Source organism: Ceratotherium simum, chromosome 8 (assembly GCF_057802395.1).
Source record: "Ceratotherium simum simum isolate JZ-2026a chromosome 8, ASM5780239v1, whole genome shotgun sequence".
Taxonomy (NCBI): domain Eukaryota; kingdom Metazoa; phylum Chordata; class Mammalia; order Perissodactyla; family Rhinocerotidae; genus Ceratotherium; species Ceratotherium simum.
In genome coordinates this window covers 3,830,978-4,036,634 of record NC_141907.1, presented here as the reverse complement: position 1 = coordinate 4,036,634, position 205,657 = coordinate 3,830,978, and the positions used below count along the sequence as shown (strand labels likewise).

Here is a 205,657-nt window from a genome sequence, read left to right as displayed (position 1 = left end):
TCACCTGCAGCTCCAAGTCTCATAGTCCCATTCACTTGTTGATCTTTTATTCATTCAACAAACATTTTCGCAGCACGTACGGTGTGCGTTAGGAGTGGAGTAGAAGCAAACTTGGCCCTCAAGGAGCTCGGTCAAACAGGACCAGAGATTTCTCGGGGTCACTAACGCATGATGAAGGAGCCCAGGACCAGGCTGTTTCCCTCTCCTACCTCAAAGCTTTTGTGGCTTCTTTCCGGTTTGCTATTTCCAACCTGAAATGTCCTCCTTTGCCCTCCTGTCACCCCCATATATCCAAGCACCAATCATCTTTAAAACCTCTGTCCTCATCGTATTTCATCTTTTGGCATCATCTGACCCTGCAATCTGGGTTTTTCTCTATCCCACTAGCTACTCCTCTTCAAGTCTCCAGGAGCCACCCCTTCTCTGCCCAACCTCTACGTGCTGGGGTGTTAGGATGGCCCATGGCTCTAGCCAGATGCCCTTCTATTCGCCACGGACCCTCTCTCAGTCATGCTCTCCCAGGCTTTAAACACCATCCACATACTGGAGTGACTGCCAGATCCGTATCCCCAGTTCTGACCTCTCCGGGATCCCCAGCTGGATGCCTAGGAGGCATCTCAAACCTCTCATGGCCCAGACAAAGTGCTTTATTCACTGCCCCCCAAGCTGCTGCAGCACATTCTTCTCTTACTCAATAAATGGCCTCTCCGTCCACACAGCTGCTCAGGTTAAAATCTGAAATCATCCTTGAGTGCTTCCTTTCCCTCACCCCTGCATGCAGTCCTTCTCTGCATTCTCATAGCCTGCACTGCCACCTCCGTTACAACATCAGCTGGAGTTTTCTGTCTGAGTGGTTTTCCCCCACCCCTAGTGAAGTGTGACCCTTCTAGGACAAGGCAGGGGCCTGACTCTGATTCATTTCTGTGCACAGAACAGGGCCTCGCGCCCTGAAGGCACTCAGGGAAAGCTGGTAGATGGATGGGTAAATGGATAAGGTCTTGACTAGGGTAGACCCCCTCCCCATCTCCCTGCACACACACACTCACACATATGCACTAACACACACACGCACACCACTGAAAGCCTGGCTTCCAATCTGATGTGCCAAACAAATTCCTCCTTGAACATAAGAAACTTCCCTACCTCTCTCCAGCCAGGCCCCAGTGTGGTTTGGGGATGTACTCAGATCAGGAAAACAAAATCTTAGGGAGGGAAGTAGTTAGGACAGAGGACACCATTCCAAGCTTCCGGCTTTGGACAGTTGCCCTCTGCCTGATACGCTTTTCTCCCTGTGCCTGGTCAACTCCTACTGACCCCTTAAGTCCCACCCTAAATGTCATTTTCCCCAGGAAGGCTTCAGGGCCACCCCCGCACCAAGTACAACTACGGCAGACACACATCAAGGTGACCCCCAATGAGTCACGCCCTTGTGCGAGCCCCCCCACTGTGAGTGCAGGCACAGCCTGTGACAGCTTCTAGCTGTTAGAAGTGGCAGAGGTGACACGATGTCACTCCCATGGTCACGTCACATTGCTTCAGAATTCGTCCTAACAGACTAGAGAGAGAGGTTCTACTTACAGGCTTTGAAGCAGTCGCCTGCCATGCTGTCAGGGGGCCTTTGGAGAAGCCCACCTGGCGGATGGTCTGTAGGACCTGAGGACAGCCTCCAGTGGACAACCAGCAAAAAGCTGGCCTGCAGTCACGCAGGCCTGTGGAAATGAATTCTGGCATCAACCTGAACGAGCTGGGAAGTGAATTCTTCCCTAGTTGAGCCTCCAGGTGAGGGTGCAGCCAAGCCAAAACACTGAGTGAAGCCTGGTCAGCCCGGAGCAGAGGACCCAGCTGAAATGTGCCAAACTCCAGCTCACAGCAACTGACTTAAGAAATGCGTGCATTGTGTTGAGCTGTTACATTTGTGGTTATTTGTTACGAAAAAATAAAAAGCGAATACTAGGTCCCTCCCCAGTTCACACATTCCTAGCACCCTGTACTTCTTCCTGGCATTCATCGCAGTGACACTTATTTGTTTAGAATCTCTCCCTTGCCGCTAGCATGGAAGCTCCATGAGAAGAGAAATGGAACCTGTCTTGCTCATCGCTGTGCCCAGCACAGTCAGTCCTTCCTAGCCCCCTTTTCCCTGGCCAGGTCCCATTATAGAGCCCAGAATAGTTCCTTCCTGCCTAGCCTCCCATACAGCCCGAGGTGGCCATGTGACACGGTCCTGGCCAGTGAGACATAGGGGAAGGTGGCTGAAAGGTTTCTAGCAGTGTGTCCTGGAGCCAGTTGGGACCAGACCGGGACAGCTGATTGCTCACTGTTCAGAAATTTTACAAGTCCGTTGTTAAACACAGTCATTACTTAAAAATTAAATTATATAACAATTAAAAGCTGTATTAAAAACAAAGATAATAAATACTAAAAATTCATTACTTCCTTTTTTTTTTTTTTTAAAGATTTTATTTATTCAGTTTTTCCCCCCCAAAGCCCCAGTAGATAGTTGTATGTCATAGGTTCACATCCTTCTAGTTGCTGTACGTGGGACTCGGCCTCACGTTGGACGGAGAAGTGGTGCCTCGGGGCGCTCCCGGGATCCGAACCCGGGCCGCCAGCATCAGAGCGCGCACACTTAACCGCTAAGCCACGGAGCCGGCCCAATTCATTACTTCCTAATTATTTTACTACAGTTTACAATCATCTATGCTATTGAGGATGTTACGTCTACTGTAACTGTATGATAGAATACTATCGAATGGGGTGCTACTGACATCTCTTCCCATGTCCAAAGCCAGCCATGTCTTGTTGGTACCTTGAGATCAGATGTGATAAGACAATTTATACCACAGAAATTGGTAACTGCTACACATCAGGACTCTCTTCCCTCCTCCTGTCCGCCAGAACACCAGTAATTGAACATTTACCGGCACATCACTGGCTTCTGGGGAAGACGTTACTTTCTGGGAAAAGAAGCAGACACAGCCGATACTGCTTTTCCTCAGCAGCATGGATTATTACCTTGAACGTGTGCTGTCTGGAGCTGCAGCAGCCAGCACACAACCATGAACAAAGTCAGAATCAGAGAGATTCTGACTCTTCCACACTCAAACCACCGGATCAAGACCAAGAAGCACCTACCTCCAGATTCTCTATTACGTAGGAAAAACAAATCCCTTATTTGCATAAGCCACGGTTAGCCAATTTTTCTGTTACTTACAGAATTCCTAGCTGAAGCATATAAGCATTGCACAAATGTTTGTCAAATTAACAAGCTTAAGGGCCGGCCCCGTGGCTTGGTGGTTAAGTGAGCGCGCTCCACTGCTGGCGACCCGGGTTCGGATCCCGGGCTCACACCGACGCGCTGCTTCTCTGGCCATGCTGAGGCCGCGTCCCACATACAGCAACTAGAAGGATGTGCAGCTATGACACACAACTATCTACTGGGGCTTTGGGGGGAAAAAAATAAATAAATAAAATCTTTAAAAAAAAAAAAAAATTAACAAGCTTATCCTGACTCTCCCTCATCAGTGGTCATCGTATTTGGGCTTACGTCCACTAACAAGAAACTCACCACCCAATGAACATGGTTTCACAGCTCTGATTAGTAGAAAGTTTTTCTCTATATGAAACTGAAACTTTAGGACTTCTTGGAAACTCAGAAAATAGGAGAAATCCCTCTTTGCCACCACAGCCCTTCTCACGTAGAAAGAGTGTTCACTCAATGGGAAAATAAATCAGGGTTTATTGCTCCACGAGTTGGGCCAACACTCCTTGTGGAAGATCCTGACCTAGTCCGACACCGTGAAGGGCCATGTGGTGGGGTTAGCGAACCAAGACCTCCTCCCAGACTCTTCCAGTAACAAGTCTCTTGTGAAAAACATTTAATTACAAGCTATTTGTATGCCAAGCTAAGCTGCATTTCCGTGACACTTTTGACGCAGTCTTCCTAGATTCTGGGGCCTAAAGGGAGCAAAGATCATCTATGGCAACTGTGCACCTGGGGGAATTCCGGGCCCAGCTGCGGCCGTGATGTCAGCGCACCAACGCAATGAGAGCCCTCGGGACCGCTGCATTAGTCATCTGTTGCCGTGTAAAAGGTTACCCCAAACCTAGCAGCCTAAAGCCACTTCCCTTTGTTATCTCAGTTTTTGTGAGTCAGCAATCCAACACAGCTGGACTGGTGCCTCAGCTCAAGTCTCTCACAGGCTGCATCGAACTGCTGTCTGGGGCGGTGGTCTCATGTGAAGACTTGACTGGGGGATGACCTGTTTCCAAGCTCACTCATATGGCTGTTCCCAGGACATGGTTCCTCTCCCGCTCTTGGCCCCCCTCAGGTACTCACCACGTGAACCCTACACTGGGCAACTCACAACACGGCAGCTGACTCTCCTCAGAGCAAGTGAGTGAGAGAGCACTTGAGACGGAAGCCACAGTTGCTTCGTAACCAAATACCAAGAGGGATATTCCATCACCTTTGCTGTCTTCTATTCAAAGCAAGTCAGTAGATCCAGCCCTACTGGGGAGGGGACCACACAGGGGCGAGAATACCAGGAAGCCGGGATCATTGGAAGTTGGCTCAGAGGCTGCCTACCACAGCTGCTGAAAACTAATGATTAAAAAAAAAAAAATCTTAAAAGCAGCCATAGAAGACTAACATCATATTGTGGGGAATAATAATAAGAATTACTGATGACTTCTCATCAGAAAAAAATGGAAGTCAAAAGACAATGGGATAACAGTCTTATGAAGTTGAAAGGAGGAAAAAACCTGTCAATCCATCTCCTGCCAAACCTACAACCACTTCCATGGACTCTCTCTACCATGACGGAGGTGCCCTGTCTTCAGTCTCCTTCATGCACGTGGTACAATATGAAAAGAACCACTGCCCAGCTGGCCCCAAGAGTGTAATTCTCTTGCTCTGCTTGGTGCCTTTGCAAACATGGTGGTGTAGTGTCTCAGAGAAAGTATAACTTTGAGAGTAAAGACAAGCATCTCTTGAAACTCAGCACTAACACCTGTAAGACCTTGGGCAAGTCTCTTAGCTTCTCTGAGCCTCAGTAGCTACAATAGTAAACTATGTATAGTCCCTACCATGCTGGGGTTTTCTGAGAATTAAATGGATAGCATATGTAAATTTCCTAGCACATAGTAAGCACCTAGTAGATATAAGTTCCTTTCCTGCTCAAGCTCCCACCTGGCAAACTCCTATTCATCCTTCAAGCCCCAGCTCAAATGTCACCTCTGTGAGGCTGTCTCAGCTCCCCAAGAAGGCATCTTTGCCTCCTCCATGATCGAACTGCTGCTTGAACAACCCACCGTATATTATTACACTAACCCCCTGTGCTCTCATGGTCTATTTCCAGCTCTATCCCCCCCACGCAACAGCAAGCTCTTCCAGGGCAGGACCTGTTTGATTCACACTTATCTGCCTGGCACCCACAAGTACCTGGCTCCGTAGCATGCGCTGGCTGGGTATTTGTTATTTGACTGGAAACAACTTAGGGTCAAAATGAGTTGTCCAGACCTTGCTCTTATGCTGAGCATATTTCTGCCACAAACTAAGCAGCGTCCCAGCCTTCCTCTCCTCCTTCATTCCCTGTCACCATGAAAGAAGGGACTTCTCATCCCCCAGGATTGACGCAGTCATCACCTTCGCTGACCACTCTGTATAAAACAGCACCCTCTGCTGTCCCTCTCTCCCCTTGTCCTTCTAATGTTTTGCCTTAGCATTTATCCCCCCTCGACACATGTATTGTCTGCCTGTTCCTTTCACCCCAAATTGAAGACAAGTTCCAGATTTTTATTGGTCTTCTTCACTGTTGTATCCCGAGATCCCAAAAGAGTGCACATAGTAAGCACTCAGTAACTGTTGAATTACTCAGTTAATCTCATGGGGTTGTGGGAAGATTTAAATCTTCGACAACAGTGCCTGGCAGGCATTGTGCTTTTAGTCCTTATTGGTTTTTCTTCCTCTTCTCCCTCCCTCCATCCCTCCCTCCTCTGCCTCTTTCCCTTTGGTATTTATATGCTCAGGTCTCTCTCATTAAAAGAATAACACATCCCCTGCACTCAATCACCGGGGCCTGGTGAGTCTCCCTCTGGAATCCCTGTCCTCCCAGCCTCCTGCTGCCACCTCCTCCCAGCCTTTGCATCTCTCCTGGAATTGTGGCAAAGCATCCAGCCAGCCTCCAGGCCTGGTCCCTCCCATCCCTTCTCCACAGGGCAGCGCAAGGCAAAGGAAGAGAGCTGGAGAGAGTGCTTTAAGAGCAAACCTCAAAACTCCTTCCAAGAGAAAAGCACATATATTGGTCTGGGAAGCCACCTTGAAGAGCAGGTTTGTTTATAGAGACCCTCTGGATATAGAAGGAGGGGCTGAGGCAGAGATACCAACGGAGCTGGGCTGCTCTGGACACGAAGGGCTTGGCAGCTACGTGTGGGGGCACCCAGACAGAGAAGAGGGGAGAAGAAGACAGCCGGGGGGAGGAGACACAAGGAGAGAAGAGGAAAAGGACTGCAGGGGAAAACTCTGCTGGGGGTAAATGCCTTGTGACAACTATGGCCTGGGCTGTTTTAAACATGGATGTCTAAAGGGCAGCCTTCTGCCCAGCACCTCCGCTAGCCACCTCCACTGACCCAGGGATGCAAGGGGCGCCTATTCTCTCTGCCTTTATCCCCCGCCCTCAGTAGGCATCTAGCCCTGTGTGAGTAGTATTGGGGTGGCGGAAGGTCTTGGTCCCTAAAAAGGGGCCTGGTCCCTGTTTGGGTTGAGAGAAGGGGCTGGTGCAGAAGGTGAGACACCTGTTAATATACCTCAGTAGTCTCACCAAATTGATGAGAACTTCACACATTTTTGCCCCATAAGTGGATTAAATCAGTTCAACCAAAGCCGCCAAGCTGTATTCACTACTGAAAAATTTTAAAAACCACAGGTTGGCACGTACATGGATTTCTGACCAGCCAGTCCACCAGTGACAAAATATAGGTACAGGTGCCCTTGCCCCACAAACCCTGAAGCTGTGTCCTCATAGAACATCTCACACTAGCCATCTCTGTAGCTCTTCCCTCTGCGGACGACTCACGCATTTACCTTCTCACATGCTGTCTGAACCAGCCCTTGGAAGTGGGCATTAGTTCTCTCCTGCTGTGCGGCTCAAGCTAGTCTCTTCTCTTCCTTTGGCCTCAGTTTTCCCTCCTGCGAATCCATGCATGAGACTGGCTGGTTCCAAAGGTCCCTACACCATCGACGTTACTGATTCTGGACTATGATAAAATGATTGAGCTCCTTTTGCATTCATTTGTGCACGCATTTATTCCTTCTGTGTTTATCTTTTGGCAATGATAAGTAAGTTGTGCATCTTTACACAAAAAAATGATTCATACAAAAACCAGTGCCACTAAGTAGTTTCCCCCGGGACTCTTTATTGAAAAAAATGGCCGCATACTGGGCGCTATGAGTGTTGCTGAATTTGAGCCTTGTGTGTGGGAGATGGAGGAAGGAGAGGGCACCGGGGAATGGAGAAGCCTGGGCTTAGAGCCAGGTGGTCCTAGGCTCGAATCCCAGCACCTCCACTAACCAGCTGTACGACTATAGATAAGTTGCCTAATGTTTCTGAGCCTCAGTTTGCTCTCTGTAAAATGGGATGGTTGTGCTTGTTACGTAGACGATAAGGTCTGTAAAACTCCTGGACCCACGCCTGACATGTAGCCCATCCTCAAACATGGCGATTACAGAGGGTGAAAACGTGCATTTGGATTTGAGTCCCAGCTCTGCCACCTACTAGCCGTATGCTCTAGGCTATCTATTTAGTTTCTCTGAGGCTCAGTTTCCTCATCTGTAAAACGGAGATACTACTACCAAGCTTACAAAGTGGTTCTGAGGATTAAATCGTATAATGTAAAATGCTCAGCCTGGTTTCCAGAGCAGAGCGAGCACTGAGTTAATGGTAATTGCTAACACTACCTGAATATGGTGGTGATGAGGTTGAGGGTGAGGATAACGACAACAACAGCTTCTGAGAAATGAGATGTGGGCAGGTCTTCATTGAAAATGGTGAGGCTTAAGCAGCTCTGAGATGCCTCATCTCAACTGAATCATTTTTTTTTTTTTTGCCTTCTTCCAAGAAAATGATTTTTTAAGACATTTCCACTTCTGGGTCTTTACAGATTCCAATTCTCTGTGTGAATTGTTTTTCTCTAATTACATTTTATGTGACATTCCCACTGATTCCAATGGGACTCCTGTAAGTAGTGGCAAAAAAACATGATATCAGGCTTAAATGCTATCAGGAACAATAAGAAAAAATGGCTCTGTTTTTCTAATTTAAGCACTATGTTTATGTTGAGCTTGTTTCTAAAATTCCACTTCCCATATTTTTTTGCAGAGTTCAGTGATTTCCCAAAAGTGTGTGGATGAGCAAAGGTGGTTCAATGTTAGAAAATCCATTAATACATTAGAAAATCCATTAATATATTAGACTATGTTAATAGATCTAAGAAGGAAAATCACATGATCATATCCGAAAATGCTGAAAAGACATTTGATAAAATTCAAAATCTATTCTTGATTTAAAAAAACACTCAAGAAAATAGAACCAGACGCATCTGAATGTTTCCTTAACTTGATATGATATGCCACTCAAAAGTCAATGTTTTAGAAGGGTTCCTGGTTAAGCCAGGGAGAAGCTACCCACTGTCATCGCTTGTATTTAAAATTGCACTTGAGGGCCGTCCCCGTGGCTTAGCGGTTAAGTGCATGCGCTCCGCTGCTGGCGGCCTGGGTTCGGATCCCAGGCGCGCACCAACGCACCGCTTCTCCGGCCATGCTGAGGCCGCGTCCCACATACAGCAACTAGAAGGATGTGCAGCTATGACATACAACTATCTACTGGGGCTTTGGGGGAAAAAATAAATAAATAAAATTATAAAAAAAAAAAAAAAAAATTGCACTTGAGGCGTGGTGCTGACCTGGAGGTGAATGGAGGGACCGGGTGAGTGGAAGACGGGTCTGAAGAAGACTTTTCAAAGCATATCTTTCATATTAAAAAAATATTGTGAACCTTTGTGGACATTTTACCTAAAAAAATTAATTAAATACATTAAAAAAACATTTTTAAAGGAACATTTCATGGTGAAGACTGGGAAACTGCCACATAGGACCTCACCCCAAGGTGGAAGTCATTGACTTGGGAATGTGCGAACAACGCACAAGATGGAGCCCTTGGGGACATCCAGCCAGTGCCTCCTTGGGCAGTTGGGGAAGCGGAGGTTTGGCAAGGTCACGTGACTTACCTAAGGGCACACACTCAGTGAACATCAGAGGCAGGTCTTCAAACTCTCAGGCCTGGACATTTTACATCAGTCACTCGATCTAGATTGTTCTATGGTGAAAGAGGAAGCCCCTTCCCCCACCGTGTTCTGAAATGATATAAATCCTGCAACTTTTATGAGTGCCTGCTCTGTGCCAGGCACTGAGCAAGATGCTATAGACGGAAATTACTAAGACTCCGGGATTGCTGGTTTACGGCTCCTTAACCTAAGGCCCTGCCACTGTCCTCCACCTCTACTATCTCCTTATCCATCCATTTCAGTTTCAGAGAAAGACTCTGATTGGCCCAGCTAATCACCATTTATCCTGTTGGACAGAACTTCTGTGTCAGACCAGCTCACAGGCTGCTGGCCAGCCTACAGGTTAGCTGCCTTTGGGTCTGGTGCCACCACTGGTCCAATCAGATGTGTCCAGGAGGGCAGAGCCAGTGGCCCAGAAGGTGACTTCTGGACTGTAAGGCAACTAAGGGCTGCTCCTCAGCAGAGCCGGGGTCTGGTGGTGGGGCCACACTGGTCAGCGTTGAAAGAGATGAATAGACAGATGCAATGGCCTTGGCCCAGCCTCACCCCCAGAAGTGACAGGAGAGTCCTCCCCACTCCCCACTGTGTAACTAGCTCTCTTTGGTCTGTGGGAGAATATCTGAGTCCAGAGAATGGCCGCAAACCCCTTTTATCTACTTTTCTAGGGGAAATAATTCTTGGAAACATTTGCAGGACCACAAATTGTTTAGTGTAGAGGGAGGTGACAAATATTTTGGCAGGTGGGAAGGGCTGCTGTGCTGGCAGCTGATGGAGGAGGCAGCCTGGTCTCCAGAGCATCATAGGACTTTTGGGGAGCATCTTCACTGGTGGCAGTCCCCGGGGGCCAGTAAAACATGTTCCTGCAGACCTCGAATGCATGGGGCCTCCAAGTGCTGAGGAAGGAACTGCAGGTTGGCAAACTGACTGGGGTCGTGCATGCTCACTCTTGCTGATGGCCAGGAGTCCCTCAGGAGCCAGCCTGAGATGGTGACCCAGGGCAGCTGGAAGAAGACCACTGCGAGGGAGGACGCGCCAGATGGAGCCAGGACAGGAGGTCAATGGGAGGAGTGATTCCAGACAGGACAGAGGCTGCGCCTGCCCCTCCCCTGGCTCTGGGCCACCCCCTCCCTCCAGAGGACTCAGGAGAGAGCTGCAGGTCCCCACAGCCCAGTGGCTTCCTCTGGGCACTCCGGAAGAATCTGTCATGAGATGCAGAAAGCATTTTCTGTAGGTGAGAGAGAGAAAGAGTTCTGGGTGTTAGCGCTCCTGGGATCAGCAGTGGGGTGCGATCCCCATGGGTAGGGCCCCTGCCTTATTACAGGAGCAGCCGCCGCGATCTCTCACCCCCTATGGCCCTGGATAGTTATGCCAGACGGTTATGTTTACTCCTGGGAAGGCCAGAGCGCTGGGGCGGCTGTAAGAGCAACACCTTTCTAGCCCCAGCCAGGTGAGGCCAAGGAACGGCAAGTGTCCCCGGAAGTAGACCCAGAAACCAGGACTGAGTACAAGTCACTTAAGTGGGGAGAGATCCCAGGAAGCACCAGGGTGGAGAGGGAAGGGTCGAGGAGGGAAAGGAAGGAGCCAAGAGAGGTGTGTCCACGAGCAGGTGGCCGCTGTGGGCAGCGGGCTCAATCCCAGCAGGGACATCTCAGAGCTGTCCCACCGATGGGGGAGGAGCCAGGGAGCCTCATGGTTGAGGGCTGCTCCCGGAGGCGCATTAACTCCTGGCCTCCAGGCCTGCCCCTCACACTGGCTGAGCAGGTCCTACTGCCAGAGACACAGATGTGTGCACACAGGGCTACAGATTATATGGGAATGGTGTGAGCCGAGGGGCTCCGGGCAGGGCACGGCAGGTCTCCCTGGCAGGGCGCGAAGATCACTATGAGCTGATATGGAAAGTGTCCAAACTAAGGTAGAGCTGGGCTCTTGTGGAGCACAAGGAAGGGAATGCCCCATGCCCCGGCCATGCTAGGTGGCTCCCGGGGGCCACAGGCAGCTTCCTGTCCGCAGACCTTTGCCTGTGCTGTGTCCTCGGCCTGCAATGCCCACTCCTCCCTTCCTCCCCTCGGCCTTCACTGGCTGACTCCTGCTCCCCACCCTGGACCCAGTTCCCGTGGAACCTGGTGCAGGAAGCCTTCCTAGACACCCCGCCCCGCTCCTGGACAGGCTCTTCCCAGCACTGCCCTCAGTCCCAGCACTCGCTGCCTGTGCTGCCACTGCCTCTTCCTTGACCAGCTTGTATCAGTCAGCTCAGGCTGCATAACAAAATCCCACAGGCTGGGGGCTTCACCAACAGACATTTATTTCTCATAGTTTGGAAGCTGGGAAGTCTGAGGTCATGATGCTGGCAGATTTGGTTCCTGGTGACAGCCCTCTTCCTGGCCTGTACATGGCTGCCTTCTCACTGTGTGCTCACCTGGCCTTCCCTTGGGGAATGTGAGAGGGAACTTTCTTCCTCTTCTTATAAGGCACCAGCTAGGATCCCACCCTTATGACTTCCTTTAACCTTAACTACCTCCTTAGAGGCACCATCTCCAAATACAGTCACATTGGGGGTTAGAGCTTCAACATATGAATTTGGGGGGGAATACAATTCAGCCCATAGCCCATCTCCTCCGTGGGTTTGTGGTCAGTTCTTGAGGTCTTCTTCGTCTCTGTTTTGTCATGCCCAGCTCAGTAAATATTTGTCGATGAACTGGGTTGTCTGGATGGGGAGCCGGCAGCTGCTGCCTGGTCTGAGGGTGACCTGCACGCAGCTCCCTTGCGGCTTCTCAGGCAGGCTTGCCAGGTGAGCACACGTGAGGTGCTCCCTCTTATCAAATCCAGAGTGTGGGCTTTAGGTCTTCACTCTGACATTCACAGCTGGGTAATCCTGGCAAGTTACTTCACCTCCCCCCCGTGCCTCAGTTTCCTCATGTGTAAAGTGGGATTGCGGAAGGATCTGCCTCGTAGTATTACTCTGAGGACTCCAGGTGCTCAGAACAGGGCGGGGCAGGGAGTAAGAGCTGAGAAATACATGCTACCAGGATTCCCTTCTCGACCTGCCCCGGTGACTGTGCCCGACCGGGTCCCGGGTGTGGGTGCGGGGGTGGGCCTGCAGACCCTTCTCCTCTGTCTTTTCCCTTCTTGTTGCAGCTGGCTGAAGGGTGCTTCTACTTCACACTGCACCCCCCGTTTTCACCTTGCTGGCCCCTGGGTCCGGATTTGGGGTGGGCTGGAGGGGGACCATCCTTGCAGATTTTTCTCACCTAAAACAACTAAGCAACATCTTCCAACTCAGCTGTTCCTGAAGCTCTGCATTTTGGGTTTTGGGGTCCGGTGCGTCAAGGAAACTGATACAGTCCCTGGTTCCTCATCCGTCTCCTGGTGGTTCTCAACTGGCTCAGCACCCGGGGTGTTGTGGGGAGGGTTAGCGACAGCCCCAAACTGTCCACAGGCCCAGTCACTTGGGAGGTCCTGCTTGTGACTTGCTCCTCCAGCCCCGTCTCCCTCCCTGCTTTACCCTCCTCCTCTCCTGACTGACTCCCCTCTCTCCACCCCATGGCCTCTGTGGGCTCACGGCTCTGGCTCAGTGCCCCCTCCTTCTGTCCACCTTCCTGTCACTCCTCATGTGTCTCAAAGTCCAGCCTCCGAGAGTTCTGATTGGGTGGACCATCTCCACACAGAACAGAGTATCTCTAGGGGCAGAGCCGTTGCATGGGGTCACCAGGGAGTCCACTCTGCAGGTGGCTCAGGGGCCATCCTCAGTAGGATCTCCCGTGCTGGTCATGGGCAGACCATGGTGACTTGTGGGTAAAGTGCCTTCAGGAGGGGCGCTGAGCATGGCAAGGCTACTCAGAGGGTGTGGGGGCCCACGCGGTGGGTGGGCAGACAGGCATGATGAGTGCGGGCGGCTCATCTGCAGAGGATGGTGACCAGGACAGCTGGGCCTCCTGACAATTCATAGAAGGAGCCACTGAAGGCACTGGGGGTGGAAGGTGGGGACGGGAAGACCTTGGGGACCCTGGCTGCAGAATCAGGAATGCTCATCAGTAGTGCTGGTCTCCCCTCTCACACACATGGGTGCCCTTGTTTCCCAGACAACTTTGCAGCTGGGGGAGTCATGTGACCAGTTCTGGCTGATGGGCCTGACTGGAGGTGACACGTGTCACTTCTGGGTCTAACCCTAAGATGTGTTGTGTTGTTTGCCATGCTCTCTTTCCCTTGCTGCAGTGAATTCTGAAGCTTTGAGTTGAGATTTAAGCAGCTTAGAATGAACAGCTACCCTGGGGAGAAGGGTCCAGAGAGAAGGCCTGCAGGCTCTGACATCTCCCTGCCCGTCTATCCCAGGCTGGGGCCGATTCGGGAAGATTGTTGCCATTGGCAGACATGAGGCTGGCATGGAGAACTGAGCCGGACTTGGCTTGGGGCCTTGGGGTGGGCAGGTCCTTAGAACCTGGGGCAACGAGGCTCAGGGGCAGACATGCGCTCTGGAGGACAGGGACTCTGTCATGCACACCTCCAGCACCCAGGGCGGTGCAGGCGCAGTGGTGCTCAGCACGTGCTCTCTGAGTCGAACCTACATCCCGGGCACCAAGTGAACACTCATGTCGAGACAGAATGACAGATCCCAGGGCCTCCTATGGGAGTCCACCTCTCAGGTGAGGGCAGAAGTTCCTAATCTTCTAGAGCTGTGCTGTCCAATCTGCAGCACCAGCCACACACGGCTACTGAACTTTAATTAAAAGGTAGCATTTATTTTCCTAGTCACACCAGCCACATTTCAAGCACTGGTGGCTACTGTATTGGACAGCGTGGATATAGACCATTTCCATCATTGCAGAAAGTTCTCTTGGGCTGTGCTGCTCTGGAAGCACTAATGCCTTGAGAAACTTTGGGGTTAGCACAGTACCCGACAGGCTCCAGTCTCATTATCGAATATTCCAGTGACGTTCCCAGGTCCCAGAGCACTACTATAAAACTGCCAGCCCTCTTGGGTTTACAGTCTGGTGGAGGGAAAAAGTGAATAAACAGATAGAGAAGAATGTGGTGACACAGGGGCAGGTATGATGAATGCCAGGCATGGGCGGGGAATTTCCTAGAGTCAGCAGGAGCCTGTCTGAGGTGGGAACTTCTGAGCTGAACTGAGAAGAGAGAGAGGGCTCGCCTTGAGGAGAAGCAAAGGCCGCCCGGAGGGAGGAGGGCACATGCGAGCTTGAGGCCTGTGGCCCAAGGAACTCAAAGAAAGACACCCGTGGCTGCGACCTATGGGACAGACACCAGACCCCATGTGGAGTGGGAGTTGGGGGGGCGTGTAGAAGGTGGCCATTGGGAGCATGGCTTGATCTAATTGATGTTTTCAAAGTGTCACTCTGGCTGTCGGGTGGGAAGTGGCCTGTCCAGAGGTGAGAGTGGGAACAGCTGAGAGTGGCCTGGAGGATGGTCAGGGTGACCACACATCTGGTTCCCCCAGAACAGGCCAGGTGAACACCTGTGTCCCAGGGCCATTGGTGACCGTGCCACCTTCCACTCTCAGAATGTGTTCCAGTCCGGATAATTCCATGACGGTGTCTGCTGAGATGGAGAGATGTGGGGAGACGTTTGCCGGTTTCTGACTTGCATAACTGGGTACACAGTCATGCCATTCACGAAGATGGGACAGATTGTGTACATGTGGACAGGCTTTGGGGGGGGAAAGCCCAACGTCCACGAGAGGCATTAACGTGATTGGAAGAAGATTAGAGATTCTTATGGACTGAGTGTCTGTGTCCCCCATAATTCCTATGTTGAAGCCCTAATCCCCATTGTGATGGGTTTGGAGGTGGGTCCTTTGGGAAGTGGTTAGGTCTGGACAGTGGAGCCCTCATGATGACATTAGTGCCCTCATAAGAAGATGAGCTGGATAAGAAGAGAGCTGATCCCTCTCTCTGCCATGCGAGGACACGCGAGGAGGCGGCCAACTGTGAGCCAGGAAGGGGGCTCTCACCAAAACCGATCCTGCCAGCACCTAGATCTTGGACTTCCAGATTCTAGAACTACGAGAAATAAATGCGCGTTGTTTAAGCCCCACAGGCTGTGGTATTCTGTTACAGCTGCCCGAGCTGACTAAAATAGAGATTATGAAACATTTAATTCCCGGACAGCATTGGCTGATTGTGAGCAGGACAGTCCTGCTGGGCCCTCCCACTTGGGCACCCTGCCTGCATTCTCTTCCTTTCTTCAGCCATGTGCTCTAGCCATAACAACTACGGAAGTTTCCAGAACCTGCAAGGCTGTCTCCAGCCTCAGTGCATCTGCTCCTGCTGTTCCCTCGGCCTGGAACGCCCTTCCCTTCATTGGCCTCCTCATCTGTTAAGACTTAGCTTGGGCAGCACCTTCTCAGAAAGCCTCACCTGACCTCTGGGTGTAGTGGGGGCCTCCTTCCAGCCCTCTGCAGAGGGCAGTGGTCAGTCTTGTTGTCACTGTCTGTTTGCTGGTCCATCTCCCCAACCTGACGCGGCAGGCATCAGCTCTTATGCCCCTCTCTACCATCGGCACCTGGGGCCTGGCTGAGACGTGCTTCTGAGCAAGCAGAGGTCCAAATCCCCTGAGGGGGTGTCCTGGGGCGTTCCGGCGCCCACACTGCAGCCCGCCCCAATGGCATCGCCCCTGCTCTGTGCACACACCCAGTGCCACCACTCAGCAGACACCCTCCCCAAGCACTACCAGCAGAAGGCAGCCCGGGCCATTAGCAATGACGTGCATTTGTAAGAAGTGGCTTCGTACTTGCACAAGTCATAATACATCATCCTTTATTGTTCCAGGCTTCCCTGGGATCCGACATGACATTGCACTAATGAGAAAAACGGGTTTCCAGTTGCTCAGGCTCAGATCGCTAAATGGAAGGAAGCATATTAGGTGCTAAAACTCCCCCGCCCTGGCCAAGCCGGGCTGGTGAGAAGCCGGGTGTGCAAAGGGACTCGGCGTCTTACGGGGCTGGAAGAAAGCTGAGTAACACTGACTCATGGGTGGGAACATCCAGGACACACGAGAAGATGCAGCTCCACAGAAGATGCACAGAAGACTGGGAAACAGGCTGTGGCAACACCTTTTTAGTGTTTCATAAGCCTCTCAATGCACTTCATAAACATTCTGTGACAGGCACCCTACTTGAACCCACAACTCCTTACAGACACGGACGCCTTTCAGCGGGGACCGGGCCAGCCTCCTGCTGCGGGACGCTCGGCTGACTCCGCAGCTGGGCAGGGTGTCCCCTCCCTCCCTCCCCGAGTGTCCAGGTGTCTGTCTCAGGACCACGCACCAGGCATCACTCCCGGGCCGTGTTTGTGTCTTACTGTGGGAAAAGTGGGACACCACTGGCTACGTCACAAAGAGGGCACGCCCACAGCTATGCTGGGGATCAGGCTGGGGACGTGGAAATCCTTCCTTCTGGGGCTTTGGCCATCAGAGGAGGGTGTTTTCTCTCCAAGACATGGAAAATAACAGCAGGGAAACAGTGGTGGCTACACTTCACGCACACGTACAAACAGCGTTATTTAGGGGGTCTGCCTTTAAGGGTACCTGTGTGATGGGTAAGAAAGAAAAAAAGCAAAAAAAAAACCAGACAGGGGGTTCTATGTATCAGGAACACACCAAGAACCGAAACCACACAGATCGGAACGGTGGAGAATAAGGCTGGAGGCGCTCCCCTTCCGTGGGACCGTAAAACTAAACTCTTTACATATGTCGTCTTATGCTGAAGTAGGCTATACTTTTTAATAAAATAAAAACTTTTGTGTTACTTTAAAGATATCATTTAGGCATCTAAGGGATGATTTGGAAGAAAGACGCAGTGCACGGAGGGCCCCGGTGGAAGGCCCCGCCAAGGTGACGTTCGTCCCTAAAAACAGACTTGTCACAAACAGCTGCAGAAACCGCGCCCCCATGCTCTGCGCAGCCCTCTCCCTGCCCTGGCCTGTGGGCACTGCGAGCCAGATGCTGTGTGCCAGGCCAGCTCCTGGGGCTGAGTGGGCGGGCAGGGGCGAGCACACACCGGGAGCCAGGTGCCCACCCACCATGATTGTGTTGGTGCTTGTCCGTGACAAGCCTCCTTGAATCTCAGGTCTCAGTCACCTCTGTGCCCCCACGGCCCAGTGCAGGGGCTGGGGCACCGCACGGAGGCCGGGAAGGTGGGCTGCGGCTGTGTAAACGTCCCTCCATCTCCTGGGCTACTTTGCAGCATCTCCCTGATGCCAAGCAACAGCGGGGAAGGAGCAGTGCAAAGCCAGGTGCCTGGGCCCTAAACTAGGCAGGGGGTCACTGGCAGAAACAGGGGCTGCCCCCGCTGGGGGGCCTCCTCCCGCCCCAGCCCCAGCGCAGCCCCCCAGGTGCCCACCACCACCCGTCGACACAGAGAAGCCAGAGCCAGGTGCAAGAGGAGGGGTTTTTGTGGTTCTCGCCAGGTTTCCCGTGGCTCTGCCACTGGCACGCGTGGTCAGGAGCCTTGGTGGCCGTCAAAACAACAGGGCTTTCTTCTTGAGGTCGTTCCTCTTCCAGAGGGCCAGGCGCTCAAATTCTTCCATGCTCATCCCAAACACTTCCTGGAACTCCTCCGGTGACAAGTGTCTCTTCAAAGAAAAAGGAGAAACCAGAGGGGAGCAGTTAGCAGCTTTGCAAAGCGCCACTGGGCCGCCAGAGGCAGGACTGATGGCACTGGCCCCCCTCAGCGTGCCCGGGGCCCTCCAGTTCCCCTATCCCCTCTGTATCCCCACCATTCCTGCTTTGTAGCAGACAAAACCAAGCCCAGAGGAAGGAGATGCTGTTGGGGTCCCACGGTGACCCGCGGCAGAGCTGGGGCCAGCGCCCTGACTCCTGACTTCTCCAAACGCGTCTCCCATTGCAGACCGAGCTCAGAAACACGCCCAGGACCAGGTCTTCCTCCTGCCTGGAAACGTCTGAGGTTTCGGTCGATTTGCTCACATGGTCACGTCTATTATTTCACCTAATTTTCGTAGCTACAGTTTGAGAGCAGGAGGCGCCTGGCTTATTACAACCCATTTCTCAGACGAGGAGGCTGCGGAGTGGAAAGTGAGCAAAGAAGCCGGCAGGGCCCTGGCCTGGTTCAGATCCTCCGTCCTCCCCAGTGTCGGCTGCGGGATCACGACGAGTTCTTTGGTCTCCCAGTCCTGCTCCTCGTCTGGGGGCACGTGGGGAGGCTGCACAGCGAGGTGGTCAAGGGCAGGAATGCCATGGGTGGGCCTCTGGGACGCCGGGGGAGCAGCCGGCCTCCCGGAACCTCAGTCTCCTCACCTGTGTGATGGGGTCGCCCTAGTCCCCCCTCCTGGAGTCGGGGGATGAATAACAGACAGGGCCAGCGGGTTTATTATGATTGGAGATTGTCAGAGCAACCTCTACGGAGCCTCCCCGAACTACCACGGGATCCGAGCCTCTCCCTGCCCGTGTCTGCTCCCGTCTCCCTCCCGTCTGTCTTCCTCAACAGGCTCTGAGAAACTCCTCCTCGGCCTTCAAGCCCCAGCTCAGTTGGGCGCCGGCACCACTCCCCCCTCCCAGAGAAGCTTCCCAGGGGAGCGAGGCTTCCTGCTACTCAGATTCTCCTCCCGGCTCTGGCTGGGGGCCGAGGGGAAGAAGGGAAGAAGTTTGGGAATGGACTGAGCAGGATGGGTCAGGCGCTGGCCCCAGAGGACCTGGTTCAAATCCCCCTTCTGCCCCCACTTAAAAAGTATGACCTCCACGCAGCCGTGTGGAAAACGGCCTGGCAGTTCCTCTACGAGTCTAACAGAATTACCACACGACCCAGCAATTCCAGCCCCAGGGAGATCCAGAAGAATTGAAGACTGGGACTCAAACAGATCCGTGCATATCCATGCTCATAGCAGCATTATTCACAACAGCCAAAAAGTGGAAACAACCCCACTGTCCACCAAAGGACAAATGGCTAAGCAGGACTCGGCTGATCCGCACACTGGAGCATCACCCGCCGTGAACAGTAGTGAAGTCCTGGCACACGCTACAATGTGGATGAAACCCGGAATGTGATGCTAAGTGGAAGACGCCAGACACAAAAGGCCACATATTGTGTGACTCCATTTACAGGAAACATCCAGAATGGGCAGATCCAGAGGGACAAAAACAGATTAGCGGTTGCCAGGGGCTGGGGGAGGGGGAGGGATGGGGAGCTTAATGGGCACAGGTCTCTTCTCAGGGTAATAAAAATGTTCTGGAACCAGATAGAGGCAGTGGTTGAACAATATTGTGAATATACTAAATACCATTGAATTGTATACTTTAAATGGTTAAAATTGTGAATTTTATTTTATGTGAATTCTACAACTAAAAAAATAATTCTTGCCAAAAAATGAAATGTGGTTTCCTTGACTTTAAAACAGAACTACTAATACAGAAGGTTGCTGTGATGATCAGGAGAGAAAATGGATGTGAAGACATGCGGGAAACTGTGAACAGCGAAACGGCAACCACCACTCCTGATGTCGTTCACAAAAATCACCGAATCTGTCGCAGCAGCCCTGAGATTTAAAGCCTAGCTGCTGGCATGGTCCGCAGGAGGGGACTCAGGAGACCCCTCAGGCTTCTGCTGAGTCACAAAGTCCCTCCTAATTGAGCCTGGGCCTGGAGTCCTCAGCACACACACACAAAGACACACACAGACACACACAGACACACACATAGACACAGCCAGAGACACACAGAGAGAGACACACAGACACACAGACACACACAGAGACACACAGACACACACAGAGACACAGACACACACACAGAGACAGACACAGACACACACACATACCCCATCAAGCTAGCCTATGCCAGGAAGAGGCCGTCAGCGGCCTGCCGCTGTCTGGAACGTGCAGACAAGAAGAGAATCCTGGTGCTTGCCAGAAATGAAGCATTTACACGGGGTTGAACTTGGGGTTTCTTGGTGTGCTGGGGAATCCACAACCCAGGCCACAGAGATTCAGAATCGTCATTTCAGACCGCAGCACCCCACTTCCAGTTACCAAATCACAACCTTTCCAAATGCCGTGGGACAATCAAGATTCGAAAAACCGATGATACAAGAAAAGTCGTTTCTAGTGTTATTCAACAAATATTGATTGGGTGCCTGTGACAGGCAGAGACACAAGGTCCCTGGCAGAGCGGGCCGGGGGCGGGTAACAGATGTGTAGACATGAGCAGATGTGAATAAGGCGGGTTTCTCAGTGCTCAGGCTTTAGTGGGAATGAGCACGGGGAGGTCTAAGGCGACGGGAAGGTGCGCGAAAAGGTGGCGGCGGGCGGTGGGAAGGGATCCCCATGGGGAGGTGGAGCAGGCTCGCGGGGCAGCGCCCAGCACCCCCTGCAACCAGTGGTCACGTGCTCCAGGGCCCTCGCGTTTAGCCAGGGTGGGATCTTCACTGGGCAGCCATACGCAGGAGGGAGGAGAGGGCAGTGATCACTGCGCACTGAGCTGGGGAGGAGAGCAAGGTGGTGGTGGGGGGCGACCGTGCCCAGCGCCTGGGGAGCCTCCCCGAGCCAGTGGAGCAGGAACACGGCAGCTTGGGGGCCTGCCTCCAGGCTCCCCTTTGTGCTGGGAAGGGCCTGCCGGGGAGCCAGGCGGAGCGCGAGGGGCCACAGCTCGTCCGTCACTCTGGGACCAAGATGCTCTGAGAGTTGAGTCCGAAAAGCTGCAGAGGAACCCGGGTTCCACGGCCACAGCCCACCTCAGAGACTTCCACCCCAGGGGCACGTGGGGGATCGGTGGAGAGGCGCACACAGAGACAAGAAGAGGGCCAGCCGGAAGGCCCGCGGGGAGCTGGGCTGGAGCGCAGACAGGCCATCTGTGCCCACAGCCTGAATGCAGGCCGGCAGTGCCCCATCCTGGGGAAGGAGACACGGCCAAGCCTTCAAAGCCATCTGAGGCTGGCTCTCTCCTTTTTGGCTTCTGCTGGGGTCTGCAGAGGCCCACTCAGAGCGGGGTTGGGAGAGCCTGCGACCAGCCCCTGGGGCCCTCTCAGGCCAGCGTTCTTAACCCCGCTGATGCGGGATGCTCCCCACACCTGGTCCCACATTCCTGCTGCACCGGGAGTCCACTCCGTTGCTGGGAAGGCAGGGAGGGATCAGGAGGGAGGGAGGAGAGGTGGCATAGGGTCCCAGCTGACTTCCCAACCCCATAGGCCTGTCACAATGACTTGGGGTGCTTGTCAGATCTGCTCCATCTCCTCCCGGAAACCTACCAAGGCAGGCTTAGTGGCACCGGGCCCAGGAGCCTACATTTGTCACATGCCTCTGGGAGCAGCTGATGGCAGCTGGGTTTGGGAACCCTCACTCAGCTGAGGGAAAGTCCTGGGGGCTAGCACCCCCTCCGCCCAGCCCGACCTCCCCCCGGGGCTCTGGTCCTGTCTCCTCCTCTGCAGAGTGAGGGCTGGGGGAGGGTCAAGCGAGGCTGCCCGGCACAGGGGTCTCTTCACCCTCCTGGCTCCAGCTGGGTGGTCCCAAGCATCGCACCTCACCTGGCTGAATCCCCAACGTCTCCAGGGTAGGAAGGGCTGAGGGGCCCTGCGCGTGGCAGCTGGGAAATGGGCATTCAGATAAACTCGCTCAGGGTCACATGGCAGAGTCAGATGCCACCCCCCATCCAGGTGGCACCCCACGTGCTCACCACAGCCAGCAGGACATGGTGGGGCACTGACCCAGTGGCTGGAGCCAGCATTCTGACCTCGGGCCAATTCCTCTGGCCCCTGGCGGCTCCCGAGGAGGAGGGGCGGCCTTGCTCCCAGGTGTCCACCAAGGCCAGGCACGGCCAGCCCCTTCCTGAGCCGGCAGGAAGGAAGCCCAGGGCACAGTGCCTTAGCGGGGGGGGGGGTGTTGGGGGGGTGGTCAGCCTCCATCCAGGACAGCCCACTCCCGGGGTGCACTGTCTCCCCAGGGAATGCCCCCAGGGAGGAGGCCATTTTTGCAGCATGGCAGGGGCCCCACATGCTTTGCTGGGGGTCTGCCTACATGCGGCCCTCCAGGCCAGTGTCATGCAAAGACCTCCGGCCCAGGAACCAGACACACCGGGATTCCAGGCCTGGCTCCAGCCCTGTCCAGCTGTGCTAAGTGACTGGCCTCAGCTGTGCCGTCTGTAAAACAGGGATAAGCAGGCCTGTGCCTTCATCCATTCTCCCTCTGCCCGCAATGCCAGCTCCTCCTCCTGGCCCACTCCTCAGAGCCGGGCTGGGATCCCAGCTCCTCCAGGAAGCCTCTCCTGACTGCACCCCTCACCCAGGCTCCCAGAGCCCTCAAGTCTCCTTTCCGCAGTGTTAACACTCACACTGCGGCCAGTTTCAAGCTGCCAATGATGGCACTGAATGCAGAGTCGGGAAGAGATGCCCAGGAGCACAGCGCTACAGAACATCTCTCCCACACAGATACAATAGATGGACGTGACCTCGAGACATCGATGGTAGTAACACGTAGTAGAGAAGTTAGGAAGGGATGAGTTTCGAGTATTTATTACTTTTGCTTTAAATATAATTTACTTCATCGTCAAGTTTACATTTGGTTTTCAGTGATGACTGGGTTTAACAACCAGTATGCAAAATTCCTCAAAATTTAACAGTAGGAGCAGCTTCAGCAGCCACTGAACTCTGAGCGAGCTGTATTATGGTTCCCTCGGTAACGAGCACAATGGGCCCAGGAGCCAGCATGGGGTGTGACAGCTGGCAGAACGGGGAGAAGTGAGCGCCAGCCTTGCAGGATTACTGCAGAGAAGGGACGTGAAGCGCTGCACTCTAGCATGATCTGGGCTTTCTCCTTTACTCCCCTGTGGGGTGCAGGTGCTGGGACAGAAATAAACCAGACCAGGCCAGCCCCACCCACAGAGATCTCACACCTGATGGGGAGCAGGTCAGAAAGCAATTAACATGGGCATTTTAACTGTGTCTATTCTTCCAATCCCCAAGCATGGAATGTCTTCCATTTCTTCATGTCTTCTTCAATTTCTTAGTTAAAATGTCCATGTTACCTAAAGCAATCTACAGATTCAGTGCAATCCCAGTCAGAATCCCAAGGACATTCTTCATGGAAACAGAACAAAGAATCCTAAAATTCATATGGAATAACAAAAGATGCTGAATAGCCAAAACAATCCTGAGAAAAAAGAACAAAGCCGGAGGCATCACAATCCCTGACTTCAAAATATACTACAAAGCAACAGTAATCAAAACAGCACGGTAGCGGCACAAAAACAAACACACAGACAAATGGAACCGAATTGAAAGCCCAGGAATAAACCCACACATTTATGGACAACCAATCTTCAACAAGGGAGCTGAAAACATACAATGGAGAAAGGAAAGTCTCTTCAATAAATGGTGCCGGGAAAACTGGACAGCCACATGCAAAAGAATGAAAGTAGACCATTATCTTACACCATACACAAAAATTAATTCAAAACTGAACCATAAAACTCCTAGAAGAAAATACAGGCAATACGTTCTTCGACATTGGTCTTAGCAGTATCTTTTCGAATACTATGTCTACTCAGGCAAGGGAAACAAAAGAAAAAATAAACAAATGAGACTACAACAGACTAAAAATCTTCTGCAAAGCAAAGGAAATCACGAACAAAACAAAAAGACTACCCACCAACTGGGAATATTTGCAAATCATATATCCAACAAGGGGTTAATTTCCAAAATATATGAAGAACTCGTACAACTCAACAACAAAAAAACAAACAACCTGATCGAAAAATGGGCAGAGGATCTGAATAGACATTTTTCCAAAGAAGATATACAGATGGCCAACAGTCACATGAAAAGAAGTTCATTATCACTAGTTATTAGGGAAATGCAAATCAAAACTACAATGAGATATCACCTCACACCCATCAGAATGGCTATAATTAACAAGGCAAGAAATAACAAGTATTGGAGAGGATGTGGAGAGAAGGGAACTCGCATACACTGTCGGTAGGAATGCAACCTGGTGCAGCCACTATGGAAAACAGTATGGAGATTTCTCAAAAAATTAAAAACAGAAATACCATATAATCCAGCTATCCCACTAATGGGTATTTATCCAAAGAACTTGAAATCAACAATTCAAAGAGATTTATGCACCCCTATGCTCATTGCAGCATTATTCACTATAGCCAAGACGTGGAAGCAAACCAAGTGCCCATCAATGGATGATTGGATAAAGAAGATGTGGTATATATACAATGGAATACTACTCAGCCATAAAAAAGACAAAATCATGACGTTTGTGGCAACAAGGATGGACCTTAGGGTATTATGCTGAGAAAAATAAGTCAGACAGAGAAAGACAAATACTGTACGATTTCACTCATATGCAGAAGACAGACACACACATGGATAAGGAGAACAGATTAGTGGTTTCCAGAGGGGAAGGGGAGTGAGGGAGGGTGAAGGGGGTAAAGGGGCACATATGTGTGGTGACGGATAAACACCAGACTGTTGGTGGTGGGCAGGATGCAGTCTATACAGAAACTGATACATAATGACGTACACCGGAAATTACACAATGTTGTAAACCAATACGACCTCAATTAAAGAAAAAAAAAGAAAGTAATTAAGTCCATTTGAGGGTTGTGGGACCCAGGAAGGCTTTGTGGAGGAGACACCCTATGACCCAGAAGACTTGACGCCTTATAAACCGTGAATGGTGTTTCTATCAGCATCTTACGGCCATAAGGCAGTTTCCTTAGAGAGATGAGTCTCTGACTCAACTCTGCAACCTGGATCAACCAGCAAGGGTTTCCTGAGGTCACGACTCAGCAAGCACTCACCTCCAGCTTGATGACCAAAGGGAGCACCCAGTGCTGCGCTGGACAGTGCACGCGCGTCCTCTGTTCCGCTTCACGCCCACAGCAGGGCGGTGGGCGGTGAGTGTGCCCGCAGTTATCTCCTTTCCGCCCGGGCTGCAGACCCAGCTGCAGACAGGGCGTGTCCCCGGTGTCACACAGCCCGCACCTGCACGGGTGACCCTGCTCAGCTGGGTCACGTTCCGAAGCTTCAGCCCCTTTAGCAGGAGGTCCCTGACATCAAGGTCATATTGACATCGTGGTCATAATGACACCATCATCACAATGACATCATGGCCATAATGACATCATCGTCACAATGACATCATCTTCATACCCACAACGGTCACTGCCATTTCTGGAGTTCTCGCCTGTGCCAGGTACGTGCCAGGAGCTCGCCGCCCACAGTCTTGTGACCTCTCCCACAGCCTATGGGGTGCGGAGGGGACGGAGGCCCCGAGAGGTGGAGTGAGGTGGCTGTCAGGTGGTCTTGAGGCCCTGTGTTACAGTCACTGTGTCCTTTCCCACCTCTCCCACCTCTCCCACCATGTTCTCTCAATGGTGGGCATCTACAGGTTCTGGAACATGCCAGGCCCTTTGCCACCCCAGAGCCTGCAAGGCTCTTTCTCCCACTTCACATTTCCTCCTCATCCTACAGGGCCCAGCTCAAATGTCCCCTCTTCCAGGGGGCCCTCCAGGATTGCCCTAGCCAAAGAGGCCCCGGGGGCCATGCTGTGTTCTTCAGAGCTGAGTCACTGCTGACCTTGTCTGGTTCCCAGCTCCGCATGGGCCTGCCTGTTAGCCCCAGTCTCCCACCCTCCCCCAGGGACAATCTGTGTTGTCTATATGCATGCCTTCCCTGTCACTCTGCCTCCCAGTTTCCTCCCTCCTCCACGGGGCCTGAGTGGCAGAAGCTGATCCCACCTGCCTGCCCTCCTCCCACTGCAGCTCCCTCCTCCCTCCCCATCCCTGCCTCTTGGCCTGGAGGCCTGGACTCTGGTGCACACCCATCTCTCAGACACACCCGCGTGGCTGGGAACCTGCACCATCACCCTCAGCCTATCAGGTTCTCATCAGACCTGTCGGATGAGTTTAAACAAAGGAGGTATTCTTTGACTTCAGGGTTCTTATTCTTCAGCCACATTCCAACGGACCTGGGTGCCTCCTGCTTGCGCAAACTCAGGTGTGCATTCAGCTTGAGGGTCTGACTGAGGCGGCTCAAGAAACAAGACTCCCCTGTGAGAAGCCGCTCCCCTTCCCCCCGTCAGCCCTGCCCCAGAGAGGTCTGGAGGGCTGACTCGAGGAGGACCCGCACGGACTCACCGGGACTCTGCCTCCAGGCCCAACGGCAGACAGGAAGCGCCTTTCACACCTGTCCACCGGCTGCCTTTGCTTCCTCTGATGGTCACACTTCACGTGTCGGCCTGGCCAGGCCACGCTGCCTGGCTGTTTGGCCAAACACTAGTCTAGGGGCTGCCGTGAACCGTCAGCTGACTTTACGTAAAGATCACCCTAAATAACGGCGCGGGGAGCGTCCGACCCGTTGGAGGCCTTAAAAGCAAAAACTGAGGCTTCCCGAAGAAATACTTATGTCTCAAAGCATCCACTCCTGCCTGGGTCTCCAGACGGCCGGCCTGCCCTACAGATTGCAGACTTGCCAGCCCCACAGTTATGCGAGCCAGTTCCTTAAACTTCTTCATATATGTCTACGTCTATGCCTGTCTGTACCTGTCTATCTGTCTGCCTATTTATCTCCTATAGGTTCTGCTTCTCTGGGGGACCCCGGCTGCTGCACTTTCCTAAGGATAGAACGTGCCCATGTGCGCTTGGGAAGACGGTCCTGGAAGAGGGTTAGACGCTCATTTCGCAGACTGTCATTCATCCGGGAGACAGCAGCATGCAGCGGCGGCCAGTGATGCCTCAGCCCCAGTCCTGGCTCTGCCTGTAACCACCCGACCCGGGGGCCAGGGAAGTCCTCCCACTTCTGCCTCCTCTGGACCTCCCGCCTCGGGTGTGAAAACCACATGTGCTGACACGTGAAGGGCTGGAACAGCCTGGTGCATAGTCAGGCGGGATAAGTACTTGTTAAAGTAACCAAACCCGATGCTGGGAAAACTGGACAGCCACATGCAAAAGAACGCGAGCAGACCATCTTCTTTTGCCATACACAAAAATTAACTCAAAATGGATCAAAGACCTGAAGGTGAGACCTGAAACTATCAAACTCCTGGAGGAAAATATAGGTAGTACACTACTCATCATCATCCATAAAGGGATCTTTTTGAATTCCATGTCTACTCAGACAAGAGAAACAAAAGAAAAAATAAACAAGTGGGACTTCATCAGATTTAAGAGCTTCTACAAGGCAAATGGAATCAGGATCAAAAGGAATAGGGAACCCACCAGCTGGGAAAAATATTTGCAAACCATATATCTGACAAGGGATTAATCTCCATAATATATAAAGAACTCACACAACTGAACAACAAAAAAAGAAACAACCCAATCAAAAAAATGGGCAGAGGAAATGAACAGACACTTCTCCATAGAAGATATACAGATGGCCAATAGGCACATGAAAAGATGCTCAACATCACTAATCATCAGGGAAATGCAAATCAAAACCACACTAAGATATCATCTTACACCTGTTAGAATGGCTATAATCACCAAGACAAAAAGCAACAAATGCTGGAGAGGCTGTGGAGAAATGGGAACCCTAATCCACTGCTGGTGGGAATGCAAACTGGCACAGCCTCTATGGAAAACAGTATGGAGATTCCTCAAAAAATTAGGGCTGGCCCTGTGGCCTAGCGGTTAAGTGCGTGTGCTCTGCTACTGGCGGCCCAGGTTCAGATCCCAGGCACGCACTGACGTACCTCTTCTCTGGCCATGCTGAGGCAGCGTCCCACATATAGCAACTAGAAGGATGTGCAACTATGACATACAACTATCTACTGGGGCTTTGGGGAGAAAAAAAGGAAGAGGATTGGCAATAGATGTTAGCTCAGAGCCGGTCTTCCTCAGCAAAAAGAGGAGGATTAGCACGGATGTTAGCTCAGGGCTGATCTTCCTCACACAAAAAGAAAAAATTAAAAAAAAATTTAAAAATATTTAAAAATAGAAATACCTTATGATCCAGCTATCCCACTACTGGGTATCTACCCAATGAACCTGAAATCAACAATCCAAAGAGGCTTATGCACCCCTATGTTCATCACAGCATTATTCACTATAGCCAAGACACGGAAGCAACCCAAGCGTCCCTCAGCTGATGACTGGATCAAGAAGATGTGGTATATATATACCATGGACTACTACTCAGCCATGAAAAGCGACAAAATCGTCCCATTTGCAACAACATGGGTGGTCCTGGAGGTTATTATGTTAAGTGAAACAAGCCAGAAAAAGAAAGACAAACACCACATGATTTCACTCATATGTGGAAGATAAACCAACACATGGACAGATAGAACTGTTTGGTGGTAACCAGGGGTTAGGGGGATGGGGGGGTGGGCACAAGGGGTGGAGGGATGCACTTATATGGTGACTGATAAACAATAACGTACAACAAAAATTTCACAATAAAAAAAAAAAAATTAACCAAACCCGAGACATTCTCAACCATCCTACTCAGTCCCAGTGTCAGGCATGGAGAAGGGCTCTCCATCCTCCTCCTGGTGGCCGAGCCTCGTGGTGGACGCTGCCTCCATTCACACACGGCCACCTTGCTTTTCATTCAGTTCTCAGCCGTCATTGTTCAGCCATCCCACAGCCCCCAGCCCCAGGGAAAGCTTCTCTCAATCCACAGTCATCTACTCTGTCCTCTCTCAGGCTGGTCAAGTGGGGGCAACGTGGACAAAAGAACTGAATGGTGCACACACCACACCCAGTGGGGCTTGCTCATGGTAGGTGTGCAGTGACTACTTCTGAACAACTGAATGAACGCTCAAACCACCCAGCAGGACGGGCACGGCAACGTCATCTGACAGGTGAGTCAGGCTCAGAGAGGTTAAGTAACTTGTCTGCAGTCACACAGCTAGATGTGATGGAGACTGGATTCACACCCAGGTCATCCCGACCTAAAGTGCCCTCCCTCCACCAGGACGCCACCCTTGGACGGCGAGAGGCTGAAGCATCAACAAAATGGTGATGTCTCTGGCAAGTGCTGGGCAGAGGTGTGGCCTCAAGAGAGAGGACACTTGAGTCAGCCTGGGGACAGGCAAGGCTCCCCCTCACTCCCATGGCAGTGCAGACCCTCAGAGAGTAACTGCCAAATGCAGGAAGGGTCTGAGATCCTCCCAGGCCCGGGACCCTCGGGTCCCAGGGGCGGGGCGGGGACCCAGAGCCTCCAGGACAGGGAGCGCTGGGTCTGGGAAGGGCATTACACTCCTGGAGGTCGGCAGGCTGACCTTGCTCTGCCGTTGAGATCCCACGCCTCACCTGATCGCCTTCTACGTGTCCCGCACCTCCAGAGCCGCAGAGGCCTGCCCGCCTCTCCTGTCACCAACAAGGACTGAGCCCCCCATGTGCCCCAGACACCCCCGTGTGCCTTTCACTCAGCCAGGCTGAACAGCCCAACTCCCCTCGGCCCTGCCTCGTCGGCGAGAGTGTTAGCCATGGTCAGAGTCTGGGCTTGTCCTGCCCCACCGAGTGACCGCCACTACACCCACCCCCCACCCCGGTGCCCTGAGGCCCGCCAGGCACGTCCCTGCCCCTCACCGCAATGCACCGTCTATCACCAAGTCCTGCCCCCTCGACCTCCCAAATATCCCCTGAATCCACTCGCTTCTCGTCTCAGCACTGCCACCACTCTGTCCACGAGGCCATCAGTTCTTGCCCGGACAACCCACTGCCTCCTAAACAGTCTCTCTGCACCCACATAGCCGCCCAGGCTTCACAATGCAGCCACGGGCGTTGTTTTAAGTGTTTAAGTTCCCACAACATAAAAGCATTGCTCGTAGGCTAAAAATGAAACTGCATAACATGGGCCAGGGCCCCGCAAGGCCTGGCCCCTTCTCAATCACCCTGCTGCAGCACAGCCACCTCTGCCTTCTTACAGGTCCTCCTCAAACAGCCCATGCTTCCTCCTGCCCCAGGGCCTTTGCATGTGCAGTGTGCGCTTCCTAGAATTCTCTTCCCACCTGCCATCCCTCACCTTACACATATACATACACACACACACACATGCAGGCACACTTACTGCACAAAGCTAATTTTTACCCACAGGCCCATGTTCCTCCCCTTTAGAGCCCTTACCTCAGTGTACAATTATACACACTCATCTGGGTTATCAGGTGATTGATGGCTGTCTCCCCTGTCAGACTGAGTCTGTGAGGGCAGAGCGTATGCCGATTTTTGCTCATCACGCAGCCCCAGGCCCCAGCTCTGTGCCTGGCACCTGCTGATCAAATGAATGAAGACTCAGCTAACGCTGTGGCGGTAAGGATCGACAATGCGCCTTGTGCATTCGATGGAGCAGACCTCCTTCCAGGGAATGACCCTGCAGAGACGTGGTGGCACCAGCAGCGTCCACCGAACCCATCTGCTCCTCTCTGGGCACAGGGCCAACCAGCCTGCCTTGCACGTGGCTTTGCCCTGTGACCAGGCTCCAGCCAATGGGGCGTGAGCACAAGCAGTGTCGGCCACTCGACAGCCTGGCCCTGGACTCTCCCCGTGGACCAGGGACCACCAAGCAGCCGTTTAAAAGGATAGGCAGATCCACATTAACTGGCGTGGAAAATGTACACGTGAAATTTAAAAGAAAAAAGCAGATGTCAGATTCCACAAACGGTGCAAGTCTACTTATCCAGAACAGGATTCAGCTATCTCTGGGTTTGTGCAAAAAGAGATTTCCAGAAGCATGTCCACTACAGAGCTCTCAGGAGTCACGACTCGGTGGGGGAATTCCATGTGATGTTTACATCCTTTTTTGTATTTTTCTGGAGTTTTACAAGAGTTATGAATTGCTTTTATATTAAAAATAAAGCTCTCTCCCCTGAAATTACAATCTAAGTGGCTCTCCCTCTCCTGCTGGGACACGGCCCCACCTGAGCCCCTCCTGAGCCCCTCCTGACTCACCTCCCAGCTCCAAGCCCCTAAGGAAGAATGTGGGACTTGCCCCAGTTGTGGTAACACTTCCAGTTTGCCTCCCGGCTTGGCTGAGCTGAGGAGGAGAATGATTACAGAGACGCACCCTTGGGTGTGTTCCTGAAGATCTGAGTGATTAACCCCTTACCCGGCGAGGCATCAGAGTTTTTGTTTTTTGTGTGTGTGTGTGTGAGGAAGATTAGCCCCGAGCTAACATCTGTTACCAATCCTCCTCTTTTTGCTGAGGAAGACTGGCCCTGGGCTAACATCCGTGCCCATCTTCCTCCACTTGATCTGGGACGCCGCCACAGCATGGCCTGACAAGCCGTGCGTCGGTGCGCGCCCAGGATCCGAATCGGCAAGCCCCGGGCCACCGCAGCAGAGCGCACGCACTTCACCACTACGCCACCGGGCCGGCCCCTAGAGTTTTTTTTTTTAAAAGGGAACATGTATATGTATTAACCACTTGATATTTTGCACCTTTCATTCTGCATTGTAGCAAAAAAAAGGGGGTGGGATGGGAGTTGTTTAAAGTGCACCCCAGTCCCAAGAAGGAAGCAGCCAGTTCCACAGGCTCCCGGCCCCGAGGCTGCCGCTGTGCCAGGAGCGCTGGCATCCGCTCTGAGCTCACCTCTTGTGCTGAGAGCGATTAACCCACAGGGCACGCGCCCTTTAAGGAACAAAGACACAACAAATAGGAACACTCCGGGTGGTTCCTGGCTGGGCCAGCCACCCAGCGGGCTGGAAGCACCCACTTTACAGTTGTAGCATTTGTCTTTGGGACACGATCGCACAATTAACAAGGACTCAACTTCAGCAGGAGCCGAAGAGAAAGAGAGGCTGCTCGGGACCCGGTCGTCCAGACCACACGGCGGGCAGCCATCAAGCGTGAGGCTGGATCCCGGGCCTCCTCTGTGCCTTTGTGCTCTCTGAGCGCTCCACGGGCCGGGGGCCGCGCCGGGGGCCGCACCGGGGGCCTCCTGTTCCCCGGGCCTCACACACCAGCTCCCAAGCTGGCCCCCGCCACCCCACCCATGGATGACCCTCGCTTATCCTAACAGGTCAGAACTTTTCAGTGGTCCTTCCTCTTCTGTGGGGTAAGGTCCAGATGTCCTGCTAAAGTGCCTGCCTTCTGAGCGGGCCCCTGTGTCATTGGTCTCTGTGGTCCTTTGCCCGGCCCGATGCCCCACACGTCCTGGGTGACCGTGGGGTTCGGCAGGTTGACTGCACTGGCCGGCCGCAGCATCGGCGGGCTTGCTGGGCCCTGCTGCCCCCTCTTCCCCAGCCTCAGTGCCCCCCTCCCTGCGGCTGGACACTGGCTGTCTGCACGTGGCCCGGCACCCTCCTCCCCATCTTTAGGGACCAGTCCCAGAGCTCTGAGCCACCCTGGGTCCATTCAGCTCCGCTGGCCTCAGCTGTCCTCTAGCTCTAGGTGTGGGCCTGTGCCTGAGCCTGGCCAGCGGGGGCATCACAGCCCCCCGTCAAGCTGGTTGATTCGGGGCTGGTCAGATTACCCACCTAGAGGTGGACATGAGGCGTTGGCTGGGACTGCTGAGAGAGACAAAGATAGAGAGAGTGAGAGAGAGAGACAGAGACAGAGACGGAGAGAGAGAGAGAGCGCAGAAGCTGAGTCTCTTCCCTGCAGACTTTGAGGCTGGGAGAGGGGAGGTGAAAGTCTGTCTATCAGTGAGGCCAACACACACAGAGGAAGCCCAGTCAAGAGACGGAAGGAAAGAAACTGGGTCCTGAGACGTGAACAAGCCACACCTGAAGGAATCTGTCAGTCTTGTGAGCTGGTAACTCCCTTTTTGCTTAAGTCACCCTGGGTCAGGCTTCTATCATTTGCAACAGAAAGGGTCAAAATGGATGTGCCTCCACCCAGCGCTGCAGCCACACCAGCGTGCCCGTTCCCCTCCTGGCCACCGCTCCCGCCATGTCCTGGGCAAGGGGCTCTACGTGATCTCGCATGTGCACAGCGACCCACCCAGTGGAAGTCAGTGTCCTCATCTTAAGGGTGTGGGAATGAGGCTCCAGAGCACAGGACTAGCGAGTGCAGGGAGGCTGGTGCCTGCTCAGCGGCACTGGTGAGGCCTCCCCTCTTGTCCAGGGCACGCCCCACAAGCCCCCCTTGAAGCCTTTACTCACAGGGTCCCTTGGCCTGAAAGACCCTTCATGCTCTCCCTTCTCTGCTGATGTCAGTCCTGTCCCTCCTTCAAGGGCCAGCTGGGTGCTTCCTCCTGAGTGCTGGACGGCCCTCCCACCCCTCCCCGTTGCTCCCCGCCTGGGCCTCTGTCTGCCCCATCTTAAACGGCAATTGTTTACAGATCCGGCTTCCTCCTGGCAGCCCTCTGGAGCCCTCAGCTGTGTCCACGCCTCTACTGCTCCCTTCCCAGCAGCCGCCTGAGCCACTGCCCGGGTGGGCAGTCGGCAGGGTCTGGCACGGACCAGACACACACTAAGCCTCAGATGCTCCCAGCACCTACTGTGCGCCTGGCCCTGGGGCGTGGGTGGGGGATGTTGGCTTCCGGCCTTTAGATCTCCAGACCCCTCACCCCCAGCAAGATAGTCATTAAAAGGCAGCGACACATTCATGACCCGGCTCCGAGGGGACGTCCGTCGGCTGGACGTCGCCCACTCTGCAGGATGACAGTGAGGATTAAGTCAAGTATTTGGACCTCGGCTCACAACAGGTGCTCAGCAAGGTTAGCTCCTGCAGTCAACAAACACTGTCCCAACACTGATGCTGCGCTGGCGTCCTGTTGGGTCTTTCACACATAGACTTGCTCTCCACAGACCAGTTTATGATTCTAGATTTCTGAGAATGCGGTCACATGAGAAGGCACGACCTGTGACACTTTTGTCAGCACCAGTCCTCGGAGAGCAGGAGGATATCACTGAGCGAAGCATGTTACGAAGCCTCTCCCGCCCCAAACTGCAAACAGCTGAGCCTCTCTTTGCAGAGCCACCATGTACTAAAGCCTTTGAAACAACACAGGTCCTTGACCCCGAACCCGTTGCCCTGCCCTGCACCAACCCCCACGGGGACACTCAGGGGACGATGAGTGTTGACGCCGTGGATGAGGCATCTGCAGAGAATCACTCGACCGGAATGAGCCCCCCGCCCCGGGAGCCCCCTCTCACCTCCAGCCTCGTCCGGTCCACATCTTTGGGCAGTTTCACGCGGATCCGGTTTGTCACGATGAGCGCGTCATAAGGATAGACCTGCAGGGAGAACCACAGGCTCAGCCCGGGAAGCAAGCGCACGCTGGGGCCAAGGCGCTGAGCCCGAGGCCAGCGGAGAGGCACATACTTGCGTCCGCAACTGACACACACACTCACAGGGAAAGCACAAGAAAAGGAACTTTTAACCTGGGCAGGTGCGGCGGCACGAGGTCGGCGTGCGAGCGGGCGGCCCTCTTACCTTGTATTCTGTAAGAGAGAGCGGAGACCACAGGGTTGTTTAGAAAGCACAAGAACTCGTCCCAAAGGTGGAAGCAATCCCGTCCTGGGGACACCCCCGCCCCACCCCCTGCAGTCGGCTGGTCTCCCCATCCCCCAGCGGCCTGCACGGGCTCTACTGCTCGGAGCCACAGCGGGAGGGGCTCTGAGGGTCTCCAGAGGAAACCAAGAGCAGGAGGCATGGTCAGGAGGCTGGAGGCCAGACTGGGAGCCGAACGTGGCACTGTGTCCCTGGGCTGTGGTACTGTCTCCTCTGGTGGTCCAGGTCGCCCTAAGGAAGCTGCCTGCCTCAGTTTACCCCCCTGAGGAGTGGGCATTCCGGGGCAACCTCTAGGGCACGTTGTGGAGACTGACAGCCTCAGTAGGGCCTAACCGCAGCCTCTTACCGTCCTCCCTTCTTAACTCTCTAGTTCCTCCTTGTAAATGACTGAGCTCTGCCCGCTAGCTTTTTGAAAGGTTTTCTCCCAGACCAAAAGCATCTTGTGAGAAAATAAAATCGTACAGATGGGAGGGCCTCTGTGAGCCGCAGAACCCACGAAGGCACTGGGCTGCAAGCCTGTCTCAGGAGGGAGACCCTGGCGTGGGGCCCAGGCGATGGGGGCCGGTCCCTGAATGTCCCCACGTGCCACATGGGATCCCCACGAGAGCGAGGCTCCCCCATCATCCTCGGGGTGACAATGGGGTGAGCGAGCATTGCACCAGCACAGGACAGGCTCAGAACTAGCAGAGCGGCCCTCCATCAGGCACCCGCCACTCCAGGGTCCCTCCAGCAACACCGACCTCCCAGCAGGCAGCCCTCTTGGGGAGGCCACACGGCGAGCAAGGGGGAAGGCAGGATTGGATCCAACTTCGTTCAGCTCAGACCCTGGGGCTTCTTGCCCACGACTCTGCTTCCCTTATTGTCACTAAATTTAACAGTGGGTGTTAGGTCGGCCTCTGCCCTGGGACGGTCACTCAAACACAGATCTCTCTCCCCACGTGACCTGGAGTGATGAGTAAGTCAGGCCGGGGGTTGGCTGTCCTCAAGGAGGGGACAGAACGGAGCACCTGAGGTAGGAGGGAAGGGAGCACATCAGGTAGGCGGGGAGAGCGCCTGTGGTAACGTTAGAAGGGAGGTAAACCGATCCTTGAGTGCCCCCCAGACCCCCTCCACTCCGCGGTGCTCAGAGCCTCCTGCCAGCTGGCCCTGGAGGGGAGCGGTTTCAGAATGAGACTTGTGGAAACGTGTTAGTGACCCCTGCCCCAGCCAGAGACCCACGGGGGGTCCCAGCTCTGTACCTCGCGTGCCCCAGCTGGCATCCGGGTCTGCTCCACAAGGGGCCAGATTGGCATTCTGGAAAAGAAAGAGAGAGGACGGCGGGAGGCAGGTTGCGGGGGCAGGCAGGGCGCCTGGGTCCTCGCAGCCGGGCAGGAGGAGGGGTCGGCATCACCGTGCCTCACAATGCCCGCTCAGGAATGGGCATGCTGGACACCCACACCCACCAGGGCGTGCTGGCTTCACACCTGGCAGGTCCGCTCACAGGTCTCCCGACGCCTTCCAGGCCACCGCTGACCCTGCCTGTCCAGGCAACTCTACCCGCTTTTCAAGACGGCTCCCGGGCGCCTGGGCCCTCGGCTCTGCAGCTGCATGGACCCCAGCGGGCGGCCCACTAGGTGGGGCTCCAGCACAGTCCTGAGGCTGTCCACGGTGGGCTCTGCTCCCCTCCAGACCCCGCCATCCCCAGGGGCTCGGGTGGCCCCCGGGACAGAGCCTGGAGTGTCGTGAGCACTCCATACAGAGTGGCTGTGACTGATGGTGACACCCAGGGGGTGACCCTCCGAGGGACGTGGACCTGAGAGCCCCACCACCTATCTCAGTGTCTTCCTCACCTGCCCACAGCATCATCAGCAAACTGGCCATTTTAGTGCATCGCGACCACTAACGTCTGGGATTCTCTTTCCCTCCTGCCCACCTGAAAACAACATCCCACAAACCTCCACGGAGGGTCCCGCCCCGTACGCGTGCGCCAAGGCCCGGTGGGGTCGTTGAGCCCACTATTGTCCACCTCCTGCCCCTGGTGTTGGCACTGAGTCAGGCTCTGTTGTGGCCGTACGTCTGCTGCCCACAGAAGACTGATCTCCTTGAAGAAAAATGTTTTCTTTGTGCTCAGGTCCCCAGCACCTGGTGCCAGGCCCGACACAGGCTCAGCGCTCTTGGCCATCGCCTCTGAAATTGGGCGCAGGGATTAAATTTCAAGGGAGAGTTTCGCAGTTAAAAGGGAGGTGGCATTCTTCACTGCTGGGTTCCGTTACAGAGAGAAGTGCTCTCAGCACTAATTCATCGCAATAGGTGACAAGTGAGGAGCTGGTCCTGGTCCCTGAGAGTGTGGGGGCAGGAAAGACCTCAGAAAGCCCCGAGTGCAAAGTCCTGCCTCCTAAATAGGGGAAACTGAGGCCGTGAGAGAAGCCGGGACTAGGGTGGTGAGTGGGGTGAGCATGGAGGGCTGGCGCCAGCCTTTAAATTTTTGATATGTAGTTCCTCGTCGATTTTTTGCATTCACCTGGATTCTGGAAACACTGCATTCAGACACGGTTTATGTTGATTGCTGAGTCTCTGGGTTAGTGCCTCGCTTGCCTCACCCAGTCCCAGCACTGGGGCCCTGAGCCAGGTGTCTGCGCACCCGCCCAGTGTCCCTCCGGGACCTCCTCCACTTCATGCAGTAATTCTCCTTAGGCGCTGTCAAGAACAACTTTCTGAGACACGTTCTCGGGACACTGACGAGCACCCCAGTGCACCTGTCTGGTCCTGCGTAAAGCAAGCAAACCTGCCACCCGCCTGCCTTCTGCCACCTGGCCTATCTGTGACGTGAAAGAGAAATGCCGCCCTCTGGTGCCTGCCGTTCTGCATCACAGGCTGTCAGAACTCCGGGCCCCGCTGCCATCTTGGGCAGTTGGAAACCTGCTTTCTAGCAGCAAAGCCAGCTACGTCTGGTCCTCTGGGCTCTGAGACAAGCCAGAGGCTCCCAGAAGGGAGGGTGAGGCATCTTCCAGGTGGAGATGGGGAGCACCTGATCTGTCCAGAGCAGGGCAAGAGCAGTCTACTCCTGGTCTTCTAAGTGCCCAGTGGGGCTGGGGTCTTGAAGACCTCTCTGGTGCAAGGGAGCCTTGAGTTCCCGCCTCAATGTGTAGGCTGGCCCGGGAACTAAGTGGCCCGGGGAACCCCCAAAGGCAGTGCCAACAGGCACATCCCTGTCTGATCCCCTTCTAGTTCTCAGCGGAGGCAACAGAGAATTTAAAAGCAACAAGTTGCTTACCTCTCCCATTTGTCTGGTGTTATTACATGCCACCTTCTCTACAGACATGTTCACTAATCTTTGCTGCAACCCCAGGAGGGGGGCATTATCACCATTTATGGATGAGGCTCAGAAAGGTTAAGCAACTTGCCCAAGATCACACAGCTAATACGTGCAACCGTAAAAATTTTAACTCGTCCGTTTTACTTTCCAAAAATTATACTGGGATTGATAATAGTGAGAATAAAATTGTGGCCATTCATCACTGGCCATTGTTCTTTTCTTGCTAAAGCTCTGAAGAGGTAAGGACTTGCTTTTACAACAATTACACATCTGGGAACCATGCTATAGAGCTTATGAGAAGATTGCACAAAATAATGTGCAATAATAATGTGATTTGTCCTCATAGTAACCTTAAGAGGTAAGGATAATTTTTTTAAAGACTAGGAAACAGAGACTCAGAAAATTTAAATAACTTGCCCAAACACACAGCCAGTCAGTGGCAGAGCTGGGATTTGAACTCAGGGCTGTCTGAGGCTAACACACATGTTCTGTCCAGCATTACAGTTGGAAAATATCAGACTTTTTAAATTTGTTAACATTTTCTTTGCAGTCACATAAATGAACATTTTTGTAAATGTTTTACGGACATATGAAAACCTGATTCAAAAGACAGGAATTTTTTTCATATACCCATTAGATTAAGTTTGCTGTTTGCACTATTCAATCGCTCTTTATGCTTTCTATTATTTTTTCTTTATTTACTAGATCCATATGTCTAATTTCAAAAAAGTCACATTCAAATTGCCTACCATACTCGTATTTTATCAAGGTCTCTGGCATTGCCAGGTTGCTTGGTGCACTTAAATTTATGAATGCTATACGTGCTTTATAACGTCATCATGAACTAGTGTTCTCTCTCCATGTCACTAATCCTACTAATTCACTTTAACCTTAACTCCCACCTTATCTGATATTAATATTGCCACTTGTGCTTCCTTTCTATTTGTGATTTGGGTATCTCTTTCCTATCCTTTGACTTCTAATCCTTTAAAAAATAATTTCTGTGTTTATCTTGATGCATGTTTTTCTCCTCTCTTTTTCATAACCTAATCAGACAGTCTCTGTCTTCTAGTAGGAGAATTCAGTCTGTCCATATCTAGCATCAGGGTTTTTCAAAATGGGACTCCTTCCAAGGGGCTACTACAGGATCCGTCAGTGGCCAGTGGTCATTCTCTTAACAGCAGACCAGGTGGTGCATGTTGGGGCCTCTGCTGTCTCATCCACAGGGAAGTCCGCACCAGGCGGCCATCTCCCTATTTGTTCCACAGAGAGGTGTGAGCATCCACCATGTGTCAGGCTCTGTGGCAGGCTGGTTATCAGGACATCTTAACAAGCTTTGGGACATATGGTGCTGGCCCCTTGTGACAAATCCCCCCAGAGCAAGAACCAGGAAAACCTCTGCCTTGCCCAATTCACTGATTCCTTCCTTCCTTCGACAAAGAGAACTACACACTGGCCATGTCTGCCTCCACGCCCTGCCTATCAGGAGGCTCAGAGAAACCTTCGACGGTTGTTCTCATGCAGTGTTCTTTTGCTTGTTTTGGATGTAATTTTCTTCTATGACTTCCTCCTCCCTCCTTGGTGAGTTGTGTTAACGGGTTTTTGGTCTCACCGCATCTGTGCTTTTAGGCCACCAGGAAGCCTTTCTGGAAGTAGAAACAAGCCAAAGAACAACTTAATAGGTGACATGGGAGCACCGCAGGCCACGGACAATAGGGGATGGACACGCGCTCACGGAGGCCTCCAGGGTGAAGGGCGACAGGCCAGGTGCCGAGCACAGGTGCACGGTAAAAGGCTGGTCACTCAAAAGATCAATTGTCTGGCCTTCCCCCTGCGAAATAGGCATAAAATTACTTAAGAGTCTTAGGAAGAGTGAAAAAAGGATAGGAGAGAACGTTAGCAGGGAAAAAAGACTCCGGAGGCAAAGTCACCAGTAATCTTCACCCATCTCCCACATAAGCAAGGTGAAAACCTCAAAATCTTCATGAGCCGATGAATTCCATCTGTCCTGACTCCCCAAGCACATGCAGGACGCACAGGATTCTAACGGTCCGCTTGGCACCCTTCAGGCCAGCAGGAGAGACATTCACAGAGGGTCAGCTCTGAACTCTGTAAAGCCTGATTCTGCTCTCTGTTCTGGGACAGGGAATGAAGCTGGTGTCTCCACCGGAATGTCTGGATCAGCTGTTCCCAAACTCTTTCAGGGGTGGAGCGTCTGGAGGCCGTGGCCTCCTCTGCAGGTGCTGCGAGGCATCCACCCAGGTCATTCCAGTGTGTGAACCAAGGAGGCAATCTCCCCAGAGGATGCACGAGCCAGACACCACTGATGCAAGACCAGAAATGCAGAGAATTCTTCTCTTGTCTTCCACAAATTGAGGAAAAAACCCAGGACTTGGTTTCGGGGTGTAACACCTTAGCATGTTCTGGTCCTGGACTAACACCCTCATGGGCCCTTGAGTCAGAGAACAGCTGTTCCAGGTGAGCAGAGAACATTCTAGACAGTTTCCCTACTGCCCTTAGGACCGCCATCACTGAGCTTAAGGATTTACACTTCCTGGTGCTGTGGGAGTCCTGTGGACATTGGTGGCGCCTTCTCACCCCCCACCCCATCCCCGGCTTTCCATGGAGGACGAGGAGTGGAGAAAGAAGAAAATCCAGAGAGGCATGCTGCATGCGCATTCCCCAACTGGCCCATTCGGAACAAACAGGAGAGCGGTTAGTGGGCGGGGTGGGGGGGCGGCTCACTGGGGTCACACCCTGCAGAGGCGCCTGGGCCCAGGATGGACACAGCAGCAGGTCCCACAGAGCCTGAGGGACGCGGAGAAAACCGAGAATGCCTGTGGCTTCTGGTGAGTGTGCCCTGCTCTTAGGTGGGTCCCCGTGGCCTGGCCCTGCCCTGGGGAAGGCTGTCCCCTGCATTACACACTTATTGCCAAGACAGCCTCAGTGCAACAAACGGGAGACTCCACTCTTGAGGGGTGAACTGCTTCCACTAATGGATAGACTGCCTCAGACTGGGAAGCGCTGCCTGGTGACAGCAGGTCTCCTTGGGCTGTGTGTCTGTGTAGGGGGGGTGGGGGGGAGGAGGTGTCTTTGGTGCCATCACGCCCACCCCACCCGAGGAGTCCTCACTGGAGACCTAGTGAAGCAGAGGGAAGAGGGACAAAAATGGGCCCAGCTCCTCTGCGGGGGACAAATCAGGCACCAAACTATCTGGGCTCACATTCGGATGTCCTGAGATTTGGAAAACTCGGGAGGAGGAGGTCAAACAGCTTTCAGCCAGGAGCAGCCAGAGAAAGCCAACTACTGTGTGTGGGCTCCAGTAATCACCATAGGTGCCAATGATACCATCAGTGGTGATAATGGTGACAGTAATCATCATAGGTGCCAACGACAGCATCAGCGGTGATAATAGTGATGGTAATCATTGTAGGTGTCAAAGACATCATTAGTGGTGATAATGGTGACAGTAATCATCATAGATGCTAATGACACCATCTGTGGTGATAATGGTGACACTAATCATCATCGGTGCTAATGACACCATCGGTGGTGCCAACGACACCATCAGTGGTGATAACGGTGACAGTAATAATAGTGAGGGGCCAATGGCATTCCAGGAAAAGAAGTGGATCCTTGGATCACATTGTTCATGAAATACCGCGATCCTGTAAGGTCCTTATTAGGCTCTAGGACACAGAAGAAGGATGGTCAGGAAGGGCCGTAGAGAGGGTCCGATTAATCTGGGTGGCCCCATCTCCCCATCCCCACACGCTGAGGTCTCCCAGGGGACAAGGGGCCTGGAGCAGAGGGGAGGCAGCGATGCCGCCTGGTTCTGGCCTGGCCCGGGTCTGGAGAAGCGGCAGCACGGCCCCTGGCTGGAGCAGCGGTGGAGCGGCAGGCAGAGGCGGCAGGCGAGTGGGGTCCCCTGGGCCCCTCCTCTTGGCTGTGTGGTCAAGAAGCTGTGGGAACCGCACTTAAGCTCGCGGCGACGGTTAGTACACCACGTGCCGGGGAGGGGTCGAGTACCTACCCGGTGGTCCAAGCCATTCTTTCCATGTCCTGGGAGAGGGTCAGATTTGGAATAGGGGCATCCTGAAACAGACACAGCACAGCTCTGTCACGCGAGCAGGCAGGCTCAGCCAGGGGTGCGAGGGGCTCGGCCCAGGTCAGCGGGGCTGGGCTTGTGACACACGGGAGGGCCCTGAAGACCATGCCCTGACTCAGCGGTGACCTCTCTGCCCAGGGAGCTCAGGAAGAAGCCAGGGAGGGGGTGCCGTCTCTGAGCCCACCCATGACACCAGGAATTCCATGGAGCCCGACCCACGCCCCGGAGGGCACCTGTCTTCTCTGACAGCCCCAAGCCTTGGCATCGTCTGTCACTCAGGCCAGGCTCCTCACTCCACAGACCAGGAGAGCTGGGGACAGAGTCAGGGATGGCCCCCCGGCCCGGGGTAGGACTGCGCCATCTTGTGTCAAAGGCAGCAGATGGAGGCCACCACCAGCCAAAGGTGGCCTGCAGACTACTTCATCTAAAAAAATCTTGAGCTGTTTGCAACTGACAGATTTCACATAAAATCCTAATTTCTACCTTCTCTTGAGATAAAATCGGACTCCGCTGCAGGAATCCCACCGCCTGATCTGCCTCCACCGCTCACAGCCCTGGCCGCCCTGCGTGGGTCCAGGAGGTCGAGGTCTCCCGATCCACCTCTTCAATGCTGTGTTGGGGGAGGCAGGGTGGAGCTCTCTGCAATGCCCCCCTGGCTCAGAGGTGGGTGCGGGATCGTCCTGGGAGGACAAGCGGCAGAGCCTGGCCCCCCAGACGGAGTGAGGGGCCTCCTCCTCCCCAGGGGAGGCACCTTTAGGGGGCCTGTCCCGGCTGCCTCAACTGTCCTTCCATAGTCTGTGGGCTCCTAAAGAGCAGGGGCCACGTGTGCATCTGGGGGTCCCCACCCCCAGCACCGGGAGGGCACCCAGCAGCGCAGGCAACACCACAGAGGGCCCAATGCCAGTGGTCACTCCTGGGCGGTGCCGGGCTGCCTGCGAGGGCTCAGGGGATGGCGGGTCACATCCCTAGGTGTTCATAAGGCCATGTGAGTACATAGGACACAGGACCGAGGACCGTGCCTCCAAAGGTGAGGTGGGAGCCATGCACAGCGCCACCCACCCACCCCCTCCAGGAAGGCCTCGCTTCTGAGCAGAGGATGCTGATCCATGTGCCTTCCGTCTTGGGCTTCCTCACGAACCTCGGTGAGGACAGAGACAGAGAAGAAATTCTCTGCCACATTTGGACAAAGGAAAGCTTGTAGGAGATGCCTCAGCTGGGGACCTGCCTCGGGAACTTACTTGCCCCTGAGTGGCTCATGGGAAGGTTCCAGATGTGGGTCACAAAGACCCTTTTATTTATTTTTTTTGCTGGGAAAGATTCACCCTGAGCTAACATCTGTTGCCCATCTTCCTCTCTCTCTCTTTCTTCTCCTCCCCAAAGCCCCAGCACATAGTTGTATATTCTAGTTGTAGGTCCTTCTAGTTCTTCTACGTGATCCGCCACCACAGCGTGGCTCCTGACAGACGAGTGGTGTGGTTCCACGCCTGGGAACCCAACACGGGCCACTGAGCGGAGCACGTTGAACTTTAACCACTAGGCCATCAGGGCTGGCTCCAGAAAGGGCCTTTTACAACATCAAGATCAGGCTTCCCAAACTTCTTTTAGCAGAAGAACCCTCTCGTCACATGAAATCTTAGGGGAACTGATACACAAAACAGATGAAATGGAGCTGGGGCGATAGAAGCCGGGGGAGAGGCTTGGGGCCAGACCCACTGCACCGTCCCTTGTTCCTCCTGGTCTCCCAAGGCTCCTCCAGGTAAAGGACCTGGCCAATCTTCCCATTTCACAGAAAGGGAATTGAGGTCCAGAGACACAGAGGGACCTGCCCAAGGTCACCCAGCCCCGGATGCAAGACGAAGTCTCCTGACTTACATGCAGTCCTGGGCGCCTCCCAGGACTCATCTCCTTCCTAATTTACACACAGAGCCAGGCACACTCGGCGATGGGAGGCTGTTGGGTTGAGGATCTGAGGGACCCTCCACTGAGACAGAGAAGCCCTTTATCAGCCAAAGGAGCAGTGGTTCTCAAGGTGGGGTCTCTGAGTAGCAGCATTAGCCTCATCTGGGAACTTGCTAGAAAGGCAAATTCTCAGGCCCCACCCCAGACCTCCCATATCAGAATTCTGGGGCTGGGGTCCAGCAAACTGTGTTTTTATAAGTCCTCCAAGGCATTCTGATGCACACTCAGGCTTGGGAACCACTGCCTCAGGGCCTCAAGAACCCCAATGCCCTCACCTCTGTTCCTAACGGCTCTTAAGCCAGCGGGTCTCCACCTGAATGCACCGCAGTCGCCTGGACAGCTTCTGAAATCGCCATGCTCAGGCCACCGGCTCCTGGCCTCCACATCTCTCCACGCCATTGAAGTGGAGAGACCTCACTTCCATTTACGCCACTCTGTCTTCCTGGTTTGGAAACTACAGTTGTCTTAGGTATTTCTTCAGCTTTGAGCACCCATATCAGATGGTGTTACAATTTTTTCATCAACCATCAAATTGATTTAAGAAACTCATGAAAAGAAGGATAGTCTGTATAGCCACCCCTATTTTTACCTACTCTGATGTTCTTCCTTTCTGAAGTTCTGTGCCTTCTTCCCTTGTCTTCCTTCCTGTTTGGAGAACTTCCTTCAGCCAAGTTTGTCTACTAGAGAAAAATTTTCTTAGTTTTCCTTTGTCTAGAATGTCTTCATCTCCCATTCACTCCTGAAGGATATTTTCACCCAATATAGAGTTCACGTCGACAGCAATGGTCTTTCAAGCACAGGAAAAAGGTGCCACTTCCTTCTGGCCTCCGTGGTTTCTGATGATAAATCAGCGGTCACTCACGTTGGTGGTTCCCTATGGGAATTCGTCTTTTCTCTTGGGCTACTTTCAAGATTGTTTTTCTCTGTCTTTAGTTTTTATAAGTTTAATTACGGTGTGTTTTGGAGTAGATTACTTTGGGCTTTTCCTATTTGGGGTTCATTCATTTTCTTGAACCCGTAGGTTTATGTCTTTTGCCAAATTTGGTAAGTTTTCAGCCGTTATTTCTTTGAATACTTGTTCAGAACCACTCTCTTCCCCCTCTCCTTCTGGGACTCCAGTGATACAAACATTGTCTCACAGGCCTCTGAAGCTCTGTTCATTTTTTTCTATTTTCTCTCTGTTGTTCAGATTGGATAATTTCTGTTGTTCTGTCTTCAAGTTCACTGATTCCCTCCTCTGTCATATCCTGCTATTCTGCTATTGAACCCATCCAGTGATTTTTTTTTTTTTTTGGTGAGGAAGATCAGCCCTGAGCTAACATCCATGCTAATCCTCCTCTTTTTGCTGAGGTCCTCCTCCTCTTTTAGGCTCTGAGCTAACATCTATTGCCAATCCTCCTCCTTTTTATCCCCCCAAAGCCCCAGCAGATAGTTGTATGTCATAGTTGCACATCCTTCCAGTTGCTGTATGTGGGACACGGCCTCAGCATGGCCGGACAAGTGGTGCGTCGGCGAACGCCCGGGATCCGAACCTGGGCCGCCAGTAGCAGAGTGCGTGCACTTAACCACTAAGCCACGGGGCCGGCCCTCCAGTGAATTTTAAAATTTTATTTTTCAGTTCTATAATTTCCATTTGACTCTTTTTTATAACTTGTATTTCTTCAGTGAGATTTTCTTTTCCAGTTGTTTCAAGAGTATTTGTAATTGTCTGTTGAAGCATTTTTATGACGGCTGCCTTAAAAATCTTTCTCAGATAATTCCAACATCTTATTCTTTTTGGTGTTAGTATCTGTTGATTGTCTTTTCTCGTTCAAATAGTTACCTTCATGGTTCTTGGTGTGAGGAGTCTCCTGGACATTTTGGATGCTATGTTGGGACACTCGGGATTCTAGTTAAGTCTTCTATTTGAGCAGGCTGCCACCGTTTGGACTTAGCATGGGTTTGGCTCATTATGGGCAGTGGTTCTGATGACAATTTAGTTTTCAGAATGCTTGTCGATGTGCTTCTCTGGTCTGCTGAGTCCATCTGGTGTTGCTGGTTCTGCCAATGGGGGTGAAATGTGCTTCCCTGGCTGCCCTGTGCCCTGAAGTGGGGGTGGGAGACAGTGGCCGACTTTCCAGGCTTCCAGGTGCCAGTGGGCCTCCTGCTTGACACCTGCTGGTGTGGCCAAGGGAGGCAAACATCTCCTGGTCACCTTGTGCCACCGTATGGGGGTTGGGAGACACGAGGTCCTATGGTTTCCTCCAGTCCTGAGATCCCTAGCCAGTGCCCCTTTTTCTCTCCACCTTCAGAGTCCTGTGAGTCTGCTGTATTGTTTGCAGGTGTTTTCAGTTGTACTTAGTGGACAAGAGCAGGGAGAGGAGTCTCTCATCCCCTAGGCTGCTATCTAGACCTGTTAAAATTGGTCTCTCTTGGGGTGGAACCAGCCATCGGTAGATTTTAGAAGTCCCAGTGATCCCATGTGCAGCCGGGGTTGAGAACTACTGGTTTAAAAAGTCCCTTCACACATTCAGAGATTTTACTTGACCCTCACAAGCCTCTGCATTATACCTGAGCCCATTTTACAGATGAGGAAGCTGAGGCCTAATGAGATTAAGTGACCTGTACGAGGTCAAATGGTTACTCATGGAGAGGCTGAGATAACAGCCCAAGAATTCTGGCTTTGGGTACCAGTAACCCTGTCTGCTCTGGCAGCTCTGCCCTGGTGTGGGTTTGCAGGCATGAAGGTCTTCTAGGACCTGCTTGTTAGATGGCATCAGAAGGCCTTAAGAGTGTGTGGCTCTGTGTGCACTGGAAAGAGAGAAGGCAGGTGTGCTGGATAATCACGACCCGGAGTCTCATCAGGCCCTGTAAGTGCTGGACACCCACCCATTCCCCACGTCCCAGCTTAGCCTAACCAAGCTCTCCCACCACCTCCTCCTGGAAGCCCACCTGTGGCAACCTTGCCCTCAGCGTTCTGCTGGGACTGCACCTGGGGCCCTGAGCATGGTCTCCCTGCATCTGTACCTCTTCCTGGCTGGCTCATCAGAGGTTAGAGTAACTGCTGGACATGCCAGGAGAGGCCCCTGGTGGGTGGGGGACTGTTCCAGATGCGGCCAGAGACGTGTGGCTCAGTGTCACGGCATCCAGGGATGCTTTGTGGACAAGCCATCAGTAAGCCATTCCCCTGGACAGCTCTTCGTAGGCTTCACCAGCACCGTGAACAGTTTTGTGTTCACTGATGCATGGATGATGTGTAACTTTGCAGCTGCATGGCCCTGAGCAGGCCTGGGTCCCCTCTTTGAGTCTCAGTGTCCCCATCTGAAGAAGGAGGGGGCTGGAACCCCTGCAGCCCTGAGCAACTGTGAATAGGAGGCCCCTTATATGGCCTGAGCTTCAGGTTTCAGAAGGAATCAACAGGGGGCTGCTGAGGGCTCAGGGCGGCCAGGCTTGTGGACTTGTCCATGCTCTGCAATGACATCCCCCAGGGCTCAGGCCATTGGATGCCAGGGTGCCCACGTTTGAGCCCCAAAGCCCAGATGCTTCCTGCCAGGAGGACTGGATCATCCCCATTTTTACAGATGAGGCAATTTCAGACTCAGAGAAGTTTGCTCTCTTGCCCAAGGTCACACAGCAAGACAAGTTGGGATTCAACCCCGGGGGGACCAGCACCCAGATCTAGCACTCTCTGCCAACCCCTCCGTGACCTTGTGCACACTGTCACTGTCTTGTTTCAGCCACGGCCATCCTCATCTCCCCACATCACCAGGAGCACCGTGGGGTCCCACGAAGGAAGGAAGGCTTCGCTCAGGGAAGACCAGGCCACCCGCCGCCTGGACGAGCACGCACCAAGAAGCTCTACGTGCGAGCAGGGGAGGCAGGGGATCCCCACCGGGCTCTGCTCCCCAGGAGCTCTCAGTCTACAGGTGAGGAGGCACAGGGGGTTGTAGATACAGCGCTCCGGCTGGCGTTGGGGGAGGGAGACAGAGCTTCCAGCTGGGTGGGGTGTCTTAAGGCTCTAAGGCAGAGCTGGAGGGGGACAGAGGAGGCCCTGAGGTGTGCCCTGAGACATCGGCTCCTTACTATGACACCCGAGGGACCCGGGCACTGCCTGTGGCTTGTGCCCCCTGCCCACAAATCAGAGGCCACACCTGTCCAGGGCCTGGGCTTGCGGGCAGGCCTGCCAGGCACGGGGGCACAGGGGTTTTTGCTAAAAGCAAAGAGTCCCCAGCCAGCCCCCAGTGAATGGCAGTAGGCTTTGCCTGAGGAGCCCCCCTTTTGCACCCGGAGGTGGTCTCTACCAGGGAGGGGCCAACAGTGGCTTCTCCTAGGCTCAGGTCTTCTCCCTGCCGTCTGGAACTCCACTGCTCTTGCTGGGGCCGGACATGAGCAGGGGGCAGAGGGCATGCTGTCCATCCAGCTAGAGGCCAAGTCCTTGCAGAGAGACCCACTGGCCATCCCCTCCCCAGCGGTCTCGGCTTCAGGTGACCACCCAGCCACCTGCTAGACGCCAGGGTGGTCAGACCCAGGGCTTCCAGCTCCTCTGGGCCTCTCCCTCCCTGCGCCCTCCTGGCTTCCTTGGCCCACGCTGCTCCCCTTGGCTCTCTCCATCCCCGGCGGCTCCCCTGGGTGTCCTATGTGGTGTCTCCTCCTGCCCTGTCATGGCTCCCTGCCCACTCTTTCTTTCTCCTTTCCTCTGCGTTTTGTGGAGATGGGAGATGGGAGACGGGAGGAAGAGGACAGAGACTGAGCCAGGGGTGGGGGAGGAGAATCACCTTACTTGGCCTCAGACCCTCCAGAGGAAGTAACGCAAGCTCGGGAACACGTGTTTATCAGGTACACGCCTGGGAAAGTCCTGGTCTCGGGTGACCCACTCCCACGACCCCAGGCCCCTCTGGAGCTGAGGACCCTCGGGCTTCCCTGTTGCTTATCTGGACACCCCAATCCCTTTCGCCCTGGCCCGGCAGCCTCCAGCCTCCCCTCTGCGAAGCCGCCTGTCCATGCTTTAAACATGTAAAACGGCCAGCCTTGCCCCGCTGCGCACAGCCCCCGTGCTGACCCGTTCCCCGGCGGACAGAGAAGCAGCTTCCCAGCATCGCGCACAGGCCCTCTCTCGCCACCCCACTGGCCTCCTGTTTCTCAACAGCCGCCCCGCTTCCTGCCTCCGAACTTCTGTACACGCTGTTTGTGCTGCTTAGAGCACCCTCCCCCGGGACACCCCCAAGGACACTCCCAGAAGACACACGCCCCAGCCTATGTTCCCCAGGACACACTCCCCCAGGACAGCCCCCCATGACGCCCTCCCCCGCCCTGGGTGACGGCAGTCCTCCTACCGCCTTCCCTCAAGTCTCCCTCAGAGGTCCTCTTCCTTCCCTGACCGCCCCAGCACCTCCTAGCCCCCCGACCCGCACGGCACCAGCATAACTTACTTTTCAACTGTTTTGTCTGTGTCCCCACTCCCACCGGAACGCCAGCCCCTCAGGGCAGGGATGTTGTCTGTTTGGGCCTCTGCTCTACCCCAGCCCCTGGAACAGTGCCGGAATAGAGAAGGTGCTCACGAAGTGTTTGCCGAAGGTTGGGCAGGGCACGCCCTCTCTCTGGGCTCACCTTGCCCATCGTGAAACCAGCACACAGCACCGACGCTCTGGCAGCGCAATAGCTGCAGACTCCACCCTGGGGTCCGCAGGTCACAATGCCCACCCTGTGTGCTGCCCGCCCTGCCCGACAGTCTCACGAGATCGGCAGACAGCGAATCAGGTGCCTTTTCCAAGCGTGGACTAGGAAAGGTGAGAACGATTTGTTCTCACCTTGAAACTCCAGAGGAATAAATAACAGGGGACAGGAGAAAGGCCACTTCTGACCAAGCCTCAAACCGCTTGCCTCCTGCTGGCCGGGAAAGGAAAATGGAACCCTCACACCCGGGGGGGCCCTGGGAGGGACCCAGGGACGCAACCTCCGATCCCGGCCCCCCACCAGGTCCTGAGCAGGGGTGGGCAACAGGCGAAGACGGGCATGTCCCATCCAACACAGGGCTCCATGGAGAGAGATGCACAGAAGGCGACATACGATGCCAAAGCCACAGGCGGGGCTGGGGACACACTGGGACCACCCATCTGTGCTGCCTCGGTTTCTGATGCAGTGCTTTTCTCACCCTGATCTCCAAACCACTCCCGCACACTCCTCTCACACTCTGGGATTTCAGGAAATGGCCTTATTCCCTTCGGAAGTGTAGGGTCCTTTCTAGGGGTCACTGAGTCCTCTGGGGGGCTCCAGCCGGCCAGGGGGTTTGTCTTATGCTGACATACCTCTGACCACCTGGAAGGGGACATGGGGGACCTCAAAAGAGAGGACAGGACCTAAAGGGTGAGAACGGTGGGACGCAGAACAGCAGCAGGCCTGTCCACAGGGTCCAGGCCAGGGCAGGGGGCCCCACCCCACCTCGTGTTCTTCTGGGGGCAGTGAGCGTCATCCTATAAGACTCAAGACTCTCTTCTCAGGATGAAAAATCAGCACCATCCCTTTCCTGTGCAGAAATCAGGTTCATGGATGATATAACCTACTACACGCATAGTCCGGATAATGCCTTATGTGTAGTATAAAGGGAAGTAACAGTAGTCCATCATACAATATGTATTTCAATACAAGGCCCTCTTTGGAGGGGTTGGCAGTGCTGGCTGAGAACCACTGCCATAGAGGAGAGAGATACCACACCCATTTGTCATTGCTGCTCAGTCGTCTGCCTCCCTGCTGGCGAATGGGGACTGGGCCATATTCACCACCGCCTCTCCGCTGCCTTGCACCATGTCCAGCACATAGTAGGTGCTCAGTAAATGTTTGGTGGAGGGATGGATGGATGACTGAGTGATGAATTCAGTCCCAGGTGAGATGTGCTGATGGTGTCACGAGTGGGATGAGGTTGTGACCAGCCCCCGTGAGCCCTCGGACGACCCCACGCGGCAGCGGCGGGATGTGTGTGCGCTTGCTCCCAACGGCGTCTCTGCCTCTCCCAGTGCCCTGCACGTTTCTCTGGGACACGTTTCTCCTGTCTTCTTGGTTTCCCCCTCGGCGCCCCGCACAGCGTCTGGCACAGAGTGGGTGCTCAATAAAGACCCGTTGAATTTAATGCATCTCAATTCAACAAACATTTATTGAGCGCCCACTGTGTTGAGCATCACAATCCTACCTTCCTTGGGCGCACTACAGATGGAGGTCCCAGGGATGCGGCGGGCGTGCCTTGCTGCGTGCAAACACTCTGTTCAATAACGGTTGTTTGCAAATGGAAGTGGTGTCAAAGGACTCACATTTGGGGGTTACTTGGTGAGATTCAAAGGAACCCCGAAAAAAGAGGGTGGAAACCCTCAGTTTAAGAATGCTGCCCCTCCTGCCCACATTTCTCAGCAGGCTGGCAGACAGCAAGGCACGCCTGATCCAGGCATGACCATCCGCCTGGGTCCTTGCCGCTGTTCATGCACATCAGGAAACAACGCAGTGTCATCAGGACAGAAGTAGGGCACAGGTGCAACAGTCAGGCACAGCGGGTTTCCCGCTCAGAGCAACCAACGTCAGAACACCAGCAGACAGCGAAGGCATGACAGAATCACTGTCACAGTCATTGTAAGCGAGCGTCAATAAAGGGGAAGACCCCCCGCCCCCCCCACATAGTGTTTGTACTCGGGAGGAGTCTCCCAGTTAGACCACGAATTCCCGCACAGGCACTCCGACTCCGCAGGCCAGGTGCGCCCGGGTGGGAAGCGGCTGCGTCCCCATCTGCAGCTGCCTGTGCAGCTTGTGATGGGAACGCGACAGCAAGGGGTGGAGTTGACACACAAGCCCTCGCAGGCGTGCGATTGGTCCATCAAAACAGCAGGCACAGCCTCCGGGCCCTGCAGGGTCTACCACCCGCGCCACACGGGGGACGACCCCAGGGCACCTCATTCTGGCATTTGCAGATGAGGAAGCCGCGCACACAGGTGAGAGAGAGCAGCACAGGTCACACGCAGGTTGGTGGCACCGGGAGGTTCCCGTGGGGTGGCCCACCTCCTGCCCGGGCTTCTGCCCACACGTGCCTCCTCCTCCCTCAGCCCCGAGCCACAGGCTGGCCGTGAACATAAGCAGGAATCCCGGGGCAGCTGCTGGCCTCCCCTGAGCAGAGTCGGGGCAGGTGATGGGCCTGGCAGCAGACTTGCAGAGGAAGGCCCGCCCACCACGCAGCAAGGGAAGGACTGAAAGCTGGAAAAGACCACCCTGAGATCCCCAGACACTATTTCCTGAGAGCTTTTGGGCCTTGGGGCTACTGCCTTGCTGCTCCCAAAGTGTGGGAGGGCTGCTGGGCTGCTCTTGAGCTGTGCGACAGGAGTTCACCGCCTTCCAAACACGACTGCCCATAGGAAAAAGGGACCACAAAGCAGTGAGGCCCATGGTCCAGGCCAACGGCCCCGGGCCCACATGCAAGTCCTTCCTGCGCCGCCGGGGGCAGGGGGTGCCTGGGAGCAGAGAGGGGCTGGAGGACCGGCTGCCGCTGCCTGGTCAGAGTCTGCCCATGGTTCTGTGACCAGTCCTGTACCCTCACCCTGCCTGCGGGGGGACGGGCAGCCTGCCGCATCCCTTCCAGATCGACTCCAGAAGGAGCACGCTGCCATCTTAGACGAGTCCCTCTGGGGGACTTTTTTGGTGTGGCCTTCCCATGGTGACATCAGCACAGAGATCCCAACATTAGAGAGCTGCACCTCGGGGGGGGGCGGGGTACAGACACCTGCTTACAGAGATCACACACAGGACAATACACCTTTGCTTTGTTTAGAGTTCTCCTTTAACAAGTGACAATTTCCAACTTCTTCACTCTTTCCTCGCACAATGGAACACGTTCACCTTCCATCTGTGAGGCAGTTTACAGTTTACAGTCATGAGGATGGTGATGACGATGATAGTCTGTCAGCTGAGCACCTACTATGGGCAGGCAGAGCACTGGCTGCGTACACGTGTCACCTCCTCCGAGTCTCTAACAACCTGGCCAGGCAGACGGGTGGATCCGAGGCCCAGCGACAGGCGGAACTGCCCCCAGCCACTCGGCCGGTGAGTGGTGAGCCCAGATTTGAACTTGGGTCTGTCTCACAGCAAAGCCAGCATCTTTCCCCTGCTTTCTCACGCCCACACCCTTCCCCTCTTGGCCTCTGCTTCCAAGCTTAGCGTCAAGCTTGCCCACAGAAAACTACCCACAGCCTGCCGCGACCCAGCGCCTACGCCCGGGACCTGCTGAGGGCAGCAGACTGCAGCTTGCTGCTCTTTTCTCCTATAATCTACAGCCTCTGGAAAGGAAGAACCTTATCTGGAGTTTTGCCCCACATCTGAGGATCACTCCCAATTCAGGCTCCATGACCCCCCAGAGTCAGGCAGATGTCACTTGTCTCCCAGACTCCCTGAGGATATAGAGTCCCAGCCCCCGGGTTCCTCGCTCAGGACGAGCACGGGAGATGGGACAACGCCGTTATCGACTCCGAGTCTGGACTCCCCCGCCTGGACCATGCTCACGTCTGCTCTGGAGGGAGACGGGCCCTTAACTTCCAGCCTAGCAGCCTGGGAAGCCCTTTTTCCAAGACCTCAGGAGCCAGAATTGGGTTTCTGCCCTCTCGCCAGCTCTGGTGAGTTCTGGAGACACACTGGCGCGGCCCACAGGCAGCACACTAGCTAATGAGCGTCAGTCCAAGGGAAATGAGCAAAAAGGGGCCTCCCTCCTACCTGGTTTGTCTTCTGTTTTGTAGCGAGCAAGCCTAGATCTGGGGGATCAGCTTGCAGTGGTGGGGCCCCTTTGCTTCGAGGCCTTCTGTGCCACGTATACAGCTCCTTGCTCAAAAGAACCACTCACGTGAGTAAAAGCTGTCCCCTTGTGTTGTTTGGAGAGGGTCTCTATCGGGCCCGCTGCTGTGGGACAAGGACTGGCTGTCTAGGTCTGGAGAGTTAGTCCTGGTGTCCGCATCCCCCTTGAGAATCAGCCAGCTGGTCTTCTGCTGAGAGAAAGAAAAAAATGTGAATTTCGAGGTCATCTGCAATGGTGGAAACATCTCACCAGAACCTTCCAGTAGCTTCTTTAATTCTAAGCTACAAGCTGATCCCACCATGAGAAACTTTAATATGAGAAAAATCCAGCTTTCAAGAAAAATCTCACCGTTTAGTGTGAACTGCCCAGATGCTTCACAGGCACCTGAAGCATTTGGGGGAAATGGCATTACCCTATTTTACAGATGAGGAGACTGAGGCTCAGGGAGGTCAGGGGCCCAAATGGCTTCACATGGGGAGAGCCAGGTGAGCCAGCCTTGGGCTCTTTCCACACACACCCACCTTCCTTAAAGATAAGCAAAGGGGTCTTAGCTCTCCAGCCAGGGCGGGCAAACCCAGACTGAAGGCCAAATCCTACCCGCGGCCTGCTTTCACAATTAAAGTGTTGTTGGCACACAGCCACACCCCTTCCTCCGTGCATTGTCTCTGGCTGCTTTCAGAGTGCAGCAGCTGCACCAGAGACGGTATGGCCCCCAAAGCTACAATATTTACTCTCTGGCCCTTTACAGAAAGTGTGTACCAAGCCTGTTCTAGAACACTCGTCCCAGATGCCCCGAGAACACACTTTGATTTACTTTCCTTTCTTTTTAGACACGTCCTCAGTTATAGAACACAGCCAATGACCCAGGCATACCACGAGGACTTCAGTAGTAGGTGTGCTAGTCCTGAATGTGAGGAGAAGGCTGGTGGAACCATCTCATAAACTCAGTTATTGTTCCATGTGGCCTCCCTGGACCCCTAAGGAGCAGAACCTAACAGCAGCAGCCTGAGGTTCAAATCGGGGAAGTCCCCACGAAACCAGATGTCTTTCTGGCCAAGGCTGTTCTAAACCAGATCTGCCCCTGCGTTACCTTCCTGTTATCCTGGTCAAAACTTCCATCCTCGCCATCCGATCGCCTCGCGGCTGGAAGGGAAAAATCAGTTTGTCAAGGCAACACACCATTTATTCTGGGTTTCCATGTCATAGCTCCCACTTTACAGTTATGCTCAAAAATGGAAAAGCATCAAAGACAAGGTCACCAGTAGAGTGCCTTTTAAGGGCTGAGGCACAAGACCAGCCGGAGGAGGCTGCCACAGGAGCACTGCCTGGGGAGTGGCTGTGTACCTTTGCACGTGACAGTGCTTAAAATCAAGAGCAGGGCTGTGAAGGGAGGCCTGATTAAAATTCCGGCCAACCCTCCACCCAGAGAGATCGAGTCATGTGTTCAGACGCAGCCACGGGCATTTTGAAGAACACACTTTCTACCTCCCAAGTTTAGCTTTAAAGGAAGAGAAGGTCTCAGCCATCCAGCCCCTGCTGTGTCAGACTCAGCTGGGTGCTTCACGATATCACTGCTTATCCCCACACAACCCACTTCACAGATCAGGAGACTGAGGCTCAGAGAGAAGACGTGCCTTGCTCAAGATCGTGGATTAGTGGGTGGCAGAGGCTAACATTTGAACCCAGGTGGTCTGGCTCCAAAGTCCTGTCCCCGTCTGCCCGCCTCACTGCTGCCACAGCAAAACACAAAATGATGGGTGAGTTACGCCACTGGAGAAGGTCCACGAAGAGCAGCAAAGAGGGTACAACACACAACCAGTGATGAACTCAGTGCAATAGAGCAAAAGTTCCTTTACCAAGGATACTACCTGGAGCTGAGCAATGAGGTGTCTATATCCTCCATTGGCCTTTTTTGGGGGGCTGTCACCCAGCTGGGCTGACATTATCCCCAAGCAAGTATGATCAAATAAATCACAGAAGGGCACGCTGACAGTTCTCAGCCCCAATTCAATACGTAAACACCCGTCCTGTGCATCCTGTACCAACACACTGACCCCACGCACGGGACAATTAAAGGAAGACCCCCAGTGTCCTTCCCACCGGCCACAGAGACCGAGGTCGTAGGAAGGATATGCTGAGGGTGGGCTCCTTACCTGCAGCCTGCGGAGGGCTCGGACCTTCTAGCCTTTTGGAGTGCCCTGCCTCGTGCACGACCAAGGACAAGACTGACATCAGGCCCGAGAGCTTGGAAATTGGGGACCGGGCTACGGGACCTTGACAAGATAAGGCCACAGTCGAAGACGGTTCTGGGTACACCGACATTTCGCCCCTCCCAATGGCTACCTGCTTCTCCTTCCAGGAGAGGCAGTGATTTTCAACGTGAAAATCAAAGCCATGCTCTCTCCACTGGCAGAGGCAAAGTACGGAGGAGCCTGCGTGAGGAGCGCGGGGATGGAGGGGGCAGAGGGGCAGGGAGCACAGAAGCGGACGCGTGCCCATCAGCGTGGGCTTTCCTGCTGCCCAGACAATGGCTGTCGCGGGCAGCAGAGCCCTGGAGTGTCTGGCCACACGTCAGCTGTGAGTCTTGGTGGCCGCCCAGCAAGCCCGAGGGTCAGTCAGGCCAGCGGCTGCTTGGAGCTCTAAGAGCACCGCCATTGTCCAACCCAGAGCAGGCCTCCAGGGCTGGGCCTGCTGGGGAGAGCAAGGGAGCCGCACCCCCGAACAGCCCTCAGGGGCCCCAGATGGAGCCACACTCGGGGTGCTTTGCAAGAGCAAAAACAATGCAGTGGTTCGAACCAAAGGCTTTTTGGGATGTGAAATCCCAGCCTTTGGAGTTCAGGCCAAGGGGCCCAGAGGCCGCCCCAGGTTCGAGGACTTCACACAGCCATGGATGGCAGGTAGGTCAGATGCATCATGGCTGTAGAGCTAGCTCAGGGCTCAGAAAACAGCCCCACTGTCTGACAATGGGGAGATTCCACCAAGACTGAGCGAGGTTCCTCTGCAAATGCCACCAGCTCCACCAGGCGTGCCTAGCTTTACCGGACTCAAACCAAGGGCTTTTCTGAGCCCAAGTTTGCCAGCCCGTGAAACACAGAGGGGATTCTCTTGAGGAATGGAAGCACAGGTAGGAAAACACAGGACTCTGGCACTGTGTATTATTTGTGGCCTGCTTCCTTAACAGCTCTGAGCCTCAGTTTCCTGATCTGTAAAATGGGCAAATGACGCCCACCCCCCCCCTCCAAGTTATGAGGATCACATGAGACAACACGTGGATGGTGTAACACAATGGGGCGCTCAGCTGATAGGTTTGAAATATTAGCAACAAACATGATGCTAACTTCGAGGCTAATTTGTAACATGCTGTTTCAGAGTGTCAGGAAAAGACTGATCAGTTCATGACAACCAGAGAAACTGAGGTTAGTGTGTCTTTCCTATCACATAGCTGGTCCCCTTTGAGCCCTGGAATGTATTTGCCATGAGGAATCCCCTTGGGAAAGGCCGACGTCCTGCTCCTCTGTCTCTCAGGGAAGCTTTGCTGGAAGCATCTTAATGAGAGTGGGAGATCTCCAATTTTCTTCCTAGATACAGAGCCAGCCTGCCTTCCCTCCTTCCCATACCCCGTCTTATAATCATTCCTATCTGAACATACATGCCTGCATGTGTGCGTCCCTTCACCCACTTATCCACTTCCATCCACTTATTCATCCACCCCTGCAACTACCCATCCATCTGCTCACTCCTTTAACAATCCACCCACCCACCCGTCCCTCTACTCATCCATCCACTTGTCATGCTATTCATCCATCCAGTTATCCACCCATGCACTTACATACCCATCCATTCATCTCTCCCTTTGTCCATTCATGTCCACTCATCCATGCACCTTTATCCATCTATCTCTGCCTCTTCTACTCTCCATTCTCTGCTTAGCCTTTCAACCTTTCCCATCTCCCTTCACTGGGTGCCTAGTGTGCACGGATACTGTACGGGGGGTGCAGAAAAGACCCCAGCACGCCCCTGTCTTTCAGGAGCTCTGGACGGTTCTCACAGGGCGTTGGGGGCTTTCCCTCCTTTACCCTCCAGATTTGCCTACTACTCCTTAGAAGCCCCATTTTTCTTATTCTTCTCAGGAGAAGGCCGGCAATGGACTGAATGTTTTTGTGCCCCCAAATTCAGATGTTGAAACCCCACTCCCCAATGTGAGGGTGTTAGGAGAGGGAGCCTCTGGGAGGTGATGAAGTCACGAAGGTGGGGCCCCGCGATGGGACTCGTGTCCCTATAACAGGGACCTCGGAGAGCTCTCACTCTCTCCACCACGTGAGGACACAGAGAGGACGGCCGTCTGCAACCCCAGGGAGCTCTCACCAGAACCCGCCAGGCTGGCACCCTGATCTCAGACTTCCCGCCTCCAGAACTGGGAGAAATAAATGTCTGTTGTTTATAAGCCACCCAGCCTGTGGTGATCTGTTATAGCTGCCCGAGCGGACTAAGAGACCCATCTCGACAATTCAAATCGTATTGGAATTATATCTGGAGAGACAGAGGCGATGTGAGTGTGTATGTGTGTGTGAGAGTGTGTGAGTTTGAACATAAGTGTGTGTATGAGTGTATGTGTGTGGTGTGTGAATGGCTGTGAGTGTAGAGAGAGTGTGTGAGTATAAAAGAGTGTGAGAGTGTGTAAGAGTGTATGTGAGTGTCAGACTGTGAGTGTGTATGTGCGAGAGTGAATGTAGGTATGTGGGTGAGTGTGTGTGTAACTGTGAGTGGTATTGAGAACACGGGCCCTGGAGGCTGGAAACCCGGTGCCCAGCCTCTCACTAACTATCTGACCACGGTCAAGTCCACTAGCACGTCCCCTCCACGGGGTCAAGGCTGTTTGGGCATCCGTGCATCCTCAGCACTGGGACATAGCGGGTGCCCCAGAAAACAGTCCTGGATGAGCTAACAAAGGCACTGGACCCTCAATACCTGGCTTCCTGACCTAACAAGCCGGGAGAACAACACGGCTCACTTGTTACATCCCGACTGAAAATGACCCCAGAGGAAAGAGCAGGGCCTGGGCTCACAGGCCCTCGGGGACCAAAGAAATAGCAAACACCGAGTGCCACCCGGGGTCACTTCTACCGTCTGGTTGGGGCGGGCGGCTCTGAGGGGGTGGGAGGGCGGGAGTGGGTGGCCCCTCGTCCGGGGGCAGTGGAGGTGCAGGAGGTGACGAGACCGTCCCCTGCTCCTGGGCCCAGTCTTCCCTCACATCGCCAGCTGAGGGCTCACATGTGCTCACTAATGAAATGGAACATTTGGTGAAAAGTGAGCTCTGTCCCTGCATCTGGTCAACTTCTTGGGACATTTCAGGGGTGGCATTATTTTTTTCTCTTGAATTCATTTTAAACAGTCTAAAAACCGGGCCCAGCTTCCCCGCACGGAGAGGATCCACGCCAGACGGCTCCTGCCCGGGCCCAGCATCAGCGAGGCCTCACTTCAACTCCCTCGAACCCCACGCCCCCGAGGAGGACACAGGCCCCGAGAGGGGAAGGGTTTGCCGGCACCGTAGTGGGCGTCGAGCGGCTGCGGTGTGGGTCGTGTCTGCCTCAGAAAGGTAACCGGGTTCGTTTAACTCTGCGAGTGAGTGACGCAGGATGGCTCAGGAAAACTCCAAAAACGTGCCCAGCACCATCTGAACTTGGAGTCCGCGGGCTGCGGAGGCCCCTGTGCCCGCCCCGCCCTCCCAGCCTGTCCTGCAGCTGATCCTGCCCCACGTCTGCGCCTGACTCCGCAGGGGACAGGCTCTTCCTTTTCTACACGTTTCCTCTTGCTTCCTTTCTTCTCTTTCTTATTCTTTTAAAAAAAGCCATTAAATCATACTCAAGTAGAGTTGGAACTAATGTAGTTCTAATGTAAGAAAATACTATTGAGCCCTACACGCTGGAAAACGAAGGCAGTAGGGGCAAGGGTCAGGGGTCAGGCAGACCTGGGTGTGAACGCCAGCTTGGCCATTGACCGGTCACTTTGCAGCCCCAGTCTTAGTTTCCTTGTCTATAATAATGCCAGCCCCAGCGGTGTCGAGGCGGCGAGATGAAAAGGGCCATCATTTACGGAGCAGCCAGCACCCAGCAGCGATGGCTTTGAGGGCAGCTATCTAACGCTAATCACCCTCCTCTCGGCACAGTGTCTCCACCCCGGGTCCTGCGCGCCTGGCCTCCCTCACGCTGGAGGCTCGTTTCCCAAAAACAGGAATGGGACTCAAGCATCAGAAAAGAGGGATGCTAATTAAAAAAAAACAAAAAAAACTTTCAATGAGTTGGTAATAGAGAGCTGAAACGTAAATACATTAATTAAACAGCATAATTTTTTAACTTGTTGAATATATTATCTTAAACTAATTAAGTGGTCCAGTAACGCAACGTCACCACCCAGAGTTTGTTTCAGGAAAGTTTGGAGATTAAACCGATGGCTTCTCAAGTCTGAGCTGTGTTCCTCTCTCCCCAAGAGATGACTGGATGGTCAATTTGCTGACGTGGGGGGTGCTGCATGTGGGCTTTAACACACACACATGCACGCTCACACACGTGCACACATACAAGCATGCTCACACACATGCATGCACACACATGCACGCTCACACACACGCACACACATGCACGCTCACACACGTGCACACACATGCATGCACACATACAAGCATGCTCACACACATGCATGCACACACATGCACGCTCACACACACGCACGCACATGCATGCTCACACACGTGCACACACATGCATGCTCACACAATGCATGCATACACGTGCATGCTCACACAATGCATGCACACACGCATGCTCACACACACACACACAACAGGATATATTCTACGTGGATGGGGGAAATCTTGTAAAAACAAAACATCTCAAACATATTGGAAACCAAATGCACTCTAATACCTCCATTATTTTCTGGGGATCACCTAAGGAAACCTGATTAGGAAGAGTACACATTGGAAGCTAAACCCTCAATTCACGACCCATTTATGTTTACGTAGGGATGGACTTTATTCATGTTTATCCCCACAATGTGGCTGAATGCTTGGCAGAGAGTAGGCACTCTATAAAATTCATTTTATAAAAAAATCAATATGCCAAAATTCTGGGCAGAATTCTGATAAAAGGATTTGGGTCACTGCTCAGGGTTCAGTCAAATACGAATTCACTTGTGTTTGGATATGAGAGGTCTTTATATCCAGATTAAAATGAAAACCATCACAAGACTAACATGGGTAACACTAACACCGAATCTCTCCGCTGGACAGTTCAGTTAAAGGACTTAATGTCGGAAGCTCCTGCTCTTAGGTCTGGCTGGCTCAGAGGCTGGTGAGCAATTTCACCATCTGATTTACGGCCCTCCATAAGAGGCCGACCCCTCCTACGCTGTGTGTGTAAATTATATGTCTGAGGTTAATAAAAGGCCACATTGGTCAACCCCACTCGCAGGATGAGCACAGAACACACGGCCTCTGCATGGGCTTGAACGCGGGTGCCATGATGGAAAGACAACACTTAACGTGACTGCTCCTTCCTTTAGCTGGCCTCAGTTTCCCCACTTGCAACAGGAGGGAGCTGGTCTGGACAATCTCTAAGGGCCTGGAGTCTAACTAGTCCATGCCTCCAGAAGATCTGTGCTCTAAGCTTCTCCGGTTGAGAGGCAATGGTAAAAGTCAGGGCCTTCTGGAAACCCAAGAGTTTTAATTCATTTTTTTTCTTTCTTGAGAAGAGGAAGAAATACACAAAGCACAGGGCTTATTGTAATCAAGGAGAAAATTTTTAAAAACTGTGTTTTTGCGTAACTAGACCACTGATTTGTCAGTAAGCCACAGAAAGCATACTTTTATAGGTTCCACCTAAAGGTGTCCATCCAGCTGTCAACATGGTAGTGCCTGTTTTCTTTGGGTGCATCTGAACAAGAACTTTAAATACGGAAATCCCTCTTCCCATCTCTCTAGTGACTTGATAACAATCCTCACCATGTGCACAGCACTCTACAGTTTAGAATGTGTTTCCACATTCATTATCCCATCCGATCCTCACAACCAGCCCGTGAAAAGGGCAGGGTGGAGGGACTGGTCCTATTTTGCATTTGAGGAAACAGAGGCTCAGGATGGTGAAGCAACATGCCCCAAATCCCCTTAGAAATTCCATGAAGAGACTGAGGGGAGCCCTGGAGCCTTCTGCTTCTGGTTCCATTGCCCCGCCATCTGCTCCCTGTGCACCTGTTCCTCGCAGGCTCAGGTGGAACGGAGGTGGGTGGTCACCTCTGAGAGGGAAACTAGGGGGCCGTGAGACACCCAGGACACTAGACATCACTATTTGCTGATGCAAGAAATCCCTTAAACTGAAGCCTAGGTCATTCATTCTGTCGTCAGAAATTCTCAAAACACAGGATTTAAATTCTCACAGAGGAATAAATGACTGATTCTGGTTTGTTCTGCTTTCCAAAGATCAGTCTGGGTCGGTTGTGGTCCCTCCGTCCCTCAGCATCTTGGCTGAAGTCAGTCTGGCTGCTTCCCTCAAAGCGGCATCATCAAAGCCACGGAGAGCAGCTAGGGGTCATAAACTCCCATCCCAAGCCCGGAGGATCTGTTAGCCTCGGGTGTATAACGCCCAGTGGCGTCCTCACTCATCACTGTGATTCATGAAGAGGCCTCTGGGAACCTGCTGGTGAATTTGCATTTAACCTTCAGGCTGCGGCCTCTGTATCAGAACACAACCAAAGGAAGCACTCAGAAGCAAACGGTATTGACAGGCATGCAGGGAAACGCAGTGGCAGAGGAAATCCGACTGTACCATGCTGTTTGTAGATGGGGGGTTTCCTATAGATGTTATCTTTTACGCCCGTGTCTGGGGAAGAAGAAAGAAACAGGAGAGAAGAGCAGGGTGAACAGCACATTGTGATGGTTTCCACCGTCAGCAGCAGGCACCACCCAGAGAGAGAGTCACCATACAGGCTCTGGCACCCACAGGCCCCACACCTCCCATCAAGCCTCACTCAGCCAGGACAGCACCCCCAGCTTGCAGTGGGCAGAGGGAGAGAGGCGGCCGGAGCGGGGGCCAGAGACAACTGCCCAGACAGCCCCTTCTCTCCAGCCCATTCCCAGGAGGGCAAAACTGGCTCCCTGGTGTTTGTGGGGCTTTGGGAGAAACTCAAACACACACCAATTTGGGGATGTGCAAACCCACTTGCTGATTTTTAAGGAGTCTCAGAATTTGGCAGGGGGGAATGGAGAAGCTTGGGGCTCACACAACAACTCATGTGGGAACAGACGGTCTGCGTGGCGAGCCCGACCGCCTGGCGCGTCCTGGGAGCCTACCTGGGACGTGGAAGTGGCGAGGAGCCTGCTGGTAGGTGGAGGGGGGAGGCTTGCTGTCTGAGAGCACCGAGAGGCTGGGGGTGCTCCGGCCACTTTCGCTGCCTCCAGACGGAAAAGCAAAGACAGCAGGTAGAAGGAGGGAGAGGGAGAAGCAGAGTATTTCAAGCATGAAAGCTAATTCGCAGTAAGCCCCATCTTCCCTGCCTGCGAGCCGCCCAAACCCTCTGCCCGGGGAAGGGAGTGTGGCCTGCACCAACATTTCCAGACCGGGCCCAATGGCTTGTTAATCCAACCTCCAGTCAACCCCTTCTAACGTGGCAAAGGAACGGTGGCACCGAGGGCAAAGACCTTATTGGTTCCTCATTCACAGGAAGGTTGACCTGGCCGTCGGGGCAGAGCCCCACTCTCCTTGGGGCAAATAGCTCGTCTGCTGCTCTGCTGTGGCTGGTGTTTGAATCCAGCAAGTCACAAATTCACCAAAGCTAAGGCCTCCCTTCCTCAGTACCCTTGTATAAAAAGATGCTGCTTTCTTGGAGAATCTACAAATTAGTCATTTAGAATAGGATTAAAGAGCTAGAATTCATTGAAATCTGTCCTTAAAATCCACTGAATAAAATTCTACTAGCTATAGGAGAATAAGAGAAAGCTAGTATTAATCAGCTGTCACATTCCTAAATAAAGCTGTTTTTTCCAGAATTAAATGGAAAGAATCCTCTGATTCTGGCTCCAATTTCTTATCCCATCTGGATTTGTAATTTCTGTTTCATTAATGAGGTTGGATTATCAAGTCACAAATTTAGATAGCTGGAGTTGCCCGGGTGGCCCTCCCGCCCTACACTGACCTCTTTAGGAATGCTGTGATCGACAGAATGCAATGGGCCGTGGACACTTTGGATGATGAGGTAAGACACTCATAAGGCACAACCCATGTCCTCTCCCATCAGCCTCAGGAAACCCTCTGCCGCATTAGAGGACAGCTTGGCAGGGAAAGGGGCACCCCGGACTGGACAATACTGCCTTCAAGTTGCAGCTGTTCAGAGCCGCAGGACCCCGAGGCGACATGGTGATGAAACAGCACTTCCCCAGAGGGCAGCACCGTGCCGGGCCTGGAGGGGGACCGGCCAGGGACTGCGAGGTGGGCTAATGAGGAAGGTGCGGCAGACACAGGCTCAGAGAGAGCTGTTGCCTGGGTGGGGTGCGCTGGGGGACCAGGGGGCATGCGAGGCAGGGTGGGTTCAGCAAGAGCAGACCACAATCAGCAGCCCAAACGGGGCAGAGGCCACAAGGGGAGCTGCTGACCACAGCTTCAAGCATCTTCCTGTGCCTGGGCGCCAGTTGCACCTGGTGGCGCTGACAGAACTTCGGGGAATGACTGTCCCCTCCTCATCACGTGAATCCTGCTTTTCCCGTAACAGCCCCCTCCAGCGCAGCATAGAGCCTTCCGGAGCGCAGCTTCACCCCAGTCCAGACGCCTGTACCTCCCTGGGGAGTAGGGGCCTTGGGCCGTTCCCAAGCCCCGGGGAGACCACACCCCCGTTCCCGTAAAGGAAGCCACGATCCCTTCTACCGACTGTGGCTGGGACTCATCCATCCCCAGAGGCAGCAGCACGTGCTGGAAGCAGGGCCTTTGGAAACTTCCTCTGCATGGACCCCGGGACAGCTGAGGACCGCTCACTTAGGGCCCGACCTGTGGAATCCAGGAGGCCTCAAACGGCTCCTTTTTCTCTGCCTAGAATTCACGGCCCCTCATCCACCCAGCTCCTGCCCAGGGGGCTGCAGACTCGAACATATCACAAGACTCCTCTCCCCGCTGGTCCCCAAGCCTACAGTGCCATGTCCTCCTACACCACAGGCAAGATTCTGTGTGTGCATGTGCGCATTTATCTGAGGGGCTTTCATCAGGTGCTCAGGGGGCCCGAGACCCAGAGGCAGCTGGGGTCACAGATGTGGTGGCCCATCATGCCCACCTCACTCCTGCCATCCAGGGGCCTCCACAGCAGTCACCGAACTCTGCCATCTTGGTCTCACCCCCTCCTCCCGGCCTCCCCTCCTCCTGCCATCCCTGTCTGGAACCCCCTTTCCAATCCTCCCCACTCGTCCAGACCCTCCCCAGGTCAAGGCTCAGGTGCGAAGCCTTCCTGGAGGACACAGCCCACCGCTGACCATTCTCTCCCCTGGACTCACGCCGCACCCGGTCACTGTGTCGCCTCATCACAATACAATGTGCCACTGACATCGACCCCCTGCGAGGCCACGGGGAGCGCTCTGCCCGCACCAGCTCACGGAATGCCCACGACAGCCCTGTGGGGCACGCACCACCGTGGTCCCCATCTGCAGGAGGGACAGGGCTGGGAGGGCTCGGGGCCAGCGTCCTCGTGAGGGCCCCCTCCGGCCGGGTCACTGTGCAACCTTCGAGCTGCTGGTCACTGCTCTAGGGGCCAGCCTCTTCCATGGGCCTTAGTAGTAAAACTCTGACGTCACTGTGGATGTGAGAAAACCAGGGTAGAGCCTGGCTGTGCGGTGACTTTGAAAAGGCAAAGAAGTCCCTTCTGATGAGGCTTGTGGCTTCTCCTGGAGCTGGTTCAGGACCGAGGCGGCTTCTGACCTCTGCTCGGGAGGGGTCTCCAGCATCTTTCAGTGAGAAGGCAAAGACGCCCTGGAGGGTGCCTGTTAGTGGTCGGGAAACCTGCCCTTTGAAAAGCCACCTTCTTCTTTTAGTATAAGTAAATGACTTATTTCAGAGCAGTTTTAGGCAGTACAGAGAGTTGCTGCCTACCCCCACCCGGCCTCCCCTACTGTTACCACGGTGCGTCGCCACGGTAATATTACCCAAACACCACACTTTATTCAGATTTCTTTTTTTTCTTTCTTTTTCTTTGAGGAAGATTGGCCTTGCGCTAACATCTGTTGCCAATCTTCCTCTTTTTTTTTTCCCTTTTTTTCTCCCCAAAGCCCCCGTACACTTGGCATTTTATGAGGAACCCTGGTCGGGTATTTTGTAGGATGCCTCTCAGTTGGGGCGGGTCTGATGTTTTTCTCGTGAGTAGACTGAGGGTATGGTACAGTTGTGTACCATAGTTGTAGCTCTTCTATGGGGGATGCCGCTGCAGCATGGCTTGATGAGTGGTGAGTAGGTCCGTGCCCAGGATCCAAACCAGCGAACCCCAGGCCACCAAAGAGGAACGCTCGAACTTAATTGCTGTTCCACCGGGCCGGCCCCTGTTCAGATTTCTTTAGTCTCTACCTAATGCCTTTTTCTGTCCCCAGCTCCCATCCAGGACACCACGTGACACTCAGTCGTCACGTCTCTTGGGCTCCTCGGGGCTGGGACAGATTCTCAGCCTCTCCTAGTTGTTCATGACTTTGGCATTTTATGAGGAACCCTGGTCGGGTATTTTGTAGGATGCCTCTCAGTTGGGGCGGGTCTGATGTTTTTCTCGTGAGTAGACTGAGGTTATGGTCCTTGGGAGGAAGACCACAGAGGTGAATGTCTTCTCCCCCATCACGTCAAGGGTGCCTGCTGTCCACGTGACCTCTCACTGGACGTTGACCTTGACCCCTGGCCAAGGTCATGCTGGCGGGGTGTCTCCACGGTAAGGTTCCTCTCTCTTCCCCCTCCCACACGTCCTCTGGGTGGAGGTCTGCACGCACAGCCCGCCCCTGAGGAGTGGGGAGGGGGCTCCCTTCCTGGAGGGCGGGGTCCACATACATATTGGGAATTCCTCTGCACCGGAGGTTTGTCTCTTCTCCCCGATTTGTTCATTTGCTCAGTCATTGATTTACTTCAGTGTGGATGTGTGGACATTTGCTTTATACTTTGGCTCACAATCCAACACCACGTTATTCGTTTTGCCGTTCAATTGCTCTGGCTTTGGCCCTCAGGAGCTCTCTGAGCTGGCTCCTGTTGAATCTTCTCAAGGTGACCAGAGGCAAGGCCAGCTCCCAGCCGTGTGCAAGGGCCTGTTAGGACAACGACCAAGACACGTGCAGGTTTTCACGTTGTGCAACTCGCACGCCATCTGAGGCGTGGACCACAACCATCCAGGAAGGCTGACGGCCCCGGGGTTAGCGCCAGATGAAGAGGTGCCTGTGGGGCACGGTGCACGGGTGACGAAGCGGCCGCGACCTGAGGCTCCGCCCCTTGTGCCCACCCCATCCCCCACACCGTGCTGGGGGAGGCTCGCCAGTCAGCAAACTGTGGCTGCCCAGCGCAGTGGCCTCAGCAGCACCGCCTCCCCTCGGCCCCGCACACCAGCCTGTCCTAGCCGCCTGCTCCTTCACAGCTGAGAGGCCAGGCTTACACCTTCCTCTGCCCCAGGAGATACACTGGGGACTGAAAATCATACTAAAGTGCAAATGACTGCCCCTAGACCTAGGCTGCATGCAAGTCTTGGCAGGAGGGTGGCCCTGGACACTGAGAAATGGTGGGAAGGTGTGTGAGAAAGGTGGGAGGAAAGAAGGAAAGTAAGGGACCCCTGTCAGCACCCAGCCAGGTCAGGGCGAGTGCTGGCTGGAGTGAGGACACGCCTCTCCTTGAAGAGCCCTCCACCCACAGCGTCGTTCAAAGGAAAATCTCCACCCAGGGGAGCCAAAGATGCTAAAGGTGCCGTGAGGAGAGAGCAGCAAAGACTTCCTGAGAGTGTGGTGGACGCCAGGCACCGTGACCAGCGGAGAGGAAGGCAGGTGGCCCTTGGCACAGCTGGCCCACCAAAGTGACCACAGGCTGGGATGGACTGGAGCCCATGGAGCTGAAAGAGAGGTGCCGAGGAGGAGAGGATGGGCTCCCTTGGTGTGGCCTCAGTGGACCCAGGACCCGTGGGTGGACGTGACTCGTGGACAAAGGCCGGACTCTGGGCACTGGCCCGCAGAGCCATGGGATCTCCCGTGGGCTCCCTGGGCCCCGGGCTCCTCTGGGGTGAGTTCTGGAAAGATGCTGGGTGCTCCTGAGGTCACGGACAGCCCTGGAAGTTGGCGGGGGGGCAGAGCCTTGGGTGCCGGGCTCCCTGGTATCCTATACCAGAGAAGAAGGCAGGGGCTCTGTCTGATTTCTGAACAAAGGGAACTGGTGGCCAAAGTGGCCTGGAGGGAACCGGGGCAGAGATCAGCATCAAAGGCAGCTGGACCCACCACAGGCCCGGTGCCCGTGCCCACCTGGAGCAGACCACACGGCACCGTGCCCCCTGACTTCGGGGGATGCGTTGACAGGCTCCGACACAGACGGTTTCTAAACCATGTTTTGGTGGGCAGTGGGGTGGGGCCTGTCTGCACTGTCTCCTCCCTACGGGAGGGAAAGAAGGGCCACGCTGCTACCGCCCAAGAATAGTGGAGCTGCCTTCCCCGGCCTCCCCCCGGCCCTCTCTCTTGTGGCTGAGGATGGGGCACCGCAGGCCTGGGGCTGCCTCCCAGGGGTCCTGCCCTTGGCTGAGGTCCCGTCCTGGCCTTTCCTCACCCTGGAGTGGTAAGAACTCGAGGGTAGAGACTCAGAAGTGGCAGAGGAGGAGTGGGTCACAGGGTCTGCTCTGACCCCAGGCCCCAACCTGGACTGGTCTTGGCCAAAGGGGCCCCTAGGCAGTCAGCCCAGCTCACGGAGGGCTGCCTGGGGAGCGAGGCCAGAGGCGCCAAGACAGCGGGTGTCCCACTGCCTGGCGTCGTCTCTGGGCCACACCTCCAGGGGCCCCCCACGTGTACCAGCACCACCCAGAGCAGGGCTGTGTCAGGCGGGAGGAGAGCCATGTGTGCGGGGCCTTCTGATGAGCGAGCAAAGGGAGGAGGCACCTCATGGGGGGACCTGCGTGCCTCATCTAATAGTCCAATTCGCCCCGGTTTATGGGGAGGCTTGTCTGCCTCTAGAGACAGCACACTCCGGCCACACGATGCTCGCAGGCGTCCAGAAGAGACCATGAGCTGTAGGGACACGTCCATGAAGAGGAGTGGCAGGTGGCCCCCGCGACCAGGGCTCTCTTCTCGGTAGACGGATGGGGCTCATGCAAAGCAAGTGATGGTGACAGACACACGAGAACCACATGAGTTCCAAGGAGCCCCGTTTGATGACCATCAAATGGCGGAATAATCCCGCTGAGCTTGCCTCGCCTCCTGGTGCCTCCGGGACAGAAGGTTCCTCCTGAGACATCCTCCACTCAGCAGCTGTAAGGAACGAGGAACTTACCGCATCTCTCAGGGAATCAGCAAGGACACTGCCGCTGCTTCCTGTCACGCCTGAGCATCTTTCTGTGGTGTATTAGGCAGCTGGTGCTGTGTAACAAAGAACTACAGACTGGATGGCTTAAACAACAGACATTTATTTTTCTCAGTTCTGGAGGCTGGAGGTCCATGATCAAGGTCTGGCAGGTTCTGTTTCTAATGAGAGCCCTCTTCCTGGTTCATAGACAGCCGCTCTGTCCTCATGTGGCCTTTCCTCTGAGCGCATGCAGAGAGAGTGAGAGAGATCTTCTGGTGTCTTCTCCTCTTCCTATAAGGCCACCAATCTTGTCAGATTAGGGCTCCACCTTTATGACTTCATGGAACCCTACAAACCTCCTAAAGACCCCTTCTACAAATACAGCCACACTGGGGGACAGGGCTTCAACATATGAATTTGGGGGGACACAATTCAGTCCATAGCATTCAGGAAAACAGGAGCTCGGCCAACTTCCTGGTGCAATTCATGTACAGATGTCCGCGCAGGGATGCGGAGGCGGGCGAGTCTGCACCCTGGGAAGAGGAGGCGTCAGAGCACGCAGGGTGTGCATCCTGGGCCAGCCACCATGACCTCTGAGGCCATGGACAAGTCCTGGCCCTCTCGATGCCTCCGCTTCTCCTCTGACAACTTCAGCAGCAGCCCCTACGCCCCACAGAGCTGACAGGGGGTGACTTAGGCAAAGGCTCGCAGAACAAAGCCTGAGGGCGGTGCTGGGGAATCCTAGTTTCCTCCCCGCACAGCTCTTCACTCCGCTCCTCGCCGCTGCTCCTTGACACAAGTTCCCTACGTCTTCCTCCCGGGAACATTTATACACCGACAGAAACGGAGCTGGACTCACGAGACACACAGCGAGGGGCACGGGCGTGAGACACGGGGCTCAGGCAGCCATGCGGCAGACACAGGACAGCGAGACACAGACACGGGCCGGACACCCTGCGAGCAGCCACAGCCGCAGCTCTGCGCGCCTTACCTCGGAAGTAGGGGATGTAATGATGTCTGAACGCGGAGGTAGGGCTTGGGTGTTGGGACAGGGACAGGCAGCTACTGGTACCGACACTCAGAGTACCAGCTACGGGGCAACAGAGAGCACGTCAGAGTCCTCCCGCGCTCGCCAGCCACAAAGCCACAGAACGTTCCCAGGCCCCGCTGCGCCAGGAACATTTTGGCTTCCTCTCGAAGAACGCACACCTTTTTCAGGCACCCGAAGGGGAGTCACCAGACACACTTTAGGCCAGTCTGCTCTGGGTCCCGAGGGAGGAAGCCCCACCCTCTGGGGGACAGGGTGGCGGGTCCCAAGGCTGCTGGATGGGAGCTGCTGGCCCCCTGAGCCCTGCCCGCCACCCCACCTGGGGGGCTCCTTGGGATCAAGGAGCCAGGTGAGAGCAGCAGGCCGACCAAGGAGTGGCCTGTCACCTGACTGTCGCCAGGCCTCATCCAGCCGAGATGCAGGTCTTGGCTCTCTGGGGCTACCACCCGCCAGGCCCAGTCCACAAGCTCAGGCGACCCAAACTGCAGTGGTCAGGGGTGAGCAGAGGGGCGCTCGGAGAGGCCGACTGCCCTTCACTCCCCGACTCCCCTGCTCGCCTGCTCACTCACTCACTCACTCACTCACTCATTCACTCACTCACTCATTCACCCACTCACTCATTCACCCACTCATTCACTTCCTCACTCATTCATTCATTCACTCGCTCATTCACTCGCTCATTCACTCGCTCATTCACTCACTCACTCACTCATTCACCCACTCACCCACTCATTCACTCACTCACTCATTCACTCACTCACTCACCCACTCACTCACTCATTCACTCACTCACTCATTCACTCACTCACTCATTCACCCACTCACTCACTCACCCACTCACTCATTCACTCACTCACTCACCCACTCACTCATTCACCCACTCATTCACCCACTCATTCACTTCCTCACTCATTCATTCATTCACTCGTTCATTCACTCACTCACGCACTCACTCATTCATTCACTCACACACTCATTCACTCGCTCATTCATTAGCTCACTTGCTTGCTCAGGCATTCATTCATTCACTCACTCGCTCACTCACTCACTCCCTCACTCACTCACTCCTTCACTCACTCACTCACTCATTCATTCACTCACTCACTTATCCACTTTCCAAACATCTGTTGAGCAGGAAGTACTGGGCACATTGCAGGGAGTCAATGAAAATAACTTCGCAAATGAATGAATTTTGATTTTTCCACAAAGGCTGCAAAAATATTAAGTAGTCCATGGATGTGAAATGGAGTCATGCAACAGCTGGCCAAGTAGGAAGCAGCTTGGAAAAATCCCTCAAAAAGGCAGCGTCTGTGTGGAGCCTCCCTGTGGCTTTGACACTCTGAGGGAGACGAGGAGTTTTAAAAGCTCTTGGAGAGCAGTACACAGTGGGCGCCAGGCAGGGAACAAGGTGGGATGGGGTAGAGAGAACCCTCCGTGGGCTTCTCCCTCGGAGAGCCTGGCGGTGGCCTCTCGCCAATTTTCCCATAGGGACAGCTGTCTTTGGGGCCACCAGCCCAGCTACAGATAAAGTGTCATCGGATATTCTGACTTTCTTTTTGGCCATTGATTTTGCCTGCACAGCTCAACCCCTCCCAGAACCACACGAGCTCGGAACAGACTGACTCCTGGTCCCCCACCTTTTATGCTCTTTATCTTCCTGACATCTCTCACTGCTGGAACATGAACTAGCTTCTACGTGCTCAGTGCTGCCTTGTGTGTTCCACAGGATGGCTCCTCTAACCAACAGGTCAACCAGCTGTCTCTGCAGTTAACCTCCCCACCCAGACATGAGAGGGTCTTTTCTTTATGGTGTTAAAGGGACGGCTTCTCCATCACCCACTGGCAATCCCACACCCTGTCCGCCATTTTTCCAGTTGCATAAAGTAAGAGACAGATCCATAAGAGGAAAAGCCACAAGAAGTACAGCTTCAGTGGGGGTGAAAGTAGCCCCAGGGGTGAGTACCTGGACGGCTGTAGTGCTGGGGCGACCGTGAGGTCGGGGTGTAACGCCCAAGGCTGACCGACCCCGTGGAGCTCGGGCTGGAGGTCCGGCACTGCTTGTAGGAGCGGTCGTCCTGATCCCCCTGGGAGGGAAGACAGCCTGGTGAGCACCAGAGCCAAGAGCACTGCCTGCCCCCTCCCGCCCACCCCCTCTCCACTTGGCATTGGCTCCCCCGATCAAGAGGCTGACTTGGCATGGCCCCAACGTGAAATCCCAGGCACCTGCCTGGGCGCATCGCAAGAGCCAGCTGGGGGCCTGGCCTTGGTGCTGACCTTCCCCTTGGCCTGAGCACGGTCCCTGTGCCGCCCAGTAGTGGAGGGCAGGGTCCCGTCCACCCCTGCACCAGCCCCTCCTTACAGCTGGTCCTCCCACAGAGGAGGTGCAGCCTCCTGACTCCACCTGCATCCTTCGGTTCCCCTCCTGCCCAGCCCTCCCCGGCGCCCACTGAGAACCACTGAGATTCTGCATCCCCCCAAGCTCGATGGGGGCTTCCCAGGTGTGGGAGGAAGGAAGGCGCCCTTCCCAGGCCCAGAAGCCCAATTGAGTCGGACAAGCACTGACGGCTCAGACCCCGTTCAAGCAGGACGGGCAGCTGGAGTGGGCATGGCGGGCGCTGGTGGCGTGAGATGGCATGGCACGTGACTCACGGGAAGAACAGGCTGCCGGGCCCACCACGGCTGGGCACGTCAGCTGAGTCATGCCGCGGGGTGGACGCTGCTGCTTTGCCCCTCGAGGCCAGCGTGGGGACGAGCACTGTGAGAGTCTGGGTCTGGCGCTCATGGCTCCCGTGCCTTTCCGAGCCTACCTTCCACCTCCTAGGGCTCACTCTTCAGCCAAACTGGCCAAGCTCCTGCCCCTACCGCTGGCCTGTGCCCCCACCTCCACGCCCTGCCCAGGCCAGCCCTCGTGCTGGCATTGCACCTACAAGGTTCTCACCTCTGCTTCACCCAGAGCCCCTCTGGCCTATCCCACCACAGCGACGGGCATCTTCTCTCCAGGGACAGCTGGAGCCCTGCTGTCTGGTCTCCATCTCTGGGCGCCTCCTGTACAGCCCTGTTGGGCAGTTTGCACCCTACGGGTGTCCTGCCTCCTCGCCCAGCCTGTATGTGGGGCTCCCTGGCCACATGTGGGTTTAGAAGTTCAGTGCTAGTTGGCCACTTGCATGGTTTGGTTGTCACATTCCTGGATGCAGGGGTTTGATGCCCAAGCAGACTGGAGTCTGATCGGCAGCTATCTATGTCACTGATTAATTTTGAGAAACAGGAAAAAAAATTGGCCTGCTAATTATAACTGCTATTTGCTAGAGAAACACTTTCAGAATATTTATCCGAGAGGACCCGGGCACTTCCTGTGTGGACCACTGGAAGCCGCACGAGGTGGGCCCAGGCTAGCCCAGGCTCCCAGGGTTTTCTCTAAAGGAAGCCATGACCCAGACTGCACGAGCCCTGCGCCCCAGGCGCCCGCATTTGCAGGGCGGGCAGACGCACCGGGGAGGCATGCAGATGAGACAGGATTATAAAAATAACCAACCCTGAAGAGGGCACCCCAAGCCACGCAGGGCCACGGCCCTAGACACCACGCCAAGAGCCACAGAGGCCCTCCTGGGGGTGCCGCGGGTGGTCATCTTTATAACCCGGCGGCAGCACCATGAGCAAACTGGGGGTGACGGGGGGGCGGTTACCTCGGTTGGCGTTGGCGAGAGGAACTGAGGGGACTGTGGGCACAACACACAGAGCAGCCCGTTAGTGCCCCGGCACCAGCGGCCACTCGGGGAGAAGAGACAACACAGGACACACATTTGCACGACGGGACCCCTCCTCCAAATGGGAAAGGAGGCCCACCATGGGACTCGACACAGGATCCCAAAACCTTTTAGGACAAATACAGTCAATGGCACCCCGAGAAGGAGGCGCCCAGGACGCTTTTTTGTGCTGATGTGTCTGGAGCTCATCTACATCCTGGCTTGCCTCGACGCCCCACTGCTCTCCCATGAAGACACAGTTTTCCAGAAGGAAGACCGTTGGCTCAGGGCGTGGGGTAGCACATCCTGTGAGCCCATCACCCTCGGTTTTCTCCAGGAAAGGGAAAAAAGGGACCCAGAGAGAGAGGGCAATCCAGAGCCTCGGGGCTTGGGGTGAGGTCCAGTGGTGGCTTTGGAGCCCGGGGGCACGGTGACCTACTCCCCAGCCAGGCGCCCCCCTTGGAGCTGATGGGCACTGTCTACCCCCCACAGATGTGTCGCCAAGACCCAGTGAGGCAGCATGGGACAGAAGCGGCTCCAGAAACTGAGCTCTTAGGCAGAAAGCTCCCTTGTCTAAGGTTTCCCGGCACCCTACAGGGACAGAGACGCTGTGGAGTCTCTGAGGAGGAGCCCCGAGTGGCCAGGGAAGTTCTCTCATACCCTTTTCCCTCCCCTCAGAATGGAAAGCGAAATGTTTCCCAATCTTCCCATTTTACAGAAGGGGAGATGGAGGCTCTGCCAGATCTCTGTGCTTCTAGCCTGCTGCTTTTTTCTCTGCTGGACTCCTGCACTGTGATAAACTGCTGGGAGGCTGCGAGTCTGGAGAAGCATGTCCAGCCCTGAGGCCAGTTTCTGCTCTGCTCGGTCCCCTGACCCACCGTCCTGTGGCTTCCCAGTCTCCAGTCCATCATTTGCCCACAGGAGGGCCCCCGTGGAAATCACCACCAAGCAGGCTCCCAGCCGGGTCATGGAGGACCCAGAGAGAGGAGAGCCCTCGGGGTCCCAGGAAATGGGGAGGGAGGGGCCTCTGGCACCTCTGGGCAATGGCAGAAGCCGGCCTGGAGCTGGCAGTGACAGAGTCGGCCACTTGGGCCCAAGTCCCCGCTCTGCCCCTGTAAGCGCACGCCCCGGGCCCACATTGCTCTCAGCCTCGTCTGCTCCTGGGACAGTCGTTCCCAAAGTGCTGGGCTGCAGGAAGCGGATAAACATATGAGCCCAGCATCAGTGCAGAGGGAGAGTGGGCCTGGGGGTGGGCGGTGACAGTGACAGCGTGACACTGATCAGCCACTGCGGCGTGACCGACGAGTGCACTGAGAATTTCTGTCCCCTGGGCTGTCCTGGCCTGGGCAGGAGAGCTGACCCAGGACCACCTTGGGCGCAGCTGATCACCCTGCAGGCCCCTCAGGGAGGGAGCCCGGCTGAGGATTGGCTGCAGATCTCAAAGAGAAGGCATGAGTTTGCAGCTGAGCCGGGAGGCACACCCAGGTGCCCGAGAGGGTGACTCCCAAGCCACGTGCTCAGCCCTCCCTTCCCACTGCACCTCTCCTGGGGGACAGGAATCATCCACAGTTCACACACAGCGGGCCATGAGGGGTGTGACTTCAGGTGACAGCTCAGACTCTGTGTGCATTTGCTGTGTGACGCTGCACTCCGCTCAGGTGACACCCATGTGACATCCCGACAACACTCCCAGCGGCCCTGCACACGGTGGAGGTCCCCGAGAGCCAGTTTGCACAGGAGTGCGTGGGATCCAATAAGGCGAGTTGGTCTGCGTCCCAGGGCTGGCAGGAGGTGGAAGGGGAACTTGAACCCAGCCCTCTGCGTCTGGGTCCCTGTCTTAGCGGATGCATGAGAGAGAGTTAAGGAAACAGCCAGCGCATGGTCTTTGGGGCAGAAAGGCCTGGTTCTGGTCTCCGTTCCACAGCTCACTGACTGGGGTTCGTGGCCAGCTCACTTGCCCTCTCTGACTCTTTTACAGTGCCTTCCACCCGAGTTAAGACTCAACGCAGCTCAGACCAGACGCTGGAGGGTGAAGTGCCACCCCCGTCGAGACGGGCGACCCCGGAGCCTCAGCCTGGCTTCCCAAGAAGCTCTTCCCTGGAGACTCCAACAGGAGGGTCCAGGGGAGCCGTGTGGAGGGCCTGAGCTCCCCTGCCCCGGGGGAGAGCCTGCCGGGCCATCCACGTGCAGACAGCACACACACTCGACCCACGGCCTGGCAGAACGCTCTTCCCGTCTATCCCAGGCACCCAGAGTCACACTGAAATCTCAAAACCACCAAAAGTAAAGTGAAAACCAACTGCAAACACCACGTTAAATGGGGAAGGGCAGCCGTGAATAGGAAGTCACCAGTAAAGGACATTGCCCACAGGGCCACGGGGGAATAAATCACTTGTGGTTCAACCAGGTGGTCAAACCAGCTCAAGGAACTCATGGGACAGAAGAGCAGGCCACAGCTGGGGAGGGCGCAGCATGGCCAGGAATGTTCTGGATAAAGGAAACAAAACATTAATCCCAAACTTAAGAAAAGGAAGACACTGTCCCTTTGTTCTAGCATTTTCCTAAATGCCCACATGCTTCCTGCTTTCTGCCCCACGTAAGGAGGCTTTTCCAGACCCGCTCCTGCACTGTGCGGCCTGCTGTCTGCGAGGGGAAGTGTGGGGCCAGGGCAGATGGGGAATTCTTTAGAGGATGCACACAAAGTTATCTGGGGGGAGTAGAGAAGGCTGAGCGCCCCCGGAGAGCAGCGAGGACGGAGTAAACGGGCCTCACTGTGGGCGTGCGCGCCCCGACGCCGCGGCAGGGCCGTACCTCGCCGCAGCTCTGCCTGTCTCCTGCCGCGTGGCTGACGTAGGGCGAGTAGGAGATCATGTCGGGGCGGTCGATGTTGTAGATGGCCTTGCTCTTGGGAAGAGCAGCCAAGTCTCTGTAGTCGAGAATCTCATCGCCCAGCTTCGCCTGGGAGAGGAAGGAGAGCAGGGGGAGGGCGGTTAGACCCCCGGAGGGCGGCAGCCCCAAGGCCAGCGGGAGCAGGGGCTCCCCAGATCCCAGTGCAGGCAAAGCGGGGAGAAGACACGGGGGTGCAGAGGCCTCGTGGTCATGCAGGCCTGGGCCCCGAGGCACAGCCACGGAAGGGCCGCTTCCACCGGCCTTGAGGAAGCGTCCTCTCTGTGCCTCCACTTCCTCTCTGCGGAGTGGGGGAGACGGTCCCACAGGGCAGCACTGGGCTCAGAGAGGTCGAATCTGTGACATGCCTGGCAGGGACACGGCAGACAGTGAGACTCAGCCCGCGGCCCAAAAACACAAACACACATCTATGTACACATACATGCAAACAAGACACACACACGTGCGCATATACACATGTATGCACACAAGCGAATAATACATTTGTGCATACACACAAATACATGAATGCACACACATGCGTCATACACACAAATAGACGCATACTCACACACATACATGTGTGCATACATATGACACATAGACACCCATGCGAATACATGCAAGTACACAATACATACAAATATGTGATGCATGCACACACAAACAAAACACACATATACAACACATGTTTGCATCCATAAACACATGTGCATACACAAATACATCTGTGCAGGTACATAAAACACATACACATACACTTATGCATGTATACAAATACACATGTGTGCACACACATATATGCATGCACACTATATATGCTTGCATACACAAAATACACCTACACATGCATACATGTGTACATAAATAAAAATGCACATATAAAAGACACACATGCATGCATTTAAATACATGGTGATGCATACATACATGTGTGCGCACGTGCAAACACAACACACACATGCACGTATGCATACACAAATACATACACATACACATAGAGAATGTGCCGTCTAAGATGTATACATGTGGATGTACACATGCTTACACACACACCTCCACCCACTCAACCCACTCCCACATACTAGCACACACTGGCAAACATACTTGCACAACTTGCATATGCCTATACATTCTTACACACCTACACTTGCAGAAACACCCACTCACACTCCTACAGACACTCTCTCACACACCTACACACTAGCACATATGCTCACACACAGCCACACCCACACCCACACTAGAGCACATTCACACCCACACATGCCCACACTTGCTTATACACACTTACACACATTGACACATACTCATACCCACACCCATACTCACACCCACACACTTGTGCACACACTCCCATGCACTAGCACACACACTCACACCCACCTAACCTAGTATACACTTACATCCATACCCACACTCTTGCACACACACACACTCAGCACTTTTGAGCACTTCCAGCATGGCAGCAGAGTGCCTGACATTTGACAGGCCCGGGGGGATGTGACCTTGGTGGGGTCCAGGACAGCACCTGACCCACAGAGGGCGCTCATGCATGTTGCTACGCGTGGAGCCACTGCACATGCTCAGGTGAGGTCCACCAGGCCACCCGCCTGGTCCCCCGTGACTTGGCCCAGCCTTCCTCTGCATTACCCCACCACTCACAGGCTTGTTGCCCCCGCCAGGCCCCTCCTCCCTGGCTCCAGGACCCCCGGGGGCTGCGTGGGGCACATGGCGGGCTCAGACAGGTCCAAAGATGGGCATCCTCACAGCTGAACCGCAGCCTTGGCAGAACCACACACGCAACCCTGGGCTCTCCCAGCAGCGACGAGGCTGATCCCCCTAACATCTGCCTCTGCCCCCAGGTTTCTACTGCGCTCCTCCAGTGCTGGCCGAACGTCCACGGTCTATGATCTCAACGGACGAGAGAAATCTGCCTGCCCAGCCTCACCGACCACGACTCAGCTCCCCGCCGGGCGGACGCCATGGCTTCCGGCCCTCCTGGAGCTCCCGCACGTGGTCACCTCTTTCCCCTGACGTGTCCCCCTCTGAGGCGGATTAATCTCAGCCTGGCACTGCCAGCCACAGGCAAAGCTGGCCAGTCTGGCTGCCCTCGCTAGCTCGGCCCCATCCCAAGCCCAGCGAGAACCCTCATCCCAACCCAGGCCTCCTGCAGCGTCCCCGCCAGGCCAGTGCGGACCCTGCCCTCCTCTGTGCCATGGGACTTGCTGTGCCCTTCCAGCGCCAGGCGGCTCCTGTCTAGGCCCTCACTGCCCACACCTAGATCTGGCAGCAGCCTCTTGGGGGCTGCCCAGCCAGCACTCACTCCTAACAACCATCACCAACAACAGCCGTGACACCATGAGCTGTACCCAGGGACAGCACTGGGCCAGGCCCTTCATGACTCGCTCACGAAATACTCACAACGAGCCCATGAGGGGAGTGCTCACAGCAACTGCACTTCACAGAGGAAGAAGCCAGAGCCCAGAGAGGTTGGGTAACTCGCCCAGAGTCACACAGCCAGGGAAGCAGGTGTCGGGCGGACGGGATCCAGGCTGTCTCACTCCAGAGCCCTGCTCCCCACCATAGCTCTCTTCTCTGCCAGGGCGATGTCTCCCACGCTCCGGCTGCATCACATTGTCCTCCAGCTCCTTCCAGCAGCCCCCTTCTCGGACGGATGACGCAAACCCTGTGATCCCCAAACTTGGCCTTGATGTTCCCGGGCCGTTCACCCTCATATGTCCTCTCCCGTGCCCCCGTGTGCCAGGCTCAGCCCCCACACTCCAGCTTTCCCACGCCCCCCGGGGTCCAGCAGCCCCAGCCCACCTCCCCCAGGAAGCCCTCCCTGACCACCCAACTCCAAGGTTCTCGTAGTCGCTGGGTACTCACGGGGTGAACTCAGCCATCTGTGACATAGGTTGAGAGAGTGAACGCCTGAGGATTCCCTTTGGCGCCCTGGGCAGCGTTCAGAAGACCTGAGTTCAAATCCCGAGTCTGCCATTTGCAATCATGATGGTGCCCTGATCAGCATTTTTCAGCTGCTCCTCTCTGCCTTCGGGCGAAATCTGAACTGAGGCTGCTGGGGACTTGGCCCTTGTGTATCTGCTTATCCTGCTCCCACTCCCCCGACCCCCACGCCACTGGCCACACTGAACCCCCTACAGTTTCTCAATCATCCAGAGCCTGAGGGCTTGGCACCTGCTGTTCCCTCTCTCAGACAGGCCCTTCCCAGGCCTCTTTGCCCCGCTCATCCTCTGGTCCTTCCAGACTCAGCCCAGGCCTTCCAGCTCCTGGAGACCGTGCCTGCATCACCTCTGCCATCTGGGTTAGGTGTTCTTCTCCTTCAGATAAAGGTGCTGATCTTTGTGTGTTGGTGCCTCTGTCTCCCCCTTCCCCCGGACTGTGGCTCCTGGGGGTCCAGGACTCTGATTCACCATGGAGTCCTCAGGGTGTGCTTGCCAAGTTGAATTAAAATCAATCGGGGATTTGCCAGAGTCAAGTGGATTCTCTGGGCCTTCATCTCCTCCTACACGATGGGAATACCACCTGTGTCTCGCCCATCCACCTGCTGGATTTCGTGAACATCAGACGGGAGGGAGGGCTGGGAGGGGCCCGCACTCTCAGGTCACTGGAGGCCGCACCATCCTCTCTCACCTGTCTCCGCCACCATCACAGCACTCAGCTGCCTGCTGGCTTTCTCGGCCCCATAGAGCTCATGTCAGCGAGGCTGGCCTTGCCCTGGGTTACCCCCGACAGCAGGGGTCAGAGCCACAGCCTCACAATGCCAACTGCCTCCAACAGCGCTCAGAGAGAGGCCCGCTCAATCCCTGACTGGTGGCTTAATGGCCATGCTCCTGGCTCCTCAACACCTGTCTATCCCAGTGGGGCTAACAGATCCATTTCCTCCCCCGCAAGGCCTGGGGTGGTCGCCGTGACAACAGGCTACCCTCTCTGATTGGCGGAGGCCACCAGGGTGTGTGTACAAGTGTTTTCTCTCTGCTTTCTTCTCTCCTAGACTCCATCCAGCACAATAAATAATAACCATAATATGCCCATATGTGATGTTATAATTATGATATAATCCTGTCGATAATAATGTATTATAACCCAACAATGTTGCTTTTATGCTATGCCGCCTCACTGCTTTATTACCATGGTGAAGAAAGGGCACCAAACAAGATACTCAGTGCGACATCATCTTGTTAAAACACACACACACACACACACACACACACACACACACACACACACATAGAAAAGAGACCTAGACCTAAAGGGTGTACTCCAGAATGTGAATAGTGGCGACTCCGGCTGGTAGGATAATAAATGGCATTCATTTTCTTTTTTGCACCGATCACTATTTTTTTTCCTAATAAATGTGAATTACAATTGTTATAAAGAAAAAAGGCAGTAAAAAAGATTATTTAAAAACCCCACGATTAATTGAGCACCTACTGTATATACATTTTATCCCTGACACTAAGATGAACGAGGCATGGCCCCCGATCACCAGTAGCTCACAGCCCGTGGGGGAGACGGCAGCCTCACGATAAATTCGGTTCCGTTCCTGCACACAGGGACATTGCGGGGACCCATCTCCCCCTGACTGGGTGGTGGCTCCATGGCTTAGAGGCTGTGACACAAACAGGTTCCTGCACCTCTCTGAGCTGCGTCTGAGAAGTGGGTGCAGTGATGCTGAGAGGCTGCAGGAGGCAGCAGGGCACACTCCTTGGTACCCTGTGTTCAAGGCACCTCCACCGTGTCAAACTAAGAACTAGCAGTTCAGATGCAGGAGGCCGGATTAAATTAGTTTGCTCGAGGTCTTCTCTTTAAAACTGGAATCCAGCGTTCATGTATCTGCTGAGCAGGAAGTTCACCCACGCTGAGACGGCGCACAAGTTGCAGTCTACCTTAGTGGAAAGCACACCCAGCTCGGGGGAAACTTCTCGGCCCCCAACATCCTGCGCTGTCCTTGCAACCTCGCGTTCAGCTCCGCCCAGAAGCTCCCAAGGGTAGGGAGGCCATCTCACCTGATCAGGAGCTGTGGCACTCGGCTGTGCTCAGAACTGCCTGGCGGAACAGGGGACCCACCATGGCTGCTTTTCAGCCCTGAGCATGGGCGTCCCCGGGAAGAACCCACGCTTTGGGACGACAGAGACCTGGGTTCAAAGCCCAGCTCCACTGCGTCCTGTCGCATGACACTCAAGTAACTGTGACAAGAGAGCCCAGCGTCACTGCTCATGGCATGGTTACACGGTCACTGCAGTGCCTGAGCCCTTTACAAACACCCACTTCCTTAAAAAAACGATAGCTGTATTTAACGAGCAGTTACCGTGTGCCGTGCGGGGATGGCGGCAGCAGCGGCGGCGTCTGCGGAGCACAGACCGAGACAGGCCCTCCGCTGAGTACTTTACAAACACCATCTCATTTAAGTAATGAGTCACAATGATTACTATTCATGACGATGATGGTATTATGGGCTGACTTGTGTCCCCCAAAATCCATATGTTGAAGCCCTAACACCCAGTGGCTGTATTTGGAGATAGGGTCTTCACTGCCCAGAGCTAATGGCTATCAACAGCTAGGTAAAATGCTCCCAATCATTTTTATACTTGTATGTGCACACACCCATACACACCTACACACACATACACACAGCCATACGCACACACACCTCCACATACACACCCATATACACGTGTACACCCACACCAAATGCACATGCACATACACACACCCATATGCACATGCACACACACATGCACACACACACACACACCCATATACACATGTACACACACACCAAATGCACACACCCACATGCACACACCATATGCACACACATATACACACACACACCCCCCACACATGCACACTCATATGCACACGCACACACACACACACACTCTTGAATGGAAATGGGATCACACATGTATTATCCTTAACACACTTCTCCTAGGAACACTTCCCACGGTAACAGGCACAGACCTGCCCCGTTATTCGCAACGCCCACCGGAGCTACGTGTGCTGAGGACTATTTGTTCAGGCAAGCCCGCGGGGCTGGATGTGGCACCATCACCACCACCACCACAAACGCAGCTGTGAGCACCCCTCTCCGTGCACTCGTCCCCACACACCCGGGGGGGCGCTGGGTCACACATGCGTCCCTGGCGAAGCTGAGTCAGCCTCACAAAGCTGGCACCGATCTCCGCCCGCCGCAGCGAGGGGGGAGCGGGCCCCACATCCCCACGAGGACTCCCCGGCCCCCAGGGCCCACTCAGCAACCATCCCAGGCCCTCGGCCCTCCCACCGCCGCCTCCCTGCCTCCAGAGACAGAGTCCAACTTACATAAATTGCGCGGCTCGGAGACCCTGAGGTGCTGGAAGCAGGACCCGAAATGATGCTCTCTGAGGAAGTTCTGGTTTCCTGGAAAAGGAGGAAACAGCAGGAGATGGAAAGCAGAATATGTCAACGCTAAGAACCTTCCAGAGGCAACTATCACAAATTAAACTCCAGCAGAAACGCCAGCTCACGAGGTATTTTTTTATTTGCAGGTTGAAAGAGTTCTTAAAATAAACACGCAGGCTTGAAAGAGCGACTGGGAAGCTGTAACCAGACAGGCGCGGTGGGCACACGGGCCACAGGCGGAGCAGCAGCGGCGCAGCGCTGGCTGGAGACGCTCCAACGACCACTGAGATTTCACGTCACGGAAATGATCTGTTTTTCGGAGGATGAGAGCAAGCGATGCATTTTCAAATGGGTCTGTGAGCTCCAACGGCAAAGGCCATCTCTTTTACCCAGTTTGGCTGCTCAGAGATGTTATTTTCCACCCAGATTACGAGGGACGTGTTACAGCTTATTCTCCCAGCCCAGGCCTCTCTCGTCAGACTCTGGGATGGTCTCAGTGACCCTCAAGACCATTCTCCAGCCTGACCCCACAGCTCTGCCCTTCATGCCCCTCCGACCCCCCAGCCCCAGCCCCAGCAGCACTTGCAATAATCCCACACCCCAGGTAAGTCTTAGAAATGGCCCTTCTGAGGTCACCGCTGACCACTCTCACCATCGCACCTTTGGTCTTGGCCCGGGGGCCTCTTTGCTGCCGTCACATCTGTGACCTGCTCCTCGAATGCCCACTGCTGTTTGGAACGACTCCTGCCCCTCCTCCGTCCCCAACCACATCTGCTGTATCCCCCGAGGGGATGGTTCCCCTGACCGTCTATCTCCTCCACTCCCGGGTGTCAGGCCTGCCCATCCCTGCGTGGACACTCTTTCTCCAGCTCCCACTCCTCGACACACCTGTGTCCATCCCCATCTGCAGGGCGTGACCTGGCGGCTCCACGTCCCTCCCCTGATCCAGCCCCCACCCCTGCCGGGACCACCCACCAGCTTAGCTTTCCCACATCTCCCACTCGCCCCATCTAGGTGGAGCCCTTCTCCACAAAGGCCCTCCCCAGCCACGACCTCAGACCTCTCTCTCTGAACCCCACTCATGCTCCCGCTGCCTCCTCTCCTGTTTTCTAAGCAGGCCCCTTCCCCTAACCCATAATTCTGCCCAGCCCCTCTCAGTGGTCCACACCTGCTGTGGTGGCACCAGCAGCCTAGGAGAGGCCATGTTATAGGCTGAACTGTGTCCCCCACAAAACTCATATGATGAAGTCCTAACCCCCAGTACCCCAGAATGTGATTATATTTTGAGGTTGGGCATTTAAAGACATAATTATTTTAAAATGGAGATTTTAGGGCAGGCCCTGATCCAATCTGACTGGTGTCCTTATAAGAAGAGGGGATTAGGACACAGACACACACAGAGGGATGACCACATGGGGACACAGGGAGAAGACGGCCAACAAGCCAAGGGGAGAGGCCTCAGAAGGAACCAACCCTGCCCACAGCTTGATCTCGGACTTCCAGCCCCCAGAACTGTGAAAGAATAAATTTCTGCTGTTTAAGCCCCAGTCTGTGGCACTAACACCGGCCATGGAGCCCTCCCCCACCCTCCCCAGTAGATGACACCCAGCTCCTCCTACACTCAGCAGGACACCAGTAAGGAGAGGACAACACCAGGACCAGACGTGAGGCCACACGCAGCAGTGGGAGGGACAAACCTGTAAGGCATGGGGAGTGGAGCCCGGGTAACCCTGACTGCAACCCTGGTTCTGCATCTAGAAAGAGAGAGAAGAGGGAGAGGCCGTGACGTTCCGTGGTCATGTCTTCACCAGCTCGCTTGTCAGCGCCGGTCCATCCCCTCTCCGTGCCTCTGATTGTCGCCCTGGCACCCTCCAGGACCAAGCCTGGGGCCTCCTCCTCCTCCTCCTCTTCCTCCTCCTCGAGGTCCGTCCTACCACCCCGGGTACCTCGGCCCCAGCTCTGCACACTGGACAGGGTGTTGACTCAGGGGTCTGCCTGCCCCTCAGACCACAGGCTTCCGGAGGCTGGCCGGGGCTGGGGTCTCCTCGCAGAGCTCAGCCCGACCCCACGGTGCAGTCTGAGTCTTTGGCCACCCCAGGCAAGACAAGGTCACGTGCTGTTTGCAAAGAAGCCGGCTCCACGCCAGGCAGGTAACAAGCGGTCTGTTTTGCTCGCTGTCCCTGAGGTCGGGTCGCCTATCTTAGTGGCCAGAAATGATGTACGTATACATTTTACACATTTGAAAAAACCCTTTGGGTCTCAGCTTCCTTCTCCATAAAATGGAAAAATCTCCCTAAAAGATGCTTTCCGTTTCTGAGGATCCAGCCAGAGACGTGGCCTGGGAGGGGCTGGGCTGGTAAATCATTCTTTTTCTTCTTCAGTTCAAGCTGGGCTTGTGACAGCAGCCCCTTCTCTGCAAAGCAGACCAACACTGGGTGTTTTCAACGACAGGGCCCCCTGAGCTGAGGCAGCATCCCCCAGGCCCCGAGGGATGTGTCCCGGCACAGGAGGGGCGCTGGGGGTTCGTATCAGCACTGCCGTGGCCGAGGGCTGGGGCAGCTACAGCCCCGGGCGCTGGGTTGGTTTGCGCCAGCACCTTGAAGGCGCACCGAACAACAGCTGCCGGCTGCGCTTCCTCTGCCTGGTTCCCAGCCCCGCGGAGAGGGGAGAGCAGCGGAGCGCCGGGTAGGTGAGCCCAGACCGGAGCGAGCTGAGCTGAGCTGTCTCCCCTGAGTCAGGAGCCCAGGGCTTTCTCTCACCTTCCCCTCCCTGACTCCAGTTCGCCCAAAGGAGCCTCACAATTCACCTCAGTACCCAGGTGTGTTCTCCGGCGCCTTGCTCATGCCCGCAGACACGGAAGGGGCCGGCAGCTCATCCAGCCCCATCCCTACCACTCCGCCTGGCCCAGGGCATGCAGTCCTATAACGGCGCCTGGGGCACCGGGTTCTCGTTAAGGTCACACACAAGTCACACTGACGCCGCAGAAGGGGTCTAACACCCATCATCTCCTTGTTAAAGCCGAGGGGTTGCGGCTCAGAGAGGGCTAGTGACTTGCAAGGTCACACAGCTGGGCAGAGGCAGAGCCGGCCTCCAAGCCAAGGCTTGCCCCACCACCCTCCAGAAGGTCCTTGCGTTTGAGCCTCCTGGCAGTCTCAACAAGCCTGTTTTCCCCCTGCTCAGCGGCCCCATGGTAAGCACAGGTGCTCTCGCTTCCTCCCAGGTCCCATCACATGAAGCAGCTCAGACCTCTGTGCCCTGGCGGCGGGGGCCGTTGCCTCCAAAAACTGCAACCATGGAAACCGGCAGCCTGCGGGACCAGCCCCAGCAGTCCAGGCTCCTCCCACCAGGTCCCCCGGCCCCTGGGCAGCACAGGAGCAGGAGCCAGCCTGGCCGTCCCCCTGGCCCCCTCCACCCTGCATGGAGCTCCTTTCCAGCTCCTCAGCAGGCACAGCCCCCCTTCCCACAGCTCTGAAACCCTCCTTCAGTGCTCCTCAGACACGAGGCCAGAGCCAGGACAGGGCTGGGCCCTGTGACCCAACTCCTGTACCACCTGCCACTCTCAGCTCCAGGAAGCCTCCTCTCCCCCATCCCGCCCCCCAGGCCCCACCCAGCAGAGTCCGACCCTGCCCCTGTCACAGGTGGAGCACCCTGCAGCCTGGAGCCTGCCCATCCCACATGTGTCTCCCCCCACAGATGGGGAGCTCCTCTAGGGCAGGGACCCCATGGGTCCTATTCATCTCTGCATTCCCAGCACCCAGCCTGGAAGGCACACAGTAGGTGCTCAGTGGCTGTGTGTTGAATGACTGTATGATCTAATGCCCAAGGATGCACTAGGGGTGGGCAGTTAGGACCACAACCTTCTGATGGGTTTTCCCCCGGGCATCCTCGGCAGACACCCAGGAGCCGTCCTTGTCCTGGGAGGCACCCATCCCCCCTGGGGGGGTAGGCAGTCAGGCGGACCTTCCAGGCAGTGAGGAGAGTGCCCTCCCCTCCCAGCTCTTCTTGGCACGGACCGGGTGCTGGCCTCTTGCTGGACGGCCTGGAGGCAGAGACGGAGCTGGCTCCCTGGGGGTCCTGGAGCCCGCTGGGGGCCTGGCACGGAGGGGCACTTGTTGAATGACTGCTGAGCACACCACCGGGCCGGGTGAGGCAGCTCTCGTGGGGATTACCAGGTACCAGTGGAGCCCTTCACCCGCGGGCCGGTTTTGGGGGAGTTAGTGACGCCCACGCCACCTCTGCCGCCACTCTCAGGGGCTGATGGCCCGCCCGAGCAGACCCCGCCGAGCTGACCCCGCCAAGCTGACCGCGGCTGACCGGGGCTGACCGGTTCATGCTCATTAACTGGCTCCCACGCAACAAACAATACAGAAAGGACAGCTCTCTTCCCACCACCCAGGCCTGGAGTGGCCGGCCTGGCTGGGAGAACTATGTCCCAGGGACCCCAGCGCCCAGGGAAAATCATCTGTGTCTGCCCCATCTACTAGCTGCCCGGCCCACCCGGCTGGGCCCAGGCCCAAGTTTATCCTCATTCTCAGGCGAGACAGAGAGGCTCTGAGGGGCGGGATGGGGCTGGGACGTGGGGAGGGTGAGACCAGGGACAAGCGGGGCCTGACCGGGGCCTGGATCCTGTCCCAGGACAGAGGGGCAGGCCGAGCCGCACCAGCCCCAGGGCGCAGTGCTAAGGGGGCAGCTGTTCTCAGCCTGCCGGACTTGGCCCCAAATGTTCCCAGAGCGTCTGCGGAGACACAGCCCAGGAAGCTGGCGCCTGCTGTACAGCCCCCGGGGCAGCGACCCCTCCTTCCCTGTCCCAGCATCCAACATTCAGAGGCCTCCCTTCCCCCGGGCCAGTTGCCCGAGGTCACCACGGGCTGGCCTTGAGGCTGAGAGCAGAGGCGGCTACTGCTGCCGGGCCTGGCCGGAGCTGGGCTCCCTGCAGGCCCGAGGCCAGCTCCACAGCCGGGTCCAGAGTCCAGGAGCCAGTGCTGGCCATCCTGACCTCTCTCCTTGCGTGGGCCTGCCGTGGTCTGGGTCCCCCTTTCTAACCCCGGCCAGACTCCGGAGACGGGCTGACAGTCACCTGCGCACACGCACATGCCCGCGTGTGGTCTGCAGACCTCTTGGTGTGGGGCTCCCTCCATCAGGTCCCTCTGGCAGGCCTTCGGGTTGGGATGCAGGGGTCCCACAGACAAAGGTCAGGACCCTGTGGTCACCTCAGGGTCATGGATCGTGGCTCTGTGAGGGGAGAGATGCTGCCTGGCTCATCTCTGAGGCCCGGGCGGCACAGGGGCAGCTTGTAGAGTGAATTGTAGGCCGTATCAGCCACGTGAGAGGATGAGGGACAGCTGCAATGTGCTGGCCGCTTCCTGTGACCCTGGTCACGTACGTGACAAACTATGACTGTGTATTCTCTAACTGCGGGAGGCAGAATAATGTCCCCAAGGATGCCCAGCCCACGTCCTAATCCCCAAAACCTGTGAATATGTTACCGTGTGTGGCCAAAGGGACTTTGCAGGTGTGATTAAGGCTCCTGAGACAGAGGTTACCCTAACTTTCCAGGGGGGCCCTGGTAATCACAAGGGTCCTTATGAGAGGGAGGCAGGGGGTCAGAGGAGACGTGGTGATGGACGCAGAAGTCTGAGTGATGTGGGGCCGTAGCAGGAGCATGGGTGTCTCTAGACACCAGAAAGGACGAGGAACAGGTTCTCCCCTGGAGCCTCCGGAAGGAGCACAGCCCTGCAGACCCATCGTAAACTTCTGATCTCTAGAACTGTAAGGTAATACAGTTGTGGTTTTTAAAGCCACTAAATTTGTGGTAATTCGTTACAGCGGCCACAGGAAACGAATAGTCACCAACTTCCTCCCACGACCTCCCCTGCTCTGCGTCCCCGGAGCTCGGAGAACAGCTGTCCTGTGGGTCTGTCCTCTTTGCTCACCTGGCAGGGCCCCCAGGTGGGCCTGGGGACGGGCGCTGTCATGGCGCACACACAGCTGCGAGTGTCCTGGGTCCCCTGGCAGTGGGTGACCACAGGGCCGGGCAAGGGGAGGCAGCAGTGACCCCCAAGATTGAGGAGCCAGTGGGAGGGAGACGGCTGGGGGGCTGCTCTCCTCCCCAAATCCCAGTGTTCTGTAATTCGAGCTACAGTTCTGGGAATTCAGCGAAAATTGTGATGGATGTCACCGTTGGCACGTGGGGAGCAGTGGGCCCAGCCACTGCAGCCCACAGGGTCCCTTCCCAGACCAGGGGACTTCCTCTGTCCCCTGTTTCCTTCTGCGCAGTCATCAGCCCCTCGGCCTTCTCCAAGGCTCTTGGGCTGTCACCCCAGAACGTGCCTTTTGAGTCCGAGAGGACACTCGGGTGACAGAGGAGCAGACAGGGGCGGTGGCCCAGGCAGGCTGCCAATGCTGGGGTCCCAGCGGCCACAGACCTGCCCTGGGGCCCCTCGCCCCTCGCCAGGGGGACAAGCCAGCTCCTGCTCTCCCTTTACCCCAGGGCAAGGACCCCCGGTCCGCCAGCCCCTTGAGGGAGCCCCTCCCTCTCTCCACCCCCCAGGCCTGAGGCTTAACAGCGGCCACACGGACGTCTGTGCCCACCGGTGCCTAAGTCAGGGCTCTCCAGGCTGAGAGGATCTCGTCCCTCCAGGTACTAAAGGTGGTCATGCGAATCCAGAGGAAATCAGACGCCTGTACTGACCCTTGCGGAGGACTCCAAGCAAAGCACCTGGCATCATTTTAACATCTGGAAAGACCAGATCATAAATGAGAGAAGGTGACTGCCCTGAAGACGAGAGCCCAGAGATGCCATGACCACCTTCCAGCCTGGCCCAGGGTCCACGCAAACGGACTGAGCAACTGTGTGGCCAACACACGAGGCTGTCGGGCGGTTGGGGGAGGCTTGGGGGACACAGGGAGGAGGTGCCTCTCCCCCACGGAGCCTGGCTCAGCCCGGGGCCCCCTTTCCCCAGGTCCGTGTGGCATGCTGGGTGTCCCTGTGGCCACCAGACGTGATGTGCACGTGTGTCCACCGTTCCTGCCTCTATCAGGAGCATCTTGGGGCAGGACTGGTGACTCAGCCACCTCTGTGCCCCAGGCCAAGAACAGAGCTTGGCACAACGAGACCCTTGGTGAAGGTTTGCTGAATGAATGAATAACGAATGAATGAATGAGGAAGCACAGTGAGTGAAGGCATGAAAAGCAGGGGGCTTTCAAACCCACTGACGTCAACTTCTAAAGAAAGTGGGAGAATTTCCCTCTGCTCGGTTCTTTCAGAACGGGCTTGGCAAGACTTGGCTGAATGGGGTTGGGTCTCCCACCCCGAGGGGCTGGTATGAGGAGGGTCTCCTACACCAGCCAACTTCCCTGCATATCTTAGTGGCTGAGTCCAGGGGTCTCCATCCAGCCCCATAGAAATTCCCCCACACCCGCAGTGTCTACTAGTCCTGAGGACGGGGTCAGTTGTGTCCCCGCTACAGAGCTAAGGGTGAGGGGACCCTGCGCGCTCTGACCCCCTCGCTCCCCCACGGGAAGTCCTGTTGAAGGACACAGGACCACAGGACCAGCGTCCTCAGGAAAGAGCAGAGTATCCCCCAACGGCAGAGCTCTGCCGTCGGTCCGCTCCCATCTCACGGGGCAGAATTCATCTGGGTACGAGCCCCTTTCCCCAGTGCAGAGCCACCGGACAGTCTCCGGGAACAAGTGAGCCACCGAGCTGCTGCCTCCCACTCTCCAGGCCCCCGTGCTCCATGCTCTTCCTGGGGGCCCCGCCTGATTCTCCAGCCCTCCGTTCAGGCCGACCTGACTGATCCTCTCAGCCACCCTCGGGACTCAGTTCACCTCGACGTCTTAACCAGCCTGGAAATGCCACCAGCGGAGCAATGCTTGAATTCTCGGCTCCCTGCATGAGTCCTGGCACGTGACAGAGACTCCGTGAGTGTTTGTTGAAGCGAGGAAGGAAGGAATCCCGCAGAAGGCATTCTGGGCATCACAGGGACTTGGTTCAGAGAGGCCTGGGTCCGAATTCTGTCAGTAATCCCATCTCACGCTCTGCACACCCCACTTCGTCCCCAGAGCACCACTGCTGTTTCCCCATCCGTCTCTCACAAAGGGACGCAGACCCACAGCTACGAGACATTTAAGTACCCAGGATCCTCAAGGGCCCACTGCAAACCGGCTCCCCGGCAGCCTGCTTGCGGTGGTGTGAAAAGGGTTGGAGAGGCCTGGGACGCCTGCGTAGGGGAGGGGGTGGAAGGCCAGGGGCTGCTGTGGTCCTGGGGCTGACCGGGACATGGCCTGCCCCGCAGGTGTCAGGAGTGTCCTGCAGGTCACAGACTACTCTCTACACGGGGCTCTGCCCCTCTGCACAGTCCTGGCGCCCTTCAGGCCGTGGCTCCCAGTGGGGGTCCTGCTGGGGTGCTCCCTGGCAGAGGTCTGGCACACATAGTGCCTGGTAAAGCAAAGCTGCTGATACGCCTCCCCTCCGAGGGCCTGTGGTCCCCCAGGGCTGCAGTTCACCCCTAGATCCCTTCCTTCCTCCCTTCAACAAACACTCACGGAGTCTCTACCACGTGCCAGGACTCGCGCAGGGAGCCGGGAATTCAGAACAAAGAGAACGGGGCCTTTCCTCCAGGCTCCAAGTGAAGTGGAGCGGAGGGAGCGAGTGTAATCTGACGGGACACAGCGTACAGGTGGTTTATGGACAGAGGAGGGAGCCCCCCGCCCAGCTCGGGGTGGGAGGGTGAGGACGTGTGGCAGTGGGAGGAGTCAGCGAAGTCTTCAGGGGGTGACATTCAAGGTGAATCCTAAAAGACCTAAAGCAGGAGTTCGCCGGGATGCAAGGGCACAAGAGGGCGTTCCCGGCAGAAGGAACATGTTTGCGAAGGTGCAGAGGCCAGAAAGCGCACGGCGCTGGGCAGACGCACCAGCTCGGGTGGAGCGGGGCTGTGGGTGAGGGGGCAGTGGGAACTCCTCCCCTGCTCAGTGCACCACCACCCCAGCCTCCTCTCGGCTCCTGGAGCTGGCCAGCTCATTCCTGCCTCAGGGCCTTTGCACGTGCTGCTCACCCAGCCTGGAACCCTCCTCCTCCTCTCTCATCAGGGCTGACCCTGCCTCATCTGTCAGGCTTAGCTCCAGTCTCATGTCCTCTGGAGGCTTTCCCTGGCCAGCCCACGTACGGTCGGTTCTTCCCCATTGTCCCGCCTCAAGATGCCCCATGGATTTCCTCAGTGCCCCTGCCCCTGCAGCCCTTCTTGCCTGATTTCTTGCATTATTCGGTAGTGTAGGCATTGATTTCTGTCCCTCTCTGGAACGTCAGCCCCAGGAGGGCAGGGTCCACGCGTGCCTCCCCCTCCCTGCTGCCCCTCCTGCCCAGCGCCCAGCGGGCCTCTGAGTGGTGAAGAACTTGCCCTTTGCCCTCCTTGCTGGGCACCCCTGCAGAGGTCTTTGTTCAGGGAGGGGGTTAACCACACCCAGTAGTCTTGGGGTAGGGCGGGCCGTGCCAGAACGACCAACCACGTGATTTAGGGGGGTCTCGGGTCATGCCCCTCAGAGAGCGACATCAACCACACGGCAATCAATCAGGCCATCAGTCAAGCACCTATATAACGGGGCCCCAATAAGACCCCTGGACGCGGAGCTTCCCCGGTTGGCAATACTCCACGCGTCTGTCCCCATGGATGCTGGAAGGTACCGTGTCCCGACTCCACAGGTGGGGACGACGGAGCCCTGTGGGGACCCTCCTGGACCCTGCCCCAGGCGTCTCTGTGGCTGATTTCACTCTGCATCCTCCCCTGTAATAAACTGTAACTGTGGCTACAATAGTTCCCAATGAGTTCTGTGAGTCCTTCTAACTAATTGTTGAACCTGAGGGCAGTGTGGGAGACCCCTCGACACTGCAGTTGGTGTCAGGAGTGCGGACGGTCTCAGGGACTGTTTGGGGACCCACTAACTTTGCAGCTGTCCCCACACTTTTGTGGCCATTGGTGTCTATTGAAGGAATGAAGGGGTCAGCAGGGCCCGGGCGGGGAGGCCCCGGGATGCCCCCTGCTCCCCTCGCGTCGTCCCTCAGCTGATCTACTGTTTACACCTTCATACCCTCCAGGCCTCATGCCACCTGCCCCGCGGCCTGGGGGACTGGCCAGCGAGCTGCAGAGGGTGGTCAGGGTCCTCCTAATCGTATGAAGATCCCACACGAGCGGGGAAGAGCGCACCGGAGAAAAGAGTCAATTCCACCCACCTTGTTCTTGTCTTCAGTTCTGGCCGCCTGTCGACACGCCGGGTGCCAGAGGGAGGAGCCTGCAGACAGATTTCCGAGAGGGCAGTGGTTAGTGTTATTTCCCGTGCTGCAGGGCCCAGGGACGGTCAGGAGGCAGCCGGCGTCCACACATGGACACTCCTTCACCCACTCATTCTCTGTGCCGGAGGGGCGCCGGGCCCGGGGGGTGCAGATCACCTGCCCGGGGGCTCACAGTGCAGGTGGTGGACATGAGATAAACAGGAAAACACATCACTGTGCGCTCCTGCGGGGCCCGCATGGCGTCCCGCAGAACGTGAGAGGGCACCTCGCCTGGCCCGGGCAGCCGGATGAGGCTCCTCAGAGGACGGGTATCTGGGGGGCTTCCAGTTCAGAGGCAGAGGAGAGAGAGGGGGCTGCCGTGTGAGAGGGAGGGGGAGCCTCAGGCGTGGGGTGAAGAACAGGCTGGGGGCCGGGCACAAGGCTGGAACGCTGGGCCCGGCCCGTCACTAATTCACTGGCTCTCTAAACCCTCTCGTGCCTCGGTTTCCTCACCTGCCAGCTCTGCCCGGCCACCCACGTCAACAGCCACACATCAAAGCAACCAAGCGCCCCATGTGTCTGGTGTTCTGCTCTTTCCTAATTCAAACTCCACCTCCCCAAGTCTCAGATTTTTCCCACCTGCAAACAGGGCCAGTAACAATCCTAGCTCATCAGGAGATTTTAATGAATTCAGTAGGGCTAATGACGTATTGGAAAAGCACCTTGTGAATGGTGGTATATACACGTTAGTGTTACATACGCATGTCAGCTCTCCCTGCTCCCCATGCTTTGGGGCTCAGAGCACCTGCTGCCCCCCCGGGGCCTCCTTGAACCTCAGCCTGACCCCACTCCTCGGTGGAGCCGCCCACTGAGCATACGCCTTCTGCCGGCGGCCGCGGCTTGTCTAGGTTCCTGCCCCACCGGCCCCAGCCAGCCCATGCCACATGGAGGTGGGCTGTGTGCATCCCACTCTCGCATCCCCTAAACAAGCCACACAGGCCTGGCACATAGCAGGGGCCTAAAATGTGTGTGTGGAAGGGCGGAACCACGTCCTCTCCTGCTTGCAGAGCCTCCAGGTGAATTAACGCCGGGAAGCGAGCCCCTTACTGCTCCTCTGGCAGATATCTGCATCAGCCCGGAGCTCCTGAGATTTGATTGGGGGTGTGTAAAATGTTCATTTTTTAAAGATTTTATTTATTTTATTTTTTTCCCCCCAAAGCCCCAGCAGATAGTTGTATGTCATAGCTGCACATCCTTCTAGCTGCTGTATGTGGGACCCGGCCCCAGGATGAATGGAGAAGTGGTGCCTCGATGCGCACCCGGGATCCGAACCCAGGCCACCAGCCTTGCAGCGCGCGCACTTAACCACCAAGCCACAGGGCCGGCCCAAAATGTTCATTTTTTAAAAAAAATTGTGGGGCCGGCCCAGTGACGGAGCGGTTAAGTGTTCGCGCTCCACTTCAGCGGCCCAGGGTTCGCAGGTTCAGATCCCGGGCGCGGACCTACGCACCGCTCATCAAGCCACACTGAGGCCGCGTCCCACACGGAGCAACTAGAAGGATGTACAACTATGACATACAACTATTGCTGGGGTTTTGGGGAGAAAAAAGGAGGAAGATTGGCAACAGATGTTAGCTCAGGGCCAATCTTCCTAGGGAAAAAATTGTTCCATTACAAAGGTAATAGATGTCCCTTATTAAAAATTAAAGGAACCTAAAAAAGTATAAATAAGAAAATTAAAATCATCTACAATCTCTTTCCCCCTTCTGGCTGGGCCGCCTCCCAATGGACACGTACACAGTAAATAGAACGCGGATCAGGCCGTCCACACCCGGTGTCTGATCCTGTGATTTCTGCTTAAAAACATCTTGAACATTTCCCATATAATTAAATATCAAAAGCATAACTTTGCACGGAGAAATGAGAATTAATTTATCCGCTCCTGGCCTGAGGGCCCCAATGCTTTACTTCTAAATAACGTTGTGGGGACCCCCCTGTGCACACGTGCTGGCACATCTCTCGTTATTTACTTAAGGACTTCCTAGAAGTGGAGTCTTGGATCAAACGGTGTGGATGTTTTCAAGGCTCTTGATGCATATTGGCCATTTCCCAGTTTTCGCCCCCACCAGCCAGGTGAGAGGCCCTTTTCCTCGAATTCTTACAACATGGGGACATGTCCTTCCTTTTAATCTTTGTCAACCCAATGAGAAAAAATAGCATCTAATCATTTTAACCTGGTCTCCCTGATAATTAGTGAGAGTCAGCAGCCCCTCCCCTACGTTTATTGGAAAGAGTCCACGGCTGGAAAGGTGTGTCCAGTGGGAGGGGGTGGTGGTATGGGGGGGTGGCTGCCTCATCATCTTTGAAGCTGTGGGGCTCGCTGGGACCACTGCTCTAGAGAGCTCTTACTACACAGGATTCACCTGTCCCATAACACCTCCATGGAGCCCCAGCATCCAGACAGACCAGGAGGAGGGTCTTGGGGTGTCCAGGCAGATGGGGCCAGAGCTCCCAAAGACGCCCCGGCCATGGGACTCTGGTGCTCCATGGCACAGAGCTCGAAAACCACTGTCTGATCCGACCCCTCATCATACAGATCAGGAAATGTGAGGCCGGGAGAGGGCATGGGGCTGGCTTCAACATCCAGAAAGTCACAGCAGGTGCTGTTTTAGAAGTGGGGCTCCAGCCTCAGCCCAGAGCCGTGAAGACCATCTTTGTTCCCCGAGACTGGGTCCCCCTTGATGGTGAGCTCATGTTCCCTGCTGCCGTCCCAGAGCCATTGTGCTCCGTATCAGAAGGCCTGAGAGCACTATTTACGGTGGGGGTGGCCACCTCGGGCAGGGGGACCCTCCCCATCCAGACATCGCAGCACTGTATGGGTGCAAAGGACCCCTTTCATGGGCTCTCGAGTGGAGACTCAAGGAACAACAGGGGACCCTGGGGACCAGGCTGTCCTAACTTACATCACCCCACGACTTCGGCCTCAGAAAGGGAGGCCTGTCTAACACACAGCCCCAACATGATGCCATGTGAGATCATTAAACAGCCCATCTGAGGGACAGTGTGTGGTTCTCCCACGTGCCTGCCCTGTCCAGCTTGCCTCCAGGGTCACTGGAGACAGAGACGTCGTTGAAAAGAAACTGTGGCTAAAGAGATGAGGTCTCGACATCACCCATCCTTCCCCGGGCCCCTCTCCCCACATCCAGGCCATTCCCAGGTCCAGTGGGCTCTACCTCCCACACATCACCCACCGCCCACCACTGCCCACTGCCCACCACTGTCCCCCGCCTCACCATGGCTGCTCGGGCCAGCCTGCTGGGGCCCTGCTCCCCCAGCTCCCGCTGCGTGACGGGGCTTCCTAACCAGCGAGATGACCCATGTGACCCCCCAGATCACACCCGACACACGGAATGGGCGCAGAGGTGTCCGTTTCTTGCCCTAGGGGACTGAGCAGTGCATTTCTGCTCTTACCTTGAAGGTACATCTCCTCGCCCTCCGCAAACATCCGGCCGCACCTGACGCATAGTGCACACGAGGGGTGGTAGTGTTTCTCCCCCGCCTGCAGGAGAACAGAGCAGAGGTGTTTCTATGGAGGTGGAGTGGTCACTGAGCCAGCAGCACCGGCTTGTGGAACAGCACGCCCACACGCGGGCACTCAGGGGATGCTGGGAGGCGAGCTGTGCGGCAGAGGGCCCACAACCGTGCGGGACGGACAGGACCAAGGACAGAGCCCGGATCCAGTGGGTGTCCCCAGGCCGTCCAGGTGCCTGTGTGTGCGTGTGTGCGTGTGTGTGTGTGTGTGTGTGTGTGTGTGTGTGTGAGAGAGAAAGCTGGGCCCCAGCCCACTGGGGGCCTCATTGCGGAGCAGAGACCCTGCCAGACGGCCCAACCTCCAGGAGAGCAGGTGTGTCACCAACTCCTCCAGCTCAGGGGTTGATGCGTCTGCCGCCCCCACGAGGCAGAGGGGAGTCAGGTCCCACCCATCTCTGCATGGCGGGGACGGGGGCGAGGAGAAGGAGGAGGAAGAGGGCGGAGGACAAAGCTAACATTATTTCCCCAGGTGGAGGGACTGGAGGGGTGGGGTGGAAAATGATTAATAATTTTCGTTTTGTATCTCTGTATTGCTCAATTCTCTTATTAGCATTTATTATTTTTATAATTCTTAAAAATCCATTAAACTAAAAATATTAACACTGAAATAAGCTAAACAAATTATATTGGCTGGTTTGGGTAGTTCTACGTGGTGCAAAAATAAATCCCCCCAAATCCTGAACCCAGCATTATCTTATAGTGACCACTTCTCAGCCTCAGGGGGGGCACGGCTGCAGCCTGGCGCTAAGTGTGGATGCTGGTCCCACGTTTCACTCTCTCCTAAAATGGGAGGACACTTAATCATCACTCTCTGAATTTGAATTAGTAATAATCACGCTCCTGAATTAGTAAGGAATGGGGCAGAAACTCATTACAGGCGTCTCACTTTTCTTTCCCTTATGCACTGGTGCCTTTGGTGAAAATCAGCCGTCAAGGTGACCCCTGTGTATGGGGAGGAAGAATCCAGAACAGGCTCCTCTCTGCATGGGGCAGGATGTGCTAATCGAGTGGCCTACCAATATCTTCAGCAAAGGGGTTCTTCCTGGGAAGCACGAGGATGCTGAGCCCTCGGTCCTGCCTGCTCTGCAGGCTCCGGGCCTTTGCATAAGCTGTTCCTTCCTCCTGGAGTGCCCTTCCTACTCTCCACCCCAGGCCACTGGAAGGTTCTTTATCTCATCTCAAGTGTCACCTCCTCTTGGAAGCTTCCCCTGGACATTTCTCTACTCTGGACTCCCACAGCCCCATTTTCACAAGGTTTGGCAATTATTTGGGGTAATTCTTCCCCACTAGGCAGTGAGCCTCTGAGGGTGGGGCCTGGCACGGGGCCATCACAGGAACTGCTAGTGCAGGGCTCTGTCTGCGTAGCAGGTTGCTCCACAGCATTTGGCCCCGCAGAACAAGGGTGAAGCTGTCATTTCAGTGATTAAAAGCATTAAAACGCCTAAGTGATCAGAGCCGCCCTCACGCTGAGGTGTAAACAGGGGACTGAATCAGCTCCTATCTTCAGAAGCAGGAACCGCCTGTCATCCACGTCACTGCTCTCAACTGCTGACTCAGGCCTTTTAAACACTGTGACCTCTGACCTGTCCTCACGCCACCTCATCCAGGCGCCCCCTTCACACTGGGGGGGACAACCCCTCTGACTTCAAACAGGAGCTCTGTGACAGCCACTTGAGGGAGAAAGCTCATGCTGGAGGGAAACAGATCCTGGCGTCTACACAGCACATCTACATGCGAGTCAGGAGGAGAGGGAAAACTGTGGGGACAGTTTCTCGGATGACAGGCTTGAAACCCCAACCCAACGATGAGAACTAACGCTGAGTGGAGGAACAGCCCCACAGCCACCGTGAGAGGCCGGCCCTGCATCCACGCTCTTCCCTCCCACCCCAGCACCCGGCAGACTCCCCTACCTCCAAAACTTACAGCCACTCGGCCACCGTTTCTGCGGCTGGAGCTCAGAGCCCTTCACACATCCTAACTTGTCTTCACCCTCGCGATAGCCCTGTGAGGTACGTCCTTATCCTCGGTTCCCGTAAGGAGCACGGAGAGGCGGAGAAACCTGAGCTCTCATGGCAGGGACGTGGTGGAGCCAGCCTTAGAGCCCGGGGGTCTGGCCCCTTGTGGCCTCTCAGCACCCGGCCTGGCGGTCCCCAGCTCTGGGGTGTGCACCCCGTCCTTACAGGCTCCCCACCTCCCAGGCCCTGAGCAATCAACGTGGCCTCTGACGGACCTAAGACTGCGCGAGAGAAGGCAGGCACTGAATAACAGATTCCGTTTTTACCAAGTCCAAAACTAGGCCAATGAATCCACACTGTCAGAGTCAGGGTGGTGGCTGCCCTTGGGGGCCCCAGGGGCCGTCTGGGGGGCTGGGCACGTTCTGTTCTAGATCTGGGTGCTGGCTACATGGGCGTGTCTAGTTTGCAAAAATTTATCAGGCTGCACATGTATGGTTCGCGTGCTCCTCCGTGTGCGTTACAGGCCAGTGAAAGAATTTTCCCACAAGATGGATCAATGGCCTGAATGTAAGAGCTAAAGGTACGAAAGAAACTCTTAGAAGAAAACACACGGCACATCCTGATGAGCCAAATTTGGCAATGGATCCTTGGATTTGACAGCGAAAGCAGGAGCGACAACAACAAAATAGATAAATTAGACTTCACAAAAATTAAAAACCTTTGTGCATCAAAGGACATTATCCAGAAAGTGGAAAGACAACTACAGAATGGGAGAAAATATTTGCAGATCATAGATTTGATAAGGGCTTAGTATCCAGGATATATAAAGAACTCTTACTGCTCAACAATAAAAAGACAGACAGTCCAAGTAAAAGATGGGCAGAGGACTTGAACAGACATTTCTCCAAAGAAGATACACAAATTGCAAAGAAGCACATAAAAGATACTCCACACCATTGTCATTAAGGAAACGCAAATCCAGACCATGAGGCGCAAACGCACACCCACTCCGGTGAACATGATTAAAACAAAACAAAACAAAAAATGTAAAATAACAAGTGTTAGCAAGCATGTGGAGAAATAGGAAGCCCGTACATTGACGGAGGGAATGTAAAATGGTGCAGCGGCCGTGGAAAACACTTGTCAGTGCCTCAAAAATTATAGAATGACCATAGGACCCAGAAATTCCACTCCTTGGTATATAAGAAAAATGAAGAGAACAGAACAAGGGAAATGAAAACATAGGTCTACACGAAAACTGGTACATGAATGCTCACAGCAGCATCATTCTCAACAGCCAAAAGGTGGAAACAACCCAAACGCCCATCAATGGGCGAGTGGATAAACAAATTGTGGTCTATCCATGCAACGGAATATTATTTGGCCACAAAAAGGAATGAAGTGCTGACATGTGGGGCCCCCATGATGTCTTATAAGGACATTAGTGTCCTTACAAGAAGAGACACCAGAGCTCGCTCTCTGCCATGTGAGGACACGGGACAGGCGCCGTCTGCAAGCCAGGAAGTGGTTCCTCGCCGGGAACGGAAGGGGCCGGCACCTTGATCTCAGACGTCCAGCCTCCAGAGCCTCCAGCACTGGGGGAGTACCTGTCTCTTGTTTAAGCCGCACGGTCTATAGTGCCTGTTGTAGCAGCCCAAGCCGGCTAAGATGGGCTTACAGAGTCAAAAGCAGAAGTCTCCTCACTCCGTGTATCAATCTCCTCGTCACTCCCGTCCTCCCTCGGTGGCCACAGTGACGGGCGGCCCACGTCACTGGGGCACTGCTGCACCCCCGCTGTTCCAGGGCCTTTTCCTCCCAATCGCCGCCAAGAAGAGCCTCAAAAATCAGCACCTGGGGGTGGCCTCTGCGCGGCCCCCCAGCCCAGCCCCGCAGATGGCCCAGCGGGGGCTCAAGAGGGCTCAGATTTTACAAGTATATTAAAAGCCCATGAGGTTTTGCAGTGCGTGGTTTTAAAAAGACGCCTTGTGCCTTCTGACAAGTGGCTGTCATCTTTAGTAAGACAGAACAAGCCTCTTCAGACACGCAGGAACGCAGCCTGCAGGAGCCAGCACCGGGGCAGAGTGGAGGGTTCCGAGCACACCCCCTGCGGACGTGCAGGACCGGGCTAGCACCGAGGAGACGTGGCAACGTCTCTGGGCTCCAGAAATGCCCTCCCCTCCCTGCAGAGAGGTGCTAGGAATCCCTTCCTCACAGGGCTGTGGGAAGCACAGGGGGACGGGCCCCCGACTGTGATGGGCCTCTCACACCCCAGGCAGGCGGCCCCTTTTCCTCCCTAACCCATCCACGGCCTCTTCCACACCCTGGAGACCCGGCCAGTCTCCACCTGCTTTCCCGCCCTCCCTTGGATTCCAGGCTGCAGAGGGCTGGGCCTGCACGCCACACAACTCCCCAGCCCGGGATGGCCATTTCCTAGTGGTGGCTCACGGTGCACTCACCAGCCCGATTCGAAGCTTTAGTTTCCTTTTTGAATGACCAGAACTGAAGCCAGATCTTAAAAGACCTAATCATCAGGGTGCGCTGATAAAACGAAATTTACTGAAAAGCTAATCTAGACCTTCAGCAGGAGCAGTGCAGCCGGGGGAGCATCTGGCAGCCGTACACAGTCCCCAGCAGCCTCTGCACCCTAAGACACTCAGGGGCCACTTCGCCCTGAAAAGAAGAGCCCAAGTCCCTGCCAGCCGGCAAAGCCCCGTGTGACCTGCAGCCCCCTCAGAGCCCCTGACCTCCCCCTCTGCCACTCTCCCCACTGTTGACCCCCCTTCTGCCACCCCGGCCTCCTCCCTTTTCTAGGGAGACGCCCACTCTCAGCTTGGGGTCTCTGCGGGAACATGCGTCGCCAGGCCGGCACGGCTCTCACTCTCGTGCTCTCTCTTCCTCTTGCTCACAATCTAGCGCCGTCTAGGACGTGTGCTTCCGGAGGACTGAGCTGTCCCCTTCTTCTCCACTGTGCCCAGACCCCAGAGCAGAGCTGCACATAGAGATGGTGCCCCATAAAGACCCTCTGAAGGCGCAGATGGTGCCCGCCAGTCGTTCATAAGCGGGCCCTGGAGGACAGTGCATTTGGGATCAGGTGGATCACCTGTTCCACCTCCGGGCGCTCACCTGCCCGTCAGCACGTGGGGCTGGAGGAAGCCCCGCAGCAAAGCGCCTGCTCGGCGCCCCGCCCCGGCATCCTCCAACCCGGACGACCAGGGAGCACGGGGACACCATGTCGACCACGCCACAGACCAGTCCTCAAGGTGAGGACTCAAGGTGCCGACTCCTCGGTGGAGGAGCAGGGACGCAACATCAGGCTACAGGCAAGTCAGTGTGTCTGCGTGTGTGCGTGTGTGTGCGTGTATCTGCGTGTGTGTGCATGTATCTGTGTGTATATGTGTACCTCTTGTGTGTATCTGTGTGTATATGTGTATCTGTGTGTGTATCTGTGCGTGTGTATCTGTGTGTATGTGTATCTCTGTGTATCTGTGTGTATATGTGTATCTGTGTGTGTATCTCTGTATATGTGTATCTGTGTGTGTGTATCTTTGTGTATCTGTGTATCTGTGTGTGTATCTGTGTGTGTATCTGAGTGTATCTGTGTATCTGTGTGTATATCTGTGTGTATGTGTATCTGTGTGTTTATCTATGTGCATCTGTGTATACGTGTCTGTGTGTGTATCTGTGTGTATATGTGTATCTGTGTGTGTCTATCTGTGTGTGTATGTGTGTCTGTATCTGTGCGTGTATCTGTGTGTATATCTGTGCATGTGTATCTGTGTGTATATGTGTATCCATGTGTGTTTGTATCCGTGTGTATATCTGTATGTATGTGTATCTGTGTATATCTGTGTGTGCATGTATCTGTGTGCGTATCTGTGGGTATATCTGTGTGTATCTGTGTGTGTGTGTCTGTGTGTATATCTGTGTGTCTATGTGTATCTCTGTGTCTGTATCTGAGTGTATACGTGTATCTGTGTGTATCTGTGTATCTCTGTGTGTGTGTCTGTATGTATATCTGTGTGTATCTGTGTATCTGTGTGTGTATCTGCATGTGTGTGTCTGTGTGTATATCTGTGTGTATCTGTGTATCTCTGTGTGTGTGTCTGTGTGTGTGTGCCTGTATAGGTGTGTGTATGTCTGTGTGTGTGTCTGTATAGGTGTGTGTATGTCTGTGTGTGTCTGTGTGTGTTATGAGTGTACCTGTATCTGTGTGTCTGTATCTGTGTGTGTCTGTGTGTATGTCTATGTGTGTACCTGTGTGTGTCCACGTGTATCTGCATGTGTGTCTGTGTGTCTATGTGTGTATCTACATGTTTCTGCGTGTATATGTGTGTGTCTGTGTGTGCACTATCTACAAAGATGACTTCTAAATGCTAACAGTAGTTAGTCTGTGTGATGGCTTCATTATGGACAATTTTTTGGGTTATTTTATGATAAATAGCTATTCCTTCTAAATGTGTTTTTTAAATAAACACATTCATCAAATTAAAAGAGAGAGACAGAAAGAGAGAAGTTGGGGCCTAGGGAAGATGACCTCACCTCTGTCCCAAGGAAATGCTTTTATTTGTTTGGAACATGTGATTTATTTTCTCCCAATGATAAAAGTCATATCTGCTTATGAGACAAAATGGAAAGGGCCAACAGAAGAAAGGAGGGAAGAAAGAAACCAATGTCCCGGAGTCGCAGGAGATGGTTTATTTGAAATGGAGAATGGTTTAGCTGGCGGCCTGACCCAGGGCGGGAGTGCATCTGGGCGGCCCCTTCCCCCTCCAGGGCTCCTCCAGGGCAGGAGGGGGACCCCTGCCACCGTCACCTCTGTGAACCCAGCCCCAGCCCGGGGTGGGACACCTGAGTGTTCGGGAGGGTCTGTAAGGTGAATGGTAGATTGAGGAAGGAGGACAGGAAGGAAGGGAAGAAGGGAAGGCGGATGAGGGAGGGAGGGAAGGAGGAAGAAATAAAGAAAAGAGAATTAATTAGTGATCCCAGAGGGACCCTGGGCTTCTCGTTACCATGGAGACAGGCAGGCAGCATCAGGCAGGTGGGGCTCTGAGGGGGCACTGTGCCAGGGTTAAGGAGGGTGGGGCTGAGCCAGAAGCACCCCCTCTCCCGCCCCTGCCCCCACTTGTGCAGGGAAGCATTCCAGCTAATACCGGTGAGAACAGGCAGCGTGAGTGACGGCAAGGACTGAGCCACGGACTCCCCCTCACTCAGCACCCCCTTCCCCTATCAAACTCGGATCTAGTCGGTCTGGTGACACTGCTGTCCCCTGGCCATTCATCAGTCACCTTCCAGCTCTCTCCCTGGGGAGACTCCATCCCCAGGAGCCAGCACTGCAGCACGGCTGCTCCAGGCACCCACCCCGGCTCCCACACCCCAGCCCTCCCCACACGGCCAGCCGTCCATGTCGGCCGTGGGGTGGGGGCAGATGTCAGCCCCTCCCAGGTCCCCACCGGACCCAGGAGGCTCCTCCACCCACACCCCAGCATGCAGCAGGTTCAGCAAGACAGACACCGGAGACACAGGGGATAAGGGAAAGCACGCAGTATAGGATGCTACCTATTGAGGAGGAAGGGGGAGGAAAAGCCCCACCGCCACCGAGTGCACATTTCCTGGGCAGGCAGGCAGGCAGGCGCTGCTGGCGCCCAGCGTTAAGATGGCACTCCGCCCGGCCGCACGCAGACGCAGCACAGACTGAGGGCCCCTGCCGGCAAGGAAGGGGGCCCGGGCTGCTCTCCCACTCGGGCCCTGGGGAGAGGAGAGCCCTGGGTGCCGGCAAGCATTTTAGGGCCAAAACGGGGACGACAGGTGCCTCAGGGGGTCTCCCACCTGGCTGACCTGTCCCCGCTCCCTACAAGCCCACCCACCTGCAGCCCCGCACGGCTCCTTCGGCCTCCCCATCAGCCCTCAGAAGCACCTGGCCAGGCTTCCTACCTGCACAGATCCTGGCACCAGAGCCCAGTCCGATCGGCCAGCCCCCACGGCCCCTCTCCAGTGCCTGCTCCCTGGACAGGCTAGCTGGAACAGGCAGTGTGACCGTGAGGATGGACACCTCACCCTTCAGCCAGCCGTCTGGATCCTCTTCGTTCTCTTTCAGATCCTGCCACCTGCCACCTGCTGCCCCCAGGAGCCCACTGCCCGCCCAGCTGGGCACCGGCACGCTCTGGGCCAAGCTCAGGTGGTGCCACGGCGGCGGCTGCTCCCCCTCTGCGGAGCCAGGCTCATCTCTGCCCGCCCGCGGCTGCCGCCTCTCCGAGGAGGATGCTCAGAGCTTTGCAGAGCCCGCCGACTCAGCCACGGAACTTGCCGGCAGAGGCAAATACAAAAGCATTAATCTTCCCTGGGAGGCCCTTTACCCCCCACCGCAGACGAGGAGGAACAACGCAGACCTGTTTCTCTCTGGCTCCTCACAATTAAGACGGTCCCTTCCCAATAAACTGGAGTGCACCCGGGGGGCCCCATTCACAGCACCACCCCCACATTCTGTATCTGGCCCAGCAGCAACTATCAGGGACGCTTCCACTGCAGACGGGGTCACTCCTGCCCTCCCGATCCATCAAGGGGAGGCCCGCTGATTGCCCCATGACAGTGATGAAGCCCCCAGCCCCAGCAGTTACCACGGGCCAGCACTGAGCTGGGGACACTTCACAGACGATGTCTCATTGAACCCCTGAGCAGCTTACTGGAGTGTTCTATTGACAGGTGCAGCGCTTGCTCAGGGCCAGGAGAGGCAGGGCCAGCAGCAGGGTCTGGGTCAGGTCTGTCCCCCACCCTCCCAGGGTGCAGGGCCGTGGTTGTCAGGAAGTGGGCCAGGCTAGATTCACACACCTATAGCAGCAACAGCTCAGCCCACCTGAGCCGAAGACACACCCCACTTTAGCCATCGGGTGTTACAACGTGACACAATGCTAAACCAAAAACACAAACCAACGTCCATGCACTGGGAGAGGCCGAGTGGTGGGGCGGAGAACAGGTGCCAGGAACCTGGGCAGTCTGGGTTCACGTTGGGCTCAGCCACCTCTTGGGGCTGGCTGATGGCCAGCACATGCTCTCCCTATGGGCGGAGTCCAGCTGGATGCCAGGTGCCAGGTGTGTGGCTCCAGGTGGTGCCGCTCACTGAGAGAGGCTGGGGGGCGGGGGGAGGACCATGGTGTGTGTATGGGTGAGGGGGGGTGGGTTGTCCCTGAATTTGGTGATGACCTAGCCGAACTTTAGAGCCACCTGCATTTTAGAGGAGAAATATGGGCAGAGGGACAAAGGTAAGTCAGCTAGGTACCTCGAGAGAGGACAAGCCAGGTGCCGGGAGACCTCAGGGAGGAGAGGCAGGCCCAGCAGTGGGAAGCCCAGAAGCATGGGCAAGGAGGCCCCGAGGGCAGGGAAGGGTGGGGATGGGCCGAAAGGGGTCCCTAGCCACGGGTATGGGGTCTGCAGGAGGCGGGCAGAGCGCAGGACCGAGGGCACTGAGGAGAGGCTGGTGGCTGAGAGGCAGCCAGGCCCCCGCTGGATTGAGCCATTGAGCCATCTGCACTCTCCCGTGCAGAGACCGGGAGACTGAGCAGCAGATGAGGGGACCTTGATGTGAGGTTGATGGGTTTGTTTGGTTTTTAAATGGGTTAAACAGGGGAGACTTGAGCTGTTTAAAAAGCTACTGGGGAGGATGCCCTTTGAGAGGGGAGGTGTATGCCCAGGGAGGAAACGAGATGGCAGGGTAAGAGAAGGCTCCAGAGAAGGTGGGAGGGGTCTGGACCAAGCAGAGGGTCGGGGCTGCGGGTGGCAGGAGGGAGAGCGCCTTTATCAGAAAGGGCAGGAGAGGGCGTAGGGGTGGCAATGGGGAGCATCACAGACAGTGAGCCGACGACGTCCAGAGTGACGTCTGGCCCTCTCTCTCCGGCATGTCAAAGACAAGGTCATTGTGGGGGGAGGGGGAGGAGCCCGGGAGAGAGTGGAAGGTCTGGAATAGTCTTTTTGGGGAACAGAGAGAAACACGGTTTGAATTGCCGGGCTTGGGAAAGGTGGGGCCCTGACCGGTGGCGCCCCCCGAAGCTGTTGCCAGGGCGCAGGGCAGACGCCCACAGAGCTGGGTTTGCGGCAAGGGCTGGGCGAGGAGAGGGGTGAAGGAGGGCAAGGGAAGCACCGGGAGACAGGAGGGCGCCAGGTGAGGCGTCACCCTGGGGAGAGGACGGATCATTCGTCCACGTTCAGAGAATATTAGGCACGACTGCCACCCGGGAAAATACTTACAGGACGATCAGCTGACAAAACGTCAACACTCATCATGTGACCGCTCATGCAAATGGGTCAGAAAACGTGAAGACCCCAGTGGATAAACAGGCAAAGCCTACGAAGGTTACTGAAATGCAAGAACTAGGATTGTCTGAAAGCGACGAGAAGAGCCCCATCGGCAGGGGCGGAGGAGGGGCGCAGTAAAGCAGATCCCGGTTCTCACCGTCACACTGCCCAAGACTTCCTCAAGATCACACCCACGGGGGAGATGGGGAATGGCGTATTCCGGTGACAAGTGTAAATTAGGATAATCCTTCTGGAAGGCAATTTAAGAGTGTTAAGGATCTTTAAAAAGTTCATAGCTGTTGGCTCAGCTTCTACCTTTCTGTGAAGTAATCTTAAGGAAAACTAGAGATGCAATTAAAAAAAAGATGTTCATCTCAGTGTTATTTACTGTAGTAAAAAAACGGAAAGCAGTGCTATTCCTAACAACAGATGACCAGCTTAGTAAATTCTGGGATAGTCCTATGATGAAATATGATGCGATACCAAAACACGCTTATGGAAAGATGAACCTTGAAAACACCCTACAAGACAGAAGCCAGACACGGAGGACCACGTATTGCACGATTCCACTCACATGAAATGCTCAGAACAGGGACCAAAAGTCGATTGGTGGTCGCTGAGGCTCTGTGGGAGTCATAGTAAAGGGTATAGTGTCTTCTCGAGGTGAAGACGACGCTCTAAAACGCACAGTGGGGGGAGTTGCACAGCTCTACAAAGATACTAAAAACTGCTGAATCACATACTTTAAATGGGTGAATAGTGTGGTATGTGAACTATATTCCAATAAATCTGTTATAAAAAAGACCTGTAATACAAAAAACAAAAACATGGGACGCTGTTAAACAGGAAATGTGAGTTGAAAAAATCAGGATATGCTGTTGTACGAACGTTTTGATACCAACTATAATAACATGGAGAGGAAAAGACACTGGAAGGAAACCAGCCAAGAAGTTAAGTGAGCTAGGATCCATTATGAGTGCTTTTTCCCCCTTATTTCTGCTTTGCAAACTCTACAACCAATGGGCGTGTAATCGCACCCACCCTCAGAGGCCACTCAGCAGAGGAGGGCAGAGCTCCACGCAGAGCCTGGGACTATCCCCACTGAGGCGCTGGCCTCCCGGGTTTACCGGCGAATGAGGGGAGATGACCAGGAGGGCAGCCTCGGGCAGCACTGACATCTGGGATGGCGTGACCACCCCTTTCCCCTCCCCACTCCCCGCCAGGCCCATGCTGAGGGGTGAGAGAGGGTTGGAAAGAAGGTGGAATTCTGTTCCTGCTGCTCAAACGTCAAGTGTAATTTCAAGAAAAGCAACTCAACGTTCAACGTGCAATTCCACTAAAGCATCCTGAACCTCCATTACGTGCTGGGCACTAGCTGTGGGCACGGGCAGGGCAGGAGTCCTTGGAGATGTGAGGGGAATGGCCGTCCCACGTCCCACCCTCTCCTGGCTGGCCTCCCAGCCTCTGGCCTCCAGACCAGCTTAGCAGCAGGCTGAGGGAGCTCTTTAAAAAATGCAGATCTGACCCAGGCATTCCTTGGCTCAAAAGTCTTTGTCAGGGACGGTGGCCGGGGCCCCGCAGCCTCATCCGCCAACCTATCCTCCCACCCGCAGAGGCTCCATCTGTGACCGCCTCGGAAAGGGCTCCCCTGCCCTTGGCTGGGTCAGGGCCCCCTCCCCATTCCCTGAGGTCCTCTGGTCACCCGTGTCCTCCCGCATGGACCAGGGACAGGCCCGGAGACAGTCCATCCTCCTGCCCTAGCACGAAGACAAGACGGGGCTGCAGAGCGGGTGGAGGGACGGGCTGGGCCCGGGACTCACGTGGTGGGGTTTGATCCTGGCCGCCCCATGGGATTTATCTTATTGAATAAATGTAGAAAAATGCATCATATCTGTTATTTTCACAAAGGGACACACCCATGTAACTACCGCCCAGATCAAGAAAAACACTGTCAGCACCCCACAAGTACCCCTACCCGTAACTGCTGTTGACCTCGCCTGCCAGGTGACCACTCAGCTCCCGGGGGGACACAGTCCTGCCTCCCGGGCTCACTTTAAGTCCTCCAGGCCTCAGTCTCCCCATTTAGCCTCGAAAGTGCTGGATCCTTGAGACCAAGGATCTCAAATCCTTCTCACCTCCCCGACCCTATCAACTTATAAAGGCACAGGAGAGAGAGCGTCACAGGGAAGCCTTCCTAGAGGAGGAGGCACCTACTGGGAGGCCCTGGAAGGTGTCCTCCGGCAGAGCCGGCAGGAAGGGGGTGGTGAAGGCTTGGGGTATGGATTCTTGCACAAACACACATGAACATCGGACACCCTGAGAGGCCCCTTTTGATCCTCACAGTAAACTCCCAGAGGGCACGTAGACCCCCGCACCCGGAGCAGGCCTTAGCTCAGAGAGGGCGATCGGCCACAGGGCCTGCGGGGGCCAGGGCCCACCTCCGGGCTGCCCTGCTCACCTCCAGCACGTGCCCCGTGATGAACTTGTCACAGCCGTCACAGCGGATGCCAAACTCGGTGTGGTAGTCGGCCTCGCAGTAGGGCAGCCCATCCCTGCAACGAGACTGGCGGTCAGGACGGCGGGGGTTCGCCCCGAGGACCCCAAACCCGACAACCCTCGCCCACGAGAGGGACCGGGTAAAAGGGGGACATGTCCACTTGCTCCCACTGCAAATAGCACTACCACAGACCGCGTTCTCGGGCGCTCATGGGTGCCCACACGGCCTCCTGCGTCATCACCCCAGCCCCAGGAGAAACATCACAAAGATCACCCCATTTCACGGGTGGGACACCGCGGCACAGAGGGGGCCCCGCGGGTGAGTGAGGGGCTGGTGGCCGCCTCCAGAGGCCGAGCTGAGGGAATAAAGCCGCGTCTGGGAAATAAAAGACGTGTCCACAGACGTGGCTCTTCCTTCTGGTTCATTCTGTCCCACATTCAACATCTGGGGTGGGAAATGGCCCAGTGGCCCCTCAGGTGGCTTCCTGCTCCTTCCGAAAAGGGCCTGGGGTGCCTTGGAAATACGTGAACTGAAAGAGGTGTGGGACAAAGGTGCCCACGTCGGAGACCAGGGCTGAGGGACGACAGAGGCCGGGGGTAGATGCGGTGGTTGGGACGAGACCTCACTGTCCCCAGGTGTGGCCAGGAGCTTCCTGCTTGTGGGCACACAGGACGGCAGAGGCGTCCGGCTGGGCAGGAAGGAGCAGGAGGGCCCTGCAGTGAGGCTTCCACTCTGCACACGTGTCTACAGCGGGCCTCCACGTGCCGGGCGCTGTCTGTGACACTGGGGAACCAGTGACGTGTGAGACATGGTCGTGGGTGCTGCTCTCAAACATCTGGGCAGCCGTGGGTGCGCTGCTTACACGCTGAGCCCCACCAAGTGAGCTCTGAGGACAACAGCTGTTTGCAGGGTGGCTGACGGCAGACAACACAGGCACACACCTGGAACAGCCTCTGGCATGTGCCGGGAGCACTTTTAAAAGCAACTATAATTATTATTGTGAGGTCAACACAACAGGACAAGTGGCTGTGTGGAAGGGGCAGGAAGGCTCAGAAGTGGTGGCCATGCTCTGCGTGGGGAGGGGCTGGTGGGCAGTGGCGAAGTGAACAGGCTTGCAATCAAATGTCACGCTCCAGCTGTGTGACCCTGGGCAAGTCACTTAACCTCTCTGGTCCTCAGCTTCTCCATCCATAAAATAGGAGAAATAATAGCAAGCTCTAAATAAGAGAAGGCGTGGCTAGCGCCTGGCATACAGCAGGCATTTGCCAATTGGTGCCTGAGGCCATTGTCATTGCTACCAGGGCTGTCCCCTGGCCCCGCCCAGTAGGGGTTGGGTATGGAGGTGACTGGCACACAGGGGCACCTGCTCTCCAGTGCATCTCCCCTCCCCAGCATTGCTGAACTTGCCGTGTTGTCCCCAGTTTGGTTTTGATTTTTACACAGTGCCAACAGAAGGTAAGATGTCTCGAGCTGTCGGGAGACCGGAGCTAATGTCGCCCTCTTTTCCTCAAAGCTCTGGACCTCGTGTAGGTCACACGATGCCTGCAGGAGGGAAGGGCCCGGTGTGGGGTGACATGTGCCCCTCTGCCCACAGCTCACAGCGGGGAAGAAACCCTTCTTTGTTTGACAGGAGAGGAAGACATAAACTGGGCCCCTGGGATCCACTCAAACGCCGCTGACCCAGGGCCTCTATCACTCCCCACAAATGGGTGTACGTGCAGCAAACCCAGGAGGTTCAAAGATAACGTCTCCATGGCAACACCAACGCACGCTCCTCGCCAATTCTGGGACGTTCTGGAGGGCTGCTGAGCACCACGCTCGCAGCGTGGGTGAGCGCCCACGGCCGTGTGAGCAGGCGGTAGTGCTCTGGGGGCAGAGTGTTCATTTTATTGTGAAGTGCTGTGTCCACCGGGCTCCCGAGTGTGAGTCACTCACCCTTCCCTTTACCGTGACAGACGCGACAGTGCCCGGCCCCCACGGCTGGAAGCTCACCCAGCCTGAGCCAGGCTGGACAGAGGCTCACCTTGGTTTGGGGGCGTTTTATTTTGAGATAATTAATTTGTAGAGTCACATGCAGTTGTAAGAAACTACACAGAGAGACCCAGTCTCCCACAATGGTGACACTTTGCAGAATTTAGAGTACAACGCCACCCAGAAAATTGACCTGATTAGGTCCCCCAGTGTGACACGCTCTCATGCAAGTGCGTGTGTCTACGTGTGCGTGCATATATGTGCGTGCACGTATGTATGTATGTGTGCGTGCCTGTATGTGCGCGTGTGTGTACATGCATGTGTATATGTGCGTGTGTGCATACGCGTGTTTGTCCGTGCACATGCTTCTGTTTCACCCTGTGCAGTTCTACTGCAGGACTTCTTTTAACCCAGTCAGTTCCTGTGATGGCTCTGTTCCCGTCGGGGCATCAAGAACCAGCGCAGCCTTTGATGAAAGTTGCCCCAGGAGCCCCCAGCTGGCAGGCAGGAGTCGGCTCGGCACTCAGAGGAACTGCTCATTCCAGCTCACCCTGACTTCTCTCCCCTGCGCCGTCTGGGACTTACCCGTCTCAGTTCCCTGACCTCTGGGGATTAAAATGCACCCCTCTGGCAGTCAGCTGCTCCTGCCCCGGGCCGTGATCCCTGCCTCTCACTGCCTTCTGATAACACTTGCTCCCCACCTCCACCCAAACCAGCCCTCGCCACATCCGACCGCACGTCTGGGGACACTGTCGGCCAGCGGGAGCTGCCCGATGGCCCAGCGCTGCACAGGTCGGAGCGTGGGGCCGTGTTGTCACATCCGTAACAACTGAGGCTGGTCAGCCCTTCTCCTCCTCTGTTGCTGCAGGAGCTGATGTCCCCTTTGCATTCTGCAGGAGATCCAGGTGCCAGCAATGCAGGAGGGTGACACCCAGGGACAGGAGTGGGCAGGTTCCTTACAAAGTCAAAGATGGGCAAGCTAACATCTCTGTTTCAATCAACAAAAATGGAACTGGAGTCTGCAAACCACGTCTGGGAAGCGAGGCTGGTGGGGAGAAGGCACCCAGCTGTGGGGACAAACACGCCAGGGCCGGGGAGGGTTTCCTTGCCCAACTGTGGCACAGGAGTAGCCGGCAGGAGGCACAGCACAGGGCGGACGCAGGAGGAGCAGGCCGCCAGACACCGGGGCCCCCCGGAGCCCGGCCCACTCACTTGCTGATGTACTCTGCGTTCAGCTGTTTCCCGCAAGTCTTGCACTTAAAACAGCCCAAATGCCAGTGCTTGTCCAAGGCCACCAGGGACTGGCCGTTTTTGATTTCTGTGCCACAGCCCCCGCAACCTGGAAGAAAGAACAGGACACATGTCGTCATCGCGGGCGAGAGGAGCCCACCGCGGGGTCTCCAGACACCACAAGACCCCTCGAGAGGCCCAGGGGAGGGGACAGTCCAGCTGGGTGTGCTGCAGGACCCTGTTATGGGACGGCTGGTGTGAGCATGTAGAAAACAAATCATGAAGTGCATTGCTGCATGCATTAAGCACCGACTGCTTGCAGCCTGGGCTGGGAGCTGGGGACACCGGGATGAACGAGATGAAGGAGACGGAGGCCGCGTCTTCCAGAGGATGGAAGCCCGGGCCTGGGCAACAGGTGTGCACTGGAACAAGAGCACCCCGAGGGCAGGGACTGCCCCGAGGAGGGAGGGCCCAGGCAGCAGGGTCCCGTGATGGCAGCAGGTCTGGGTGGGCCCCCCAGGCCTCCTCTGTCGGAAGGTAGACATTGAACCTAACTGTGACCCAACTGATGTGCCCCCTCAAGGAAATGTGCCACATTAGGGAGCTGTGAGCCCCGCCCACCCTGTCCTCTGAGCTCTGGCCTGCCTGGATGCACATCCCAGGACGCCCCCTGCCCCACCTCTCTGGAGCTCCTTCTGTGGCCGTCTGTGCCACGCCCCAGACACAGGGCACTCTGTCCCCCACCCATGTTCCTGCTCCAAGTCTCAGCCCACGTCGCTGCCAGGCCCCAGGCAGCCAGCCTGGGGGATTCTGCCCTCGGCAACCCAACCAGCCAGTCCCCACCGTCTGTCTTCTCACTGCCCCCAGGGGATCAGTGCTCTCCATCCCGTTGCCCCCAGCCTGGTCTGGGCCCCTGCCCGCTCTGCCCCTTCCAGCCATGCCCATCCCTGCTCAAGCCCCCTCACCCTCTAGAGTCCTGGGTCCTTGCCTTCGCCAACAGGCCCCTGGGTCCTAGCACGGCCCTGCTGACCTGGCCACCTCCCAGTCCCTCCAGCCGTGGGCAGACACACTGGGGGCTCCCCCAGTCAGTGCCACAAGGGACTGGGGTAGGCCAGGGGAACCTCGGGGGCAGGGATTGGCTGCGTGACCCGCCTGGAGTGTGTGCGTGAGTGTGTGCATCTGTGTGTGAGTGTGTGCACTTGTGTTTGAGTACGTATATGTGTATCTTGTGTGAGTGTTGTGTGTATGTGCACCTGTATCTTTGTGTGAATATCGTGTCTGTGTGTGCAAAGGAAGGTGTCTGTGTGTGATTGTGTACATGAGTGTTTGTGCATGTGTCTGTGTGTGTGTTTATGAGTGTGTGTGATATGTCTGTGTGTGTATGCATGCATGTGTCTCTGTGTGAATGCATTCCTGTGTATGTCTGCATGTGAGCATGTCTCTGTGTGTATGTCTGTCTGTCTGTGTGAGTACGTCTGTGTGTCTTGTAGGTCTATATGTGTGTGTGTGTGTCCATGTGTGTTGGGGGGCAAGACAAAGACAGGGCCTTGGGGACCCTCCTCAGAGTCCTGATGAATAGGGACGAAGGGGGCGTCTGGCAAACGGCCCGCAGCAGCCCTGAACAACTCGGCAGCTCCCAGGCTCGGCGGAAGGGCTAGAGGCCAAGCAGGGAACCCGCTTCCCAAGATGAAAGACTGTGGCCCAGCCCGACAGGCCTGGCTACAGATCCTGGCCCCACTGCTCGCCGGTCACCCTGATCGAGCTCTTTCCTCTTGAGCCCCGTCTCCTCCCTGCAGGGCGGGTGATCACATAAATGATAAATGGCACACGAAAGACGGCGTCGGGCCGCACACCTCGGCGCTCGGCCCCCCCAGGATGCAGAGCCCGTGCACGGCCCAGCCGGGGGCAGCAGGCTCCACAGACGCCAGGCCCGCACGGGGCTTTGTTCTTCTGCTTGGCAGAGACCAGCACCATATCGTTTTTAAGAATAAAAAATATTTAATGCCCACAACACTGCTGGGCAAGCTCTGGCTTTCCTAAGTTATCACGCGGTTCAAACCCACATGCAACTTGGGGAACGACCCCAAGAACAGGCTCCCACTCCGAGACCCCGGGCCGCGAGGGGGCTTTGCTTCATCTCAGGACCGAGAAACGCTAGGTGAGTGGATGCAGGAACGGGAACCAAGAGAACGCCCCCTCCTCAAGTCCAGGAGCCATCCAGACCCCTCCCCAACCACCCCTCCGGCCCCAGCAGAACAGACACGGCATGACTTGCCCGTTCTGGGGTCCCCTCTCGGCTCTCTCACCACCGCGTGACCGTGGGCACGTTTGGGAAGCTTGAGATCAGTGCCTCTTGACCGAGGGCGATTTTGTTCCCAGAGGACATTTGGCAATTTCAGGACACTTATGAATTGTCACAAGCTGGGGGGGCATGCTCCAGACAGCCAAGGGGTCGAGGCCACAGACGTTGCTCAACATCCTCCAGCACACAGGACGGCCCTCGCAGCAAAGGATCGTCTGGCCCCAAATGTCACAGTGCCGAAGTCCAGAAACCCTGTTCTGAGCCCAAGTTGGCTTCTCTGTAACGGGCAAAGTGAAGGAGCATGCCACACGGGATTGTGCGGAGGACTGGAGGGGGGGCAGGCTGGAGCAGTGGTTAGAAGCATGGACCTTGGAGCCAGGCTGCCTCCATCAGCTGTGTGACCGTGGGCAAGTCAATTCACCTCTCTGTGTCAGGGACACATGTTATAGGGGTAATCATAGTACCAGCCTTGCAGAGTTGTCATGAGGCTAAGGAGAGCTGACATAGCTGCAGGCCCCTGGGCATGAAGGACATGTCTGATAAATGAGTAAACACGCATGAGGAGGAACGTGCTAATCATTACTGCTGTTGTCACGAGAGGAAGACATGCTCAGAGGCCCGGTTCCCCGTGGGAGCCGTCTGGACGTCTCTGCCTCCTGCTGTATCAGCAGCGTGTCCTCAGGGGAGGGTCCAGAGGCTCAGGCGACTGTGCCATCTGCAGCTGCAGGGCACGTGGCCCACACACTGGCCCCCCCTCGTCTCCGTCAATGCGGGGCAGAGTCTCAGGAACAGTGAGCATGAAGGCGGAGGCAAGAGCACCGTGCACAGAGGACGGTTGTCATGGAAACCGCAATCGTCCTCTTCTAAACACATCTGGAGCTCAGCATAGCTTCGAAAATGACAGTACGGCATCCTGTGGTGAACCCCGCCCGCGGCAGGTGTCAACAAGCGGACGTCCTGGAGGGAGTGCATCCCCACTGCCCAGGGCAGAGGTCGCTGTGAACGGCCAAAGCTGGCCGTCCGCTCGCTGGTGCACCCTGGGCCTGGCTCTGCCATCACAGCAACGGGACGGGCCTGGGCCTCTTCCCTGGCACAACCCTTCTAGAACTTTCCAAACAGTTTCCTTGTTTCCCCCAAAGTGCTCCCTGTTCTAGCAGACACGGTCATTGGGTCAAGGCCTGGCTTTGCCACTGACTCGTGTGGGACACAGGACGTGCTGGCAGTCTCTCTGAGCCCCAGCTGGGAACTCGGGGTGCAGGGTCAGTCTACCCCCGCCCACGGCCCCCCCAGGTCTAAACGGGGTGGGGGAGCAGAGGAGACCTCTGAGTCGAATCTGAGACTGACCTTTGAAAATGAGGAATCAATTGAGTTCTAAAACTTGCAAATGCCTGAAAAGTTATGGGCTTGGCCTGCGATTTCTCTGAGGAGCCAACTGAGCAAGAAGAGCCGTGAGCAGCCACTGGAGAAGACAAACTCACTCAAGCGCATCCCCAGCACGGGGCTCTGCGCTCAACTGCGACAGAACCCCCGACTGCAGAGCTGGGGGTGGGGTGCTGGGCCGGGGAGGCAGCCAGGAGGGGCGTTGGCTCCTGGGCCCTGGCACCCCCCAGGCAGATGCACCTCCAAGGAGGCCTGTGTGCCCGCTGCTCCCCCAGGGCCCGGCCCCTCCTCATCTCTGCACGTCTTCTCCTCATTTAACCTCACAGCCTCGATGCAGAACGGCTCACCCCACTTCCCAGAAGGGGGTCTGGGGCTCCAGGTCCCCGTCACCCGCCCTGAGCACCCAGGAGGTGCAGCCTCACGTGGGCAGAAGACGCAGAGGCTCCAAGGGCCGCAGCCCAGGTGGTGAAGGCTCATCTCGGACGGAAGGCTGAGGGCCCCGCCCCGTCCTCAGGCACAGCCCCTCGTCTGCAGCCCCTCGGAGTGAGGGCCTTCACATCTGACCCTGGTGGGGCCTCCAGGTCCCGGCTCCGAGTGTGACCCCAGGTTCCAGGTGTGACTCCATCCACGGCCCAGCCGGGCTGGGCCCCAGCAGGCGGAGCACAGACCCAGGATGGGGGGGCGTAGCTAAGCCCAAGAACGGCCCAGGGGCTCCTCAGCCTGGACAGAGCTGCTCCCAGTCCAAGCCCCCATGTTCCCACCTCCTGGCTGCCCCTCCAGGCTGCCACCCACACCCACTGCGGACCCCACGCCCAGTGCCAAGCCCAGAGATGGGAGCAGTTTGCCCGGGGCACACAGGTGGCGAGTGGTGGGGTCCACCCTGGGCAGCTGGGCTCAGAGCCCCCTGATTGGTGCAGGTTGGGCCCCTCTGAGGGCTGCCCCCAGTTCAGGGCTGGAGAACTGGGAGCAGCCCGGGGAAGGGGAGCCTGGACGGGAGCACGGGGGCTCTGGGGGAGGAGACCCTCACCCGGGCAGTGGGGGAGGTGACCCAGGGCAGGAACAGCTGCGGAAGGCTCGGGGGCGACGGGAGGCGCTGGCCCCCCAGAAGGAGTGGTGCGTTCCTCCCAGGAGAAGGCGTGGGCACCGGGCTCCAAGCACTTATCCCGTTACTAAGCAACAGGCTCAGGGCCGGAGAGCGGAAGAGGAAGCTCAGGGCCAGAGAGCGGAAGAGGAAGCTCGGGGCCTCAAGCCTGACTCCTGCCGACACAGGCGGCCACTTGCCACGTCCCCAGGGAAGGGCAGCCCACAAAGGCAGCCATCTGCAGCTTTCCACCCCACCGCAGAAGGCTGCATGCCCCTCTCAGCCCCCACAACCCTGCCAGGCAGACCATTCCTGACTGACCTAGTGTTCCCGACCAACCTTGGCACCACCTCCCTCAACAGCCATCTATGGCTCCTCCTTGCCTCCAGGACGCAGCCGGAACTCCTGGGCATGGCTTTGCCTCTGGTTTCAGTGTCTCCCGCTTCATTCCTGTTCCCTGCCCCACACAGCAGCCCCCTTGTCTGCCCCTAGCACAGTCCACACGTGTCCAGCCTTTGCTCCCTGTTCTTGTCTGCGGTGCTGTCCCTCCAATGCCCACCTACTGAAACCTGAGTTGCAAGTTCCAGAACAAAGGCCACCTCCTCCACAAGCCTGTGGTCACAGCAGGGTGAGCGCCCCTGCTTTGGAGTTTACAGGCCTCGGCTCAGGCCTCAGCCGCACCACTCCCTAGCTGGACACTGGGCACCCGGCACATCCCCACTCCCCGCCAGGCTCGGGCACTTCTGCATCTGCACAAGGAGAGAGGGACTCCTGCCCGCCGGGGCTGCTCTGGGGACAAAAGGAGGCATGAGATGGGAAGACTCTGCAGATATCCGCACAGCAGCCGAGAGCTGGTGACGAATGTTCAACACTTGCTAGGCACAAAAAAGGTTCTAAGCTGGGGATTCTCACCATGTACTGGGACAAGGGGTAGGTTATATTATTAGACCATCTGGTGGGTAAGGGGACCATTTGTTCTTTGAAAATGCAAATTTGATATTTTAAAATAAATTTACATTTGGAAAGGGTAGAGCCTTTCTGCCCATGACATTTTTAAAAATCTCAGGGGCAGGCCCCGTGGCTTAGTGGTTGAGTGCACACGCTCCGCTACTGGTGGCCCAGGTTCGGATCCCAGGCGTGCACGAATGCACTGCTTGTCCTGTCATGCTGAGGCCACGTCCCACATACAGCAACTAGAGGGATGTGCAACTGTGACATACAACTATCTACTGGGGCTTTGGGAAGAAAAAGGGAAAAAAAGAAGGAGGATTGGCATGGATGTTAGCTCAGGGCTAATCTTCCTCACAAGAAAAAAAAAAAAGTCTCAATGAGTCTGTGAATGGGCATATTTCCCTTTTTACTCTGGCTGCCAGGGAGCTCTGGACAAGCTGCTCAAATTCATCCCCTCACTTTTTTATTTTGCTGTAGAATTTTTGATTAAGTATTTCAGATTTAATTATAATAGTACTTACTGTTTGTGAAGCAAATTCTCAAAAATTCAATCAATTCAGATCTCAGCAGGAGAGAAATGTTTGAATGAAGGACTCTCCTAGCAAGCCCCAAAGTAAGAGCCTCAGCAACAGCTGCTGCCAGCATGCCTCCCCGAGGGATGAAGACTTCACTTCATTTCACAGAGTAAACTTATTACCAGCCCCCAGGCCAACACTGAACTCCTGGGAGGCTGGAGGTGCGCCCTCCTCTGTAGAGACTTCCAATACAGCAGACAAGTGGGCACGGAGGGTGGGCTCTGAAAACTCCGCTCCTGCAGCGGGATCCTGGCGGCAGCCAGCTCCTGGAGCACCAGGCTCCTCGCCCCAGGCCCTGCTCCCGTCTCCGGCCCTGGAAGAGCCGCCCCCTGGCAAGGCCGGCCCTGCCCGGTCCCGCCTCGCTCCACTCTGCCCTGCACCCACAGGCTGGTGACACTCCAGCTGGCACTTGCTCTTTCACAGTAACGATCTCCCACTTCTTCGTCCACGAAGCATGTACTGAGCACCCACTGCATACACACCTGGCCTAGCTCCTGGGGGTGGAGCAGTTAACCGAGCGGCCCTGACCGCAGGAGCCCAGAGCTCAGTGCTCTCCTGTGGCTCTCCCACAGGGCTGCTGGCTGGTCTGGAATGCACGGGGGAGCTGAGTGTGTGCTGGAGGGAGAGGACCACGAGGCCACCAGGCTTCCTGGAGGCGGTCGGGCAGAGCGGGACCCAAAGCAGGAGCGGGAGTGGGCTGTGAGAGCAAGCGTGGCACCCGGGGGTGGGGGCACAGCCCGTGCAAAGGCTCAGCGGCACGAGCACCCATGACTCCTGGTCCTGCTTCCCTCCGTTATGTTTGTCCAGTTATTTTTTCCGGCCGCTTCTGCGTCAGGTCGGAGTGTGGTCAGGCCCCTCCCCGGGCACTGCGGAACCCCCACCACACCGCTCGGCGCCCACTTACTCCAGAGGCCCTGGGACGGGTGCGCGCTGCTGCTCCCCGACGCGGGCAGGGAGCACTTCTGGCACACGCATTCCTTCCCGTTGAAGGTCACTCGGTCCCCGGGGGGGAAGGGCAACCTGAAACAAGAGAGCACATCACCACCTGCCGGCTCTTCCCTGGGGCGAGGGGGCCCCACCACCATACCACGCCACCGCCTCCCCTGGGGCCTCGTGGAGAGGGCGCCGCAGGCCGAGGATGCAGGGCCTCTCCACCCAGGGCTGCCGTGTCCCTGCTGTGCGACCTGGGGCGGGGCACGACATCTGAGCCTCAGTTTCCTCTTCTGCACCAGCACTGAACCACAGTGTTTAAGGCTGTGGTGAGGAGCAGGGAGGGCCGCCCAGAGCCTGGCACACGGCAATCAACACGCAGTCGTAACCACTGGCCTCCGCCCTTCGACCCTGCCTCCTCTGAGCGCCCAGGATGCTTTGTCCATATCAGGTCAATAACACTGGGAACGGCCACTGTTCGTTGACCACCTACTATGTGCCAGATGCCGGGTACTACGATAGATACCTTATATTTGTACCTCATTTCATAACTTTAGGATGTTAGTCCAAGTTAGTATTCGCTTCATTTTTCTCTATAGATGAGAAAACTGAGGTCCAGAGAGAACACTGAACTTTTCCAAAGACACACAGCCAGTGCCATCAGAACCAGAGTCACACCATGACCTGTCTGGCTCCAAAGCGCAATGATTCACCTCCTTGGGCCTCCAAGAAGGCAGTGCCACTAAAAGCATGCCGTGTAGACACCGAGGTACTGTATGGTGGACCTCGTCTTTATTTAAAAGTTCAGCATTTTGTTTATCATGAAATTTTTTTGCATTAATTTCTTTTTTTAAATATCACATTAAAATACCATTTACCTTGACTGCTGAGTTTTTGGCACCCCTCAAATTCTGCATCCAGAGCGAGTGCCTCCCTCACGGCACCCTCATCCCCAGCTCTGGCGCGGGTAAGGTTATGGCCCTGGGGCCACCGGAGCAAGGCTGGCTGGGGGCGGTGGAGAGGCGGCCCACCCCCGGGCAGCCCCAAAGACTTCTCCTTTGGTGTCTGAAATGTAGGAGGTGGCTGCTGTCTGGCAAGCTAGGGCCAGGTCACCTGTGGACAGGGGCTGGAAGCCTGGCCTGAGGGTCCTGCCCATGTCTGTCCCCACCACCTGCTGCCCCTGAGCTCCTGGCCACCACTGGGCCACTTCCTTCCCCAGCTCAGCCTGGCCAGAGAACCTGTGCTCTGTGGGCAATACCCTGTGGAATGATCTGGACCAGGACACGCCTTTTCCTCTGGCTTAAGCCTTTGTGGTCTCCCCTCTGCCTTCTTCAGGGCTGGACAACACGTGGCCCACCCCAGGCTCCCCATAAGTAATTGCTAAATGCACGAATGAGTGGGAGAGTGAACAAGCGAAGGCCCCCAGGAGGCCTAGCTCACAGCCCTCTCCTGCCTCCTCCCCACGGGCCTGCCCTGGCCACACCCGCTCCAGTCCAGCCCGACTCCGCAGCCAGAGCAGCTCTCCTATCCACACGTCTGCTGTGCCTGCGCCCGGAGAGCCCTGCACTGCCCCCCGCTATGTGGGGCCGGCATTCAGGGCCAAGGTTCATTCATCAGGTGTGTCCTCAGGCCCCCATCCGGCCAGCATCTGCTCTTGGGGACCAAGGACAAATACAGGCTGAGCTGGCCCACCTCCCCGGACTCGCGAGACAGGCCACAGCTGGCTGCCCTGGAGCCTTCGCAGCTGTCTGACACCTTGGCTGTGTCATCTGTTAGTGCTGTGGTCTGCCTCCGTCCATCTTGGTGTCTTGCAGCTGCCCTGGTGGGGGGGGAGCTTCAGACAGAGTGGGAGTCCGTCACCCTCCCTGGATGTGCTCTGAGCAAATCTCTGGCTGTGTTATGCAGAGCAAGTTACTGAACCTCTCTGAGTTCCTGTTTCTCACCTGTAAAACGGGACTGATAACACTTGTGTCACGGGGTTGTTATTCATCCATCCATCCATCCACCTGTCCATCCATCCACCTGTCCATCCATGTACCTGTCCACCCATCCATCTGTCCATCCATCCACCTGTCCACCCATCCATCTGTCCATCCGTCCATCCGTGGGACATACTGCATGGAAGGCTCTAGCATACTGCCTGGGACCCATGAGGGGCTGAACAAATGGTGGCTATTATTCTATGAAATCAACCTCATTGAAGTATATTTTGACAAATGTACACAATCATGTAACCAACACCACAGTCAAGATACGGGACATTCTGTCCACTGCAAAAAGTCCCCTGTGACCGTCTACGATCACCCCCCACACCACCACCCCAGCCCCAGGCAGCCATGATCGCTGTTCTGTCACCGTGGATTAGCTTTGATTTTCTGGAACTGCATATAAGTGGAATCATACGGTACGTGGGCTTTGATGTCCCGTTCAGCACCACGTTTTTGAAGTTCATTCACACTGTTGCACATAGCAATAGTTTGTTTCTTTTATTGCCGAGTAGTGTTCCATCACGGGATGAGCCAACACGTGTTCCATTCACTGCTGAAGGACATTTGGGTTCTTCCCAGTTTGGGACGGTTACAAACACAGCTGCTAAGCACACCTGCTGACGAGTCTCCGTGTGGACATGACCTTTCATTTCTCTTGGGTAAAAACCTAGGAGAGGAATGACTGGGTCATATGCTGATGGGATGTTTATGCCAAACTGGTTTCCGTGGAGGCTGTACCACCTTGCATTTCCACCAGCAACGTGGGAGAGTTCCTTTTGCTTCACGTCCTCACCAGCACTTGACATTATCCATTGTTTCAGTTTTAGGCATTCTAGTGGATGTACTTCACAGAATTTTATCGTAGTTTTACTTTGCATTCCCCTGATGACTTATGATGTTAGGTATTGTCTCCTGTGTTCATTGGTCATTCATATATATGCTTTCGTGGAGTATCTGTTAAACTCTTCTGCCCATTTTTAATAAGGTGTTCTTTTTGTCATTATTATTAAGTTGTAGAAGTTCTTTATATATTTTGGAGACAAGGCCTTCATCAGATATCTATTATCTATCAGCTGACAGCTTGTTTTTGCACTATCTTGATGTCTTTTGACATTGTTTTTCTTCAGCTTGCAAAATTTCTTTTAATTTTATTGTAGTACAGGTCTGCTGGCAACAAATTCTTTTAGCTTTTGTGTGTCTACAGAAGTCTTTATTTTGCCTTTTTTTGTGATGGCTTTATTGACATTATTTTATTCACATACTCTATAACATTCATATGCCATTCAATGTGTACAATTCAATGGTTTTTAGTTTATTCAGTGGTGCAACCATTCTCACAATCAATTTGAGTAAACTTTTCATCACCTCAAAAAGAAATGTCATACTCTTCAGCAGTCTTGCCTTCACTTTTCGAAGGTTTTTTGGTTTTGGCTTGGTATAGAATTGTTTGATAGATTTTTTTTCAGCTCTTTACAAATACCCTTCTATTGTCTTCCGGCATGCATAGTTTCAGACGAGAAGTCTGCAAGCATTCTTTTGTCACATTGAACATAATGTGTGTTTTTCCCTCTTGCTGCTTTTAAGATTTTCTTATTACTGTTTCTCAGAAATGTGATAATGATGGACTTGGTAGGTTTTTGTTGTGTTTATTCTGCTTGGGGTTCATTGAGGTTCCTGAATCCATGGATTTATAGTTTTCATTGAATTTGGACATTTTTCAGCCATTATTTCTTCACGTTTCTTCTGTCTTCTCTCATCCCCTTGGTCTCCCCCTCCCAACCTGGACCAATGGACAGACAGATCTATATCCACAGATCCCTGAGTCTCTTCTCATGTTTTTCAGTCTTTTCCCCTCTCTTTGTTTAGTTTGCATAGTTTCTATTGTTATGTCTTCAAGTTCACCCACCTTTTCCTCTGCAATCTCTAATCCACTGCTAATTCCTTTCAGGGAATTCTTCATTCAGAAACTGTGATTTTCATTTGTAGACATTCCATTTGTTTTCTCTTTATGTCTTCCGTCACGCTCCTACTTACGTTCACATTTCCCTGTAAACAGAGTCACAACAGCTGCTGTAAAGTCATTGTCCGCTAGCTTCACCGTTGCTCTCACTTCTGGGTCTATTGCTATTGGCTGACTTTTCTTCTGGCTTTGGGTCACATTTTCCAGCTTCTTCTTATGATCAGTAACATTCGATGGGACGTTGGTCATTGTCGATTTTAGGTTGCTGAGTGCTGGAGTTTCTTACCTTCCTGTAAAGAGTGCTGGACTTCGCTATGGCAGGCGTGAGCTCATCTGCGGGTCAGCGTGACCTGGTCGAGCCTTGTCCTTGTACTTCCGTAGAGAAGGTTTACAGTAGCCTTCACTCTAGCGCTAGTTTAGTCCCACTAATAAGGCGTGGCCCTCTTGGTGCCCCTGCATGCCTGGGTGTTCAACAAGCACTCTCACTTGGCAGAACTCGAATGTCTCCCAGCCCTGGGAACTGCTTAGCTTACAGCAACCTGGCCATTTCTGTCCCATCTTGTGAAATTTCCTCTATGTCTACATGGCGTCGTGTTTAGTCAAAGACTCTGCACAGCTCTCTGGAGCTCTTGTTCTGCATAGCTCTCTCCCCTCTGGTACGCACTTCTGACTCTCCGATCACATCCCCTAACTCAGCGAGAATGCCATGCTCTGCTGGGTTCCCCTCCTTGGACTGTGGCTCAAGAAGTGCCTCCAGGCAGAAAGCTGGGCAGTGGGAGGGCTCACTTCTTCCTTCTCTCAGTCTTGAGCTGCCTGGGCCCCAATGTCTGAAAACAGGTGTTTCGTCTATTTTGCCAAGTTTTCTGGTTGTTTATAGTGGGTGGATGAGTCCAGTCCCAGTCACTCCAGCACGACAGAGCTGTTTGCATTATTTTTAAAATAGCAGATCATCCAGAGGTAATCTTTCAAACCCACTGTGATTATGTCAACCCTCGTCTCTAAGAGACGTGCACAGAAATCAAACATCCAGATAGTCCTTGGGGGAACCTTGACCCACGCACTCCACAATAACACACGGTGACTCTTTTGTCAGCAATGTTCCTTGTCATTGTTCCTCCCTCTCTCCGCATCCCCCTGACAAGCGCTCCCATTTCCGTCTAGCGCACATGCCACAGCTACAGACAAGACGCTGAGAACAACACTCAAAAAGTTCCCTTTAAACTGGGTGTGGTGAGACAGAACAGAGCAGCAAATAAACTCTGGGGTTTTTATTCTTTGTTTTCTAGAAATGGAACATTCCCCCTGGGAGCGATGTGTCTGGGGCTGTGGAGGGAGGTGGGGAGGATGCCCCCATGGGAAGGCTGCCTGCTGGCCCCCTTGCTAAGCCCCTAGGGGTGCAAGGCAGAGAGGGGAGCTGGGTTTGGCCCTGCTGCAGGGGGCAGGATCTCAGTCTACCTCCAGTGATCATTCGCCGCACACCTGCTCTGGGCAGCCACCGGGGACCAGAGAGGAACCAGACCAGACCCTGGGTGCATGGCGCCACATCAGGCAGCTCCAGGGGTGTGTTGCTGGGGAGGTGTTGTGTGGCCCAGGAGGGCATCAGGACCGGACACACACAGCGGGGCCACGAGGAGGGGGAGGCAGGGAGCTGCTGTGCCGGTGGGAAAGGCACATCTTGTCCTGCAGTGTCTCTAGATGCTGAGACCTGTAGGGTCTAAGCTAAGGCACCTCCAAGTCACCAGTGCCAGCCCGGGGCCTGGCATACATAGGCGCTTAGAAAAGCCTGGTCAAATGGATGAATGAATGAACTGTAACAGACTGTGAAGCTCCTCTCAGCCAGGCTGCAGAGCCTGGACTTTCTCTCGGAGGCCACGAGTGCAGTGTCGGGGAGTGACAGGGAGAGGGGAGGTGGGGACCCCAGTGTGGAGGCCGTGGTGGGACCCCAGGCAGGCGAGTTTTGAGGCCTGAGTGGGGGCAATGGCTGGGCATATTTGGGGAAGGGAGGGACCTTGTAAGACACCTGTGCTTGGGGCTCATGCACCTGGTGGGTTGGGTGGTGGTGCCATCCACAGATCGGGGACACGGGGAGTGAGAGGCAGCGTGTGCAGGTGGGACATGCCCCGACAGCCGACGAGCGGCAGTGGGTAGGCAAGGAGGGGATGAAGCGTGGACACTGAGGGCGGTAATATGAGAGAAGAAACCTGTGGAGGATGCAGGCAAGGAGAGGAGCTGGCCAAGGGGGCGAGGAGGGGACGGGGAGAGAGCTCCTTCCCAGGAGCCAAAGCAGGCCATGTGCCGGCAGCCTCAGGACCTGCTGGCCTCTGTGCCCCCAAGGAAAGAGGGCTCGGCCCTGCGCTGCAGGAGGGGTGGAGGCCGGCAGTTCTGGGGCCGGACAAAGGCGTGCAGCTGCCCAGTGTCCACCTGCCATCCCTTGGCTGGGCCCCGCTTCCCCTCTCTGGCTGTGACCCAGCGGGATGAAGGACGGAAGGAAGGAAGGAAGACAGCAGGAAGGAAGACAGAAGGATGGAAAGAAGGAAAGAGGAAGGAAGGAGGGAGGAAGGAAGGAGGAAGGAAGGAAGGGAGGTAGGAAGGAAGGGAGGGATGGAGGAAGGAAGGAGGAAGGAAAGAGGAAGGAAGGAGGGAGGAAGCAAAGAGGAAGGAAGGAGGGAGGAAGGAAGGAGGAAGGAAGGAAGGGAGGTAGGAAGGAAGGCAGGGATGGAGGAAGGAAGGACAGAAGGACGGACTGCCCAGGGGACGGAGCGGGCGCCCGGCGGCCCCACTCACCGGCAGACGGCACAGACGAAGCAGTCGGGGTGGTAGGTCTTGCCAAGCGCCGACACCACCTCGCCCTCAATGAACTGGTCGCAGCTGAAGCAGCGGGTCCCGTAGAGCCGCTGGTAGTCCCGCGTGCAGATGTACTCGCCCTGCCGCACGAAGAAGCCGCCCTCGGCCAGGTCACAGCCACATGCTGGGGAGATAGCAGTGAGGCCGGCATCAGCGGGGTGGTGACCCTCTCCCGGGTCCCGACGGGCCCCAGGCGGACCCCCACCACATACCGCCCCCACCTGACATGGGCCTCGGGGTGCCTTGCTGAACTCTCGGGGGCCCAGGCTCTAGGCATGGACTCCAGCTCTGGCTCCTCAGCCTGGAGTTGAGTGGACTTTCTTGTGGAAGCTTCCAGAAAGGGGCACTGACGTGGGATGAGAACCAGGCTGTGCTGAGGGGCCAGCCCAGCCCCCCTCCCTCACCTCCCTGACCAGGGATGAAGTGCAGACGCCCCATGAGCCCCTCTACTACTCCAGGTGGGCTGTTCCCGGCATGGAATATAACAGGTCGGGAAGGCAGCTAATACCCGAGCACCTACTATGCTCCAGGCTCTGTTCTGGGTGGGAAGATCCCGTGGGGTGGAGGACAGATGAGTCCCTGCGTTGGCTCCCTACACCACAGTGAGGCTTCCTACCCACCCCTCCTCTCGTCTCCACCTCCTCGATGCCCGTCTCCCACAGTGTGAACCAGGCCAGACCCCCCGCAGGAGGGAGAGAGGCCGGGTCCCTTGACCCCTAAGCCACATCTCCTGCCCCAGGAAGCTGGTGCAGTAGGGCCCCGGAGAGAGGCTGGGGGATCTTTGCCAGGTGGGGGACAGCCGGCCAGTCAGCACCTGGGACACATGCGAGTTCACCCCACACGCTCCCCCTCCAGCCCCAGGGGCACGTGGGAGCCACGCACGGCTTCAGAGGGAGCAGCCTACGCCCACCCTGGCCGGCCCAGCCGCCCCTGCTGGAGGCCTGGAGGAAGGCCCTGCAGCTGCAGCCCCGCTGGCGGGGTCAGTCCAGGCTCCTCGTGGGTCACAGCTCCCAAGCCAGAGTCTTGGAAAACCACATAGCCCTCACATCTTTCTGAATCGACACCTAGAAGTTCCCATCAAAACATTAACTGGGGCCGGCCCTGTGGCTTGGTGGTTAAGTGCGCGCGCTGCGATGCTGGTGGCCCGGGTTCGGATCCCGGGTGTGCATTGAGGCACCGCTTCTCCGTCCATCCTGAGGCCGAGTCCCACATACGGCAACTAGAAGGATGTGCAGCTACGACACACAACTATCCACTGGGGCTTTGGGGGGAAAAAATAAAAATAAATAAAATCTTTAAAAAAAAAAAAACAAATAAAAAACATTAACTGATTGCAAAGGATGTAGTTTCTGGCTAATTCTAAGTACTGGCACCTTTAAATTTGACTGTCACCTCGTCCTTTTGAGCACCTCCACTGGAATGCAGATGCCAAAGCGAGACCAGCAACATCTATTCACAAAACCCACAGCCAGGCTCTTAGTGAAAGTAGAAATTTCACCTCATCGCTTTTTTTCCCAGAAAGCCTCTTTCGATCCCACTTTCCCCCACAGAACTGTATGCAAATATAACGAATTTTAAAGATGGAAAGGGCCTCCTGTGTTCTCTGCAAGAAAAACTCCAGAGTCGGTGTGGAAATCCATTTATCAGGAATTTCGTGTGGTTACAAGGCTCCAAGTATTTACTAAATTATTCTGGATTGGGTAATTATTACAACTACGAGCACAAAGCTATCGACACAACACGTACACCATACATTTTGGTAAACTATCATTAAACGTCTAAGTAAACCTTCCTGCACGCAGCTCCTGGTGATACGGACGGTGGAGACCGAGGGGAGACCCTGGAATCTGACCAGGGGAGCCCGACCTTTGCACTGCGCCTTGCTGGGTGCCCCGGGAGGCTGGGAGGCAAGGGGCCGCCCGGCAGCCTTCCTCCACCACAGGGGCCTCCTCAGGCAGCCAAGTTCCGGAAGGGCGTCTGTGGGAGTCTGCAAACCGAACCTCCAGAGTCTCAGGGTGCCCCCGGGGCCCATCTGCTTGGTCTGGCCAGCAGCTCCCCTCTCAGCTCAGGCACCCGTCAGTGCGTACCACCACCTGCCCACTCGCGACCGGGGGCTTCGGCAGCCCTGCGGGTTGGGCGCCCGCTCAGCTCAGCCTGGGTCTCCCAGTCCCCTCGCCCAGCCACAGGGCTGCGTGTGCTGTTCGCCGGTTACAGCCACCAGAGAGGCTGGACCTCCTTCACTGCACTTCTCCAAGCAGATGTTAGCTCTTGGGACCAGGGGGGACCTAAAGCAGAGCGGCCGAGAGCCCAGGGCCGGAGCTGCCTGGACGGGGATCTCAGCTGCACCTGTGCACTTCGCTGTGTGCCCCTGGGCAAGCTCCTTAACCTCTTTGGGCCTCCACGTCCTCAGCTGGAACACAGGGCCGACTTCAAAGGCGAAAACGGCAGCACAGAGGTGCCTCCTATGAGCGAGCCTGACGTGAGCCCCAAGTCATGTGGGGCCGCCGTCCAGGCCGCTGCTGTGCTGGCACCACTCATCCTGCGAGGCCCGAGGTGGCAGCCGGTTCTGGATCTTTCTCAACACCCAGCCTGAGAGGGAAACCCTTGTTTAGTCGTGCAGCACAGCGCAGGCCAAGCAGATGCCGACTGGGGGGGCAGGCTCTCTGGGGCCGAGGAGGAGGGGTACCGTCTCCCGTACATGCGGCCTGTAAGGACTGCACCCCGAGCGCTCGGGTGCTCTAGGCCCTCCCACTCCAGTGGTCGGTGATGTTCCGAATCTTCCTAAAGACACGACGGCACCGGCTGTTCCCTGAGGGGGGATGTGCAGACAGGCCTGGGGCCCCATCCGGAGGCGTGAGCCTCCCCGGCAGAGGCGCCAGAAGAGTGAAGGCCACAGCTTCCAGCCACGCCTGCCCGAGAGCCAGGGCCGGACAGTGAAACCCTGACCTCTGCTGCTAAAAACAAGTCCAAACTCGTTAATAATTTAAAAACTCCTACTCAAGGGGCTGGCCCGGTAGCATAGTGGTTGAGTTCACGCGCTCTACTTCGGCGGCCTGGGGTTCGCAGGTCCGGATCCCGGGCGTGGACCGACACACGGCTAATCAAGCCATGCTGTGGTGGCGTCCCACATAAAGTGGAGGAAGATGGGCATGGACGTTAGCCCAGGGCCAGTCTTCCTCAGCAAAAAGAGGAGGATTGGCAACAGAGGTTAGCTCAGGGCTGATCTTCCTCACACACACACAAAAAATCCTAATCAGGACAATAGACTGTGTTCGACTCTATTGTGCCTATCGAACTAGCCGAGACCAGTCAAGTGGGGAGCAGCTGTGGGTGCCGAGCGCCGGTCCCTGCACGTTCACCACGGTCATTTATGAGAAACGGACGGGAGGGCTGGGAAGGGCTGGAAAGACACTTTCTGGAAGACCATTTGGCACTGACTCTAAAGAATGTTAAAACTCCTCCTACCCTGTGACCTGGCCATCTCTCTTCTGGGCCTCTCGCCCAAGGAAATGCCCAAGGACAGCCACAAAAGTTAGCTGCGGTGTTGGCTGCAGCATCTCTATAATGTAATAAATAAACCCTGGGCTGTAGAGTCAGGGAGCCTGGGTCTGAATCCTCGCTCCTGTGGCTTCCCAGCTGTGTGACCTTGGGCAAGTTACTTGGCCTCTCTGAACCTCAGCGTCCTCATCTGTGAAACAGGGTTAACAACACCGATCTTGCATGGTTGCACAAGAAATCAACAAGATGAGGTACAGGAAACCAATGAGCCAAGGCTGGGCTGGAATCAGCGAGCGGAGTGACGGCTAATTTTACTGTGGGTCTTGCATTTGAGGGAATTGGGGCAGATGTTGAAATGAATGTTGAAGAACTTATATGACGGGGAAAGGGCACACCCAGGCATTTAAAGTGAATAAATCAGGATACAAAAGTACATATACAACACACTTCACACTAAAAACAGACTCTCACGAAGGACAGGACTGGAGGGACAGAGGGACGTACGCCCGAACACGGGCGGTAATTCCCTCGGAGGACAGAGTGGGGTGCTTCCCCTTCCCTGCCCCTGCCTCTCTGTACCGGCGGGCGGAAGAGGAGACGCGACTAACTTTAAAACACAAAGCAGGGCCGGCCCCGTGGCTTAGCAGTTGGGTGCGCGCGCTCCACTGCTGGCGGCCTGGGTTTGGATCCCGGGCGCGCACCGGCGCACCGCTTCTCCGGCCATGCTGAGGCCGCGTCCCACATGCAGCAGCTGGAGGGATGTGCAACTATGACGTACAACAATCTACTGGGGCTTTGGAGGGAAAAAAATAAATAAATAAAAATCTAAAAAAAATGAAAAATAAAATAAAATAAAATAAAATAAAACACAAAGCACAACAGAGACCTCCAGGCGGGTTCCCGCCGGGACTCTGGCAGGCTGCCTCCGGGCTGCGCGGCCACTCCCGGCCCGCCCGGGTCCTATCCTAACGCTGCCTGGGCCTCCCAGCTGTAATAACAGGCCGTGTCACCAGAGTCCTTCCTGCGGAGACTTCCCACGGTTCTGCCGCAGGATCCCGGTTCCTGGCGCCCTGCACGGTCGGGCTGTAGAACAACGTGCGCCCTGGGCGGGGGACGGGCACACCTGTCTGGAGCTGCCCTTTGGTTCCAGAAGCCCCCGGTGGGTTTCCCAGAAACGCCCCTGGAATGCCCCGAATGCAGATGCGAGAAGGCAGGCATTTTGCGCTGTTCCTTGTCACCCCAGTCGCCCCAGCAGCTCTCGCGTGGCTGTTCATAGTCCCCGGACGGATGGGCGCTTGTGGACACCCCACCCGCCAGTACCAAGTTACCCGCTGAGCCGGCGGGGTCTCCTCCCCATGCCGCCCTCCCTCCTGCGTCCTCAGTCTCCCCACACCGTGGATGCGCTCAGGCCCGCTGCCACCCGCACCAGAAAACGCCTGCTCTCTCGAGGTCACACGCCGTGTGGCCTCACCTGTTCCTCATTCCAGCGTGGGGGCAGAGTTCCCAGGGCGTTCCGAGCAGGGCTACAAAAGATCACAGTCCAAAACAAGCATTCTAGAAGCGCAGAATTCAGCCACACAGGAGAGGTCAGGCTTGTTTTTCCAGGCAAATTTCAGGTCGTTTGTAAAAATGGCGGAGCCTTCGTTTCTCCTGGGGGACGTGCCGTGTGCTGGGTCTTGGACGTGTTGCTATCTCACAGGCATTCCCACTTTGCAGCGTGGAGCCAGAGCCCGCAGGATTTCAAGAGAATCCAGAATCAGGCGTCCTCTCGCGCTCTCGTCCAAGCCGCCATCGTCTCTGGCGGGGCTCCTGCAACAGCCCAGCCCTCCTCCCCACCCACCCCTGCCCCGCTCCCCGCAGCAGCACAGCGCCCAGTGGTCCACGGAGACGAAGACGGGCCAGGCCCCTCCTCTGGCCTTTCTCCCTCGGTGTCACAGCCCAGGTCCTCACAAGGACCCCCACCCAACCCTCCCCCTCGCTCACTCTGCTCCAGCCACACAGGCCTCCTGCTGTTCCCCAACCTGCCAGGCACCCCCCCGCCTGAGTGTCACTGCACTGGCTGCTCCCTCTGGCTGCAACACTCTTCCCTCACCTTCTTCAAGTCGTCACTCAAAGGTCACCTCCTCCATGAGGCCCACTCTGATTACCCAATTGAAAATAGTAACCCCCCAGCACTCCCATCGCCCCCTTTACCTTGCCCCTCTCTCCCCTCTCCTAGACCTCACTGTCAGCACATAAGGAAGTTGACTTACGTCGTCTATCCAGCGTTTACCGTCCATCTCCCTGCACTAGAACACGGTCCCCACCAGAACAAGGGTGGCCTGTTCACGGACGCATACTGAGCACCCCGCACAGGACTGCACACAGCAGGCGCCCAGGGAACAGCTGTGGAATGGCCCCCGAGGCTAAGAAATGTGCCTGAGACCCACAGGAGCTGGGCATGGCAGAGGTGGGATTTAAACCCAGGCCTTCAGGCGTCAGAGCCCAAGCTTGGGGCGCCGTGAAGAAGAGGATAATTACATATTTCTTTCATGGATTTTCCCAGGTAAACCAAGGCACATCAACTAAGTGCCAGGGTGCCAGGAACCCAACACACTGGGGCCTCTTGGATCGGAATCAGACGGTGGCACGATCGTCTTCTGAGTTGACAGACCCCAATTGGTTCAACTGGCAACACGCGCACCCAGGGACGGACACGACTGTCTCAGTCAGTCACCATCCTCCCACCCCTCTCTGCCGGTGGGAGTGGACGTATGACCCAGTTCTGGCCAGTGAATCATATGGGAAGTCTGTGGGGACCTCAGGGAAAGGGTTCTCCTCCCTGACAGAAGGGAGAGTCATGTGAGGAGAGGGCTCCTTTGTCTGTGCACGTCTCCTCCAACACCTTCCCCAGGGTTGAGTGCCACCCTGTGAGGATGTGATGCTTGGAGCTACAGCAGCCATCTTGAGACCATGAGGAAAGGCACTGCTGACATGCACAGGATGAGAGGGGAAGAGGGGACAGTTGGGGGTGGGGAAGTTAAGAAAGAACCTGGGTCTTTGATAATCTTGTTGAGCTGTTAAATTAACCAACTCTGGGGGTGAGAGGGCTGCCTCCGGGCTTCGAGTTAAGATGATAAATACACATGTTCTTTAAGACACTCTGAGTTGAGTGTTCCTTTTTATTCATCCCAAAGCCCCCTCAATGACTCAGACTTTGCATTTTCTTGAGAGCCTGGATAAAAGATCGACCCAAGACTATGTAGTGCTCACGCGTGAACACACACTGCTTTCTTAAAGCTGTCAGGAAGCTTAGCTGCTCCCCGTCATTCTTCAGCAGGTGAGGCAGAGCCGCCCCCACCCAGGGCAGGGTTCCTGCTGCGGGAGACGCTATCACTGGCTGGGCGGGGGGGGGTCTTGGAACTGGGCCTGCACGCCCATAGGCTCTGCCACCGCTGCCACTACCGTAGCAACCCGACGGTGAGTCCCAGGTGCCCGTCGGCGCTGCCCGCGCTGTCCCATTTCACCACTGCAGGCCGGTGGGGAAGGGGCTGCCCTACTCCCACGTCTACACTGGGGGCTGAAGCTCAGAGGACAGGTGGGGAGGGGGCACCTGGGCCGGTTTCCACCTCCTCCCAAACCCGTGGGTCAGACCCGGCGACGGCCTCGACTCCAGGAGCCTGATGCCTTCTTTGCCTTCCTAAGTAAGGACGGCGCTGACCGACAATCCTTTTAAACGCAGTGGGCACGTCCCTTCTGTCTTTTAAACTAAGCTTCTAAAAAGGGCAGGCGAATGGGCTTTGCTTTTCAGAAATGCAGCAAATGCATCTTGATGGAGAGCAGAGAAAATTAACCCAGACAAATCCCACGATGACGCCAGGGAGGCTCTAATGAAAAGGTGGAAAGTTTCAGGTGGTGGGGGACACTGACGGGAGGGTCCACTGATGGGGGGGCACTGACGGGGGGGTCCGCGGACCGGGGGACACTGACGGGGGCAGTGATGGGTGGGGGACACTGATGGGTGGCAGTGACAAGTGGTGGACACTGATGGGGGCAGTGACGGGTGGGGATACTGATGGGTGGCAGTGACGGGGGCAGTGACGGGGGCACCGACAGGGGGCAGTGACGGGTGGGGGCACCGACAGGGGCAGTGACGGGGACTGACGGGGAGGGAGTGACGGGGCAGTCATGGGGGGGCACCGACGGGAGGCACCGACGGGGGGGCACTGCTGGGGGTCAGTGACGGGGGGGCACTGACCCGGTGGGCACTGACCAGTGGGGGGCACTGATGGGGGCGGGGCACTGACGGGGGGTACTTACGGGGAGGACACTGATGTGGGGGGGGCACTGACCTAGGGGACACTGAGCAGGGGGGCCCTGACCGAGGGGACATTGACAGGCGGGGAGCACTGGCGGGGGGGCACTGATGGGGCGGCCATCACCTCCTGCTCAGGAAAGATCTCGCTGGTGCTGGTGCACCCCCCTCATTCTAGAGCCCGGCGGCGGGCGCAGAGTCCCGGGGAAAGGCAGGTGGATGCGCTCTTGTTTATGGAAACGCTGAGGGCTCTCCATTCCCACACCACGACACACGGCTGTTCCGTGCTTTCCCAGAAACCGGACCTTCCCAGGGTGTGCCCCTCGCTTCCTCTCTTCCAAACGGTCCCCAGCCGCCGTCCTGGGGGTGCCCCACGTCCCCCTCACTAGGACTCCGGCAGCCGTCGTCAGGTGGTGGTGCTGAGGGACCTGGGAGACGGAGCTGTGCAATCACGGGGGCCAAGCCAGGCTGTGGACGTGCGGGGGACCCCCAGATCAAGGCGATTCTGGGGGTATCAAGTGACCCTCAGTGACATGCTTGAGAGCCCCCAGGCCTACGTATGGAGCTGCAGCACCTCTGGGGGGCAGGGTCAAGGTCAGCCTCAGACCGAGGGGCCCAGGGCACTCCCACCCCTGCCAGAGATGGTGCAGCCCCCACCGCGGGGTCCCAGGGGGCGGCACTCATCATCTCCCTGAGTCACCGGCCCCTGCTGGGCCCCCTGTGTCTCCCCTGTTGCACTCTGACCTCCTCCAGGGCCAGGAGGCATTGGGGCCATTTCGGGGGGGCTCCTCTTTCGCGGCAGAAGAGTCCTGGCTGGTGGCTCTCACCTTTTCGTTTCAAACAACAGGACTCAACACACAGTCGTCACTCCGAGCCTGAGACCCTGACGTGGCTGCAGCGGAGCCCCTCTGGGGACGGGGGGCTTACCTGCTGCCTCGCTCTCCCCCCTCCCATGTCTCCCTGCCCAGGAGGGGCCTCCACGGAACACTCGGGATAGAAGCCCCTCATTCGGGGGCCACATCAGGCCTGGAATCAAGCCCTGGACGAGCTCCTACATCTCAAGCCTCCGCAGCCCCTCACAGGTGGACAGTCGCACGTCCCTCCCAGGGCTGCTGGCACCTGGAGGAGTCGGCCCCCAGCCTCGCCTCCCGCCCACTGCCTGCACTCGGCAGTCAGGCCACTGAACACCCGACTTGCAGGCTGCTCCCCAATCCTGCGTGCATGCTGCCCCTGCCCCCAGAACGGCCTGGCTCCCCCTCAGACCAGTGGATTCCTCCTATCTCCAAGTTGGAGCCCAAACCCCACCTCCTCTGTGAAGCCGTCTCTGGAAGCCTCCAAATCCTTCCCGGTGCCCCACCCCCACCTCCTAGTTCTTGGTTTTTACTATGAAAAGCGAAATTTCAGGTCAAGTTGTTGCACATCTCAGCTGGTATATTTATCTCCTCACCAGTCCAAGTTAAGCCTTCTTCTTCTTCAGTGCTTTCAAGAGCCCTCTGCCGGGCCTGGCGCACAGGAGGGCCCCTGAGACCCTGTGAGGAGCCTGTGGACACAGCTGCAGTAATTTAACAGGGCCACGCGGTGTCGATAACAACGCCGTCACTTGACTACCTCTGTGCGGCATGTTTCCCACTTCTATCTGCCCCAAAAAAGCAAACCCTCACTGCTCCTTGGGTTCATCAAGGGTCCTTGTGGCTCAGGTCTTGTGCATCTCTGAACGGCCTGGAGAACGTCACGTCAAACCCACAGGAAGGCAGGTAGTGACGACACGGCCCGCTGTGGGGGACGTGGTGGGGCACTGTTTCTAGTACCATTAATATGATTCCTTTAAAACTGCCAACTGTGTCAAACTGGTTTGACTTGCTCATTCCTTCCCCCAAAAGCTATTTTTCATATATTTTAGGAAACTAAATGCAAGTGCATGTAATTCCATTTGTGCGCATGGAACACGCGTTACCTTCAGAATAGAAAGGAGAAGGCGGCTGGAGGATGCTCGCAGCAAAGCCCCTCTCCCATGGGGGGGTTTCACGTGACTTTGTTTTAGTTTCTACTCATCTTTTTGCTATTATTTAAATTTAATATATTATTCATGTTAGTTTTTACAATTAGAGAAAAATTAAAGCATTTGCATCTGGAATGAATGGTAATGTTCTCCATCCATGCTGGGTGGGGCACCCGACGGTTTGTGGCCCAGCTAGGTCCTGTGACCCCGCACTCTTGAGGTCATACCGACAACAATGACAATTTACCTTCTGGCTACAGGGCCCAGGTGGCCCCTTTGCCTTGGCCACTGGATCTGAATCCTTGGACACTGGGTGCAGCTGTACGAGGACGCTCCTGGGACCTGGACCTCAGCCTCTGACCCTCTCCACTCAGGCTGACTCCTCATCACAACCGTAAGGGACACAGGCCACAGTGTTGTACGGAGATTCTGGACCCTGCGGATTTGCCAGCATCCCAGATCTAACGAGATTCCCAGAGACACTCTGGGGCCCGGAGTGGCAGCGAGGAGGCCCGGTCTGGAGGCCACACGGCAGGGCTGTGCCTGTGGCCACACAGCCGGGAGGGAGGGCAGGGATGCTCACCTTTGCAGACGAAGCACTTGATGTGGAAGTACTTGCTCTGGACGCGCAGCACCTCCCCCTTGCACACACTGCCGCAGGTGTGGCACAGGATCGCCGTGGTGGGCGGCTTCTCCAGGGCACTGTGCACGGCCTGCGGCTCCGACACTGTGGGGAGAAGCAGCCGGTTACAGGGTGGGACGTACCAGGCACAGGGGGGAGGCAGCAACAGTGTCAGGACTCGGGGACCCCACACCCCCTCAGCACAAGTCCCAGGGCGTCAGGGGACAGACTCGGATTCTTTTCCTTGGGGACCAGTGGATGATGCAAGAGGCCATCTGGTCACCCCCTCACATCACTCCATTATATCTATGTGGCTTATCTCCCAATCTGTCTACAGCAGCCCCACCCAATGAGTGGTCCCAGGCCCCATCTCTGTGTGCACACTGGCTTTGATGGGGTGATTACTACCCCTTCCCAAAGGGTGGCTGATCCCCCTGCTGCCTTCAGCCGGCATGACCTTGGCCCTCCAGGGCCTCGGGAGCCAGGCACCCCCTGGTGAGCTCACAGCCCCTCTGCAGCCAGGAGACCCAGAGTCATCTCTCCTGCAACCACAGTCCTGCGAGCTTGCTTCAAATTCCCTTTGCATCCTGGGGACACTGACCTGAATATTGTCGCTGTCCCCCTTAAAGCCAGCCTCAGCCTAGGACGTTTAAGGAGGCTCTGGAAACCCATGGAGGGATGGGTCAGGGCGGATGGTTAAGGGACCTGACTGTGGGTTCTTGGGGTCTGGGCAGCATCAGTAGGTCCTCACCCATGTCCCCCAAAGGTGCCTACAGAGGCCAGTGCGCAGGGTGCTGGGGGCCACAGCGGGTCTGCCCCTCGAGAGCTCCAGCCGGGGGTGGAGACAGCCGGGTGAAAAACAGTGACAACTCAGTGGCAGAGCTGCGGTCGGGGGAAGCCCAGGGGCTGGGGACCAGCTCTCTCCCAGCAGAGTCACTTGAAGCGCGAGGAGGAGCTGGAGAGATGGCAGAGCTGCAGGCTGGCGCAGAGGCCCGCGGGCAGGGAGCAGGGCCCACGCAGGGACCCGGGCCCACGCAGGGACCCGAGCCGGCTGTCCACTGCCAACTCAGGACCGAACGGAGAGAGCCAGACCTGCCCCCCACAGCCCCCTGGACACTCCATCCCGGTGAGCCTCCCCCATCCCCAGGCCCCCAGCCCCGTCAGGGCCCCCGAGCCCCCTTTTCTCCTCTGTGAAGTGCCCACTCCTCTGCCTGCCTTACGCAGGGGGCAGTGGCAGAGCCCCTGCTACAGCAGCTCCCAGTGCACAGCCTCTGCTTTTCTCTTGGGGGGGAGGGTCTCTACTTCTTCCCACATCTTCTGATGCCGCCCTCCTGTCTTGGTCTGGGGCCCCCTAACCTGAGGCTGAGACAAGGATGGGGTGCAGGTGGTGTACATGGGGGATCCCAGGTGGCAGGAAGGAGTGAGGGGTGGAGGGGTGGAGGGGGAGGCAGGGAAGGCAGAAGCCAACGGCAGGCGTGTTATGGAGCTGGTCACCGCTGTGGGCAACAGGGTCACCCCCTCGGGGCCCTCCAGGGAATCAGGTAGACCATGTTCCACATTGTCCCCGCCTCCTGACCCCTGGGGGAGGGTTGTCCCAAAGACGGAACCCCCGTCCCCCTTGTCTGGGCTGCCCGGTGTCTGGGCTGCCCGGTGTCTGGGCTGCCCGGTGGCTGGGCTGGGTGGGTTCCGAGATTTGAGCAGAGGCCCAGCACAGACCCAGGGGAGCTGCGGGTGCCTGAGGGGGGATGCCTGCAGGAGCAGGCGAGTTGCCCCCGGCACCTGAGCCACAGTGAGCCCAGGAGATGTGGGGCCAGCCCAGAAACACTTGCCATGCTTCATTGGCGGGTTCAGCGTATTCATACACACATGCACACACACACATTGACACAACTGCTTAACACTAGCATTGACGAAACATCAAGCCTGGAAGTCTCCTCACCCCTGCTGTAAAAATGGAGGAGGTGGATGTCAGACAGAGGATGGCATTTCTCCATCCAGTTTCCCACCTGCCCCCCACCCCCCAACACCCCACCTCCCGTAGCCCCCAATCTGCCAGAGCAGGGCTCCTCACCTCCTCTTAGGCCCCTGCCCGCGGTGGGGGGTTGACAGTGGGCAGCACAGAGGAGGGACTGGGCCTGCTGGGGACAGAAGGCCTTTGAAGAGGAGGGCTCCGAATATCCCAAGGACAGCAGGGTGCCAGCTGTCTGACGACAAGAAGCCACACTGCCCGGAGAAGCAGGAGCAGGAGGGAAGACGAGTGGCACCAAAAATAACCGGGTGTCACCCTGGGCACCCCAAGCCTGGGTCAACGCCTGCCTCTCGTTTCCAGAGGAGTCGGGAGACGAAACAGCAGACTGGACGGTACAGGGACCGGCGACGGCCCCGTGAGCAGGGTCTGTTGTCCTGGGAGCTACGGTGACATTTCCTGCTCTGGGTTAAAGTTCAATAGCAGGCTTGCCCCTCACTCCTTTTTCCTGAGAATAACTGCAGAAACACCTCGTCTATTGTTATTAAAGTTGTTGGGAGGAGGCAGAGAGCGAGGATTTCCTGGGCGTGAATTTAAGACTCCCCAAGCGGAACAAGCCATTGGAATCGAGGTTTGAGACCCTTGCACAGGCCTGGGGCTGCCCGGGGCTCACGTGGGGCTGACAGGTCCGAGGCTAAATGGAGACTGTAGGGGGTGGGGGGACGTGAATCTTCAACACTGATCTTCTCATCTGTTAGGCATACAAAGAACAATACGTTCTCATCCCCAAGGGGAAACAAGGCAAGTTTTATACTACTGGAATCTGGCTCAAATCCAGGGTGAGGGAAACGCCACCCAGCCACACTGGGGATCCGTGTCAGAGGTCTGGGGGCAGCCCGGGCCGCGGGGCAGACGGCTCGTGCAGCTGCAGCCTCACCACCTGTGTGCTGCAACCTCGGGGAGTCCCCGGAACTCCCAGCCTTCCCTCTGTCCGTCGACACTCTGCTCACATCCCCTGCCCCGGGGGATGCTAGGACGGCGGGCAGAAATGTTTGCCTAGCAAGCAGCCCAGGGTCCAGCAACCATAGTGCTCAGTACACAATAGCTATTGTCGGTTTCAAGGACACACAGCTGACATCACCAGTTTCCTGGTTACTGGAGATAGATTTGGTTTGGGGGAAAAGCTACTTTGAGACATCGTTTTGCCGGGGGCACCCAACGCTGCCCACCTGGAGCATCCTCAAAAGCCTATGCGGGGTGGGGGCGGGGGAGTGCCTCTAGGCGGCGGGAGGGTGGTGCTGCCCTCTGGTGGCGGGAGGTAGACACTGCACCGTGACGAAGGACACCTGTCTACTGCACAGGTACCGCCGGGGCAGGGGTTCCCTCCAGCCCGCATCTGCCCGCTTGGCCCTGGGATCACGTCTGAGAATCTTGTGGGTTTGTGGCATGGACCTTTTTACAACCCCCCCCATATGGACTCATTCCTCGCACCTCTCGCGGCTGCCCGATGGAGAGGAGACGCTGTAGGTCCACTACGTGACCGAGCGCTCCCCAAGGGTCCTGCTCCTCACAGCAGCCGGTGAAGTGCTGTCGCGGCTGCTGCTGCTGCTGAGCAAGCAGGCGGGAGGCGGGGACCGGGGCTCAGGGCCGCGCACGGCAACGCCCCGGGTGTTCTCCACGTGGCCCCAAGACAGGGACGGGGCTGTTCCTGCCAGGACTCGTGTCTGGTACTCAGACGTCACATAAAGAAGAGAAGTATCAAGAAATGAGCTCTCAGGCCAGGAAAAGACAGGAAGGAAACTTAGATGCACCGTGCTAGGTGACAGAGCCAGTCTGAAATGTCTACGTGACATTCTGGAAAAGGCAAAACTATGAGACAGTAAAAGGGCTGCTGGTCGCCAGGGGGTGGGAGAGGGGAGGGATGAACAGGTGGAGCACAGGAGACTTTTATGGCAGTGAAGCTACTCTGCACGACACTGTCACACTGGGTACATGTCATTACGCATCTGTCCAAACTTAGGACACCAAGAGTGAGCCCTGGCGTAAACCATGGACTTTAGTTCATAACAACGTATCAAAACTGGTTCCTCAGTGTAACAAATGCTCCCACCAATGCAGGACGTTAACAGGGGAAACTGGGGGTTCGGAGTGGTCATATATGGGAACTCTCTTCTTTCTGTCAATTGTTCTGTAAACTGAAAACTGCTCTAAGAAATAAAGTCTATTCAAACTTTAAAAGAGAGAGAAACAGAGAAAGAGAGAGAAGCACGACACCCCGAGACCTGACCGCAAGTTCAGCAGGTTCGTTTCTCCACAATTTCAGGTTCGGCTGTAACATGTGGTTTAACAAGTCCCTCACTGTGATAATAACAGAAAACACGAACTCAAGTGGTAGGAATCAATCACACAAGGGCTGTGACTATTTAATCCCCCCGTGATAATGAAACCCCAGCACCGCAGAGCCTTGCTGGGGATAAAAAGAATCATGACTGGCAACCTCAACATGTAACACTCACGTTCACAGTGGGGCGGACGCGGCTCGGGTCTGATTGAGGGTCACTGACCCCCCAGGTTTCCTCCCCTACAACCCCTCCAGGCAAAGTCCTGCTCGGTCACCAGGAACGGGCGGAGGATCCGGGACAGCAGCCAGCAAGGCCGGGTTTGCACCCACTGTCCAGGGCAGCTGTGTGACTCTGGAGAGCTGACTGAACTCTGAGAAGCCTCAGTTTGCACATCTATAAATTGGAGCTGGGTCTCATGAGGAACCTTTAGAACGCCTGACAGGTGTGGTGAACAACAGCTTCGTCCTCCTGCAACTCGGGGGTGGGGACGGGGGCAGAGGCTGCGGGGAAGGGCGGCCTGGGTGCCCAGAGGGCCACACCTTTGCTTGCACACCAGCCTCATCAGTGCATTGTCCTAGCTTTGCCTTCACGCTTCAGCCCACCTCCACGGGGTGGCAGGGTGGGCGAGCGGGAAGGGAGATAGCCCTGTGCTGACGTCGGCTACACCCCTCCCTGGCCGTCACCTTCGGCAGGTCACATGGCCTCCTGGGGCCCCAGTTTCCTCCTTATAAAACGGGGACAGGTATTCCCAAACACAGGACCCTTGTGCAGATCAGACGAGAGAGCACGTGTGAAGCGCTGACCCAGCTGGCTGCCTGCTGCACTGTGGGGGCGCAGGAGGCAGGAACTACGATTGGGGTCACAGGTGAAGCAGTAGCTCCCCCCAGAGATGGTCCGATGGCGACCTCTGGGTACGTGGGGGCTCCTAAGCATTGACCTCTGCACCCAGCACCTCGCCCAGCTGTGCCCAGGCCTGATGCTCAGAGTGGGACCAGACCGAGCACCGGGCCTCGCTGGCCCTTGGCTTGGGGAGCAGGCATGGTGGCTGAACCCCACAGACACCACGGCTAATGTCCACGTCAAGCCCTCAGCTCCACTGGCCCTTCTGGCGGGCAGACCTCCAGAACAAGGGTGAGAGCATCATGGGCCTCATGGCTTCCTCACTCTGATAATCTGGGCCTCGAACATCCTCTGCCCATTGGCTGGGGGAGGATGTTTCCGGCCAACCTACCCACCAAACACCCCTCTTCACTGATTGGTGCAGCCCCAACCGGGGGCCATTTTCCACTTTGTTCACAGAAATTCACCGACCTGACATCGTTCAAGACGCCACAACCACATGCTCCATGTTCTTACCGTCATCAAACCCAGAAGCCAGCCGTGAGGCCACTTGGAACATGTGCCCGTGCTGCCTCCTTTCCCTTATACGTGATCCTAATTCATGCAGGAAACACTGTCGCCCTGCCTCCTCCAGCCGCAGAGCGTCTGCCCTGACCCTTCACGGCGCCCTAAGCCGCGGACGCCACTGCAAGTCACGGCAACGTCAGCTTGCCGTCAGGGCTGCAAGGCGCTCAGCCAAGGGCACTCAACTCCAACTACTCAAACAGTAAAGCCATTCTTCTCCTCGTTGTTTGCTGGTTCGTTCATTCATTCACTCACCCAACAAATGTCTGAGGGCCTACTATGTGCCCGTATTCCCAGGACCAACAGATCCAGTCCTGGCCCAGTGCGTTCTCTCACTTGGTCCACACCATGCTCCACTTTACAGATGAGGTCACTGAGGCTCGGAGATGGGCAGGGACTTCCCCAAAGCCACATGGCTAGGGAAGGGACTCACCTGGGGTCCCAGGTCAGGGGTGTCTGATGCCCCGCCCATCCCCTAAGCCACCGGCTGGTCTGCAAGTCCCACATCATGTGCTCACTCGTTCAACAAACAGAGGAATAGAGGCACTTGCGGGCATCGGGGGAGGTGGTTGTGCAAACTGGCCACCACACCAGTGTGGCAGACGGCAGGAGAGGGGACAGGCCGGGTGGAGGGAGCACAGGGAGGGCCGGATGCCTCTCTGGTTCCGGTGACTCACCTCTCACTTCCCAAGATCCTTGGGGACTTTTTCAACTGTTTATCTCCTCCCTTTCCCAGTGGCTCTACCTTTAGTCTGTCTTCTCCACGGGCCCCGTTGACACTGGACCCCTCCGCAGGCTGTCCTGGCTCTGCCAAAGACCCACAGCCTGCGTTTGGTTTGATTTCCAGGGTTTGTTCTGGAGGTAAATCCACCCTGCTGTCAGGACGTGGGAGGCCCCGTGTATGCGGGGTTCTAATTGGAGCCCACACACCAGCCGTGATGGCGTGTAGAGCTCTCCACTCCACTGTGTGTATTGTGCAAGCAACCGGCTTGGGATTTCCAAATTTTACGACTATGTTTGACTATTGACTAAGCTTTATAAGACCCTGTATGCACATCCACTCCTGAGATTCTCATACATCTGGAGCGGGTGCCGGGATGCACAGCTCTCACCCCCACTCTCAGGCCTTTCCTTCTAACTGCTACAACGAGCAGAGACTACGCAGGGAAGCACAGGGCTGTGGGCAGGCACAGCAGGGAGATGAACCTGGGTGCAGTCAGGGAGGGCTTCTGGGAGGAGGTGACACAAGGTGGGCAGCAGCCTTGTGGGACAGAACCAAGCACACGTCACTGTGCTCATCTCCATCACAGCACTGACCATGCCGGGTGGCCTTTGTCCACTGGCCTGTGTGCCTCCCCTGGCCTGGAAGCCCTGCAGGGCCAGGGGCCACGTCTGAGTGTGTCTCCCTAGGGCCAGGTAGTGGGGGAGACCCAGGCCTGGCTGGGAGGCGGCTCTCACGTGCCACGTGGCCATAAGCATCCTTGTGGCTGGCACACCCACCAGCACAGCCGGTTCTTTAGGCTGGTTTTCTAAATACGGAGTTACTGGCACACATGCACGTGCGCTTAGAAGTGTCATACATCCTGCCAGACTGCCCTGTGGATCCCCCGCCCCCATGCCTTACAGGGTCTGTCTCCCCCGCCCTCAGAACATTCTTTTTTTTTTTCCTTTGGTGAGGAAGATGGGCAACAGATGCTAGCTCAGGAGGCAATCCGTTGCCAATCTTCCTCTTTTTGCTGAGGAAGATTGGCCCTGAGCCAACAGCCGGGCCCATCCTCCTCCACTGAACATGTGGGATGCTGCCCCAGCATGGCTTGTTGAGCCATGCGTAGGTCCACGCCCAGGATCTGAACCCACGAACCCCAGGCTGATGAAGTGGAGCGGGCAAACCCAACCACTAAGCCACCGGGCTGGCCCCAGAACACTCTTTATAGGTCATGTCTCGGTTCAGGAATAGGTCCGGCCCCTCCTGCCGCCCTCCCCCAGCATCCCATGCTGGAAAATCACACCACATCACTCGCGAGCACTCCCTCCCTAACCTACTTAAGGACTGGCTGCTAATTATAATCCTGAACTGGAGGCTGCTCTCTGGAGCCTACCCGCTCTCAGCAGGGCTGTCGGCAGCCTGGGCCCAGCAAGTGGTCTCTGCGGGCCTCGGGCTGTCCCCCCATGGCCAGAGAGACGACCCTGTCTGACTCTTCTGTCACTCCTCTGGGCCTCCATCCAGTGAAGACGCAGTGCGGGCCCACTCCCTGCCAAGCTCAGGCTGGCACGGGCCCAGGGCGAGGCAGACAGTCTCTGCCCCCAAGAAGCTGGCACTGCAGGGCACAGAGATGGGGGAAAACACCCCACGCAGGAATCTCACGGCACTGGAAGCCTGGGCTCTGGGCACAGGGACATCCCTCCCGGGACCCCCCACCCCTGTTTTAATAATTCCATGATCAGACTGCAGGGACCCCCTGGGCTGCCCCCTCCATGTGACACTGTTCCCTCGCCACCGGGAAGCGACCTGGCCCTCTTCCGATTCCCCCCACGCACGGCCTCTGGCTTCTCCTATGACCTGACGCACTCCTCTGAGCCCCCGGCCCGCCCCATGGCCGGACTGCTGCTCCCCAACGTCAGAGACCAGCTCTGCTCTCTCTGGGGCCCTAAGAGCGGGACTCTGCGCCTGGGCACAAACATTTGCAGACAGAACTGAGTATGTGAAATGCCTCATATTCCCAACCAGCCAACTTCCACACACACCTCTCAGCGCCCCTGTCAGCCCCCGACCAAGACCGCCTGGGTGCCGACCCACTGGTGTCCTCCGTGCCCCGCCCAGGGCTCGCCCCAGGGGCCAGTAAACGGCTGCCAGGTGAATGAGCAGACCCTCGTCACGTGCTCACCCCCCTGTTCCGAATGTCCTTCTGACATCTGTCCCCCCTGAAGGAGTTGTAGGCCCGCGCCTGGCAGCTCCATGCTGCCCCGGGAGGCCCAGCTCCCGCGCGGCGCCTGGTACCTTCAGGTGCTCAGTGTGTGGGACGAGTCCACTGTATCACACTCAAGTGCAACCTTTTCGTACATGTGTCCATCTCCCCCTTCCCACAGCATGCATCACCCGCATCCATGCATCTCAGCTTCTCAAGATGTGTCCTCCACTCCCTCTGGAAGTCTCTCTCTGCACTCGTTCCTCTGAGCTCCTCACTGGGGCCTCTAAACCACACCTGCGGCAGGCCGTATTTTCAAAGATGGCTACACAACACCCCGCACCCCACATGCTCTTCTCCAACATGGCGTTGACATCTCTCCCACTGGGTGATGGGGTCTGAGACCCCTCCCCTTGAACTTGGGTGGGCCTGTGTGACTGCCTCGGCCAAGAAAATATGAGGGAAATGACACCATGTGACATCCAAGCTAGATGGTCATGCCACAACCTTCTGCCTTCTTTCGTAGGATGCTCATCTTGGCACTCAGCAGCCACGCTCTGAGGAAGCCCAGCCACCGCAGACGGAGGACCACACGCGGAGGGCACGCGGAGTTGTTCTGGCTGACAGCCAGCAGCAACCGCCAGACGTGTGAGCAAAGACACCTCCAGAGATTCCAGTGCCCAGCTCTCAAGTCACCCCAGCCTTCAAGTCTTCCCAGATGAAACCACAGACATCGTGGGATAGGGATAAATATTCCTGCTGTGCCTGTCCTACACTTCTGACCCTCAGAACCTGTCAGTGTGACAGAATGGTTGTCTGATGCCATTAAGGTGTGGCGTGGTGTGCTACGCAGACACAGAAAACCCAAGTGCACCACAACCATGACCCCAAAATCCCCTCCCCACCTCTGCACACGGCCTCCCTCCCACCTCTGCACATGGCCTGCCCGAGGCTCGCTCCAGACCTCTCCAGAGGCAGTAACTTCACCTCCTCCACAGGCAAAGTCCCACAGGGAGGCACTTGCCGTTTTGATCCAGGAAAGGAAATGCCCAAGTCTGGTATGACCTTTCCTGGAATCTTCACAGCCACGCCCACAGAGGGATATTCTTATGCCCATTGGGCAGTCAGCAACCGAGCTCAGAAAGGTAAACTAACCAGCCCAAAGCCACACAGTCAGGAAGGGCAGAGCCAGGACTCAACCCCAGGTCTGTCTCCCTCCTGCTCACCCACCCCGGCTCTCAAGGCAGCCGAAGCCCATTTCTAGCCTCCCGCTTCCACCTGCTGAAGGCCCCGCCCACTGAAGGCCCCGCCCATTGCAGACACTACCCACCACAGCCCCTCCCACCAATGCTCCACCCACAACAGCCCCGCCCACCGCAGCCCCTCCCGCCATAGCTCCACCCACCGCAGCCCCGCCCACTGCAGCCCCTCCCGCCAATGCTCCACCCACCACAGCCCCGCCCACCACAGCCCCGCCCACCACAGCCCCGCCCACCGCAGCCCCTCCCGCCAATGCTCCACCCACCACAGCCCTGCCCACCACAGCCCCGCCCACCACAGCCCCTCCCACCAATGCTCCACCCACCACAGCCCTGCCCACCACAGCCCCTCCCATCAATGCTCCACCCACCACAGCCCCGCCCACCAATACTCTACCCACCACAGCCCCGCCCACAACAGCTCCTCCCGCCAATGCTCCACCCACCACAGCCCCTCTGACCACAGCTCTGCCCACCACAGCCCCACCCACCACAGCCCTCCCGCCAATACTCCACCCACCACAGCCCTGCCCACTACAGCCCCTCCCACCAATGCTCCACCCACCACAGCCCCACCCACAACAGCCCTGCCCACCACAACTCCTCCCGCCAATACTCCACCCACCACAGCCCTGCCCACCACAGCCCCACCTGCCAATGCTCCACCCACCACAGCTCCTCTGACCACAGCCCCTCCCGCCAATGCTCCACCCACCACAGCTCCTCTGACCACAGCCCCGCCCACCACAGCCCCGCCCACCACAGCCCCTCCCGCCAATGCTCCACCCACTACAGCTCCTCTGACCACAGCCATGCCCACCGCAGCCCCACCCACAGCAGCCCCGCCCATTGCAGCTCAGCCCACTACAGCCTCCTATCCCTGGCTCCTCAGGCCCTACCTGGGTTCCACCCCAGCTCTGATCCTCTGAGAAGACCATCCTCCGTGCTGTGGTCACTTTGCTCCCTGCAGACACGACCCAGCAGCTCTGGGCACTCTCTGCACTGGGACGAGTTTATTACCTTCTGCACCTGACTCCAGAAGCTGGTCCTGCCTACTCCGACTTCAACCAAGGTCGTCCTTGCTGATCCCATGTGGGCATCTCTCCCAGATCCCCTGCAGGCCTCCTGGGGCCTAGCTGGTCACCCCAGGAAGAGCTGCCAGGTTAGACCGCACCAGTTGTCCCAGGCCCCAGTGATCAAGGGCACAGCTCAGGCCGAGCCAAAGGGAGTAAAACCCCAGATTCCTGCTTCACGCAGGGACCCCCACAGCCAGACGCAATAACCCAACAGCAACATGAAGAGGAACCAATGTGGTTTTCCCAAGAGGATGGTTAAGGTCCAGCCACTGAGGGAATGGGGTGGCCAGCTCTGCTGGCTCCAGGCAGAGGGCTCTGGACAGGTCATCTGTGCAGGGTGGTCACAGCTGTGCCCCACTGTCAGTGACATCGAGGGGGTCAGAGGAGACAGTGCAGGGGGCTGGACACCGACCTGGGCACACAGCAGGAGCTCGCCACACAGTTCCAGGGGCTCAGGGGGTCCTTGACACTGACCTGATGGCCGGCGGGTCTCAGGAGATGTCGGCACCCAGCTACAGAAAAGCACCCTGACAGCTCCAAGACCCTGAGCAGGAGCTGGCCACTGGGAGACTCGTCCTACCGTCCTGGGGAGGCCCGTCTTGCTGGACAACCTGGGGCAGGCCCCTGGCCCCAGCCCCGTGTCTAACCTGAGTTGGCCTCTAAAGTCCCAGGTGTCTGAGAAGTTCTCTGTTTGACCGAGTGAGAGAGTGTCCCTTTGAGCCCCAGCAAGCTCACAGCAAGGGGACAGTCAGGACGATGGAGCCCCCAGGACAAGCTCTCATGCTGGCCAGGTGGCAGGATTAGGGAGGGTGGCCTCGAGCACAGCACGTGCAGCACCCTCTGCTCAGGTCCCTCCCCTGCTCAGTTACCTTCCATGGCTCCCCACAGCCAATAGAACACAGCTCAGCCCCCAGAGCCACCCCCAAGCCTCCAAGCCTGGTGCCCACCTGGTTCCCTGACTTATCTCGCACTGCCCCATGATCCCGGACTCTTTCCCAAAGTTGTCCTCAATGGTCCCGGCACCAGCCGCGGCTCCCACCGTCCCCTCTCCTGGAATGCTCTTTCTGCCTAGGTCCACCTGTGAAAACCGTACTCGCCCTCCAAGGCCCATGTCAATGCCTCCTCCATACCAACAGTGCATTCACGGAGGACGTCCTGTGTGTTGAGCTCCATGCTGGAGGCTCTGAGCACCAAGCGCCTCCCATCACCACAGCAACACTGTAAGAACACTGTACCTATTTTACAGATGGGAAAACCGAGGCTAAGCAGGTGGGAAGACTTGCTCATGGTCTCCCTGGGCCACTGACTGTGTGACCCTGAACAAGTCAGGGCACCTCCTCAAAACAACCAGTGAACCTCCGGCTTTCAGAGGGTTCTCCAGGCTCCCCAGTTGGAGACCCCACTGGAGGCTCCTGTCGGCTCTCCAGGGCCCCCTAAAGATCAGCGCCAGGCGGGGGGACAAATAACCCAGTTCACCTCAGACTGTCCTGGGTGATGCTCACTGTCCCAGCGTAATTATCCTCTTCAACGTGCCTCAGTTCGGGTACTGAACCCAGGGTCACCTGCCTACAGGGGGCCTCTGCTCCCAGGGGTATTGATGCTTCGGTCCTTTCATGGCAGGGCAGGACCCCAAGGCCTTCCTGTGGTCCATGGTCAAGACCCAGGGAGGCCAACGAGTCAGGGAAAGGATTTCCAGCTGAGTGAGAGGGGTGTGGCCCCTGGATTCCAGCAACCAGCTCAGACCTGGGTGCCCCTTGGGGCGGGTCGAGGCCCTGAAGTCCCGTATTCTTCCTGTCCTGAGGCAGGAGCGCATTCAGACAGAGTCACTCTGCCACAAGACGGGCTCAGTTCACAGAGTGACAGACACATGCATAGGGCCGTGGAGTCACCAGGCAGCCCCATCGAGCCTGGAATGAGCCTCCTCCCGGTGCCGGCCACATTCTCCCTTTCTCTTAGACGTGTGCAGGTGGGAGAGAGGGGGGTCCCAGCAGGCCACAAAAACAACCCGTCTCTGATGGGTTTAAATGTGTCCCCCAAATCCATATGCTGGAGTCCTAGCCCCTAGGAGCTCAGAATGTGACCTGGTTTGGAGAGGGGGGTCTTCACAGAGGATCAAATTAAAGTGAGGCCATCAGGATGGGCCCTGATCCAACAGGACTGTGTCCTTATAAACAGGGGAAATTAGGGCACAGAGATGGATGCACAGAGGGAGGAGGATGTGAAAACACAGGGAGAGGACGGCCATCTGCAAGCCAAGGAGAGATCCATCCCCCACAGCCCTCGGAAGGAAGCCACCCTGGCAACATCTCGAGTTTGGACTTTTGGCCTCCAGAACTGTAAGAGAATAAACCTCTGTTGAAGCCCCCAGTCTGTGGCACTTTGTGACGGCGGCCCCAGGAAACGAATCCACCGTCCCTCCGGGTGGAAAGAGCTGGAGGCCGGGCCTGGGACTTGCCGGCTCGCTGCTTCCTCTTCTGAGCCTGTTTTCCACCTGCAGACGGGATGATGAGGGCTTCTTGAGGACGGTGACGCGGCGGTGACCACACAGGGCTAGCGTGTGGTGGGGGCTCAGCAGGGGTCAGTGTGTGCTTGTGGGGGGCCTTCCAGAGGCGGAAGCTGGGAGAAATGTGGCAGTGAGCAGCCCCCCGGAAGCTCAGGCTGGCCACGGGGGCTCCCAGCAGACTTCAGGTTAAGCTCTTAGCAATTTCTGGGACTCTTCAAGCTTCAAGCAGCTGGTCCAGGCGCCCTCACCACCCACATCCCTGAAGGGTGTTATTTCATCCCCGGAAGAGCAGCCCTTCCTGACCGGAGAGGCATCTGAGGATCGCGTGGGTGGCATTCCGGAAGGTCAGGGCTTAGCGGTCATATGGGCCCATTTACACACATACACACACACACACACACACACACACACACGCACACACGCACACAGGGGGGAAACCACCAATGGCCAGAGAGGGGCGGACCCTACCCAGGTCACACAGAAAGTCTGTGGCAGGGGCAGGACCAGGGCTCGGGTCTCCTGGGCCCCCAGGCCAGTGGTTATTCCCCGACGTCACATTGCTATGTGCCAGGGTGGCCACGACTGGACCAACAAGTGACCTCATTTGGGTCTTCAATGTATGTCCAGGGCCAGCACACAGCAGGTGACCAACAAATGTTCCTTAAATCTAATGGAAAACAGGAAACGCGTCTGGTGACTGGACGCACTGGACAGTGGACAGGCAGGGTGACGATTAATAACCTGAGTGACAGAGTCATCTTTTAGTTCCTGTGCCCGGGCTGAGCTCCGGGCACGGCACTCGGCGATTTCCACCAATGACCCAGGTCACAGAGCTGAAAATGGGCAAACAGCACATCTGGGATTTGAACCCAGGCCCGCAGGATCCCAAACCCCAGCTGTCAACTCCCACAGACAGGGTCTGTGAGGGCGAGGCCAATCCCGACAGGGCCCCTCATTCTCCCCGTCTGCCGTGGGACACCCCCAGCGTGGGGGCCTGGTGGGCTAGGGGACCTGCCAATATGCCCCCCAGTGCACACTGGCACAGAATCCCCAGCTGCCCCTCCTACCCAGGCCTCTGAGGATGGGGCTGCAGCCTTGACCTGGAGACACCACCCCACTGGATGGGGGACCCAGCTGTCCCACAGGCCACCATCAGCAAATCCAAATGGCCCAGAGAAGTCCTTGGCTTTGAATCCAGCAAGGATGGTCACAGGGCTCCGAGAGGTCACAGCCCTCCCCCTGGACCTCTCCTCCCATCCCGTTTCCCGGGAGGACACTGTCCACCGTCTAGATCCTGCTAGGTACCTGTCACTGTTAGTCCAGTTATCCTGTTCATTCTGCACATTTGGGAACTGCCCTCTCTTGACCATTTTAGACTTGGGGACTGTCCCCTCTTGACCATTTCACAGAAGGCCACAGAGGTTCCAAGAAGCGAAGCAGCTTGGCCAGGATAGGAACGCAGGTCTCTCTGGCCCTGCTCCTCCCATGTGCCATGTTGGATGGGCAAGAGGGGCGGGAGAGGGAGGGAGGGTGAGGAGGGAACCAGCCCTGGGGAGGCAAGTCCGTCTGCGACCTGACGCGCTGTGTAGCATCCTGCTGGCCGCACCCCCTCCACTGGAGTCCCTGCTCGGCAAACCCCCTTCCCACCTGCAGCTGTTTATGTTGACCCCGAGCAGCCTGGGCAGCGGGTAGGCTCACGGCGCTCGGCAGTACACCCACCTACCCTGCCCTCAGGGCCCAGCTCTGTCTCCCCATGCGGCTGGAAGGACCCTCCTTTGCCTGAGTCTGGAATTAAGGCCCTCTGCACTCTTGTCAGTCAGCTGGCAGCCCTAACTTGGGGTCTCTAGTCCCTGCCCGACCCTCTCCCAGTGCCTGGCCCCCTCAGACACTTGCAGGGTGCATGGAGACCCTGATCCCCTAAGTCATTAAGCAGCTACTGGTGCTCAAGCCTGCAAAACCCACAGAGAAATGCTGGCTCTACTCCAAAATTCAATTTAAAATTCCCCCACTCTGCTCCCTGGGGCTCACCGCCACGGCTCCCCTGTCCATGGGCGTGCGTCATGATTCCAGAGCTGCTGCCTGGACACAGGGGTGAGTCCATGGAGGGAGTGGGGAACCTGCAGGATGACCAGGGCCCGGCTTCCAGGCCCCATCCCCCTTCCGCTGGGCGGCCCGTGCCTCTCTGAGCCTTCAGTCCTTCCTCAGTGGGCCTGAGAGGCCCGGGGAGGGTAACAGCAGATGCCATAGGTGCGGGGCTGGCCTATGACTTTGGAGGAAGGCCCTGGACAGATGTCTGTCCCCAGTGTCCACCCCGAAACACCCACCCTTCTCTCGTGCCCGCTGCCAGTCTGCTCCCCCTGCTGGCACCTCCTTCTGGTTCTGAAGCCCACGTGTGCCACGTCAGTGAGCAGAAAGCGCTTGAGAATGTCCATGACCAGGACTCCCCAACGCAATGGGACCCCACTTAGCCTGTAACTGTGGGGCTCCCGGCACACATGCAGGCCTTGGGCCACATCTCTGGGGTTTCCATGGGCACTTCCCCCAAAAGGAAACACACGTGAGCTTCCTGTACAAAGATTTCTCCTTCCCCGAGACACAGGTGGTTACGCCCGGCCAGGCGGGTGTTCTGGGAGGTGAGGCTGGCAGTCCCGGGCCGGGGCATTCCCACCAGGCTGAGCGAGAAGCGGGCAATGGCAGCTGCTGGGACAGAGGCTGCACTCTAAAAGCATATGAGCAGACACAGGTTGGTACCAATGTAGGTGGGCTCAGGGTGGATGTGATGACTCCCCCGGTTTTCAAATGCCCTTCATCCCCACGTGGGCAAGTATAGGCAGGTCATCTCCAGTCCTGTCAGCAACTGGCATGAGAGACATTATCACCTCATGCTGCAGGTGAGGAAACCGAGGCTCAGAGACGCTCAGTGACTTGGCAGGATCACACAGCTTGTAGCTGCAGAGTGGGGACTTGAACCCGCGTCTCCATGGGACGGGACTGGCTTCTGTTTCTTCTGGCCTTTCTTCCCTCGGTCACTTTCTGGCTCTTTGCATGTTCCCCTCCGAATCCACTGGTCCGAGGAAGGCCGGTGGTAGGGAAGCATGTCCTGAGTGTCCAGCTAAAACCGGGCGTCGAGATTGCTGGCCTGGCGCCCAGGGCAAGCTGAGCCGTGCAGGAGGACGTGCACGGGCTGCGGCTCCGCGGCATCGGGTCACCACGGGCAGCTCGCACACAGCCCTTCCGGTTAAACGCGGTCTCCGGGGGTATCTGATTTATACCAATGGGGCCCAGCGCACAAACCAGCCTCCACAGGTTGCAGTGGGCGGCTAAACTGAGGCAGGCCGGGGTCACTTACGCCTGGTCACACAGCCCATCTGCCGTGACAGGTCCTGGCTCCACCTGGACAGAGGGTGTGGTCCTCTGACGTCAGACGGCGCCGCGTGGAGCCCAGCCCAGAGCCACTGCCAGCCTCCCAACACAAGGGTTCCTTTGGTTTCAATGACAAAAATAACTTCTTTCTGATTATATTCATAATACTATTCACTGTTAGGAACCCAAACGGTAATAAAAGTTGAAGAAAAATTAAAATCCCTGCTAACCTTCTACTCTGAGATACCCACGCTTAGCCTCTCGGTGGCCATTCTACCATTCACTTGTGTATGCCACAAATACCTTCACACACACGCAGACACACACCTATGACGTAACATAGAATCAACATAACAAGATACCTAATATAATAATGTCATATAACGTAACACACTTCCTCACGGGGCAGAACCGATGCCTGGCCCTTGAGGGTCCTGGACGTGATCTCTTCAAAAACTATACCCTAAGCACCTCCCCAGGACCTACCCAGTCATGCAGAAGCTGCTCAGAGCATACCTTACAAAAAACAGCAGCTTTACTGGGATGAAAGTCACATGCCGTACAATTCACTTATTTAAAACGTACAAGTCAATGGTTTTTGGTATATTCACAGAGTTGTCGATCTTCACAATCAATTTTAGGACATTTTCATCACCCCCAATAGGAAACCCCCTACTCATTACCGTCCCTCCCCATCCCCAGGTAACCGAGAATCTACTTTCTGTCTAGATTTGCCTAGTCTGGCATTTCACACGAATGAATCACACAATATGTAATTCTTTGTGTCTGGCTTCTTTCACTTAGCATAATGCTTTCAAGGTTCATCCGCGTTGTAGCATGTGTCAGAATCTCCTTCCTTTTTAAGGCTGAATACTGTTCCATTATATGAACACACCACATGTATCTGTTCACCAGGTGAAATACTCTGGGGTTGTTTCCACTTTTTGGCTGTCAGGAGTAAGCTGCTCTGACCGTTCATGCACAATCCCTGCCGTGTGGACATGTTTCTGCTTCTCTTGGGTACACACCTAGGAGTGACTTGCCAGGTCGTACGGTAACTCTGTGCTTAGCCGTCTGAAGACCTGCCAGGCTGCTTTCCTAAGCAGCTGCACCATCTGACGTTCCACCAGCAGCACGTCCGAGGGCTCCACGTCCCTGCCAACGCCGGTTCTGGCTTGTCGTTTTGGTTACAGCCGTCCTAGGGGGTGTGAACTGGTACCTCACTGCGGTTTTGATTCGCATTTCCCCGGTGGCTAATGATGTCGAGCATCTCCTCTTGCGCTCATTCACTATTTGTATATCTTCTTTGGTGAAATGTCTATTCAGATCCTTTGTCCATTTAATGTGCTTGTCTTTTTATGATTGAGTTATGAGAGTTGTTTCTTTTTCTTTCTTTTTATTTTTTTGTGAGGAAGATCAGCCCTGAGCTAACATCCACGCTAATCCTCCTCTTTTTGCTGAGGAAGACCAGCCCTGAGCTAATGTCTATTTCCAATCCTCCTCCTTTTTCTTCCCCAAAGCCCCAGTAGATAGTTGTATGTCATAGCTGCACAACTTTCTAGTTGCTGTATGTGGGACGCCGCCTCGGCATGGGCGGACAAGCGGTGCGTCGGTGCGCGCCCAGGATCTGAACCCAGGTCGCCAGTAGCAGAGCGCACGCACTTAACCGCTAAGCCACAGGGCCAGCCCCTATGAGAGTTGTTTCTATGTTCTAGATAGGAGTCCCTTATCAGATACGATTGGCCAATATCGTCTCCCATTCTGCGGGTTGTTTTCTCTTTTTTCATAATGTTATTTGTAGCACAAAAGGTTTTAATTTGATGAAATCCAATTCATTTGTTTTTTGTTGTTGTTGTTGCTGTTTGTGTTCTCAGTGTCATTTCTAAGAAACCAGGGTCTAATCAAGATCACAAAGGTTTATCCCGATGTTTTCTTCTAAGAGTTTTAGAGTTTTTAGTCTTAGCTCTTTCAATAATTTCACATAAAAAGGATCCCACTTCCATGACTGCTATTTTTAACACAAGATGCCATTTCTTCATCTGGGAATTGGGAACAGTAGTGTTTATTTCACTGGGTTTGTGCCATTTTTAATATTACTGTTGTTTGCTCTCTGCCATCAGCAGGATTGCCCATCCTCTGGCGAAAGCACAACAGGGCGTGAAGGACGCCGTGTACTCAGCTGAGCGGGGAGACCCGCCCATCCTCCGGCATGGAAATTCCATTTGAGAAACGGACATCGTCACATGTCTCAGCTCTTAGGATCTGCTGGTATTTTCAGAACAATCCAGTACACCGACCAGGCCAGGGGGACGTTACCTAACGCCAAGCCAACTGGTCCTCTGAGGCCGGGAGTTAGAACAGCACCCAGGGCTGAGTCTGGCCAGCCAGGGGTTGGCGACAGCTGCTCGTTTTGGGGAAACAAACATCGACTGTCTGCTATACTCGTTCCCAACATCCGGGAAGGAAGAACTTTAATCCACCCCATTTTATAGATGGGGCCCTCCAGGCCCCCAGGAGCGGCGAAACACCCTGACCAGGACCCCACGAGGGCAGGCCAGAGTCAGGGCTTGAAGCCCATTTGTCTGACTTCCAGGCCATTGCCGCTGCCCCTGCCTGGGGCTGCTCCCTGCATTAAAAATCCTGGAGTGTGAGGAGCTGACGGAGAGATACGGATGAGGGTCCCGGCCCCACCTCTGGACAGAGCCCAGCAGGCCAGAAAGCAGGACGCCAGCAAGGGGAAGGCTCTGTCCCAGCTGCCCAGAGAGGAGGCACCCACTGGGCACCCAGCCTCATGCCAACGGAGGCCTGAGGACTCGGGAGTGGGAGCATCTCAGGATGGAGGCGAGGAGCATGCAGGAGGCAGGACCCCGGCTGGGGCAGCAGGCCCTGAAGCCCCTGCATGCCTCCGGCTCATGAGGGTCTCCCCTCCACACTGCAGCCTCTCTCTGCTTCTGGGGGTCCAGGCTCCCCCACTGCCGACCCGCTCCATCTCACTCTCCCTTCCCTTTGTCTCCTCTCCTCCAGCCCCCAGGAGCTTCTCTTCCTGTGGTCCTCACCGAAGGCCACCTCGTCAGCAGTGGGGTTGAGTGAACTAGAAGATACTCGTTTCTATCTGAGTAGCTGATGGTCCCGTTCCTCATGTCAGCACCAGGATACCTGAAGGCAGGCATCTCAGCCTCGGCTCAGCTGACACTCTGGAGTGGACAACTCTGCTGCGGGGCCGTCCTGCGCACTCGGGGTGTTGAGCAGCATCCCCGCCTCAACCCCAGGTGCCTGTGGCCCCGCCCCAAGTTGTGACAATCAAAAATGCCTCCAGACATTGCCAAATGTCCCCTGGGGGCCCAAATCGCCCTTGGTTGAGAAGCACTGCCTTAAAGGAAGGGAGGAAGAAAAGGAGGGGTGGAGGGGGGAGGAGGAGCAGAGAGGCTGTGGGTCCGGCGACTCCGGCCCAGACAATGGGGTGAGAGGGCACCGGAGCCCGGTCTTGGCCCTGATGCCACCACTGTGCGATGATGGACCAGAACCTGCCCTTCCCTGAGACTCAGCTTGTTCATCTGTAGAATGGGTCACTCCACAGGGCAGTCATCAAGAGTCCATGAGAGAAAGTCCCCAAAGCCCGGCATGCAGTCGACGCTCATAAGCGCTAGCCCTCACTACCTTCATAAAATGGTAGAGCCAGTTAGACGGCCCACTTTCATGTCAGATCCCCAAAGCTTATTTGTGGGACTAAAGACTTCCAGTTAGAAAAACAAGCCTTCCTCCCCGGCTAGATGGCCTGAGGGCAAGGGCGGCGTGGGGCTGTACCTGTCTCTCCTCCGGGCATCCCCGTGGAGCGTGGCCTCCTCTCGAAGTGCCGGCACCGTGGAGGCTGTGGGCGGCAGCTGGGCCAGTGCGAGAGCCTCTGCGGCCAGCACGTCTCCGGATGGACATGCCAGAGGGTTACGTGGCAGCTGCCACCCTCATGCCCAAGGAGGGGCAGGGCCAACCCCTTCCCGGCACACTGAAATAGACTCCCACCGCACTCCAAAGACGCACCTGTTTCCCAGGCGTCCGGGAAAGGGACTTTGGAAAGGCACTCGGGGTGGGGGTGGGGGGGCCTGGGAGGGGCAGGACCATTTACTGCCCCGCCCTGTGCCAGGTGCAGCATGAGCGAGCCCACACAACCCTCCCAGCAACGCGGTGTAGGGGGCAGTCAGCCTGTACAGTGTCCTGGGGCCGCCTAACAAAGCCCACAAACGGGGCTTCAACAACAGACATTTGCGCTCTCACAGTCTGGAGGAGGGAAGCCCGAAATCAAGGTGTCACAGGGCTGGGCCCCCTCTGGAGGCTCTAACAGAGGGTCCTTCCTGCCTCCTCCAGCTCCTGGGGGCTCCAGGCATTCCTGGGCTTGTGGCCACATCAGCCCAGTCTCTGCCTTCGTCATCACGTGCCCTCTCCGTGTGTGTCTGGTGTCCTTTTCCACCTCTTATAAGGACACCAGTCACGGGATTTAGGGCCCACCTTAATCCAGGATGACCTCACCTCCATCCTTATCGTAATTATATCTGCAAAGACCCTTATTCCAAATAAAGTCACAAGCTAAGAATCTGGGTAGACATAAATTTTGAGGGGACCTACTTAACCCACCACAGAGCCCCAATGGCCAGAGGGGAAACTGATGCTTGGGAAGCTCAGGTGACCGACGGGAGGCCCCTGGGCATGAAAGGCAGCCTTGGGGCCCTGCCCAGGTCTGGCTGACTGCATGGTCCCTGAGGCATCCCCTGTTCCCCTTGGTGCCCCTCTGCTAGTCTCAGCTTTAAGATCTCGAGACCTAGAAATGTTATCTGACCCTCCAGCTGTGTAAGCAGTAAGCACTGCCTCGGACCCAGCACAGGGCCGCAGACCCCACGGGAGTCATCCTGGTTAACCATACTCGCGATGTGTGCAAACCCAGTCATTAGATATGGGGGCCGGGATCCCTTCAGAGCAGCTCTGGGTGGGCCGAATCCCCTTCAACAGCACCTAGCAGAAAACACCTCATCCCATCAGCTCTGAAGAGTTGGGAGTAGGTGTGACAGCAGGCGGGGACTTTCCTGGCCCACCTGCCCACACGCCTAATCTGATCTCCATTAATCAAGAGGGTCTGAAGCCTCTTGCTCATGGCCCAGCGGACGGGGGTGGCGACGGGCCGGTCACTGCAGCAAACTCCCAGGGCTCTCTGGAGCATTACCACGGGGCCCAGGGGACCCACCACGGGGTACAAATTGTGCACCAAGGCAGAGAACTGTACCCCCTTTAGCTTATAAATAAGAAGAGTTTCCCTGCTCACTTATACTGTGCTATCTGTGCCCTGTGCCCCTGCGCCCAGCTCGGGGCAGAAACCCAGATCGAGGGTGACAATGACAGCAGCCCCCCGCTGAGCACTGAGCGAGTCCCACATGCTGCACACCCCCCGAGGCAGGAGCCGTCATATCCCTACTTCCCCGATGAGGAAACCGAGGCAGAGAGACAGGTGGGGTGGGCCAGCACTGGTGAACGAGAGAGGGTGGCAGGCGCTGAGCCAGAGAGTGCAGCAGGACGGGGGCCCAGTGCATGACCGGTGCTGACCGAGGGAAACACAGCAGGCAGTGGGAGCTCCTGGGGGCTCGAGGGGGCACCCTGCAGGACAGAACTCAGGGAGATACAGAGGCCATGGGGCAGCTAGTCACTCAATGTCGGGAAGAGCATGCCAGGCAGAGGGAACAGCGTGTGTGTGGTTGGAGAGGCAACGTGGCAAGTTGACCTTTCTGGGAGGATGGCTATGAGGCTGGGGCATTCGGTGAGGTGGGAGGGCGGGCAGGGGCCAGGGCATCCTACACCCCATCAAGCGTGGGTTTTACCTTGAGGACCAGGGGCAGCGCTGAGGGTTTTGCTCAGGTGTTGGCGAGGGAGCTGCAGAGCGAGGAGCTGTGGGTAACAGTGCCTGCATTTGGCAAGCGTTGCTCCGGCCCTGGACACAGCACAAAGCAGGACAGTTCACTAGGCCCCTTGGAGGGGCGACGGCCCCCTGAGCTCCACACCCTCGAAGGACTCTCCTCCCTCCCCCACGAGGCAGGAACCTAGGCTCCCCAAGGTGGAGAAGCGTGAGCCCAGCCTAAGATACGGCGTGGCAATGAACAGAGAGCCCGCAGGCTCCCTATGGGGACAGCGCCCAGCAGGGGCTAGCTCTCTGCCTCAAGTTGTCCCAGAGCCTCACAGCCTCGGGCCATTCTCCCCAAGGCTGATACCCCCACACAGGGTCCCCCAAGGGCCCAATGCCTCCTGTGCATCTCGGCTGAAGGCCACACACCTGCGTGCGGGGAGAGACTTCTGCCCCAGCACTGCAAGACCAGCCTCCAGGGAGAGGGCGGCATTAAAGGGAGGGCTTCTTGGACCCCGGGACCCACCGGCAGAAATCAGCACAGGGCCTGGCTCTGCGGTGCCTTCCTGGGCTCCATTCCTCTCCAGGTGCCTAGGCCCGGGCTCCCTCACGACCCACATCAACCACCCAGGGAGCCCCAGCCCCACTGCACTGTGGTCCCCCATCTGCAGTGGCTGCAGGCCCCCAGGAGGCCAACCCTGGCTCAGGGGGCAGAGGCGTCCCCTACCCACAGAGGTCCAGGGCTCCAGGAACCCACGGCCTCCTCTTCCATGGCCTCAGGTGTTCCCAGGGCTGAGGGGTGGAGGGGGTACCTGTGCCCTGCCTCTTCCCCATCGGCTCTGGAGGGGGCAGCGTGGCCAGCACCCACAGGGAGGAAAGGCCGTGGCTCCCCAGCCTCGTGGGAGATTCCCGCCCCACAGCCTGGGCTGCGAAGCATCTCCAAGGTCACCAGTGCTGAGGACCGGGACCCCGATGGGCTTAAGCTAATTTACAATTTGCACATCCCACCCTGGGGCCGTGATTGGTGGGGCTTTAGGGGAGCGGTCCTCCCCTGCCCAGACCTTGCAGGATGAACCTCTCTTTTCCTCTGAGGATGTAGGGTGAGGAGGTGAGGCAAGAAACGCTGTGGCACTGTTCCTGCCCCAACCGGAACCTTCCAGGCTGCTGCTCAGGCAGAGTCACAGAGAGGCAGAGCCGGCCCTGAAAACCCGTGAACCTCGAGGTCAAGGGCACCCAGGCCAGGCTCTTTGAGTTGGGTTCTCTGTCACTGGCCAGCGGCTTGCAGACTATCCAGACGTCAGCACAGAGAGAGACGTGCACCGGGCAGTGGCCCACACACAGGTGTGGGTACCCGGGGGTGGACTGAGCTTTGGGCTCTCCCTGCATCCTCAGCCTTGCGAGGGGCTCATCTCGGGCAGAGGGCATCTTCCTATGCTCCTGCGGCTGGTTTTGGCCAACAGCACGTGGCAGAAGTGACAATGCACCAGCTCCGAGTCTAGGCCTCACGTGTTTCTGCTGCTCTAAGTGCTTCCGCCTTTGTATGAGAACATTCCGGGCCAGCCTGCTGGTCCCAGAAGGAAGAGGAGAGATGGGACAGAGCTACCCCACTGAGCCCAGCCCACAGGCCCCGATCGAGGATGACTGATGGTTGATCTCTGCCTCTGAGCGTTGGGGTTGTTTGTTCCGCACTGTATCATTTCCTGTGGCTGCTGTAACAAACTACCACGAACAGCGTGGCTTAAAACAATAGAAATTTATTCTCTCACAGTCTGGAGGTTGGAAGTCCAAAATCAGTATCACCAGGCTGAAGCTAAGCGGTCGGCAGGGCTGCCTCCCTCCAGAGGCTCTGGGGAAGAATCCACTGCTTGTCTCTCCCAGCTGCTGGTGGCTGCTGTCATCCTGGGCTTGTGGCCACATCACCCCCACCTCTGCCTCCGTGGTCACATCATCTTCTCTTCTGTGTGTCTGTCTGCAACTTCCCTCTGTCTCTCTCTTCTAATAATTATGATTGCATTTAGGGCTCACCCAGATAATCCAGGATCATGCCCCCATCTCAGCATCCTTAACTTAATCCCATCTGCAAAAATACCTTTTTCCAAATAAAGCAACACTCACAGCTTCAATGGACAAGGACCTGATATATTTCGGAGGGGTCATTTTTCAGCCTACCATACCCAGCAATAGCGCATATGATATGTAAATACAGAATGATTTTTTTTTCACCAAACTCACCCTTATTACCTGTGATGTGCTCTGTTATTTTTCTCTTCAATTCAACTTATATAACAAATGCTGCTGTGACCCACTAAACTGATTTCGTGCCCACAAATGGGTCACTACCTGCAGTGTAGAAAGTTCTATCCTAACCTCTACTCCCGTACCCCCGCCAGGGTGGGGGACTCGAGCGAAAATGATGATGGCTTAAAGGAAAGAAGGAAATGCGCTCTCTCCGCACACAGAGGGCAGATGGGACTGGCGGGTGCCTGCCAGGACTCCCCCCACTCAAGGACGTGGTCCCGGCCACCTGGCCCCATGGCCGGTCCACCGCCTACCGCCTCCGCAGCAGCCTGCATCCCAGAGCAGTCTGGCTGGGCAGGAGGCTTGGGAAGGGGCTCTGAGCGGAAAGGAAAGGGAGCACGCGGCCCCCGGCGCCCCGGCCGCTCCACTCGCCTCCCGGAGCTCCGCCCGCGAGCAGATCCACTCCTGACTCGGCTTCCCCTGGCACAGCCCTGCTGCACACCCTCACAGGACCCTTCACGCCCTGACAGCCCCACGCGGCTGCCACCCGTCACTGTACGATCTGCACTTGCGCTCACTCACATCTTCATTTCCGAACGCTGCTTAAAAGATGAGAAACCAATGAGATTGAGGCTTGAAAACTTTATGACAGAAGGCAGAGACTTTGAGGTGACTTTAAAGCAAGGAAGAGCAGGGGCATAAAAATTTAGGTCTGGAGGGGTCTGAGGCATCGTTCAATCCCTGGGAAGGATTCCCAAGGCCCAGCCCTGGCCTCTCCTGAGCACTCAACCCCAGCACCAGCGGAGTGCCGGACAACTCTGCCTGGAAGTCCCCCAGGCACCTCACAGTCAAAAAAGAGAATGCCTGGCTCGTCGCATCAGCTCTCACTCACAACTTCCCATCGCCCAACAGTGCCACACGCCAGACACCAACACTCTCACCCAGCTGGCTCCCCTTCTGCAACTCAGGCTGACTGGGGTTTGCAACCAGCTCCATTGCTCAGCAGCTGTGTGACCCTGGCCCAATGACTTTACCTCTCTCGGCCTCAGTTTCCTTGTCTGTAAAATGGGATGCCTACCTCCTGGGTTTCAGGGAGACTAAATGAGATGCTATATGTGAAAGTGCCTGCACTGACCTGGTACACGGTGGGCACCTGGTAATTGGCACCTTTCTCCCCTAATTCCTGACTATATTAGTTCCCCAGGGCTGCCATAACAAGTGACCACAAACTGGGGGGTTTAAACCACAGAAACCTATTCTCTGACAGTTCTGGAGGCCAGACGTCCTAAATCAGTGTCAGCAGGACCGTGCTCCTCTAAAATCTGTAGGGCAGATTCTTCCTTGCTTCCTTCAGCTTCTGGTGGTGGTTGGAGATCCTCTGCTTGTGGCTGCAGCACTCCAATCTCTGTCTCTGTTGTCACATGTCCTCTGCTGTGTCTGTGTCTCTGTTCTTCTTAGAAGGACACCGGGCATATTGGATTAGGACGCACCCTACTCCATATGACCTCATCTTAACCGGTTACACCTGCAATAACCCTATTTCCAAATGAGGCCACATTCACAGGGACCAGGGTTAGGACTTGAACATATCTCTTTCGGGAACACAACTGCACCCAGAACCCTGACTTGCCCATTCCCATCGCGATCACCTCTGGTCTGGGAGCAGCCAGCACCGAACATCAGCATCACATGCTGTGCCTTCTCCCCTGTGCCTCACAGGGCAGCCTGGTCTCTCTGCCCCGTCCTGCTGCCCCTTTCTCTCCTAGTGGAGACCCCGCCCACCCTCACCAGCTCTCCCTTCTTGCCAGACTGGCCTCTGGGTCCCCGGCACTGAGCGCCACCCTTGGGGACTCACCAGGCCTCCCAGATTGAGACCAAACTCCTTGTTCCGGAGCCCCAGACGCCCAGGCCGGCTGGCGCCTCCATCCTTTCAGGCCCACGCTCCTTGCGCTTGTCGCACCCAGTTCTGTCCTCCGCACGTGACGGGGGCTGCCCATCTCCACCTGTGCGCATGAATGCTGAGGCCCACACTGCGGCTCCTCCCTGCAGTGTTTGCAGGACCATCTGCGACATGCGTGCCCCCGAGACAGCGAGTCCAGGGCCCCTACGGTAAAGGAATGCAGGGACCCCCAGGTATCAACCAGGAGCTGGCTCAGGGGAACCACCCAGACGTCCGAGGGTTGGGCTGGTCGGCAGACGACCCATCGCACAACGGAGGAGTGAGTGCCACTGAACACCGGGCATTCCAGTCCAGAGGGGGTCCTGTTGGGCGCTGAGCGCCCAGCCAGGCTAGCGGGCGACAAGCGTAATCGGGGAAACAAATTGACGCGCGGGTCTGACTGGAGCTCAGTGTAATGAGGAGAGAAGCAGCGGCTGCAGTGCGGTGGGGAGAGCAGTCAGAGGGCCTCTCGGGGAGACAACACCGACACTGAATCCAGGGCTGAGCAAAAGCTTCAGAGGGGCGGGATGAGCCCAGCAGAGGGTCAGCAGGTGTGAAGACCCCAAGGGAGGCCAGAAGGAGCCGAGAGCAAGAGGAAGCTGCGGAGAGGCCCCAGGGAGGGTCTTGCTTGTCGAGACAAGGCATTTGGGTTTTGTTCACAGGGTCCCGGGCGGCCCCCTGAGCCTGTGGGCATGGAAAACCAGCCGTGAGAAAGAGCCTGGAGGTGATGGAGTGTCTGTCTCCCCGTTGGGAGACCCCTCCTCTGCCACCGCCTGCCACCCGTGTGCAACGACACAGCTGCACACCGCCCCCCGGGGCCCCGGCCCCCCACTGCCCCCAACACCCCCTCCCAGGCCCCGACGGTGATGCCAGCCCACGCTTAGGTCAAGCGCGACTCGTCTCCCCACCTGACAAAACGCAGTCCACAAGCATCCGCCTCCCAACTCAGTACAGACAGACAAGCAACCCCACAGAAAACAGGGAAGGAGCGAAATTGACAGAAACACAGCCTGGAAACGGAAAATGCTGCCTGGCGCCCAGTCCCCAGAAGGCAGATCAAAGCAGAGAGGTGCCCTTTCCCATTAGTTTGGCAAATATGAAAAGACTGACACTGTCCTATGGTGGGCCAGGAGGGTGGGGGACAAGGGACTCTCACGCCCTTTTGCTAAAGGTACAAACTTGGGGAGAGCAGTCTGGCAGAAGAAACTCCCATTTAACTTCCAGATCTTCCACTCCAGGAATATTCCGTACAGGTCTATCTCCACACGGTGCAAAGACGTACGTGTAAGAATTCTCATCTCCGCTGCGTGTGCACGGCGGGTGCTAAAACTCTGAAAGCACACGGGACCAACAGGCCCTGTGGGCCTCCTGAGGGGGCGCCAGTCACCCGAAATGCTCAGCCCAAATCCTGACACCAAGAAGCAGACCAGTCCAGACTGGGGGACCATCCACAGCACAACAGGTCTGGAAAGAGTCAGTAGCACGAAAGAAAAACAAAGAAAAAAGGTGGGAAGAACATTCTAGAATAAAGGAGACTAAAGACACAGAGATATGCTAATCAAAGGCAGTGCGTGATCCCAGACTGGGTCCTGGAGGAGGAAAGGTAAGCAGACACCTGTGAAGGACACCTGGGGGTGAGGGGAAGTCAGGACCGGGACTTGAGGCTACAGCGTCTACGGGTGAGGTGTCAGGATGCAACTATCTTTCAAATGGTTCAGAAAAGAGAGAGAGAGTAGGCAAAATGTAGCAAAATGTTAGTTACTCATGAAAGTATTACAAAGTGTCTATTGTACCGTTCTTTTCTTCAACTTCTCTATACGCTTGAAATTTTTCAGAATAAAAAGTTGGAGGAAAAACTGAAGAAGAAATCAAGACCCCTGGAAATGGATATAGCATGACTTGCTAACTTTACCTTCAAAGATCCTGGGAAATAAACCACAGTGACAGAGACAGACCCAGGGCTCGGAATACCTGGCTTTGTGACTGAGGAAACCTCTCCTCTCCTGGGCCTCAGTTTCCCCATCTGCAGCAGAGCTGGCAAATGCACGGTTTGCACAGGCCCCCCCTCCACCTCTGGTCCTGTGACAGACATGGACAGTGATCGCCTATTCTTTGCTCCGTACGAGTCCGTCCCCTCATCCTGTGAGCTCTTGAGGTGGGATGGAGCCTGACACACCTCGTCTGGCCCAGCCCAGGGCAGGGCAGATGGTGAACCCACTCAGTGTTTGATGAATGAATGAATGCAAAGAGAATGGACGAATACACAGGCAATCAGAGGCTCTACAAGGAAGGTGATGACGTGGTTCTGAATGTGGAAAACCCTCCACCCAGTGTCCCAGAACTGAGCCCAGAGGCTGGCATCACAGGTAAGTCATTTCGCCTCACTGTCCTCAGTTTCCTCATCTGTACATCGGGGGCTTTCTTTCTTTTAATTTTTAAAACATTTTTATTGGGGCTGGCCCCATGGCTTAGCGGTTAAGTGTGTGCACTCCGCTGCTGGCGGCCGGGGTTTGGATCCCGGGCGTGCACCAACGCACCGCTTCTCCGGCCATGCTGTGGCAGCGTCCCACATAAAGTGGAGGAAGATGGGCACGGATGTTAGCTCAGGGCCAGTCTTCCTCAGCAAAAAGAGGAGGATTGGCATGGATATCAGCTCAGGGCTGATCTTCCTCACAAAAAAAACAAAACATTTTTATTGCCTAAATAAAATTTAAATCTATGTAGCAATAAGGATTATGTTCAGTAAGGAAAAGTATTTTCTTAGAGATAAGAAAGATAACTCCATTGTGAGTTAAGCATTTCCAGTTAGAGAAATCCTCAAAGGGTCCAGTCTGAAGTTTACATCACGGTGAATACAGGAAACCTCACATGGCTCCAGAGAAAATTTCCCAGCATAATATTCAAAATCTGCTCCTAATAACCAAAAATAAAATAATTAGATTTTTTACCCAGGATAGAGAACTCGATTTTTAATCAGGTTGAGGCAAACATTTTCCCCTGGAGCAACTGGAGACACATCGTGCTCATTTTGGAGCAGTTACTCTAGTTCCCTGAGACCTGGGAGGCAGTGGTCCAGCCCACTTCTCAGGCTGAGGGATCAATGTCGCACCACATGTAAACTGCTCTGCATCGGGCCTGGGGCCTGGTCCCTGCCTGTGGCAGGACCCCGGGATGGTGTGAGGTCACCTGCCACAGGGCTGCTGATGGGACGTGGAACATCCAAACTGGGAATCTGCACACCCGTGTTCAAAACAGCAGCATTCACAATAGCCAAAGGTGAGAACAACCCATGTGCCCATCAATGGATGGAGGGATAAACAAAATGTGGTCCACCCGTGCAATGGAATATTACTCAGCCTTGAAAAGGAGGAAAAGTCTGACTCATGCTACAACATGGATGAAGCTTGAGGACATTGTGCTCAGTGAAATAAGCCAGTCACAAAAGGACAAATCCTGTGTGATTCCACTTATTTGAGGTCCCTAGAGTAGTCAAATTCACAGGGACAGACAGTAGAATGGAGGGTGCTGGAGGCTGGGCAAGGGGAATGGGGAGTTAGTGTTTAATGGGGACAGGGTTTCAGTTTGGGAAGATGAAAAAGTTCTAGAGATGGATGGTGATGATGGCTGCACAACACTGTGAATGTACTTAATGCTGCTGAACTGGACACTTAAAAATGGTTAAAATGGTAAATTGTATGTTGTGTTTATTGTACTACAATAAAACAATGAGCCAAGAGATGCTCTCTGTGCCCAGGGCAGCATAATTCCAAAGCAGTTGGGGGAGGGGGGGCCCCTGGCTGACCAGGAGTGGAGGGGCTTTGCCCGCTAACTCCATCTGGTCTGCTTTGTGGGTGAGGGGTCCATCGCCACTGGCATCACTGGGTCACCAGACAATGGGGTGGTCTGAGGGGACTCTACAACAATGGCCACCCTCTGAGTCCTGTTCACAGGGACTAAGGGAAGTGGAGGAAGGAAGGTGCAGGACATTTTCCAATCAGCGTGGCTAAATTTATGCCTTGCTGCCTGGGGGGGAGTGTCCTGCATTGTGGCCTTGGGAACAACTGCAACTTTCCACAGTCGGGCCGTGTTTCTGGCTCAGGCCTCAGGGACGCCAGGCTGTCCTGCTCTCACAGAGCCGCGTCCCGGCCCCTGGGAGCTATGGCCCAGCTCACCAACCCCAACACAGCTCAGCCACTTAGGTCCCAGCACGTGCTCACTGGTTCAGAGAATTCTGAGCGGGGGGACGCAGGGCCCCCTTCAAGTCCCTGGTCGGGGGAGGCAGATGGAAAGAACACAGACCCACTGGGACAAGTGGACAAGCATGTCGTCAGCAGGGGCGAGAGGGTCAGGGAGAGCCAGCAGGATGGCCACCACAAGGCAGACGCTGGCCAGCTGGGGGAATGGTGGGGAAGGAAGGCACCCCAAGAAGGGGAACAGCCTGTGCACAGACACGGGTGTGGGGAGGAGTGTGGTCCAGGTGGGGACCCTCCGAGAGCTCAGCACGGCCAGGGCACAGCGAGCGTGCAGTGAGGAGGGGAAGGGGCTGGATCTCAGCCTCTCAGCCAGGCCGAGGAGTCCAGCCCATGCACAGCAGGCTCAGAGGCCAACCTGACGAGGTCCTGCTCTTCACACGCCGCTTGTTGAATGCAAAGTGGCACAGCCGGCGCAGAGAATGGCATGACGGCTCACCAAGACATGAAACTCAGAATCACCACTTAACCCAGCAATCCACTTCTGCATATGTGCACAAAAGAAACAACAGTAGGGATTCAAACAGTTTATACCCCCATGCTCACACAGCATCATTCTCAATGGCCAAAGGTGGGAGCAACCCAAGTGTCCATCAACAGACACATGGACAAACAAAACATGGTCCATCCATATGATGGAATATTACTCAGCCTTAAAAAGGAAAAAATTCTGACACGTTACAATGTGGATGAACCTTGAGGACATCATGCTCAGTGAAATAAGCCAGTCACAAAAGGACAGATATTGTGATTCCACTTACAGGAGGTCCCTAGAGCAGTCAAATTCATAGAGATAGACAGTAGAATGGTGGGTGTCAGGGGCTGGGGAGCGGGATGGGTAGAGAGTTGTTTAATGAGGACAGAGTTTCAGTTTGGGAAGATGAAAAAGTTCTGGAGACGGATGGTGGTGAAGGTTTCAGATCAATGTGAATGTACTAGATGCCACTGAATTGTACATTTAAAAATGGTTAAAATGCTATGTCTTATGTTATATATATTTTACTACAATAAAAAATTTGTTACAAAGAAGAACACAAAACAGAAACACTCCCCACCTAGTGAAGGAAAGAGAATGTGGTCAAACCAGCCACAGAAACCCCCTCACAGAGTCCCACGCAGCCGCTAGTAAATTAGCTGGTGAAGAATCTGTGACGAGGGGGGAGCTTCACGGGACGCAGGCAGGGAGGGGAGCATGATGCGCTGTGGGGGCCTGGACAGGCAGGCCTGCGGAGAGGGAGAAGCGGGAGGACACACACGGCGCCGGGCCTTGGCCGAGCGCTCCTCTTCCTCATCTGCTCTTCAAAAGTGGACGCGCGTCTCGTTTGCAACGCTGTTCCTCCTCCCGCTGCTCCTGCTGCCGATATAATGATAATAAAACCAACTCCAAAAGTTCAAGTGAAGATGACACCCCTAGAAGAGGCTGGGTCCCTCTCCATAAGGTCCTCAGTGGCCAGAGAGTGGCACCCAGACGTGAGTGGCGGGAGGAAAGAGCTGGGGACAGAGTTCAGAATAGAGACGCACGCACTCCAGCTCGTCACTCTGGGGGTCAGGGCGGCTGAGAGGAGCTTTGAAGGACAAGTAAAGCCTGAATCAATGCAGACGAGGCCTGGGTGTGTGGACAGTGTCTTTTTAAGCCACTCTCTCATTAAAGTCAATGACAGGGCCTGCTGTCCTGTGGACACTTCTCCTCCAAGGCCATTACACCTGTCTCCAGCCCCTCGCCCAACTGCACATGCCCCTTCTCCTGAGACATCTCAGGGTAGTGGGAAGAGCCTGGGATGGGGACAGACAGGCTTGGGCTCAAATCGAAGCTGTGCCTCCCTCTGGCCCTGTAATCTCTGCCGCTCCCGACCCCCAACCCCTAGAGCCCTAAGTATTTCTGAGCATTCTGGAAAAATCCTAACGAGGTCACAAACATCTGAGTGCTCAGAGAAGTAACGGGCCCCGGCAAACCTAAGCTATAATCTTACGGATTATAAGATGTGGAAAGACCCGCGAGTCCGGGCCCCAGACGTGCCCTGCAGTTAATGACCGGCCCCTCTTCCTCCTCGGCAAGACCACAACCACACGGGCCTCTTTCAGAGCTTCCCCCGCCATTCATCTTCCCTCACAGAAGCTCATGGGCACCCAGGGAAATGGCCTTTGCCAAATATTAATGTGATCAGGTCTGCTTGTTTGAGCAGAATCAAGTGATCAATATCTGAATAATTCAATTTACATAATGGGGGGAGGGTGGACTACGCTGTGTTCTGAGCAGATCTGTACGCGGGTCTGCACACAGGAGACCTATTTGTGAGGGTGATTCTGAGCTCTGAGTAAAAGGAGAATTGGAGACAGTGTGCTCACTGCACTGGCTTGCCATGTCGTATCGAGGGTTCAATCTTGAAACTTCTTGTGTCGCCTGCTTGGGGCCAAGCATTCCAAACTTCCAACCGTGCGGCCCGAGCATTGAGTGCCTCTGTCGTCTTGGACAGAGAACCGAGCAGTGCCTGAGCAGGAGCTCCAGCTCTCGGGCTCCCGGCAGGAACTGACGCCAACACCCCTGCCCACTCCAAGGAGCTCCCTGCCCACAGCACGGGAGGGCCCCGACGGGGCTGCAGCGCACAAGAGGGAGTGACTGCTGGCTCAGGGGGACGCACTGCTTGACAACACTGCCCTGATGCTGCCCAGGTGGCCAGTGACTGGCCCACTTACCTCCAGCCACAGGTCCCAGCCTCTCCAAATTGCCACGGCCCCCAGAGTCAAGTGGTGCCTGGGAACTAAAAGGTTCTATTCTTGGCATAACCCTCTTTCCCAGAACTGGGGCAGTGAGGGCCGGGCGCTGCCAGGGTCTCCATACCGGCCTGAGACCACTCTCCGACTCTCTGGGTCTCGCTGGTCTATATGGCACTGAAACCCCTCCACTGTGACTGCTCCCAGGCCCGCCTCCCTGGCTGGATGGCACTTCTGGAGGGCACTGCCCCAACCTTGCCCAGCCCAGGCCGGGCGGAGGGCCCCAGCATCTAGGGTGAGCACCGCAGCCATTCGCAATGGCTCTCCACCTCATCTGCAGAGGGCACACGCCCCCATCACCCAACTTCACAGATCGCGCTCACCATCCCAGAAGCTGATTTAACAAGATGTTGTAAAGCCTCAAAAAAGGCAACTTCTGCCCCCAGGCTGTCTGCTATTCTTCATGAAATGGCACCAAGGGCTGTGTCTGGGCTGCAAGGGCTCGCGGGGTCGGCTGCCGAGCCGAAGGCCATGGGTGTCCCTGCTGCGTGGGCGGGGAGGGGGCACAGGCTTCCAAACCAGGAGCCTCACCTGGACCCCCGGCCCTCTCTCCTGCCTGGAGGAAGGTGCTGCTTCCCTCTCGGGCCCCGAAGACAGTGCCACCTTTCCTGGTCAAGCTGCAAGGGGCCCCAGGACCCTTTGAGAGGAAGTGGGCCCGGCGTGGCCCTCGAGGAGCCTCAGGTTGGATGGAGGGCAAGGGGCCAACGAAGAAAGCTCAGCGGACGGGGAGGGGGACAGGGATGGGGCCTCGGCAGCAGCTCCCCTCCACTGGTCCCGCCCTCCCTCTCTCACCGCTAATGACAGAGGAGGAGGTCCTCCCTGACCCCTGGCCGCACCAGGTCTTGGGCTCTTACTCCCTCCTTTCACGGCTAAACATCTCGAGGGGCTGTGACACCAACAGTCCCAAAGCTGGCTCAGCCTGGAATCACGGAGGGATGCTGAAAGTGCATGTTCCCGGGCCCCACCGGCTCTAGCAGCACGCCCAGGAGTCTGCACTTTGCAGAGCCACGGGTCTCCAGCTCCCTCTGTCTCTTCACCTCTCCTCTCCCGATGCTGTGACTCATCGGCTTCAGTTGCCACGCTCCTCACGTTGTGCGAGGTGCCAGAAGAACACAGTGCACGAGAGTCAGACAGGGCTGTGGGGCCCCTGCCATGTGCCCAGCACCTTGCCCAGGGCCTGGCCTGGGAGAGGGGCACAAATGAAGTTCCTCAAACACTCTCTTCCCTCCCACCTCTGGGGTCTGTGTGTCCTGCCGGATGCCCTTCTCCCACTGCTTTGTCAGGCTAACTCCTACTTGGTGGGATGTCACCTCCTTCAGGATGCCTGCCAGGATTTCTCACGGCAGTTTCCTTAACTGCCTTCTCTCTGTCCCCACAGCCTCCATGAGAAGTGCCTCCTCACGACTCATTTTCATCACGTACTGTCTGCCTTTCTCACTAGGCTGGGAGCTCCTGGAGGGAAGAGCTGTGTCAGGGTCACCTCCAGTGCCCGGCCAGTGGACCGATACACTCAAGTGGAACCACCACCTCTGCCTGTCCCCGCCCCTGTGGATGCTGGGTTGGTCGGCTGCATGTTAGAGGATGCAGCTGTCCATGGGACCCGGGAGGGCCCTGCCTTTGGGGCAGGAACTGGGTCTCCTGTGAAGGAGGTGTCCTTCCTGTTGTCAGTCCTGGTCCCAGGGAGAGGCAGGTCCTCACAGAGCACACAGGAACTGAGAGGGGGGGTCCAGGGAGAAGCCACCCCCGTGTCTGCAGGCTGCATTCCAGGGGTCCCCAGGAGGTGCCATGGCTACGAGGCAGGCTGCGGCCCGGCTGTCCCACCACCACCCCCAAATCCAGAGCAAAGCCCTGCTGAGGTCTCCCCCGGGCTGAAGGGGTGCCCTCGAGTCAGGGCAAGGGAGGCGTCAAGGCTCAGGGCAGGGCAGTAGGGGAGTGGCCCCCATACCCTTGGGGTGGGGGCAGAAATGACCCACAAGACCCCAATTTCCAGCAGGATGTTCTTCCCAAGGTGCCCATTTTGAGGCTGTGGTCATAAGTTAAGTAAGCAAAGGGACAGGTCCTTTAGAAGTCCCTTTCAGAATGCTGCCGCCCCCACGGCTCCCCGTGGTGCCATCGTCCCGTCACAGCCCAGTCCAGCGGAGGAGCAGGAGCCCCGGCCGCTCTGCAAGGTGAGGTGTGGAGGAGAATCGCGATACTCGGACGGCATATGAAGCAGCTCCTACTGGGCCGAGAGAGGCTGCAGGCAGCCTGGGCTGAGGCTGACCCTCGTCTAACGCAGGGGACGAGGGAGGGAAGACGCAGTCTGGCAGGAGTCCGGAGTCTGGCAAGAGGCCGCCTGAGTTCAAATGCCGGTTCCACCATGACCAGCTGGGTGCCGGCAGGTTTCTCGATGACACCTGGCCTCCGTGTCCCCACCTGTAACGTGGGCAGTCACGGTAACCGCCCCGCAGCGTTGAGAGGACTAAATGAGTGACACTCATCCGGTGCTGTCACTATTATTGCTACTGCCATTCTCCGCCACCCTCGAGGCACCTTTATCAGGAAGGGTGAGCTCCTGGGAAGCACAGCGATGCTCCTCACTTAGGAAGAGCCCAGTGAGGAGACACACTCTCGGGGGAGGCGGCCCTGGGGGGTAGACCCGTCTGAACGCCACCTCCCCCCTTTACCAGCCGTGTGACCTTGGGCAACTCACGCCTCCTGTCTTAGTCCAAGTGCCCTTATCTACAAACTAGGAGCAATAATCCCCGCCCCACAGGGATCTGTGGCACTGGCGGCCGCGCCGGTACAAACCTCTTCACCAGGCCCGGCCTTACTAGGCGCTCCGTAATGGCAGACATTGATTTTTATTAGACAAATCGATTGCTCCCCTGAGCTCTGGTCAGCGGCGGCCGGGGGCTGGGGCTCCTGAGGTCGCCAGCACACACCCAGGATATATTTAGCTCTCTGCCGGAGCCCTGCCGGGGGCAGGAATTCCAGCTGAGGACTAGGAATTTCAGACCAGCTCCCAACTCCTCATCAGCGACTGTGGAATTTGCTCCAGAGCAGAACTCCCTCTCATTTGTAAGTGTAGACTAAGTTATCACAAGAGTGCATACACACGCGCACACACGCACACACGTTAAATTCCTGTGCTTGTAACATGTCGATGCCACTCACAGCCCCAGTTCCACCGCGAAAGTGCACCTCCCAAAATAGAGTGTGCAGTCCCAGGAGCAGGGGCCGGCCGGGTGCCAGCGAGTCGGACAGCTGCTCTCTAATCAAGCCTCCTTGAGCAAAACCCAGTGGCTCGCATATCCTTAGAGTGAATCAGCAGGAAAAAATAAAACAGCAAAGCATCAGGAAAAAAGGAGAAGGTGCCCACAACCCTACTGCATTTTGATGTATTTTCCTCTAGGGCGTCTTTTCCGCATATTTTGTAGAGATAAAAACTGGGTATAAAATTCTGTATCCTGTATTCATTTATCGCCTGCCCTGACACTTGTATTTTAATAATCCTTCATAATCATTTTAACGACTGTTTAATACCTCATCCTTTATCAGCAGTTCTCAAAGAGTGGTCTAGGGATCCCAGGGATCCCCAAGACCCTACCAGGGGGTCGGTAGCGTTAAAACCATTTTCATAATAAGATTAAATGTTATTTTCCTTCTTCACTTCCACTCTTTCCCGAGGGTACAACAGAGTTTTCCAGAGGGTACATGACGTGCGACACTGCAGCTGATTGAACACAGGCCGGACGTGAGAATCCAGCTGTTGTCCATTAAGCCAGATATTAATGAGATTTGCAAACCTGTAAAACAATGCCACTGTTCACTAAAAATACTCACGTTAACATACAAAGGGCTGTTATTCTTTTTCAATGAATTAACAAATATTTTGGAATCTTCTCCATTTTAATTTCTAATACAAAATAATAAATATAATCCCCTTAAACAAAAGCTCTTTGCGGTCCCCAGAGTTGAGTTGAAGGGGTCCTAAGCCCTGAAGGTTTGAGAACCGCTGCTGTGGACGGACAGTAACTCACCCAGCACTCCACAGCCGGACACGCACGTTGCAGAGGGTGCAGCCCTGCAATGGACCACTCTATGCGTAAATCCCTACCTGCGTTTCAGAGCCTTTCTTCAGAAAAGATTCCCGGAAGCAGCGTTCCTCTATCAAAGGGCATGAGTGTATTTAAGGCTCAATACATTTTGTTAATTGCTCCCCTAAAGATTGTACAAATTGATACTCCAGTGATACTCCAGTGGGCAGTCTGTGACAGTATCTATCTCCCGGGATTTTTGATGTTTAAACTCAGCTGAGTTGAGTAACATTGTTTACCCTGCGAGAAGTCATTCTCTGAAACCCTCAGCTATTCTAGAGACCACACAGGGAGGGAAAAAGGGGCTGGCCCCAGGAACTGAATGCTCGAGAAGCAGCCTGTGGTATGCTGAATAACTGTCCCACCCCCAAAGATATCCATGTCCTAATCCCTACGACCTATGAGTGTGACCTTATGTGGTTAAAAAAAGTGGGGGGGCGGGTGTCAGTCTTTGCAGATGTGATTAATTTAAGGATCTTGAGATGGGGGATTCTCCTGGATTATCCCAGTGGGCCACAAGCGTCCTCACGGGAGGGAGGCAGAGGGAGATTTGACACACACAGAGGGGAAGGCAAAGTGGAGACGGGATGGAGAGGGATTTGAGGGTGCTGGCCTTGAAGACTGGAGTGATGTGGCCACAAGCCAAGAAACGCCAGCAGCCACGGGAAGATGGAAGAGGCAAGGAGTGGATTCTCCGCAGACCACACCTTGACTTCAGCACAGTGACACTGATTTTGGACTTCTGGCTCCAGAAAGGTGATAGAACAAATTTCTGTTGTTTTTCCCCGAAGTTTGTGGTCCCCTGTTACAGCAGCCACCCTCCCATGGGAGTGCATCACCCTCCAGTGATGGGGGCTGACTCCCTCCTTGCCAACCCCGTCTCCCCTCCGACAGCATCACCTGTTAGAAAACCCTCTTGCACTGGGCTGCAATGTGCCTCCTCAAAGGCGCCCCACTGCCCCCACCCCACCCCACTCAGGGGCTCAGGGTGTGTATACGTTGCCGGGTATATTAATTCCTCTCAGTTCCTCCCGCCGCGCCCTGAGCGAGCTGCTCTCGTGAGACACAGGCAGAGAAGGGATTTGGGGTGGCAGGAGATGGGGGCCGCGGGAGGAAGGGAAGAGGCAGCATTGGTGGCAGAACAAAGCTCTCATGTGGCAGCCCCAGGCCTCGCAGGGCTTCAGAGGGGCCCAGCGGGGCCAGAGGTGAAAGAATTTGCCGGAGGATGAGAGGGCTGGGGGGAAGAGCGATCACAGCTACACCGAGGTCTGGGGGAGACCACTGGCTTCCAGAGGTGGCCTGGGAAGCGCTGGCAGCACCAGCCTCTGGCCCTCAGCACTCAGAGCCACCACCCGCTCACAATTCACCCCCTGTCCATGCTGCACCCCACGCCTGTGCTGCACCCCAAGCCCACAATGCACCCAAGCCACACTGTACCCCACACCTGCCCTGCACTGCACCCCATCCCCACCCCCATTAGAGGCAGCAGGGAGGCCCCTAGCGGGACGCAGGGCTCTTGCACACGTATCACGTTTCCTGATTTCTGCAGCACACCCACCGGGACGTGTGTGAGGGAACTGATGCTTGTAATTCTGCACCCCACAACTCCTCCCTGAGCACTGGGCACACGAGGCCCGGTTTCAGAGCTGGAGATGAACCATTGCATCAGAACCACAAACGAGAAGTCACATCAGAGGGCCTTGAAGGCCATGAGCCAATCTGGCCTTGAACAGAGGAGCATGGGGAACTGTCACAGCGCTGCGGGCGCTGCCACAGCTCTGGGCCCACCATTAGGGTTCACACCCGCTTGCCCAGCCTGACTTTCTCCCCACTGCCCAGCCTGGCTCCTCCTGTGGCTCATCCACTCTGGCCACCCTGGACAGTCTGCTGACCCTTGTATGCCCTCGCTTCCCCACCTCACTGCCTTTGCTTGTGCTGGGCCTTCTGCCTCCCTAGTCACCACTCACGCACCAGTCTCAGGACCCAGCTCCAATGCCGCCTCCTCCAGGGAGCCTTCCCTGATGCCCCATGAAAGCGATTCCTCTTGTCCTGTCCCCATTCTCTCTCCTGCCAGGTTCTGGTGACACATATTGCCTGTCTGCCTGGGTTATGATCTCCCTGGGGAGGTGTCCGTGCCATCCTAGTCTCCTCAGCATCCTCTGCCTGTCCAGCACAGGGCTCCACACCCACAAACATTTCTTACACCGCCATGGGACCAGATGCTGCTTTACTGCAGCAGGTGGGGTGGGAGGGGAGCCAAGGATCCAGAGAGGTGACCACTGCCTGAGAGGCCTCGTGGGAAGAGGCTCGTGGGAAGGGTGTGGTGTGCACCCTGGCTGGGTGTCCTGAGCCCGGGGATAACCCCATACCCTGGACAGTGTGAGGCCGGAGCGAGCTGCCGTATGGAGCGGGGATGTGCTCAGTAACTACCGTCTCCCCTCCGCCCCTGCTCCGTCAGTGGCTCAGCCTCATTCGCTCGTCCTTCACCCACAGGTGCTTGTGAAACACCTCTCCAGGCTGACGCGGCTGCGGGAGCAGGAGGCCCAGGCCACGTGTATGCCCTGACACAGCACCACACCACCCCACTGAGTCATTCCAGAACAGTCTTCAGTTTGTGATGTTCCCCTACCGGTGGGGAAGAGAGGGAAGGAGGAGGGATGGTCATCTGTCTGAGTGTCCTGTGCTGCTGTGACAAATGGCCACAGACTTAGAGGCTGAAAGCAACACAAACACATTCTCTTCCAGGTCTGGAGGCCAGAGTGAAACGGGTCTGCAGGGCTGGCTCCTCCTGGAGGCTCCAGGGGAGGATCTGTTCCCGGCCTTTCCAGATTCCAGAGCCGCCTGCACTCCTTGGCTCCTGGCACCTCCTCCTTCTTCAAGCCGGCAGCCCAGCACCTTCTCTCCTCCGACTCTGCTTCTGTCATCACTTCTCCCCGTCTTCTCCACCCCTCCTGCCTCCTCCTCTGAGGACCTCTGTGACGATGCGGGGCCCACCCAGGTAATCACCCCACTGCAAGATCTTTAACTTAATCACACCTGCAAAGTCCCTTTTGCCATGTAAGGTGACATATCCACAGGTTCTGGGGATTAGGACAGGGACATCTTTGGGAGGCTGTTATTCAGTGCCCTGCACACCATCTGAGATGAGGCATTTCAGAGAGGGGCAGTGCCTAGCCCTGGGTCACACAGCAGCCAGGACCAGACACAAGTCCTCAGCAGGAAACCCTGGCTCTGTCTGCTGCCCACCAGCTCTGAGGAGGGAGGGGTAGGAAGGCCCTAATAGGGTGGAGAAGCGCGTCATAGACATTGGAATTCTGGTGGAAGATTGAGGACGACAAATTCCAGGATCTGGGGCAGGGGGCAAAGGGGAAAAAGCGGCAGGAAACATGCAAGCAAGGTGTTCGGGGTTCAGTAGCAAGGACAGCGCTTTGCACACAGTAGGTGCCTAATAAATAGTCATTGAAAGACTAAATGAGCATTCTGGAATAGCTCTGAGCCTTTGAGAGTGCTGGGAACAGAGGTGGCCCCAACCCAGGCTGAGGCTGGACCACCTGTGGGAGCCACTGTGGGTGCAGCGGCTGCATAGTGATGCCCCCGCAGTGGCCGTGGACAGTCGCACACAGACCCCTGAGGCCTTCTCCAGCCGGTGGAAGCTTGCCCACCCTGCCTAGGGCAGTGCAGGATTTTACACTCCCAGGACCAGCCCTCCGCCCAGCAGCACAAAGACCCCAGTGACCCACCCCTCTGCGGGATGGCTCTGAGGAGCGTTCTGCATGGTCCCCTAGTGAGACTGAGCCCCTGAGGCCCACAGTGGCCGCCCCGCCATCCCAATGCTCCCTGGCTCCCCCTCCCTCCCGCTCTCAGCCTCCTCACTCTCTCTCGTGCTCCCTGGGATCGCCTCCCAGTTAAGCTGCCTGCACCCAAGTCCTGGTCACTTGTCGCTCAGGAACCTAACCTGAGACAGCTGCAGGGCAAAAGGCTGGACCGTCTGCAGCCTCTGACACTCAACCGCCCAGCTGAAGTGGGGCCACGGGACGTCCTTGCAATTCTTCTCTCCTGGAACTTCACACCCAACTGCAGTGCCAACCAGGGCCTTGGAGACGTCGTTTTCCAGTCAGATCCTGGGGCCGCTGAAGTCCGAGGCGAAGCAGAGGGTCAGAGAGAGGCCTGCTGTGACCCCTGGCCCAGAATGGCAGCAAACAGATGAGGAGGCTGAGTGTGAACGGGGACTCGAGCTCCAGCCGTCACCCATCCTTCACTCGACAGACGTTCACAGAACACCCGTCACGAGGCAGCATGTGCGGATGCCCCGAGGGGAGCAAGTCCCAGGCTCAGCCCTGCCCTGATGACAGACGCCGGCGGGGACAGGAGCCACACGCTGCGCACTGCATGACGCTGGCGTGGGTTCTTTGGTCTGCTGGCTGGAATCGTGTTGCCGGATCATCTCTCCAACCCCTCGTTCTGTGCACGAAGAAGCCAAAGTCCCAGAATGTATAGCACGTGCTACACACAGGAGGGGGGTGGACGGCTGCTGGTGCCTGGAGTGAGGACGGCCCAGCAGGACGCGGCCACAGCGACGCTCTGAGCAGGGACCAATAACCCAAAACACCGCGCCTCACGAGGACGGTACCGTGGCTAATCACCCGGGAGCTGGGCGGCTCTCTGGGGATGGGGCTTCTCCTGGCACGGGCACCAGGCAGGAGGTGTAAACAGGACTGGGGCGGGCTGGGCAGGGGAGGGAGCAGAACCAGCGACAGGAAGAGCAGCTGCAAGCCCGGATGGGGTGAGCTGACACCACCGTGGACCATGCAACTTCGGGTTTGCCCCGAGCGCTGGAGGGTGTGTACAGCTGTGATAGAGACCACTCGCCCTGCTTCCTGGTGCCTGCTGTGCCTCAGGGCCTTGACACTACAGCCCATGAGCAATCCCGAAAAGCAGGTGCTATGATCTCCACTTCATAGGTGGGGAAACCGAGGCAAAGAGCAGTTAAGCAACCTGGTTGCAGGGACACAACTAGCAGGTGACAACTGAGACAGAGCCCAGGTGTGCCTGACCCCAAAGCCACTGACTGTACTTTCCAAGGCACCAAGACCGCCTCCCTTCTTGCTTAGAAATCTTCAGCCAATGCAAAATGGCGCATGAAACCCCCAAGCATATCATTTTGCAACTGTTCAGTATACGCCTGCTCACCCCTAGCCTGGAAGCCCACTGAGGCCGGAAAGTGCCCAGGACCAGCCCTTGCGCCCAGCAGGGCTTGCTGTGGGCTGAACCAAAGGGAAAGTAAGCACCCCAGAACTCACAGCACACCTCCCACCCGCCCCCGCCCTTCCCTGGACACAAAGGACTCAGTGGCTCTCCTGCCCAGGGATCAGGCAGACAGCACAGATGTCGTCCCAGGCAGGCTGCCGAGAACCCCTCACGCCAGGGAGTCTGGGCCTAAAGGCCAAAGGGCTGCCCGCCGTGAAAACGTCAGACGAGGTCTTGGTGGCGGAGAAGGGTAACGGGAGACCTCATGGCCAACACAGCGTGTTTCCCTGAAATGATGGCTTAGCTTTGAGCCAGACAATCTCTCTGGGGTCAGCGGAGGGGACAGCATTGTCAGAAGAAAAGTGGTCACACCCCTGAGGACGGTGGCAGCCCCCGTTTTTACAGACAGGTACACTGAGGCCCAGAGAGGGAAGGAGGCTCGCCCAAGGTCCCACTGAGGTCCGGCGGGGGGCTGCGTCCAGGAAGCTCAGGCACTGACGGGGCCGGGTGCTGCCGAGGGGCTGGGCTGGGAGCTGGAGGAGAGGCCCAGGAGGGCCGGGATTGCTGCCTTCCAGCGGGAACAGACGGCTCTGGGCAGCCCCAAGGACCCGGGGAGGTAGGGTGGTCGGGGGGGACCTGGGGCCAGAGGGTCAAGGTTACAGGGAGGCAAATGGACTCCACACGGTGAAACTCTCCCCCACGGTCGGTGGTGGGTCCCTGAGGCCGTGCCGTGACCCCAGGCAGGAGCCCCTATAGGAGGCAGAGGAAAGAGCATGTGCCCCCGAGGCAGACAGAGCTGGGTTTGGGTCTGGCCCTGCTTTCCCAGCTAGGAGCAGGCAGGTGCCTCACTGGGAAAACACGAATAACGCTTCACGGTCCAAGTGAGAAGAGGGGTTGTGTAAACCGCCCCCACACACTACGAGGCATTATCAGGATGCTCCAAATGGGTCAAGCCTTCGCCATCCCAAACACTCTGCCACACATTAAGAGGGGGCAGTAAGGGGCCGGCCCCGTGGCTTAGCGGTTAACTGTGTGCGCTCAACTACTGGCGGCCCGGGTTCGGATCCCTGGCGCACACCGACGCACCGCTTCTCCGGCCATGCTGAGGCCGCGTCCCACATACAGCAACTAGAAGGATGTGCAACTATGACAGACAACTATCTACTGGGGCTTTGGGGAAAAAAAAGGGAGGAGGATTGGCAATAGATGTTAGCTCAGAGCCGGTCTTCCTCAGCAAAAAGAGGAGGATTAGCACGGATGTTAGCTCAGGGTTGACCTTCCTCACACACACACACACACACACACACACACATAATAAATAAATAAATAAAAGAGGGGGCAGTAAGCCACCCACTGCAGCTGGCTGATGTGCATGGGGACGGGGACAGGCACCCCAGCCCCCGTCAGGGAGACGCGTGTCTGGGCACAGTGGGATTCCCTTCCAGCTCTGCCAGCCGCGGATGGCGTGACGCTCCAACTGACGGGCCCCCCCGGGCGCCCGTTTCCCCACCTGTACATGGGGTGCCCCAGCAGTCTTAAGAAGTTCTGTGAGGATCTCAGGGCATCTGGCCCGGGCGCGGGGCCCGAGGGAGCACCCCGTAAGCCGCAGCCGCTGTGACACCAAAGCAGGGTGCTGGCAGACACCCTAGAGAACACGGCAATGGAAACATCCCCGAGTAAACAGACACGCTCCACTCAGGTTGCTCTGCCTGCGTGCTGGCAGCCCCGAGGCCAGTGCTTCGGGGCAGCCCGTGGTGGTTAGCACCCATCTGGCCAGTCCCCTGAGCAGCTCGCAAGATCGTCGCCCAAAGATATGAGCTGCTATTTGAACACCTCCCACGTTCTCCTGTTGCAACTATTTTAACTGCCTTTTCGAGCCTCTTCCACACGCCAGGCACTTGCACCCTCGGTCCCTGTGGAGCCCCAGGGGGAGGTGGCAATGGAAGCCCAGAGAGGTTCGATGATTGATGATGCTAGCAGGTGGCAGAGCTGGGGTTTGAGCCCAAGAGACCCGACTTCAGGAGAGGCCTTCCCACGTCCTTCAGAGGCAGGGGCAGAGCGAGGGTTGCAAGGAAGCCCCCGTGTCTGTGCAGAGGAGGGGCCAGCAGCCCAGAGTTCCAGCAGTTGCTGCTGTTGGCAACTGCAGCCGGCCTGGCCCTGAGGACCAGTGGCAGGACCGACCCCTCCCTGGGCTGGACACCTCCCCACCCTCTGCTTTCATCCCCCAGACTTGCCAATTGCCTGTCGCCAGCTCACAGATCTCCCATGACCCAGACGATGCTCTGGAGGGTCAGGGTGTCAGACAGGCGACTTCTCCATAAGTGAGGACCACACTCCCTATTCTGGGACAGTAAGACTGGACTTTCCAGGAGTTTATCACAGTCAAGTCTTAATTCTAGAAAATACACCGCCTACCCCCAAACTACGTCATCGACAGAAGCCATAAAGAATCGAAGGTCTCTGGTGGCAGGTTAGGAAGTAACCCTGGACATAAGGAAAATCAGTTCAGAGCTCAGCGCTGCCCATGCTGAGCCGGAGAGCGCCAGCTGGTTCTCGGGCAACCATCGTCCTTTTCAGATGCAATTTTGGATGAATTTCTGGGTCAGGATGATTTGTCTTCTGCCACACCTAATTCAGATGGAGTCACGCAGGGAAACCCAGGCCCAGGGCCCCTGCCTGTGCGAAGCTCCTTAATGCTGTCACCTGGGACAGCTCCCTTCCCAGCAAAAGGACCGCGGCCTCTGCGGAACGGAATCATCTGGACTTCTCGCCGAGTCATGGACTTCCAAACCGGAGTGTGCCCTCCTTAGACCTGGAAGCAATGTTTTCTCATTTTCACTTGATTTTTCATTGCAACAGAAAAGCACACAATGAGGAAAACTTGGAAAGATGCAGATGGGGGCAACCCTGGCCCTTTGTCCTACCCCCAACAGACAAGGACCACTGTTGACATCTTGATGTATTTCCTTCTAGTCTTTTCTCTTCCATTGTTCTTGTAGAGTTGAGATCATATATGACACACAATCTTTGCCCTCAGCTGTTTTCCAAATTAAACTTGTTTTCTTAAGCATTTTCTCCTAACATTGAAAACTCTTCCCATGCTGTTAACTAGAATGCTCTCCCCCACCCCCGAATGTAAGGGGTTTCAGGAGAATATGGATTTTTGCTTGTTCTTGTCCATTGCTGATTCCAGGGCCTGGGCAGTGCTTGGCACACAGTAGGCATTTAGTCAATGTTTGTTGACTGAATGACTGACTGCATAGCTGACTGACACCCCAACACTCCCCTCCACATTTAGGTGGTCTCTAACCTTCTGCTGTTCCTAGTGATGCTGAGGTGAACGTCTTTGTGGCTCCATCCCTGCCCACACTTGGGTTTGGTGAAGGCGTGTGTCTCTCTGTTCCCAATACCAGGACCTGCGCTAACCAGAGCAAGGGGCTAGGGCTTAGGTTCTGGCTCTGCCACACACTCTCCTGGACTCTGGACAGTCGGTTTTCCTTCTCCAGGCCTCGGTTTCTCCTCTGTGCGGGTGGGTGGGTTTGGACTGGAGCATCCTCCAGGCCCCTTCCAGTTCTGTGATCCTCACCCAGCGGCCATGGGAACAGAAGGTGGCTGAGCCAGCCCCTCCTGCTCTCTCTCTGGCCCTGCACCCCTGCTGTGGGCTGAATTGTGTCTGTCTCCCCACAACTCACATGTTGAAGTCCTAACCCCTAGTACCTCAGAATGTGAATGTATTTTGAGAGAGGGTTTTTACAGAGGTGATTAAGGTAATCACCAGAGGTCATCCGGTGGGCCCTGATCCCGTATGAGTGGTGTCCTTATAAGAAGAGAAAATTTGGACACAGACATGCACAGAAAGAAAACCCTGTGAGGACACAGGAGAAGATTGCCATTTAGAAGCCAAGGAGAGAGGCCTCAGAAGAAACCAACACTGCCCACACCTTGACCTTAGAATTCCAGCCTCCAGAAGTGTGAGAAGACAAATTTCTGCTGTTTAAGCCCCCGGTCTGTAGAACTTTGCTATGGTGGCCCTGGCAGACTAACACAACTCCCCATGAACCGCTGACCACCTGGGGGATTCCTGCCTGCCAGACCTGTAGCTGCCCAGGGAAGACACCTAGGCTCAGAGAGAGCATGGGTCTTGCTCAAGGACCTGGGGTTCATTGGTGGCAGAGCTGGCACTGGAAGCCCCCTCCCAGCTCAGGTGGAAGCCTCCGCCCCACCTTGGCCAGATGTGACCATGTGGGCTGCAATGTTATAAAGCCACCACCATACTCATCTTCATCTACTGGGCCCCACCCCCCGTGGGCCAGCACTGCACGCAGAGCTAAGGGCATTCCTTCCATACGATGGGGAAATTGAGGCATGAGAACCCACAGCTAGTGAACTGGATGTGGATCCAGGCCTGTCTGACACAGAACGCCATCTCCTACAATTTCCCTGGCCATCTGAGATCAACACACAATAGAACGAGTAGGCAAATGCTTCGGGCCTTGATGCCACCCCAAGCCATCTCAAAGGCGCCCTTGTAATCAGACTGAAGGAAGACCCGCCTGCAGCCCCCCTGGCATAAAGGAGAGGGGAGTCTCCGATCCGAGGAGGCTGGACAGCTTGCCTGAGGCTTTGACCGTCCGGCCCCTCTGGGCAGCTGGAGACCAGACCCAGTGAGGCCCAGCCACACCTGCTGGAGCCAAGCTCCGCAGTGATGCCAGCCTTCCCTAGGGAGGACGGTGAGGACCTGCCCTTGTTGATGACAGAAGCCCCTGACCTGCCAGATGTGCAGGCGGCCAGACAGTAGAGCCAAGCACCAGGCACAAGGGACCGCACTGCTCTCCCCCACTGTGGGGTGGGTGAAAATTAGTGCTGTGCAAATAACAGCCTGATGGGCTGGGGACAGGTCTGGGGCATGAGTGACAGGTGGATGGGAGAGCTCGCCCATGGCCAGGTCCAAAGGGCTGGAGTAACTCAGGAAGACAGGTGACCCTGCTCATCTAGCAAGGACCATCACAAGCTATTGAGGACCCACCATGTGTGGGGTTTCTCACTTGAATCTCATCCTCTCCAGGTAACCAGCACACTGCTTTTACCCATCAGGAAGCCAAGCTCAGGAAGGTGCCACGGTTTGCCCAAGACCACAGTTTGTCCGCCATTAGGTGGACACCATGGTTCAAACACTAGTCCCCTTGCTCTTTCAAACCACGACCTCCCACAGCCCCCCAGTGCCCACATACCCCTTCTCCCAGGACAACCAGAAAAGGGGAGGAGGGGGGAAATGCCAGCGCTCCTTCCAGGGTTCTCCCTGACTACAGGAGGGACTGGAGGTATCAATTATGGTCACAGAAAGCCTAAAATTACCCTGTGTGCATCCTGGCATTATCCCCACCTGCCATTAGATAAATGTGTCTGGAGGTTCTGCCAAGTCTCGGGGTGCCCTGCTCCCCAGCCACCTCCAGATAACAGGTTGGCCATTTCAGAAATCCTCTTCTAGAGAATTCTGCCTCCCACCACGTGCCATTTGCTCTCAGACACTCTCCCAACACCCACTGCCAGTGTGATCCCTCCTTCCTGGGTTGGAAAGGGGAGGGGACTGTTTCCCCTGGGACGGGGGTCCCCTCCATGCTGAGAGCACACAGTAAGCGCTCACTAAATGCACAATCCCTCCCCAGTCCAATTCCCCCCTGAGGAAGCCACTGTCCCCACTGGTTTCTGCACAATGGCCAAAGGCCATACTGCAGTCTGTGGCAAGACAGGCTCAGAGGAAAGAGCACAGGAGTTAGGGAGCACCAGGTTCGAATCCCCGCCCCACTGCCTGAGCTGAGCAAGTGACTCAAGCCTGGTGAGCCTTGGTCGCACCCTGAAAAATGGGGTGACGGCCCCTCCCTGCCTGGGAATGTACAGCAAGCCCTGGCTCAGTGCCGAGCCTCAGGAGACTCTCAAAACGGGGCTCTCAGGCCGCGCTCCAGACTCGCATCCTCCAAGGCCTCCCTGCTCTAGATCTCAGTTTCCCCAAGCGCACTAGGCGCGGCTGGCTGGTGGCGATGTGGGATTTTCCAGCGCCGCACAGAGGCTGTCAGATCCGGTGGGTGCGGCAGGAGAGGCGGCAGTGGGGATGCGCAGGGGTGAAGGGCCTGAGACCAGGCGCGGAGATCCCGGCGGGTCCCACACACCTGCTGGCTCCGCGTCCCCAACTGTCGCGGGCGAGTCCAGGGCGCCGGGGGTCGGCCTGACGCCCCCTACCCAGGCGCTGCGGGAGCCGCGCAAGGGCGGCGCCCCCTGCCGCAAAGCCCCCATGTGATCCCACCTCTCCGTGGCAGGGTCTGGGCGGCTCCGCGCCCGTCGCCCGGACCCTGGCTGTCTCCTGCAGCCTGCGGCGACCCGGACCCCAGTGAGAAGCTAAGGAGTGGCGCCTTCCAGAAAGCCCAGCGCAGCCACCCTCGGCCGGCGAGGTGGGAAGGCGTCCCCAGACCGCGCTGCAGCGCTACGCGCTCGGGGCGCAGGGGCAGGAGGTTGCGCGCCGGACCCTCGGGACTGGAAGACCCTGGAGCAAAAGTTGGGTGGAGCCGCTGCGCGATTTTCCGCTGTGCTGCAGGTGCAGCCCCCAGCTTGTTGAGCCGCGATCCTGCTCGGGGACGCGCCGGTCCCTCCGTCCCCACACTCACCTGCACTCATCTCAGCCGCAGCTCGGAGTCGGGCCTTCCGGTGCTGCTGCAGCCCGACGCTCCTGCCCGCAGGTGCACGCCCGCCCGCACGATCGCCCGCCCGCCCGCCTGCCGGTCAGCAGGTCGGCGCCCGCCCGCAGCGCCGCCGCAGCCCCTCTGCGCCCCGGCCCCGCCCCTCAGGTCCCGCCCCCACCGGCCACGCCCCCGGGGCGGCCCCGCCCCGCCCCGCCCCGGCAGAGCCGCGGCCTGGGCGCACCCTGGGAAGTGTAGGCGCCGCGCCCCCGCCGCTCTGTCTTCGTGCCCCAGCCGCCACACGGACGGACTACAAGTCCCAGTAGTCTGTGTGTCCCACGCATGCGCGGGAGAGCTACATCGCTTCGGGCTCCAGCGGCCGCCGGTGGGCCCCTGCGGAGCCGTCTCCGCGGCCTGTCTGGCGCCCTGGCTGGTGGTGGCTCTCGGAAGCCCGGGAGTGGCGAGCAGAGCGGCCGAGGGAAAATCTAGCTTGGTGCAGCTCTTGTTGAGTCGTGGAGCTGCAGGGGCCTTGAAGACCTTCTGGGCCGATCGTCTGTTTCCCCAGTTTGCAGAGGGAAACTGAGGCCGGGGCGGGGCGCGCAGGATTTGCCCTCTTCCTCCAGTGAGCAGGCTAGGATTCGGGCACGGGGCTCCTCACTCCAGGACTAGGGCCGCACATCCCAGGCCACGGCGCGCCGCCCCGGCTGGCGCCTTGGTCTAGTTCGGCTGGCGCCCGGGGAGGGGGCGCGTCCCACGCCAGGGCAGTCCTGGGCCCAGCCCCCGCAGTGACCGACTGCCCTCTGTGACGTCAGGCGCCCAGCACGGGGCGTGGGTCCGGATACAGGAGAGGGAAGGCCCCGGGATGGAGCAGGCGGACCCCCCTGGGTGCCTGGTACTGACAAAGCGTGAGCCGCAGGAGTGCGGAGGGCCTGGGCTGGAGGAGCGTTCGGGAGGCAGACTTTCCGGGACCTGGCACTGCTTGGGGAGGAGGGGCCGGGGCTGTTTGGTGTTACTGTAAACAAGGGAACGAGGGCTGGCCACAGAAAATGTGGACTCTGCATGGAATACGTAGGCAGGAGCAGATATTCTGCCCTGGCCCCCAGCAGCATCCATCTTCCCCGAAGAGGCGCCAGGAGCGAGGCCTGAGGACAGCGGCTCCTGCGGAGAGCGAAGTCCTGGAGCGCTAGCCATGGGCAAGGCCAGTCGGTCTCAGCCCCACACACCCTGAAAACACAGGAGGCCTGGCTGGGTGGCTGGCCTGCAGCCGCAGGGCTCCAATGCCTGCCCCCTGGGGCCTTGTGCCCAGAAAGCAAGTGTGATGTGCTGGAAGGAGCTCTAGAGGGGGTCAGATGTCCTGTCCCCACCCAGCTCCTGCCCTCAGTGGTGCGACCCTGAGCAAGTCCCTTCGTCCGCGGGCGTCAGGGCCCCGTCTGTGAAGTGGCTGAGTGCAGGATCTACCGCTGGCTGGGAGCATTCACTTTGGGTCCTTAGTCCCAAAAGTGGCAGGGCAGATGCAGGCCAGTGGGGGTGGAGGCCCCAGGGATCTCCCCGCCTGGTGGGGAGCCTGGCTTCCCATCTGCTGGTGCAAGGAACCTAACCCTGTGTCTCCGTGTTCATCAGCAGACGTGATACAGTGCCCACCTTTTAGGATGGTTTGAGGGTTTCGTGAGCTGATGCACGCCATGCCCCAGCGTGAGCTGAGGTCAGTACGTGTCTGTGAAATTATCATGCTCTCATTATGACTCTCAGTGCCTTCCATAGGGCCTGGCGTAGAGTGGACGCTCCACAGATACCTGTTGAATAAAGGGAGAGGATGGAGGGAAGCAGGGGATGCTGAAAAGCTACGTGCCCACCCTCAGCGTCTGGCCCCTCCGGACCATCACCCTGGGAGGCAGGCCGGACATCCACCCAATGTCGGCACACCCCTGGCACCGCTCGTCCTCTTTTGGAAGCTCTCTGTCAGGCTGTCCACGGCGAGGTGTGGACAGGCCACCTGCTCCCGAGTCCCTGTGAGTCAGAGGGTGGACGTGGGTGGCCCAGTTCCTGGCTGGTCCCAGAGCTGAGCCTCCTGTGTGGCCACCCAGGCCTCCTGGTGGAGCCAGTCCTGCCTCTCCAAGCAGCCACCTGCAAACAGGGTGGGGACTGGGGAGTCACAGCAGTTCTCAACCTGGAAGGACTTCAGGTTCATGTGGTTCCGGCACATTCTTTCACTAGGGCAGAACCTAAGGCTCCAGGAGGTGCTGCCCAGAGTCACCTGGCGGGTCAGCGGCAGGGGAGGGACTTGACCTAGGTGTCATGTAGCTGTGCCCCCACCCCCTCTGCCCTCGCTCCGCTGGCTCCTAGCAGGGTGAGCTCCAAGTGGGGCAGGCCTGCTCACTTGTCTTCCTCCACGGCGTCTGCTGAGACAGGTCGATTTGGAGAACTAGACTTTGTTCCCATCCCCGATGCTGCCAACAGGGGTGACCTCGGGCAACTTGCCTGCGCTCTCTGTGCCTGTTGCCTTATCCTTCCACCCACAGTCCCTGCCCCATAGGGTTGTGAGGAAGATCAAATGGGTAACATGAGGAAAACACTTCAGAGCACCTGGCAAGAAGTCAGGGTTCCATAAGTGATAGTTATTGTAATTATGGTTATTGAAACAGACCAGGGAGAAGGACGTGCCGTCACTTCCCCTTACAGACTGCTGCCTTCTCTTGCTGGTCATTCATTCGTCCATCCATCAGCATTCACTGGACGTCTTCAGTGTACTGGGCACTGTTCTTGTGAAGAAAACAGACGAGAGTTTGTTTCCCGAGTCACAGGATTCATTGTAGAAAATGCTGCCCCCTGCTCTTTGAGCAGGCCCTGAGGGAGGGGGTTTCAGAGGGCCTTCAAGGGGCCGCTTGACACAAGGAGGCCCCAGACGGGCTAACAGTCAAACCAAGATCCTTTCAACATTTATTAAGAGTGCACTCAGGAAAGCTGGCAGTGCTGGGCCCAGACGCAGAAGGAGGAGCGTCCCTTGCTGCCTCCCACCGCCTCCTCCCGCCAGGCCACACCTCCTGCAGACGGAGGGCCGCCCTGCGTGACCCAGGCCTCTCCGCAGGCAGTGTAGGGGCCACGCCTGCTCCTCAGAGTGCCCCACACCTCAAGCGCCTATCAAATGGTTCCCCTGGGGCATTCCCCATCTCATTTCATTGGGGGCTCCCTTCGAGCCCCTCACAGGTGGGTCCCCCAGGCAGTGGCCTCAATGGCCCCTCTGCTCAGCTCCGTGCCCACCCTGACTGCACACACTTCTGCCCCATTTCCTGCCTAAGGACTTCCACGTTTCATTTGCTTTAATCCTTCCAACACCCCTTGAAGCAGGGCTGTGGTCTTCTCCCCTACAGGCTTGGAGAGGGGACAAGACCCGGCCAGGCCTCGCTCGGGGAAGCGCAGAAGGGGTTGAGCTTTCCAAGGCAACTGCGGACTAGGCTTTCTGGCTGGAGCCTCCAGCCTGCAGCGCTGGCCGGCCTTCCTCCCTCCCGGCATGGGCCCCGGGCACTCGGCCTGCTGCCTCTGGCGCTCTCACAGCTGCCGTTGGGATTAGGAGGCTCTCAGAGGTGGGTGCATCCACCTTTCCCCTGCTTTGTGGCCGGTGCTGTCCATGTCCAAACTTGGGCTCCAGGAGGATGGTGGTGTAGTGGGGGCCCACATGTCAGACTGCCTGGGTCATAAAGGGCGACACGCGCAGTGCCAGCAGGCAGGTGCTGGGAGCTCAGGAGGCCAGGAGAGGATGGTAAGAGCCCTGGGTAGGACCTCAGGGGAAACTCGGAGGCTCCACCCCAGCCACCTCTTCTCAGTGTCCTAACCACCTATTACGGGATGTGGGTTGTTCTGGTGATGGAGGGAACAGAGTACAGGAAGGCAGTCCAGACTCGTGGCCCGCTTGGTTCCAGGGTCAGGTCCCCCTAAGCCGACTCTGCTCTCCTGTAGGCACCAGGGTGTGCCTTTGGGGTTCCTCTCCTGGTAACCCAGAGGCGATCATAAAACCTGAAAAAGGAAATAAGTGGAAATATGTGCTTTCAGAAACATCTGCTAAATATGTAGAACCACCTGCTCGGTTTGGAAGTGCAGCCATTGATGGTGAGTCTTTGGGGATGTTTTTCCCGTAGGGGCTGCATCGGGTGAGGCTTCCTAAGAAATGAGCCCAGTGACCTGTGGGCAAAGACTCTTCTCGTGATACATGCCTCCGTGACAAGCAGAAGCACCTGTCACTGCTCCACAGGCCTGCAAAGTGCTTCAAAATTAGGGTCACTTGTCCTGAAAACGTTTATTGCCTTTTTGGGGGGCACAAAGGTCTTGGGAAGTGCAGAATGATGAATGATGGGATGGGACTGGGGAGGGCAGGGGCGGACCCCAGTGCCAACCTCGCACACCCTGGCTCGGGGGGGAGTTATGTTGTGTTTCTCGAGGCCGGCGCAGGAAGAGCTGGGAGGGAGAGGGGCCGGCGGCCCATGGGTCAGGGGGCTGCTCGTCTGGGACAGGAAAGCCTGGATGGAAGGGTTTGGTCTAATGCCCAGTGGGGCCAGCCTTGCACTCAGGTGGAGGGAGCTGAGAGTAAGTGTGAAACTGCTCCTGAGGAGGACACCCAGGGCCAAAGCCAGTGAGGTGAGCAGTCACCACCAGGGCTGCCGTGTCCTGGGGCCGCTCTGTGCCATAGAATCCCCCATTATTATTATTATCATCATCATCCCATTTTACAGATGGGATCATCCTCCCATTTTACAGATGGGGATATAGAGGCATTAGCGTACCCAAATGCAAACTATTCCTGAGTGGAAAAGCCGGGTGCGTCCCCAGGCCCTTCTGAAGAGAAAGCCCGGGGGCTTTGGCACAGTGCCCTTCCTGGATCTGTCATCACCTCCAAGGGACAGCGGGGAGGCCAAGTGACGATGCTGAGAGGCTGGGCCGAGGGTGAGGAGCACAGCTGAGAGGAACCTGGCCCACTGGATCCAAACCCTGCCGGGCCCTCTGCCCCCCTCACCTGGATAGCTCAGCCTCACCCTCTGGACTTTGCTGGAGATTCCCTCCTTGGAGAAGCCCCTTGACCCCCCAGCTAAGCCAGGGGCCACCTCTGTTCCCAAGGCCTTGACTGTCACTGCCACACTGCTCTGTCCTCTCGCCATTTGTCTCCTGCCTGGCTCCCTCACCAGACGTCAGGCCTCCCAGGCAAGGCTGGATCCAGCTCATCAAGGGGTCTCCAGCAAATCCCAGGGTCTCCGGTGCACTCTGTGGTGTCCAGCACTTCTCAGGATCTCCAGCACATCCTGGGGTCTCCAAAGCATCTCGGGGTCTCCAGCACATCTCAGAGTCTGTAGTGAATCCCAGGGTCTCCAGCACAGAGGAGAGTAGCCAGTGAACTGTGGGGTCAGCGTGCACCCCGCCAATGTTCCCTTTGACTCTTCTCATTCAGCAAACCAAAAGGAAAAAGGTCAGACCCCTTGAGCCCCTTCCCAGCATTCCCGACCTCACACTTGGGTGTGCTGGGGCGTCCTAAAAATTGCTTCTACTATGAAGAGTGCACGGTGTGGCGGGGCTCACCTGGGACCTGATCTAGAAAGGTGTTGCCCTGAAAACCCAGCTGTGCAGAAACCATGCACTGAGGCACATGGTGGCCAGTGGAGCAGACAGCGTCCAGAGGCCCTGGAGAACCCCAGGGCACCTCCAGGCATCCTCGCCCAAGCTGCAGGTTTCTGTGTCCTTCCTTCACCTCCAGATACAGCCTGGGAATTGATTTACTTCACAGCCAAATGGAGAAACAAATGAAATATGATTTCATTGTGGGATCTTTACAACCACTTAATAATTTAAAACTATGCCATATGAAACCAGGAGTAAAAATAACATGGGACTCACATCTCAGAGCCTTGCTCTCTCAAACACAGGTCCACATACCTGATCATTCGCTAATTCAGGCCCAGCCTCAGCATCCACACCCGCAGATCACCTGAATTCTCCAGGCACGTTGGGAAGGCGAATTGTGCCGGCCGGGGCGGTACATACATGGGTTCTCTGTAACGGCTGAGTCTGTTCCGTAATTTCAACTGCCCGGTTACCTCTGAGTGGTTTGCAGACTTGGCAACATTTTGCCATCACAGAAAAATCAGGAGAGATGGTTCATTCCAGGTGATGGAATGAAGCAGAATACATGGGCCTGATTCTGGAAAGGACTCACGCTGTGTGAGACTTGGATTTTTGGCTCATGATCTAAAAGCCTTTCCTCTGATTAAATTTTGTGCCTGTGCAGCAGAAGCAGACAAGGAGAGTCAGGAGGACGTGAGAGAAATAGAGTGAGAGAGAAGAGCAAGCTCAGAGGTGGCATGATACCTCTATTGAGCATCTGCTGTATACCAGGCCCTGCGGGAAACAAGAGACGAAGAAGAGCTGATCTGGGCCCTCAAGAAGCAACTAGAACGTGCAGGTGGGTTAGTGTCCTGGGGCTGCGTAACAAAGGACTACAAACTGGGGGCTTAAACAACAGAAATTTGTGCTCTCACTGTTTTGGAGGCCAGACATCTGAAATTAAGGTGTTGACAGAGTGGTGCTTCCCGAGAGCTCCAGGGGACGATCCTTCTGCCTCTCTACCAGCTTCTGGGGCTCCCGGCGAGCCTTGGCCTTCCTGGGCTTGCAAGCTGCATCGCTCTGATCCCTGCCTCCGTGGTCCCATGGCCTCTCCCCACCCCCGTCTCTCTCCTCTTCCCATCAGGACACCAGTCCTTGGATTTAGGCCCGCCCTACTCCAGCATGACCTCATCTCAACCAGTTACCTCTAAGAAGACCCCTTTTCCAAATCAGGTCGCCTTCACAGGTCCCGGGGGTTAGGACTTGAGCAAATCTAGGGGTGTAATTCAACCCAGTGTCGCCCCCCACAAGGGCCTATGGGGTAATCTCCCAGTTGGAGAGAAGAAAACTGAGGCCCAAAGAGACAGCGTCATGCAGGGAGCCAGGTCCCAGCTGGTTGGAATCCACTGGACTCTCCCAGACACCTGACCCTGACATCCTGTGTCCCCACTTGTCGATGACAACGTGGGCACCCAGCCCAGCAGCGCACTCGGAGGAAGCCAACCCTGACAGTGAGACCAGCTCTTGTCCTGGGAGGATGGAAGGGTCCTGTCCAAAGCCTCAGACAGCGGTTCCAAGCCTCTGGTCCCTTGTTGCCACCAGACCCCCAGGCCCGTCAAGGCAAGACAGCTCATCACCCCTGAACAGTTTGTGCACTGGCCTTGCGTGTGTGCACAGTCGCGTCTCCTGGGGTGGGAGGAGGTCCACACGAGAACTGCGCTCTCTGAAGCTGCTCCATGGCCGTGATAGAGGGGTGAGCTTTGAGGAAGGTCAGTCTTGAACATCACCTTCATAATTTACTGAGTGCTTTTCCCACAGCACCTTTCGTCCCCGTGTTCCTCCGAGGACCTGCCAGCGAGTCCCACCCAGTTTTACAGATGAGGAACCTTAGGCTGAGCATGGCTAGGCGATGTGCAGAAGTTCCCCGGTGAGGAGAGGCTGGGCTGAGGCTGGACCCGCGTCCCTCTGATGACCACACAGAGCAGTCTCCTCTAGAATTCCTTTTCTCGGGCTATGACAAGCTGCTGGGAGCAGACAGCAGGACTGCGTGGCTCGGTGACAATGCCACATACCCCTAGCTGGGGAAGCTAGAAGATGCATGTTCTAGTATCTCCATGGTAGAAACAAAAAAGAAACAGTGCCCCCCAAGACCAACCTTGCCTGTCACCCCATGATCTTCTCCGTCATGTTTCTTGAAAGAAGCGTCTACACTTGCTGTCTGCACAGCCTTGCCTCTCGTTCCCTCAGAACCCACTCAGTTGTGCCTGCTGTCTCCCGCCCCCGCCCACCGCTCCCAGTCACACACTGGGACCCCCAAGGGACTCCTCCCAGTGGACGAATTTCCGCCTTTAGCTGACTTGCTATCTCTGCAGGTTCCGCTTTCCTCGTGAGCCGCCTGTCCTGAACCTCCTGCTGTGTCCTGCTCTGACCTCTCCCAGTGCCCTGCACTGGCTTCTCCCTCCCTGAGCCCCTGTTGGAGGGTCTCGGGATCCCCTCTCCTCACTCTGCCTCCCTCCCTGGGTAAACCCACACCTCACAGTGAGGAAGCCACTCCTGTGCCGACCTCTTCTGCCGTGGTCAGTTTCACGTGTCAACGCGGCCAGGCTGCAGTCCCCAGTGAATCAACCGAACGCTCATCTAGATGTCACTGTGAAGGTATCTTGTAGATGTGGCTAACATCTATTATCAGTTGACTTCGAGTAGAGCAGGTTACCTTCTAATGTAGGGGGGCCTCATCCAGTCCTTTAAAGGCCTTACGAGCAAAACTGAGATTTCCCAGAGAAGAGGAATTCCGCCTCAAGACGGCAGCATCATGTCCTGCCTGAGTCTCCAGCCTGCCAACCTGCCCTGCAGATGCTAGGCTTCCAGCCCCCACAATCCTATAAGCTAATTCCTTAAAAGAAATCCCTATCTACCTACCTACCCACCCACCCACTCACCTACCTACCTATCCATCCATCCTTCCATTCATTCTTCCTTCCATCCATCTGTCATCCATCCATCACCCACCCATCCACCCACCCATCCACCCATCCATCCATCACCCATCCACCCACCCATCCACCCATCACCCATCCACCCACCCATCCACCCATCCATCCACTCATCCACCCATCCATCCACCCATCCATCCATCACCCATCCACCCACCCATCCACCCACCCATCCACTCATCCACCCACCCATCCACCCATCCACCCACCCATCCACCCATCCATCCACCCATCCACCCACCCATCCACCCATCCATCCACCCATCCACCCATCCATCCACCCATCCATCCATCACCCATCCACCCACCCATCCACCCATCCATCCACTCATCCACCCACCCATCCACCCATCCACCCACCCATCCACCCATCCATCCATCACCCATCCACCCACCCATCCACCCATCCATCCACTCATCCACCCATCCATCCACCCATCCATCCACCCATCCATCCATCACCCATCCACCCACCCATCCACTCATCCATCCATCACCCATCCACCCACCCATCCACTCATCCATCCATCCATCCGCCACCCATCCTATTGGTTCTGTTTCTCTGGAGAACCCAGACTGATACAACTTCCAGATCCATAACTTCCCTAAGCGCCCAGGCACCACGATTGCAGGCCTCTAGCTGAGTTGGTCCTCAGCAGCTCCCATCTCCTCCCAGCTCCAGAAATGGTACCTTCGGCCACCCCATTGTGCTCCCTGACACCCAAGAAGCCCTCTGGAGGCCTCCCTCCCTGCCCCCTCACATCCATCCAACACTAAGTCTTGTCTCCAAATCCTCCAAGGAGTCCCTGGCCTGAGCCCTCTCTCACCTGGACAGTCACAGCCGTCTCCTCCTGGTCTTTCTGCTCCTGGTCCCACCTCTCGATCCCTTCCCCCGCAGCCAGAGGCATCTGCTAAATCCAAGCAAATCAGACCCTATCACTGCCCTGTGTAAACCCTCGTGGGCGGCTTTCTGTTGTTTTTATTGTAGCATTCTCAGTATGCCCTCCGTGGCCCCACAGCCCTACGTGGCTGTCCTGGCACATCCTTGCCTGCTGATCTCCCCTCCAACCGCCTTTACTCTCAGCCTCTCTGACCTCCTTCAGACCCTTGAACTCGGCCAGCTCGCTCCTGCCTTGGCCTCCCCACATGTGTTTCCTGCCTGGAATCTCTGACCCTGTTGTTCACCTGGCGGTCCCTGTGTTCCTTCAGATCTCAGATTCTTGTTGTTTTCCTCAGAAGAACTCTGCAGGACCCCACACTCCCAACTAAATTAGATTCCCCTCATAATCTCTCCTCCCATCCTTTGCCCTTCCTTGAGCCCACTTAGCATGCATTTGTGTGTTTGCACGTGTGTATGTGTGCATGCGTGTGTATATGTTCTGTGTGCACGTATACTTTGTGCACTTGTGCATGTGAGTGCAAGCACGTGTGCATGTGTGCACAAGTGTGTGCGTGTGCACGCACATGTGTGAGACCCCCGCCCCTCCAGCGGACTGCAGGCTCCGTGAGGACAGGGCCTCCATGCATCTTGTTTGCTGGATTCATAGCCCCAAGCGTAGTGTTTGGCATCTAGGAGCTCAACAAATACTTTCGGAGTGAACGAGGAGCCAAGGCAGCAGAGAGGGTACAGGCGGAGGAGTCATGACAGCTCAGGGTGTCACCACGGCAGGCAGGTGACAGAGAAGTGACAGGCGTTTTGTCTGCCTTTGCGGAGGCAGAGAGGGAAAGGGCTGTGCCCTGTTCCTGAGGAGCGGCGTGCCCATCCCCTCCTGGGACGGCCCCTCCCCTTTACCTTGGGCCCCAGTGGGTCTCGGCTCTCCAGCCGAGAGACCAGAAATGCTCCACACCCCGCCTGCCTCACCCGCCAGCTCTGCTCCCATCCCACCGCCTCCTACCTCTGGACCTGGGTCCCTGCTGCTCCACCAAAAGGCCCCCATCCCCTCCTCTGCCTGGTCAACTCCTTTTTGAACGTTAAGAATCAGTTGAGGCATCACCTCCTCCAGGAAGCCCTTTCTGACCCCTGAGCTGGGCTGTGTACTCCTCTGGGTTCCCACGGGTCCTGGGCTGCCCCTGATCACAGGCCCGGTCACACGAGTGTTGTCACTGTGTCCTTGTCCGTCTCCCTCACAAGACGGTGAGATTTGGACACTGTGAGCTCCTCGGGGAAAAGCTGAGATCTGAAGGAACGGGAGGAATGGGCCAGTAAAGGATGGGGCCAGACAGTCCAGGCAGGGGACTGTGTTTGATCTGATGTTTTAACTCCAGTTCCTGGACCATTAAAAACCAAATGGTACACCGTATCCTGTTCTAAAGAATATTTGGGGTGTCTTACAAAGAAAACTCTAGTACAGAAAGATTTTAAAAACAACGAGTAAGGGGTCGGTCCAGTGGCATAGTAGTTAAGTTCGCGCCTTCCACTTCGGCGGCCTGGAGTTCACCGGTACGGATCCTGGACACGGACCTACACGCTACTCATCAAGCCATGCTGAGGTGGCAGCCCCCATAGAAGAACCACAACTCTACGACTATGATACGCAACCATGTACTGGGGCTTTGGGGAGAAAAAAAGAAAAAGAGGAAGATTGGCAACAGGTATTAGCAAAGGGCCAATCTTGCTCAAAAAAAAAAAAAAGATAAGAAAAGAAAAACAGCAAGTGAGAAAGTTGGGGTTAAGGAGAACTTAGCAGAGTAGAGTCGAAGGAAATTAGGGCCGAGGTCGAGCTCCCGTTCCTGCTGTGGTGGGGCCCAGCCGAGGGCAGCCCCTCTGCCCCAGCACGGAGAGGAGCCAGTCAGTTACACGATGCTCTGTGTCCACAGCATTGAGAACAAGTGCCGAGAAGAAGTTGGCTATTCTCGACCCTGAGACTCGGGGAAACTGCTGCTCGGGATCCCGTGGGGAGAGGTGAGCCTGGCTTCACCCACAGCCCACAGCAAATGCAGAGTGTGTCCCTCTCTCTCTGTCCCTTTGTGTGGCTGGACACAGATGCCTGGGCACTGACTATGCATCCAGGGCACAGGGGATCTGGCACGTGGTAGGTGATGAGCAAATGTTTCCTAGAAGGAACTTAGTTGTATTAATGAAGAGACATATTTTTTAACAGAAAGATAACACAAAATTTCATGGGAAAATATGCCATCATCCATGCTTCTCGGGATGCTATGCTCCCAGGAAGCCTTACTGTTTCAACAAGGCCCTTTAGTCTCTTTACTGCACCGCCCCCTGGTGGCAGGGTGCTCTAATTGCAGGCATATGCCAAAGAGCGCTAAATCCTCTGCCGTCCCAGCTTTTACCCCCAGCCCACTATAGGTGGGCAGATGATGCTCTCAGCAAAAATCACCCGAGCACTTGCCTTCAGCCAACACAGAGGGAGAGGAAGGAAGGGACAACTTCCTACAAGGTCTTTAACCACCCCCCACCCTTCCACATATTTGAGGCCTGGGTTCAGAGGCTGTGTGGTTTGTAATCATGATCTAATTAAGCTTGTGAGAGTGCAGAGGGTGGGGCAGCCGGTAGGGAGATCCTTAGTCTCTGCCTCCTGACTGGTGTTTACCTAACTCCCATTTCCCTGCTCCCTGCTTTCTCACAGCGCCCGGGTTTCTGTTCAGAGGCCACCATCCGTCCCCCATGCAGCCCCAGTAAGAAGTCCCTCATGGAGTTCCCAGTAACCTGGCCTCAGCTCTGAAGGTTCTGACGGGTCTAAGGTAATCCTGTCCCCCTGGAGACAAAGATCAGCCACACCAATCAGTACCCAGCACTCCCTGGACACAGGACTTCCTCCAGGAATGGCATACGACCCAATTCAGACCAACGAGATGTGAGTGGTGGCTTGTAAGGAATGCTAGAGAAGATGTTCCTCACCGTCAGGAGAGAAGACCCCCCTCCTGGTCTGGATGTTGTGGTGGGAGATGTACCCCAGCGAAGGTTGGGGCAATTCTATCTCTACAGAGAAGGTCAGCCTGAGAATGAAGCCAACACCCAGAGGAAATTGTGGAGAAGTGAGGCCTGAGCCCCTGGATAGAGCCAACCCCGAGGCCCATCTACCTCTGGACTTCCAGGTCCATGAGCTGAGGAAGACCTCATTTGAGCCACTTGGACTTGAGGTTTTTGTTATTTATGACACCTAAAACCCCCAAGCCATCAGTGTTTGTGATGTCATTGAAAGGAACACTTAAGGGCCCTCGGCAGGGTCTCCCTCCAGACAGCTGGTGTTGGGATTGCTTCTGACTTAAGCGGCAGAACAGTCCTGGAGGCCCTTGTCCCCGACCTGTTCCCTGGTCTGGCGGCCATGCTTGGGGAATTCCGGAGACCCTCTGGCTTACCTGACCCCTCATCAGGGCCGGAAAGAAAGGTGACACCTCCCAGCTCTACTCCAGGCAAGACTCACGGAGAAAAAGATGTTTACTGTACGTCAGGGAAACGCCTTAGAATTCAGTCTGCAGAAAGAGGAAGGAGAAACACACTCAGTGTGGCACACTCCCTGTCTCCCTGGTTCTCCACCCAGCGGGGGCTTGTAAAGCATCGTACAGCCCAGAGTCAGCGTTCTGTTTATGAGCAATAACCGGCAGTGTTGTCTAGCAGGCCCTGAGGAAGAGGCCTCAGACCAAGGGTCCACTTAGCAGCCAGGAAGTGTGACGTTGAAGCCCAGACCATGTTCTCTGCTTGTCCTGCCACAAACCACGTCCCCGAGAAGCTGCCAGCTGACAGAATGGACCGTCCAAGGCTCAGCACAGGGACCGTCCACTGCGGGGTAGGCCATTTTCCAGGATGCAGTGTGTGCACTGACCCAACGGGCGGGGCACTGAGTCCAGAACAAGGGGCAGGAGCGTGGTAGATCCCAGTGGGAGCAAGCCCAGGAGCCTGCACGGGGGCCAACTCGATAATGCCCCCTTATCGCTGCCCTCCCGCCTGTGGCCCTCTCCTTGGGCCTCACTCCTGGCCCTGGGGTCACTTTCACAATAAACTTCCTCCTCAAAGCCCTGTCTCCCTTTCCGGAGTGAGTGGGGCTGGGGAGGGAGACCAGGCTAAGGAGGGAGGGTCAGGCAGCCAGAAGGAGAGGAGGCTGACAAGGCCTGTGGGGCCCCATCTGAGGAGCCTCAAGTGCCGGGCACGGATCCGGCCAGCTGGGCTCCTTGGAACCTTAGGCCACGTCCACGTGGCTGAGCCTTAGGCCTGAGCCACTGGAGGAACTGGATTGTGGACTTGACCTAAGAGAGAGCTGGAGAGACGACAGACGTCACACAGGTACGTGGGGAGAGGGAGGGAGGGAGAGAGAGTCAGAGAGAATCAGGAAGAGAGCAGAGACTTAGAGAGATCACAGAGGAAGAGCTGGGGTGGGGGAGGGAAAACAGAGCTGGAAGGAGGTGCAGGATGAAGCTAGAAGCCTTTCTCAAGCTGAGTTCTGAACCACAGGACCCAGAAAATGATCCAGGGACTGTTTTCTTGGTTCTCTCAGAGCTGCTCAGTGCTGGGACATTCTAGATGCACGCGGCAGGTGTGGGGGAGCAGTAAATTCATTAGAACCACGGATGCCTGAGGAGACTGGGGCTCTGTTTCTCATGGAATCCTTGATGAGAAAGGCTGAAGGGAAGAAAAAACCACGAGATGTTTCATTGACATTAGAATCCTGCACCTTGATTCTTGTGTTATCCTTTCTCCAAGCCCATCCCAGGCTGTTGAGAAGGAGAAATGGGAGGGTTTAGGGGAATTCTTGCTGATAAAGCGTAAGCCGACCTCCTCTCTACACAGCAAACTGTCTGCTTTCCTGCGCTCAGCTAGGGGGAGGGAAGACAGAGGGACAGAGAGACAGAGGGACAGAGGGACAGAGAGACAGAGAGAGACAGAGACACTAGTGGGGCCTCAGTCTTGAACTTCTAATCAAGGTAAATCCCGCACGTGGGCTTTCTGAGCACATCTGCCCCTAACCCGAAAGACCAGCCGCAAAGAACGGACTGGTGAGAGTCCTAGCTTGGCTGTCTCACGCTGCTGTTCCCTCTCTGGCCTCACTCTTCTCATCTTTACGATGGGAATAATCATGTGCACCCCGCAGGCTGGCTGGGACCATCTAACGAGGGGACGCAGGTGCTCCATAGACAGTGTGCCCCTCCCACACGTGAATGGGGGTGAGAGGCCCCATAAGAGCCCTTGGCTCTGTCAGGCTTCAGTTGTGGCCAGCATGGACCTCCCGTCACGGAAGGCCCGACCGTGAGCCGAACCACCACCGCCACCGTTGGGTGAGGTGCCCCTGTGCCTGGGAGCTCAAGGAGGGGGCGGCTCACCCACCCTGTGTGAGCTTCAGGGTCTGACCCTAACGTGGACACTGGGTGGTGCCCGTCATAGAAGACCCAGAGCTGATGGCTGTTAAAGCAGACTGTATTCAGGGCAGTTGCAATAAGGAAAGAGACCTGAGGGCAGAACCAGGCTGGGTTCTGAGTACAGCACGGACAAGCGGGGTTACACTTGTTACAGCCGAGGAGCGGGTGGGCCCAGAGGAAACATTAGGGGGAAGGGGCTCTGACCAAACCAGCTGACAGGATCCTTGCTGAGCTGCAGGGTGGTCAGCTGTCCCCCGGGGTGGGGAGGATGAGAGATTTGATGGGCTACCAAGGTGGGGGTCCTCATTAAACTGACTCAGTGGGTTCTCGCTCTTGAGGACCTGGCCCAAAGTCCGGGCCTGGTGTACAAAGGGCTCAGGGGAGCCCGACCACTGTCTGGTCAAGGAAGGTCTTTGTCGCGTGCCCGCGGGTCAGATCCACATGGTGCTGTGAAGGCTTCGAAAGCTGAGCTGACCACAGACCGCAGTGCACACAGACAGACCAGGACGTGAGGCCTGAGCCTACTGGCCTGACTGCCCCCTGGGAAAGACCTGAGATCACAGTACAGACCTTGTCTGGGGAGGTGATGGGGTTGTTTTATGTTTTTTCAGGGGTAATTCCATGAAGCGACAGGTGTTAAAACTCACACAACTGTGCACCAAAAGGAAGTAAAATTTACTGTATGTAAAATTTTTTAAAATAATGAAAACAACAAGAAGTAAGCGCCCTCCTTGTGCTGGGCAGGCGGCATCCCCCACTTCATTCACGCTCCTTCCCCAACCCTGCCTTAGGATCCCCGGGCCCAGGCGGGGAAACTGAGGCTGATGAAGGGAGGGGCCTCCCCAGGATGGAGACCCAGGTCCACACCATGTCCTGGAGGGCCGGGCAGTGAGTGCACAGGGCCGGTGCAGGGTCTGGGAGGTTGGCCGAGCCCGTCCTGTGTATGGGTTGGTGGGTGAGCGGGAAACACCTGCTTCTGCCTCGTCCCTCCAGAGAGGCCGCTCCCCGTGCTTGTTAACCAGAGTCTCCTGCCCCACAGCTTCCCCACCGTGACTGGAGCCCCCCACGCTACCCCGTGCCACGAAGACCACGCCTGTCCCCGGAGCTGCGGTGGAGAGCAGAGGCGCCAGCCAGCCTGGCGAAGGCGGCCCCAGGGAGGCCTGGCAGACAGAGCAGAGCGGCCAGCACAGCCTGGGGGTCCTCTCTCCTCTGCCTCTCCAGGCTCCTGGGCCCACCTCGCCTGTGGCCCTGTCTTGCTGTGTTTCCTGGGTCGGGGGTGCCAGAGGCCCAGGCTGCAACCTGGTTGGTGGCTGCCCAGCTGTGTGACCTGGGCAAGTCTCCTGATCCCTCAGAGCCTCAGTTTCCTCATCCACAGAATGGGGTGATGACATTGGCCTTACAGGGGGTGGAGGGGGTGAGTGAGAGAGAGGAAGGGAAATCTGTAGGGAGTTGTGCAGTGAAACGGGACCTGGAGGTTTTATGTTGATTGATGATAGATTCAAGAAAGTCTGCGACTCTAAAGAAAAGGCAGACTAGGGAAACTTTTCTAAAGAAAAGGCAGAAAGGCATCCTCGAGCTGCTCTGTTGATCAGGGAAACACGAGGACTCCCAGTGGACCGCCGGGGCAGGCAGAAGGTGGGGAGGGGAGAGCAGGGCAGAGCCACGACACGTCTGCGAGTCATCTGGTCCACGCAGGATCCACCTCACAGCTGGGACACCGAGGCTCAGAGAGGGTGAGCACCACACCTGAGGTCACACAGCCAGCCCTCAGCAGAGCCAGGAACGCCAACAAGATCAAGTGCTTTTTAATCCCGTGTTTTTAGTGAATTGTAGGGACTGAGGGGCCTGCCAGAGCTTTTTGTCAGATCCCTCTCAGCCTCGTCCTTCCAGAAAATCAGGTCCCGTTTGTCATTTGCTCTCCCCAGGTGCAGACAGACCTGTGGCCTTCCGGAGTTTCCTTCTCCAAAGAGCAGCCGACTTTCCAGGGGCAGCTGGGGAAGGGAGTGGATACTAAGGGAGCAACTACCACATGCCAAAGACTCAGCCCCAAGACAACACGTGCCACCGTCCCTGAGGGCATGGTCTGCGCTTCACCAGTGGGAACTCATTCAGTCCTCTCAGCAGCCCAGGAGCCTGCTGGCTCCATTTCACAGATGAGGAAACTGAGGCCCGGGGAGGGGGTGCCCTCCCCAAGGTTGACCCGAAGCCAGCAAATGGCAGAGTAGGGAGATGCACAGACCCACCACCCACAGTCTGCACCGCCTTATCCGTCTTCCCGCATTTCTTCACGGGCAGTCCTTCCAGGTGGGGCAGGGGGAGTCCTGTGGTTTTTAGTGCCTACAGCAACAAACTTCTTATCACACCGTTTCTGTGGCTCCAGGGCTCTGGAGAGGCTGCAGTCAGGGTGTCTGCCAGGGCTGCGGTCTCATCCGAAGGTTCTCTGGGGAATGGTCACTTCTGAGCTTGCTTGTGGGTGAGCCCCACTTTTGAGATGAAAAAACTGAGGCTTGGAGAGGTTAAGTGTCTGACTCAGAGAATACAGCCTGAAGTGTCAGAGCCAGGTGAATTTCTCTCCACCCCACCCCGCCTCCTCTGAAAGGAGCCTGGGCCTGTCCAGCTGGGAACAGCACTTGTAGTTTCCAAGGGAAGGGCACCTCTGTGACGGCAGCTCTGTGACGGCAGCAGCCACTGCTGGGGGCCCACATGTACTCCAGAGATATTGCTGCGCTGAGGCCTGGCATGGCCCGCTCTTTCTGCATCTCTGCCCTGACGTCACCGATGTCACTTAGGCTGGGAGGAGGCATCTGCCCGGGGTCTCTGACTAGGTGTCTGGTGGAGGTGAGACTCAAACCAGGTCTGCCTGCTGGAAGCCCCTGTTCCTCTTGCGCCATCATTCAGCTCCCTGTCTGGGGCAGCAGAGACAGCTGAGGGCTGGCGCAGGGCCGTCACCTGGACGTGGTCAGCCGCTGACCCCGGTCATCTCGAACATCGCACCACAGGCACATGCCACTCTGTGGCTGGTCACAAGTCCTGCCTGTGGGGTAAGAGTCCCTGGTCCTATTGGCACTCACCCACTCACCAGGTGTGTGACCTTGTCTCACTCTGGCCCCTCTGAGCTCCTGGCTCTAAGTGGGCAAAGCAGAAAACCCCACACCTCGAGCTGCTCTGGCGATCAGGCGAGGT

General features: G+C 56.3%; 1 protein-coding gene across 1 annotated transcript; it reads right to left on the bottom strand.

Annotated features, from left to right (window-relative positions):
• Positions 1–16,580: 16,580 nt before the first annotated feature.
• Positions 16,581–187,647, bottom strand: ABLIM2 (actin binding LIM protein family member 2). The gene is given in 25 exon segments (XM_087434872.1): positions 16,581–17,924; positions 34,354–34,434; positions 34,523–34,548; positions 34,551–34,603; positions 34,605–34,641; positions 35,950–36,004; positions 42,040–42,101; positions 53,915–54,056; positions 54,957–55,009; positions 56,020–56,139; positions 62,686–62,739; positions 63,210–63,311; positions 70,379–70,477; positions 72,399–72,519; positions 76,990–77,136; positions 83,413–83,490; positions 85,170–85,226; positions 93,701–93,759; positions 97,211–97,298; positions 110,030–110,123; positions 113,252–113,378; positions 120,463–120,578; positions 127,221–127,404; positions 137,655–137,798; positions 187,575–187,647. Coding segments are annotated over 25 exon segments (2,223 nt in total). The 5' UTR covers positions 187,585–187,647; the 3' UTR covers positions 16,581–17,810.
• Positions 187,648–205,657: the final 18,010 nt, after the last annotated feature.